This window comes from Scatophagus argus, chromosome 16 (genome assembly GCF_020382885.2).
Source record: "Scatophagus argus isolate fScaArg1 chromosome 16, fScaArg1.pri, whole genome shotgun sequence".
NCBI lineage: Eukaryota > Metazoa > Chordata > Actinopteri > Scatophagidae > Scatophagus > Scatophagus argus.
Genome location: NC_058508.1, coordinates 21,822,825 through 22,091,358, shown reverse-complemented (window position 1 = coordinate 22,091,358; position 268,534 = coordinate 21,822,825). Strand labels below are relative to the sequence as shown.

At 46.5% G+C, this 268,534-nt stretch overlaps 33 protein-coding genes and 1 long non-coding RNA gene across 76 annotated transcripts; 22 read left to right on the top strand and 12 right to left on the bottom strand.

Moving 5' to 3' along the window:
* Positions 1 to 2,712: 2,712 nt before the first annotated feature.
* kat8 (K(lysine) acetyltransferase 8) lies at positions 2,713 to 6,384 on the bottom strand. The gene is made up of 11 exons (XM_046414181.1): positions 5,919 to 6,384; positions 5,438 to 5,512; positions 5,104 to 5,282; positions 4,968 to 5,021; positions 4,665 to 4,829; positions 4,417 to 4,506; positions 4,131 to 4,271; positions 3,584 to 3,677; positions 3,283 to 3,433; positions 3,028 to 3,182; positions 2,713 to 2,912 (listed from the first exon to the last, which is right to left on the bottom strand). Exons 1-11 carry the CDS (start codon positions 6,367 to 6,369, stop codon positions 2,848 to 2,850), a joined length of 1,620 nt encoding a protein of 539 aa, XP_046270137.1. The 5' UTR covers positions 6,370 to 6,384; the 3' UTR covers positions 2,713 to 2,847.
* Positions 6,385 to 6,838: 454 nt separating this feature from the next.
* On the bottom strand, positions 6,839 to 11,058 carry rnf25 (ring finger protein 25). Its single transcript, XM_046414182.1, has 10 exons — positions 10,796 to 11,058; positions 10,447 to 10,518; positions 9,796 to 9,892; positions 9,569 to 9,636; positions 9,416 to 9,485; positions 9,226 to 9,297; positions 8,695 to 8,841; positions 8,533 to 8,622; positions 8,313 to 8,450; positions 6,839 to 7,679 (listed from the first exon to the last, which is right to left on the bottom strand). Exons 1-10 carry the CDS (start codon positions 10,810 to 10,812, stop codon positions 7,080 to 7,082), a joined length of 1,371 nt encoding a protein of 456 aa, XP_046270138.1. The 5' UTR covers positions 10,813 to 11,058; the 3' UTR covers positions 6,839 to 7,079.
* A 1,006-nt stretch (positions 11,059 to 12,064) lies between these two features.
* anapc2 (anaphase promoting complex subunit 2) lies at positions 12,065 to 17,869 on the top strand. The gene is made up of 14 exons (XM_046415836.1): positions 12,065 to 12,551; positions 13,329 to 13,578; positions 13,694 to 14,015; positions 14,216 to 14,348; positions 14,444 to 14,669; positions 14,749 to 14,868; positions 14,968 to 15,085; positions 15,245 to 15,423; positions 15,508 to 15,649; positions 15,824 to 15,899; positions 16,303 to 16,506; positions 16,674 to 16,806; positions 16,995 to 17,236; positions 17,351 to 17,869. Exons 1-14 carry the CDS (start codon positions 12,453 to 12,455, stop codon positions 17,558 to 17,560), a joined length of 2,454 nt encoding a protein of 817 aa, XP_046271792.1. The 5' UTR covers positions 12,065 to 12,452; the 3' UTR covers positions 17,561 to 17,869.
* Positions 17,870 to 18,255: 386 nt separating this feature from the next.
* On the bottom strand, positions 18,256 to 23,985 carry si:dkey-16l2.16 (ras-related protein Rab-35). 3 transcript variants are annotated; one of them, XM_046415851.1, is made up of 7 exons: positions 23,816 to 23,985; positions 21,592 to 22,436; positions 20,561 to 20,611; positions 20,219 to 20,342; positions 20,007 to 20,131; positions 19,559 to 19,683; positions 18,256 to 19,267 (listed from the first exon to the last, which is right to left on the bottom strand). In XM_046415851.1, exons 2-7 carry the CDS (start codon positions 21,644 to 21,646, stop codon positions 19,118 to 19,120), a joined length of 630 nt encoding a protein of 209 aa, XP_046271807.1. In that variant the 5' UTR covers positions 21,647 to 22,436; positions 23,816 to 23,985; the 3' UTR covers positions 18,256 to 19,117. The 3 variants fall into 3 exon arrangements, with proteins under 3 accessions (XP_046271807.1, XP_046271808.1, XP_046271809.1); XM_046415852.1 differs by lacking the exon at positions 23,816 to 23,985 and adding an exon at positions 23,238 to 23,378; XM_046415853.1 differs by lacking the exon at positions 23,816 to 23,985 and adding an exon at positions 22,536 to 22,553.
* Positions 23,986 to 24,975: 990 nt separating this feature from the next.
* srrm2 (serine/arginine repetitive matrix 2) lies at positions 24,976 to 33,121 on the bottom strand. 6 transcript variants are annotated; one of them, XM_046415831.1, is made up of 14 exons: positions 32,875 to 33,121; positions 31,681 to 31,932; positions 31,354 to 31,449; positions 30,761 to 30,946; positions 30,309 to 30,395; positions 30,163 to 30,231; positions 30,049 to 30,084; positions 29,756 to 29,875; positions 29,308 to 29,440; positions 27,254 to 29,184; positions 26,417 to 27,106; positions 26,232 to 26,306; positions 25,964 to 26,062; positions 24,976 to 25,366 (listed from the first exon to the last, which is right to left on the bottom strand). In XM_046415831.1, exons 2-14 carry the CDS (start codon positions 31,926 to 31,928, stop codon positions 25,312 to 25,314), a joined length of 3,825 nt encoding a protein of 1,274 aa, XP_046271787.1. In that variant the 5' UTR covers positions 31,929 to 31,932; positions 32,875 to 33,121; the 3' UTR covers positions 24,976 to 25,311. The 6 variants fall into 6 exon arrangements, with proteins under 6 accessions (XP_046271787.1, XP_046271785.1, XP_046271789.1 ...); XM_046415829.1 differs by having other exon boundaries at positions 32,886 to 33,121; XM_046415833.1 differs by having other exon boundaries at positions 29,756 to 29,872; positions 32,886 to 33,121.
* A 988-nt stretch (positions 33,122 to 34,109) lies between these two features.
* arl6ip1 (ADP-ribosylation factor-like 6 interacting protein 1) lies at positions 34,110 to 40,899 on the top strand. The gene is made up of 6 exons (XM_046415854.1): positions 34,110 to 34,273; positions 35,094 to 35,227; positions 35,724 to 35,843; positions 37,407 to 37,524; positions 37,912 to 37,996; positions 39,877 to 40,899. Exons 1-6 carry the CDS (start codon positions 34,238 to 34,240, stop codon positions 39,993 to 39,995), a joined length of 612 nt encoding a protein of 203 aa, XP_046271810.1. The 5' UTR covers positions 34,110 to 34,237; the 3' UTR covers positions 39,996 to 40,899.
* LOC124073549 lies at positions 40,755 to 43,142 on the bottom strand. 6 transcript variants are annotated; one of them, XM_046415847.1, is made up of 5 exons: positions 42,972 to 43,142; positions 42,481 to 42,663; positions 42,222 to 42,392; positions 41,831 to 42,023; positions 40,755 to 41,361 (listed from the first exon to the last, which is right to left on the bottom strand). In XM_046415847.1, the coding sequence occupies exons 2-5, from the start codon at positions 42,622 to 42,624 to the stop codon at positions 41,258 to 41,260; spliced, it is 612 nt and encodes a 203-aa protein (XP_046271803.1). In that variant the 5' UTR covers positions 42,625 to 42,663; positions 42,972 to 43,142; the 3' UTR covers positions 40,755 to 41,257. The 6 variants fall into 6 exon arrangements, with proteins under 6 accessions (XP_046271803.1, XP_046271804.1, XP_046271802.1 ...); XM_046415848.1 differs by lacking the exon at positions 42,972 to 43,142 and adding an exon at positions 42,877 to 42,936; XM_046415846.1 differs by lacking the exon at positions 42,972 to 43,142 and adding an exon at positions 42,854 to 42,935 and having other exon boundaries at positions 41,760 to 42,023.
* A 7-nt stretch (positions 43,143 to 43,149) lies between these two features.
* Positions 43,150 to 56,549, top strand: fus (FUS RNA binding protein). 6 transcript variants are annotated; one of them, XM_046415838.1, is made up of 16 exons: positions 43,150 to 43,230; positions 43,441 to 43,631; positions 44,457 to 44,481; positions 44,642 to 44,823; positions 44,923 to 45,100; positions 45,671 to 45,900; positions 46,186 to 46,378; positions 50,078 to 50,112; positions 52,619 to 52,654; positions 52,799 to 52,908; positions 52,998 to 53,127; positions 53,407 to 53,505; positions 53,744 to 53,867; positions 54,043 to 54,140; positions 54,434 to 54,566; positions 54,821 to 56,549. In XM_046415838.1, the coding sequence occupies exons 2-16, from the start codon at positions 43,619 to 43,621 to the stop codon at positions 54,858 to 54,860; spliced, it is 1,626 nt and encodes a 541-aa protein (XP_046271794.1). In that variant the 5' UTR covers positions 43,150 to 43,230; positions 43,441 to 43,618; the 3' UTR covers positions 54,861 to 56,549. The 6 variants fall into 6 exon arrangements, with proteins under 6 accessions (XP_046271794.1, XP_046271793.1, XP_046271797.1 ...); XM_046415837.1 differs by having other exon boundaries at positions 43,203 to 43,230; positions 43,404 to 43,631; XM_046415841.1 differs by lacking the exon at positions 43,150 to 43,230 and having other exon boundaries at positions 43,293 to 43,631; positions 45,671 to 45,879.
* A 4,508-nt stretch (positions 56,550 to 61,057) lies between these two features.
* Positions 61,058 to 70,182, top strand: zgc:100868 (uncharacterized protein LOC554458 homolog). The gene is made up of 10 exons (XM_046414654.1): positions 61,058 to 61,238; positions 63,991 to 64,011; positions 64,241 to 64,400; positions 65,443 to 65,711; positions 66,556 to 66,701; positions 66,783 to 67,053; positions 67,359 to 67,530; positions 68,130 to 68,383; positions 68,513 to 68,610; positions 68,699 to 70,182. The coding sequence occupies exons 1-10, from the start codon at positions 61,172 to 61,174 to the stop codon at positions 69,002 to 69,004; spliced, it is 1,764 nt and encodes a 587-aa protein (XP_046270610.1). The 5' UTR covers positions 61,058 to 61,171; the 3' UTR covers positions 69,005 to 70,182.
* Positions 70,183 to 70,305: 123 nt separating this feature from the next.
* On the bottom strand, positions 70,306 to 73,837 carry si:ch211-198p11.6 (guanine nucleotide-binding protein subunit gamma 4). The gene is made up of 5 exons (XM_046414656.1): positions 73,571 to 73,837; positions 73,051 to 73,107; positions 72,842 to 72,952; positions 71,624 to 71,761; positions 70,306 to 71,124 (listed from the first exon to the last, which is right to left on the bottom strand). The coding sequence occupies exons 2-5, from the start codon at positions 73,054 to 73,056 to the stop codon at positions 71,038 to 71,040; spliced, it is 342 nt and encodes a 113-aa protein (XP_046270612.1). The 5' UTR covers positions 73,057 to 73,107; positions 73,571 to 73,837; the 3' UTR covers positions 70,306 to 71,037.
* Positions 73,838 to 74,993: 1,156 nt separating this feature from the next.
* eif1 (eukaryotic translation initiation factor 1) lies at positions 74,994 to 77,040 on the bottom strand. Its single transcript, XM_046414655.1, has 4 exons — positions 76,821 to 77,040; positions 75,866 to 76,029; positions 75,558 to 75,659; positions 74,994 to 75,448 (listed from the first exon to the last, which is right to left on the bottom strand). Exons 1-4 carry the CDS (start codon positions 76,849 to 76,851, stop codon positions 75,404 to 75,406), a joined length of 342 nt encoding a protein of 113 aa, XP_046270611.1. The 5' UTR covers positions 76,852 to 77,040; the 3' UTR covers positions 74,994 to 75,403.
* Positions 77,041 to 78,400: 1,360 nt separating this feature from the next.
* Positions 78,401 to 81,557, bottom strand: srsf2b (serine and arginine rich splicing factor 2b). Of its 7 annotated transcripts, XR_006845617.1 has the most exons (5): positions 80,921 to 81,517; positions 79,979 to 80,309; positions 79,638 to 79,695; positions 78,737 to 78,799; positions 78,401 to 78,608 (listed from the first exon to the last, which is right to left on the bottom strand). XR_006845617.1 is itself a non-coding variant. In XM_046414762.1 (4 exons), exons 2-3 carry the CDS (start codon positions 81,238 to 81,240, stop codon positions 80,000 to 80,002), a joined length of 630 nt encoding a protein of 209 aa, XP_046270718.1. In that variant the 5' UTR covers positions 81,241 to 81,262; positions 81,400 to 81,557; the 3' UTR covers positions 78,401 to 79,695; positions 79,979 to 79,999. The 7 variants fall into 7 exon arrangements, 3 of the variants coding, with proteins under 3 accessions (XP_046270718.1, XP_046270717.1, XP_046270716.1); XR_006845616.1 differs by having other exon boundaries at positions 78,401 to 78,799; XR_006845618.1 differs by lacking the exon at positions 78,737 to 78,799.
* A 242-nt stretch (positions 81,558 to 81,799) lies between these two features.
* Positions 81,800 to 89,513, top strand: mfsd11 (major facilitator superfamily domain containing 11). The gene is made up of 14 exons (XM_046414759.1): positions 81,800 to 82,326; positions 82,865 to 83,017; positions 83,113 to 83,168; positions 83,788 to 83,895; positions 83,976 to 84,055; positions 84,137 to 84,233; positions 84,325 to 84,383; positions 84,523 to 84,676; positions 85,655 to 85,698; positions 85,805 to 85,870; positions 85,954 to 86,079; positions 86,177 to 86,351; positions 87,077 to 87,212; positions 87,287 to 89,513. The coding sequence occupies exons 2-14, from the start codon at positions 82,922 to 82,924 to the stop codon at positions 87,446 to 87,448; spliced, it is 1,359 nt and encodes a 452-aa protein (XP_046270715.1). The 5' UTR covers positions 81,800 to 82,326; positions 82,865 to 82,921; the 3' UTR covers positions 87,449 to 89,513.
* Positions 89,514 to 89,647: 134 nt separating this feature from the next.
* On the top strand, positions 89,648 to 99,155 carry LOC124072953 (glutamine-rich protein 2). The gene is made up of 16 exons (XM_046414757.1): positions 89,648 to 90,516; positions 93,250 to 93,330; positions 93,688 to 93,765; positions 93,847 to 93,960; positions 94,115 to 94,463; positions 94,821 to 94,906; positions 95,048 to 95,149; positions 95,567 to 95,635; positions 95,843 to 96,007; positions 96,089 to 96,207; positions 96,366 to 96,431; positions 96,687 to 96,788; positions 97,628 to 97,778; positions 98,152 to 98,263; positions 98,433 to 98,552; positions 98,826 to 99,155. Exons 1-16 carry the CDS (start codon positions 90,211 to 90,213, stop codon positions 98,954 to 98,956), a joined length of 2,151 nt encoding a protein of 716 aa, XP_046270713.1. The 5' UTR covers positions 89,648 to 90,210; the 3' UTR covers positions 98,957 to 99,155.
* A 4,771-nt stretch (positions 99,156 to 103,926) lies between these two features.
* ubald2 (UBA-like domain containing 2) lies at positions 103,927 to 109,859 on the bottom strand. The gene is made up of 3 exons (XM_046414661.1): positions 109,545 to 109,859; positions 106,289 to 106,345; positions 103,927 to 104,298 (listed from the first exon to the last, which is right to left on the bottom strand). Exons 1-3 carry the CDS (start codon positions 109,662 to 109,664, stop codon positions 103,945 to 103,947), a joined length of 531 nt encoding a protein of 176 aa, XP_046270617.1. The 5' UTR covers positions 109,665 to 109,859; the 3' UTR covers positions 103,927 to 103,944.
* Positions 109,860 to 112,764: 2,905 nt separating this feature from the next.
* Positions 112,765 to 119,997, top strand: foxj1a (forkhead box J1a). The gene is made up of 4 exons (XM_046414660.1): positions 112,765 to 112,901; positions 114,737 to 115,149; positions 115,751 to 116,380; positions 117,555 to 119,997. The coding sequence occupies exons 3-4, from the start codon at positions 115,817 to 115,819 to the stop codon at positions 118,419 to 118,421; spliced, it is 1,431 nt and encodes a 476-aa protein (XP_046270616.1). The 5' UTR covers positions 112,765 to 112,901; positions 114,737 to 115,149; positions 115,751 to 115,816; the 3' UTR covers positions 118,422 to 119,997.
* Positions 119,998 to 129,697: 9,700 nt separating this feature from the next.
* On the top strand, positions 129,698 to 134,881 carry amdhd2 (amidohydrolase domain containing 2). 2 transcript variants are annotated; one of them, XM_046414432.1, is made up of 12 exons: positions 129,698 to 130,113; positions 130,621 to 130,716; positions 130,824 to 130,960; positions 131,240 to 131,379; positions 131,627 to 131,681; positions 131,841 to 132,053; positions 132,204 to 132,292; positions 132,915 to 133,059; positions 134,049 to 134,156; positions 134,318 to 134,386; positions 134,479 to 134,580; positions 134,659 to 134,881. In XM_046414432.1, the coding sequence occupies exons 2-12, from the start codon at positions 130,634 to 130,636 to the stop codon at positions 134,736 to 134,738; spliced, it is 1,221 nt and encodes a 406-aa protein (XP_046270388.1). In that variant the 5' UTR covers positions 129,698 to 130,113; positions 130,621 to 130,633; the 3' UTR covers positions 134,739 to 134,881. The 2 variants fall into 2 exon arrangements, with proteins under 2 accessions (XP_046270388.1, XP_046270387.1); XM_046414431.1 differs by having other exon boundaries at positions 129,700 to 130,113; positions 130,624 to 130,716.
* Positions 134,882 to 136,298: 1,417 nt separating this feature from the next.
* Positions 136,299 to 150,618, top strand: LOC124072767 (calpain-15-like). Of its 5 annotated transcripts, none has more exons than XM_046414426.1 (15): positions 136,299 to 136,609; positions 137,008 to 137,356; positions 138,045 to 138,205; positions 139,610 to 139,809; positions 143,118 to 144,216; positions 144,635 to 144,843; positions 145,072 to 145,255; positions 145,867 to 146,090; positions 146,171 to 146,296; positions 146,713 to 146,865; positions 146,957 to 147,118; positions 147,901 to 148,121; positions 148,376 to 148,512; positions 148,634 to 148,812; positions 149,482 to 150,618. In XM_046414426.1, the coding sequence occupies exons 4-15, from the start codon at positions 139,652 to 139,654 to the stop codon at positions 149,612 to 149,614; spliced, it is 2,985 nt and encodes a 994-aa protein (XP_046270382.1). In that variant the 5' UTR covers positions 136,299 to 136,609; positions 137,008 to 137,356; positions 138,045 to 138,205; positions 139,610 to 139,651; the 3' UTR covers positions 149,615 to 150,618. The 5 variants fall into 5 exon arrangements, 4 of the variants coding, with proteins under 4 accessions (XP_046270382.1, XP_046270383.1, XP_046270380.1 ...); XM_046414424.1 differs by having other exon boundaries at positions 136,302 to 136,609; positions 149,478 to 150,618; XR_006845590.1 differs by lacking the exon at positions 149,482 to 150,618 and having other exon boundaries at positions 148,380 to 148,512; positions 148,634 to 148,775.
* A 137-nt stretch (positions 150,619 to 150,755) lies between these two features.
* On the top strand, positions 150,756 to 160,107 carry LOC124072773 (E3 ubiquitin-protein ligase CHIP-like). 3 transcript variants are annotated; one of them, XR_006845591.1, is made up of 9 exons: positions 150,756 to 150,897; positions 151,666 to 151,878; positions 153,133 to 153,331; positions 153,426 to 153,591; positions 153,669 to 153,753; positions 154,197 to 154,253; positions 154,462 to 154,578; positions 159,288 to 159,425; positions 160,087 to 160,107. XR_006845591.1 is itself a non-coding variant. In XM_046414434.1 (8 exons), exons 2-8 carry the CDS (start codon positions 151,699 to 151,701, stop codon positions 155,024 to 155,026), a joined length of 930 nt encoding a protein of 309 aa, XP_046270390.1. In that variant the 5' UTR covers positions 150,756 to 150,897; positions 151,666 to 151,698; the 3' UTR covers positions 155,027 to 155,276. The 3 variants fall into 3 exon arrangements, 2 of the variants coding, with proteins under 2 accessions (XP_046270390.1, XP_046270391.1); XM_046414434.1 differs by lacking the exons at positions 159,288 to 159,425; positions 160,087 to 160,107 and adding an exon at positions 154,901 to 155,276; XM_046414435.1 differs by lacking the exons at positions 150,756 to 150,897; positions 159,288 to 159,425; positions 160,087 to 160,107 and adding exons at positions 151,286 to 151,399; positions 154,901 to 155,276.
* On the top strand, positions 159,453 to 163,120 carry LOC124072776 (prostasin-like). Its single transcript, XM_046414440.1, has 5 exons — positions 159,453 to 160,107; positions 161,079 to 161,241; positions 161,724 to 161,992; positions 162,399 to 162,538; positions 162,679 to 163,120. Exons 2-5 carry the CDS (start codon positions 161,168 to 161,170, stop codon positions 162,946 to 162,948), a joined length of 753 nt encoding a protein of 250 aa, XP_046270396.1. The 5' UTR covers positions 159,453 to 160,107; positions 161,079 to 161,167; the 3' UTR covers positions 162,949 to 163,120.
* A 401-nt stretch (positions 163,121 to 163,521) lies between these two features.
* On the bottom strand, positions 163,522 to 166,184 carry LOC124072769 (heat shock 70 kDa protein 1). Its single transcript, XM_046414428.1, has 2 exons — positions 166,042 to 166,184; positions 163,522 to 165,715 (listed from the first exon to the last, which is right to left on the bottom strand). The coding sequence occupies exon 2, from the start codon at positions 165,694 to 165,696 to the stop codon at positions 163,777 to 163,779; it is 1,920 nt and encodes a 639-aa protein (XP_046270384.1). The 5' UTR covers positions 165,697 to 165,715; positions 166,042 to 166,184; the 3' UTR covers positions 163,522 to 163,776.
* Positions 166,185 to 166,428: 244 nt separating this feature from the next.
* Positions 166,429 to 167,972, top strand: LOC124072779. The gene is made up of 3 exons (XR_006845592.1): positions 166,429 to 166,745; positions 166,900 to 167,293; positions 167,417 to 167,972. It is a non-coding gene; the product is annotated as an uncharacterized LOC124072779 (long non-coding RNA).
* Positions 167,973 to 167,983: 11 nt separating this feature from the next.
* Positions 167,984 to 178,315, top strand: LOC124072774 (prostasin-like). Its single transcript, XM_046414436.1, has 7 exons — positions 167,984 to 168,120; positions 173,540 to 173,677; positions 174,636 to 174,656; positions 175,535 to 175,697; positions 176,153 to 176,418; positions 177,123 to 177,262; positions 177,563 to 178,315. The coding sequence occupies exons 2-7, from the start codon at positions 173,632 to 173,634 to the stop codon at positions 177,830 to 177,832; spliced, it is 906 nt and encodes a 301-aa protein (XP_046270392.1). The 5' UTR covers positions 167,984 to 168,120; positions 173,540 to 173,631; the 3' UTR covers positions 177,833 to 178,315.
* A 469-nt stretch (positions 178,316 to 178,784) lies between these two features.
* Positions 178,785 to 180,166, bottom strand: LOC124072777 (heat shock 70 kDa protein 1-like). The gene has a single exon (XM_046414441.1). The coding sequence runs from the start codon at positions 179,984 to 179,986 to the stop codon at positions 179,048 to 179,050; it is 939 nt and encodes a 312-aa protein (XP_046270397.1). The 5' UTR covers positions 179,987 to 180,166; the 3' UTR covers positions 178,785 to 179,047.
* A 2,522-nt stretch (positions 180,167 to 182,688) lies between these two features.
* On the top strand, positions 182,689 to 189,658 carry LOC124072772 (serine protease 27-like). Its single transcript, XM_046414433.1, has 6 exons — positions 182,689 to 182,949; positions 184,814 to 184,834; positions 185,821 to 185,983; positions 186,360 to 186,628; positions 187,893 to 188,032; positions 188,500 to 189,658. The coding sequence occupies exons 1-6, from the start codon at positions 182,895 to 182,897 to the stop codon at positions 188,782 to 188,784; spliced, it is 933 nt and encodes a 310-aa protein (XP_046270389.1). The 5' UTR covers positions 182,689 to 182,894; the 3' UTR covers positions 188,785 to 189,658.
* Positions 189,659 to 190,759: 1,101 nt separating this feature from the next.
* On the top strand, positions 190,760 to 194,144 carry jmjd8 (jumonji domain containing 8). Of its 2 annotated transcripts, none has more exons than XM_046414439.1 (9): positions 190,760 to 190,915; positions 191,388 to 191,483; positions 191,745 to 191,793; positions 192,191 to 192,287; positions 192,362 to 192,430; positions 192,620 to 192,739; positions 193,371 to 193,438; positions 193,522 to 193,656; positions 193,804 to 194,144. In XM_046414439.1, the coding sequence occupies exons 1-9, from the start codon at positions 190,815 to 190,817 to the stop codon at positions 193,882 to 193,884; spliced, it is 816 nt and encodes a 271-aa protein (XP_046270395.1). In that variant the 5' UTR covers positions 190,760 to 190,814; the 3' UTR covers positions 193,885 to 194,144. The 2 variants fall into 2 exon arrangements, with proteins under 2 accessions (XP_046270395.1, XP_046270394.1); XM_046414438.1 differs by having other exon boundaries at positions 192,137 to 192,287.
* A 473-nt stretch (positions 194,145 to 194,617) lies between these two features.
* Positions 194,618 to 197,204, top strand: LOC124072770 (heat shock 70 kDa protein 1-like). Its single transcript, XM_046414430.1, has 2 exons — positions 194,618 to 194,777; positions 195,104 to 197,204. Exon 2 carries the CDS (start codon positions 195,123 to 195,125, stop codon positions 197,040 to 197,042), a length of 1,920 nt encoding a protein of 639 aa, XP_046270386.1. The 5' UTR covers positions 194,618 to 194,777; positions 195,104 to 195,122; the 3' UTR covers positions 197,043 to 197,204.
* Positions 197,205 to 198,121: 917 nt separating this feature from the next.
* taok2a (TAO kinase 2a) lies at positions 198,122 to 215,026 on the top strand. Of its 2 annotated transcripts, none has more exons than XM_046414658.1 (20): positions 198,122 to 198,660; positions 202,759 to 202,899; positions 205,227 to 205,298; positions 205,542 to 205,643; positions 205,975 to 206,020; positions 206,126 to 206,222; positions 206,384 to 206,497; positions 206,596 to 206,687; positions 206,767 to 206,860; positions 207,206 to 207,287; positions 207,365 to 207,535; positions 207,779 to 207,988; positions 208,072 to 208,200; positions 208,452 to 208,688; positions 208,769 to 208,897; positions 208,971 to 209,174; positions 209,443 to 209,682; positions 209,764 to 209,976; positions 210,246 to 210,428; positions 211,049 to 215,026. In XM_046414658.1, exons 2-20 carry the CDS (start codon positions 202,768 to 202,770, stop codon positions 211,949 to 211,951), a joined length of 3,450 nt encoding a protein of 1,149 aa, XP_046270614.1. In that variant the 5' UTR covers positions 198,122 to 198,660; positions 202,759 to 202,767; the 3' UTR covers positions 211,952 to 215,026. The 2 variants fall into 2 exon arrangements, with proteins under 2 accessions (XP_046270614.1, XP_046270613.1); XM_046414657.1 differs by having other exon boundaries at positions 198,123 to 198,660; positions 209,764 to 209,985.
* A 1,614-nt stretch (positions 215,027 to 216,640) lies between these two features.
* On the bottom strand, positions 216,641 to 219,071 carry dcp2 (decapping mRNA 2). Its single transcript, XM_046414659.1, has one exon. The coding sequence runs from the start codon at positions 218,717 to 218,719 to the stop codon at positions 217,601 to 217,603; it is 1,119 nt and encodes a 372-aa protein (XP_046270615.1). The 5' UTR covers positions 218,720 to 219,071; the 3' UTR covers positions 216,641 to 217,600.
* Positions 219,072 to 219,276: 205 nt separating this feature from the next.
* On the top strand, positions 219,277 to 223,301 carry cdipt (CDP-diacylglycerol--inositol 3-phosphatidyltransferase (phosphatidylinositol synthase)). Its single transcript, XM_046414201.1, has 6 exons — positions 219,277 to 219,494; positions 219,801 to 219,935; positions 220,248 to 220,401; positions 220,700 to 220,781; positions 220,867 to 220,948; positions 221,052 to 223,301. The coding sequence occupies exons 1-6, from the start codon at positions 219,452 to 219,454 to the stop codon at positions 221,192 to 221,194; spliced, it is 639 nt and encodes a 212-aa protein (XP_046270157.1). The 5' UTR covers positions 219,277 to 219,451; the 3' UTR covers positions 221,195 to 223,301.
* Positions 223,302 to 224,278: 977 nt separating this feature from the next.
* Positions 224,279 to 238,233, top strand: nlk1 (nemo-like kinase, type 1). Of its 4 annotated transcripts, none has more exons than XM_046414198.1 (13): positions 230,078 to 230,211; positions 230,612 to 232,010; positions 232,197 to 233,042; positions 233,656 to 233,785; positions 233,877 to 233,932; positions 234,287 to 234,393; positions 234,855 to 234,940; positions 235,314 to 235,523; positions 235,963 to 236,064; positions 236,904 to 236,990; positions 237,108 to 237,306; positions 237,398 to 237,491; positions 237,731 to 238,233. In XM_046414198.1, exons 3-13 carry the CDS (start codon positions 232,735 to 232,737, stop codon positions 237,777 to 237,779), a joined length of 1,428 nt encoding a protein of 475 aa, XP_046270154.1. In that variant the 5' UTR covers positions 230,078 to 230,211; positions 230,612 to 232,010; positions 232,197 to 232,734; the 3' UTR covers positions 237,780 to 238,233. The 4 variants fall into 4 exon arrangements, 3 of the variants coding, with proteins under 3 accessions (XP_046270154.1, XP_046270155.1, XP_046270153.1); XM_046414199.1 differs by having other exon boundaries at positions 230,612 to 232,327; positions 232,631 to 233,042; XM_046414197.1 differs by having other exon boundaries at positions 230,612 to 233,042.
* A 3,312-nt stretch (positions 238,234 to 241,545) lies between these two features.
* LOC124072653 (ceramide synthase-like) lies at positions 241,546 to 245,469 on the top strand. Its single transcript, XM_046414200.1, has 6 exons — positions 241,546 to 241,725; positions 242,250 to 242,333; positions 243,289 to 243,517; positions 243,727 to 243,822; positions 244,237 to 244,346; positions 244,650 to 245,469. Exons 1-6 carry the CDS (start codon positions 241,607 to 241,609, stop codon positions 244,858 to 244,860), a joined length of 849 nt encoding a protein of 282 aa, XP_046270156.1. The 5' UTR covers positions 241,546 to 241,606; the 3' UTR covers positions 244,861 to 245,469.
* A 440-nt stretch (positions 245,470 to 245,909) lies between these two features.
* Positions 245,910 to 254,283, top strand: sh2b1 (SH2B adaptor protein 1). 3 transcript variants are annotated; one of them, XM_046415697.1, is made up of 10 exons: positions 245,910 to 246,220; positions 247,595 to 249,743; positions 250,445 to 250,546; positions 250,789 to 250,880; positions 250,971 to 251,053; positions 251,326 to 251,481; positions 251,885 to 252,096; positions 252,278 to 252,452; positions 253,236 to 253,326; positions 254,118 to 254,283. In XM_046415697.1, the coding sequence occupies exons 2-10, from the start codon at positions 248,025 to 248,027 to the stop codon at positions 254,137 to 254,139; spliced, it is 2,652 nt and encodes an 883-aa protein (XP_046271653.1). In that variant the 5' UTR covers positions 245,910 to 246,220; positions 247,595 to 248,024; the 3' UTR covers positions 254,140 to 254,283. The 3 variants fall into 3 exon arrangements, with proteins under 3 accessions (XP_046271653.1, XP_046271654.1, XP_046271655.1); XM_046415698.1 differs by lacking the exon at positions 245,910 to 246,220 and adding an exon at positions 246,262 to 246,410; XM_046415699.1 differs by lacking the exon at positions 245,910 to 246,220 and adding an exon at positions 246,457 to 246,866.
* A 3,721-nt stretch (positions 254,284 to 258,004) lies between these two features.
* Positions 258,005 to 267,090, top strand: atxn2l (ataxin 2-like). 6 transcript variants are annotated; one of them, XM_046415691.1, is made up of 23 exons: positions 258,005 to 258,178; positions 258,532 to 258,589; positions 259,685 to 259,741; positions 259,830 to 259,901; positions 260,005 to 260,209; positions 260,519 to 260,643; positions 260,847 to 260,938; positions 261,438 to 261,644; positions 261,838 to 262,148; positions 262,493 to 262,576; positions 262,736 to 262,900; positions 263,017 to 263,094; positions 263,215 to 263,276; positions 263,387 to 263,688; positions 263,974 to 264,043; positions 264,131 to 264,298; positions 264,368 to 264,428; positions 264,578 to 264,744; positions 264,971 to 265,103; positions 265,746 to 265,858; positions 266,106 to 266,288; positions 266,410 to 266,560; positions 266,719 to 267,090. In XM_046415691.1, exons 1-23 carry the CDS (start codon positions 258,162 to 258,164, stop codon positions 266,775 to 266,777), a joined length of 2,940 nt encoding a protein of 979 aa, XP_046271647.1. In that variant the 5' UTR covers positions 258,005 to 258,161; the 3' UTR covers positions 266,778 to 267,090. The 6 variants fall into 6 exon arrangements, with proteins under 6 accessions (XP_046271647.1, XP_046271649.1, XP_046271648.1 ...); XM_046415693.1 differs by having other exon boundaries at positions 258,006 to 258,178; positions 260,005 to 260,191; XM_046415692.1 differs by having other exon boundaries at positions 258,006 to 258,178; positions 260,519 to 260,631.
* Positions 267,091 to 268,534: the final 1,444 nt, after the last annotated feature.

Below are 268,534 nucleotides of genomic sequence, written 5' to 3'. Positions count from 1 at the left end.
TTCTTCCACACCAAACTCATCCAACCATGTCTTTATGGAGCTTTGCTTTGTGCACTGGGGCACAGTCATGCTGGAATAGAAAAGGGCCTTCAACAAACTGTTGCCACAAAGTTGGAAGCATAGCATTGTCCAAAATGTCTTGGTATGCTGAAGCATTAAGATTTCCCTTCACTGGGAGTCAGGGGCCGAGTCCAAACCCTGAGGAGGAGGCCCATAAAGGGGTGTCTGGATACTATTGTCTGTATAGTGCACTCGTACCGCAGGGGGTCAGAGACACCCAATAAAATATATTTTACTCTCGTACAGTTTGTAATAATGAGCGGCCTTCACCTGTTTTGTTAAACTTCTCAGCTCGGGTCTCGTCTGTCTCGCACTTACTGAACTTTGACAAACTCTTGTCCACAGCCGGCGGTGATGGAATCATCAATACAGCCGATCGATGACGCGCAGCTGAAGGACAGATCTAATGATGATCTGTGACGCTGACCTCGGCTTCAAAACACACACAGACACCTGACGCAGCACGCGGACAGGAAACTCATGCGGAACCATCTGAACTGGGCTTTGGACTCAGAGCTCACATCCCAAGCACACGTTCTGTCACGTTGGCGTCGGCCTTCAGGAATCAGATTCTCATTGTACCCGGCTGGTTCCGGGTTTTGTCGATCCAGCTCACAGCCCGACTGAGTGGAGCATCCTGCGTAGTCCCAGTCGACCACCAGGCCGTCGCTTTGTTTGCGGGACGAAAAGTTGTCACAATGAAGATCCGTTAGGTTTACAAATACTGAACTGGCCGTGTGTCCACTTCCGCAGGACATGAGATCCTCTCAGCTGCCACCATCACTTCTGCTCACATCTCATTTCTGTCAGGCCGGACACAAAGTCCAGTTCCCAGGCCAGAACATAAACAAGACGAGCTTTGCGTGTGTTTATTCCTGTCAGCCTGTGTTTACAGGCCGCAGACTGCAGGCTCTCAGGACTCTGCAGTCCTTCACCACCAGCCGAGTCCTCCTCAGCTCTCACGTCTGGAGGTTCAAGCAGAATCCTGCACTTCAGGAAAACTCAACTTTAGTTCTTTTCCGGCTCTGCTCTAATGTAACATCCTCGGTCAGATTGCGAACTTTCTGTCCCATTAGATTATCAATATTACTCGTATGAATGCTAGAAAATGGTGGTTTAGAATATCAGAATATTACAGTATTATCATTTATATCACTGGGGGAATGCAGAGTGTGACTCATTATGACAAGACGTTAATCTGACAAGATTATCAACATTACAGATAATCAGTGCAAGATAATTTATGAGATGAAGTCAGTTTTGAATATGAAGTCGTATAAACGCGATGCAAAAGGCGCACGGGCTCATAATAATTATGTGATATTAAACAAACTACCACTGAGAAAACATGACCTGATGTTGGCCTTTAGAAAATCAATAAAAGGCCCATAAAGCACACTAAAGTACAACAACTCACACTCAGTTTAGAAGGACATATTTACACTGTATGAAGAATAAAGAGAAATTGCTGAAACATTACGTGGTCACGTGCAGTACTCTCATTTTTCCTAATCTCACCTCGCTACCTTTTTCATTTGATTTTATTTAAGCTATATAAATAATCTAGTTTTACTCTTCAGAATTACTCAAATGTATAATAAACCGCCTCGGTACATCTCTGTTAACAAAAATGATTATCATCAGCTGATATTTCACTGCTAATTTGAACCCACTGATGCTTTCTAACCCGCCAGTCAGAGCTCTGCTGCCCCCTTCAGTTCACCATCAGAGCTACAGCACACAGGTGACAAAATCAGTAAGCCTGCGCACTTTAATCTTTGTGAGGTAAAATGATCTGTAAGATTCTGTGTCGGATTTAATGTGACACCGGAAATCCGTCACTGAATGGTGCTAATACCACAACACAAACGTTTGACCAAGATGTGGACCTAAATTCACAGAAAGTTAGCATCAACAGATTTAAAGTAACGGTTAAAAACCGACGTTCATCAACTGCTTTGAATAACACAAACATGGCGGCGAGCCCCCACACGGGGTGCCGCCCTGGTCGAAGACATGTGACCTTTAGCGTCCACTCAGATTTCTGTGGCACCGACAAGCTAGCCGAAGCCACGGCCACCCGAGGCCGGAATAAATCATATCAGACAGTGGTTAAAAACTGACCTGCTGCTGTATTCAGACTTCCGTCAGTGGAGGAGGAGCAGCCTGAACGTCTGGATCCAAACCAATGAGGCTGCGGCTCTGTGGCTCACCTTCCTCACAGCAGGCAACTTTGACTGTAAGAAGCTCAGGTGTTGCCATCCACGTGGCTGCGTCCCGTTTAGCTAAACCAGCGGGCTCAGCGTCAGAGCCCTGGAGCTGAAACAGGGCCGCACGGACTGCAGCCTACGCGGGACGTGGGACAAGTTCTACACGTCCGCTCAGACTCAAACCGCGTGATCAGACTAACACGTCACTAAACATGAAGGCAGACGCCAAATTCTACTGTCCCTGCAGGCCTCAAACCAGAGCTGCACAGAGAACCAGTAAGAAAGAGCCGAGGTGGTCCGTTTCTCCGTCTTCCTGTTGGTGTAAATACGCTGATGATTTTAATTCCTCTGAAGCCTGGAAACGTTAAAAAGACGTTTCTGGCAGATATTAACATAAAGTTAGTTGACTGACGGAAATAAAGAAGAAATCAGGACAAAAGTCTGGATTTTTATATAGACATATATTTTAAGAAAATACCAACACATACTACTAACAGCTATGTACACTGAGTTTTCCTAACAGCAGGACTTTGCCAGGTGAGCTCGGCAGGTGAGATGCACAGGTGATGTCACGGGTTCACTTCTTGGACAACTTGGCTTGTTTATTTTTGGGGGGCGCCCACTTCAAACACATAGTGTCCACTGTGAAGGAGACAAAAGACTGCGTTGTTGCTAGGAGACGAGCACCATGGGATGTCACAAGAAACAACAACACAGCGTGGATTTCTTCTTCTACTGCTGAAATGTGCGGGCTGACCTGTGATGGGGGGTTTCTTGTACTGGGCGCTCTTCAGGTGCTCCTCCACCAGTTTGGGCGTCACGCAGATGACGTGCTGACCTTTCCAGTACTTCACCATGTTGAGCGACTGCAGCGTGCTGATGATGTCGCTCTGCGTGATGCTGGTCATCTGACTGGAGGGACACCAGAGGGGGGGGTTTGAACCACCTGAATGACTGCGGGTCAATTCAAAAGAAGGCGGCGGGTGTCCGATCGTGTGACCTGTTGTCCTACCTGAGGTCTTTGATGGACAGCGTCCCCCTGAAGTCCCTCAGGATCTCCAACAGGACCCAGGACCAGTAACTTCTGTAGCTCAGCTTCCCCAGGTCAGACAGAGGCTTCTCTGGAGAGCCGACCGCACTCTCCAGCTTCGACAGCTCATAACCTGCAGGCACAGCAGCAGCAGGAAGAGACAAGCCGTCACAACACGCCGTGATTCACGTGTGTCCCACCACCATACGCTGCAGGCCAACAGGAGCTCCTGTCAAAGTTAAGGTGAATAATTGGCGAAAAGTAGCGAGTGGCGCTGACTTACTGAAAGCGATGAGGAACTTCCCGTAGCCTCGGCGTTGGTACGGCGGCAGGGTCAGGATACACGCCACGTTGTTCCCGTCTGGAGACTCTTTCTCCTGAGCAACAAAACCAAAAGACAGTCAGTCATGATGATGTTTCTGCTTGTCCAACCTCTGACGACTTTAGTGTTCAGAGACGACACCACAGCGTCCATGAACTGCTTACAAACAGAACTGAAGGCACCCAGAACAGTTTCTGACCAATGCAATCAATACCTTCAGTCTCAGGTATGACCACACCTGTGATGCACTACACACACCTTTCTAAAGGAATGTAAACAATGAATGGATGTAAACGACGTAGGCTTTAAAACATTTTTTAAATCAGCTTTATAAATCTTTTATGAGGAAGGACACGCATGCACACCGTTACCGAGGCCTGCAGGAGACACTCGGGACGTTTCGTTCAGAAACACCGAAGGTAACGTTGAGAGGAAAACTCCACAAGGTGCCTTTAATGACATCGTCAACGACGTAAGATGCTCCACCCACACTGGACTTGAGTCTTACTTTGGAGAAGTAGCCGACGATGTGCGCTCCCTGTTTGTTGACTTCGGTGAGGATGTAGAAAATAAAAGGCTCCACGTCAAAATAAAGCGTCTTGTGGTCCAGGAATAGTTTTGCTAGTAGACAAAGATTCTGACAGTAGATCTGCAACCAGAGCAGCAACGAATCACAGTGATGCACATTACAAAGATCTTCTCTCTTACAGAATCCACTGAACACAAACAGCAGAGGAACAGAGTGGGAGGCAGAAGCCAGACAGCAGGGGCAAAGACCGTCCAGGTGTTCTCACCTTGTGGTCCCGCCCATCCACTTCATACACGGATATGTTGCTCCTCCTGTAGATTTCTTTGCCGGGAGGCTGCCTCCACTGACAGTGGGACTGAGGAGACAACAGTCAAATTGTTCATCCTGGTGCTCAACTTTGCAGGATTTGAATCACAATTTTCTTTAAAAGATAAACAAGAAAAATCTCAAAATATTCCACAGGGGCATTACGATGGGCAAGCAGCTGTGATTCATAGTGAAAGCCGCACTGACCAGGTGATGTCTGAAGGTCTTCTCGTACTTCATGTATTTAAGGCAGTACTCGCAGATCCACAGCTTGGGCTGCTTTCCGTAGTCCTCAGGAAACGGCGAGAAGTACCAGGCGTCGATCTCAAAATTTCCTATCTGGATCTTGTCCACATATTTGACTTTGGTGATCTGAGGAAGAGACGTGGGAGGCGGTTCAAAGAAGAACACGATTTTCATTAAAAGTAGCAGCAAAAGCTGATTTAACGACTGAGAGGACACAGCAGGAGAAGAGATCAGAAGGAGCAGCAGGACAGGACTCGACCCTACCGCCTCATGTTCCTTCTCCAGGGCGGCTGTTGTTGGGTCCATCTCTGCATATGTCTGCAAAGGGAAACTCCGTCAGGCAAACATCGAGCAGAGCGTCACCACAAACAGCACAAAACACCTGACAAGACACACTCACCTTCTGCACGTGGTTGATCTCATCGTGCTTACGCTTCTGGTTGCGAGTGATTTTCCTTTCAGGCTGTTCACCCAAATCGCCGACGCCCCCGATCTCTGTGCTCTTCCTCACAGCATCCTTCACGGTTTTGGTAAGAGCCAGACGGGATTTTCCCACCCATTCGTCCAGACGTCTGTTGACTGACAAACAAAGTAGATGAAGGTCGCAGTGCGGCAGCAGTTGAGGGGATGGAGAGGACAAACTCAGGAAGGCAGAAAAATCAGTTCTGATGATTTCAGGGTTGAACTGTGTGCACTGAGTTCATGAGAACATCAGGAAGTCGTGATGTACTCACATCCTACATAGTGAACGTAAAACTCCTCTCTGCCCTCCTGTTCATTCAAACGGGACTGAATGACTTCTGCTGTATCTGAAAAGAGAGCAAGATCCACACATTAATGAGACTCTTCTCCAACAAAAGGGGTTTAGTTCACGCTCTTTATCTCACGGATGGGATTTAAACTTTTACGACTCAATGCCTCAAAGCTTATTAGCGAAGATACCGAAATGCTGCAACGTTATAATCAGCTGTTTCAACTGACCCGTCTGTTGTTTGCACAGTTAAAAGCTATGGTATTATCATCCAACTTGTGCTCAATTTTCCAGAAAGATCCAATGATCATCATCATGAAGTCGCCTTACTGCCTCGCTGGTCAAAAACCTTAAAATTTTTAATGGAGTTTGGTGTGAATTTCTCTCCGAACAAACAGCTGTGCTCAACACAACTAATGTTAAAACGCTAACTGAAATTGGGGTGAAACAGACGAATCACTCACGCCATGTCTTGTCGGCTCGTTGACATAAATACGTCTCTCCAATCTCCACCGACACCTCCTGCTCCCTGCCGCCGCAGAGCACACCGCCTCCGTCCGGCGTGTGCTTACTACCAGAGCCCCCGGCTTCTCTACCACCGCCTACGGCCTCCGCCTCGTCTTCTTCCCCGCCACTGCCGTTAGACGAACACGCAGCCGGGATACTACTGTTCAGTTCACCCCGCTCGCTCTCCATATGACCGGAATCCATGTCTACGTCCATTCTTGAGTCTTTTTTGTTCTTGTAGCTTTTGTGAAAGTCGGTCCCGCCAGTCATAACCTCCGCCGTTTCAAAAACAACAACACGCCTCTGCGACCCTGCGCAGATCCAGAGGGGCAGGTCCTCCAACGAAAAACTGCCAAGATGGCGTCGGTGGGAGGATCCACCCACAGCCCTTCGTCCCGGAATGCGCATGCGTCAACGTTCTACAACTACAGGTCCCATAGGCCTTTGCTGTTTTCTCAGATCCTTTACCAGTGTACTTCCAGCTACACTGTATACAATATGTAAAATAAGATAAACCTTTATTTAATAAAGGATGAGTAACCGCTTGTCCCGCTTTACAGCTGAGCCACCCACTTAAAAAAATTGTTGATGATCATCAAAGTGAAATTAGCAGGAAATTACAGCAGGCTGTAAAACCACTCAATATGCAGGTAAAATATCCTCCGGCAGTTCTAAAACCTGACGGTCGGAGATCAGCTAACATGGGCTGAGTTTGGGTTTTAGTGGCTGGTCGGCGAAGCAGAGGACCTCTGTGGCTTCAGTCCTCCCTCAGTCCTCCGTCTGCTGAGGCGTCTGCCTCATCAACAGAATTCAGAGCATTCAGTGTGACGACACTGAAGCACAATGAAGCTAATTATAACAGCAAACACAGACACACTGACATCCAGAGAAAATTTAATTTGTACTTCTCTCAAGTCATATTGCACCACAACACAAAGCAACACCCATCTGTATCTGATATTAGTGTGCATGAAAGTGCGTACTGGAGACCGGGATGACGGGGACGCCGAGGAGGAACAGAGTCTACGAGAGTCAGTTCTGCTGCAGGGCTTCAAACTATGCAAAGTGATGACGGAGGCACACGCACGTTCGTCCATTGGCCCTCCTGTTGCTCTTTGTCATAGCACCTCCTCTCGGCCCTGGTCTCCCTCCTCCACCTTGTGCTGGAAGCCCCTGCTGTGACCCCTGCGGGGCCCCCCTCGTCCTCCTCTTCCTCCTCCTCCGCTCCGTGAAGCTCTCCCGTCCCAGTGGCGGAGGACAGGTGGACCTCTTCTCCTTCCACGAGCGCCTGCAGGGTCTGCAGCATCTTCTGGGCTTTCAGTGTCCAAGGCTGGCCGATGGTCTGGAGACAGCAGTGTCTCACGGTGCTCTGCCGAGACGTCCCCGCCCGTCTCGGCATTTGCTTGCACCTGTTGGCCGTGTTTACCCTGAGCTTTGGCTTTTGTGGGTCCTTCGGTGCAGTGTGAGGACAGAGAGAGCTTGTCCAGGTGCTCTGAGATGGCAGCGGCCCTCCTGGGTTGTGGTCTGGACCTGCCTCCTCTCCTCTGGTCCCTCATCGGGTTCTGACGCCTCTGGCCCGGACCTCCGCAGTGTGACAGTCCAGGAGCAAACCGGTCCGCTCTGACGCCACCTCCATCAGAAGAAACATGAGAGGCAGAGGGCGCCGGCGGGGGGCCAGGGGAGACGTCTGCGTCCAGGTTTCCATTTTCAGACGGGGTCTGTGGGAGGCGACATGCATCACGATAAACGTTTTTGCACAGCGTTACAAATTAAGAGAGATCATAAAGTAGCTTTAGAGAAGCATGAAGATGCCCTCCTTCTCACTGGACGGAGCAAAATGAACAGACTCTGACAGCAAACAGCAGCCTCGACCTTCCGCTGTCCTCTTCTTCCAAACCATAAAGTCCAACTTAAGTTCAACTTAAGCACTTAAGTGGAAGCCGAGTAGCAGAAACATCCTGTCTGTACTTTCTTTCGCATGTCCTGCACTGACAGTAACGGAGGACCCTCACTATGAACATCTGCCACTCTAACTTTGTTTCTGTGCCTCAGAAGTCGCTTGCAAGATTTGTTTCCTTTTGCCGAGTTCATGTTTGTCCTCCTGTAACAAAACGTAGAAACCTCTGAGCCTTAAAAGGTCCGGCTTCCATCACAAGGTTTCCAAATCAGTAGCATGTATGAGAGAGATAAAAAGAAGATTTTTATACTGAACGGTGTGTGATCACTTTAAGATAATCAGGCCTTGAAGATTAACAAACACAGTGGCAGCGAGTGGGCTTCTAGTCGGACAGACCCTCTCTGGTGGAGCAGCAATGTTTTGCACCTAAAGGTGGCTTGTGGTTGGTTCTTACCTCATTGATGTGGATGAGAAAACGGTTCGACTCCACCTCCGGGTCAATGATCCCCCCTTTAGCTCGCTGTCTTTCCAAAAGCTTCTGGAGTTCACACCACTTCTGCTGAAAGCTCGAGCCAATCGCTGCCTCGTCCAGCTGAGAGAAGAAGAAAAAGTCGCCTCAGGTTGTGGCTCTGAAGGCTTTGTTTGGTGGAGTAAACGTCAGAGGGAGGCTTTACCTCAGGCAGCTGGGGGGCAGGGGAGGACAGAAGCTGGTCAACGTCGTACGTTAGAGGCTCCCTGCACACCGGACAAACCACCGTCAGCTCCTGTGGGACGAGTCGGAGATTAAACCTCTTATCAGAACGTTTCAGTGACTCTGTACGGCACACATATCTGACCTGGTAGGCTGTTCTGTCTCTGGTCTTGTCCTCCTCCAGCTCCTTCTCCCTCTGGCGGAGCTCGCTCTCCGAGTGGCTGGCGTAGCGGCCGAGGCAGTGGCAGTGGAAGTAGTGATAGCAGCTGGTCTTGGTGAAGGCCTCTCCCTCCTGAAGACGTCCAGGAAACACAGAAACACCGATGGGTTTGCTTTCATGTCTGGCACATGCAGATTTGATCATTTCTGGAAACATCTGCAGTTTAATCCTGCATTTTACGGCCACTAGGGGGCAGCAACACACCACTGACATGCAATATTATCATCTCATGGCGTTTTTATTGCTGTGTCATGAACACAACTACAACCAGCCTGCGTGAGAAGCAACAATTATTCTCCTTATTTGGAGAATTAGGTTTATAAAATCCCAGAAACCAGAAGAATGAACCAGGGTCCTCTGGAGGCAGGAAACCTCCTGAGACAAACCACTGAATTTAAAAAGTGAAAATGAATTCCAAAATGTTCCTCTTTGTCAGGCTGATGGGAAGCTGCGTACCTTAAAGCCATACAAGCAGATGACACAGTTCCCGTGAGGAATGTTGCTCTCGGTCAGGATCTCTTTTGCTTTCTGGAGGAGAGAAAAGCAGCAGGCGAACAGTTAGAAATCTGAGTCGGATCAGCAGCTCGGCTCATCACGACCTTCATTCACTCAACCTAGACGGCATTAAAGGGATGTCCTTCCTGACCTCAATCAGCTGATACAGCACAGGTGAGCCCAGGCAGGACTGAGCCTCCAGCTGAAGACTCTTCTGGACGCTGACAGGAAGCAGTTGCACGTGATTACAGGACGTCACAGCTGATCTTAAAACACAGTGAGTCCAATCAGCTCAGCTGCTTACCTGCTGAGTTTGTCATCGGAAAGCCCCCGCGGGTTATGAATGGAGATGGCCGGACAGGACAAAGGATACTGAAACAGAGAAGAATCAGACAGAACTTCTTCATCAAGTCTGCTGATGATCATCTGCAGGAGGAACCAATGAGCTGCAAGCCACACACAGGAAGTCAGATGCACTCAGTCACCAGCTTCACCCCCTGCTACAGGTGAGTCACGGAGGCATCCACGTACCTGCTGATCCAGAGTCAAAGTCAGAGTGAGTCGGACAAACTGGGAGACCGAATCCTCCGCCGTGGACGGGTAGAGGACCAGGCTCACCTCCCAGTCCCTGAGGACACGACAGCAGAAACAAACACTGGAGCCATGTGACATCAGATCAACGTGGACGTGTGAGCAAAAAACAGCTGCACAGAACAGGTTTCGAGATGTTCAGTCAGATGAAAAGGTTTGTCGACGACATAACTTATCTGAAGGAAGTGTCGTCTGCTGGTCAGTTTTTAAAATGTTATGTTCTTTCACAGTTAAATGACTGTGGTTGTGTTAATGCTGTGAGTAACTAACTAAAGAAGCTAAATGTGCTACACTGGTGTACTGGACTACAAGGTAAAACACTTCCCTCTGAAACCCAGTTCAGGTGAAGCAAAAGTACCACAAACAGCGCATCATTTGAGCAGGTGCACCAGGTTACTTTCCTCCACTGGCTGTGGTTTCCGCTATAGTTTAACGTTACGGTGACTCGGTTAGGTGATGTCGGCATGTCGTTGTGGGCTGTGGTTTCCTGGTTTTATTTGAGAGCTGCGATGAGCCCTCACAGCCACAGGTCAAAGCTGTGGAAGCGAAGCGACCTAAGCTAACGTCCATTTCAGCGAACGGTTGTCTCACCCGTCCTCCCTCCTGTTGACCAGCAGCTCGTCCACATAGATGGACTGCAGCACCTCGATCTCAGACAGCACACTGCGGACACAAGCACACAGCAGTTAACGTGTACAGTTGTGTTTCTGGGCTGTTTTCTGGCCGCTTCGCGTCGGTTTAGCTAACGTTAGCGCGTTAGCCCCCACACCGAGTGACCGGTTAACGTTAGCTGTATCAGACCGGCTGCATTCCCGTCGGCTTTCACTCAGAACACCGTGAGTGTCACTGAATAACGTAGCTGTACATGAAACACACGAGGTGTCATGAAATGTATTTGAGTTTTAAGGGGAAAATTCAGACATGCTGTCACCAAACTCACTCGCACTCCGCTGCCATGATGATGTTTCTGTGCGAGCCGCTAGCTGCTACAGAAAATTGAATTGAAGACCTTTCAAAACGGAAGTTTCTGGGACAAAATATAGAAATACCAGAACCCTGATTTAACACGCTACAAACCACGTAACTACAACACAAATTAAGGCTCGTTACTTAAACTATTAACGTGACGTCCCTGTCCCGGTTGTCAAGAGGCGTATCTATAATGCGGTCTAATTTGAAACGTTTATTTTAGAATGTCAGCAGCGGAAGTTACAGAACGATGTTATGTCGGACTTGATGATGGTGGAAACGACGGCTAACGTGAGTGACCGGTGATCATGTGTGTTCATTGCCCTCCAGTGGTCACAGTGTGTAACTGCACCTCTGCTTTGAAAATACTATATTGAAAGGTGTATTGTTACTTTGGTTTATATTTAATGAATTTAAACACCCTGTTGTTTTTGTTTCCATATTTTTTGTGAAACTAAACAATATGTTTCAAATGTGAGTGAAAATCACCAAAAATTCTGGACGCAGACGGCGAATAGTGGCATAATATCTCAAACGCAGAGCGTCCAGCTTTGTGCAGAGGGACGGTTTTACCGTAACCACTAGAGAGCAGACAAATCATGATTGTGAATGCACACAAGCCTGATGTCTAGATGATGTCTATCGTACTTTTATTACGCACGCAAATAAGTTATCTAAAAAGACATTAATAATGATTACATTGATATTTAATATGTGTGGTGTGTCGTTAGTCACAAACGGAACTGGAGTGTTGCAGTTTCTCACTGTGACCGTTGGAAGGCAGTGAATATAATAATAAATAAATAACTAAATGAAACCGATATGTTATGGATACATGTTTCATATTACTTAATACTAGTATGTACTATAAAATATATACTTCAAATGTTTTGATGATAATTTTGTATGTGTGGTGGATGGATGTTTTGTTCCTCTCCATTTTCCCCCCAGTATGTTCAATAAAGCAGCGTTTCATCCCAAATCTGTCAACGGCTCTGTAGTTGTCATGATTTGGAATCGTGAATATACACTGCCCTCTGATGGCCAAACGTCGTTACTACGTCTGTTGGAAAAGTTTTATTTTGAATGCCATAACCGGAAGTAGTGATATGTCGTTTATGTCTAACTTGTAGTTACTCTACGTGACCGCTAAAGGGCAGATGTTCTGATAATCACAAATGTCTGCTAATGTGATAAGTAAGATGTTGTTAGAAACGGACATTAAAACAACCCACTATTAATACAATTATTACAAATTAAACTAGTGTCACCGCCGTGTGTGACAATCACACCGACAACAACGGCCTATGCCTTTTGTGAACTGTTGGGGGCAACATTAGCGTATAGTTAGCCGGAAGTGTAGAAGAAGAAGAAGAGAACGAAGAAGAAGAAGGAGTAAACCCGCGACGCGCAAGGAGGAGCACCATGTAATGTTATTTCAAATTCATAACAAAACGTTTTACTGATATGAATAATTTTTCTTTTCATACGTTGATGAAAACACACCTCAGGCACAATGCGTTCTTGTACATAAACGTGTGCGACGTTATAACGCGACAAAACAATCCGAAATTTAAATGTTCCACTCACACTAGCTAGTTCGTAGTTTGTGAAGGCAGTCAGAGAAAATGGAGGAAATGGTGATGGAATCGGAGTCAGCAGAAATTTCAGGATCCGCACCACAACAGGGGGTCGCTGATGCTTGGGAAACCGTCACTGCAGCTTTGGTGAGTAGGCTTTATCACTGGACCCAAGTAGCCAAACGACACAGATGTTAGCTTGGAGTGAACCGAAGTAGCCGAACTACGTTCGACCATTTCATGATTTAATGTTTTCTTGCTTGTGGCAGTAGTTCATGTGCGGCGGGACTTTACTTCTGGTCCCCTGATTGGTCATGCTATTCTGTTAAATTCGGCATTCCTATAATCTCCCATCCCCTTTTATAAGCCTTATTAGCCTTGTTGTTGTTTATCTCTGCACATCTCAGTGACAGCTAATTGTTGATGTCTACTTGAGACACTGGCTGTGGAGAAATAAAGCAAAACCCTAAACTGGACTTGTTTGAGATCTGAAGTCCATCATCTGAACACTTTATGAGTATTGACTGACTGAGTTGTGCCCATCAAAGACATTAAAATGTTCTTGTAAAACTGTAAGTGATCAGAGGTTAAACAATCATATTGTTAACCTTTTATCTTGGGCCAAAATGTCAGATGATATTAGCTTGTTATTATTATTATTATCATTATTATTAGGCAAAAGATATTTAAGATCATTTAAAAACAGTCTCGTTGTTACATATTTTGTTCACCAAAGAAGTTGTAAAAATCCTGCTGTCCTGCTGACTACATATAAGATAGAGATTTAAGCTGTCCTCATCGAAAATGTTTATGGCATCTGCCAATATAAAAGATCAATACTATTGACGTAAAGCTGTTTTGGTGACGTTTGGTAAGAGTCGTGCTGGTTTTGGTGTCATTCCTGATCATTTGTCCACTTTCCAGATGTCTCCTGGCTGCCCAGTCTGGGAGCAGAGCCTCTGCGACTCGTTGGCCCTGCTGTGTGGTCAGGGTCTGGGTCGGCTGCTGGGCGGCTGGCTGCTGGAGACTTTGCAGATCCATCTGTCCTCCTTGGTGGTTCCTGAGTTCTGGTCCGGACTCAAACAGCCAGAGAACGAGCTGGAGGAGAGAGGCAGGGCCTGGGTCCTCCTCACTGCCTTTCGAACTCTGTTAGGCCGACTGGAACCTTTCCTGGGCAAGTAGAAAAAAAATCTAAAGAGTGGATCAGTTCAGCTCGGGCTATTGGTTTTCTTTGTTAATATCTGTAGTTAAATATTTTCCTCCTCCTCCTCCTCCTCCTCCTCGTCTAGGTGGTTTGGAGAGGCTGGGTACGTGGCAGGACGAGGGCCACCGGAGTCTCTGTGGCCCAGGGCCCAGGGGCCTCCAGGAGCGGGCCTTCACCATCATCAGGGCCCTCCTCCTCTTCTCCCCCTCCCCTGTTCTCCAGGAGCGAGTGCTCGAGTTTTACAGCAGGACCTTCTCAGTCTATATGAACCAGGAGGGGGGGGCCGAGGACGGGGCCGAGGTTCCCGAAGGCCCGGAGGGAGGGGACTGCCGGGGCTGCGGGGTCCCCACACAGCAGTGCTGGTGTCAGGAGGCCCTGGAGCAGCTGCAGGAGCTCAGCCACATTCTGTGAGTGGACATCAGACTGCAGACATCATGTAGTCCTTATTGTCTGCTGCACTAATCACTGCTCTGATACATTTGAGTATTCTGTATTTCTTTGTGATACTTTATTGATTTTCCTCCTTATAGGACTGTAAAAGAATGCAGTTTTTCCATCAACCAGATGAACATGTTGTGTTGATTTACGTGTTTTTATGTGCTCGTAGTTCCAAACTACAGCTGCTGGAGTGGGTCAGCTCCGAGGCCATCACCTCCATCCTCCACAAGCTCATCGAGCAGCGAATGGAGCAGCACTGCCGGGGCGAGTACGAGCGCTCCTTCCTGCTGGAGTTCCAGGAGGTAAAACATCAGCGTGTCTCCCAGCAAGGCTTCAGTCACAGCCCAGTCGGCTCTTCTTCAGCTGCCTTCATTTGAAATCTGTTTTGTGTGAGCAGTGGTTGGAGCTGGTGCTCGGCTGGCTGAGCAAAGTGTTTGCAAGCGAGGCAGATGGAGACGCTCAAGTGCCTGCCCCCAGTGCCCCTAGTGCCCCCAGTGCTCCCAGCACGCAGGCTGGCCAGCCTGCCAGCCCCGTCCTGAAGCAGTGGAGGTGCCACATGCACCAGTTCTTCTGCAGGATCTACGTCAACATGAGGATCGAGGAGCTCTTCAGTATCATCAGAGGTGAGAGACTAAACAGTGACAGTTTGGTGAGTCTGAAAATGTGCTGCTGACGTTTCTGTCGCTTATTTTCACCTTTCAGATTTCCCAGAATCTAAAGCTGCCATCGAAGATCTCAAGTTTTGTCTGGAGAGAACCAACCAGAGACAGCAGCTCCTCACTTCGCTCAAGTCTGCTTTTGAGAGCCGTCTGCTGCATCCAGGTCGGTTTGTGTTTGCGTTGACGTTAACAGATTTGCAGAGGCTGCTCTGAATGAAGTCTGAGTGATCCTGTCTGTGTTGCACCTTCCATCCATCTTCAGGAGTTCACACGTCTGACATCCTCACAGTTTACATCTCGGCCATCAAGGCCCTGAGAGAGCTCGACCCGTCCATGGTCATCCTGCAGGTCGCGTGCCAGCCGATCCGCAAGTACCTCCGGTGAGCCACGTCAGACTCGTTACCTGATCTGTAGTCAACAAACCTTATTTATACGCAGCTCTCTTTCAAACAAAGAACACGATGTGAAACTTGACTTGAACAAAAGAGGAAGCAGCTGCTTTCACCACAGCTCAGTCCTGTTTCTGTGGTGTGTTTAAGGACTCGGGAGGACACGGTGAGGCAGATCGTGGCCGGTCTGACTGGAGACGCTGAGGGCTGCACAGACTTGGCCTCCGAGCTGTCCAGAGGCGACCCGGTCACTCTGGAGATGCAGGACAGTGATGAGGAAGGCAACGACCCAGAGGACTGGACCCCGGACCCGACCGACGCCGTCCCCGGTCAGTAAACGCACCATGTTTTCTTTCCTCTGCTCCTGTGGGTCCACCGTTTGGATTTTACTAAGAGTCCAGTTCTTTCTTCAGATAAAATGGGGTCAAAACGTCGCTCGTCGGACATCATCAGCCTGCTGGTCAGCATCTACGGCAGTAAGGACATCTTCATCGATGAGTACAGAGCCGTGCTGGCCGACAGACTGCTGCACCAGCTCAACTACAACACCGCCAGGCACGTGTTTTCTCCCGTTTCACCCTGCACCTCTGATCAAATTATCTTTAAATGTGTATGAAACCAGAACAGACCCCATACCCATCATCTCCTCTCACTAACAGAGTCCAAACCAGGTTTCATCATGGTCCTCTGATGTTCTTCATGTTGTTTTGTCCTCCTGTGTGTTTGCAGGGAAATTCGTAATGTGGAGCTGCTGAAGCTCAGGTTCGGGGAATCTCACATGCATTACTGCGAGGTCATGCTGAAGGTGAACACCGTCTGATAAAACGTTCTGACAAAAGTGCTCCTGCAGTCTTACCCTGACCATCACCTGTGACGTACGCACTGACCTTAGCGTGCTAACCAGCCAGCCCGTCCTGTCTGTAATACCACTTTGTACCTCTAGAGGTGCTAGTCCAACAGCCTTCCTGTACTTTCAGCTGAGAGGTGAATACAAGCAGCGAGTTCACCAAGTTTCACGAGCTCTGTCAGGCCATGAGCTCCACAGCTAACTGAGCTAACGGTAGCGACAGCTACAGCCAGAGACACAGACTACAGCAGACAGTGCAGTGAGCGGCAGCTGGAGGTTACGTGTTTTTGAAGCCGTCTTTGAATTCCGATGAATAAAGGACGTCATTCCTCACACATTCCTTTCTTCTGTCTCCTCTCAGGACATGGCGGACTCGCGGAGAATCAACAGTAACATCCGTGAGGAGGAGTCGAGGCTGAGCGAGGAGGAGCAGCCGCCGCTGTCCCTGTCCTCCATCATCCTGTCGTCTGAGTTCTGGCCTCCGCTGAAGGAGGAGAAGCTGGAGCTCCCTCCAATCGTGTGCCAGGCCATGGAGGCCTACACACACCGCTACGAGAAACTCAAGGTGGACTTCACCGAGTTGTTGGTCGTTCTGTTAGGAGGGACTGGTTGTATGATTTTGATTGTGGAATTTGCGAGTTTTTGCGTGATGTCATCACTTTTTAACGGCAGCAGCTTTCTGTGTTTTTTGTGTGTGAACACACGGCAGCAGCATTTTGTGTTCTGTTTCAGGCCATGAGGACTCTGAGCTGGAAGCCTCATTTGGGCTCCGTCACTCTGGACGTGGAGCTGGAGGACCGCACCCTCAGCAACCTCACCGTCTCTCCCATCCACGCCGCCATCATCCTGCACTTCCAGGACAAAAGTACGGCTTTTCATTTCAAACTGATTTCATGTCTCGGCCTGTCAGACGTTAAGTCCAGCGTCCACAGCGCTCATCTCTGCTTCCTTCACGTTTCCTGCTTGATTTCACCCTTTTGTCACTGGATTGATGCTGTTTGATGTGAACAAGCGAGCAGTGAGCCGACCGGGCGCCCGTTTGTCCTCCATCAGGTTCCTGGACTCTGGAGGAGCTGAGCCTGAAGCTGGGTGCCCCGAAGGAGCTGGTGCACAGGAAGCTGGCGCTGTGGCAGCAGCACGGCGTGCTGAGGGAGGAGGCGGGAGGCCGCTACTACGTGGTGGAGACGGGCTCATCCAAAGAGAAGCTGGAGAGAGGCGTGATGCTGATCGACAGCGACGAGGAGAGAGACTCCAACACCACCACCCAGTCTGAGCAGAGGGAGGAGAAGCTGCAGGTGCAGCACACACGCACGCACGCACGCGCGCACGCACACACGCACACGCACGCACACACACACACACACTGGCCTGATGAAGCATCTTAACACAGCCATCCTCTGTCTCTGCAGTTGTTCTGGGCTTACATCCAGGCCATGTTGACGAACCTGGACAGCATGACGCTGGACCGCATTCACTCGATGCTCCGGATGTTCGTCGCCACGGGGCCCGTCGTCACGGAGATGGACGTCAACGAGCTGGAGGCCTTCCTGCAGAGGAAGGTCAGGGAGCATCAGCTGATGGTCTCTGCAGGCGTATACCGACTCCCCAAATCCAACTGATGGAGGACGAGCTGCTCAAAGCTGACGCTGCATTCGAGTGCTGTGGGAAATGTAGGAAAAGGCTGATCTCTCCAGCTGTGGCAAAGGAATGATTCTGATTTCAGCTTCAGAGTCATCCAGGAGCACCAGCATATCAGACTGAACTTCTGCTTTGATATGGATGGAACCTCATGTTTTGGTTTTCAAAGTAAAAGCACCTCGGTTCAGTGTTGATGCTGCAGTCAGAAGTGATGTCATTGTGAAGGTTACTGGTGTGGAACACGGATGTATAATGTAAATGTGTCATTACAGAAACTCTTGTGAAAAACATCTTGTGTGTGTTTGTGTGGTGTGAACATTTTACTACAGTTTTTCACTTCAGGAGCTCGTGACGAGCTTCCTGTTGTAGACGGCAGATTATCCAACAGCCACTTTGGTGTCTGTGGGCTCGACAGCCGAACAAAACCTGTCGTGTTTATGTTACACACTGGGAGCTGGTTACAGTTCCCGAAGATCCTCTCCACACACGTATGAAGTATATTTACATTAAAATGGCGCCGATTCCTTCATTAAAAACTCCATCCTTTAACTTCAGTGAAGCTGAAGGAGAGATGAAAAGATGAAAATCTCCACAGCAGTACGAAGCTTACTTCACTTCGGATCGAGGTCTTCCTCAAAGCTCCGTATGAGGAAAAACTCGGGATATTCACAGCAGGTTTGGATTTATTGCTTTATTTGGATTTTGAACACATTTTCATGACAACATTAAAAAAAGAAGACGCTGGCCTCGAACTGCGTCGAGATTACGGACTGTAGTCTTGGATTACTGGCCTCATTCGGACTCAAATAAGGCGACAGACTTCAAAGTGCACTCGTCACACCAGTTAATGCGTCAGAATTACAGTTTAGTAATAAAACGGTTCCCTTTCAGTGGTCAAACTTTTACTGTATTAAGAACAAATGCATGAAAGCGGAACAGCAGTTCACTCGCCGTGAGTTAAAGGACCACGCTGGTGTTTTCGTCTCGTTCATCACAGCCACACGTCATAGGGAACAAACATCCCACAAAGACCGTGGACACTGAAGGGGTCGTCATGTTCCTCCTGTTCCTCTTCAACATGAAAACAAACTTTGGGCTCTTGTTGACATTTACTGACCGAATCGTGAAATATCTTACAGGTGAGTCAGGTGAAGGTGAGCTGCTGTGTTTCTGTGGAAGCTGGAGCCTGATGTTGGCACCGATCACAATGTTCGGCTCCATCCTGCAGGCGGTCGCAGAGAACCGCCTGCTCCCTCCTGAGGCTCCAGCGCCTGATCTAAAGGGGATCTGCAGTTTACGGTCTAAAGCTTCAAAAACACCAGAAGGATCCTTTAACTCGCACGTCGCCTCCGGGCTGCTGCACGCAGTCGGTGCTGGCGGATTCAGTTACTTTCAGGAGCGTCAGCTGGGCAGACTGACCTGAGGTCAGCTGTGCAGTACACAGAGAACTGAACAGAGAACTGATCCGAGGCACCGACTCTCAGTCCAGTTTTGGGTTTGCGTTGGCGCCGGGCGGTGCGTGGCTTCGTGTCCGGCTCTCAGCAGCACTTCTTGGCTCTCTTCCTGCGATCGCGGTCTCGCTGAGCGCTGATGTTGACCATGTCCTTCTCCCGCTCTCGCTCCCTCTCGGCCCGGTTCTGGTTCTGCTTCTTGGCCCGGAGCACCATGTGCGTGAAGGCCATGAACATCTGAACAGAGCGACAGAACAGTCACACTTCACAGCCAGCAATTCTGTTCAATCCTGACTCATCTGTCTGTTCGCTTCTTAATCGATTAGCTTTAAAAAAAACAACTAATTGATTAATCAATGCAGCTGCGCTTCAGAGCGACGTTGGTGAATAAATCGATCATAAGGTCAAGAAACAAGAAACTTCTTCACGTCCTTCCTGCTAAACTGAAAGTCAAACCAAATGAAAACCTTGGTGTAACGTTTGCCACAGTGTGAATAAGAGTCGGCCTGGGCCGATGCTGTCACTTACCTCCTCTACATTGATGTTCTCTTTGGCGCTGGTCTCGAACACCCGGACCCCCATCGACTCGCCGAAGCGCACGGCGTCCTGAGTGTCCACCTGCTTCCTGTCAGGGTCGTCGTTTTTGTTTCCCACTGAGAGAACAGGAACATTTCGGTTTGATTTTGATTCACATTACAGACTAAAACCACTGAAGACCCTCCTGACAACACGCAGCTACTGCGTGCTGCGTTCACTGTGTGCTCGGACCTTCCTCTTCCTGCGTTTTCCTATTTAGGTTGAGTGCTGACTGTGTCAACATTTTGTGCTCCAGGATCATTATGTGTCACACAAACAGACTGATTATGATTAACGTCAAGTCCGAGATGACGGTTTAGGTGTCTACGCTGGTTTACGGACTCGCTCTGCGTCACAACATCCATCACGCCACGCCACGCCCTGACCGCAGCCGACTCACCCAGGATCTTACAGACGTTGTCGCAGTTCTGCGAGATTTCGTTCAACCACCTCTTGACGTTCACGAAGGACTCGGGGTTCGTCACGTCGTACACGATGATGACCCCGTGGGTGTTCCTGTAGTACCTGCAGGGAGAACAGAGACGGCGTGAGGCGAGGGACAAACTCCACCAGGCTCAAACAGAAAACCACTTGTGGGCTGGGGGTCGTTACGTCGATGTGATGGTCCTGAATCTCTCCTGTCCCGCTGTGTCCCAGATCTGCAGCTTCACCCGCTCGCCGTCGATGTCCACTGTTCGGATCTTAAAGTCGACGCCGATGGTGGTGATGTAGCTGCCTGCAGGAGGAAGGTCACAGTCTGAGAGCGAAGCGACTGCATGTTGGATACTCAGTCTGGTTCATATGATTCAGGAGGATTTGTGTTCTGTTGGCCGCCCTTCCCCCACAAACCATCTGATTCACCTGACGAGTCGGGGCAGCTCTGAACAGCTCTGCAGAGAAGATGACCTCACCTGATGAAATGCTTCGACTTAAACCCGCACGCTGAGAACTCACCTGAGAAGGAGTTGTCTGCAAAGCGGAGCAGAAGGCTGCTTTTCCCCACATCTGAGAGGCAAACACATCACAGGGACAAGATTAGCAGGTGCGTCAGGTGTGAGCAGTCAGAACACACAAACCAGCGACGGCTGAGCTCCCTCTGAGACTCAGGAGACAGAAAGCAAAGCAAGAAATAAAGCAGAGGATGAAGTCTGCAACTGAAGGACCAGTGGAGACTTGTTCAGAGAGACTCGACAAACCAGAATGAAGCAGCGGCAGCCGGGGAACAGCGAGAACTCACGGCTGTCGCAACATCTCAGCCTGATGAGGACACACTGCTTTTACATGGCGGCACACGTCCGCCAGTCTGCAGGCAAACGGCTCACAGACAGTAAGAGTGCTGCGTCTGAGCATCGACATCAGGCTGCAGGACAAAGATCGCAGTCCTGATGGTTTGCTCCACAACAGGCAGAGCACTAAACTGGACCGAACCAAACACTGGGCTCAATAACCTAATGGGCTGCTCAAACAAGACCAGCCAGGCCCAGCCAGACCAGACCAGGCAGCTGCTGAGTAACCTGCACACGACCGAAACCGGCAGCTGATGACACAATCAGAACGCTGAGCTCAGGTGAGACCAGGCTTAAGGTCAGGCCTAACCCTAAACCCGGGCTTAGAGTCAGGCCTAACCCTAAACCCAGACTTAGAGTCAGGCCTAACCCTAAACCCAGACTTAGAGTCAGGCCTAACCCTAAACCCAGGCTTAGAGTCAGGCCTAACCCTAAACCCAGGCTTAGAGTCAGGCCTAACCCTAAACCCAGACTTAGAGTCAGGCCTAACCCTAAACCCAGACTTAGAGTCAGGCCTAACCCTATCCCAGGCTTAGAGTCAGGCCTAACCCTAAACCCAGACTTAGAGTCAGGCCTAACCCTATCCCAGGCTTAGAGTCAGGCCTAACCCTAAACCCAGACTTAGAGTCAGGCCTAACCCTGCGGTCCCTGAACCGAGCTCGCTTTCACTTGGACTGAGAGGAATCAAAAGTCACTAACTGGAGTCTCCGATGATGAGCAGCTTGAAGAGATGGTTGTAGTCCTTCCCCGCCATGTGGACGTCCTGTTCCTGAATGTCCCAGTCAAATCAGTTTCACAGGTGGAGGCGAAAGTCCGAATCTGCCGCCGTTGGTGTCGTTCTCCGCCTCCCAGCGCTACCAGCTCAGAGCAGCACGCCAGTCTGTCCACACGCCGTTGCCATGACAACACGAGCACATTTCCAGTTGAACCTTTTAGTTTGGGTTTCTCTCTTGAGTTTCAGTTCACATCATTTTTCTTTGGTTTCAGAGTGAAACCGCGGCAGGCAGCAGAAAATGAAGCGTTCGCGTCCAGCTCCGCACTTATGATTCATGCTTGACGGCTGAGAGCGATCGCATGCCTCCGCCTCAGTGCCAGCCTGAGCCGGTGACTCTCCTCAGGGGATTTCCAGCTCCTCCACACAGTCTTTACGTTCACCGTCCGGTCGGTGCAGCGCGCGCCCTGAACGTGACGTCTTCACGGGGTTTAAAAGTCACACCTGTGAAGCTCCACCCAGGAGGCTTTCGCTTTCCTGTGGGGGCTGCTCTCACAGCCAAATGTGTGCCAGGTGTGGTGACAGCTTATCATAAATCCAGTTATTGTCCTGAACTCCTCCGCCGCTCGCTCGTTGACTCCATGGCGTTCTGAACGGAAGAGAGGCCGAGTCGTTCCTCTTTCTCACGGCAGCTCAGTGGTGCTCACGTGCGCTGAGGTTCCTTTAAGCTGCTCCCTTGATTTCATTTCAGTTCCTCTGCTGCTTCCTTCCCTGTTTCGTTACACGAGGAGGACCCTCGCTTCTCGCTGCTTTAGCCCAGCTTCAAGAGGTGCTGAACAGAGAAAGAGGGACAAGAGGACTGAGGGTTAGACAAATCACAGCAACGAGCCAGCTCAGCACCGCTCCTCAAACTGCAGCTGAGTCACTCAACTTCCTCATCCTGCTCCGTCCACCCCCCGTCCTAACTTAGCCCGGTTAGCTCGGTAGCAGCAACAAAAGCTCCCGGCCGCCTCTTCCTGACTGGCGCTGAGCTAAATGTGAAAGTCGAACAGCAGAGCTTGGCTAGTTTACAGTTTTCCATGAAAACAGGAAAGGCCGCCGCGGCGAGTTTATCCAGCACGAACACGTTAGCTGGAAAGCGACGGGAACACGGATCGCCTCCTGAAAAATGGCATTTTAATGTTTCTCTGTGCGCCAGCAAAGGGACAACAGCTCGTAAGACAGTCGTCCTAATCATACTGAGGTTTATATCGGCCCCCATTCAATTCGGCTTAGCCTGACTCCCCCAACACGCAACGGCTTCAATGAAAACAGAAAATCTGACGACCACTTTGGCTGTGCGAAGTACATTAAATTATTCACTAAAACTTTCATTTTACAATCTCATTGTATTTCTAAAGACACCGAAATGACGCATGATATTTGTTAGGGAATAAATCTTAATCCGTGTGATATGAGTTACCAGCATATGTCGTTAGACAAGCGACCTTTTGTTTTCCTAACATCTTGAACGTAGTTTGGTCTCCTGTGAACATGAGACGGCATGTGTCGGTCTCTACATGTCAGACAGAAAACAGGGACGTCTTCAAACGAAGGTCGACATGTTGTAAAGGAACAGCTGCGTGACACCGACCTTCGTCGTCGGTGATCCGGTGGCCGTTGAGTCGTTACCGTCTGCAGTTTTGTGCGACGCTGACCAACGACTCGCCGTGTCCGATGGGTTCCTTGTTTGCGTCAAACTTCCCCAAAAATCTCGTCTTTCGTAAATGTACTTCAACGGTGCGACAGTTAGCCTTAAACGATCGCGTACGGAACCTGAATTACGACCTAACACATGCTCTGCAATTCGGCACACGAACAGGCGTTTCTGGACGCGAACCCGCAGTTTGTCTCAGCGTAGTTCGGCTAATCCAAGTGAAACTGAAAACAAACCAAGTGAAAATTCCCGTAAAGTTACGCACTGACCGCTTCCCTCAGAGCAGCAGAGACCATAACGATCCATAAGAGTTTTAGCTCGAAGACGCGTACCGCTGCTAAGAAGCAGGACAACTTGAACACGTTCAGATTATTAATCCAGCCCGGGGGGACGGGGACGGTCTCTGGGCCTGAGGCTGGCCTGCCGCTTCGCTCTCGACACCGAGGCGTCCGAAAACTTCTCTCCTCGGAGAAACTTTGAAGCAGTCATTTCTGTTTAAAAAGAAAAGCACTTACTGTGGTCGTTATGGCGTACATTCTGCTGTGTCGGTGGACCATGTTAACAGACGCTGTCCGTGTCTCGGTGGCGTCCACGAGCTCGGCGCTGCGGTCTGAACGTCTGCCGGACGACCACACCTGACTGCCCGCAGCTGATGAGCCACTCTCATCATCTGATGTTGCGTTCACGGCATGTAGGAAAAGCCTCTACAGTGTGCCGCCCAGGGCCTACTGCGAGAGATTTTTTGTTTTTAACTCAAGTCGGTTCATGAGAGGTTGCGCAAAACAAAATGCGGTACACAATTAATAAAAAACAATGTTGTTTAAGGAATTCTTTATGTCCACAATGTTGATGGATTTTGTTTCGTCCAAAACTAGCACAAGCACAAACATTCAGTTCACTGACATCAGTGCTGAAGCGTAGTGTTTAGAAACTGCTTTTACGTGACATTTGCGTGAAATGAAACTACGAGTGAAGTCACACCCAACACTGATGTCGCCACCCCAGTTTCAACACTGCAGCAGCGGCCAAAGACAGCTTCCGGTCGGCACTTTGACCAAGTCCGTCAGTGAGCAGCCTGTGTGTGTGAACCGATCTTATGGGTTCGACAGAATCCCAGACTAAACCGGTTAGTAATCTGCATTCTCACCTTTTATGTCCTCAGTCAAAGTGAAGAGAATAAACCAGCAAATTTCCCACACGGAGTGTGGACGTGAACCTAACACTTAACTTCAGCTTCGTTTCACACAGAAACATTCAAACCTAAGTTGCCTTGAGATTTTCTACGTTTGTTAATGAAAATCCCACCAAAACCAAAAACACCAGTCGGTCTGTCAGAACCTCCTGACTTCCTGTCTGTGGCTCTCTGCTTGAAGCCCACTGGCTCCTACTGAAGATGGAAATTATTAACATCATTACATCATTAGTTTCATGTTTAAATCAACGATTTCCCTAAAACATGTGGCAAGTAGTTTTTAACAACTGTTTCTCAAACAAGAGGAAATCTGTGGCGGCGGCGTGTGGGTTCACGGACACGAAGCACCAGCATTGTGGATCCACAGAAGAAGAAAAACCAGACTTTGGACTTCACCAAGTCATTCATTGCTGGTTTGAGTCTGCATGCAGGACCAGTAACTGAGAGGAAAAATATAAAATGTCACCAAACCAAATGGACCAATAAAATGTACAATCAGCTTTTATTATTATTATTATCATCATCATTATTTCAACAAAGAAATTCTGCACGTTTCAGCTTCGGCTCACACTGAGTGGAAATCAGTTACATGAAGATAACCAAAATACAGACAGCTCATATCTACAGGTAGAACGCAACAAACAGTACGAGTACGCAGGAACGTGTTACTTCACTGTGTTTGGTGGGTATGAATGTGCACGTTTCTTCTTCAGCTCATAGAAAGAAATGTACAAGCCAGCGTCGGGTCTTTGCTGCTTAAAAAACACATCGCTGGAAAAAAAACACAGAAGAAGAAGTGAAGCGTCTCGGGTCGTCACCTCATTTCCTCCGTCTGCTGCTCGACCGGCGGCGAGGCGACTGCCTGCTGTCACTCCTGTCAGCAGGAAAACAACAAAACAAATCATTTAATAAAGACTCCATGATCATCAGCATCACTTTCTCATTTAGTTAGTTCAACTTCATCTCTGGAGCACATTTCAACAGCCTGAGCAGGTTCTGTTTAAGGCAGCCTGAACAGAAACAAAGACATAAAAATGCTCGTGCAGAGATGAGGGCGTGTGCGTTTGTGAAACGTTTCATGTCCGACTGCCGGCGCGGCCCATCCGGCTGCCTAACCTTCGGTGAGAGACCGCGTGAAGCAGAGCTCAGCTGGTGACCTGCAGCTCACAGTCAGTGTTTCTCCAAGCCCTCTGAGGGCTGAAAACAGCAGCTGATGCAGCTGGGTGGTGCTCCACATGCTGTCTGACCTCCACCTCTGTCCCTCCCTCTCACCTCACCTCACGCCTTCACCTTCTCCTCCTCTCCAGTTACAAACCGGACAAACAGGTTTTGCGTGGGTGTATGATGAAATGTGAATTTGACTGGAAGACAACAGCACTCGAGTATGTGGCTTGTACAGATTCACCGCAGTGCGTCACTCGATTATCTGCAGCTCGCAGCTGTTGTCAAACTCTTTCTGTGTCTTACACACCTGCGACCTGCTGGGGGCGCCGCTGCTCTCATGTATCGTGGAGGAGAATAACTGAGCGAGCGAGAATCTCTCAGCGAATCAGCAGGAACCCTCCCGGAGCTGTGACGAAACACAACTGTTAATCACAGTCCCAGAAGCTCCAGGCGGCAGAACCGCCCATCACACAGTTCACAGCTGTGGTCAGTGCAACACGAGCGGTTCAGTCAGTTCTTAATACACTTCTGATGGCACACGTATGTGTGTGTGATGCCTGCTACTCTCTCCTTACCTCTTTTTCCTGGTTTCCTTTTCATTCTCTGATGATGAGGAGGAGGAAGGAGAGCTCTGAGCTTTGGCTGTCTTCCTGTTAGAGAGAAGACATCACATCAGTCATCATCACTGATGCAGTGACGAGTTTATGATTAACCAGCAGAACAACCGTCTGATAACACAGCTCAAGCATGTCCTGCTTACCCTTTTTCTTTTTCCTGCTCCACTTCAGAGTCAGAACTGTCCGAAGACGAGGACGAAGAGGAGGACGAGGAGGAGGAGGACGATGAGGAAGAGGAGCTGGAGCTGGAGCTCCCGTTGGCCTTCTTGTTTTCGTCCTTCCCGTTGACGGTGCTCTCACGTCGGCCCGTTTGGTCCGTCGCTGGCGACCGCTTCCTGCTCGCACCTCGTGGCGAGCGTTTGGCGTCTGGTTGGCTGCTGGGCGGAGACCTCCGGGAGGTCACGTCAGAGCGTCTGGCGTCTGACTGCATGTCTCCTCTACCTGAGGGTGGAGCACGTGACGCGTCTCTGGAAGGGCCCCGTGATGATGAGGAGTCCCTTTTCTGCTCCCCGTCCTCCTTCCTCTCATCCCCTCGATCTGTTCTTCTCTCCCTCTCTGCTGGTGCTTTTGTGTCCTTTCTCTCTTGTGGCGGTGAAGGTGCGGACGAAGAGGAAGAGGAGGAGCTGGAGGAAGAGGAAGAGGAGGACGAGGACGAGGACCTGCGGGGTTGGGCAGCTGCTTTTGGTGGCGGATGCTCCTTTTCCCTTTGTTTCTCGGGCTCCACCTCCCTGAGCCTCGGCCTCTCGCGTCCTCCGTCTCTGGCTCTGGCTCTGTCCCTGGACGGGGAGGAGCTGCTCCTCCTCGGCTGCTGAGGGGAAGGAGAACGACGGGACCTGGAGGAGAAAAATGAAAACCCAGAACAGATTTTCACTTCAGTTAACAAATCAGTACAAAACACAGGTGGAGGAATGTTTCTTTTGTATGTCCACCTGCTGCGTGTCAGGACACAAAGACCCAGCACATGTAGGTTCTCATCTTACCTGCTTGGCGGACTTCGCCTTCTCTGGCTTCTGGACCTGGACCTGCTGCGCCTCCTGGGGCTTCTGGACCTGGACCTGCTGCGCCTCCTGGGGCTTCTGGACCTGCTCCTCCTGGTAACACGCTCGCGTTCTCTGTCCCTCTCCCTCTGCCTCTCTCTGTCCCGGTCTGACCAGGCTGGAGGAGGAGAAGCTCTCCTGATTCGGGTTGGGGGTTCCTGATACTGCCTCGGTGGAGTGCGACGGGTCGGGGAGGCGGTGGAGGATGTTTTGTGGGGTGGAGAGCGTGACCTCCTCCTGACTGCGGGGCTGGACCTTGCAGGCCTCCTGGCCGAGTCCCTGTCCCTCTCCCTGACTTTGGCCTCCACCCTTGTTTTCTCCGCTTCGGCCGCAGAGGGGCAGTGCCTGCTGCCGCCTCTCCTGCCGTCCACTCGGTCGGAGGCAGGAGGCGGCGGACTGGGACTGCCCACCTGTGTGGGGCTGTATCGCTCCTGACCCTTTGACCGGGACGGATTACTCTCCGCGGGAGCTCTTTCCCTGTCCCGCTTGTCTCCTTCACCTTCTCTCTCAGCGTGGACTCGTCTCAGTCCGTCGCCCTCAGATGCAGAGGCGGAGCCTTCCTTTCTCCCGTTGGCTAAAGGCCTCTGAGCTGCAGCCCCAACAGCAGACTGTGTGCTTTTCGAAGGGCTGCCTTTTTCTTTCCCCACTGATGCGGCCGCCTTCGTCTTGCCCTCATCTTCAGAGGAGGAGGACGAGGACGAAGAGGAAGATGAAGAGGAGGAGGACGACGAGGAGCTGTCGCTGTCACTATCGCTGCCACTACTGCTGCTGCTGCCACCGCTGCTGCTGCTGCTACTGCTGGTGCTGCTCCTTCTCTTCTCAGCCTGTTTCACCGTGTCGTCCCGTTTCTCCTTCCTCGGAGGGCTGCTCGTCTTCTCTTGGGTCTCCTTCATCTCGGCTCTCCTGCTCCTCTCCGAGGGTCCCGGTTCATCTCGCCTCCTTTCTGCAGGCGATCGGAGAGGCTCGTCCGGCTGCCTGCTGCCGTCCCGTCCTCGCTCTCTGTCTTGCTCCTTCTGCTTCAGATGCTTGTCCCTCTCCTTAGTGTTCTCCTTCTCTTTTTCTCTTCTCCTCTCCTCTTCTCGTTGACGTCCATTGCGGACAGGTGAGCGAGCGGCAGGGGAAGGGGAATCCCTCCTCCGGTCGTTTTTATGTTGGAAAGGAGACGCATCTCTCTCCTGTCTCCTCCCAGAGTCTCTCCTGTTGTCATTTTGCACCCTCGAGTGCAGATCTCTCTCAGTCCTGCGCTCCCTCTCGCCACTCCTCTCCCTCCTTCCCCTTTCCTTCTCAGGGGGAGGTGAGGGGGACGAGGAGTCGTGTCTTGTCGTCTTTTTGTTTTGTTTATTCCGTTCTTTTTCCCATCCAGCCTCCCTACTCCTTCCCGTCCCGGTCTCCTGTTTACGTGGAGGGGAAGGAGAAAGGGATGAGGAGGAGTCATGTCTGGTCCTCTGCGGGAAGCTTTCTTTTCCTTTGTCCCTCTTTTCTTTGCTCCTCGAACGCCTTGCTTTCTCCAAGTCTCTGCTCCTTGAACGCCTCCCCCTCTCTCTCTCCTTGTCTTTGCTTCTTGAACGTCTCCCTTTCTCCCTCTCATTTTCTACACTCCTGGAACGCCTCCTTTTCTCCACCTCGACGCTCCTGGAACGCCTCCTTTTCTCCACCTCGACGCTCCTGGAACGCCTCCCTCTCTGCACGTCTCTGCTCCTCGAACACCTCCTTTTCTCCACCTCTCTGCTTCTGGATCTCCTCCCTTTCTCCCTCTCCCTGCTTTTTTCTGTCTGTCGTGGTGGAGATGGGGACGAGGAGTCGTGTCTCCTCTTGGCAGAGGTCTTCTCCATCTCACTCGGTCGCTCCTTTTCTCTCTCAGGGTTGGGCCTCCTCTGGAGAACAGAGGAAACATTTGTTGGTGTGATCTTACACAACATTTAAAATCAGTTTAAATGTGCTGTTGAGGATACTGCGAGCAGAAGAAGGAACCAAATCAAAGTTTCACAGGGCCTTACCCCTTCACCTCCCTGATGATGTGGGCTGTGCTCCTCATAGTCCCGCCTCTTCCTGTCTGCTGATCTCCTCTTTCTACCTTCATCAGCTTTTCTGACACTTTGGTCCCGTTGATGTGGTCTGACTGGAGACTGGCTGGTGACGTCGTAAAACAGAAAAGCAAATACTGAGAGGTGCTTGTGTGGAAAATGTGTTCGGGTCAGCTTCATACAGTCAGTACTGTCCAATGAAAAGTTCAGCATGTTTAAACAAAGCAGAACTCCAGTGTCCAATAATCGCTTTAATAATCAGATATTTCATGTCTATATGTCAATATGTCAATCACCACACATGATTTCATAAAACATATTTCACTGCATGGGGGTACAAGCACTAAAAGCCAGATGTGAACTGATCCAATACAACAGACTCATTAAACTGTTGAGTCCAGTGTGAAGGAGTCGCTCCTACCTGCGAGCAGAGCCGGAGGAGATGCTCCTCTGCCGCGCCGCCTTTGCTTTCGGAGGACTTGAACTTTCACTCTTCTTCCTTTTCTTCTTTGAAACCTTCTGCTTCTCATCTGAGGAACTACTGAGGACGAAGGATGGAAGTTTATACACAACGATTGCAGTGTTGAAGTTTGGTGATGCCAAATAAACACAATATTCTAGATAACAACTGGGGCTACAGGAAAATCTCAAACTTTCTTTTTGACAGAATGAACGAAGCAACAGGATGGACAGAGTCTGATCTGAAACACCAACCTGTCGTCTTCTTCCTCTTCGTCTTCTGATGCCTCACTGAAACACAAATTTTTCAGTCAATAATCAGTCACTGCGAGATAATTCAATGAGACATAGGATCCAGTGATAGAATACCATTTCTTTTTCTTCTTTTTAGATCTCTTCTTCTCTCGTCGAGGAGACGGGGAGGGACTCTCCGAGCTGCTGACAGAAAGGACAAAAACTGTCAGAGTTCTTCTTCGCTGTCGGGACGTTTTCAGCTCTTAAGGTCATTTCCTCACCTGTCCCTGTTCTTGTTTTTCTTCTTCTTCTTCTTCCGACTGCGCTTCTTGGGAGGAGAATCTGAATCGGCCGAATCTTCCACCAGCCTGAAAAAGCAAAGGCAACAGATCTTGAGTCGGGGAAAGAGATAATGTTGAGAGGACAGATCACACTGCAGAACGTAGCCACACTGGTGGTGTCATTTTAGTCCAGTAACTACAAACTTCCACATGTGTGACTGACTAAGAACAAAACAACTACTACAAGGCCTTAAAAAAAACAGGTGAACTTTACTCCGTGAGCTGACACTGTGGTCCACTGCAGGGCTGAAGTCCATATCCATCCTTACAGCAATACGAGTCAAGTAACGTGAAACAGATGTGCTTGATGATGATTGTACTGATTTATTTTTGGCCACACTGAGCAGCTCTGTTCTCCACTTTGCTTGAACCCTCATGAATGTCCCACTCACGTGTATTTCTGCTGCTGCAGCCTCTCCCTCTCCAGGCGCTCCTGCTCCCTCTTCTCCTTCTCCCGCTCCTTGCGGTCAGCGTGGAAGGACGATCCGTCCACATAGTCGCTGGCGATGCCAAATGCAGCACGAAGACGGTCGTTCTTCTGCTGATTGGCTGCAGCCAGAGCGTGAGTCTCTGTCACCCTGGAAGGAGGCAAAGCAGACAGCTCTGTGTTACCAACGCTGCCGGACACGTCATGAGGCACCGTGTTGCTGTTTCAGCCTACAGAGTTTGATCAAGATATTTAAACTTTCCTAAATGTATTCTATTCTGAAATCAACAACATTTGAAGCTTGTATTCAAACAGAGAGGACCAATACATAATGAATTATTTTAATTTCCCAGCACGTGGCTTTGATGATGTAATATTAAGTGTCAGTTTTTCCATCTTGTTTACACTACGAAGGAGCAGTAAAGTATCTGGGATTTTTTAATTTTCCAAACTTTCCAAGGAGTGCAGTCACATTTCATTCCATCAAAACTGTAACAAAAATAATAACAGTGAATTGGGGCCACATACATTCTTATGGTCCGTCTGTGTGGGACTTACGTTGGTCTCTCGTTGGTGGCAGGCGTCGGCTCCTCCTTCTCCTGCAGCATCATACGGAAACTGCTCACCTTCTCCTCGATCTCCTCAGCTGAATACCTGAACATCCACACAGACAAGAGTATCTAACACTGTACATAATCAAACAACAACCTCACCAGTATTTTACTTTGTGTGACAAGCTTCTGAATTTCCTTGTTCTACTGTAGACTACAACATTTACATAGGATGAATACTGGCAAGTAATTTATGATTTAATTTATAATTAGTTTATGATTCCAACCCTGAGCAGCCTGTAAAATGTGTGTAAGAACGCAGTCTTTGTCTCACCCTTGTTCCTCCATCATGTCCTGCAGCTCGGCACACTTGACCTCCAGCTGTCTCTTTCGCTGGTGCTCCAGGATGTCGGCATTGGGCTGCCGGTTGAGCTGACTCTCCAGTCTCTCCCGGTCCTTCTCATCCCGCTCGCCGCCACGCTCATCCCGCGGCCGTTTGACCCGCAGGCTCGACAGGTTGCGCTGTACGTAGCCATTGGTGCCGCTGCCACGCGGGGTTGTCAGGCCAATCCCATTGTACATGGCTCTGCAAGAAAAAGAAAGTGTAGTTGGAGTGACAGTATTATTTAGGTGCCATCACTCCATTGAAAATAATAAACTAGTGACAAAAAAATAACAAAACTAATTAAAAGGGCATGAATCAGCTCTTGCTGGAAGTAACAGAAACAGCGTACTGACTCAGGATTTTTCACCCTCGTCATGCTGGAGGTGAAGAGTACAGGTCATCTTTTACATGAAGTTAAATGGTCAACAATGAAAGAACACCACATAAAACAAATCTTTACGTAGGCAGAGCTCCAAAAGACAAGGAAGAAAAGATAATCAATTACAGTCCTTAATTACATATTTGAACTTCACAGCCATCAGCACAAGCTTCAGCAGTTTTGCCATTTTAAGCATTTCAAAATAACAAGGAACTTAAAATGGCTGACTTAAGTAAGCTAGTGGAGATTCAAGATCACTGAGCTCACAGTATGCGAAACCCTAAACTATATGAGGATGGCTGCCATAATAACGAACAGAAAAACGGTTTCCTGAATTACAACTACAACTGAGGCGGCATTTTGTTGACAGTTTTGTGTGGCCCGGACCTCTCGAAGCGTTTGATACAGTTGCCGAAAAGCTTATGAAACACTGGGTAAATTTGTGGCTCTCTTATGTCAGATCTAATTACATGTTCATGTTCATATTTTGCTAATTTATTCACGGTAAAAAATGTGTTTTGTCGCCGTCAACACGTGCGCCAGGTTGGGCCTGTTGCTACGTCCAAATGTAAAACAGCTATTTATTTTGCTTACGACGAACACAAGCCATCGAATACTACATTAGAACTAACAAGGCTGAAACTCACTGCTCTAATGTTTAATTTAACAAGCGACTGGATATATTTAATGCTGTACCTTTCTAAAGGCCCAACCACACTGGTGCGTAGCGAACAATTCCTAACTAAGCTAGCAAGCTAACGTACGTTTAACGTACCAGGCTTTTCTCCAGGAGAGGAGAGAACACAATGTTGGAAGGAACCTGGCGATAAATAATATCCTGTAGAACTGAACGCCAGAAGAGATCTTGCAATAACTGCGTCCTTAGAAAAGTGAAAAATCAAGAAATATGGCGAGTTAGCTAACAGCTAACTTGTCTGTTCTTCAAGCAAAGGAGGAACGAGATGAAAACCCAATAACGTCAGACGCACTGCACGCACGTCTAAACTGCGATGCGTTCAGGTGTTGGGGGAAAGATTGTACAATTACATGTGAAATTGTGCGATTAGCCAATTGACTATCGGTGTTTCACTCAGTGTGACTTGACTGAAACCTTTACATCAAAGTGTGCATCAGCTGCTGAGGTGTTTTTCAAGGTTCACTGTTATTGTGATAAAGACTGCCCTTATGTGAATTCCACCTTCTTGATAAATAGTAAGCGGAGGATGGAGAGATCAAGGATGATACTATATATAAATTCGGGGTGAACAAATTGTCCAGGGCGATTTACCAGGAAAAGGACCAGCTGAGAAAAACAAGGAATGCAAGAAGACTAAAATAGAACATACCATTCAAGGACCAAATCTACTCACGAAATGTGGGTTGGACACCCAGCATTCGAGGACAACTGTGACATTTTGTAAGAAAAGGACAGGCTAATAATAAGTCAATCTTTACTTGTACCTTCTGTGCCCTCTTGAAAATAGCTTCTTGAAGGTCCATTTGTCAGGGATCAACTAGACTTCTAAATTGTGAATGCTTCCATACAATTTATTTTGAATTCAACATCGCTGTATCATTTACATTTATTGTGGACTACCCACTCTCATTTGTACTTACGATTTAAATTAAACGACAGAATCACAAATGTTATAAGAATAAAACAAAATATGAAAAATGCTTTGTTTTGATCCAGCGTGTTCTGGATCAGTCCACGAACGTCACATCAGTAATTCAGCCTTTAAAGTGCATATGGCATCATTTCATTTTATTTTATGTAACATCTTTTGAGAGATCAGCCTTGTTTCTTTTTAAATATAGTTCTTATCACGTGTCTTTTCATGTCATTATATTTAATTGAAAAATCGGACAAAACATCTTTATGAGCTAAAGTGACCCAGCCCGCATAAGTCGTATTTGACACATTGAATATAAAACTACATATCCCAGAATGCCATCTGGCGGTTTTGACGCATATTTTGAGATAAATAGATCCTGTCAGAATTCGACGGTTAGTGACGCCGAGGCCAGCAAAGGAGGCGTGTGCTGCTGCTGCTCCGCGGGGTCGTTCTCCTACAAATATACAGCGAAATTCGCCGTAGAAACCCAAGCGACGTTATATCGGCAACGATGTCCGAAGGCGACAACAAAAGCGTAAACCTGCTGGTGAGTATAAACCAGATTTTCATTACCGGCGAATTTAAAGTGTCCCGTCTTAAAGGGTGCATTTCTAACACTAACGTTAGCATGTTGTGGCTAACCTGGTGGCGTTCACGCAGGCGAGGATGGCCCTTGATTGGACATTTGTTCAGTTAGGGTGAATTTTGTAGCAACATAATCCGTCCACTTTGACCATCCGTCAAAGTGCTGCCGTTAGCTCGAGGCGGTGACAGCAGCTAACGCAGCTAGCGGGCTGTTAGCCTCAGCACAGACGTTTCCGTTGGTAATCTAGCTAGCTGCTGCTAACGCTAACTTTTCTGTCTGCAGTCGAATTAATGACCTTTTCACACGATGACGATGGTATATGTGGTTAGCGCTGATCACTTCCTCTTTTTGCATATAGTGCACAGTCATGTATCGGTAATCGGAAGTATCGTTATTGTTGCCTTGCTTATCTGTGCACACACACACAAACACACACACACCCTGGCCAGGCAAGTGCTCTTTAAATCCACAATACGCAGTCTTGTTACACACATAACCATAAAGCCACCGAAGAAATCCAGCACAAGTCAAAATAGAGCAGAAGATAAGAGACAATTTAAAAAAACTGAAAGACTTAAAGTGTGCCGATTTCAACCCATTATGCCTTGGAGTACACGGTTTATTTTTATGGATATTCCGGTCCAAGGTGCAGGGCCAGGGGAGTCTCCTGTCTGTGACTCCTGAAGAGACATCACTGTTCACTCTCAAAGTGGAATCATGCCATTTTGGACATGTTGAGTTTGAAGAACACATTGATCTGCAAAGTGTGTTTTGTTTCCAGGCTCAGGAAACAGCTCAGCTGGAGGAGCAGCTGCAGGGCTGGGGTGAAGTCATCCTGGCCGGGGATCGGATTGTCCGCTGGGAGAAGCCGTGGTTCCCCGGAGCCCTGATGGGTGGCACCACTGTGCTCTTCCTGTGAGTCCATCTCATTGTGTGTCACAGGCTTCTGCTTCTACGCAGCTGGCCGCATAGCTGGCATAGCACACATTTCCTTCCCCTCAGCAGTCAGATGTATTCTGCAACAGGACAAAGACAAGAAGTATCTGCATTAATAGTCTGCGTTGCACTGCTTCAGACTCTACTGAAACCTGCAGGTTGAAATGCAAAGCCAGAAGTTGAAATGAACTTAAGTTGTTAAGCTCTTTTGTGTGTCAGAATAAATCCGGAGTAAACAAGAGAATAAAATGACTGGGTACCTCTCGATTGCTGATTCATAGTAGGTCTCATGACTCCAGCACACACAGGACTCTGTCACAACAAGGAGCTACTTTTAAACCACAATAAGATAAGAGAAAGTGAACAACAGACTTTGTGCATGGATGACACAAAATGCTCTTCGTTCCACTGTGAGCACTGCATGTGAAACTGGTCCATAAGCAAGACTGACTGCTTTGTCTCTGTCCTCCTCCAGGCTGATTTACTACTTGGACCCCTCAGTGCTGACTGGGCTCTCCTGCTCCGTCATGCTGCTCTGCCTGGCCGACTACCTCGTGCCCACCCTCGCACCCAGAGTCTTCGGTTCCAATAAGTGGTGAGAGCCTGACCATTAAAGTCACATGGGTGGTGGAGAAAACACTAACTGAGTTTTCCATTAGACCATAAAATCATTTTTATTTCCTACCTATAAAAGCAAGTTTTACTGTTTTGGCTTCCAGTGTGATTTTCTCTCTGTTTCTGTTCGTCAGCCTAGTCGTGCTTGTGCCATGTAACTTACTGTTGTGTATTCAAGCAGCTGATCGAATCTTAGCGGGCGTCTCCAGAACAAACCTTGTTGCAAGATTTAAGCAGGTTTTCTCAATGGACTTGCACATGGATTAATGCTGACATTTAGAGATGGTGCAATAAGAAAACTTACCTGCTTAGTAATCGTTTAGAGGAAACGCTGTGTTCTAATTTCCTCTATTTTTGCATTTTCTGCATGACATGGAAAGCCGAGTGAAAACCAGAGCAAACCATAAATGACATGTAGAGAAAAAATGAATGTAGTCCACATTAAACAGCACATGGTGCTGCAGCTGGGAGCCTGGGCTCTGTTACTTTGCTTTCTTGTTGGTAGCAGGGGTAAAAGCTGATGGTGGTGGTGAATTGGAACCAAATCGTCAGGTGGAGATTCACTCGGTTCTTTGGTCTCGGCTCAGCTCTGATCTGATCTTCCATATCACTTTAGGGAAAGGGGAGCTCTCTCTTCATGTCTGAATGTTGTCAGTTGAAACCTGTCCTATAGAGCGTTGACATTACGCTGGTCTTATCTAAGAGCCCCTTGACTCAGCTGAGTGTATTCGATGGTGAGAATCGGACACCCAGGTCGGGATTGAGTAACAGCCTGCAGCTGGCGCCCGGTCCTGGACGTCCGGACGCCTTCAGCCTCTGAATACATAACGTGGCATCAGCAGAGCATGACCCGAACCCTCCTGCACTGCTTCACATTCCACAGGCCGAACAGCAGACGTGCTGCAGGGTCTGTTCAGCAGCGAGCGCTGAGTGTGTTGCCGACAAATAAAACGCGAGGTTTTCGGGGTGTTTCTGTGTGCTGCACCTCACATTCCCTTCAGAGTCTGTCAGATGTGTCTGAGGACTGCTTAAACGGAGCTCTTAATCTCTGCTCGTGGTCCCCATTTGGCTCCCTAACAACAAGGACAGAAATACAGAACGATGGCTAAGCAGAATCTGAAGGCCACGTCTCTCGCCGCCCGCCTTCCCTCCTCCGGTCAAACCTTTAGGCTGACTGCACTGCAACATGCAAACACAGCACGTTTTCTGTCCCTTGGCCTCAACCAGGTCTTTGTCTCTAGAGAAATGGTGAAAAAGTACACAAAATATATCAGTTATTTTTCTGTCAACATCTGATAAAAGCTGGGATTTCCTTTCTTTATTTAGTAAACCTTTAAAACTTAATACTGCAGCACCAGCTCTACATTCAGCATGAAAGAGGGAACTTAGTCCAAATCGACCATGTGTGGAACATTTTCTCTCGGTGGCGGTCTTAAGAGTCTGTTGAAACGCCTTTTTGTCCTCTGCTTGATGTGCAGCAAAGTGTTCTGTCGGGATACATTTGCTTCAGGGTTTTTAATCACACTGTTGTCCTTGTGCTCAGGACCACCGAGCAGCAGCAGCGTTTCCATGACATCTGCGGTAACCTGGTGAAGACCCAGCGTCGGGTCGTGGGCTGGTGGAAGCGTCTCTGTGCCCTCAAGGAGGAGAAGCCCAAAATGGTAAATGAAAATTAAAAGCTCTAACCCAACTCCCCCACACAAAGCAGCTGAGACATGAGCCACAGAGCTGACTGAAGGAGTCCTTTCAGTACAATGTGAGCTTTCTCTGTGTTCCACATAAAAATATCCCCAGCTGATTTAGCTTTGCTGCTCTACTTAGCAGACTCCAAACTGGACCGCAGCCTGCGATGACTGCGATTTTCACAGTATGCTTAAGTAATGACAGTAGTTCCTTCAGAATGTCGGCTCATGTTCTGCTAGTTAAAATGGAGAGCTGCTGCAGTGCGTCCAAAGTGATGTTCATCTTAAGCCGAGTGATGGAGTTGTGTGTGCAGTCGTGGCTGCAGCTGCAGGTCGAATGTAACGTGACCTCCCTGCTCTCCGCAGTACTTCGCCTCAGTGATCAGCAGCTTGCTGGCAGTGGCCTGGATCGGACAGCAGGTGCACAACCTGTTCCTGACCTACCTGATAGGTGAGTTCAGTACCACAAACAGTGAGTGAACGGTTTGATCAGCTATAACGTCCTGCTGTGTTGGTCATGTCATGCATGTCTTTGATTTAATAACTGTATCACAGTGTCTTCTACAGATATTGCAGTATTGTTATCTTGAAGTTCTAGCCAGTAAAATATGTTTTGGCCTGGTGGGGTTTCCTGTTCGGCCTGTTCAGTTAGTGGACAGTTGAAGAGATTGTGGAGTTCATGCAGCATCGGGTCGGGTGGGAGGTGTCAGGTCTGACCTCAGATCAGATTAAATTCCAACATATTTATGAAACCTCTGATAAGGAAATGGGTATCTGAAATCGAGTTTGATTCACAGAAAGTGTAGTTTTCTAGTGTTAAAAGTGTGTGGATTTTAGATCGTCTGGCTGCGTTCACTGAATGCACGGGTTTGGCTGCTGTGCTGCACTGCAGACAGGAAGACACATGACAGACGCCAAGTGATCGTTGTCTCTGTCAGCACATGGGTTTTTCTGCCTGTGTGTGTGTGTACTGCAGTGCACATCAGCGTGTGACAAAGCTTCCTGGTACTGTGACTCAGAAGTGCAGCAGTGATGTAGATCAGTAGGCTGATGTCCTCATCCCCGAGACAACAGACAGGATCATTAAATTAGTGCGGTTTTCTTCTCATCCCCTCACTTTGCTGCGCGTTGAGAGCAGAATGAGAGGGAAAATGAAGTGAAGCAGCCTGCGCGCCTCACAGCTGCAGAGGGGAAATCAGCCGTCTGTGTAGGTGGCAGTCGGCAGTTATTTAAGCTGAGTCATGACGTGGAGGAACGCGGAGTCGTACAGACTTCAGAGGGCGCGTGACTCCGAAACAACCAGCTATTCATTTATTCTTTATTCTGCCTTCGTGTTGAGTCTCAGTCCTGTCGGTGCAGTGCATTAAAACACACTCTGTTCACCCAATCAGACGCTGCCTTCACGGGAGCTCAGGTGAACGTCTCTGCTGATGACGTCATCCACTCTCTTCTTGCTGTGTGTTTGTGGCTCGCACTCCTTGTAACAGTTCTGTGACGGCTAAAAAAGATTCCAGTGTAGAATATCAAACGCTTGCCGGTTTGTCAAAAATGTTTAAAAGAACACATTACGTAACTTATTTCTGCAGGTTATTTCTTTCAATATTTAAACTCTATTTAATTCTTCGCCTTTGTTTGAATCTCACAAACCTCTTTAAAATGCTCATTATGTCTTTCCACACATACACACACACACACACCAGCTTCCTCCACCTCTTTCTGATCCTCTGCTGTCGACTTCATCACCCAAATAAAACTCAATTCACTTTGTTTCTTTTCTTCTCCGTGAAGTTTTCATGACAGCAGATGAGCCGCATGTGAAAGAGGTCCATCATTAATGTAGAAACGACTTGAAGCCAACGTGGTACTGAATGACTTTGTGCCAAGCAGGTGGATGTGGTGCAGTTGTGGTGTCGTTCTCTCAGACAGATGAAGGAATAAATAGGAAAATGCTCGAACTTGTCGTCGCGACCTGCACAAGAAAAGCCTGCAGGAAAGCAGGATGTGTTCGTGTGAGAAGGACACGCAAAACTCCATCAGGATCAGAACTGGACCTGAAGGAGTGTGGGGTTTGATCTGTGTCCTCACCCACTTCCTGCTCTGGGAGAGGGTTCGCCATGGGTATGGGTTTGGATTTTGAGAAATCAAGAAAAGACTGCTTTGGGGTTTTTGTGCTCTTTTATTGCTTGTGTTTCTATGTTCAGATGAGAGAGTGTATTTAAATTCGACAGAATAATCTAAAAAATTTTTACTAAGAAAACGTGTATAAAATCAGTCCACTGAAAGCCAGCGGCCACGTGACCGTCTGATTACAAGCTGTTGTTTTGTCTGCAGTGAGCTTCCTGCTGCTGCTGCCCGGACTGAACCAGCACGGCATCATCACCAAGTACACGTCCATGGCCAAGAGGGAGATCAACAAGCTGCTCAAACAGAAGGAGAAGAAGAACGAGTAGAGCGGGTCTGGAGGAGAATCTCTGAAAGAGGAACCACCACACGAAGACGGGAGGTGGAAGGAAGTTGTTTGAAGAAGAGTGAGGAGCTTCAGCTTCCTCGCTCTGCCACACAGGAAGACACACGATTTTTTTCTCTTTATTTTCACATGTTGGATAAGTTTCATTTCTCCATGACACCCTTTGACATTTCAACCTCATCACCCACTTTTTTGTTTTCCTTGAGTTTGTCTCGCATGAAACCACAAGTTTTTCTGATAATGTCACATGTCCACACACAGTATTGAAAACACACACACACACACATAGAGGTGACATCTTCCTTCTGTTTGTTAGCGTGTGCTGCATTTTAAGATGTCAGTAATGCTTTAAGCCATTCCCTCTACCTAGACAAAGTGACTACTGAGCAGTTTTTGTAGCATTACTGCATTGTTTTAATCTCAGATTCTTCACACCATTTTTATTTTCAGACACATAAGAACAGGTCATTTAAGTTGACCTTAAATATTTGCTTATTCTGCTTTGGTTGTAATATTATTTTTATTTTATTTTTTTTTTTAAGCGCTGAAAACAAAACTGGATGTAAAGCGGAGCTCGTCAGGAGTGAAAACTGTAGAAACAAGCCTACTGCTGTACCGCTGCTAGCCAGACTCTGTGGTCTATTAGCTCTTCTACAAACCCCTCAGTAATACTGGTGTGGGGTGTCTCTGTAAATAGACCCGTCCCTCACCCCGTCCCTCACCCCGTCCCTCACCCTGTCCCTGTCAGTCAACTTGTTTGCTGTTCTTATTTATGTGTTCTTTCCTCCTCAGTCCCTCTGTTTCTGGTCTGGTCGCCGTCTTCAACACATTTCATCTGTCTTTACTGGAGACCTTTATGAAAATGAATAAAGTTTGATCCAAATGAATTTCCACTGGCTTTCTGTTGATTTGTCTGTTTGAACTGGATGAATGTAGCAGTAAATGTAGTTTGTCCTGAGTGGCCTTGAGGTTATTGATTTAATTAAAAGGTTTGTTCTCTGGAGAGCAGGAATGTGCTCAGGAAATTTAATGCACAAACTGCAGGTGAAACTGACTGATTCACCAGAAAATAAATAAAGTTCTTTCATGGAAGTCAGACATTAATGGAATTTTCCAGATGAGCTGCTTTTAGCTTCATTAGTGTTCATCATCAAACCAGACTGAGGTCATGGATGTCTATAATGTTTAATCACTGTAAGTGCTGTGATGTCATTTCCTGTCAGTCAGTGCAGTGTGTAAAGAGTGTCAGTAGAGTCTGAGTGCACAGCAGTCCGTCTCCCAACGCCTCGCCGCCCTCAGCGGTTCATCTCCGGACCGTGTCCGTGGACCAGCCGCCTGCCTCAGCTCACCTGCACAGGTGGATATGATGGATATGCACAGTAACCTTTCACGTTCTTGGATTTCCCTCAGGATCAATAAAGTATCTATCTATCTCTATCTACCTGTTCTGCGAACAGAGGATTAACACCACTTTTACTAATAGAGCTTCTAATATAATTTGACCTGTGAGGCCAACTGCTCTTACACCATGTGACACTTTGAGCAGGTGTGTGTCAGACTCTGCTCAGAGATTTTAAACACTTACTGAACTTATCCTGACAGTTTGTGTTAGCCTCTGCTTTAAATGGAGAGCTGCAGTTTCCCACTGTGGCCACTGGAGGTCACCTGCCAGCTCCCTCAATAACATACACACTTCCTGTGCTTAAACTTGTATGTATTAAAATGTGCTGGGTAATCGTGACCTTACTGATCATCCTGGGTGTCACGAAGAAACCTTTTGCGTTTGTGTTGTATAAATCCATGCAGCGTTCACAGCACCTGTCAGTATGTTGTGTTGGTGCCACTGAGTTGGTCTGCCACCAGCCAGCTGTGGTGAGCCGGCGGGCACTGGGAGTGTGTGCTCTGCTTTGTAGATGCTCTGGTACCCAGATGCATCCTGTGGGCTGGTGAGCTCTCTGATGGCCCGGCCGCTGCGATACCGAGCCCAGTTTTCCTCCTTCGGGTCAGTCCTCTGGAGTAAAACAGAGAGACAGGATGGATCGAGACACAGCAAGTCACAGGAAATAGTTCCTGCATGGAACTCTCATGAAGATATGAAGAGCACTACAGGGAAGAGGACTGCGAACTGTCCCTTTAAAGGAGCATGGACAAAAGCCATGTTTAATGCAAGGAAACTGACCTGTGAGTGTGTTATATAGCGGAGCCTTACCTTAGCGACGTGTTTGGGCCCGTGCAGCTCCTTAGTGTGTGACTGCAGCGGACACAGCGGCGGCGCAGTGATGTCACTGAGGTCCAGCCCAGTCTGATGCTGTGAAGGGACGCTGGGGTCTCTGAGATGGAAGATGAGAGGACGTCCGTCAGCCGATCGCCCAGAATAACTCTGACAAAAACATGAGGAGACAAAATGAAGACGAGACCCCTGCAGACCGGGGACCTGTCCTCACTCTGATCCATAATCAGTTACTGACAGAGACCTGGTGGTGGGTGGTGGTGTAGCAGGGTGCTGTGTCACCCAGGTTCAAGGTGCTCTCATGCAGAAGCCTCAGTCTGGACGTCCTCACTTTATTCTGACAGTGCCAGCTATGATGAGCTGACCCCTGGTGACCTTCCATCCTCACTTCAGTCAGAGGTTTCTTGTCTTGGACAGCAGGCTAAACAGGAAGCACAGAAAATGGAAGCACAGCTCCTGCTTGAATCTCAGAGAGAGACACAAATGTGTCATCATGTGGATTCATGCACAAATCAGAAAGGGGCTGTCCTCAAAGGCAACACAGTCAGACCTTTTCAAAGATATAACAGCGTAAAAAAGAGAGAGACGATACCTTCACTGTCCACTCTTACCTGAGAGAAGTGAAGCTGCTTACCTGGAAACTTTGCTGTCATGGCAACCAGAAAACAAGAATGCTGCAGCGCGACCTTTCAAACACATACATAACATAAACTAGGAGTGTAAGTTTACCTTTGAAGCATTTCTTAATTAGTCTGTAAAACATGAACTTCATCAACACTCTGCGTTGTCAGACAGATTCTGGGGGACTACACTGAAAATATGTCCATACAGAAAGTGCTGGAAAGTAACTAAAATACAAAGTACATCTTAAGCTCTTTAAATATCAACAGCTGATCACCAAACATGTTACTGAATTGTTGCTAAGCACCTTTACATGCAACAGTCATACTGATTGGTTTGAGATTAGAACAAAAAGACCAGTTGAAAGGTAATCCACGTGGCACGTGTGGCATCGAATGATTGTATGGTTGTAAAAATTCTGTTTAATAAGAAATGTTGTCACAATTGATCAAAACTGCTTCTAGTTTTTTATATGTTCACAATTTCTACTTAACAAAGTTATTTTCACGTTACATCTGTCTCATGTCTGAATTGTGGCAGAGAAATGGAGGACATTACAATGATCCCTTATGACCAGGTATCACAGGCCGTTGCGCGCCCCCTGTGGTCGCCTGAGGAACTGCAGGAGCAGACTGGGAGCACCAGTGCATCCATCTTCATCCCGGTCATCCTCCTCCTTGTTACAGTCTGATCGTAAACAACGCTCTGTGTGATAGATTTGGTTTCAGGCTAAAGGCCGTTTCTCGCTCGTCGAAATGTCGTCTAACGGTAAGAGACACAGCGAACTTCTCTTCGGTGCTTGAGTACCGTTATCGACGTGAAGGTGAATTAGCCTGTTAGCTAATGCAGCTAATGCCCATCTTCATGGGATGTTACCGGTGACAAGCGAATGACAGGACGCTAACAGCTAGCTGCAGGCTGTTCACGTCGAGGTCTGTATCAGTGAACCTATCGGCTATCCGTTCATTTGTTTAAATTAACGTTACTGCTTGAATGTGGGTTTATAGGAAACCGTTAGTATGTACATCATGTGCTTATGCCGGTATGTTCAGTTAGCATTTAGCTCTACGGGCTTCAGCTAGCTTGGTTGAAGAGAGCGGCCCCGCCTCTCGGTCCACAGACTGTGGCTTCAGATGATGGAGACGTGATGATGTTTAAAATATGATTTGGTACAGTCGGATTAATACCGGTGTTTGTTTTTAACAAAAAGGACATCGCGGGAATCTCAAACTTAAGCGAAATCGCATGTTTTAAATTAATGAAACCCGTTTGACTGTTTCAGCTTCGGCTGTAAATTACACCGCTGGTTTACTCCGCAGCCCATAAAGCGTTAGAAGTTGGTCAGTTTTATTTTAGCAAAAACAGACAATAATACTTACATGATTAAAAGTTTGGTTAGACTAACGTTACAGCAGGCAGAAACCAGCATCACGCTGACAATACTTCTTTTTATTACCATTAAAATGTAGTTATATTTTGAGGGTGATTGTAGGAGTGAAACTTTGTAGCATTTGGATCATCCCTGTCAGATCTGTGCTTCTGTAAATCAAGACTTTATTTTGTAATATTAACACTCCCTTTTTTATTCCTTAGATTACTCCCAAACATCTGCTCAGGGGTAAGTAACTTGTTTTCAAAGCTCCAGCATTTTATTGGTGAACTCGCAGGACAACGTGTCATTTCCCATATTTGGGGACATGAGAAACAGGTCCTCAGTTTGGGTTAAGGCCGTGTGGTCCTGTCTGGTTTTGTGAATCTTTTGCTGTCATTTCTTGCAGCTATGGGTCCTACGGTGGAGGTGGAGGTGGAGGTGGCGGAGGCGGAGCTAACCAGGGCTATGGTCAGTCCTCTGGCCAGAGTTACAGCCAGCAGGGCTACGGAGGCTACAACCAGAGCTCTGACAGCAGCTCCAGCTCCTACAACCAGGGAGGATACGGCAGCTACGGGCAGCCCCAGTCAGGTAGAGGAAGACACAGTAATTATCCAAACCACACAGTTTTCCTTTCACATATAATTGTTTGGTTAACTTTAACTCTGTCTCTCTCCTCTCTTCTCTCAGGAGGATACGGTTCTCCATCTTCTAACCAGGGTGGTGGAGGTGGTTATAATCATTCCACTCCACCTTATAGCTCTGGAGGTTACAACAACAGCAACCAGCCGTCCAACATGAGCTACAACCAGCAGTCATCCTTCTCTGGGTACAGCCAGCAGCAGCCTCCTCCTTCGTCCTCTTCAGGGTCAGACACCATCAGCTTCTACTACAAACACGAACAGACAGAAGTTGTGATTCTGGGTGGACGCGGGTGATGAAATATGAGCAATGCTGCTTAGTGACCAGCGTCTTCATTTATGATGCCTGCTAACAAGGGCTGATTTTACACAGGAAAACAATATGGCAGGCTGTATACTTTTACAAACCTCGTCTTGCTCACCAAACTGTAATGGAAGTGGAAAAGAGTGAAGGGAAAGGTGCAATAGGCTGAAGGGTAAAATAGCATTTCTTGTGACTTTCTCATGAAGTTTGAAATGTCAAAGTACGAAAACCAGTGACATTCCATGATTCTACTGGCCTTGAATTCTTGAAATAAATAATAATAATAATGTGCAAGATGTAAACATAGAGATCACCTGTTAAATACACCATCTTGTCACAGCTGAGACTGTTCATAGCAGCTCATTGTTAGCATTTGTCATGGCAACTGTCTGTGGAACCAATGAGGTGTAGGCTTCATACCTGTGGTGAAACACCTTGATGGAGGCATTTCAGGAAACAGTATTTCAACTTTAACGTCTCTTCTCCCCTTCAGCAGCTATGAAGGTAGCTCGCAGGCTCCAGGCTACAACCAGCCACCAAGCAGTGGACAGAGCGGAGGTGGTTACGGGGGCAGCGGAGGTCAGAGTGGTGGATATGGCGGCGGTGGCGGGAGCCACCAACAACCATCCCAGCACGGAGGAGGTCACTACAACCAGCCTCAAAGCTACAACTCCCCTCCTCCACAGAGCTACAGTCAGCAGAGTCAGTACGGTCAGGGTGGAGGTAGGACATGGGTTTATATGAGCTTTATTTTGGAAGATAACAACAGACAAAGTTGCACATGACGAAATTCATGATAATCCACAGACCTCCCTGCCACCTTTCATAGGGACTATTTGTTTGGTAGAAAAGTAGTTCCAAAGAAAACGGTTTACATTGAGATCTGGGTTTCTAGAAAAATATCTTTCTGTTGGGTTTTCCAAATATAATCTTTCAGTGTACATGAAGCCATTTTATCCAGCTCTCGTCATGTTACCCAGTGTCCACATTGTCTCAATGTTCTCTCAGGATACGGAGACGAAAGTCCGCCGATGAGCGGAGGAGGAGGCGGAGGCTATGGAGGTCCTGACGGAGGTTACGGTCAGGACGGCCGTGGTGGCAGGGGCCGTGGGGGCGGATTTGGAGGTCGCGGCGGTGGCGGGTATGATCGTGGTTTTGACCGAGGTGGCCGAGGTGGACCAAGGGGAAGAGGAGGCATGGGGTAAGTGAATCTGAGTACAGTGAGACGTGTACACGTTTCTTCACGTTTGCTGACATGTGGAGCAGTCTAGAAGGAAATGATGGAGACGTGTTCCACGGTGTAGCTACATGCTAAAGCAAAGCAGACAGATGTGCGCTAATGTTTCCAGATTCCCGCTTCCTTCTGAGGAATAAGGAATCAAATCAAAGGAATTCTTAAATGGCCACAAAGTTACTGATGTGTCTTCTGTCTGCGGTTTGTTTTCAGAGCCGCACGACAAACATTCGCCTTTTCTAAGTGAGCACATTAAACCCTGACTTAAACTGAGGACACAAGCAGGTCAAGTCCTCTGCTGCGACTCTGGGTGTGTGTCCATTACAGGTGGACAAAGACATAAAGTTGGTTCTGACTACCATCTGATTACCAGATGATACCTGATGAAGAATCACTAAAATCAATCCAGATAAAATCTGCTCCTTTAGTGTGACAGAGGGAGGAGTTGTGTCAGTATTATTAAGCCGAATGCATCATCACAATATCAATATTTTGTCCTTTGTCAGAATCATAAATGACGTTCACACAATGAGCTGTGCTTCCCTGTTGTCATCAGTAAAAACTCCTCATGTGGGGAAGCAGAAACTCCAGTAATTCATTTGAGGAATTTTTAATGATGGTTTACATGAAATTGTTCGTTTAAACCACACAATTTTACAATAACACAGTATAATCCTATCATCATCGAGACATTACACCACTGAAAATAACACATTTAAATTCTCGTCCAGCCCGCTGAGTGTAAGACATTAAAGCCTCTCAGGTGAAATGCACAGGGCTCGCAGGAGGAGAGTGTGTGTCCAAGCACAGCATGAAGGTAGTGTTGGAAACGAAGGGGTAAACTTTAAACTGGGTAAAACTCAGAGCTCTCAGCAGGACTAAAGGGCTTTGGAGTCTGCTGTGTTGGGCACATTAAGTTTAGGTCCCTGTGGCTTACCACCAAAAGCAGGACGGCACTTGTGTGACATGTATAAAGCGTTAAAGTGGATCCTTAACTCAAACTGCTGCATCGGGAATCAGGATGAATCGCTGTGCTGGATCCAGCAGTCGCTCAGTTCATGTGGACTGGCTGATCAGATTAAAGCTGTCTGTTATTGATCTTACAAATGACAGCTTAGTTAGGAAATGTGATCCCTCCGTCATCGTCAGTCGTTAGAGGAAAGTGTCAGTGATTCTTTACAGACAAGAAAAGCCAAAATTTAAAGAAGTGACTCAAACAGGTAAACCTGTTTATGGTCCAAGATCAACAGGACAAATCTGTTTAATAGCAAATATCTGCACTGCCCGGTCAGAGCAGTTTTACAAAATCAAACCCCATTTGAACTGAACTGTGATGGTGTTTTCAGGATGATTTGGCTGCACACAGTGTCTGCTGGTGTTGCTGCAAGTCTGTACACTACATCATCAAATCTTTGTCCTGTTAGTCATCTCGTTGCCTTTTTACTGTAAACACAAACTTGCATGCAACAGACTGAAACAAGACAGGAGCTCAAACAAAGAGATTCAAAACAAAGCCAGGTTCTAAACAACGTGATGCTGCAGCACTACAGCAGCTTTATTTTCAAGCTCTGAACACAAAAAGCAAAAGTAAAGATGTGTCTTGTGTGCGTGTCGTTTACAAGTAGTGTTAGTAAACTTAAACTGACTATTCAACTTAGATATAAAAACAGAAATGCAAAATTACAGAGAAATAGACGGTGGTTGGAGCAAACCAGCGTGAACCCAATAAATTAAACAGGACATTGGATCATCCCATCATTGGATGAGTTATGCTATGAAGCAGAAACTGGTAAGTTGACGTTTTGTTTTTCTCATCGCGGTTGCACCGTTTCTCATGCACTTTGTTGTGACCTCATGGTGTTAATAATGGAGTTACAGATAAATTAGTTTGCCATTTCATTGTATGTTCTCTCATTCATAATGGACTATATTTGAATCACCTCCTCCATTATTACGACATGCGGAAATCCGAATCCAATGTGTCATAGTGGCGGACGTCACAGAGCGCCAGTCAGCCGATGTCCTCCTGTGGCTTTCAGCAAAAGTATTTAGAAATGATGACACTTTTTTATCCTTATGAATCGAAGAGTTAAAACAGTTTTTGAGTCCTCTTGGTTTAACCTGACAGTGGATTAACATGTGAAGTTGGGCTCAGACTACAGGAGTTTCAGGCTGATTTAATCCTGATCTCGACTTCAGCCCAGATTATCTGAGAAAGCGAGGCATCTGCATATCCAGACTTAAACCTCCCAAACTGCTCACAGACTCATTTAAATCTGGGTGACTTCTTCAGTGCTTTCTGAGTGGGGCCACATCATCCAATCAGATAGACATCCCGGGGCAGCTGACGGCATTGCCAAGCAACAGCAACCATTCCAGCCCTGGAGGCTAACTCAGATAGCCTACCACAGTTGACAGAAACTGATTCTCGCATCCAGTTCTCTCTGCAGAACAGACAGCCGACTGTTTTCTCATCTGGACTTGTTTTTGTGTTCTGCTTTGGCTTTTCTCACTGTAACGTGTTACTGCAGCAGGTTGTTGCACCACGTCGGTGTCCATTTTGCTCACACCTGCTTTCACGTGAGATCGCACGAGAGAGATCACGTCATTATTGTCAGCTCTTGTAGAGTTTGAGATTTGAGAGGAGAACGTCTGAAGGTTCCCTTCATGATTCCTGATTTTAAAACTCCTGTGGTCTGAGCCTGGCTTGAGTGTCAGTAAAACCGCGACTGCTGCTTGTGTCCTACCACACCGTCAGTAGTTTTGATATCTTGGTGTTATGACGTGTCTCTACTGTTTATAACAAGCAAAAAAGTTTAGGTGAAAGCTAAAGGCAGAAGTATAACTCTAAAGTTATTTGGAGATTTAAAAAGTCCTGTAAATAATATCAACCCTGTCCACTCTCCACACTCCGAGTAGTCCAATAGTCCCAAGCCAAAACTCATTAGTGTTTTTGAACGTGCCAAAGTTAACTGTGGCCTTGACTCGACCCACCCACTAACACACCGCAGTGCGTTACCATCACCTGCCTCTCTCACCTGTTACCACCTTCTCAATCAGCCCTTGTGGGATCACTGTGTCATACTCTGCTTTAATCAATCTTTGAATCTTCTCCTAGGCTTTTACCTTCTCTCCAGGCTGGCTTTCTGCTCTTAAGCCATCATTTGGGAAATTGCAAAAACAATGGGGAAGTCTGCAGACAGTTAATAGTCTTCTAGTAGTTTGAGGACAGAATGATGGAAAGTAGTTGTAATTTGGGAGATGACGAGAAAAGACTCAACCAGTTTTTGGATTTGTGTAAAGAATAAGACCTAAATAAAACCTCTACCGTCCAGGGTTCAAAGCTCTTAATGTTTGGGTTGATTAATTGACAAAATAAAATGGGTGCATACAAGTCACTTAAAGACTTGGTAGAAGTTAATGGTAAAAATGGCAAATTTCATCTGCTTGTGAACATAATGACAAGGTCTTTAAAGTGGTCTCTTGTCCTGGAGGTGTATTCTCTGAACAAGATGAAGTAGGGGTTGAGTTGGACACATGGAGAAGCAAAAGCGGTGGCTTTAACTGAGAGACTGTGAGAGTGATGGTTACCCACAACCCCACTGAGAGAAACCGCTGTCAGCACCAGCCTTCAATGTGTGTCGTTTCTCTCTTCCTCCTCATCAGAATGGGCGATCGTGGAGGATTCAATAAGTTTGGTGGTAAGTGACAAAATAAAAGGTTTGAGTTTGAAGAGTCAAAGCTAAAAGGAGGGGAGATCATGTACTTGAAGCATGAAGTGGGCAAAAAGCTCTGGTATTAGATGTGTAATTTTGGCCTGATTATTACAGTAAACACATGCAGAGAAACATGAATGTGAGGCCTCACAGTTAAGAATCACTGACACATACAAAGATGGCCGACTCGTCTCCTCTTCCTCCCACTGCACATCAGTGAAGCCACAATATGCCAGTGAACCCTCAGTGTGCTGAAATGTCAGGTGTACTCGGTGAGGATGTCCAGCAGAGGGCGTTACGTGCTGCATCACGCAGTTCTACTCCGTGGTCCATCTTTGGTGTTGGAATTTGATGGACGTACATTCAGAGATTTTGTCTGCCTCTCCGTGAGTCACGAAACTTGTTTGATGGCTTTGTTTGTCCAGGTGAACAAAAGAAGTGAGATAAGAAAAGTATGGCTTAATGATTGAGGTTTTGAAACATGAGTGGATGATCTTACGTTCTTTCATGTTCTCAAAGCGTCAGAAAGGGGTGGCTTGGCTGCAGAACGTAATGAAGCAAGCTTCAGTTCTGCCAATGAGCTGAATAATAACAACTGGTTTGGACTGGCTGAAGGAGTGCCAGTAACTTGATCTGCAACGCCAGAAGGGGAATTTTGTGGTTTGCCAACGATGTGGTAGCCGATGTGGAACAATAGACGAGCTGGTATTAAAGCTCGCTCGCACAGCTCCCTCTATTGTCGCACATGCAAAGCTAGCAGCAGCACATTTGGTTGAATGGTTGGGCTGATTGCATGTTACAGGCTTACAGTCAGAGAGTTTGTTTGTGAAGGTCTGTGGTGGGGACAGAGAACACTGACTTTATTCATAAATAAATAATGAGTTGAAATACGTTTAGAAACAAAAAGAACAGAGAAAAAGAAATGTAACTCATTCAACCATTAAATCCCAAATCTGAGTATTGTGGTCCTGCTGGCTCTGGTTCTTTGTAGGCCTTCACGGTCTGGAGCAAAGCTGTTCCCAGATCTGTCGGTGCCGCCTTAGAGCTCGACCAACCCACTGTTATTAGGGGCTGAAAATATTCCAATATTCTTTATAAAAAAAATAACCAAAAGCAAATCAGTGACTGAAATTTCACTTGGATTTTAAATAAGTAACATCAATATTTTTATGAAACAATTTCCACATTACACCAGTTATTTTTTGTTATTCTCCTCTGTTAAAAAGTTTTCATATCTGCGATGACATCTGTGATTAGTCAGTACCTGATCTGTCGGTCGGACTCTACTGTCCTGATGAGCATTAAATCATAACAAAAACGTCACAAAACATCAGAATTACAAAGCATCAGCAGAACACAGACATGAGGGCCTGCTCATTGCAAGAATAAAAACACTTTAGAGCAACAGTTTGGAATAATGGAACTTTTGTTACAGTTTCAATGCGAAATGCATCTACTGACTGTTGATAGAAGGAATGAAATAAAATTAGATGGAAAACGTCACTGTGGTGAGAAGCTGAGGTCTGACGGCTCTGTTACGGCCTCCGCTTTGTGCTGTCATGGGAATGGCAGCAGGTTGGAAAGTCGCTGACACATCCTGACAGCAGCAATGACTCATCAAGCCGCTGAGCTGTCAGGTTCGCTTAATGAGTGACATTCCTCAAAGTATGAAGCTCGACTGGTTTACAGTCAAACCTCACCAGGGTCATCACTTCAGGGTCACAGCTGATGTGCTGAGGAGTTTGGCTTCGGCTGCAGGTGACAAAGAAGAGTTTGTCTTACAGAAGAAACTGTCAAACCGAGCTGGCAGGATGTAAGACACTAACATGTCCACAGAGTTTCAGCTAACTTGTGTTCAACACTGGATGTTGGGTTTCAGGAATGTATGAAAGGTGTAAACACCGTCAGGTTCTCAGAACAACAAACACTATGTTCTTATTTCTAGTATCTTTGTTGGGTCAATTTCTGAGAAGCCTTTGTTAGGCTGTGTGAAAACCAAAGTAGACAAAAGAATGAATTAATGACATGGATTAACGTGTCGAAGGTGTACAAACTCAAATAAAGGGATTGTGTTGCACCGCGGGGGACGGGTCTAAGTGCTGGTAACGTTTGTGTGAGGAAATGATTCAACACAAGTGTACTGAGGCTGACCTGAGCGAAGTGTCAAACATGGCTGTGTTTACGTGCTAACTCTCATACACTGAACTGAAGGTGGCAGGTCAACAGTGTGGCCAGTCGTATGTGGTGCACTTGTTTGTGGGACTTGAAGATGACTTCACTGTCCTCTGCCTACAAATAACCCCACGGCTGAGAGACGGGACGGTAAAACGTGCCTTTTATGTTGGCTCTCCGCACACGGAGTGACTAGAAGCTAAATACTGGGACAGAAAAAGAATTTAGAGTATACTTGAGCTGATCATGTGTGGTTTATTACGAGTTTTCTTTGCCCCGCAGCTAATTTCTGTTCTGTTTTGTTTTTTGCCCTCTCAAGGACCGAGAGACCTGGGACATGGAGGACCTGGCTTCAGTAAGTTTTGGTTTATTCTTGCCCTGCCAGCAACAAAACTGAACTTGAGCTCCACAGAGTTGTAGTTTGACATCTGGAGGGTGACGGGTCGAGTGCTCGCCTCTCGCTGCTTTCCTGACGTCACTTCCTGTTATCGCCCAACAGTGCAGGACCAGGATAACTCCGACAATAACACCATCTTCGTGCAAGGCCTGGGAGACGACTACACTGTTGAATCAGTGGCAGACTTTTTCAAGCAGATTGGGATCATTAAGGTAGTACTACGTGTATCCACCACGCATTGTATTCGCAGTACGTGTAGACTGTAGGACGGACTGACCGCATTGTCCCTGTCCCCTGTTAGGTCAACAAGAAGACAGGCCTGCCCATGATCAACCTGTACACAGACCGAGAGACGGGGAAGCTGAAGGGGGAGGCCACCGTTTCCTTTGACGACCCCCCGTCAGCTAAGGCTGCCATCGACTGGTTTGACGGTGAGTCGCTGCTCTTCTTCGAGTTCTGGCTCATTGGTGACTGTGAGTGTTTGATCAGTGATGGCTTCAAAAACACAGAGCAGCGTTACAGTTTGAACGAGATGCAGCGAAGTCGGCAAATATGTTGTACCTGATGTGAACACAAGCTGATGTGACGTTTCACAGTCATGTTGGGGTTTTTCATGTGTTGTTTTAAATTGCTCCCCTGATGTGTGTTTAAAAGTCTTGTTTATTCAGCTCCATTTCTTACGACCTTTGATTGCTGTCTTTCCCCGACAGGGAAGGACTTTAACGGAAATCCCATCAAGGTGTCTTTTGCCACCCGCAGAGCGGACTTTGGAGGCCGAGGCGGCCTGAGGGGGGGTCGAGGACGAGGAGGTGAGCTTTTTGTAACAACAGTCTGAGATCAGTTTTGTTGCTGTTAAGCCGTCCTCCATCATGTCACAGCACCTTCCTCAGCAGCTCAGGTTGTTTAGGTGCTCAAACTGACATTTCAAGGGTCAAGTGTTAAGATTTAAAGTTCATTCTTGACCTTGGAAAAAGCGTCACCTGAGGGGACGTGACACGTGTCGCTCTGACAGAAGGACTGACGCGGTCGGTTCTTTGCCCTGTGCAGGGCCGATGGCTCGTGGTGGATTTGGAGGAGGTCGAGGTGGAGGTTTCCCAGGAGGCAACGGGGGCGGTGGAGGAGGAGGAGGAGGAGGCCAGCAGAGAGCCGGCGACTGGAAGTGTTCAAACCCGTGAGTTAGGATTTGGCTGGAAACTTGTTTCTGCACAGTGACATCAGTGACATCAGTGACATGTGACCCGTTATCAACACATCTTGTGTTCATGCTACGTCATGCAGATACTGATGTGAGAACACGACACAGACAGACAAAGTGATTATGTATCCTCATGTACATTTCTCCCCAGCAACTGTGGCAACCTGAACTTCTCGTGGCGTAATGAGTGCAACCAGTGCAAAGCGCCTAAACCTGAGGATGGTGGCGGGATGCCCCCGTTGGACAGAGGTTAGACTTGCTTTACGATCAAAAGAGTCTGTGACTGGAGGGAAATATTGCTGTCAAAGGGAACGAGTCCTGTAACCGTTTACTGTCTGTAGAAGCACATCGTTGTTGTAGTTGAATAGCTTTGTTGTGACTCGGTCCGCTGACAGCAGTAATACAACAGAGGAATGTGTTGCTGCTGTGAGTCACCAGCTGTGCTGCTGGTCCGTCTGCCGTGGCGTCAAGTCTCCTCCAGGTCAGATGTTGTAAAACTGACAGCAGTTCACAAAGGTGACACCACTGCTTCCTGTTGTCAGGAGGTTATGGAGGAGAGCGCAGAGGGGGGTTCGAGCGAGGCGGCTTCAGGGGCCGAGGTGGGGACCGCGGGGGCTTCAGAGGCGGCCGAGGAGGCGACCGTGGAGGTTACGGCCCTGGAAAGATGGACGCAAGGTCAGATCCACATAGACAAGCACAGTCTGATGAAAACATGGCTTCTGAGTTTGGGCTCATGGTGACTGAATGCACACGTCCGTCTGTCCGTACTGGCTGTGCTGAGGTCTGTTGTTAGTGTCAATGATGGGGACAGAATCCACACTGTGTCCATCAGCACATCGTGTGTGTGAAACCCCAGCTGTTCAAACACACTGTGGATGCTCCTCATTGGTTGGATGCTGATTATGTAATCACTGTGTTGTCATTTCCAGGGGTGACCGCAGACAGGAGCGGCGAGGACGTCCCTACTAAACCATCATACAAGGACAAAGCGTCCCCCTCCCACCCTACAAAGACCAGCGTGTGCACCCCCGTCCGTCCTGGGCCCAGCCCACGCCTTCCGTTTGGCTCCGTTACCTTTGATCCTTTTTATTCAGTGTGTATAAACCTGTGACTCTCCCTGTTTCTGTTTGCTCTCTTTCTCGTCCTTCCACACTCCTTTAGAAAAACTGTTTTCTGTCTTGTGAGTCTGAGTTTGTACACATGTCAAACTGTGAATTTATTTATGAGCTTAGAAAGGATTCGAGCAGGTCCAGCAGTATCTGATCCAGGTGCCGGTCACACAGGTTGAATGGGGTTTCTCTTTCACTCCGTGTTTAAAAGAAATGTAATCAAATTTCCAGTCGTGGGTCGGGGATGGACTGATTTGCATCTGGTTCATTTCAACAGTATTTTCTCGTGAGCTGCTGCCGTCGACTGAACGAAACAAATCTCACATGTGTGTTTTGTTGCGTGTCCCACACACACCTTTAAGTTCACGTCTACTTCAAGTTCTTGACCAGAAATCAGGTTTCCAGTCTGGTGGTGACAGATGAACTGTCTTTATCTTTGTTTTCACTTTGACGTTCAGCAAGCTGGGATTTTACAAACCAGTCTGATGGCTCGTGTTGTCATACTGTGAGACTGCTTTGTGAATGTCGTCGCTGTGCTGTCAGGTGCCAGCGGCGAAGTCAAAGATTGAGGTTATTTGTGGAATCTTTCTAAACTGACAGTGTCATTCAACAGTTCAACCTTTTACGGATTGGCTCGCTGTGCAGGCAAATGTCTGCTGTTGAACTGAGTAACTAACAAGTATTTTCATCACTGATTGTTTTCTCTATTAACTTTGGTTAATCGTTCAGTCCATGAGACGTCAGGAAAAGGTGAGGAATGTCTCCAAAAACCCAAACTTGACGTCATGAAAAGTCTCATTTGGTTTGAGTTCGAAACCCAAAAACATTCAAGTTCTCATGTTTGGGAACCGTCACGTTTTTGACAGAAAAATAACTCAAATGATCAAACGAGTCAGTTACTGTAACTGAGGCTCTGAGGCAGCAGTTTGCGCTTTGGGAAACCAAATGGCGAGCAGTCTTCTGCTGTCCTAATGGTGCACAGTCAGCGTATTCGCTGTGCATACAAGCTGCATGACACGCACTATTTTTTTATTCATTTAATTTTTCCCAGGATGGCGAAGGCTTGTGCTGGCCTACCCTGCCTCTGATTGGCTTACCTTGAAACACTAACCTTAAGCCCTGGATTAGACGGACAGGGTCAGCTGCAGACGTAGGGCTCCTGTCATACTTTATCTCCGGGTGTTGAAGTACCAGTTGGCGTTAAGGTCTGAGTTAGGACCACAACTTTCTGTGAGTGTCAGTTCAGATCAAACTGCTCGCCGGTTTGTGACAGCACGACTTGTGAAATTCTCTTTCCTCTTCAGTAACATTTTAACGAGTGAAGCGTCAGTTTGATTTGAGGTGGCTCACAGGATCGGGTCCGCTGTCTGGTTCTGGTGTCCGGGTGGAGGTTCTGATCAGGTTTAAAACACTCGCGTCTCTGCAGACATGATGAGGTTCTTGTTGACTGAACTCTTGTTGGTGTATTTATTGTTTCTGCGTTGTTTTTGTGTTGATCATGTGCTGCTTCTCAAATCAAAGTGTTGATAATAAAACCAAATGATCTGTTTGTGCTTCCTGTTCACATTCTGTTCTGCTGAGTTGTGCTGAGATTGTTCCCTCTGATAAGCGCATCAGCAAATAGGCCACATTTTAGTGCTGATGGTGATTAGATATGTTGAAGATCTGTTTTTTTCTGGTGCCACTCGTGATACCGTTTGGCCTTCAATAAACCTGTTTATTTGACTGCCACCCCCTTTCTAAGCAGAACAAGAACAGGTTGCCGTCCTGATGCTCTCATACAGTATGAACAGTAGAACAATAACTTTATTCATATAACGGCTTTTAAAAGCCAGGTGCCAAAGGTGCTTTTTTATTAGCTTCAGTATTTTAAGGTTTTTGTCCCGACATCAACCCGTCGCGTCCTGATGCAGCTCCTCGTTTGTTTCTCCGCTTTGTTTTGTTCGTTTCACCTGAAATGTTAAGGTAAGAGTGGGAGTGTTTTTAAACTGTGTCAGCAGGTTACAAAGCACACTCAGCCAAGCTGTTTGTCCAAGGATAAGTCTGGTGATATTCAATAGTTCTCTTATTGACCCAAACCAGCGATGAATTGCTCCAGTTGTGTGGAAGTTTCAAAGCCAGTTTTATTAGCAAAGGTTTAGCAGGTTCACTCTGCAGGCCTTTGGGCTGCCCCTTCAGGGCCACATTCATCAAATTCTCTACGACACACACGGTTGTGTGTTCATTTTAGCTGAGCTGCATGCAGTGTTGCCAGATTTTGACTGACAGGATTTTTCTCTTAAAACAGCCGGCTTGAAAATGTCTGCATGTGGAGAACAGTTAAACTCAGTAAAAGTAACCTGCTTATCAGCCATTCACGGCAGAAGAAAAACAATTAAGCACAAATGAAGGCCCCCCAGTCTTCTGTTTTATTACCAAACCACATTCCAGACATTAAAGTTCTTTGGGCTCAGTGTACATACAAAGCCAAAATGTTTTTACAGGCTTATGTGTTCACAATGGAGCTTTGACAGAGTAATAACCTCCTCAGCCGACATGGAGTAAACCAAAGTGACGTTTGTCAGTTACCAGTCGCTGCCTGCTGCGCCTCTGAGAGGAAGGAGAGGAGGGGTGTTTCACTGGCAGCAAGCCTCACCTCCATCACCTCCATCACCTTCACCTGTAGGACACCTGCATGAGGAGACACACCAGCTCCAAACTCCACACCGTATTTACATGTTGTTCCATTTGTCAAAGTGAATGTCCACAATCTCTGCCCCGGAAAGCCAGTTTGAGAGTCGTACAGCTTTTGTGTGTTTGGGTTTTGGACTGTTGGTTAAGCAAACCAAAGCACGAAAGCATCACCCCAGAAAGAGTTTAAAATGATTTTTCAGGAAAGACTTAGAACGTCTTTGTTTCTCTGTTGTAAAATGTTAATTGGCTGTTTTCTGACCTTCCCAGTGAGCGTCAGCTGCTCAGTGTTTACATGCTACATGCTCACCAGAAGTAGAAGAAGAACTGATGAATTTGGTCCTGTCTTTGTTCATGAATCCTGACTCATGAGTCCTGTGGTAGCAGGTACTGCTCAACCACGAGGCAGCCCCGGCCTAAAGGATCCCAAGCTTTGTGGACTGTTTGACTCTAAATGGAGCATCATTTACAAAATGAGCATCATGCTGTAGTGAAGAGGACTTAAAATTAGTGACTGAGACCATAAACTCTCCCCTCCTGTTGGACTACACCACCTTCTCACACGCTGGTGTTAGCGTTTAGCACAGAACCACTGGCATGGCTGTGGACTGTGATTTTTTTCCTACATGACTGCACTTCTGCATACCTGTGGGTACCTGTAGACCCACCTGTTTTCAAACTGTCTGCAGTCTCTAACCGGCAAATCCAGTTTGCCTTTTGTGTAAATGTCAATGCCATGTGTCTTCCTGGAAAATAAACATATTCTTCAAGATGATAAGTTCCTTAGGGTGTCCTCCTCGTAAGATTATGTCAAATGAAAACACTTGTATTTAACAGTTTTTTTTAAAAAAAATTAAATTTGAAATTTTAACATTTTAAATTTTAAAAGTTATCATTGAATTAAAATAGATTTGATGTGGATCTTTTTTGACACTTTGACAGTCTGCTTGCAGAGTGTAGACAAGCTGTGCGTATTGAAATGGTCTGATTGCAGTATAAATACACTAATAATCAGTGATCCACGCAGACAGGAACAAGTCTGTTCCTCCTACCTTTACCCAACCTAATGTTAGAGAAGCTGGACGTGTCCCCCTTCAGAAAAAATACAAAAGCTGAAAACTTCTTTCCTGCTATTTGAAAATACTGTAAAAATTCACACACATTTTATCTGTTTATTCATTATTTACACTAATGTCTTATAATGCACTGCATAACTTCAGTTTGATTGTTTCCCATAGACAACCAATGGGAACATTAACAGATGCTAACTTAACCAAAGCTAACAGGTGGACTGTGCTCAGAACGTGTCGACTGTTCGTTAGTTAGTGCTCAGAATGTACGCTAACTAGCTAACGTTGTCAAAAAGACATTAATAAAACAAGGCCCAACACTTTACAATCAGCAGTGCTAACACTCACATGACTTTCTAGTTTCACACTTTGTAATACATTTAAAAGTTTAAAAAGTGAAACATTCAAGAGGTACAGCATCACCACTTGGACAAACTACAAACTGGCAGAGCTGCAGTACACCTTAACACAGCAAAGCAATTTTTTAAATATTTATTTTCCAGTATAATGTAGAAGACACACTGAGCGTGTCTGGTAGATTTACTGCCCTGACTGACTGCTGAGGCCATATGTGGATATACAGCGAGTCAGGTGCCCCTGGTTGGAAATCTTGTGGTGCTAAACGAGTCAGAGGTGGCAACTGACATTTGACTGATAATATTTGTGTGCTTTTGTAATTGAATGTTTAAGCATGGTGATATCAGATAGACTCCAGTCCTCCTGCGAACCTGACGGATAAGTGGTGTAGAAAATGGATGGATGGATGGATATCAGTACTTTTACTTTATGTCTTCCAACACAATAAAACATGGGGATTCCACCGTACAGTCACTTCAGCCTGACTCACTGTGAGCCCTAAATGTCGGCTGAGAGATGTTTAGTTAGTCAGGGCATTCGGGGTGTTTGGCACTTCATGCCGTTTCTTCCTGCTCTTCTTCTTCACTGATCTGATGGAAGAGATGCTGGCTGTTTGTTCAGTCAGAGACAGTTTGATCAGTTCAGCTCTCCTCGATGAGCAGCTGTCAATCAGTTTCGTCAAGGTTCATCTACGTCACCTCCAGGAACTAAACTGTAGTTTATTTATCTTCCGTAAACTCATGATGAGTCATTACTCGAAACCTCCGTGTGTGCGGTTCAAAGTGAGGTTCTGTCAATAATCCTTTAAGCATTTTTCCACAGATTTGACTTTAGCGTGTTTCTCAAATGATTATTGAAATGTTTTCTGAGTGACCAACCTTTATAACAACTTGATTTCCAGTATTTATAATGGAAATTGTTCATGATTCATTAGGCAGCAATCAATGATAAAGTTAGAACATGCAAAGAGGAAACAGAAGAGCTAATCTGCTCCTTCAGGAGTGTGTGGGTGTTTGTGTGGATCAGGTTTGACTGACTGTGCTGAAATGTTCTTTTAAAAGATGTGACATCACCTTTTTCGATCTGAATTTCTTTGGTACCCGACGTACCGACTCAGCTGTCGTTTACACAGAAACATGGTGGATGTTTGGTTAATGGTTATTATTTATTAAATGAACAAATTATCATGTAACAAGGGAAATGAACTGCGGATATCTTGATTAGAGGTCAGATTTACATCACGGACGTGTCAGAAAACTGTTACTGTCACTTCACGGTCCTACTCATCATCCAATCAGTTTTTAGATTGGTTTCCTTCCTTACAGGCAGGCTTTGGTTTCAGGTCATCGTGTCTGACTCACTGAGGATTGCAGTTTGTGTACTTAAACATAAAATATCTTCCGAGTTTCCTCCAGTTATTTCTTCCTGCAGTTCAAAGACAGGCAGATTAGTCTGACTGGTGGCCCTAAATTGCTCGCAGGCGTGAATGATGTCTCTGCAATGAGCTGATGACCTGTCCAGGTGTGCCAGAGGCCCCTGGGGTCAGAGACCCCCGCCGTGGCAGATAATGGATGGACATCATGTGTTTTTAAAGCTGTTAAAACGAGCTGTACAGTCACAATTTCCTATTCCTGCCACCTATTCCTCCTTCAGCAAACTGGAAAGATGTGCAAAGATTTATGGTTAAAGAAATAAAGAAATAACCAGAGGTGTCGGGCCCAACTTGTCTTTTATCGCTTTTTAAATGCAGATGTGAAAGACATCACGAGGGGACATCCGAAATGTGACAACAGGTTTCACACAAAGCTTTCCTCTGTGACGTGTTTTTCAAGCTGTTTCTTAATGTGGAGTCTGAACAGGTGACTACAGGTGTGTAATAAAGGTACAACATTTTCCTCAAGTGCACCGGAAACACAAAGTACCCGAGTGTACGTACTGAACTCAGAGGCACACACACATGTGGTGAAAACAGGTGAGGCGCTGGGTGTGTCCCTGAACAGGTCTGCCGGGGAGGAGAGAGGGAGGAGAGGAGGAGGAGAGAGGAGGTTATTTATGCCGCGGCACATCGGCGGACATGGACTCAGTCATGGCTCTCATCAAAGTGATCTGTGTGGCGACTCTGCTGACTCTCCTGACACAAGGTAAGGAGCCTCCTCGCCGCACACACCTGAACCAATCAGGTTTAAGCTCTGCTGACCACCTCTGAGGGGGAAAACACTGAGTCATTAAGAATTAATTAAGAGACTTTACAGAAGAAAGTTTAAGAGTGAAAAGGTCCTGCACTCAAAATGAGTTCGGATCCTGTGACGCCCAACCAAAATCTGCAGGAAGAAATTGTTTAAAAGCAAGAAAAAAGATTTAATTTAATGTCAGAAAGTCTTTGTGCCATCTGTTCAAATGTTGGGGAAATATGACAGCACATCAGCTGCAAAGCTACCTGTGAGCCATCAGGTGAGTTTAGAGGAAAGACAAGTTTGAAACGTCCTTCTGAAAGGTCCACACTTCCAAAACGGATGAAATGTCTTCAGTTTCACGTCTCATGTGGACACCTTCTGAGGTGAGCTCCTCACTGTGGCCCGGGGGAGGATCACGTCACGGTCACTTCCTGTTGCCAGTCTGTGTTAAAACTGTTCAGCCTGCCAGTCACTGTGGATGACAACATCCTCACACACGTTCTTAAAGGTTTTACTCCTGATCTTTTGACTTCTGAAGGCTTCCATATCTACGTGCACCTGAGGTTTGCTCTTCTGATGGACCTGAGTCCTCCTCTGCCTTTATTTAAAACAGAGTTCAGTTTAAAGCTGAGATTGTTTTAGTGCTTGTTGAGACTCGTTTGTGACTGATGACACTCAGCTGTGTTCAGTTTACTCCCTTTGGAGAGGCTTTAAACGTTGCTCCTTGAGTTATTACTCATTTAGCCAACTGCCAGGCTTCAATCGAGAAGAAGTGAGTGTAAACGCTGGGTTTTCAGGACTCTCTGGTGTGCAGACTCACAGTTAGATTCAGTCTTGTGCTCCCCACAACAAGGAGATCAACTAACAAACACAGTCAATAAGAATGAAGAGAAATCAGAGCAAACATGCTGTGAGAAGTTAAGTTCAAAATGAATCTGGTGAATTTGTAGCCTTATGACTTTGTGTTCAGGTGTTTGTGGGCTGGTTAGCCTGTTTAATGGATGACTGTGACCTCCCATTCCTGTTATCGCTGGCCACAGGAATGTGTTCAGCAGGTGGGTTTCAGGTTAATGTGGAGAAACACCTCGTTAAGCTTCTGATTGCAAAATGTTTACTGAGCAGTTCGTCACCTCCCACACCACAGCAGCAGAGCCTTTTCTCACTGGATGCTTGACAAAGTGTGGAAAAGCAGAACTCGATCCCTCCCTCCAATTACAGCACGGAGATTAGTTCTAAAACGACATTACACAACTGTTTCCATGTTCATCAGGAACTGGACCTGACAACGGCAGCGTAGACCATTAACACAGGGTGTCAAACAGTGATTGTCTGCAGTCATACGTCTGTCATTAAAGGTGAGCGTCACCTCCTCCACGTCTGTCATTGTGGTGGCACAACAATGAAAAGGACATTCCTTATGAGAACAGAGACATTTGAAGTAAAGATTCACAGATGTCTGAATTTAAAAAACATAAACATTTTTTTTTTAAAAAAACGTGTTTCTGATGAGCACAAATGTTTTTAACAAATGCAGTTGATTTGTAGTTTTCATCAAAAACAATGAATGTCGACAAAGAATCTGCTCGTACACACACTGCCTGTGAAGCGGGAACATCTGGAACATCACATAAACTTGTTGTTTGTATACTCTTGTGCAAACAGCACATAAAGATGGCCGATGCATCTTTACTTCCTCTCACAGTACAAAATGGAGCTAAAACATCCCTGAAACGAGTGCTGCCATTCTGTTCTGGTGATGTCATTTGGAGCCAGAGTCTGTGCAGTAGTGATCAGGAGGTCGAGCCGCACCCTTTTCATGACATCAAATAACTAATTAAAGCCAAAATGATCATAAAAATGAACACCTGAACAAACATCAGCTTGATAAGAACTGCCTAAAATGACAGAAACCGTCTTTGGAAAAAATTTATTTGACGTGTACTTTGAGTTTTTAGTTTGGCTCGTGTCCCATCTGTTAACATGGAGGGGGAGGGGCTTAGGAGCTGTACTGCAGCCAGCCACCAGGGGGCTTAGCTGATTCCATGAATGTTTTCTGTGTTTCCTGTAAGTCCTAACTCTGGGTTCATTGTGGCCATGAGAGTATGCTAACAATTCCCTCAGACAGGCAGTAAAACCAGCTCGATGGCCACCAGATGACTTGCTGCCGCAGGGCAACAGACCCAACAACCTGATAAACCTGACATACTCATCATCATCGTACTCACCATCAGCATGATCCGTGTTTTCCAGTCATTAATCATTACTGTTGCTTCAGGGACATCTTTTTGTGTACCCATGACACAGTTCTGGTGCATGTTTGTATACTTTCAACAAAGTAAGCACTTATACTGGACCAACCTGTCTGTGTTCATTATTAAACATCATGTTTGACTAAGGCGGAAGGTGGAGGGTCGCCTTGGGTGGAGCCTGACTGGAACTTTGAAAGTCGCAGAAAAGAAAAAACACCTAAAAAATATAAAGGGATGAAATATATGTGAATATGAAGATAAATTTTGGTTATTGAAATCCTTTTCTGTACCGGGAAAACGATTTTCTCTCTCCTGAAGGAGGACAGCATCACTCATCAAATAAAATCTTTGTTTGACGAGGTTCACCACCTCGTCAGAGTGACTTGACTGAAGTCTGTCTTTATTTACAAAGCTGTTTTAGTTTGTAACCTGAATTCCAACACGAGCTGTTTTTCTGTTCTGTTTTTCAGAGTCTCACTCACAACTGAATGGTAAGTCAAAGTTTTCTTTCTGGCATGTTAAACATGTTGTTGGGACTTTGGTTGATCGTTTCATCAAAGACAGCAAGTAAAAGCATGTGAAGCATGTAATTCTGAAGTGATCCCAGACGTGATCCTCTGCTGACAGCCGAAGTTTTGCGATGCTGAGGACGCATCAGGAGCCGCTGTGGCCATCCAGGGACGCCTCCCTCACTGCTTTACTGTCTGTGTGTCTCCTCAGTGTGTGGCAAGCCTCCGCTCAACACCAGGATCGTCGGCGGACAGGTGGCCCCTGAAGGCAGCTGGCCCTGGCAGGCCAGTCTGCACCGAGGTGGGCACTTCTGTGGAGGTTCCCTCATTAACAACCAATGGGTGCTGACTGCTGCTCATTGCTTCCCCAGGTGAGCCGTGAGGGCGGGGCCAACCTGGGATCCTTAGTTTACCAAAGTAAAACTATTACTATGGGGCAAAAAATACTAAAAGAAAGTATTGCAAAGTGCAAATGTACTGGCATTAAATTATACTACTAAAGTACTCATTATGCAGAAAGACACATTTCAGAATCAGGTATGTTATATTATGGGATTGTAATTATTGATTAACTGATGTGTTCATCATTGTAACGTTGCAGCTGGTAAACATGCAACTCCTTTAAATGACTTGATATATAATTGTGGGTAGCCTGATCTATCATAATATATCAAAACAAAACTGGCAGGAATATCCACAGCGAGCAGGAAAAATCCAAAATCCAGAAGCAGGAGACGAGCAGACACACCAAACAAAGACCAGAATCACAAAGAGTGAGGCAAAAACACAGACCCAAGTCCACCAGGGATGGACAGGTGAACCGACAGGTGAACCTAATTAACCGTCAAAAAGGTGGGAGGGCCTAAAGAGAGGAAGTGTGAAGCAAAACACGACACACGAGGAGAGAAACCTTCAAAACAAAGCAGGAAAGAACTGAACTAAAACTCAAAAGGAGAAAATCATGCGTTTTCATACATGCTGCCAACCTGACAGTAAAAAGAATATTAATGAACAAAACCCCGAATGGAAAATCATTCATGTTAGGGACCAACTCACATAACGGGACTCACTAAACGGAGAGAAATTACTGAACATGTGAACAAGTAACTGAGAGAGCGATAAGATAAGATAAAATAATCCTTTATTGATCCCCAGAGGGGACATTTGAGTATTGCAGCATCTCAGGACGGAACAAGGACAGGAATGAACAAGTAGCAAAAAAAAATAGAAAATAGGATACAAACTAAAGTGTATTAAAACTAAAAACAAGATATGTGCACATCCTTCCAAGTAAGCTATAGTGTATTCAGTCCTATAATGTGGTTTATTTACGTAAAATGTATACATCATTTACATACTACATGCAAACTACCAACTTTGTCCTTTGTTCTGGTTCTCTTGTGTTTGCCTCAGCACCAGCACAAGTGGACTGATTGTGTATCTGGGTCGCCAGAGTCAACAGGGATTGAACCCTAACGAGGTGTCTCGGACCGTAGCACAAATCATCAGACATCCCAACTACAACTCGAACACTAACGACAACGACATCGCCCTCCTGAGGCTCTCCTCAACCGTGACCTTCACCAACTTCATCCTGCCGGTGTGCCTGGCCGCCCCGGGCAGCACCTTCTTCAGCGGCACCGACTCCTGGGTCACCGGCTGGGGCAACATCGGATCTGGAGGTGGGTCTGAGAAGGACTGGATTACCTTTATGTTCAGTGGGACACAGTGTGACCACAACTGTGTTTTCACCAGCACTTCAATGTGAAAATCTGGTTGCTCTTTTCCCCTTATGGTGGGGATATTTTGAGTAAAACACAATTTAAAGTGTTAAACAGGAGTAAAAACATGAAGGTAACTGACCTTTTCTGTTCTGGAAGAAGAGTCATTGAATGCAATTTGAGAAATTTCTGGCAAACAAGGAAAAGTTTTATTTACATCAGGGCTTTCTTACCAAATCACATCCGTTAGTCGTGACACAACACAACCGCCACAATAAAAGTTGCCACTGTTACATTTGATGTGTTCAAACGTGTATTTAAGGGTTTGACAAAGCTGAAGTGCTGGTTTAGGCACAAAAACCATTTGGTCAGGGTTAAAATACCTGGTTTTATAAACTTGGTTCCTGTTAAAACTGTTAAAATGTCTTGTGTAGTTTGGGCTCTACATTTTGATAATAATTTGTCTCTTGATGGTGGCAAGAGGAAGGTCAACAATCAGCCGAAATATTAAGACTCATCCTCTTGAATTTCCACCACAAATTTAATGGAAATCTGGCGAGAGTTTGGTCTCGACCTGCTCTGACTGGAAAGTGTCATGAGACAACTATAAATAAACTGAACTGGATTGAATTCTTTGTGATGTAAAGAGCAAAAACAACTTTAACGGGACCAGAAGGTCACTAACAACATGGTTTTTAGTTAGAAGTTGCGTCCCCGTCTCTGTCCTGTCCATCCAAGAGTGACAACAGATTCCTGTACTTTGTTTTGAAGTTCGGTGGTTGACCTGAATTTGTGTCTTTTTCAGTTCCGCTTCCTTCCCCACAAAATCTGATGGAGGTGGAGGTGCCGATCGTGGGGAACAGGCAGTGTAACTGCGACTACGGGGTGGGCTCAATCACGGACAACATGATCTGCGCTGGGCTTCGCACCGGAGGGAGGGACTCGTGTCAGGTGACTATTTGTACACCTGTGTTTGTGTCAGATTTTGTGTCCTGCAAAGACTCCTTCTCCTAAAAGTTTCTCTCCTCAAAGGGGGATTCAGGTGGTCCGATGGTGAGCAAGCAGAACGGTCGCTGGATCCAGGAGGGAGTCGTGAGCTTTGGAAATGGGTGCGCCCTGCCTAATTTCCCTGGAGTCTACGCCCGAGTGTCCCAGTACCAGTCCTGGATCAACAGTCAGATCACCAGCAACCAGCCGGGCTTCGTCACCTTCACGTCCACTGGGACCGACAGCGACCTCAGTGTCACCTGCAGCGGGTTGCCACCAGCACCAACCACCGTCCCTCCAACAACCACAGCCAAGCGTGAGTCCTACCACCTATTTCCCCTGGAGTGCTTTAAAACCAGATCTTTTTCTCCACACTTCATTTGTCTTCTGAATCAGCTTGTTCCGTCACTTCATTAACGCTGTGTGACGCAGAGGAACCCTAACCCCGACAGCAGAACTATTCCATGTCTAACAACTTTGGGTTCTTCACTGTAACTTGAAATAAGGTTGTATGGGTTTGAGCAAAGTCTGACCGAACAACTTGATTTTGTACTGATGGAACTGCAGATTCTGCTCAGCGTTCACAAGGCTTCTTAAAAAACCTTTTGCTTCTCCCTCCAGCTGTGGTCTGCGGTCAAGCCCCAATGAATTCACGCATTCTGGGAGGAAGCTCGGTGGCATCTGCTGGCATTTGGCCATGGATGGCAAGCCTGCAGAAGAATGGAAATCATACGTGCGGGGGGACTCTGGTGTCCCTGGACGCTGTGCTGAGCAACGCCGACTGCTTCTCAAGGTGAGACACCTGCCGTGAATTCATGACGGTATGTTCAGGGTTGAGAACAGAATGAAACATTTTTGATCACAGTTTACCGAAAAGGAACGAGCCGTGCCAGCAGCTTGTGTCCGCCATCTTGGACAGCTTGGTATGGCAACCCCGTTTGGACAAACCACACACAGAACTGCAGTAAAAAGTGGCAGAGTGTTAAGTTTAGTTATGCTTCCATTTGCTTCTGATTATTTCGGATGCTGCTGTACGGTCGGCTGTCGCAACAGTTTTTTTCAACTCATTTCAAAAGGCCTTTGTTGAAATGAAAGTCTGAAGAGCAACAGCAACAGAACAGCAAAGCTAACAACATGCTGTGATGGGAAAAACCACACGGCTGTCGATAATAAATAATCTGTGGCAAACGTAATCATGATCTTAACACAACACACGGTCAGATTTACTGCAGCTTTTGATTTAACGCTGAAATGAGCGTAAATCAGCGACTGCTAGAAGAAGCAAAAGTTCTGACGTATCCTATAGGACTCTTGAGAGTCTATGAAGGTCTGGTCCTTGCAGTAAGTTCTGAGTCTTCCAAAGTTCCTAATCCAGCTCATTTTATCCCCCAGTTCTCCCGTACCTTCTGAATGGACTGTGGTTTTGGGTCGCTTGAAACAGAATGGATCCAATCCCTTTGAGGTGACACTGAATGTGACAAATATCACTCTGAGCAACCTCACTGGGTCTAACGTAGCAGTGCTGCAGCTGGCAACGCAGCCCACCCTGTCCGACTACATCCAGCCCATCTGCCTGGACAGCGGACGGACCTTCACTGTGGGCTCCACGTGCTGGGCTGCTGGCTGGAGCTCCGGACGAGGAGGGGGTGAGTCCGCAACACACAGCTCTCATCATCTCACCGCTTTCGGTTTAAAGTCAGGCCACTGCACTTTGCTTTTGGCATTAACACACTGGAATGTGGAACCTTTTCTCATTTAATCACTTTTTCCATCAGAGGAACAAGTTCTGCAGGAGTTCCAGACCTCAGTGGTGAACTGTGGGAACACATCATCGAGTGACAACATTTGCACAGGTTCCTTTACACTGGAGCAGGTGAGTAATGACAAAAGGTGTGACCGCTCGGGACACAAAATCACAAACATGTTGGACTTGAACGTGTCCTTCCTGCCTGTTTGTTCAGGGAGATTCTGGCGGCCCGTTGATGTGTAAGCTGGACGGCTCTTGGTTCCAGGCAGCCGTGCTACCAATGGCGAACAACACCACCATTCAAACACGAGAGTCAATGATGGTCTTCACCAAGCTGAGCGTCTTTGAGAGATTCCTGGCTGCGACACTGGGAACGTTCTTATCTCCATCCTCCAACGTCAACAGCACCTCCACGCCGACCAGCATGGCCACCACCTCTGGGGCCACTTCTGCCCACTCGCCCTTCCTCTTCTTTGTCCATCTCCTCGTCCTCTCCGCCTGTCTCCCCCTCTTCTCGTAGAAACTTGATCTGTAAATAGTGATTTACGTGATGTCATGAGCTCAGATGAATATAAGCAACCTTGACTTTGAGGGACAACGTCAGCTTTAAGCTGCATCAACTAATCATTGACTTGATTCCTTCTCTGTTGGTGAGCAGCAGAGTAGTGAAGCTGGCAGGGTTTTGTGAGGCAGTTCTGTTCAACAGGACACTCAAACATCAAGCACTTCCATTCTGCCTTTCACACTGCATATTCATCACCCTGGGCTGTTAGCTGGCCCTGAAGCACACACTGGTAACCAGGGGCCGACCCTGAGGCTGTTCCAAGAACCTGAAACAAGTCCACTTTCTTTTTGCTTCAGGCACCTAAGACTACCATGACCTGGATGACTGAGAACCTTCACAGACAACTCGCATGCTGATTGATGGTTCAGCTGCACAGACAGCTGGTTAACCCACACTGTGGAGCGACTGACCATGAATCAGCCTTAAGCCCCGGGCTCCATAAGTCAGTCTGCACGTTCACTGGCACACGCCGCAAATGTCGTCATGCAGGATGAGGTTTTACTGTGGCCCTGCTGCAGGGTCAGCATGCCTTAGACTAGAGTCTAAAGGGCCAGTGAGGGAGAGCTTCATTAGCCCTGTGCTGAATGCAGTGTGAAAGGCTGACTGTGAACACAAGGCTGTGACCCCGTCGTTCACAAGGGGGTCAGGCAGGAACTGCTCAACGCTCAGCCCGCTTCACTACTCTGTAATGAAACATGATTGATCTCTGTTATCATAAGCTTGACTTTTCTTTTTTTGGACATTAAGTGCATCCAGTGTAATGTGAAAGGTGTGAAATGAAGACGTTTTTAAAGAAGTACTGAACAGATGTATGAAAGCAGCCTCGCTGTTCATGGTTTTTGAAGCAACACGGACTGTTGGGATATCTGCACCTTGTCGATTTTTAATCAACACAATGTTAAATCTGTGCACTCTTTGTTATATATTTTAACTGCTGAAATTAGTTGCTCCTTCTCCACAACAGGATTAGATTGGAAAATAAACCTAAAGATATCTGAGCAACACAGTAACCTGACCGGCCTGTCCATCATCTACCTCATGTTGTCATGCACCATAAAGAGCGACTGTACTATCTGAAGGGAATAACTGTAATGAACTTTAAACCTTTAAATGAAGTGAAAATCCTTTTTCGATTCCTTGCTTCAGACATTTTTCTTTATGCTGTCAGGGTGTGTTTGTGTGTGTGTGTGTATTGTGGAACAATATTATTGCCCACTGATTAACATCTATGAAATTAAAGACACACACAGAAAACATGCGCTTGGATTGTTTCTTTCAACTGAACTTGCCAGACATAAATGCAGTAATTACATACACAGAGCTGCCAACTCATTACTAGTTTATGGTAATTTTGAAGGAGACGAACATTCAGGACCACAGAAGGCGTCAAGTCCGAACAGACGACAGAAAAAGCACCTCCAGAAACACCGACGGGATCAAAAAAACCAGCTTTGATCACGCTGGGGTTCAGTCAAAGTGAAAAGACTGTGCAGTCAGATTTACTGTTTCATCATAAATAAAAAGACACCACACCAGCTGTCGTCTCATATGGAAAATAAAACCGTCTCCCTCACAGTAATGCGAGTGTTCCTTCTACTTTTAAAGGTGAGTTTTGGCATTTTGCAAGTGATGATACACACTGAGCACAAGCAAATCTGAGAACATCAGATTTAACACAAGAACATCTCTTCTGTCATACTACAAAGTAGAGAATTTTGGGGCCTAATTGGCTCTTCTTCAAGCACTTTGTGTGTGTAATATTAGCATGAAAATATAGAATAAAGTCATTAAAAAGGGGAGCATCCTGATGTGCTGTGGTATCAAACGCTTCATCTCCTGCTGTGACATGAGAGCTCGCCCCCCGGTGGCTCGCAGCAGAACAGCTCATGAACTCCTCTGTCCTCCTGAGAGAAGCACCGCAGGACTTCAGCTTGTGTGGTCGGTCAGTCAGTTGACCGTGGAAATCGGTGCGCTCCCGTCCCGTTCTTCTACCTGATCCTGATCTCAAAGCAGAGACAGTTGCAGGACTCGCACTCAGGAGGCTGGCAGGTGCAGGCACAGTCCCACTTGGCACACTGTGGGAGAACCAAGCAGACAGAAAAACATGAGTCCACTCCAGCCACAGATTTAAACTTTCTCTGGTGAGCTCTTTGCCCGGGATGCTCCTGATTTTAAAAAGAATAGAAACAAACCGCATGCCAGTTATGTTGCCTGCTGTTGTGTGACAGCTGGTGGTAACACAGTGTTGCTATGGAACGTTACTGATGAGCAGAAGCAGTTCAGGCCTGTTTGTGTGACGCTGACAAGCCGGCGTCTCCTGTCGACTCGACAGCATGAGACTGTGAGTGTTTTACAGACCCAGCAGTGATGCTAACCTCCGGCTTATGAAAAGACCAGAATGCAGAGAGAAGGTTTTTCCATGTAAACACGTCTGTCAGTGAGATAAATATAAAATGTCCTGGTGGAAAAGCTTATCGGAATTTCATTTTTGGGTGAACTGTCCCTTTAAATAACTGCGTGTCTTTGACGTGGATGTGATGCTGTGGTCCACGCCTCTGACTGGAGGCTACTCACAGAGGAAGTGGGGCACTTGTCGGTCCAACATGACTGCACGGACGGCAGACTGCAGTCACAGAGCTGTGCCAGCCTGAAGCACTGCTCACATACGGAAACGTCTGGGCAGCAGTCAGCGCAGTCTGAAGAACAGCGGTCCTTTGGGAGGGACAAAACAACAATCAGCATCACTTTCCACGTTTCCACATGAGCAGATCTGTGACCACAACTCAACTCTTTGTACTTTGTTAAATTTTAGGTCAGGATAAAACTCATTTTTTTAAAAAAATCAAGCATAATTGTGACGTGCAGATCGCAGGTTAATCTGCAGTTTGGGCCATAAAAATGAACTTTCCGACTGATAACAGACGGATTGCGGGTCGGTCAAACATACATCACTAATGAGTAAAATATTCACCTTCCACATCCCCCAGCAGAAGAAACAACACCTGTTGCTTTCATGTTCTAACGCCGTGTTGATTTAATTACTTATAGTTATGATATGTGGTCTTGGTCATGAATTAAACAAAAAATGATTAAAAATAAGGAGAAATTCACCAGTAACACATTTTAAAGAAATTACTACACTGAGCTGTCAAGCTCACCAATTTATTGTGAATCATCAAAGCCACTTTGTGTATAATTTAATATGATTACAGTAACTGTGTAATGACTGACTTATTCTTAGAAAATTCAGACAATCCTCAGTGAAAATTAATCAATCCAATACCCTGCTGTTCCAATCACCTGTTAATATGAAGTGAATCAACTCTGACAAACTTTTTCCCGGAGCAGTGCAAGCCTGGACTCATCAGATGATTAAGATACTGAAGAAACCTGACGTGACTCGGCCTTTCCGGTGCAGTGAGCATCATTTGAACACCAGGGGGCGCCAAAGACAAACGTTTTCACATTGTCCACATGGTGACTGGAGTTGATACTGGACTTCAAAGTCCTCTTTCCCGTTTGTTTCCACTTGTGCTTCCAAGTTTAGTGCACACACAACTCATTTTATTTGTCTCACACACACATGCACACTTGGACTGATGTCATTTCTGTTTAATATTGAACTGTTAACATTAAAATGTTCTGAAATGTCTTATCGTTCATGTACGTCCAAGCCCCCGTAAAGCACCTTGCCTCGCCTTGTGTCTGAATGTTGACACGTTAATAATACTTGCCTTGCCTCACATGTTACAGACTGTCATAAGGAGCCGTGACTGAGCCAGCAGCACCAACCTTGAGGCAGGATCGGATCCACAGTCCAATCCCCAGGACGATCATGTACAGGCTCAGAGTTATCATGAGCACAGCCGGGAGAGGGATGGCAAGCCCCCAAACAGGCAACACCTGAGGAGCAGACCAAGCAAGCAGGTGAGCACATCAGACCGAGAGGATCCGAGCAGGTGGTTCACGAATGGAGTCCGGACAGAAGGATTCTTTCTTACCTGCATCGCCTGTCTGCGGGAAGACACGTGTAACTGACGCAAGGTTCACACCAACATCTGTGAATTCAGACAGGTGACCAAAGGCGCTGAGCAGCTTTACTATCCTAATTATTTAGTTTGTTTTCTTCTGTGAATCTTACAGATAAATACAAGGCTGAAACTTTCTTCACTGTACTTTCTACTCCACGCTTAACAGCTTTTGTTTTGCATCAAAACACGAGGAGCACATGAAGTATCTGCAGCTCGGATTAGAGATGCACATACGATATAACAATGTGACAGCTAAAACAAAGCAGAACTCTTCCACAGAGCGGAGGAATCTCTATGTACTGGTATCTTTACTTCAAAGGGTCTACGTAAATACTGTTGCCATCGCTGAGTACACGGTTCGGTATGAACAGATACTTGAAACACTGAGCTACTCGAGTACCCTTACTAACTAACTAGTTTGCAGCCAGAGTGAGAAAATCAAACGCTGTTGTCGGTTCTGAAATAACAAAACTCAAAAGAAAGTCCGTACCTTAAAATGGAGGTGAGTGCAGTTTCTGTAAACGGTCTGTTAGCTAGCAGTGCTAACAGCTAAGCGTCCTGTCCGCGCCTGGACTCTCATTAAAGCGTCTTGTGTGCTAAATATGGACGCTGGTACATTTAAATTAAAGTCACGTGTTCCTCTTGTATCGCTAGTTGTAGAAAATGAGTGTTTTTACTCTGCCGCCCGCAGCTGAAAACAAACGGGATTAGCTATGGCGGTAGGTGCGTTGCCATGGAGTCGGACGGGTCTCTGGAAGGGACAAAATAGGCGCTCGGTACGGCGAATGGGGCAGTAAATCTGATGCTTGTGGCGGTGCTTTAAAGACACAAGGAAACAGTCTCCAAAAGGAAAAGCATCGTGTAATGTTTTAATGTTCAACGAATTAAAGTTTACTCAGAAAACGAAATGAACACGACCAGATTTTGTTTTTGATGACGTTTAGTTCTTAATGACTTCAAAATGTCCTGAATTCCACCCAAATCGTCCAACATGTTGTACAAACTCGTTCTCCTCATTCAGTTTGAAAATCTTCATTTTCACCCCTACAGACTTTTTTGTTCTTTTACGTATCATTCAACAATTTGTTTGTCAATAATTACTGTGTAAAATTTCCACCTGTAAGTGAGTAGAAACTCCACTGTAGTGGAGTTCAAGTATATATCACATAATAGAAATATGAAAAAAGGACTAAAATCAGATCTACGCACCAGAAGTCAGTGTGGTGAAAGTCACTCAAATGCAGTTCACGTCCATAAATGTGATGCTTTATGTCATTAAAATGTTTCAGACCGACACCAAAAAGCTCCTCAAGCTGAAGTGAAGCCACCCACACGTACAAAAAACAGGACATGCTTATCGACTACTGAAGTTTTATTGAACCAAATGTGAATTATGCAATACAGGCTCTCCATCACCTTCAGTCACAGGAGCGAAGGATAAGCATGGCTTCGTTCATTACTGCAGTACTCCAGCTTCACTACATCTTTACGCATGTTTATAAATTATTGCATTATTGTAAAGTCAAGTGTCCACAACCCCAGGCTGCCTTACAGTCCTCACATGGACCAAAGTAAGACCACCACCTGACACCCTTTGGGTTTCAATACTTGAAATTGGCAGGGAAAAAAAACCCCAAAGCAAATCAGCTGGATGGGATGATGAAGCAGGTGAGCACCTTACAGCCTCACTCCTCTGCAACCTGAGAGCAGGCAACTGGGCAGGTAAACAATGCATTGTGGTGCACTAAAGCAGACTGAAGGGGGAGGTCACTCATGTTGGCAAACTACAGAAACTAATTCCTGTGGCAGACGCCCCCCTCCCACCCACAGCCTTTGTTCTTCGAAATGCACCAGTTTCAGCCACAAACACAGCCAGCCCCCACCCCATTCACCATGACACCACTCCACTGACATATGGACACTCATCGTTTTATTGAAACACTTTGAAGTACAAAACAAAAAAGTTACACGAAATGGTGCCTGCTTATTGTGGCACAAGATCCTAAAAAGAAAAAATTTAAAAGGAAATAACCGAGGGGGAAAGGAAGGAGGTGTGTGTGTGTGGGAGGGTCATCACCACTCATCCCTGATGTTGTGTGGAGCTGAAGTGGTGTGCCTTTATGGGAGCGAGTCTGCCCCCTGGTGTTGTAGGGGGGCAATGATATTACAAAGTCCCATGTTTGTCAGAGGTAATTCACGTGTTAGCTAACAGGAGCTGGTGGGGCTGCAGGGGGGAAGAGGAAGAGCAACAGCAGCACATAGGAGGGGAGGGGGAGTTTAATGGCCTTCAAGGACAGAAGGGGGAGAGGGCTGCTAGCAGCTTCTAGAAGCCGTGGACTTTGAGCTGCTCCTCCTTGGCCAGTTCAACCTGCAAAGATGAATGAACATTAATTAAGACAAGCTCTGATCCGATCTGTACCTCAACTTCAAAGCCAACTCGGTTACTTAAAACAGGAAAATTATCTTATAAGACCCACCTCCACAATGAAGTGGCAGATATTCTTACGCTGGTCTCCCTGAAGCTGGATCACTTCACCATACTCTGGGTGCTCAATCACTGTCCCATTGCAAGCAAACTTCTGTTAGGGTCAAAGAGGGCAAAAACAATGAGTCAGCGTAGGGTGGGCCGGAGGACGACACACACCGTCCTGCATCAGTCCAAATCTGGCAGGTTGCCCATGAAACTAAACAGCACTGCCAAATGCAACTGATGATGCTCAGGCTGAGAGCATACAAGAAACCATTAAAAAGCATTTTCACAACAGACCACGCCCTGGATTTGTACCTTCTTGAAAGCCTTGACTAGCTTCTTCTTATCATAGTCGGCAGCAATGCCCTGGACAGTAGTGAGGGTCTTCCTGCCGTTCCGCTGTTGGATTCTTATGTGGATGTAATCGTCTGTCCCGGCTGGGAGGCGGTCATCACCCTTAGTTGCATCAGCAAAGGGGTCTGGAGAAGAGAGAGAACAATGGATTGATAAGAAATAAAACCAGGCTAAAAAATACACTCAAATAACACAAATGACAGGCTCTATACAGCTTACACTCCCTAATTATAAAAATCACATTAGATTGCGGAGTCGCACTCATGTTTTACGCACATTCTCCCCACTGTTAAGATAGCACTGCCAAATCAGCACTTTATCTTGTGTTGTCATCTGGCCGAGCTCTTTGGACGGGTCGTATTTCAGAAGAACTGCGCAGACGTACATGCTAAATATACAGCTCAACAGCTTACAGCCGCGTTTGTTAGCCACTGCTAAGCAGAACACTTAAACCATCACAAAAAAGGAAAAAACGATCATGACATGGCAACTTCCGTTTGCAACGCGGGTCTAAAGCACAAAATTACACACACGTTGACTAGGAGACCCGATTGTTGTATTTTCCCCCCAATAATAACACCATAACCTTCTCAACTCAGACAAATGTGAAGAATAAGCTAACGAGTTGATACCAAACTGAAGGCCCAAACGGCGGCCCTTTTACAGTTAGCAAAGGCCTGCTACTCGGACAAAATCCCCAAGTCCAGACTGGGAATTTTATACACAAGCGACCAGACCCGAGTTGCGAGTTTAATTCAAACTGACAACTCTAATAATCACGCTTTGAAGAGGATATCCAAATCCGCTATTACGCAAATAAATCGTCGAAGAACGCAAAAAGCTTAACATTAGCTTGGCTAACACTCGCCCTTCCCCCCACCTTGTCTCACGGTCCAGTTTGATGAAAACCACTTACCAAAAGTTTGGAGGTTCTGGATACCGGACATACGATAAGATTTGATTTCCTTTCGTATGATAACTTGGTTAGCGAGCGGTCTGTCGGCTAACTTTCTTTTTCTGTTGTTGTTTCTGGGTTTTGTCTTTTCACGGGGACGACGACCGACCCTGCTTCCTCAGCCTTCACAAAATGGAGACCGTCGAGTTCGTAGGACTGAAAAACAAGCCTTTATTGCCCCGCCCCGAGAATAACGTCAGCACGTGGCTGACGTAGTTACAGGGACGTTGTGGAGAGCCACGCCCTATTGTTTCTCAACCTTACTGGAAAGGTGACATCATCGAACATAAGAACAGTAATCTTTGCAGCACGGGAAATTTTCAGCACATATTAATGCACTTTTGTAACATTTATTCTTTATAGCTTTAATAGCTTTAAGAAAAGAGACTGAAATTCATTCATTTGCTCCTTGGAGAAAACGGGTCAATGTCAATTAAAATATGAAATAAGTTTCCTCCCCTAATTTCCCATAAGATGTTAAATTTGATAGCACTGGCAGAAAGCAGACCTAACTATCAACTCAACTTCAATGCTTTTTTGGGATCCTTTTCTAAACAAAAAAAAATCTTCATTTTGTTTGGGCTTAACGTGGGCCTGATTTGATTGAGTATTTCTCAGAGAAGGGAACAAGAATCAGTTTAGAATATAAACATCAAACAAAAATAAAAATAAGGATAAGACAGATATGGCCAGCAAACTTTTCCAGCCTTGTGACTCTCAAATGATTTATGATGTCTGACACTGTGCTGTTAAACATTTTCATGTATTTTTGTGGAAAAGACAATAAATCAATACTCTGTATTTTCAAGTGATATCACTTTTTATTGAACTTCCCCCGAGATCAATAAAGTATGTGCACAAGCTGTCATATGACGAAACTTGTCAGTACACTCACCTGTTGAACTCTTGCCTCAGGCAGGGCTGCAGCCTCCTCCAACCGCTGATAACGATGATCATTTTCCTCCAGGTTTCAAATTAATTATCCACATTTTCACTTTATTTGCAGCATGTTAGTGGAGGTTTGGTGGGACAGCAAAACTAACATTCAAGTGATATATTGTGACGGACTGGACAGTAGGCCACAAAGGAACACGGACACTTTGAGGAAACTCAGCCAGCCGGTCTCCTGACAGGAGTGGATCTCTCGCAGTAATACTCAGCAGCACATGTGCTACATGGACTACAGGAAGTATTTTTTGATTTTGGGGTGAACTGTCCCTCCAAAATAAGTTCCATTCAGTCGGCCCTGCACCGGCTATCAGGTTGCTAAAGCCCACTAACATGACGGGCGCCTTCACCTGAACGCCAAGGCCTGCGGTTGTCCGACCACCATCCCCGCTCATCTGGCTCCACATTCCTCATGTCCTTCGACTTGTCTTTCCACAGCAAAGCATGTGGTTTCAAAATGAAGTCGTGTGCGAGCGTAAGAGAGCAGGTAAGTGGACTCCACTCGTACATGTACAATATCACACCAGTGTCATGTCAACTGCACGCGTGTTCAAGTACACAGCAAAACAAACACACACACACCGAGGCCATTATAGACAAAAACAGCAAAATCTTTAATGAAAATCACATTCCCCATCCATGACCAACATTTCAGCATACAAAACGGGTGAGACGGTCGCAGCCGCACCACCGGCGGTCACAGGAGCATTCTGGAGAACACTGGATACATCCAAGCACTCAGCAGAGCAACACGCCACCTTAACAGCTAACCAGCAATACTCAACTGCTACACAACTGCGCCTAGTGCACAAAAAAACATACAAGCAGGATTAGGATCAGAAATGTAAAAGAAAAAAAAAAACATTGTAGGGAGTCCCCTAAACGGGCGACGAGCTCATACCTTAAAATCTGTGTGACCTTCAACTAACCTGAAATGTTCTTCAAACTGGCAGCTTTTAGACTTTAGCCTCTATGGAAGCCCATTTCTGCTACTGTGATGAAAAAGACCGTTTTTAATGAAGAACTTTATCAAAACAAGGACAAACTCTTATGAAAATCCCCCCAGTGAGAATTATTCTGAGGCACGAACTCATTATATTGAGATATTATGTCATCATTTAGAGTTGAAGGCCTTTGCTTTCCATCACATTGTTAGAAACAGGTTTCCATAATCTTCAGTTTACAACATCTCAGTCAATTTACTGTATGTCACATGCAAATGGTGTTCAGTGACAAGGATTAAAATGATCTGCTGTCACGTCTAACAAGACACTCTGTGCTGTGAATGAAAGATCGTAAGGAAGCAGGTAGCTACGTTTTTTTAAGGATTACTGCAGTATAATGAAATAGTTGCATTGATATGAAAACAAAAACATAACCAAACCTTATTTGGATTTACTCTGTGCTGATTATATCACTTTCTGAAAAAGAATCAACAGTAATAAACGCTTTGGATGTGAGAAAAACAAGCCTGTGTGTGTGTGTGAGACTGTCCTGACGGTGACACCGCAGGCCTGCATCACAAAGCGAATGCGTTAGCCAGCTAACTAAGCCGCCTCTGTGCCACCAGTAATGAAGTGGATCACGTGATCACTTCCTGACGCAGGCCATAAAGAGAAGAAGTCGCAGGGCCAAAGTAACCACCAGTACAAACATGAACAGACTGCATATTATCCTGCGTTTTCTTTACAAAAGCAGGTCAGAACAGAAACTCCTCCCCATGTTAAACTATTATGACGAAATAAAATCACTGCACATCAATGAAACGAAAAAGGCCTTTCGTGGCCGAATGGAGAAAAGAAATCAAAGCATGGAAGACACAATAATAACCTTTAACAGCAGGACACTGTTGTTTGGGTGGGATCCAGTCTTGGACATCTGAAGTCACCTGAAACAGTCAAAACGGGAAGAGTTAGGAACATGTATTTTAAATCTGACAAGATTAATCTGATGTTTGACTGCATACTTAACTGACTGTACGTGATTATGATTTTCTACATCATCTCGACAAATATATCTTCTCTGAACTCCTTTAATTGCCATCTATTTGCACAAACTGACAAGCGCGCGGCGCTCCTTGCAGGTTTTGTACAGCACTTTCGAGGGATAGAAACGGACAATTTTCAGACTCTTGAAGCCTATACGATCACATCTAGTTTGTCAAAACTCACCTTTTGCTGGCACGCTGAGCTTTACAGGGATTCGCCTCCGTTTTCTGCTGCCGACTTGGGCTGGCTTTTAGACCTTGATCTGGACCCTTTTTTGGAGGAGGGCGTGCGACTTCTGGAGCGGGACCGGGAGCGGGACCTGGATCTAGATCTGGAGCGAGACTGGGACTTGGCCTTTGCCTTCTTGGTCCTGGGAGAACGGGACTTGGATCGGGACTTGGATCGGGAGTAGGACCGGGACCTGGATTTGCTGTAGCGGGATCGGCTGCGGGAACGAGAGCGGCTCCTGCTGCGGGATCTGCTGCGTCGTCTGTGTCTCGGGCTGGGGGAATAGCTGGACACATTCAGTGGGTTCAGTTATTATCATCTACAGTGTGACAACAGCTGGCACTGAACCGACGGATCCCTGATCTGCACTGGCCCTCCTGACTGGAGCTACACCAATACACAACAGACGTGTTTGCAGATGTGATGTTGACATGTAAACTTTCTCACTGAAAGACTGAACAGGAAACCTGACATTAGCACCTCCAAATAAACACAACTGAGAAACTTCTATTTCATATGTCAATCTTTAAGAGGAAGAACATTACTATATAGATGAAAGAAAAGATCTGATGTACAGTTATGGATCAGCAGGCTTCTTTGTGTAGTCGACATTAATATGAACTAACAAGATTATTATTTCAGTTGTGTCACACTACCGGCACTGCTTACAAAATAACGCTCATCAGTTTTGTTTTGCCCCATCTAATCTGTGCCGAATCTTTGCGAGGATCTTTCTGGTTAACAACAATACTTCGACATTGTTCTGTGGGGAAAATGTATTGATAAATGACAAAAACTACGCACAAAGAGCAAATTCTTTAATGGAGTCCGGAAACAGACTGCGTCCACACAACTAAAGCGGGCCCATCGAACTAGCAGGCACGTTTTTATTCTTACCTTCTGCTTCGGCGTCCGCTGTGCCGTCTGGGCGGCCCTCCTCGACGCCCTCCACTGTAGTGGGAATCAGGGGGTCTGCCGTACCGAGCCATCTGAACCCGCAGCTCCCGTCCATCCAGAAGCGCGCCATCCATGGCGTCCATCGCATCCTCTGCGTCCCTTTTGTCGTGGAACCGCACAAACGCGAAGCCCCGACTTTCTTTGGTGTAGCGGTCTCGGGGAATGTATACGTCCCCTACTCGGCCATACTTCTCGAATACACGTCTAAGGGTTTCTGGCGCTGTTCGGTATGTTAAGTTGTCCACTTTGAGGGAAGTCATGCCATCGACGTCTGGCGGAGCCCTACCGTAACTCATGGCGATTAGCCTTTGAGGCCCAGTAGCCGTCCGCAAAACAGTTTAAATCTTGGCTAAGACAGAGCCTACTTGTTTGCAAAAGTCCAAACACAGAGACACAAAGTGCACTTTACATGAAACTACCTTGCCTGATTGGTGGTTTGGACTGCACAATCGCAAGAAAATCGCGATTTCGTCTAGCACAACTTGGTTTAAGTTGTCTTCAACCGCCCCAAACCAGCGAAGTAAACTTCTTCTTCTCTAAAAAATATGTACTCCTCGGTATCGCATCTGCCGCATTAGCGCCGCCTGCTGTAGTTACCTATATTTCATTAAAAAAGTACGACAGCAAATAAACAAAATAAAATAATCATTTATATTTCTAAGTTGCATTCTTTGGCACTTATTTATTACAAGGCAACTTATTTACTAAATTTTCTATTTAGGCGTTGTTTTATTTTTGACCGGAAGTAATTTTACTTGTAGCGCTAGCCTGCTTACGCCTGCTAGCTGTAGCATTACCGCAAAACATGAGTGCCTTTGCGTGTTTTTCGAAAAAAAGAAAGCCTTAGGTATTCGTATAAGGTTATTTAATTTACAAAAACAAATGTAGTTTTATATTCATTACATAGAACCTTTGTACTGAGAACAGTTACTGAACAAAAAAGAAAACAGAATCTGTTTACTATTAACGAACAAAACAAAACTGGATTGGTTTAAGCAGATTCGCTGTCCTTGAATTCTCTCTGCACTGAGCGTTTGCATATCGGGCATAATATGCAACAATTGTAGCCACTAGTCACAGCGCTGCAGTCAGCTGACCAGTTCACATGACAAGCCCGTTTCAGGCAAGTCCTGCTTACCGGCGCTGTTTAAGTACTCCAGAGAACCAGTTTAAACGGCGGAAATCACCATGTTAAGTTAGTTTTGGAACGACACGGAGAAGATGAACGGCTAGATAAGACAGGATATCGGATGATTCGTAAAGAGCAAACGATGATACTAATAACACAGTGAGTCCGCACAAAGAGGGGCAGTCAGACGGTTAGCCAAACAGCTTCAGCGTTGTGGGTAAGTTTTGCTTTTGACATTTGTTTTAAGATCAGCCGTACGTAAGAAAAACACATCCGAGTGTCCTGGTAATTTTTTCCGTCGCCAGTTCAACAAAGGAACCCCCCAATGACCAGTTTATAATCAATCAAATCATCATTTGTTTAGACACAGATGTCATGTTTAATAGAGAACACGTTTAGGCCTTAAAGCCATTCTTTTAAATCCATTAACCAAACCGCGCGTCTTCACAGGCAGTCCAACCTTCAGCCTCGTTTCTGGGCTGCTATCCAACACAGCCAGGAAGGAAACTATTCCAAAGGTTGTTATATTATCGAAATAAAATCGTTGTGAGGCTCTTTTGCTTACCAAAATGTTTCGCTGTGCGCTGTAAAATCCTACGTGTTGGGGGCATTTGGGACTTTACAGCGCTGATGTGTCGGGCATAAATCAACAGATTCTTGAATGAAGTTTGGTATGAAGAGAGAACGTAAAGCCTCTTTAACGTGTTGCGGTGAGCATCACACGTTCTTCTGATTTCTACTTCTTTTATTTTTAGGTGTTTCCTTCTCTCCAGTAGATTTTTTGGTAATCACTTCCTGAAGGAATTTACAGAATGAGTCCAGAAGGGAAGAAGCTGTTAAACATCATCGTCCTCGGCTTTGGCTTCATGTTCATGTTCACTGCTTTTCAGACATGTGGCAACATAGAGGTAGGCTGGATGTGCTCATGCTGATGCTGTGTCACACATAAGTGGAGGTACACCAGTGTTTGCTCCTACATGCTCCTCTTTCTTCATCTCCACAGCAAACTGTCATCAAGAGCTTCAACAGCACCGAGTTCCACGGGAGCGGATACACAAGGTGAGGACCTGCTGTCCTCACGTCCGGCCCTGGACTCACGTGGTTATGGTGAAACAGTCAAAACTGTTTCATTATGCGACTCTGTAACTAAACACTATAAGTTATTTGCTGCTTATTTAGAGGCACATGGAGGCCAACTAAATTTCTGGCATGTGCAGCAGCCTGGGGGGCACCGAGTTTCATTTTTTTCCATTTTCAGGGCACCACAGAGGTCAGTTAACCACATTTAGCCCACTGGAAGGGCACTTTACTCTGTCTGAGTCCTTCAGTGTTCAGATTATTTAGTTTTACGTTTTGGTTTTTAGCTGATGTCCTGGCACACAACATCTGTGCAGATGTTAGGCTGAGTGTAACAGGCCGAGGATTCATAGACCGGACCTGGTTTCACCTTCTGCCATCAAATCTGCCACACACAGAACTCATTGACAGATAATTAAGTTCTCGGTAAAACATTTCAGGGAACAACGTTAGCTTTGTTGCTCTGGCGCCCTGCGTGACCTTAATCTTGCCACTTTAGGATAATCACTGAGAGCATCAGTGTAATCACAAAGCATCTTGCCTCAGGAAAGGTACGGTGTACACACTGTGCAGTAAGTGTCCTGCCATCTGTCACTTTCAGCATGGCCATCATCTATGGAGTCTTCTCTGCATCCAACCTGATCGCCCCCTCAGTGGTGACCGTCATTGGACCGCAGCTGTCCATGTTTTTTAGTGGGCTTTTGTACAGGTAAACCCACACCGACACTGACACAACTCCTTCACCTGCGAATTCGGGCCTCTGACTTCTCTTGGTGTTGTTTTGGACAGCGGCTACATCGCTATGTTCATTTACCCGTACACCTGGAGCTTCTACACGGCGTCTGTGTTTGTGGGAATAGCAGCGGCAGGTAAAGAGACTTTATGTAACGAGCGATTCTGCCGAGGGAGTTCGGCTCCTCCGTGTTTATTTGTCCTTGTCTGTGTTTTAGTCTTGTGGACGGCTCAGGGAAACGTCCTCGCCATCAACTCCAGTGATAACACCATTGGAAGAAACAGTGGCGTCTTCTGGGCGCTGCTGCAGTTCAGGTGAACCTTTGTTTCCTGCCGTGTCGTTCAGTTTATGGAGGAATGTGTTGTTTGCTGTACGGTTTCTTCAACATCCCTCGTCTCTCTGCAGCTTATTCTTTGGAAATCTCTACATATACTGTGCCTGGCATGGACACGTTCACATAACAGGTATGGAGGAGGCTGTTTTTCTGAAACCTCCGCCTCGTGTGTGTGTGTGTGTGTGTGCTGGTTGCTATTCAGAGAGCCCCGTGCTGATTCCTCACTCGAAGCTTCATTTTAAGCGTGTGACTCATGTTGTGTGTCTCAGAGAAGGACCGGCAGACGGTGTTCATCTCTCTCACGGTGATCAGTCTGGTGGGTTGCTTCCTCTTCTTCTTGATACGGAAGCCGGACTCCGAGCCAGCTCCCTCTGAGGCGTCCGAGTCGCTGCTGCAGGCTGAATCCACGGAGAGCTGCTCCAGGTGAGCAGAACAGCAAGAAATGTGAAGATGTCACTTTGGGTTCTGGGAAATTAGGATGAGCAGGAACGATTTTTTGACATTTTACAGATTAAATGACTGGTTTTTAAAATAATGAGCAGCTGGATTGATATGGAACTAACTGTTAGTGGCAGCTCTTGGCAGATCCAGTCCTGATCGAGCCAAAGCAGTGCGGCTCCCTCAGACGTGTCACTTTATAATATTGTTAAGGACGGACATCATGAAACATGTAATAATCTGGAGATCCCAAATTATTGCGTCTTATTATCAATGAAGCAGCCGTGGTTCGACAAAACCAACCAGGTGAAATACAAATACATTACAGGCAGGTCATAAAGAAGCTTTAATGTGATTCCCGAGTGGGCCGAAGTGTTTGTTGTTTGGCTGCATTTCGTTTCACTCGTGTCATTCAGGGCAAAGGGCCCTCAGCGGCGTCTTTGTTCCAGGATATGCTGAGGCCAGAGACGGCGTGTGACGTGTCCTCACTGATCAAACAGCACAGGGACATTTGAAGTGAGCGCTGGTTAAAGATATTTACTGTGTAATTGCTGCTGCGCTGTTGTTAGGGCCTCCTTTCTGGAACAGCCAGTGTTAGAACAGCCTGACAGCACTGAGATGTAAGACTCCATAGATTGTGGAAAATTCCCTCCAGATGTCCCGGAGAACATATTATTCAAAAGACGGATGGTAGTCCGGCTCGTCCCACCCGCAGCAGGAAGCGGCGCAGGGTGAGACAGGTGCCCTTTCACTGTAAATGCTATCCTTTGTTGTCTTTTCTACACTCCTCTTTTAAATTACTGTGATACTGTTGCCACGGCAACCAGTTCAGGGACGAGCTAGAAGGTGAGAATGTCTGAGGGGGGACAAAAATTATGAGCCTGTTAGCCGGTGGAGGGACAGCGTGAAGTCGTGTCCGCATCATAGTGTGTTTACGGGTTTTCGTCCTCGTGTCCTCTGCAGCTCACCTCGCGCAGGCCTCTGCTCACAAGCTCTGGACGCTTTTGGTACGTCTGCTGAAATAACCTCAATAACCTCATGCGCTCTTAAGGCCTGGTGTGGCAGAACCGTCTCACGGGTTAACGTCCACCCTCTGCTTTGTCTCGTTTGCAGTCAAAGCGTGTAAAATATTTGTCACCAAAGAGATGCTGCTGCTGAGCGTCTCCATCGGATACACAGGTGAGTGTGAGCGTTAAGGTGAGGCAGCCGTGGCAGCCGGGGGTCACGTTAACCCAATCGCTGTCCTTCGTCTGCCCCGTCAGGCTTGGAGCTCACGTTTTACAGCGGGGTGTACGGGACGTGTATCGGAGCCATGACGCAGTTTGGCCAAGATGCAAAGAGTCTGATCGGCATCTCCGGCATCTGCATCGGAGTCGGCGAGATCTTAGGTGAGTCCTGAGGTCCTGGCTGTCACACGAGTGCAGGACGGACGAGGAAACAAAGTCTCATTTTTTTTCCCTTCCTGTCTGTGCTCTGTCTGGCCAGGAGGGGGCGTGTTTGGGATGCTGAACAAGTGCCGCCAGTTTGGGAGGAACCCAGTGGTCCTGCTGGGCCTCATCACTCATTTTGTTGCCTTTTACCTGATTTTCCTCAACATTGCCAGCGACGCTCCAATAGCCCCCGAGGCAGGAACAGATCTGCAGGCCTACATCGCACCCAGGTACCAAGACCACAAAGCCTCAGGAAGTGTTGCGTTATTTTGAGTTGTTATTTGACTCGCTGAATCCAGCTGAATCTCATGAGATGATGCGACAGCTCAAAGAAGACATTGGAAAGCAAAAATGAATTTCTAAATATTTGGGAAAACATTTTGTTAGTATTTGTATGTTTTTTAATGGAGTGATTTTAAGTTTGCAGTACTTTGATTTCCTGCACACAAACTGCAGAAACATGTGGAATTTACTTTCCAAAAAAAGCAAAAAGAAAAATTGTACAAGAGTTAAACATGTAAAGTAGAGTCCCGATCATACGCAGGTCTTGAGTCAACGGCTTCGTGGTTTTTGCAGTTTCTCACATAAGCTTTGTGTAAAACCAATAAGGAACAAAAGGCTGCAGGACAAACCGTCCTGTATTTCACAGAGATTGTATGCAGTGTGTCCCACAGCAGCTTAACATGAAAAGGAATTAGCTGTTTCAGGTACGTCTGAGGCCAACAACATGATACGAATGGAGCTTATTGGACACTAACTGCGTTACTACGTTGAACACTAGGGGGCGCACAACATCTGTTACACTGAGTCGCAGGCACAGGAGGAAGCTGAGGGGACGAGGTGTTCCCGAGCCTTTTAAAGCAGGTTGAATTTGCTCCTGTGTGAGTGTGTGTGTTCAGACTGCGACACACAGGACCTGATTACCTCCCTGTGATCTTTGTGTGTTGTGGCTCAGCGTCGGGGTGGCGTTGCTCTGCAGCTTCCTGCTCGGTTTGGGCGACAGCTGCTTCAACACTCAGCTCCTCAGCATCATTGGCTTCATGTTCCGCAGCAACAGCGCTCCCGCCTTCGCCGTCTTCAAGTTCATACAGGTGAGTTTCAGATCCGGCTCATCGTGACGTGAAACTTTTACTCCAAAGTCTCACAGATGTTGTTTTCTCTCCAGTCCATCATGGCCGCTCTGGCCTTCTTCTACAGTAACTACCTGCTGCTGCACTGGCAGCTGCTCATCCTGGTCGTGGCGGGTTTTCTTGGCTCCGTGACCTTCTTCATGGCCGAGGGGATGGCCGAGTCCAGCAGGAGAGAATCTGACTACGACAGCATCTGATGTGTGCGTCTGGTGAGGACGAGGAGGGCGCAGCTGGAGGTGTGTCGCCCTCCACAGCTGCAAAAATCACCCGGGGGAGGATGAAGACGACGACGATGATGAAGAACAACGTATCCCAGCCTTCCACTGTGGTATGTTTGGTTTTCTGAGAGCCGTCTTGTCTGTGAGCAGACATTACTGTCGGCCTCTCCCCTCGTTCTTATTACTTTGTGCACAGAAAATTAATCTAAACAAAAATAAACTTTGAGCCGGAGAGGCGGAATGGATAGAGGTTTGTTAAATAAATAAATAAAATAAAGAGCACCTTCTGAATCAAAGTCTGTCAACGATGACATAAATACAGGTGGGACGTCCCTGAAGACGTCCTGACGAATAATGCTGACCTCATGGTGAATCAGCTGGAAGTGAAGCTGCAGCCGTATGTACTGAGTTAAAGGGCCAGTCTGGTGGTTTTTCTACACGATTCCTCACGTCAGGAAAATCCCGTGAAAAGACCAAAAGCGACAGAACGTTTTTACTGACAAATACTGTGTGACAGAGTCTGACTTGTCCTCTTCCTCCATTAGAAACACATCTGGGAGCCTCAGCGTTGTTCTTTCATCACCATGAAAACACACACACACACACACACACACACACACACACTGTAGTTTATTCTCACAGGGTCCCACACACACATCCTGCTGCAGTGCCACATGAAACTACACACATTTGTGAGGTAGTTTGAAAGAATTACGTCTTCAGCAGGAACCAAAGTGCTCAGTGCTGCGTTCACTGACAGTCGGACCAACACGTTTTCTGCTCTTGGTCTTTTCATGGGATTTTATGACAGTTTAAAGAACAGAATGATGCCAGCCTTGCTCTTTAAAAGCATCTCCACCCGTGACGTTTTTCACCCACCACAAAATCAAAAGAAACCCTGACAAAGTAGCGTCTCCATACGTCTGCTGTAAAGTTCTTCTTCTTCGCTGTCAAAGCCCACACGAAGCAGCCGTGTCGTGTGTCCACTGCTGGACCTCCAAGTTTGTCCTACGTGTTCGTCACACCCTCCTGTTCAGCTGTTGCGACAGACATTCTGCAGTCTGCACAGCCTTACATTACAGCAAATTGAGAGTAAAGCAGTTAAAAGGGAAACGTTATCAACAATCTCTCTCTTTAATTTGTGTCCTCTTTTCAAATCACTTCAACATACACTAAGTGCTGTACAGTTAGCTTTGTTGTAATAATATCCAGATCGTCAGGTCAACCTCTGACTCTGTTTTCCAGGACGCATTTCGGAATTACAAGCTGGCGACTGCGTTTAGTTCAGATGCAGCTTACCGAGAAGAAAAAAATGAATCTTTTCCTCTAGTTGACGTGTATAAAGATGGACGAGGCGTCTGCACTTCCTCCCACTGTAGAAACATGAAGCCAAAATATTCTGTCGTCTTGTTCTGGTGATGTTTCAGCCCTCTTTTTCTATTGCATCAAATAACTAATTAAAGCCAAAATGATCATAAAAAGAAACTTTGGAACAAACATCAGCCACTAGGGGGCGCCCAGGTGTTTTGGCTTCACTTCCTTCATCTTTATATAGTTGATGTTTTCTCTCTCTTGCTACGTTTCAAGTCTCCATCAAATCGTCACACATTTTAAACTGATCTGATGCCAAACCAACAATGTGGGCCTTAAGAGATGCTGTCTTTTCCTGGGAAAGGCAACAAAGAATTATATCTTAGATGCTGTTTTTTTATATTCTGTTTGAAGTGTCCATTATTTTGAATTACAATACATAGTTAATTTATTGCCAAATGAAACATGACGGGATAGGTTTTCTCAAGTTTTGTTTCATGTTGCTATTGCAACGGAGGCAATCAGTTTCAAGGAAAAGGGAAATGCATGTGTATGATGAGGGTGATTTTATACTTGAATGTAGTAATCAAGAATGGCACCCAAACGTTTGCTTATTTGTTTTTATTATCAATAAAATGTTATTTTCAACATTAGCTGCGTGGTTTACCTGTATAAACCAAAAACTGTATGATTTACTGGATAATCTGAAATAAAATTACTGGCTTTAGACTCATGAGAGCATAATGAATGTTTTGTTCGTGGGAAATCGGACGTTTTTTCCGTTCAAGTGAACGCAGCATAATTGCCGCTCGTTGCCTAGTGACCGCTAACGCTGCGAGTTGATTCCAACGTGGGAATCCGCAGAGAAGTGGCGTCAAGTTACAATCAAAGCCAAATACTTCATCCGGCCACAAACCTTAGAAATTAAAAGCCAACACACGCCACTGTGAAAATGTCACGATAGGCTGGCACAAATTGTGTGTCTAATTATCAGAATTAAGTTGGAAATTTTACTGTTTCACGGTTGTCATTGCAATTACAGACATATATTCTTCAGAATATTTTGGGGGTTTTCGTTAAAGCTTTATGTTGAAGGGTAGCTTACTGTTTTTCCGGTAAATCCGTGTGTTGTGACGCAGCCGGTCCAGGTTGTTGGCCGAGGTTGCTTTTCTCTTGAACGTTATTACATTCGTCTACCAGCTTCCGAGATTACTGCTGCTGGGGGATTTTTTTAGACCGTTGCTAAAGTTAGAGACACACCTAAGTTATTTTAAATTTTATTTTATACTTTATGCAGTATATATCCGCTATTAACCGGGAAGGGTCGTCAGAATCTGTTTGAAAAAATATGGACATGAGATTTTAAGTTTGATAAGCGAGCGACATTAGCTAAACTTTAGCCGATTAACTGAGCTAATTAAGGGCTGAAAATGTCGGAGGAGAACATCAGCTTGTGTGATTTGTTGAACTTGTCCATCGGGACGCCTCAGAAAGGAGCTGTCAACTTCAGCGCCCTACACGCCCTGCTGCACGCCGTCCTGACACAGCTGGACATCCGGGAGATGAAGACCCGGTGGAGGGACACCCCTTCCGGCCACCAGCACCCTGATGCTCCGGTGGATGTGGTCGCTCCCGAGCAGGACCACCACATTCAGTCCTCTCCGTCGCCGACGTCCTCCTCCTACCAGCGGAGGCTCCAGTCCCGCGTCCAGACCTGCGAGGACGACGTGTCCAAGGTGGGCGCAGACACTCAACCAGTCCGCGCTAATACGCTTCAAATACCAACTTTTATTCTTCGAAACACATTTTATTTTGCATGTATGTTTTTACCCAGTGAACCTGACACACATGTAACATGTTTTAGTTTTTATCTCTGCGTTTATCTGACAGTTTAAGTTTAGTGACGTCAGCTTAACCAGCCACACTGAATGCTTATTGCGTTTCTAATAATAATACTCTGATTTAAAACGTGATTACTGTACTGTGCTACAACACGTTTTTCTGATTCATGAGTACTTTGACACTAGCTCGATAAATGTCTTGTTAACGGTCCATAAGCCAAAGATATTTAATCCTAAATATTGTAGTTTTATTTTCTGGTTGGTTAATGGGCTGTTGGGTCACCTCAATCATCCTCCATAACACACATGAACTGTTCAGGTATGTTGTGCTGGTGGCCACACCCCATGCAGTGATGTCACAGCAGGTGTTTCACTCTCGTCAGGCGATGACGTCACTGATCAGGGTGCCCCCACAGGTGCTTCAGATCCAGAACTCTGAGCATCCATCCTGTTTGGTTAAAGGTCCTGAGCCTGACCGAGCCGTGTGAGTGTGGCCCAGCAGGACATCCTCCTCGCCCTCCTCGGTCCCCTCGCCCTCCTCGCTCCCCTCGCCCTCCTCGCTCCGCTCGCCCTCCTCGCTGCCCTTGCCCTCCTCGCCCTCCTCGATCCCCTCACCCTCCTCGCTCCCCTCGCCCTCCTCGATCCCCTCGCCCTCCTCGCTCCCCTCACCCTCCACGCCCTCCTCGTCCTCCTCGCCCTCCTCGCCCTCCTTGCTCCGCTCGCCCTCCTCGCTCCCCTCACCCTCCACGCCCTCCTCGCTCCCCTCACCCTCCTCGATCCCCTCACCCTCCTCGATCCCCTCACCCTCCACGCCCTCCTCGCTCCCCTCGCCCTCCTCGTTCCCCTCGCCCTCCTCGCTCCCCTCACCCTCCTCGCTCCCCTCACCCTCCTCGCCCTCCTTGCTGGCGAGCTGCGGTCCACATTTCAGCACAGCATTAAGCCGTTGCTGACAGAGCAGGAGACAATAGGAGACGGGCGCCACCCTGACATCTCAAATGACCTGTGCGTGTCTCTGTTCAGGTTTCTGTCAGACCGCTTCCAAAGGAGGGCGGAAAGACGAGGATCTTCAGCAGCACACAGCAGACTGTTGGCTTTTATCTTAAAAAGCTAAAGTAGAGTTCGATCAGAGGCCAACGTGTTAGCACGCAGGAGTTTTGTGACTTTGTTTGGACTCAATCACCTTTTCTGTCTTTCTCCTGATCTCATCCCTGTTCTGCCTCCCCCTCCCTCCCTCCCTCCCTCTGTGTGATGGGGGTAATTAGTCCCCTGCAGAGACTCTGCTTGTCAGGGGATGAATAGCCCTCAGGGCTATGAAAAGCAGGACGTTGGGCAGGTACAGGTGATGCTGCGTCTTTCAGAGACCCATCTGAATCATTCATGTCCACTGTGGGCATCATCAAGGTCAGCTGGCGTATGAGGCGACCCGGCGTGCCCTCGTCCGCCAGTGTCTTCCCCCTGAGGGCTCCTGCCCCGTCAGGACACAGCGGTCGGGCTCCTGTATGAAACATAACCGCAGTTTGATGTCAGGGCCTTCAGGCCGCGAGCCACGGTCCACATGTTAACCTGTCAGAGTGATTGTTTTCATAAAGCGTCCGTTTGGCTGTGGTTCCCTTATCCCTTTGCCCCCTGCGGTGCCTGATCTGAGAACAGCTGAGTGACGTTTGTATCTCACAGTCCAGTTAATGGCTGACTGTTGGATTAAAGAGTAACGAAGACGAAGCTGCTCCTCTGGTGCAGGAGGTCACGTCTCCAGACCTGCGACCTCCTGTCTTTGGGTCAGAATCTGAACTGTGGACCAAAGTTTTGTGGGTCAGATCCAGCAGTTTTGTGAAGGATTTCTCGAAGCAAGAGAGGGAAAATTTAGAACAGTTTCTGCTTTATTCTTGTTTTAGTTTGTATTCCAATACTTTGTGAGTAACTCCAGCTGCCTTCACTCAGCAGGCTGTGTGGTGCTGCTTAGAGCTGAAATGAATGAAGCCTAATGTTACGACTTGTGCATTTCAAACAAAATTTATTTGATCAGCAACCTGACAAAAAAACACCAAAATGCTCCTTATCGGATCTGTTAATGGGCCGAGATGATAATCAGTGTATCCATAGCAACGGGCCATATGTGTGCCTCATTAACGAGCTGTTAGTCATTCTGTGAAGCCCTGTGGGGTCGCTATGCTTCACTTCATGTCCGGACACATTTGACACAAGTTAAACAGCAGCTCACATACAGCTTAGGAATTTCCTTTGTTTCAGTTTCTTTCTCACTCACACACACACACACACACACACACACACACACACACACACACACACACACACACACAGTATCTGCTCCTCATTTACAAATGCCACACAAAGGTTTACTCTGCCAACAAACCCTGAGGATGTGACAGGACATCTCAGTGTCCTGGTTATCAGAGACACATGTGGAACAGCTTGATTTGTCTCCTCTCTAACTCCTGCATTGTGCTTCAGCCTCTTTGTCAGCTCCTGTTGGAGTTCTGTCTGCTCAAAGGGGTCAAAGGTCAGGTGGAAGGATTCATTTTTTAATTTAGTTTTTATCTCCTGCATGCTGGGGAAGGAATTCGTTTAAACTGTGTGGTCTCACTCATGGATTTTTAAGTGTCATTGTAGGCCATGAAGCTCATACAGGAGCTCCACAACCAAAAAGATGATCTGAAGGAAGAGCTGAAGGAGCTCCGTGACCAACAGAAGGTGAGATGATCACCAGCAAAATCTGTCCTGTCACCACTGATCTGGAATCAGCTGTAATATAACCACAGCCAGAGAAGACTGGCTGTCTTTAGAAATGTGCATACAGAGAAGATGGAGGGGGAGCAGGTGTGTTGGGCATGGGCCTGCATGTGGCCTGAGAGACGAGACTCAGGGCGATCAGAAATCAAGCTGATCTGATCCATGAGCAGGTGGTGATGAGGGACTTTGATGAGCTCCTGTCCTCTCTCACCTGCAGCCAGAGACGACACGCTCACACACGTTTTAACGAATGAACAGCAGTCATATCAGGACTCTGATGTTCCACTCAGTAGTCAGTTTGTTGTCCTCCGTGTCCAGATGGTCGGTGCTCAGACGGAGACGGTCACTGTGGTGGAGAAGTGCTGCCACCGTGTGGACGCTCTGGAGGAGACTGTGGTGAGCACATGAAAGGCAGAGGTTCTGTTGTGACGACCCGTTTTTCACCAACACTGGTGAAAGTGTCATGTTGTGTTCCAGAGATCTCTGAGGGACTCGTTTCAGAAGGACCCGGAGCCACAGGAGCTGAGTCAGTGCGTCACCTGGGACGCCATGCAGTCGGCTCTGCTCGGCGACACGGGAAGCCCTCAGAAGGTAAACGTGGATTTGAAATGATGCGACGTGTGCTCGAGTCACAGATGACCTGCCTCTGCTCTGACATCACAGCGCTGTGGTGGTCACGCTTACCTCGGAGTCTGTTCAATCAGCTGTTACCTAAATTAGCTTTGCTGCCTCTGCTTTTTGACAGGCCACGTTCACACCTTTGAACAGCCACAGCCCTCCCCCGACCCCCCAGCCTGTCGGCGAGACCGGCAGCCCAGCAGCTCCCATATCTCCACGGGAAGAGCTGGGCACCCGTCCTCCGGTCCTGTCAGGTCTTCCGCAGCGGACTCATCCTGGAACAGGCCAGGCGGCTGCTCGAATCCTCCCGTGTCAGAGTGGCCCTGAACGCTACCCAGAGACGGTGGAGGCCCTGAGGAGCATCAGCAAACTGACAGAGAGGTTCAGTGAGCTGGGAGCTCGAGTTGCAGCGCTGGAAGAAGGAAAGGTGGAGCAGGTGGAGCTGAGCCACCTCAGAGAGCTCCTCACTGAGCAGGGTAACTTCAGATCACCTGACTGCGTGCTTGTAGTCATGTGACCAACTTAGAGGCCCTGAAAACTTTTCTCTGTTTCTTTGTTCTGCCTGTGCTCTGTTTGCTGGTTTGAAGAGTCGCTCCTCCACCCCCTGCTGTTCCACAGCATGGAGGCCGAACATCAGCCCTGGACTTGTCCTACTTTTAATATGGATGATAGTCTGTCTCATGTGAGCTGGCTGACTGAACTCTCGTTCTACAGATTTCTGTAGAACAGCTTGTTCTCACCGCTACATGTTGCAGGAGACCTTAGCGGGTTAGGCCTGACTCTGTTACTTCCTGGACTTGTGCTCACGTTTTGGTGTCATTTTGCACCTTCAGGTTCTCAGGATGCAGCGAATAACCTAAAGGATCAACTGAAGCAGCAGAGCGCGCTGATAGACAGCCTGACGAGTGAGCGGGAGAAGGTGGGTGAGAGACACAGCACGATACACGATACGATTCACCAAGACCAGGTCCTCACCTGTGTGTGTGTGCGTGTGTGTGTGTGTGTGTGTGTGTGTGTGTGTGTGCGTGTGTGTGTGTGTGTGTGCGTGTTCGCTCCTCAGGACGTGCAGCTGCTGAACGGCCTGCAGAAGGCCGTCCTGCAGCTTCAAGCAGAGTGTGAAAACCTGCACGAGGACAACAGACAGAAACGGAGCTTCATCGAGGTGGAGCTCTTCTCTCTCGTCCACCATGTTGTAATACACGCTGAGATGACCAGTCGCCACAGCATCACTTTGATTACCTGAAACATCCTATTGATGCTGACTGACTGACACTGAATATCTCAAACTTTGAAGATTGTGTTGTGGATCAGTTGGTTTTTGACCTGTTGGAATAAATTAGGCTGAACTAGTTTGAGTCCTGAAGAGCTAAAATTACATTTAGAAGACACACAAGAGAGAAGATTCAAGCAAAGTCAGAAACATAAGCTTAAAGGGACAGTCCACTAAAATAAAAACACACGCTCCCTGCGGTGCCGTTCATCCTTCTGGGTAGTTAAGTTGTGATGTCAGCTTTAGAGACGTTCAGAGTGTCGTCACGCAGTAGTTAATTATGTCATAACGTCCCTGTTGAACTCCCAGGAGCTGCACAAGACGACGGAGGAGCTGGAGGAGAAGAAGGCCGACAGGCAGATGGTTGAAAGTGAAATGGTGAGTGGGTTCATTTTAAAATGCTGACAGCAGCTCACTGTTTAGGGGCAGGGACGAGTGTTGGACCGGCAGCTAGAGGAGACCGCTGAGTCGTTAGCTGAACACATTGTGGCTCTTGTATCACACTTGGCCGAGCAGACCCTGAAGGCCTCTCGCGGCCCCTGTCTTCCTGTCCTAAACTCGTTTGTTGTGTGTCCACGCCTGAAGAGAGCAGATAAATGTGCCCTGGACAGCAAAGTGAGTCGGCTGCAGTTTGACTCCACGACGGAGCAGCTCAACACGATGTTCCACAAGCTGCTCAACAAGGTGACGGGCCAGGAGCAGGACTGGCACAAAGTCATCGACAAGCTCTCCACCGAGATGGAGTGCAAGGTAACTTCTGTGCTAACGGGAGCGGCGTGGTGGTCGTGGAGCTGCGGTTATCCGTGACGTGACCATATCTGACTTCTGCAGCTGAACAGGATCGAGTTGGACTCGGTGAAGAAGCAGCTGGAAGGTCGTTGGAGGAACATCCACGAGAAGCTGCAGGCTCAGGGAGCTCCGGAGCACGAGGACGCTGCTGCTTTAAGGAAGTACGAGGATTAATTAAACATCTCTAACCATCAACCACACACTTACTTTCATTCGCCACTTTTCTACGCGTCTGATGTGAAATTTGTGTCTTTGAGCCGTCGGTCCTGCAGTATCCGTGACGTAACGTCAGCTGTGAGATGTTTGTGTTTATTTGCAGGCAGCTGGTGGACAGATTTCACTGCCTCTCCTGTGACCGACCTGTTGTCAAGTACACGTCCACACCGTGAGTCAACACCAACAATATCGAGATTTATGTCAGGGACAGACTGTCAGCCTGGTCTCCTATCAGGTCTGGTTACCGCTCTCCATATCGGTTCCTTTATATAACTGTTCAGACTGTTCAGGATGTTTTCTGCTTGCATTCCCAGCACCTGCCGTTGTTTTACGATTCCTCACATTAGAAAATAAACTGACTTTACACCCTGAAGTCTGACGCAGCTGCTGTCCGTGTTTTTGTCTTCTCTTCGGCCAATGAAAGACATTTGGTGAAGCTGCCTTCCACTCCGGGATTTCCCGCCCACAGATCCATCAGGCCGTTTACTGTCTACGCTCTGGAACAGTTCAGACAGCACTACAGGAGGTGAGCTCCCTCCCTGACTTCACCTGCCGGCTCCACTGTTCGCCAGCAGGGGGCGCAGGAGTCCGAAAAGCTTAAAGCTATTTACTTCAAGTCAAACAGGGCATGTAATGTAACGTGAGACACTCTGAGTGTTTGTTTGTCAGTACAGGAGAGGACAGGAGGAGATGTATGATGTATGATTTATGTCTCTAGAGGAGTTGAGGTGATTTCCTCTTTTCCTTTGACTGAACTAAACGAAGCCCTGAGACGCCTCATTAGTAATTTTAAGGTTGGTTAAAATTACTTTTTTTAGGTTTTAAGGTTGTCCCTTGCCCCCCCCCCCCCCCCCCCCGAGGTCCTCAGATGAGACATTCCTGGTTGTTCTTTCGCGCCAATATCTGCACTAATAAGAGTAAGAAGTCAGACAACAGATTTTCATATTAAGTGTAGGAGTGTAAAGCAGCAGGAGCTCCTGATAGAATAGAAAGAAAGAAAGTGACATATTTTGTCATTGGAGGGAACTCACTCCAACGAAATTCGTGCTCTGCATTTAACCCACCCAAGTGACGTGCACACACACACAGCAAACCCGGGGCAGTGGGCGACCGCGTGCAGCGCCCGGGGAGCAGTGGGGGTTAGGTACCTTGCTCAAGGGTACCTCAGCCATGGACACCAGGACGGGGAATCGAACCAGCGACCCACCGGTTACGGGTCCAATACCCTAACTGGTGATCCACGACTGATGATCCTCTTCAACGTGAAACCGCATCAGCAGGCCTTCAAACGGCCTCCACGTCCACCGTTTGTGTCCTCGCGTCTTGTGTTTGTATCCTCATGTTTTGCGGTTTGTCTCTGAGCAGCGAGCGGATCTCTGAGCTGATGGACTACAGTCACTTGAACGTGTCGCGGAGCTGCGGGGGGAGTCACACGGTGACATCGGCCAGCCAGCGGCGCAGCGGCCTGCAGTCCGTGAAGAACCACACCCAGACTGAGGGGGACGCCGTGACTCAGGTACAACAGATACAGTCCATCCATCAGTCCATCTCTCAGCAGGACTCAGACGGTTGGGTTTGTCTGAACACGTGTTAGCAGTAATCCAGAGTGCAGACCAGATGCTATGCTACTGTTCAGGACGCCTCTAAGACACTATCACTACTGTAATGGGATGTTGTTACATTTTTGTGTTGATACATTTACTTCAGTAAAGTATCCAAGTACTTCTTGGTTTTTTTTTGTTGTTTTTTTTTCTTACATTTTGACTCATCCCGCAGTAAGATATGGGATGACAGTTTAAAAGAACATTTCTGTCTGTGGCTGTGGCTTCTGGCTGTGTGTGTGTGTGTGTGCGCGTGCATGCGTGCTTGTGTGTGTGTTAACTGGTTAGTCAGAGGAGGTCGATATCGTCGGACTGGACGGTCATATTTACAAAGGTCGCCTGAACGCACCTGCTGTCAGGAACATAGAAACTAAACTACCTACGATCTCCAGCAAAGACGGTAAATTAATTCTGTTTAAACATCCCTAAATGTGAACACAACACTGAAATTATGACATGAATGATGTTGCTTTCAAAATCTTTATTTTACTCTGAGGCATCTGATGGCTGCAGCTGCAGTTCTGCCTGAGAGCTTTAAGTGTTGGTCACCTTCATCATCGTCCCTGCAGGTTCGAGCAAAACAAAAGACAAAACCAAGTGCTACAAACCTGCTGCGTCTCCGGACGTGGGACACGGCGCCTCGCTTCATCGCCCGCACAGTGCCAGGAGCGTCCAGTGCAGCCGCTCAGGTGAGTCACACACAGGTGAAGGTGTGACAGTCGTCCATGTTGGGGGACCAGCAGGATTCTGCTCGTCTTAGAACCTGATGAGAAAAAAAGATCTTATTTCTCAGACTGTCGTCTCTCATTTCTGTCCTCTGTTTTTATCCACCTCGCACACTGATTCAGTAAACACATTTGATTGGCTGAGTGGCAGCACATGCGATCCACCTGTATACATGTGAACAGTCCAGACGCCGCCCACAGTCCTAACCCCCCTCCTGTCCCCCTGTGTGTGTCCAGCCTCCTGCAGCTCGGGTCGGGACTGGCCCGTGTCGGCTCTGGGCTGCGTGTCCCACGGCTCCCTCGCTCAGGCTTCAGCTGCAGCAGACAGCAACACGGAGCCTCAGGCTGATGAGCCGCTCGACCTGTAGGGGGCGACACAAAGCCTGAACTGCTTTTATATGTCATATGTAGCTCTGCACACAGAAGGAAAACCTTTATGCACTACATGTCCCACAAGTCACCTGTCAAACCCTGCGCCTGTTCGTTTTCTTTACTTTGACTTTCTCTGATCAGCCACTTCAAGTCCTGTTGTTATTATTAATAAATATGAGTGTGAATTTCATTGCTTCCTGCTGCTCCTGAGGATTTGTACACACGGTGTTGAGACACGAGTATCACAGTACAGCACAGTATACTAAAGTACTGCTTATTGAAGTTGTGACTGATGGCTCAATTTTTTGTTGTCATCTGCAAATCCCACAAGAAGACCTAAAACCAACGACATATCAGTGCGTTTCTTGACGCCATCTGACTTCCTGTCTGTTTCTGTCAACTCACAGGTTCCTCCTGAAATCACCACAAATATGTGGTTTCCTTTTCCCTCAAACAGCTGCTCGCTGTAGGAGGAAACGGTGCATTTGTTTGGACTGAATTCGTTTTAAAAACCGTTAAAATCAGAATGGAATCCTTCCTGATCAGTTTATCATCACACTGTTGTGAAGCCCCGCGCTGCAGAGGAGACGCCTTTGGCTGCTCCAGTCAGCAGCTGACAACATACTGAGTATTCACTGTGTGTATTTGTGTATTCGGTCGGAGTAACACGACCCTCGACTGTCGGCGCTGGGTGGCTGCAGGCCAACGAGCTGCCTGCTGCATCACGAGGGGAAACGCATCACTGCTCGCAGCAGAAGTGTGCATCCTGTTCACAGGAAGACGCGCTGAGTAAAAGAGAAAGCATGAGTTGTCACAGAGGAGGAAGAGGAGGGCTTGTCCCTGAGCTACTTCCTGTCAGGTGACTCTGAGTCTGCCAGATGCAGTCATTCTGAAATATTTTAGTCTGACAGCCTGAGACTACAGCAGTGTAAAGTACTCAAGTACTTCACTTAAGTGCAGTTTTGAGGTACCTTTACTTTACTTGGGTATCTGCTACTTTATGCTTGTACTCCACTACATCTCAGAGGCAAATATTGTACTTTTATGACAGCTTTAGGTCCTTTGCAGGTTTAGCTTAAGAGTACAAAATATAATCATCAGATAAATGATGATGTAGTACTGCAGTACAGTAGTTACATCCCATTTATAAGCTTCTACATTTAAATGATGAGATGAACACATTAATCCATCAGTAATTATAATGTAATGATAAACATTATTCTTAGTTTTAATTTTGGTACCTTAAGTGTGTTTTGATGCCAATGCTTTTGTACTTTTACTTAAAAATTTAAATGTATGACTTCTACACCATGGTAGTGCTACTTGTACTAGAGTACAAGATCTGAGTACATCTTGATCTGTACATCAGTGGTGATAACTGTGTGGAAACGCGGCATGAGCGGCCTCTAGTGGTGAGCTCACAGACTGCAACCAACTGAACACCCCTCGTTTCAGCCTCCCTCTGCAGGGCCGCTGTTTGATTTGACCCTTCTGAGCTCCTGTAGAAACATGGTGGATTCCGCGGACATGAAAGGCCCATTCTGAGGCAGTGAAACAACCCCTCCTTGAACTTTTGTCTTTGCAGCAGTTGTGCTGTGTTTGAGTACACTCGGTGACATAATCACTGATGAGAAACGCCAGCACAGTTCGGCACTCGGCCGACCACATCCTTCCTCAATCGTCAGTCTCACTAACACAAAGAAGAGCCACAAGAGAAGTTTCGTTTGGAAAGCACACGTGGTTGGTTTTGTTGTTTCTTTGCTTTCTCAACCGTCCTTTCGCTCTTACAGTAAAAACCAAAACAAGTGTGACAAAACGAGGCCGAGGCAGTCAGAGACGAGGCCGCACGCACAAACAGATCATACCTTGTTTTATTAAACATATAAATACAAATTTCAACAGAGGAAATGAACAGAAAGTACTCTATAAAAAGAGCCATGGATTAGAACAGAGAGAATTTCTGAGGAAAAAACCCACCATCATCCACTTGGTAAGAGCAAAATAAACATGGACTGGGAGGTAAACGTCTTAAAACGTCGCCCAGTTTGTAAAAGCTTCAGGGAGGCTGGGACACATTGGCTGTTTCTGACTGGGACCAGGCCGAACCTCCACCCTGCACGACGACACCCCCCCGACACACACACACACACACACACAGCTCGTTCACACCCGCAGCAGCTAAACTGCTGCAGTGAAAAATCCCACCCGCCTGCCTTAAAGGACCATTCTGTCTGTTCACAACAAATCACGTATGTTTTAGACATTTTAATGTGTTATTTCTTCCATTCGTTTCAGTCAGCTGTTAGCTTCAGTTTGCAGACGTTTAGCAGTGCCAGATTATTTTCTGGATTAATCGTTTAAATGACATGAAACTGACTGGAATAATTAATGGTGGCAACTGATTTTCTATCAATGGACTAATCCTCGCAGCTTTAGCTGGAGTCTTGCAGGTGAGGCTTTTCAGACCAATCAGCTGTCACTTTCACAGCGACCCTGCAGCGCTGATGTGGGCAGCTTCAACAGCCTGCAAACTGATTCTCATGGTGTGCCAAAATAAAAACAGTCCAAACAACGACTGCAGATGAAAAACTGTCTCACATTCAGAGCGGGTGACGAAAATAAGTATAAGTGACGCTGAGCTCGAACACAGCCGTGGTCGATGCCTGCCTCTGTTAGACGCCCAGTGAACCCAGAGGTGTGAAACACAGCATGAAGAGTTTCAGGGTGGATTGTTTCCTTGATGTGACACATTCAGAAGTGATTTGACCAGCATGTTTGAATTTTAACAGAACTCAGTGAACAGCTCTGAAGGTGACCGTTCACACCCGCACCTGAAGCGAGCAGGTGTGAGAAGAAACAGGAAAACCATGCAGAAGCAGAAGAAACTGTTGACTGCCTGTGTGAAGCTGTCAACAACATCTTTCTGCGTCCTGTCGCTCCCCGACACCAACAGTCTCGTGAAGAGGACTCGCTTTTCGCCATAAAAACTAATCTACTGTGACATACACGGGATCCGGCGTGAAGAGGAACCTCATCGAGGTTTTAGTGGATCTGAACAATCGTTTAAGACTCCAAACTGAGTTCATTCTGCACGCTGAGCTGTGCTGTGAATTCCTCTGATCCCGCCTGCACGGCTTACATTCACACACACACACACACACACACACAGAGGTAGGAGTGGTTGAGCGTCTGAAAGGTTGTGTGGAAAATCACTGAGTCGGCCTCTAACCCTCCCGCAGGCAGACAGACAGGCAGGCAGGCAGGCAGGCAGGCAGACAGACAGGTGGAGGCAGGCAGGCAGGCAGGCAGACAGACAGACAGGTGGAGGCAGCTCTGTGTCAACGTGTTCTTAAATCAGATTAATGTGCGTTTTGTGTGTCATCGTCAGCAGAACTGAAACATTTTGGTTTTATTTACAAAACTGCATCTCATTATCAAACTAAACAGGAAGTGGATACGCCCTGGCGCTAACATGTTTTTACATTATTGTTTTTTTCAAAACAGTTAAGCCGCGTCCCGCCCTACTGCACTGTGATTGGCTGGTACTCGTTGGCTATACGTGAGCCTGGGAGGGTCAGTTTTAACCAGAGCTCTACTGTGTCCTGTTCCCAACCAGAACAAACTGCGTCAAAATGAAAATAACTCAGCTGTCTGTAATTCCAAAAAGACTGACGTTTCACACGGGACACGAACCCCAGCGTCTCGGGGGGACGTTCTGTCCGTCACCCACTCGTCCACCTCAGCTTGCTCCATCTGTGGACTTTTTGTTCATCAGCTGACTTCCCGCAGGCTTTTGGCGTTCAGAGGACACGGACTGACAGCTACACAACAACAGCCTTCTGGCACAGCGAGTCCGAGCCAGCTAACCAATCACAGCACAGGAGGGCAGGAACAGGTGAGACTGTCTTTTTTTTTTCTTAGCTGGGGTCACTGCTGCTGAGCCAAATGCCAAGCAGTCTCTTCTCAGGGTGAAAAGATTAAAAAACTACATCATGAATGTGTCGGCGTCTTCAGATCAGCTTCAAATCATCAAATTATTGCAAGCTTTGCCATCACAGATTCAGTTCATCGTTGAGTGGCGCCGTGTTGGTGCGCCGTGTGTGTTACAGTCCTGTTCAGCAGCACTTCCTGCTGTTCAGATCCCCCCAAAAGCATCTGGATAACAAAAATATCCTGTCTGCTGCAACACAAACTTTGAACCCGTTTCCTGAGTTACAGCTGGATTTTCTCTCTGAAACAAATGAGAAACATCTAAACACAAGTTTGTATAAAAATATAAACTGATACAATATCAACATATTCAAACACAGAACCGCTTTGAGACCAGAACTTCCACCGACCATCGCAGTAGCACAAACGACTACAAATCCAGCTGTGGAACACGAAGTGAAAGAGAGGATCAGAAACTGACTGAAGAAGAGCAGGAAGTGCTTTGAAACCTTTTCCACAGACCTTCCTGAAGGTCGGGATGTGACAGTAACACACCGCGTGGCCCGCTGTTATGGCTGAATGAAACACGTCTAGAATCTGAGCACATTCGCGTTTCCTTTGTTAGTCTGCTGGTTATTGTCGACTTCCTGTCAGATTATTCCTGGAGGCTGTCGGCGGATCACATGGCTCCTCTCCTCTCCGCTGGGTCCTGGGCTTGTTTGCATTGATGATGAAAGAACAGTTTTTTCAGAGACTTGGTGAAGGCTGTCGGGGGCCAGCCTCCGGGTCCCTCCGGGTTCTTCCTCGGCTTGGATGACTTGTGATGAACTCAGAGAGGAAACGTGTCTCCTGCAGAGCCAAACTGCTTGTGTTCGTTTTAGAAAACCAAGAATGGAAAACAGCAGTATCTTTGTCTTTTTCCCTCCCCTCCCTCCCCCCCAGCCCCCACCCCACCCTCCCAGATGAGATTCATTTGGCTACACTTGAACCAGGCCTCCCTGCTGCCCCCTACCCCCCCCCCCCCCCCCCCCCCCCCCCCCCCCGCCACTCAGTCTCATCTCTGGCCGTGGAGTGCTGATACGACGGGGGGCTGCTGGGAGCCGCTGGGCTGAGAAACGGGGGGCCACATGGGAGTCTGTTGCATGTGGTGGTGGTAGTGGTGGTGCATGTGGTGGCTGGTGGGCGACGATGGGGGCAGCCAGGCCGGCTGGTGGCTGGGCGGCGAGGAGGCCCAGAAGGAGCCGAAACCCGGCGTGGAGGAGGGGGCCGGGGGCGAGCAGGCCACGGACGCCTGGGAGGGGCCGCTGCCGCCGCTGGAGCCGCACTCTGAGGCCCGCAGCTTGGAGAACATGGTGATGGCGTCTGGGAAGTTGGGCGGCGTGGCCGGAGTGTTTCTGGGAGTGCACATCTGTGGGGCGAACACAAGAGGAGGGAAGTTAACAGGAAGGTTTCTGCATCTACTGGACAGAAACACACGAGTGTGCAGAAACCACAAAGAGTCAAAGTCACAGTTCTTCGCCCTGTTTGCCCGTCGTTTGGTCAGATGTTCACTCTTTCACTGTGGATTTTATTCAACCCCGAGTCTGACCGCCGTTCAAAGTCTCAGAGCGCCGCGACGAGTTTAAACGTGTTGTAATCAGCCTTTAAAATGTGAACCACGTGCTTGTTTTTAACTCCCAGACTGACTGAGGAGAGGCACGCGCGCACACACACACACACACACACACACACACACACAGACTGACTGTAGTTTCAGACTGTATTGTATCATGTGAACATTTTTGTCTTATTGTTGGTATTTTATTCCATTTTGTTTTTGTGTTCCCATTCCAATCATGTAAAAACTTTAAACTTTAACTCCGTGTTGTTTGAATAAAGTTTATTATGACTGCTGATTTGACGCCGACGTGTGAATCACCTGAATCACTGCGCTGAAGACGAAAGCACAGCCGGAGCGTTTGCTGTTTGTGCTCGGCTCCTCGGGGAGCGCTGGTGTTCAGGCTGGAGCTGTGAGTACACCTCTCATGACCGTGTCTCACGCACACACACAGACACACACACACACACACAGCAGACGTCCTGCCTCAGAAGCAGCTCTCTGTCACACTGATGACCTCTGACGTCGTGACGTTTCCTCTTTACGCTGGTGGTTTTTATTTGTTTTTCATATTTTATTCTTTGTTATCTTGACGTCTCGGCCAGCCGTGCATTTCGACTTGTCAGCAGCACAGAGTTGATATTTGATGAAGGTTTTATTATCGCTGCAACACTGACTTCTTTCTCCTCCAAGCCGCTCGCCGTGAGGCCATCGTGGAGGCGGCCGTCCTGCAGCCGATGCTCACCCAGAGAGCCTCGCTGCTGCGCAGCCCTGTACTCTTCCACACACCACAGCCTCAGGTGAGATGATGTCACCACACTGCACCCAAAACAAAAACAAACCGGGCCGCCGCCGCCTCTCACACACTTCCTCATTTACTGAAGCTACAGACGCTCCTGCCAGGGCGAAGGAGAGACACGTAGACCACAAAGCAGACTGAAACCAAAAGGCGGCTGCATGTTGGCACGCTGCCCCTGCATGATCGGGGTGGAACAAATCCCAGCATGCAGTGTGGCGGGTCGGTCGGTTGGTGGGAGAGGATTCAGACACGAACGGGGCTGTAGAAGTCGCGCTGGGCCAAAGACACAGACGTCCTGTCTGCTCACAGTGACGCAAGTCTGCACGGCAACAATCATTATTTCATTCAGTCAAACGGAGTTCTGTCGAGTGAACGCTCCCCATAAGCCGCTAATTACTGTGTGACGGATTAAACGGCTCGTTGTTATGGCAGAGACTCTCAGCGTCAGTGTGATCAGAGGCTGACACACCCCGTGTGAAACGTCTTCAACCCAAACCGAGTCGGAGCCGTGAACACCAGAGTTTCCTGCCCGAAAGCTACACCAACACAAATCATCTCGGAATAAGAATAAGAATGATATATTGTGGCCAAACGGACGTTTAGAAATAACACCAAAAGCAGTGTGGGTAGTTCAGAGTGCCTGGGAATTCTGAGCATTAAACAAAAACAGCTGCTACATTATTGAGTTTATAACCCGTTTTAATTATTTAGGTGTGCAAACAAAATGTTGTATGTGCACTCGTTGTGACGTTTCACTGATTAACAAGTGGACCTGCTTTTGACTTGTGTTTCCACTTGAAGCAGTGCTGATCCCTGTTCACTCCTCATGCAGGAACTGCTCGACTTCCTCTGAGCCCTGCTGGTTTGTAGAGACCAGCTGTGTGTCTGAAAGTGTCCAGTGTGTGCGTCCATCCCGGGGTCCAGTCTGAGGCGCACACACACACGCACACACACACACACGCACACACACTTTAAGTCCATCTTTTCTCCAAATGTACTTACCATCTGGTGGTGGTGACTGGGGATGTTGGCCTCCTGGAAGAACGAGCTTAAGGCCGTCTGCAGAGAGAGAGGAGACACCCGTCAGCCCGCGGGTCAGTCCACACAACCAGTCACATGAGCTCAGGGTTAAGACTCGCTGACCGAGAGCCTCAGAGTTTAACAGCAAGAAAAAATGTCTCTGACGTCCAACGAATCCATCAAATAGAATGTGAGAAAAACCTAAAAACGCTTCTGCTTTTAGCCCTTCAACAGTTCAAAACCCAAAGATATCCAGTTTAATATCAAAGAGCACAAAAAAACAGCAAATATTCACATTTGAGAAGCAGCAGAATTGATGTTAGCTAAAAAGATTGATCAGCTTGATCAGACTAATTTTCAGTCAATCAGTTTGTTAAAAGCTAAATTTGTAGTACAAACATGTTCATGTTGGTTTAACAACAAAACCAGAAAACTTCTGTCAAAGTGCAGCTGAAACATGGAGTCGAAGCATAAACTGAACTCGCAACAATTTGAATTACTGACTGACTTTTAAGTTCATTTCAAGCAGAAATTGATGTATAAAAATGAATTCTTCTTCAGCTGCTAATTAGAAACTTGGGAGATTTCTGAAGTCAAATGCTAACGTGGTGCTGAGAGTAATACAGTAAACTGAACACTTTAAGTCTTTAAACAGAGAAAATAATCCGAGCTGAGAAACGTCCTGCTGGCCGCCCACACGCCGAGCGGCCGGAGAGCAGAAACACCATAAAGTGTAAACAGCAGGCTTCACGGCCTCCCTGTGAAAACAAGGAAATGAGGTGGCTTCTTGTGTTGTTCCTCTGCGCCGTGAACACCTCATGACCTCTGACACACAGAGGCAAACTAACTCGCGTGAGTGACTAAGATGGCTGCGACTGTTTAACTATTTATTCAGCATTAGAAGTGTCCCGTTTCAGCAGCTGTCCCCTCAGGTCTGGCTTTGAGGACACAAAACAATGAGCCTCCGGTGCTGGACGGTGCGGACCCCCTCGGGATCAATAAAGTGTCGGTCCATGTACCTGAACACCCAGAGCAGCTCACTGACCGAGTGTGGGCGTCAGTGGGGTTCATCCTCTGGGGACTGCGGGTCCGAGGGCGTTTCAGCCGGCAACACTGAAGACTTTCATACAAAAGAAAGACACGTCATTTCCTGCTCTAAGTGCTGCCGAACAACCGTCAGAACGGATGAGGCCAGTCGTCTTTTCACCGGGACACTGTGAGCTTGTTTCACGGCTCGGCGTAGCCTCCGGCCCCCCTTCACTGGAGCCCCCGCCCCCCCAGCGGCCGGTTGTTTGACAACAACAGCAGCGGCGGCGCAGGAATGTCTGCCGTGCAACGTGACGCACATACCAAAGCGTCAAAGTGCTGTGCAGCTATTGTGCAAAGAGCCAGCGAGTCCACGCTGCTCTTTGTCTCCTCTCTTTGCTTTGCCGTCGCTCACGCACGTCACCCCGCCAAGCAGCCGACCGCCAGCGTCCAGCAGAAGCTCCTGCACAGCAGAGACGAGCCTCCGGTTTCCTCTGAGGCCACCGAGCAGCACCGGGGGGGGGGGGGCGAGCTGCTGTGTGAGCTCAGTGCTTCTCTGAGAACACACACACAGTGTTCACTCAACACGAAACGACAGCCCCCCCCATCTCACCGGGACGTCACGTGACAGAAACACTCAGGTAACGTTTACCTGCTGAAACACCTGCCGGCACACTGAACCGCACTGCCTGCCACACTCCACGCGAATGCAGCCGTGTTGTTGTTGTTGAAACAAACAACAGCCTGTTTACTACGTTCTCACTGCTAGTCCAGTGACAGACGGCAGCCTATGAAGGAGCCCCGTCACCACAGACACCACAGACAGCCAAACGACTCGACGTGGGACTGAACTGAGGCTGATCGCGGTGACTCGGTGCAGCAGGTCAGCCACCACGCTGAGCCCCAGCCTTCACTCAGTCATCAGCAGCAAAGCGTCACAGCTGACAGCATCAAATATGCGTCTGAAAGATGACTGAAAGCATTAATCCGTCATCAGAGTAGCTGCAGACTGATGACGTGATTAACTCTTTCAGCTGCACAAAACCAAAACAAACAGACTTCGTCCGTCGCTTTGGCCCCTGAGCGAGTTAAGACGACGAGTCAGTGACGGAGCTGAGCCTCCTCCTGCTGAACCACCTGGCCTGGGCCATCTGGAGGCTCGGGCTTTCAGCTCAGGTGTCTGTCAGCTGATCAGCACACCTGATGTTACACATTACAGACCACAGGCTGTCAGTCTGCAGCAGACACACAGCAGACATTCAGAGGACGAACCCACTGACTCAGTCCGCCTCCATCACGTCAAAGTTTAACGTGTCCAGTACTTTGGTTCGTGATCAGGTTGAGTTTATTTTCTTGATTTACTGGTCTGTAAAATGTCTGCTCAGAGTCCAACGTGATGCGTTTAAGTGTCTGGTTTTGTCAGTTCAAAACTCAGAGACATTTAGTGCAAATCACAAAAACAGATGGGAGCAGTGGCTCCTCAGCCTGCAGACGCTGGAAGCTCACAGGCTAATGGTTTCAGCTTCGACCTACAGTCAGCAGCACAGCCCTGAATGTGAGAACAGCACCTGAGTGAACAAGACGAGGGTCGACGCGAGACCACTTTACTGCTCTGAGGTCTGCAACCTGACTCGGACCTCTTCAAAACCTGTTAACACAAACACTTTGTCAAACGGGAGGGTTCGGTTTCTCAGCCTGCGTGCTGCACAGATCCGAGCCAAACCAACGAGCCGATCCTGTAGTTTATAATCGGACTTCTGACTGAGGGCGTCCTGTGGACGTGAGACCGTGTAATCAGACGGGCCTGGTGTGCCAAGATGCTACCAGTGATTTGATCTGTTTGTTTTCGATGACGGCCATTAAACCATAACACGGTGACCTGGTTTGAGCCGCCGTAATGTTTTATTAGTGCCGGGTTATCGTGCCTGCGGCTAGGCTAACAACATTTAGCTTGGCAATGACACAGTGGATTCCTGGCGAGAATGTAAACAAAAACGGCCATCGAGTCGACTACCACGTCCGCACCGCTGCTAGCTTAGCTCGTTAGCTCTGCGAGCGCGTGGTCGCGAGGCAGGACGCAAAACACTGAAAATAAGCAGCACGCGGAAGGACGCCGTCCACAGCCCCCACACAACGGGGACACGAAACAATCCGTCCCCCGGAGGAGGACTTTGAGTGTGGACCAAATGAATCTTAGCGCGTTCACACTCACCTCAAACTGCCAGTGGGCCGCTTGTAGGAGCTGCTTCGCCTGATCGGCGGCGCAGCCAGCCGTCAAAACAAACTGGTTAATCATGACTTGATGTCTCAGTTCGTCCATATTCACCGACATGGCCACTTTCCACGCGACACGCAGCTGCTTCAAAGTCGAAAAGAAAACAAAAAAGGTGAAATGTTCGCTTCGATCGACACCTCTGGACGTTCAAACCCGCAGCTCCCTGCCTGTCTCCCACCCCTGAGTCTCCTCCGCAGCCTCCAGCAGCAACAACAATATTTTCATGACATCACCAACAACAAAGAGGAGAGCGCAGCTGATTGGACGGATCCGGAGCAAGATAGTACTACAGAAGCCTTGATTGGCTATCGGGAAGAAGCGTTTAAATTTAGTGGTGCGCTTGTTTTAACTCCCAGAAGCGCTGTCTGTGAGCGGGGTGGAGCAGATTCAGAGTATCTAAGGTCCTCTCCGCCCCTCGTGCTCATCCCGCACTTTGTACACGCGCTTTTGTTCGTGTCCGTTACACTGACGTAATGTGTGTGATTGGCTGTTTAGCTGAATTCGTACTGCTGATTGGCTGCTTCGTTTGGCAGGCACATCCGCACTCACAAAGGTAAACACAGTGAATATTTTTGTGTTTACTAATATTTCTACACATTTGTACTGTATATGTATTAGTTTTGATAAACCACACTGTTAGGAACCGTATGAAAAAATATTTTTAAAAATATTTTTACTAACAGAGATAAGTGGCCATATCTTAACTTTGATATTAAATAACGGATTTAATACGTATTTTCGTTGTGTTTACATATATGAGAGCATATATTATGTCTCCTTTTATACAAATTACATGTGTACACCAGTTTTGTACACATAATATCCATGTAGACCTGCATGCATTTCCAATATGTGTTGTGTCTTATTTTAATATGTTAATTTATGGCTGCGCATTACTCAGCAAAGGTATTTACAGCAAAGGTAGTCAATCATGTATATCTTAAGATTTGATTGACAGATCAAAAATAATGAAGAAAAAATTATGAAGCTACTTAGCATAATGTTCTATTGAAATACATAGACCAGTTACCAACTGTGCAGCTTAGAACAGAATTAACATAATTAACCACCGTTAGAAAAGAAACTTTCTCCGGGGCGTCTTCAGCTCCAGTAGGAGGAACAACTTGAAAATGATCACATTCATCTACAGTCAGTCAGTGGTGTGACGTCTGCCTGATAAAGTGACGAGTGTGGACCAGCTTGGAGAACGTTCCTCCTGCTAGAACATTAATCTCCTTATCATGTGCAGGCTGCAGCTCTCCACCCGGCTCTCTTTGTGCCACCGGCCTGAATAATTCATGTGAGGTGGAGGCGAAGGCCAGCGTGACAGAGGGAGCTGATTTATTACGGATCGTTGGAGGATGTTGTTACCTGAGGGGTGTTTGGAGGTGGACGTCTTCTGAAGGAAGCCTGACAGCCTGAAGTGTGAAACTCCACGATCACATGTTGTATATTTAACCTCCTAACCCACAGTTTAAGTTTCTCCTCACGTGTTTAAGGTGAAAATCATTTTATTCCACACCTGCAGGTTCGTTCATGCACAGCACATACACACATACACACGTTTGTTTAGTTGTTTTAAAATGTAAAATCAATTTAAAGCATTATGTGCTCAAGTTCATCTGTATTGTCCCTGATTGGTCAGTTCAACCTCGTACCTGCAACTGAATGCAGTGATCACTGATTGTTTTCTTTCGTTTCTGTTTCCTGCCGTTCCTGTTCCGTGATCCCTCTGATCGGTTAAAGCCCCTTTTTTAGCATGAAATAACTAATGAAAACCAAACTGATCTGACAAATGAACACTTGAACAAACTATGATAAGAAATACTTTAAATGGCAGACACCATGTTTGGGAAAAGTTTATTTGATGTATTTTGAGTTAGAAAACACTGAATCTGTTTAAAAAATAATTACACGTGTGACTGTTAAAAGTGTAAAAAGTAATAATACAGAAAGAAGTTACTAAAACAGCTGAACGAACTGCTCTCTGACACAGTATTGATCGGCTCAGAGTGGATCCACGCTGCTTGCCGTACACAAACGTCCTGCAGTTTGCGTCGAGCGCTCGGCCGGTCGTCCTGCACTGTGGAACAAAATGTGAAACATCCAGAAAATCTTTCACTCGTTCAGTTTCCTGACAGGAAAAAACCTGAAGCTCTGCGGTGAATGATTAACACGAAGTCCTCTCCTCAGGCTGGACTTTGTCACAGAGGACGGTTTGTTTTCTCATCCACATGTTGGCGTCCATTACGTCCTCCGTCCAGTCATGTGATGTCCCACGACTTCTGCGCAGCTGAAGACAACAGAACAAAGCTGTAGGGGAGGAAGTACTCAGACCCTGTTCTGCAGTAAAAGTACTAACAACACACTATAAAAATGTTTTGTTACAAGTAAAAGTCATTAAAAATGTGAAAGCAAAATCATGAAGATGTGCTAAAAGTACTGAATGCAGTGAAATGTCCCCTGTGACTGTTGGACTCTTACATCTGGATTCATTAGATTATTCTGACTTGTGTGTGTGGAGTAAAAAGTACAACATTAATACTCTTTAAATGTCCTTTTACTTAAAATAGAGTATTTTTACTCTATTGTAAAATAGAGAGTGTAAACTCTGTGTGTCATTAAACAGTGTGTGGCGCCCCCATCTGTCCAAGAGTCAGCATTACATCAGAACCCACAGCAGGGTGGCTTTAGCTTTTAATGATTAAAATTAAGGATTTAAAAACTCCTTTGCAGGACGATGAAGTGTAGACTCAACCATGTGTTTGGCTCCTCCACCCAGGACCCCTCCACCCACTCACATCTCCTACTCTGTCTGACAAACGTTTGTCCTCATGTCTTCTCATTCACATCGTTTATTTATTTAACAGTGAAGTATAGCTGAACACTGAAACTCGTTCATCTGTTTTATCTTCTCGTTCTTCTGTTTTCTTGCCCCAGAATAAAGTCAGGTACTGATGCTAAAGTGAAGTCTGTCCCCCCACCTCTCTGTATGTTGGACTTACCATCCTGTTATATGAGAGACACCTGTCTCACTGACACGTCTGTCTGTGTCAAGTCCACCAGCAGACTTCTTCCTCTCTAATCCTTCTGGGTCCTGAGTGGACCCCCCTGGTCCTCCTCTCTGCGGTCGGCTGCTCCTGCTCTGACCTGTGACCCCGGCTGGAGGTGATGTGACGGGTGGAGGAGGTGCAGGGAGGGGAGGTCTCTGACGTGAAGGAGTTCATCTCGTCAGGAGTCCTGACCCTGCCGACTCTGAAGGATGAGACGACGAGGTCCAGGTCCCTCACGCATGTAATTTATTTTTACTTGTACTATGGATACTTAAATACTTTTAACATCAGATACTTTTACCCAAGTATAGTATTTATAAGGATGACTTTTATTTTCACCAAAAAATAGTTGTGCGCCAAATCTTTGCTTTTCTCACGTATGACTTTTAGGTACTTTTTACAACACTGGTACTTCTACACTGTGGTACTGCTACTTTTACTTGAGTAACGGATACTTCACGTGTGACGTTAAAACCAGTTTTTCTGCTTCCGTGTCACCTGATGTTTTTCTCTCTGCAGCTGAGAAACTCAGTGGAGGTTTGGAGTCAGTGAACGCAGCACGTCAGGACGCCCGAGGCGAGGAAGCCTTTTTATTGCTTTACAGTAGCCTTTGTGAGGCGCCTCAGGAAACCACTCAGCCACACTAATAGAACGTTCAAGGGGCCAGATCTTTTTGTTTGGCCTTTTTCTTTCTTTCTGTCCTATGAACAAAAGTCCAGTCCTTCACACACGCCCTCCCTGTAAGTCCAAACTCTGGGCACAACTCTCAGTTTGTTACTGATTAAAAACATTCAGAGCTGCCAGCATGTGTGCAGAATATGAACAAATGAGCAGATGTGGGATCACAGTGTAAAAGAGTAGAAGTACTACTGATATGTTGAAGTATCCACGGTAAAAGTACTCATACAGCAGTAAATCTCTGATTCCGTGTGACAGTATTAGATTGTTAATACCAATACTGTCCAGTGGTTCCCAACCTGAAGAGTCGGGGCCCTCCGAAGGGTCACCACAACAACCTGAAGAGTCGGGGCCCTCCGAAGGGTCACCACAACAACCTGAGGGGTCGGGGCCCTCCGAAGGGTCACCACAACAACCTGAGGGGTCGTCACGTGACTGACAAGAGAGAAGGAGGGAAACACAAAGTTGTGATTCACACTGTCAACATTTCTGTGCCGTTTCACCTTCAGAGTGTCAAACAAACATTCGGCTGCTGCCTCCTTTGGTTTAATTACGTTGAATAATCAGTTCAAAGGCTTTTTTGCAAAACTGATGAAGTTAAATAAACTTGAGAAAGCAGTTTCTGTCACTTTAAGATGAACCAGCGAGTCCCTTTAACAAATGGGACAAACTCGTTTTATTTCCTTTTACATTTTCTCAGGTTGAAGAGTCAACTCAGACACGTCTGAGATGTGTCGAGTAACTCGTGCATTTACTCAAGTACTGCACTTAAGTACAGTTTTCAGTATTTCCATTTTGTACTGCTTTATTCTTCAGGTCCACTCTGGAGTATTACTTGTACTTTTTACTTCACTGCTTTTAGAGAGCTTTTTTTTTTTTAACTTTTGTGTAATCAGTAATTCAGCAGATCATTTCTGATGTAGTATTTCAGATTAAAGTACTGCAGTGTGTGAAGTAGTTAGACTGAACTCCATGTTTAGCAGCTGCAGCAGTAAAGTGATTATAACCCAGCCATATCATCAACGGGCAAACTGCATAGTGAGTACTTTTACTTTTGTACTTTAAGCATATTTTAAAGTCTGTACTTCTGCTGAAGAAAGATTTTTAATGCAGGACTTATAAGAGTATTTTACCTCTGTGGTGTTTTACTTAAAGGTCTGTACTCAGACCTCACTGAGCCACTGGTTTGAACTTTAACGGTGAGTTTTATCAGATGCTCAATGTTTTTAACTTCAGATACACGCAGTGGAGTAGAAAGTACACGATAACACTGCAGTTCAAAGCTTAAACTGGAAGTACTTCACTGCTTTCCTGCTCTGAGTGTTGGAGATGTGGACTCACGACATTTTTAGAGTTTAATTACTGAAGAATTAAAATAATCCTGTCTTGCTCCAACAGCCCTCTGAGGTCCCCCGGTGTGTCCCCCGGTGTGTCCCAGGGCCTCAGCTTGAGAACCCGCGCGGCAGCAGCCTCAGTTGACTGAGGGTGATTAAAAATGAGGCGCCATGGAAACGAGCGGGCCAATGGAGGAACGAGGAGCTGTTTACAGGGGGGGTAGCGTTTCTATGGTTGCTGGACAAACCTCCTGCTCCAGGTATTAAACTGACTCCCCGACGGGCGCCCGCAGCCCGCTGACACCCGCTGGAAGCAGACGAAGCGCGCAGCGCAGGACGCACTCCGCAGGAATCCGCTTCTTCCCTTCACTCGGAGGCTGACGGCAGGTGAACCTGAGGCCGGCGGAGGCCGAGCGGTCAGTGAGGGCTGCTGCTCGTCTGGGACTTCAAGGGTCTCCACAGGACAGAGGACACAAGGTGAGTTTTACGTTCATCTCCTGAGCATAGCCCACCTGGAAACTGACGCAGAAGACCTCAGTTCCTCCCGTCCGCTTTAGCTGTCCAGGTTTATTCAACTCGCAGCACGATAAACGACAGTATTTTCTACAGTGTAGGCATGTTATTTTAAGTGATTGTATTAAAATAATCAGCGTTTTGGTCAAATTAAATCAAGTCTTTTACACGTAAAACGTTCCAAATTCCCTCAAAGGTGTCACCACACATTACATCCGAATTACAGTAACGCAGGCATGACTCGTCTGTAACGCGTCTGTGCGGCCTGCGGGCGCCGCTTAGTGCGTGATGTGCGGGCTGTGCCGCCTCAGCGCGCAGCGGAGTGTTCAGGAAGGTTCTGAGACACGGACAGAGAGACGGAGACCAGGACCAGGCGGTTCAGGCTTTGACTGTGGGTTTCTACAGTCTGCCACCTGACAGCGCGTCAGGTGGCAGACTGTAGAAACTGGGAAATGGAAATGTGAACGTCTGTGCGCACACAGAGGCTCTGTTTTCAAATAGGGCCCTCATTGTCCTGGCCTTTCGCACTTTGCTGAAGTCGAGTGTATATTTTCGGTCCCGTCAGGCGGTGGCAGGGGGAGGAGGACCAGGAGCTGGAGGACACAGAGGAGCAGGAGAGAGAGAGAGAGCCATGCTGTCTGTGAGCGGGGCCGACCCCTGGTCTGAGGGCTCGGTGGGACTGGAGGAGGAGGTGGTGACGGCGGCTGCTCAGGCCGAGGAGCGGGACAGCCTCAACACCACCAACAGCATCAGTAGCTGCTGCAGCTCCACCAACCTGGACGACAGCCTGACCAGCCTGCAGTGGCTGCAGGAGTTCTCCATCCTGGGCGCCAGCGTGCCGCAGCAGGCCCACCACCAGCCGCACCTGTTCGGACACCAGCCGCCGGGCTCCGACGCCCCGTCCTCCCCTCTGGCCGGGGACCCCGCCTCCATCGGCATGCCCCTGACCCCGGGGAAGCCCACAGCGGCGGCCTACAGCAGGCTGCAGCCCCTCCCCGGCATCGTGGCTCACGGTCACTGCCCCGATGAGGTGGACTACAAGACCAACGCGCACATCAAGCCGCCGTACTCGTACGCGACGCTCATCTGCATGGCCATGCAGGCCAGCAAGAAGAGCAAGATCACCCTGTCCTGCATCTACAAGTGGATCACTGACAACTTCTGCTACTACCGACACGCTGACCCCACCTGGCAGGTAGAGGACCACACACACACACACACAATCCCTAAAAGAAAACCAGTTTCTGAGCGACTGGAGACCTGCTTCACACTCTGATCAACTGTGAGTGACGTAGCTGTGTGATTTATTAATAACTCCAGAAGCGTTTTCCTCAGTCAAACAAAAAACCTTCACAGAAATCATGACTTCAACACTTCATCCACTTCTTATTTTAATCTCTTTGCTTATTTTAATCGGCTCACTCGCCTCTGCTGAAGTGGAAACAGGTGATGGAGGGGCAGCAGGTTCCCCCCTCAGAAGGGCAGGAATTTTCAAGAAAAGTTTAATTTTGCTGGTTAAATGATTGATGAAGCTGTTAGCTGCACTCCCGTGTTCCAGCGTCTGGCTCAGACATTTCAGAGCGTTTTGTTATGGTAAAGCAGTACATGGGGCAGATAATATTTAACAAAGGTCATCGGGTCTCCGCTCTATTTAGACTTCAGTGAAGGTGGTGGGGGGTTCGATACGCCATCCTGCCTCACAGCGGGCTGATCCACAGTCACTTTAAGAGTCGTATCTGTTCTAATCTAAATGAATGCAAATTAACTTGCAAAGAATTTGATGTTCAGTTCGATGCCACAGGAAATATGAAACTACAGCCAGCAGTTGGTTAGCTCTGCTTAGCGCAAAGACTGGAAACAGCTAGCTTGGCTCTGTCCACAGGTAACAAAACCCACCTGCCAGCTCACTAATTAACGTGTTCTATTTAGTCTTTTTAATCCACACAAAAGAACAAGTTGTGGTTTTCCTGGGGAAACTATTGTTGGACTGTTCGTTGGCCAGGAGCAGTGAGACTTCCTGGAGTGCATGGCAACCTCACGGGCACAAAACCACAACTCGTGAAGATCACACTTAGGTTTTTAGGTGCATCATATTTATCAGTGAGCTTTAGAGGTGCTGATAGGTGGTTTTTGTTGCCTCTGGACAGACTCGGGCCGGCTGTTTCCACCAGCCTTTAAGCTAAGCTAAGCTAAGCCGCTGCTGGCTGTAGCTTCACTTTTACCATAGAGACATGAGACATGGGCTCACTCTGAACAACACTGTGAGCAAAACACTGAACAGTTCCTTCAAGGCGGTGTAGTATGTAAGCAGTAGTTTGACGATGCCGCCTCTTGAGCCATCATGTGACAACATGCTTCTCTTTTCCCAGAACTCCATCCGACACAACCTGTCGCTCAACAAGTGCTTCATCAAGGTGCCGCGGCAGAAGGACGAGCCGGGGAAGGGCGGTTTCTGGAAGATTGACCCGCTGTACGCTGAGCGTCTCCTGAGTGGCGCCTATAAGAAGAGACGAATGCCACCAGTCCACATCAACCCGGCTGTGCAGAACAGGCTCAGGGCCAACCTCCAGCCCCAGTCCAGAGGCCCCTGCAGCCCCACGGGGGCTCAAAGCAGCCTGTGCATTAACCCAGAGTCCCAGCGACTCCTCCGGGAATTCGAAGAGGCAACTGGTGCTGATCAGAACTGGGACCCTCATCTGGCTGAAGGGACCATGCTGGGGTCTTGGCCAGTGGTCAGGGGAAGAAGTGGGCACAAGCGGAAACAGTCGCTGGGCTCCAGAAACGGTGCCACCAAAGCCCCTCGGCGGTCCAGCTCCCCACTGCTCTCTGTCGATGAACAGAAAGACATCGGACCTTTGAAGGGAGACTTTGACTGGGACGCCCTACTGGACTCGGCCCTCAGCGGGGAGCTCAGTTTGGAGGAAGGAGAACCTCTGAGCCCCATCATGAAAGAGGAGGACCTGACAGTGCGAGGGACCCACATCTCTCCTGTCGAGGCCCCCGCAGGGTCGGCGGACGTCCACGTGCTGGTGGAGACCCAGAGGAATAATGACGTGTCGGACTTTGATGAGGAGACCTTCCTCGCCACAGCCTTCCTGGAGAGCCCCTGGCCAGAGGAGGAGGAACAGTGCCGTAACGATTTCCTCTGTAGCTCCACCGTCAACCTGGACCAGCTGTTTGACCTCGGAGACTCATTAGGCGGAGACCCAAGCACCCGAATCGACACCCTCCTCTGAGGACTGAGGAATAGCTTTTGACTCTGAAAACTCTTGGCTTCTGGGCAACAACAGACTCTTTTTTTTTTTTACACAAACAAACAGCAATTATTGTCCTTCTCAAGATGTTTAAAGTATTTTTAGAATTTCATTTTGATGCTGATTCATGCAGGAAGTACATTCCCAATGCCTACCGAACAAAGATGCCACAATGCACCTCAGCAGTTCACATCATCATGAGGGAAAAACTATGTCGAATCACTTCTGGTGACCTACGAAATGACTTGAGACAAACAAAAATTAGTTTTTAGTTAGCTAGCTTGTTAGCAGCAGTTTGTACTCACAGCAGCTTCAGTAAAACTGGGCACATGCTAATAAGCTACGATAGCTTCCTCCATTTTGAGATTGGCCAACAATGCAAATTTGTGTGTTGAAATTAACAAAAATTGAACTTGAAGCAAAAAATTCAAATGGATTTTCTTCCCCACAGCGGTTTGCTTGAATGAATCGATTTTGTGGCTGAAGTTTGATGTTGTGAATGTGGGCGTGAACAGGCCTTTAGGATGACGCATCGTGGTCTCCGTTTACATGGTATGAAGCGTGTCTCCGTGTTGTCATTGTACACTTTATGAGGATCAACTTTTAGGACAAAGAAGATAAAAATATTTCCCATCTGCTGATCCTCAGTAGAGGACGAAGAAACCGAGCAGCATCAGCAGGCTGTGATTGACGGAGACACGTTTTTTCATTTGTTTCTGAGAGTTGTTTTACTGTAAATACTGTGACAGCAGCACTATGATGATGAAATATTTGCCAAATGATGTTTGGTGTATTTTACTGTATTAGTTTTTTGTGTGTGGGGTTTTCGGTACTAACTATTCTCTGTATGCAAATTTTCAAAAAATAAAAATAATTAGGACCAATTTAAGTAGATTAATAATAATTCTGCAGGATAACTCAAGAGGAAGGGGAGCAGAGGTGTCAGTTCTGTTTCGGATCAGACTGAAATAGAAGTAGGAACTACTTTCTGTGATCCTGTGACTTAGCAGTAGCTGCACAGCAGTGAAGGACTGAGCTTCACGAAACAGCTTGAGGCAAAACTCTCCAACAAAGGACTGTTAGGACCTTAAAATGCTCACTTTAGAAAGGGCACGGTGCCTTGTAAATGAATACCTGACCTTCTATGTGCCAAGAACAACACTCGGGCCTCGACAGGGTGGGAGTGTTTTTCACCACAAAGAAGAAGAAGTCTTTTTATTTGTCGCGGTGGATGCGGGGAGATACAGCGAGTCGTCGCCGCGCTGACAGAAGATCTGATGCAGCTTGGATATTTGTGGCGACGGACACGCACTAACCAAACCAAATCACTCAGTCCACACGAGGACAAGTTAAACACGCAGTTATCGCTCCCAGTTTCCTTTAAAATGTTTGAAAGTCGATGTCCAGTGACACTTGTTATAGTTCGCATGCAGTCTGTTCATGCGGTTTACTTTGGAGAGGCCAGGTTCCCAGGTGTGTGTGTTTTGAGACTCTTTGAAAACAAAACAACCATGAGACGCTTGTGTAGTTCTTCCTGATCAAATAACACTTTTAATGGCATCTTACCTCATGATTCTGTAAAGTCAGACACACTGTATGCATTCTTTACTTTTCTGTTTTTATTTGATTTTTCACTTTTCTTTGACAATAAAAAATGAGTTGTACTGCATCTTGCTTGTCTGACAGATTCGTTTATTTTTAGCCACACCAGGAGCGTGTCTCGGTTTGCCTTCGGTTTGACTATCAGACAGACCACCATGAAACCGGGTGCAGACATTCATGGTCCCCAGAGGATGAATTATTCTTCTTGTCAGCAGGATAAGCATCAGAAAGGTTAAACAAAGTGACTGTGGACACGTTAGCATTTAGCTGAAAGCGACACTGCAGCCTCACTGAGCCTGACTCTTGTTTTCTTCTTCGCTGTCCTGCACTTTCTCCCTCCACCTCCACCTCCACCTCCACCCCCAGCCCTTGGCTTTAGTGAGCCTGTGTGTGAGATTTACGCCAGTCTTTTCCTGCTCATCTCTTTTAGGGCTCTTGCTGCGATCAGGCAGTGGATGGTGGTAGTAGCAGCAGGGGGTGGCTGGGTTTCTCTTTCAGGGCTTTTGTCTGTGCTCAGTCAGACTCTTGTTCCCCATCGCGCTTGGATCTGTGGTCCCTCATTGGGTCGGTGTGGGGTCTAACAGGGACAAGTGTCCCACGGCCCCATATATCACCGCCTGTCTGCCCCGCCGTAGACCACACCGTCTCTCTCTGACCCTGTCGCAGATTAGCAAGGTGGCTCGCGTTGGGAGGGTCAGATGAATAGCCGTCAGTAATCAAATGCAAATACGTAGAATTTAAGAAGCCGGCGTCCTCCCGGGGTCGTGAACAGACGGGATCTCTGTCAGTGAGCGTGTCTGTCTGTGATCACTGATCAGGTAATGATGGCTGTAACGCTACACCTCTGTATGATGGACACCCAACACTCTGCTGGAAGGGCAGGATCCTGCACCATCAGGCCCAGGCCGACTGCTTTTTTCCTGGAAAGGAGAGCTGACGTGTCCCCTTCCCCCCCAGCCCGGGTTCCCTGCAGGCCCCCCTGGACCGCCATTACCCGCTGGACTTAGCTCTCCAGCTGGATTGCACAGGGCTCTTAATTATAATGTTGCAGGCTGGTCAGATGAGAGGCCCGTGGTAACCTGAGGCAGGTATTATTCCCTGGCGCTGCTGACGGCTGCAGGTAAGACGAGCCTCCCGGTGAAACGTTACCCCTCACTGCTTGCTCCAACCCAGAAACGCTGCAAACTGAAAGCGCTAAACGCCAACACCAAGTGTGGCCGGGCTGATGAAGCAGCCATTTACAGCAGGCCTCATCTGCTGTGAGCTTTGGAGGGATGACACTCACAGCAACAGTTTGACATTTTGAGTCCAGGCACGATATTTTACATCCAAAGATCTTAGGATAAAGGAGATCACCTCGTCAAGCCCTCTGATTTGTGATATAAATAAAATTGGCTTTAACTGATCACACCACAAGAGCTCCTGACTCCCTGACTTGTTCAAATTTGTCAGATTCCCTGTTTTTATAAGACTTGCAGCTTGGAACGCAGCAGCATTTGGGGATGAAAAATGGAAAAATGTGTCTGTTGGTCTGCTGCTTCTGATTCCAGCTTTCTCTGTCACCAGTCTCACTTTAAAAGCGATGGATAAAACATCATTTCATTCAATTCATTCAGTCTTCAGTGTTGAGAAGCTTCCGTCCACTGTGTGATTTTTAAGAAAGGTCTCGAATCGTATTACTCTAATTAAACCACGTCTCAGCTGAGAAGTCGGTTTTGCTGCTGTTCATGTGATGCAGTCAGCGTGTTGAGTAGCAGAGTGAAGGAGAGCGAAGAGCACACGGTGTTAAAGCTCAATGCAGGAGGCTCTGGGAGGTCTGAGACTGATGAAAATATCCGCTGCAGTCAGGACGCGTTTCTGTCCGTTGCCCCACGACTCCACTGGTATTCCACTGCAGAACGTCTTATAAAACCAAGGCCGGTGAGGGATCTGCTGGGAGCTGGAACAGCACTCGCCAGCTGAAGCTTACCTAGAGCCCCCCCCCCCCTAAAAAAAACAAAGATGTGAAAAAGTAGAAGGAGAAGAGACGGGGAATACATCTTTTTTATCACACAGCTAATGAAAGGCCCGTTTCCCGGGTAACTGCTGCTACTATTGTCATGTAGGGCTGGGGGGGGCAAACGGGTGAGGGTCTCTGACTGGTCTTTCCGCGAGTCTGGGGTTGACTGGGACTGTGGAGGGACGGCGTTGCAGACAGAAAGAGATCCTGGAGGGAGCCCCAGATTTATTACTGAGCTGGTTTTTGTGAAAGCTCACAGATAGTCAGGAGCTTTACTTTAAAACCACTCAGTCCCTGCTGCTTTTCCTCACTCTGCTTTACTTATGAAGTGCTTTGATCCAGTGAAGGAAGAAGTATTCAGATCCTTTCCTTAAGTGAAAGTACTTAGACTGAGTAAAAAGTCAAACAGGAAGGTGTACTTCAAGCATTGAAAGTGACCCAAATCCTAATGACACACAAAAAGCTTAACGTGCCTGACATAACATGCAAAATGTTCTTAAAAGTCATGTGCAGAAGATGGAGGCCGATGATGATGAACAAAAATGAACACAAAAAACGCTGTCCGGGCGAGCGAACGTGGCGTGAGGCGAACTCACTTCCTTTCCCCACAGGAGCGGCTTTGTGTGCCGCTTTGGGAGTGAAAACGTGTCTTATCTCATCATCACAGCAGTACATGAAAACTCAGCGCCATAAAAGCCATCCGAGCGGCTCTCAGGTTTCACCGCCTGCTTCTCCGCTCACTTAAACTTCGCTCTGCGATGACCTCTGATACGAGGAGACACTTTGAAAAGGTTTGGTGGAGACTTTGACAGGCGTCACAACACTTAAAAGGTCATATCAGTCAGCTGATGTAAATATTAACTTTTGATGAGTTTGTCCTTCCTGCACTGGAGTTGGACACCTGAGGGGAACTGATGTTTTTATGTAGCGGGACGTCCTGCTGTGGCGTATTTGTGTCTATCAAACTGCACTAAAACACAATAAAAACGTTCTGTCGGAGCCACAAGGCTGCTGACGTGTTCGGGGTCAGGACATTTGTAGATCTTTGTATGCAGGATCTTAAGGATGACAGTGGGTGTGTGTTTGCCTGTTTGCCTGTGTGTGTGTGTGTGTGTGTGTGTGTGTGTGCACTGCACTGCAGGCCGATGCCTTCTTTGTCAGGAAGACGCAGTCAGAGGGGTAATCCGACATCCATCACAGGCTTAGTGAGCAATACACACTCTGTGTAACAACAGGGAGACAATAGGCAGGGAAACAGAGGGAGGGCCTCTGTATTCACCTCGCCGGGGGGGGGGAGACGCTCTTTTGTGGCTGTTTTGGAGGACTGAATGAGGCAGCAGAAGACCAGCATGACAAAGCCAGTTCTGGAGTGACCAGTAAACCTCCACAGTGAGCTGGGAACCTGCTGTAGGAAAATCACTGAAGTGTGGCTGCTCACCACAGCCGTCCTCCACCTCCGTCCAAATTCTGCTGGTCTTCAGGACGAAACCACCTGTAAGCTCGCTAGTTTTCTTGACTGCTTGTCACAGAGGACAGCAGCTGCGGCGGGATTCATCACAGCTGTGATGGACACCAGCAGTGACCAAATTTTATAAGAAAAATGTAGCATCAAAGGGTGAGGAAAAGATCAGGATTAAAGTGGGCTCATCACCACCGACCCTCCGCCTCCTGACCAAACAGTCATCACATGTTACATCCCACAAGTGCTAAAGTATGTTCTGTGTGAGCATCTTGCCACAGATAATCTTGCAGATTAGCGACACATGAACAACAGATCTTGGAGATCTTTTAGATCTTTAACTGAAAGTGTTCTCTGTAACAGGACATGTTTCACCACACTTTCATCAGTCAGATGTTTTTCTTCCTTGTTGCCGTCGAGCGTTCTGCAGTGTTGTGCTGTCCAGGTAACATAAAGGTTGGTGACTCACTGCCGTGACAGGACAATGGTCTCTAACCACCAGAGTCAGTTTCCAAACATATTCTCAGCTTACCCTCCTGTCTGAGACATTTCACACCAGCTCTGCATTGTTTCCTGCAGATTCCGCTGCTGTTCTCTTCTCATGCAGCGACGTGACAGAAAAATGAAACGTCACTTGAGTTAATCATCAGGTTTCTCAAAGGGGACGAGGGACCTCATGGACGTCTTAGGTGGCACACACTGATGTCCTAAATGCTCCTGAGACTGGTGGACGTGGGGGAAGTTGTGTCTCAGCTCGGACATGTCGTACCGGAGGAAGCGTTGCCTGACCCTCCTGAGCGGCGAGCCCTGTGGACGCAGAGGGAGGCAAACAGCCCTGAAAAAACAAACACAAACAGAGCGGCGGCAGCTGGGGCAGGCTGAGCCGTGTGCGCGTTCTTGGCGGCCACAGTTTGACCTTGGCCGGGCAAGCCCAGGCCTGCCTGTCAGTGCTGGGTGGGAGACTCACCAAGCCGCCTGCAGGACTTGGACCGGCTCAATGAGAAAAGAAAATACCACTCGGGGCAAACAAGAGCACAGTGGCCTCCCTCCATCTCGCGCCGTCTTTTTAGTGACTCCTTTCTTTTTCCATTCCTCAACATTCATCAGATTCCAACACACGGCTTGGCTCAGGTCATAAGCATTTACCACAGAGGATACTTTCTCTCTTCTCCGTCTCTTATTCCCACTCTTTACTCACTCCTGTCCAAACTTTAATTTGATTTCTTTATTTCATTGTTTGTTCCCCAGCAGAGGGACGGCTTTGAAACGCTGCTGCTTTACATATCTTAGACTCTGGCCTCAATAGGTGAGCGGCCTTGGCGACAACAGCGACAAAGGCCTCCTGCACACACACCCGGTCAGGCCTGGTCCAAGCCTCAGACCCCCTCGCTGCTCAGCGCAGCCAGCGTTTTCTCCCAGCAGCCCTCCACGGCTCTGAAGCCGGTCCATTCACTGGTGCACCCCCAGCGAAGACCCCTCAGCCTCTCCGTTGTGTTTGCATTCAGCGCATCCACCACATGACTTGATGAGAGTGGACGTGGGACAGAGCGGGACAGCGACCCTCCGGGACGTTTCCCAAACAGCTCGCGGTCGGGATGTTTCTGGCATGTCTTCGGTCCTCGGTGTCCCTCTGCAGCGGGAGCTTTTAATGTGTGTTATCACCTGACTCAGGATCAGTTCCTGTGCAAGAGCTGCAGTCGCCTTCATCAGACTCCTCATCAAAACCTTTCACGTCGTGCCCACGTCTTGTTTTGTATGTTGTGGTCATTTTGTGATATTTGATTGGACTGCAGGAAGAAAGGGAAGAATGAGACACGTCTGTTTTTCTTTTCTCGTCCTCTCTGTGGGATAATATCACCTCCACTGTGGCTCAGCATTGTTAGAAAGAGTTTTGGTAGTTCAGGTTTTGTAGTTTCATTCATCACAAGTTGTGACTCCAGAAAGTTTGAACAAACGATTCACCTTGTAGGATCAAATGAACTGGTTGTCTTTAATTACCGTGAATCACGGCTGTTGCCTGGAGATTTTTGCTGTTGTCTGTACTGGTCTGTAGTATGTGTCTTAGAGTTGCCCATATGACTCAGTGACAGGTGCACACGTTGTTTGATTCCGTCTCAGACCTCATATCTTAACAAATTGTAGCTAAAACTAGAACTCCTGTCAGGCCTGGACAGAAGACTGCCTGTAACCATGACAACAGCTGTCCCAGTTCACTTCTCATTGGTTAGCAGGCCTCCTGGACGGTTGTGGTTTTTATCTTTGATGAGTCAGAGACATTAATCGTGTTGTTGTCAGGGACATTTAAAGCTAACAGGCTAACATTGGTGTTAGCATCTCCTACAGTTATGGTTTGACAGGCTTTTCAGTCATAATCTTTCAGTGTTAGTCTTGTTCACCATCTTCACTGTTGTTGTCGTAGTGACGCTGCCATTTTGGGCAGTTATTTTGAGTTTACATTCAGAAAGGAACTATTTTCTTTCCACATTTAGAAAGAAAACAAGCGCCTACTCATGATGAGAGGTTCGTGCTTGTGACAACCATTAATGGCGTCCCTCTCGACTGAGCTGTATTGTTATCTCACTCACTAACTTAGCTGGCCTCCTGTTCGCGACTAGATGAACGTTTCCTTCTACGCTGTGATACAGAAAGAACATAGCTGCTACGTGAAGCTGCTCACAACAAGCTCTGTGGTTTGTCTTGGGTGACCAGCTCATGATTTCTGTGAAGATTTCTTTGCCGTTGAGTTTTTCTAATGCATTTTTGTGCCATCTAGTTCCATTATAATGAAGAGAAAGCAGGCGTCTCTACAGCCGATATCTCAAAACAACTCTGCAACCCGCACCAAAACTATCTGGATGGATCAACAGCATGACAGGTAAGAGGAAACATATGAAGCTTTGATTTTAAGGTGAACTTTTCCACTACTTTGGTTTATGGCCTGCGGTACTCACCATCCCATCAGCCTCAGCTGCACTCTGTGTTCACCTCGAATTAGCAAATGTCAGCATGCTAAACATGGTGGACATGGTAAACATTGAATCTGCTAAACATCAGCATGTTAGTATTATGATGTTGGCACTGTTTGGTGCTTCTTTTCCCTGATTTTCCCACAGTAAGGATAAAAAACAAAGCTGCAGTTTAATATGTGATCTAACACCCTCTTTAGGCGGGGAATGATTGACTTCACAGAAGGGAGGAGAGACTTCAGCTTCCAAAATGTTCATCCATGACCAAACTGCAGAATTTAAACGTCACACAAGGAAACAGTGGTTTTTATTTATTCACACTGTTCGCTTATGGCTTCGCCTTTAACGCCTCCATCAGGCCTCCGTGGTGTGTGTCACCATCCCGTGTTTACTCTGCAGCAAGTGCGTCGCAGCCTGCTGGTTATTATAAAGGTTAATGGCTGAGCAGCATGTCTATGAAATTTATGACACCACCACCTCCTCCTCCTCCTCCTCCTCCTCCTCCTCCTCCTCCTGCATCACTCCTGTCGTCTTTACGGCTGGGTGAGTCAGGGGGGCCTGTGTTTGTGTGGGGGAATCTTTACACCCCCCACCAGGGATCAGACAAACACTTATTAACTGAGAGGAATGCAAACAAGCTGCTGAGACGCAGCACAGCGTGGAGGGTGGAGGTGGAGGGTGAGGGGTCGGGGGGGAGGAAGGGGGGTGTGAGGTGAAGAAAGGGAAAGGAGAACAAGGAGAAGACACCCCCTCCTCCCTCTACTTCTTGTAAAGTCCCCACCCAGGAGACTGAGTTTTCCAGAGTTTTCCAGAACAATGCAGCTCCTGCAGCAGAGGAGGTCCAGAGACGCTGTGACCTTATGGGCTCCAGATGGCTGTGGGGCCCCTGACCACGAGGCACATGACACTCAGGGACTTACACCAACATTTAAAGATTAAGATAATAAGAAATTTTGTGATCAACATTTTCTCTGTGTAGTTTCAGCTTCCTGTTTGCTTCTCTTTATCCAGTAAGTCCACATGTAAACAAGTGGACTCCAGAAGAGCTGCAGAGGAGGGGGGCCTGGGCCAGCGAGGACCATTGACCTCAGAATTAGCAGATTAGTGAGTGAGTGGAGGAATGAGAGGGCAGATAATGTTTAGGACGTCAGGTGTTGCTGCTTCCAGTGTGGCTTTGTTTGCTAATGGATTTGCCTTTTCAAAATGCTGGAGATCTGTTTGCAAACGCTGCAGATCTCTCAGATGTCAGAGGATGTGAGGGTGTCGCGGAGTGTCACTGAGCCATTGTTGCTAAAGGCAGAAGTAGAAGAATCCTTAAGTCAGATCCTTGACTTAATACAACAGTGTAAGAACACACATTTAAGTAATTCATAACACATATCGGCCTGCACTGGCTTGTTTTTGGATGTGATGCTGTGGTAGCGACTTGTCCATCACAAGGTTGTCCTGTCCTAAATCATCCATTTGACTCCAAACGGGAGCATGGTTTACCAAATGAACATCATGTCGTAGTGAAGAAGACTTGAAACCAGCGACTGAGGCCACGAACTCATCAGGTTTACTGAGGTCACACATCAACTGAGAAGTCGATTCATTTTCTCATATGCTTACATACAATCACACTCCTATTTGAAACCAGTGGAGTCGCCCCCTGCAGGACATTAGAAAGAATGGAGGTTGAAAGCGTTTCTGCATCGGCTTCCAGAAGCTCCGTCCATATTTTACACATTGGTTTGAAGACCTGTGATATCTGAATAACTAAATCAAAGCTTGAATCTAATTCAAACATTTAACTTTCTCTGCACCATCCACATGTGAGTATGAGCAGTACAACAAGGGCGTGTTTTGCAAGTCGACAATTCACATAATCAGAAGCGTACAAACGGCTGCTTATTCAGTGCCTTAAAAACCAGCGGATTAAGGAATCAGGGATCCTGAAAGGCCACCATGCAGCCCTCGACTCAGGAGTTAAGCGGCCGTGAATGAGATGTGGCGACTCCAAAACAAAGCTACTGTGTCACTCACGCAGCACTGAGGGGAAAGCTGACGTCACGCCTCACAAAAGCAGGGACACTGAGGCTGTAAAATATCGTAAGCCACGACCACCTCTGTTTGAATCTCCTCTCTAATACACACCAGAGCTGCTGCCAAGTCTTCTCTTTGTGAGAAAACAGAGAGACATTTGCACTCTGTCCCTGTGGAGATGGACATTTTGATCCATATTGGGTCAAATCTGGGCTCTCTCTCCTCATGGGTGGCCTGTGTTGGCCAGAGGACACAGCACTGTGGACTCTCGTAGTGGTCTCCATGGGGATGAGCAGGACTTGGGGAGGTATCCGGCTTACTGGAAACGTAGTTTATTGTTGACTTTCAGGAATGGGGAGGGGGCTGAGGCTCTGTCTGACGGTGGGGGGGTTGGAGACGGAGTTTGGTGCAGCACTTCCTGGTAGCGTGAGCGGTGGCTCGGCTGGATTTTTACTGCACCTTATGGGTCAGGTGAGACGACTTGCAGTCCTGCACCTGCTCGTGGTGGTGGTGGTGGTGGTGGTGATGTCCTGCCTCAGTGGAGGAGGGAGTCAAATGTATTGAGGTAGTTTACTGAAGTAAAAGTACATAAACATTAACATGAAAATATTCTGGTTCAATTAAAGGTACATAAATATTATCAGCTAAATGTAATTGACGTATCAGAGATATAAATACTCCACCCTGTGGCTGACGCCTTCCAGACTGATGAATATAAACACCTCATAACTGCAGCCAAACATAACATAACATAACAATCATTCTTTCATACTTGTGAGTTATAAACGTCCTGCACACAGTACTGCTAAATTAGCATTATGTAACTTGATTGTAATTGTGTAATTTGTAAATACTTTACTACATAATGCAGGAGCGGACATTTCCGGCATCTAAGGTCCAAAAACGCAAACAACCTCAGTGTTGTGCTTCAGCTCCCTCTGCTGGAGGTGTGTTTAACCACACACACACACACACACACACACGGTGTCTATAACAGTTCAACGTGTCTCCGGCTGCTCTGACACTGAACTTTCATATGATCGATCAGATATGACGTCACAGACGATCAGATCTCATTTTCCTGCACTGACACCACTAAAAGCACTCATACTTTAACTACTTCACTTTTAAACGGATTTTTATTTTGTAAGGGCGTATTTTTTTTACTTTAGTGTATTTTAACATTAAGTAAAAGACGTCAGTATTTCTTCTACCACTCATGCAGCAAACCGCACAGACTTATTTTTTTGTGTTTAGATCAGCTGACCTGCAGCTCCGCTTCATCACATGACATCCGGTTCCCTGGGTCTCTTCGACAGACTCAGCTGAACTGTGAACGGTACCGGCACCGGACCAGTACAGTATCGCTGTTAAACTCTGGTTTTGTTATTTTTCTGCAAAAATAAAACCGCTGAAACAAAATACGGAATCGTTAAAGATACGGTAGATTAACGTAGCCTCCCTCGCTTTGCTCCTGAGTTTCTGTTGGAGAGGAGCGACGTTGTGACTGTTGGACAAGTTTAAATCTTACTGGAATAAGACTTGTATTGTACATTCAGTACATGCCGAGTTGTCAACTGGATTTTACCAACTCTCAGAGGTCTGACCTCTTTTCCTTTCAAGGTATGTAAATCGGTGCCACCAGCTAAGGAAGCCTTAAATTAATACTTTCCTAGATGGAGTTTGGTGTAGTGCATTTTTTCACGCAGAGAGCGGATCAGAGCCAGCAGTAAGAGATTCCTAACAGGAAACAGCATGAAGAAGATCAGAGGTCAAAGTCAGCTTCAGTGATAAGATAGTTTGACTTCATATCCAGTGACAGGAAATTAAAAGAACAACTATGACTTTCATGTTTTTGTCCTGTTTCTAACTTTTGTTATGTTACATAGTTTTTATTAAAACACCAAATTTATTGTAGTAGTATTGTAGTAGGTTGTTGTAGTAGATTAAGATAACATAAGAGGGGAAATCAATGAGCTCCCCGGAAGAAAATAAAGTAGTCAAAACTGCTTTCACCTTCACCTGCTGCAACATTAAAGGTGCAGTTTGTAAGATGTGACCAGAGTTTGAGTTGAAAGCATTCAGACAGTGATGGACAGCATTCAGTGAGTTTGTGCTGATCATCTGAAGCAGAAAGAGAAACATGCCGTCCAACAAGTCAGTGTCCGACGCCCCCATCACTCAGTTCGTCAACTGCAGGATCCTGAGAGACCACCGGCTACAGAGGTACAACACACACACACACACACACACAGGCAGCTCAGAGGCTCAGTATCCACACCACCCAGTACTCAGTACTCAGTGTGTGTGTGTGTGTGTGTGTGTGTGAGCAGAGAGGACCTGTGGGTCCGTGACGGGAGGATTTTAGATCCAGAGAAGCTGTTCTTTGATGAGCAGGGTTACGCCGACAAGCGTGTGGACTGTGAAGGCAGCATCATCGCCCCAGGCTTCATAGACGTTCAGATCAATGGTACACACACACACACACACACACACACGTTATTTATTCTACAGTCCGGTCTCACCAGCTTCTAAAGTGTGAATCTTCACTGTTTTTTATCTCCTTTGATAGTAAACAAAACTTTGGGGGGAAAAACAAAATATGCCAACTTGTGCTCTGGTTTAAAAACCAACACTTTCTAAACATTTAGAGCAGAGTATTGATTGTAGCCAGTGCTACATCAGCAGTTTTAAAATGAGTGAAACCATAAAAGTGAAGTTGAAGGAGCCTCTTGTCCTCTCCCTCCAGGAGGTTACGGCATCGACTTCTCTCAGCCCTCTGACGACGTCAGCACTGGGTTTTCCTTTGTGGCCAGAAAGATCCTGGAGCACGGCGTGACGTCCTTCTGTCCCACGCTGGTCACGTCTCCTCCTGCCGTCTACCACAAGGTAACCTGATGTCCTGCCTGAGAGTCGGGCCCCGGGGGGACGGGACGGACCCTCAGTCTGACTCTGCTGATATGTGGATGTGTGGTCAACAGCACAGAAACATGAAATAAACTGCAAAATAAAATTATTTCACAAAATGTTAAATTCCTTTCCATCAGTGTGTCACTGACTTTTAAAAATGTATTTTCTTGTCTGAATTTTAATATTGTGGAGATGAAGCTGTCCGTAAACAAAATGTGTGTTTCAGGTTTTGCCTCAGATCAAAGTTCACAACGGAGGAGCACATGGAGCAGGAGTCCTTGGTAAGCTGGGACAGTATCAGGGTTTGGTCCATGACCTCCTCACTCCAGACAGGCTCCCCCCTCAGCTGGTGTTGTTGTAGAAACAAACTCGATTATCTTCAGATTTATCCTTTAAAATTAAATATATTTGATCTCCTCTCTGTGATCTTCTCTCCTCAGGTTTTCATCTGGAGGGTCCGTTCATCAGCGTGGAGAAGAAAGGAGCTCACCCCGAGCAGTTTCTCCGAACCTTCCAGTCTGGGGGCATGGAGGACCTGATGGAGGCCTACGGCAGCCTGGACAATGTTGCCATGGTGACACTGGCTCCTGAGCTGGCCAGCAGCCAATTGGTGGTGAGGGAGCTCTGCCAGCGAGGCATCACGGTGTCTTTGGGTGAGCATCCTCCAGTCAAACCAGACAAACAGGCCCCGGCGAGGCTGATGTGGCGTCTCCAAGGCGCCGTCTGAAGGTCTGTTTGTTAATGTGTGAACACCTCTGAGTCTAAACAGGATGCGCCTGCTTGTTGATGTTTTCCTCGTGTAGGTCACTCTGTGGCCAACCTGTCCCAGGCTGAGGATGCTGTTCAGCACGGAGCCTCGTTCATCACTCACCTCTTCAACGCCATGCTGCCTGTGAGTCCCACCTGGTCCTCTTCCACACCCTCGATCCAATGACCTGATCCAGTCTGCAGCGGGCACCGTGTCCCTGCATGAACTTCTTTTAGAAAACTCACTCAGAGTGGTGGCCCAGTACAGTGTGATGAAAGCAGAACATCAGTTATCACCAAACTGCTGCTTAAGTGAGCAGGAGGTCTGCGGTTTATCTGCTCGCTCCACATCTCAGGAGACTGTGCTGCTGAGGCAGAGGCTGTTCTCAGAGTTCAAAAGAGAGAAATCTCCAAAAAAGAAAAAACAGGAAACAACTACACTGAAACCCCAAACTGTCAGTCCATGTTTAGTTTCTGCTTAAGACTCGATGGCTTGGAAAAGGGGTCCAGTGTTCACTTTCGAGTGGGAGTGAAGAATACACTCAGGACTGGAGCAGTTCATTCACAGTGAGGTTATGTGAAGCAGAAGAGGACAATAACTACTGTGATCTCTTCAACTCGCATGAAAAAACTGGTTCTGCCTTCAGGATTGATCGCGATCTAAAATCATGATTGATTACGTGTATTCACATTTACTCTCCTTTTAGTGCTGACTACGTTGTATTTATTATCTACAACACCTTCTTTTGTCATCTGCCGTGATCCAGTTCCACCATCGGGACCCTGGCATTGTGGGTCTGCTGACCAGTGATCAGATCCCTGCAGGGAGATCGGTCTACTATGGCATGATAGCTGACGGGATCCACACCAACCCTGCAGCCCTGCGAATCGCCCACAGAGCCCACCCTTCAGGTCGGTGGTTTCTACCTTTGAAGCACAGAGAGGACAGCTTCCAGTTTTAGTTTAACGCATTCATCAACTGAACTAACATCATCATCGGAATGCGAAGAAACAGCAAGGTTGACGTCATGTGAGAGACGCCTCTGTGTTGTATTGTGATATCCACTGAAGTTAGCATGCTAACCAGCTAGCCCATCCTGTCTGTAATACCACTTTGTACCTCTAGAGGCAATAGCCTGATAGTCTTGTAGTGTTCCTGTAGTTTCTGTTGTCAAACTGGCCGCCGTGATGCCATGTGTGATCTGAGGTTGAGGACCAGACGCACTTAAGTCAGCTGTAACCGAGCTAACAGTAGCTATAGCTACAGCCAAAGATAACTACAGCGAACAGCAGCTGGTTACTCTGGTGACGTGCTGCCCCTGTATTTTTGGTGCAACCTTCAAATTCTGTCCATATTTTCTGAGTTGCTCCTTTTGGTCAGTGGAAGCCCTGAGAATGCTGATGTCACTTCCTGTAGAGCTTATGTGATTCAACACAATCGCTCATTCAGCATTTCCTTCATCAGCCTTTGTGAATAAATCAAGCGCGTTTCTGAAGTTTACTTTCCATTTTCAGCTCCAGTGCAGCAGCAGATTTTAGAAATGATCCAGTCTGGACGCGTCGTTAGCTGAAGTGATAGCGTGTTTGTTCTGTGGTGTGTACAGTTGGAGCTCCCAGCTGAAAACGAGCACCTTTTACGCCCCAGTACACCCAATAAGCTGTGATCAGTGAGGGTAACAGCTGGTATTTTCTTTGTTCAGGCTTTTGGGGTTTTTTTCAGGGTGTTTAGGGAGGCCTTAAAAACCGTTCAAGATGTCTTTCACCAAACCCTCCTTCAGTTTCCCTCCCCACTATATTAGACATGATGAAGCTGGAGGTAAAATACATTTCTATGTTTACCATGCAGTATTTGTGCTTGAGTGAAGATGCTGAATACTTCCTCGTGTTTGTTTGTGTTTCAGGTTTGGTGCTGGTGACGGATGCGATCACAGCGATGGGTCTTCCCCCGGGCCGTCACACTCTGGGCCAGCAGGTCATTGAGATCCAGGGTCTCCACGCTTACGTGGCAGGTCTCACTTTCAGTTCTGAATTACAGTAAAACATTTTCCATCAATAAAAAGTAACACACTTGAATGAGTGTACCTCGAATAGTTTTCCTCCCATCAGTCTTATTTCACTGATAAATGTGTGTTTTGAACTCCACTGTGATTTCCCTCTTCCTGTCTGTCAGGCACTACGACCCTCTGCGGCAGCATAGCCACGATGGACATGTGCGTCCGACACTTCAGACAGGCTTCAGGTATTCTGCTAAGACCAGTGGAGACGCGACAGAAAAATAAAACTGTCTTATAGAGATACTGAGTGAAAGTGATGAACTGTGTGCGTTAACAGGCTGCAGTGTAGAGGAGGCTCTGGAAGCGGCCACGCTCCATCCTGCTCAGCTCCTGGGTATCAGCCACAGGAAGGGGAACCTGGACTACGGTTCAGACGCAGGTCAGGATTTACTGACTTTCAGATGCTGATCATGTTTGTTGTGTTTGACTTCACCTAATACACACAAATCTTTTGCAGACCTTGTTTTGCTCAACGATGCCCTTGAAATCCAAGCCACTTATATTTCTGGAGAGGAAGTTTGGAGAAAAGGACCATAGAAGAAGAAGCCTGCAGATGGACTCTCAGTGCCTTCACAAAACCACAAATCTGTTGAATGTTCTAATTCATCAGAACACACGGTGAACTTTATCTCCGTTCCAACACTTTGGTCCACGGTGAATAAACAAAATAAAAACACAAATTTAGTGCAGAAATTCGTGTTCCCCAGAGGCTGAATTTTCTTCTATTCCAGCCAAAAAGTCCAAACTTTCATCTGCCAAACATTTCAGCTCATTACGAGACAAAACTCTAAAATCTCTAAACTGCAGTGAAAGACCACAACTCCCATCAGCCTCTGCTGTACCTTGGAGTAAATTCATCTGAAAGAGCAGCTGAGGCGGATGAAGTGTGAGGCACAGCAGAGCCTGAAGCCCCATTCAGACGGGGTTAATGTGACCAGGCCTCTTGTGATGAAGTGTCGCGTGAGCTCGATCTGCCATAAACATCAAGGGGGAAAAGTGTAATATTAATCAATCATATTAAGCTCATGTCAGTTCTGCTGTCGTAGACCAGCACAGACAGACGCTACAGCAGCCCATGTGGTGAGCTTCACAGTCTCCTGGTCTCTTTGAGCCTGTTCACGCCTGGAGTCAGCATCCTGGGTGATCCGATCACAGGCAGACAGCTTTAAGCCTCTCAGTTCACACCTGGCATTATGATGCGTCTCCACCTGCGTCTCGTGTGTCCGTTTGTGATCCGATCACAAATGAACCCTTACATCACAGAGACAAACGGATGCAGATGTTTTTTCCACAAAGAAAGAAATAACTCGCTCTACATTTTAAGTGCTGCATAAAGATCTACAAATAGATAAGTTATCATCCATCCTCAGCGGTTGTTTGCCTACAGATTTATATTGTGGTTGTCCTCACTGATAGTCAGTATTAGATTTTCTTTAAAAATGAGCATTTCTTTAAATCCAGAATCAGATTCTGAACCTGACTCTAATCTGAGTGAGTCCATTTGCGTTGATGGCTGTGACTCTTTATGTTACATGGATGACATTTTAAGAGTTTTATGAATGATCATGAACTTGCTGCAAAGTCTTGTTTCTGTTAGCCTGATGCTTCACTGTTGATTTTAATCACATTTGTACAGTTTTAAAGGGAAACATTTTGTCATTGAACTAGACAAACCACCTTTCAGTGAATGTGACTTCTATACCAGTGTTTTCAGAGTGTGTATTACAGTTGAGATATACAGTCTGAAACATGATTGGTCACTTCATCAGTTTAAGTCTGATTGGCTGTCTGCCCAATGAGAGGCGGGATGTTTGAACCAACTAAGTACTGTTGAATGTGCTTTGCTTTCTTTTGTGTGTGGCCTGATTTCTGAGGTGTAGTTACCTCTTGAGGACTTATAGAATAAAGTATGGATGCTTTTTAATATATTTGAATTGCTTCACTCTGTTGTTGCTTTTAAATAAATTATTATAAGTGGATAAAATGAATGAAATGCAAAAACAAAATAAAAATATAAACACAGAAATATAGGAAAATATAATATTACAGTAATACAGTAATGATATAATAATAATTTATGAGCAAGACGAAAATAATACTTTTCTGGTGTATGTGTGCATGCCCATGTACTTCCTGCCACCCCTGCATAATTCAGTGCCCCACTTGGGCCACCCCAGTCAAAGAAGTGTGGACACGCCCCTGGTTTCAGAGGAATGTTACGCTTTTTATTTCACTACGCTGATTCGATAACTGAAGTTATCGCTGTACACATTTATATTAACGATACAAAATTTAGTAAACAAATAAATGAATTGTTGACCATTAGTGCAACCATTAGAATTTCGGGAAATGGCGGGGAAAAGTCCGGACTAACATACAGTTTAATAGGGCTGTAAAACAGGATAAAGGTAAGCTACAGCTAAATGAGCGGATACATTGTTAGCATCCAGCATTTAAGATACGGAGATAACTTAAACATGAGCAAATTTCTAACTTGTGAAAAGGCCTCAATCTTCAAATCAACCTTAACATTATCAAAGTTTTGCTAGTGTTAGAGATTTTAATGAATTTAAAAACTGATGAATTAACACTTAAAATCCACTCAGGTTACATCTTACTTCTCTATTTAGCGCCAGTACGCCAGGCAACTTGAGAGGTTTAAAACTAACGTTCGGTTTTTGTTTGTTTGTTTGTTTGTTTGTTCTGACACTACATTTTAATGACCTCTGTAAAGCAATATACTGTGGTAAAACAGGGGAATTTAGCTAGTTAAAGGCTGATGAGTGCTTAATCTCATATTTTACAGTGTATACAACTGATAAACCGGACAACATGTTTAGTTTGGTGGAGGAAACGGAAATGGACGGACATGAATCGTGCCGGGGGAACAGTTATTCATATCGACCAGGTAAGAGGTCGATTCGTCCCGCCTGCTGCACGGTGTCCTGTCCTGGCAGTGTCCGCGACGTAAAGAAAAACGCTGTCCTGCAGCGAGCTGAAGGAGAACTGGACCAAGCTAGCCACAGTTAGCCACCGGAAAACGTTTGCACGGGATTTCCTTCAAAATAAAAGCAACAACATGCCCGAAGAGACGGAGGCCCACCGTAGACACAAGCAACCGAACCCAGTTTACTGTGCCCGGGCTATCTGATACAGTAAGCCCGAAATGACTTTGTAGGAGATGAATGAAGTGCATTAATGAAATTCTTTCTAGATGTGTCTGATTGTTGGTCGATTCTAATCAGTACTCACAGATCCACAGAAAGTTAAATTAATACTAGTTTTGCACATTATTTCTCCAAATCATTTATTAAACTAAATTTGTACTAAATTTGTAAGAATAAAGAATCTTCTCAGTGAACTGAATACGTAAGAGTGTATTGTTTCACAAACATCAGCGGCATTCTGCCAGTTCAACTTTGCTGGGTCGTTTAATTTAGTCACTTAAATTGATCAGTATAAATTTACTCAATACACTGCTAGGTCTCACATGAATTATTTCTGTCATATACTTCTAAACAAACAGCAGAAATAAACACTAAAATCAGTTTGGTCTGGTTACAGTAGATCAGAATTTCCTCTCAGGGAAGATACAAATACAACTATGCTGTAAATCAGGACTAATCAATTAAAAATTCACTTGTGCCAGATTTTAAAACCAGGATTCCTGGTTTGCTTATTTTGTCATATATCAGATTTATGTATGCGAGGACACTCAGCTGGTGCCTCTGTACCAGACTTTTAGTATTTTGTGCTTTTGGTCACCAGTGATGAAGATTCTTAATCTTTAAAATGTTGCCAACCATGTGGCCCATAGGAGTTTTATTTTGAATTCCCTGACAGGAAGTGTACGGTATCTGCGGTGACTTGACGGTGATGGTGAGCGGAGAGCTGGTGACTGTGCATCTCAGGGCTTAAACTGAAGAGGATACATGGAGATCTCGGACAGCTGGCAGGAACATCCGTCTGGTTCGTGCACGACGTGTTCGCTCTGCAGTCTGCAGGTACGTCAGCTCCTTCACTGTGCTGCTGTTCATGTCTGCAGCCTCTCTTTCAGTCAGCTGTGCTGCAGGTGCACCAGGCTACCTGAAGTCCGTGTCAACTTCAGTATCAGCAGGGGTGCATCTGCATTGAGGTACAAAGGAATCCACTTGCATGCATGCATTCTTGAACCGCAGAGAGTGTTTGTTCAGTTTTAATTCTTGACATTTTGAATGTATTGACTGGTATTTTATCATTCAGAAGCAGACAGCGTGAGATGAGATTTTGATTTTCCAAATTTATGGGATTTTCAGGAGGGACCGTACTCTTCCGATGAGCGTGTGTGTATCACACACATGTGAAGCTGCAGCTCCCGATGTTATCAGACTGACTTTAAGTCCTTGTTCAAGGACAAAACTGTGGAGTGAGCGGGAGGGAGCTGAAGCGAGCAGATACCAAGAATAAGCAAGACGTGACATCTGTTTGTACCTCGTCTGAGTCAAACGTCTGAGCAATGTCACTCATTGTTACTGTTAATGTGCCCCTGCCAGCGCTGATTAAGTAAACATACGAGTGGTTACATAAAAGAAGTCCTCAGTTTGAGGTCAAAAGCATTTTATTAAAGAGGAAGGCAGATTTAGCTGAACTTGAGTTTGTCCAAACTCTCTGCTTTGAGTATTATATGACAGCAGTATGATGTTATATTGCAGCGTTAATGAAAAGTATGAATCAGATCTTACAGATGATTTCAGACTGAGAGTTCAGTCTTGACCTTGGAAACAGCAGGTGGGAGAAGCAGAGTTTAGAGCAGAGTCCATCGTGTTGCTGCTCTGGAGCTTCTGTTGTTCTCTCAGCAGATTATTTTCACCCACTTGTCCAGGAAATAAAGATGTCTGAGACTTCCTGTCCACGCTGGCTTAAAAGATGAGCCTGATTGTTCTTCTTGATGTCACGACCAGATGTTGAACAGCAGCATGAATGTTAAATCTATACATGATTGTTTGACATGTAAAACTCTGTGGCCTGAGATTCTGACTCAAACTTTAATACAAATCAAACAAACATCAACAAAAATATTTTAATACCCAACATTTTGCATTTTTGTTGTTAAAATGTAAATTGCTCCAGTTGTCATAAGAATAAGCTCTTCACAGATTAACGTAGCAAAATCTGGGTTACGCTGAAGCTGTTTTGACGCTTAATGCGAGTACTCTTAATGAAGGTATTAACACAAAACGCTTGTTCTGTTGTTTTGTATTGCTTGTTCCAGAAGTCTAAAAGCCCAAAATATTTTATGACAAAGAAAAGCTTTAAATCTTCAAAATTTGAGACGTTGGATTTGCAGAATATTTCTCCATCAAAAACGACTGAAACAATTAATCAGGTGTGAGAATATTTGAAACGTTTGAAACTTCTGTCACCGGCAGATACCTGACGCTCCGCCTGCCTCCACCTGAGCCAGCTGCATCATGGGAGGCTCCACCTCCTCTCTCGCCGAGGAGGTCGAGGGCGACGCGCCCCGGGGTGCAGCTCTGCCCCCCTCCCCCATCATGGGATGTCTGAGGAGCAGCCAAAGCACCTCCATCCCTCGGCAGCTTCCCAGACCCAGCAGGCACCGAGAGCGCAGGTAAGAGAGTTCACCTGTCCGCCCCCGCAGTCTGAACACTGTCCAAGTACCAGCAGTCCAAAAAACTCCAAAACCTAAAGTCTGTCATCCCGAACATTTGTAAAGCGTGGACTGCATCGGGGTTTACCGGAGGAGGATGAGTAGCGACTGCAGTCCGTCAATTACAGCAAAGTGATCAATCAGTTACTCACCTCAGTGATCTTATTGTCATGGATCTTCTCACGCATTAGATCTTCACTGCAGTCTTCCTTGAAGCTTGATAAGCTGAAGATTAGATTTTATAAAAAAAATCTCTTCTGACACAGGAGCTAACAAAGCAAAACTTTCCCAACTGTTCAGCCGCCTGGCGCTCTGACTGAGCGTGTGGTCGCGTTTGTGTTTGGCTCAAGCTGCGACTGATCTCTGGACTCACCAGAAACTCGTTTCTCGTGTTATTTCCCTCCAGTCTCCCTCCTTTGTCCTCTCATCTGTTTCTGAGGCAGATTCATAAAGCTGTGGGACAAGCTGGACCATTTTCAACATTTCACATAATCAGGGCTCGGCTTCCTGCAGTTGAGCTAAATGTGTAAATTCAGAGCGTTTGCCTTCAGGCTCAGTTCTCTCCTCACTGCCAGCACTCCACTAATTGGCCTGTTTATCTGCTGCTGCATCTTACTCACTCTGATACTCAGAGTCCTTCACTTGGGACAGAATCCCTGCAGTTCCTGGAGGTGAAAACACTCGTCCAAACGGCTTCGCAGCGGCGCCCTGGGGGTCGCAGTCCATTTAAGTCTGTGTACATACATGGTCAGAATCAGCTTTATTTGCCAAGTATGTGTGACCATACAAGGAATTTGACTCCGGATTTTTCTCTGTCCTGTGCACCATACAAAATACAAAATAGCAATAATAATAATAAAAGGAAGAATAAAATATTTACAAGAGAAAAAAAAAAAAAAAAATATATATATATATATATATATATATATACATGTACATGTCATCATCTCCACTGAGAGTCTGTGGACATCAGTAAGAGAAAATTTGGTTATATAAGACTGAAACGCACCCTGAAACTGTGAGATAAATAAATCTGTGCATTAGTTTGGGTTTTTCTTCCTGGGACGCAGAGCCACTTTGTTTGTTAAATGTAAAACTGAGTGATTATGATTTTTTAATGTTAGAAGGCCACACATTACACCTTAAGTGTGATGGCTGCTTAATTTCTCATCTACAGTTGAGTGGACGCCCCGGACTCGAGCATGGCCATGAATTTTTCATGAACTGGTCGATATACAGTAAACCCCAGCCTTTCCTGAGTTATTATTGATAATTACTGCATCTCTGTCTAACATGCTGTGTATGTTCTGTCTGGTGTGAGTCTCCTCTGCTGCCACTCTGTCCCAGGCTCCACCAGACTCGGTCCTGGCAGGACTCAAGTTACGCTCTGACAGGAAATGTAACGCGACCAGGAAAATCCCTGGTGACCGAACGGTAGACGGTCGTCTGGAAACGCTCACCCGAGCTGACCACAGGGAATGTCGCTCTGCGGATCGCCCACAGCTCGTCCGATGGCTAAAGATCAAAATGCACCCAAAAGTGATGTCAAAATAAATAAAAAAGGAGGCGAATTCGAGAAGAGTTTCAAAAATGAAAAATCAGCAGTTGCAGTGATTTGTGAGTCAGACGTCACTTCCTGTCATCTCCCATACAGGAAGTTAATGTGAATGTCAAGTGTGCAGAAAAGTTCACTTTCACATTTCACACGTGTTACAGCAGAGACGGAAAGACTCAAATACATTCGGGTGTTTTCAGAAAGCATCGTGTTGTGTTTTTGAATGAGCACATGCTGCTACATACAACACATCAATACGTTTGGCTCGTGTCCCATCTGCTAACATGGAGGGGGAGGAGCTTATGAGCTGTACTGCAGCCAGCCACCAGGGGGAGCTCTCATGTTCTCCATCTTCATGTACAGTATTGTACTGCATATTTCAAACTATGTATTTTACTATTTTATATATAACATTTTACATAAAAAATCAAGAATAAAACAACCAAACCAGAAAACCAACAATCAAGCAAGAGTGAAATAAACAGATGAAAATTTTTTTTCATTATTTTTAAATTTAGATTGTTAGATTTTGTCTTTAAGATGGATGGCAAACAAAACATGGCAAATATTAAAACTAAGAAAAATCCCATAATTCATTGTATTCTTTATTTAAATGTTAAAGATCAGCTGAAGCTCTGCTGTGAAACAAATGTCAGAATTCATTTTTATGGAAAAGGAACACAGCAGGTGTTCAGAACAACAGCCAGATGTAAGCGTGAAGTTAAAGGCGTGCGGGGTTTATCGGCTGTAGCTGAGCTCTGCGTCACACAAGCTCCTCCATCTTAGAGACAGTTTGCACTGTGGTAACCTCCTGGTTGGGCTGGGAGTTTCAGGCGTGATGCCAAAGCCACTTAGAAAATGAAAATGTGGGCCAGCCTCCACACTGATGTCCCACTGGCTCCTCGAGGCTAAATGTTCCTCTGGATGCCAGCTCACGGATCATCTGTTTTACAGTGGAGCACCGTGAGGAGCATGAACCTCATCCTGAACCAAACTCACTCTGAACTCATCTCACTGGTGAAACACACAAGGAGAGTAAGAAGTCATAAATATTGTGGAATCAATCAGCGTCTGTGAGGGAGCAGCTGAATTGCAGTTTATGTTGTTTCTGTAGAGCAGCTTTTTGAATCATTTCCATATTCATGCATTTTAATGTTCTCCTCCCAGCCACCACAGGGTGTAGAAAACTGAACAAACTGCTAATGCACCCATTTATATTTGGATTTTCTCCTCATCCTCACGGCTTCCTCCTCCTTCTCTCCTCTTGGGATTTTGCCGTTACATAAAACCAGAGTTCAGCTGAAGACACTTCTGATGCTTTTTTTACTTCACTACAAGCTGAAGTCCTCATCCCTGAGCGATTCTCTGGACACATCGGAGTTTAAGTATCTGCTAAAAAACTGTTCCAGTGAACCACAAAACTCCTCCAGGGCCCATTATGAAATAATCAGAATCAGAATCCCTTTATTTTTGATTAAGTGCCCATTTCTGGTATAAATTCAAACCTCATATTCATCAGTTATGAGGGGGACTCATGAGACTTAAAAACCTTAAAACTTGCCTGATTCACATCACAATGAAGACAACAACTCCCATGACCCCGCAGCTGCCCCCACGCCACGTCAGACACACACTGTTTATGCATACGTGTAATGAATGTAAAGAATATTATGATCTAACAACATGATGTGACTCCAGCGTGTTTTCTGTCCAGCTTTTCCTCCGGGTCGATGCCCCTGCAGAGGAGCCAGTGGGCTTGTGGCTGCTGCACTTTCCTTAATGCTGCCGGCGCCCCCCGCTGCTCCATCTGCGAAGCCCCTCGGCGAACGTCCGACGCCCGCTGGATGTGGCTCGGGCCCAGCGGGGAGGACAGTCGTTGGTCCTGTCCACGCTGTACGCTGGCCAACTCCCCCGGCAGCCCGGCCTGCTCTCTGTGTGGTTATGTCGGAGCTCGGGGCCGACCCCGGGCCTCCTCTGAAGACCAGCCCCGGCCCCAGCGCTCCAGCAGCTGCTCGGGCCCCCTGAGGACGCCATTGACTGAGCCGTGCAGGCTGCAGAATGAAAACCAGGCCGCAGACGCAGATAAAAACAACGTGACTTGGGACTGTTTGAGGTGCACTCTGCAGAACACCCCTACCTCCATGTCCTGCTCTGCTTGTGGTGGGCCACGCAAACTGTCTCTGCCCCAGATCCCTGCTGACGCCTTGCTGGTGCCTGAAGTCTGCGATCAGGCAGGAGGGCAGCAGCCACACTGTGTGGCGGGGCCGCTCTCTCTTTCCATATCAACACGAGGAGAATGTTTGCCAGTGGAAGCTTCATATCCACACACAAGCTCCTCGGTGCTCAGCGTGGCGTCTTCAGGTCAGAATAATCCTGTGCCCTGCAGTCGCAGAGAAGTTCCCCCTCCAGACGTCTGCCTCAGGCAAACACACACCATAAGTCCTTCTCCGTCGACACTCGCCGTTTCACATCTGTCCGTCCAATCAGAGCTCCCGTCCAGTCGGCGGCTCAGCATCCTGAAGGAGGAAGTGTCTCCGCTGTCCCCTGCGCCAGGCGCCTCCGCGTGGTTTCCAGCAGGTGTCGTCCCCGTTAACAGGACAGAGGACTGGTCGTGTCCTGCGTGCACCCTCATTAACAAGGTCAAAGCCAAACACTGCCTGGCCTGCCACACTCCCCAGCAACCCGTCACTCAGCTGAAACCAGCAGCCCAGTCCCCAAAGAGGAAGGAGAGCACGCTGGTGGAGGTGCTGCGACAGAGCGACGAAGGAGAGGCCAAGCAGCTGTGGGAGAACATCGTCAGCTTCTGCAGAGAGGTTTGTGCACCACTCCGGTTCACACTCACAGAATTAACGTTGAAGCCAGCAGCACACTGCTAACTGAGACATGTCTGCCTCCCTGAGTGAGCTTATTAAGTTAACATAGAAGTACAGTGCACAGCGACATTTACCAGCAACCACTCAAAGCTCTTTATGTTGGTGACCCTCAGCTGAGTCCTGCCCACGTCTGATCCACTCTAACAATAAAACCACATCATCCGCAGGTCCGGTTTGTGAAATCATGCTCACTGTCTTGCTTCCCCACTAGTAGTATAACGTTAAAAAGTTTGATGAAAATTGTGATTTTCTTCCGCATTCATGAAGCTGAGCTGGAATGTTGATCAGTAACTCAGTGGGTCTCCATCAGAAAGTCTGGTTCATTTCTTTCTGCGATTTGATTCACTTTGTTTCCCAGAACGCAGTGACGTTCGTGGATGACAGCTTCCCTCCCGGGCCAAAGTCTGTAGGCTTCCCAGTGGACGACAGTGTCCAGCACCGTGTCAAAAAGTGGCTTCGTCCTCAAGAAATCAACTGCTGTAATTTGAGAGAGCGTGCGGTAAAGTGGACTGTTTTCCGCACGCCTCGCCCCTCTGACATCCTGCAAGGACTTCTGGGTAACTGCTGGTGAGCCAGCTCCACCGCACAGAGTGCACACAGTTCCTGCTGAATCCACACGTTCACCTGTTCATTCTGCTGACTTTGATTCTTTATTCCCAGGGATTACAGTGCACTTAGAGTCTTAAAGTGTCAGAGCCCTGCAGGTTTGACTGCTGGCTCAGCTGTGTTCCTGTGGACGTCCTCCGGATGGATCCAGTGCAGTTACACCGTGTGTCTGAATGTTTTGGAGAACAGGTTCCTGAGTGCCTTGGCTGTTCTGGCCGAGCGTCCCGAGCTGGTGGAGAAAGTGATGGTGACTCGCTCGCTGTGTCCAGAGGGAGCCTATCAGGTGCGTCTGTGCAAAGACGGCTCGTGGACCACAGTGCTGGTGGACGACATGCTGCCGTGTGACGAGAGCTGCCACCTCCTCTTCTCTCAGGTGAAACGTTCAGGCGCAAACGCTCGGCTGCTGATAATAAACTTTGTCAATGCAGCCCCTTGCATACAAGAAATGCAGCTCAAAGTGCTTTAGGACAGAGAAAAGACACATAAAGGGGACAGAAAAAACAGGGACAGAAGATTCCTTTGAATTCAGATAAAACCAACTGGATAATAATATTCTAAAGATATTAAAGACAAATTAGAATGAAGGATAGGATGAAACTTTATTAATCCTTGTTGTTGTAGAGGTTGCTTCAAAGAGCACATTATGGTAGACTTTTTACAGTTACAGAACAGATTAAAGCCAAACAGCAGCTTGATAAACAGCAGCAGGATTGATACTCATTTTGCTCAAGATATCGTAGAACAGCGATGGTGCAAGTATGTCCACAGCCCAGCCTGCGAAGGAAAGACCTCCTGTGGCGCTCTGAGGTGCTCCTCGGTGCTGTCAGTCTACGGCTGAATGTGCTCCGACACGACTCCAGGGTGGCGTGGAGGGGATGAGATGTGTTGTTCGTGATACTGGATGAGATTACAGAGAACAGATAGAAAATCAAACCCGCCCGTGGTGATTTTTAGCCTCACTGTTCCTGTCCTTTCGCCCTCCAGGCCCAGCGGAAGCAGCTCTGGGTTGCTCTGATTGAAAAAGCGCTGGCCAAGCTCCACGGTTCCTACTTTGCCCTGCAGGCAGGTCGTGCCATCGAGGGCCTGTCCACGCTGACCGGGGCCCCCTGCGAGTCGCTGGCCCTCCAGCTCAGTGCCACCAACCCCAAGGAGGAACCCATTGACACAGACCTCATCTGGGCCAAAATGCTGAGCTCCAAAGAAGCCGGGTGAGCGTCAGGAGACAGTGTGGGGGAGGCTGGTGTTTCATTTTAATCTGGTCAAAGAATAAGCTCTTTTTTGCTGTTAGTTTCCTGATGGGGGCATCTTGTGGAGGCGGTAACATGAAGGTGGACGACTCTGAGTACGAGTCCCTGGGTCTACGTCCACGACACGCCTACTCTGTCCTCGATGTGAGAGACGTTGACGGTCACAGGTGACGATTCACGTCTGTTTTGTCATCCAAATGAAATGTGCAGGTGGATGAAGATGCTTCACCTGTAATCTGTCCTTTCTTATCATCACCATTAATGTCACCACATTCTGATACGTTCAGAGTAACTCAGCAACAAAATGTCGGCTTCTGCTGGGGTACGGCAACACGGCTCAGACAAACAACAAGCAGCACCACAGTACTCCAAAATACTAGAACTGGTAGTGATAATAATGTTGATTTGTTTAGAAAATGATTACGTTTGCTAATGCTTATTGTGGTCAGCAGCAAAGCAACTCTAACGCATAACGTCTGGAAACCTCGGAACACCTTTACTCTCTTTCAGCCTGCAGGGACTGCATCTTGAGATCTTGAGATCTTGAGACTTGTCTTCATGCAGAACCTAACATGTGCTTCAGGTTACTGCAGCTGAGGAACCCGTGGGGTCGCTTCTCCTGGACTGGACCCTGGGCGGACGACTGGCCAAACTGGCCTCCACACCTGAAGAGGGAGCTCTGCGCCCATCGAGCTGAGGACGGCCTGTTCTGGATGGACTTCTGGGAGTTCATCAGGTATAAACTAAGACATGTTTGGTTTATATCGATGATAGTTTCCCATGTTGTGTGTTCACACGTCTGTGGGTGTGTGTTTGAACCTTGGCAGGTACTTTGACTCGGTGGATATCTGTAAGATTCATTCAGACTGGCAGGAGGTTCGAGTACCAGGTGTTTTCCCTCGAGGGGCCGACGTCCCGGTGACGGTGACGTCCATCACGGTGCTGGAGCGAACGGCCATGGAGCTGGTTTTATTCCAGCAGGGCAGCAGGTGGGGCATCACACAGTGCAACACAGAAATCTTTATTTAACAACACTGAGCGACAACATGGTGTGCTGGTGTTAAGGAAGGTTTGCTGCAGGTCCGACAGCTGTGATTGGTCAGTTTGGGCTGATTCTGTTTGTTAACACTGAAGACGAGTGTTGAAGTAATCAGAGAGCAAACACTGAGAATGTCTGAGATTGAAGTGTTAGGTTGACACTTTAAGAGAAAAACTTATGTTGTGGCTTTTGCATTATTTGAATGTATTTTTAATAGTTTTTAACAACACTGGACTCTAATTTTACAACGTTTTCAACTTTCACTGATAGCAAACTTGAACAGTATTGGATGTTGAAGCAGCTTTGACATTCAGCTTTTTATTTTGTAAATATTTAGACATTTATATGCAGAGGTCCTGTTAATTGTTATCATTTCCATTTCTCCTGTTCGTGTTGGCTAAATATCCTCTTATCTTTTGATCTTTTCAGATTGAGGCAAGTTGTGAACATTTTAGAGCCCAGCTGAGTGATTATTTTAAAATAAAATCAGAAACCTTTCAGCCAGGTTACTCCACACCTTTCACTCTGTCCATGTCATGTCCTGTAGAAAATTTTAGATAAAGACAAGAACAATATTTCAATATTAACAATATTATTAGAACAATATTGTTAGTGAAGAAGAGACTTGTGAGATTGAAAATAAAGAGCAATACAGAAATAATGAGGTAAAATCGAGTGCAGACTGATCCATGAGTAAAGTACATGTCCCCCCTCCTCCTCCTGTGTCCTCAGGCGATGGGACACGGCAGAGAGCCACCTGCTGGACTTGTGTGTGTTGGTGTTTCGGGTCTCCTTCGACAGCTCAGGTGCTCTGGCGTTGGGTCGCCTGCTGGCTCACAGCCGGCGCTCGGTGAGGAGGTTTGTGGGCTGCGACGTCATGCTGGAGCCTGGCGAATATGCTGTGCTGTGCTGCGCTTTTAACCACTGGCACACCAGAGTCACAGAGGGGACAAGTAAGAACTCCAGCATCAAGAAAAATGCAGTTTTGTCGTACGACTCGAGGTTGCCGTCCAGCCGGGCTGCAGTCAGCCGACTGAGCTGACAGCAGCTGGCAGTTCCTGTGGTGATGTGCTGCCCCCTGAGCCACCTCTGACTTCTGGACATATTTTACACGTTGCCTTTTGAAATCCAAAGTGTCACTTTTAGCAGGTTGATAAATGCAGAGCTGAAGTGGATTTTGCTGTTCATTATGCTGTGTGTTTTTCAGCAAGATCGGAGGTGCCAGGTTACATGCTGGCAGTCTACAGCTCCAGACTGGTGATGGTGGAGCAGGTAACGGCCTCCAACACGACCATCGCCGACGCCATCATCCAGCTGACGGAAACTAAAGGAGAGAGACACGAGGTAGTGCTGCGTTCACTGAGTCGTCCTCAGTTTGTTTTGGATGTAGGACTTTTACTTGTAGTATTCCCTCAGTGTGGTATTAGTACTTTTACTGCAGTAAAGGATCTGAATGGTTCATCAGGGTCGAGAGGGGATGACATGTTACTACCTGACCCACGGCTGGGCGGGGCTCATCGTCATGGTGGAAAACAGACACCCCAGACATCACCTCCATGTGTCCTGCGACTGCAGCGACAGCTTCAACGTGGTGTCGACGCGCAGCAGCCTCAAAGCCATCGACAGCATCCCTCCTCTGCACAGGTTCGCCACGGCACCGCCGAACGCTCACCACGTCGCACCGAGACAAACTTACTCATGATTTATTAAGACGTCCCCCAAGAGAAACTGTCTCACGTCCGGCTGTTAAGACGAAACAGCCGGACGTGTTGGCTTCTTAGCGATTTGTCAGACAAAATGAGGTGAAATCCTGTCTGCGGGTGGTGTTAGCGATGGAGCATACTGGTCTGTTGGAGGTTTCCGATGCAGAGCAGGCAGATAGTGTGCGTATCCAACCACAGGAGCAGAACAGGTTCTCCTTCTAGTGATGTTTAAAACAGAAATGATTGATTCAGAGTTTCTTCATCAAGCGAGCCTCCATTAGAACAAAAGGCAGGATGATTCTACAAAGACACAGCTCCTGTTAGTGGGTGGTGGAGGAGGAGGAGCCTCTGGGTTCTTGTAGGTTCTCCTTTTCCTTTGGATGAGGTTTTTGGTCGCTAGCGAGTCATGAAATCGCAGCTCTGTAGGAAAGACTGAGGAGGCTGCGGTTTGTCTTTATTTGCCACGTGCACAACAGCCACAGTGAAGCGGTACATTCGCTGCTCGTGAGGAAAATACAGAACCTCAACAGCTCACAAAATAAGCGAAAGCAGCAGAAACATCACGCAGCAGACATGGATGTGAATGAGGTTTTGTTTCTCTCTCAGACAGGTGCTTGTGGTTTTGTCTCAGCTGGAGGGGAACGCTGGATTCTCCATTACACACAGACTGGCTCATCGTAAGGCCGTCCAGGCTTCTCTGGGAAACTGGAGTCCCTCGAAGGCAACACACAGTCCAGCTCTGAGCCCGGAGATGGCCGGTCTGCATCGGCCTCGACCCCTCTGACTGCTGACCGGGAACAATCCGCCCAAAGACGTGTTTTCTCATCGAGCCGTCCAGCGTGCGTCTCTGTGTCGTCTGACTGTTGCTTTGACGGAAAACAGGCATGTTTGCCATAAATGTTGGACTGTTCTGCAAACAGATGATCATATTTAGTCTGCAGGCTGTCAGAGCTGCTCTGAGACAGAAACAATCTCACTGGCTGAATTAAATCTCGTTGGGATTTTTATGGTTAAATCGGGTTGAACGGTGGACATGAGACCTCAGTCATTTCTGTCCACCTGTCAACACCTGAGCGACGGTTTCTTCTCGTCACTATGAAAACTAAGATGGCTTGTCTTCACTTGAAAGACACGGTTTTGTGGACAACCTGCTGGTTTACAAAGCCAACATTGTGCACGGTTTGAACTGACAGCTGGTTCTTTTCCTTAACTCTCTGGAGAGAAACCCGAATGTTGGCTCACAGATGCAATAAGATCCCTAAAAGAGACTCAGTCAGTATGGATCCACGATGTCGATCGATGCTGACAGTTTGCCTCAGAGCAGCTCTGTCTCCAGTGTCCAACTCACGAAGACATTTTCCTGCACAGGGACATTTAGAAGAGATCACAGGCTGGTCTTCAGGTCCAGACTGTCTTATTGCACTGGTGGTAGATAAGTAGAAGTTATTCACATAGTCGTGTCTGAACAAGCTGCCAAGCATATTCACAGGAACAACACGCACGTGCTGTAGTATTACTCACCTGTACTGCAGTCTGAACACAGTGGAACAGGTAGGAGGCTCGCTGTGTCCAAGCATTAGCACTTTATCAACCTTATGCTGGATTCTCGCGTTTTACATTAAATGTGTGAAAATTACACGGTGGAGTAATATATTTTGTGTTCATTCATCTGAAACCATCGCCATGTTGTTACAGAAAACATAAACTATGCAAATGTTTTGTCAATTAAAACACGTGAAGCTTTTCATCTGTGGCTTCTCTGCTGAGTCTCTGGGCTTCACACAGAAATGTCACCTATTTACTTTGGATTATTTCTTCACATGTTTTCGTTTATTCAAGTTGCCTTCGGCGTGTCACCTGATGACGCGTTTTACGTCACACGTGAAAACCAAAACATCCGCTGGCTGCGCGTCTCGCCTTGCAGCTCGGCAGTTAGCCGCCAAGCTAAAGCCCACGAAGCAGCTGATGTCATTTAACTTTAACACAGCGTTAATTCACTCAGTGTGGTCAGACAGAAACGACACAGGTATGTGAGTCAAAGGATATTAATTACATGAAGTTGGAGATATCTTACAAGGAAATAAATGCGCCATTAAATTAGCTCTTCTCGATCAAATAATGTTAAATACGGTGATTTGTTAGCTTCATGGTGACTGTAGACTTCGTGTTAAAACAAACAGGAAATTCAGGACAAAATTACTTTGGAAATGAAGATGAAACATGAGGGAGGAAGCTAAGGTTCGCTACCCAGCAGCAAGCAGGCCAACCCGGGTTAAAGGTGGAATAATTCAGCCTGTCGGCGTGTTTGTTTGACCTCTAAAGTCAGCAGATGAACATGGAAACGGACCGAAGTGCAGTCACGATGCAACATGAGAAGCTTTTAATAAGCGAGAGATGCGTGAGTTTCCGGTCCGCAGCAGGATGGAGGTTGATCCGGAGTCAGCAGTCCGGTTTTTTCTCGCCCCCCCCTCCTCTTGGCTCCTTCACATCAGTCCTCATTAAGTGACTGACCGAAGTAGAATAACTAAATACGCAGCTGAAATATCTCATTCAGTTCGTGGTTCACACATGAACAGTTTGAATAACTGATGAGTTTTCCTCATGTGAAAGCACACAACACACTGTTTATAATCACACAAGTCGGGACTCAGTTTGAGTCTAATCAGTAATACACCAGTTGGTAATAGCTAAATCTTATCTTACCTTATCTTATTTTCCAGCTGGGATGTTTTCAGGTGAGCGCTGACTGCTGTTGGCGAAGCTCTGAAATGACTTGTTGTTGTCTTTGTCTCAGTTTGTGTCCTTCCTGTTGGGTGCGAGCGTCAGGATGGGGAAGCAAAGTGAGGAGGCAGCTGCAGGCGGCGGCGCAGCGAGCCCGGTGGACCGGGTCCCCGACAGCCCGGAGAAGAGCACCTCGCTGTCGGCTCAGGAGCTGAAGGAGCAGGGAAACCGCCTCTTCCTGAACCGCAGATACCCCGAGGCTGCTGCCTGCTACAGCAAAGCCATCGTAAGGACCGAGTGGAGTCAGGAAGCGGTTCACAATATTTCCTGAGTGTGAAACGTGCAGATCTTTGTCTCCGAGACTCTCCTGAACTGTCCGTTAGGTTTTCTGCCATCTAAAGGCCGACCACACACACTGTGTTTTGCAGGTTGCATTCTGTTGTGCTCTTCCTTTATGGTTGCTAGGCAACCACCACATCACCTGTCCGTAGCCTGCAGTCGTTCTGCTGTGACGTAAACTTGAAGATGTTTTATGTTGTATGTAGAAGTTAGTCGATAGTTTTTAAGCTCCCTGGTGAATAAACCTGGTGGAGACACTTTGACTGAGAGGCTGTTTGGTACACTGGACACAGAGAAGCAGGTCTGTGTGGGGACGGGAGGACCACCAGCTGGTCCAGGACCTTCACCTGGACGATGGTCAGTTCAAAGCTCATTGTAGAATGATTGAGTGACCCGCAGACTGCTGTCCGTGGTCAGGTCTAACAGCGCAAAGTGGATCACCAACCACAGTATAGTGGCCTTTTGTCACTATCCGCGCACGCTGGTTGTTTAACTGGCTTGTACACGTGTCAGTGTAGGTGTATGCAGGTGCAAATGGATAACACAGCCAACGTCCAAAACACTGCTGATTGTACTCCAGGTTTATTTAGTCTACATACAGTCAGCTCAAAGGTACTCACTATAACCATAACATATTATTCTGACCTGAGAAGTTACACCATGGCACGGTCGAAAACCGTGTGGATTCCCCAGCGTGCACAACCACACTGATTAGCCCACCTCCCTATATAGACTCAAACCATGGCCTAAAATAGATACTGCCACCTACTGGCAGAAATGCATACAACACTTGTGAACACAGAAAATAACCAATTTGGCTCCTACACACAGTTAGTCTGTGGGACCTGCTGAGCAGCTGGCTGTTGTTTTCTGTACGTTTTGTTTGTTTTGAAATCGCTGCGGTATTTGTGCTTTCACTGATAGTGAGCTGAAACTTGACAGAGCATAAGCTGTGTGCGACCGCTTAAGTTAAGTTTAAATTACTGAAAACAGCTGACCTGAAATCTCGTGCGGCAGGAATTTGCCTCCTGGCTGTCGATAGGTGTGTTGCCATTGAAAACAGAGTCTCTGTCAGATTTGGTAGATTTGAACTTTGGCGAGAGGAGAGCTTCGGCATCCCGTCATGAGTTGTTGTTGGTGGAGAGAAAACGTTGGATCCCTACAGACGAGTGCAGACGTTTGGTGTTCTGGTGTCTTTCAGGCCCACAGTCCTTCTGTCCCGGCGTACTTCACCAACAGGGCGCTGTGCTACGTGAAGCTGCAGCAGCACGACAAAGCCCTGGCAGACTGCAGACGCGCTCTGGAGCTGGACGGCCAGTCAGTCAAAGCTCACTTCTTCATTGGTCAGTGTCACCTGGAGACGGAGAATTACGACGAAGCCATCGGCAGCCTGCAGAAAGGTACGGCGCTTAAAGACGGAGTCCACGGGTTTGGTAACGCTCCGCACGTACAAAGAAAGAAGTGAAGTGAAGTTCGTCTTTGTGTTTTTTCCAGCTTATAACCTGGCGAAGGAGCAGCGGCTGAACTTCGGCGACGACATTCCCGGCGCTCTTCGGACTGCGAAGAAGAGACGGTGGAACAGCCTGGAGGAGAGGAGGATCAACCAGGAGAGCGAGCTGCACGCCCACCTCACCAGACTCATCCAGGCTGAGAAAAACAGGTGGAAAACGTGTCGCTCGGAAAAAGATTTTTGTTCTGACTTGAATGAGAGTGACGAGTGTGTGGTTTAATCTGCAGGGAACTGGAGGGCTGCAGGCGGCACGAAGACGAATCAGACGACAGCAGAGTTCAGCACAATCTGGACAAGATCCACTCAAAGCATGTAGGTTGTTTGATTATCACCTTCATGCACAAAACATATTTTAGTATGTTTTGCCTTCATTAGATAGTTGATAAAGAGAGGAAACACAGTGAAAAAATCTCATCCATCCTGGCCAAAAGAATAAAGTTTGACAAGAATAGTGAAAATACACAGCAAAAACCAGAAAAACCAACAAAGTATACATATATATAAATATACACGCAGTATCCTGAGAGACTGAAAACATTTGAATGCTCTGCTGCATCAATGACACATTTCATAAGTGATGGATTATCGCGGGGAAGCTGAAACTTTATCAGCTCATTAACAACCTGAGCCACAGTGTTTGCTGCCTGTGGAAGGCCGTCACTGCTGTGAGCTTCACACAGGTGGTCCTGAGTGATGACATCATCACGCCGCCAACCTGCTGACGTTTGCTTTGAAAAGGTTTGTTCTTTTGACAGGACAAGTACCTTTCAGACATGGAGGAGCTGTTCTGTCAAGTAGACGAGAGGAGGAAGGTCAGTGATGAAGACTACAGTCTAAACTCTGTCAGAGTTTTCCACACTCTCACTTGCAAACGTCACTTGAAGGTGACATAAAGAATTCTCCTGTTGATGTTGCTGACTTCGGTTTTGAAAGATTGTGCAGTAAATTACCTGAGAGGTTCATGTGGACGTGTTGAACAAGAAGTTTGTGGAGTTTGCTGGTAACAGTTTGATCTGACAGAAGCGTGAGATCCCAGACTTCCTGTGTGGGAAGATCAGCTTTGAGCTGATGAGAGAACCCTGCATCACACCCAGTGGAGTCACGTATGACAGGAAAGACATTGAAGAGCACCTGCAGGTAAAACCTCCTCCCAAAGGTGTGTCTGAGCTACTGCTGCTGCCTTCACTCCTTATGCAGTCACTGTCTGCTACTGAAAGTATTCAAAGTGAAAGTACTCGGTGTGGTAAAATGTTGAGCAATTGTACTTAATTACATCCACCATTGCTCACTCACATCCTTCAGGAAGTCCCCAGGAGCCACTTTGATTTCAACTGAGTGATCGAAGTGTAAATAAATGATATTAAGAGAAAAACTTCACACAAGTATAGAAAACAAACAGGTTAGATAAGATGTAGCAAAAGTTTCAAAATAAAAGCACGTTTTTGTTGTTCTCTTGCAGCGAGTCTGCCATTTTGACCCGGTGACTCGCACTCCTCTGACCCAGGACCAGCTCATCCCAAACCTGGCCATGAAGGAAGTCATTGATGCTTTTATTTTGGAGAATGGATGGGTGGCGGACTATTGACCAATGAGAGGAAGGAAGAGAGGGGAGTCATTTTAACAGTCTGTGGTTGGAGAGGCTTCGGCGTGTTCGTTCACTGGTTTACTTCAAATCAAAGTTTATGAAAAAGTTCACACCTGCAACAAACCACAATCACGTAAACGAGAAGCGAGTCAAGCGGCTGAGTTTATGACAGAAAAACACAAGTTACCCGTATGTACCTGGGCCCACAAAATAAAAGTTATAAAATTAAAAGGACAAAGAGACCAAAAGATCAAAAGACGTGCGATCGTGTTTCTTCTCTGAGACGTTACTGTTAAACCTGCAAAGTGGGTGTTTGACCAGAAGTACTCGGATCTCTGATGCAAGTTCAGCAGCAGTACTTCAGCATGAAGGGTACAGGTAGAACTTAGGCTGGTCATCTTTACATGGCAGGTAGCTGGCGGCTGCCACGCTGACTTGTTTCACACTGAAGTGTCTCTCCGAAGCAGAAATGTTCGTGGACTCTTTGCCTTTACCTGCATAATCTCCAGATCTGCCAGGTGTGGCCTGTCAACATGCTGATTAAACAGCCAGCTTACTGTGTGGGTGTGTGACGGATACTTTTCTTGGAAGAAATGCACATGTGTAACCTTAAGCCACGTGAGTTCCGCAGTTCATGGCCTCCTAAATGTTTCTTAAAGATAACACCGCATCACAGATTAGCATCTTTATGGGCCACACCTCTTTTGTCTCAGCGAAGGAGAACTTAGTGTTTAGTGTTTTAAATTTAAAAAAATGTCTTCAGGATCAATTCAGTTTCAAGTCAAGTCAACTTTATTTGTACAGCGCATTTTTACAAGCAGTTTGTCTCAAAGGGCTTTACATAACATCAGCAACATCCTCTGCCCTTCGACCCTCACATCGACTAAGGAAATACTCCCAGAAGAACCTTTAACAGGAAACACTGGGAGAAACCTCAGGGTGAGCAGCAGAGGAGGGATCCCTCACCCAGGACGGGCAGGAAAACAGTTAACAACATGAGAACAACATTACTGAAAAGACAAGTCAAACAAAATCTCAACTGCTTAGTTTCACTTTTGATACCACCTCAATATGATTTTAACATTTCACAAGACTGAAATTATAATAATGAAATTATAATGAACTGCTGTAACATTCATGTATTTTTTATGTGCTGTTGAAAATCACTATCCTATCAGTTCAATGTTTCCTGATTTCCCGAGGTAAAAACAGTGAAAAATTGAATGAATTGTGGATATGATGGAGTGAATTTGAGGTCAACACGTGAGATTTCAGTTTTATTGTCTAAGGAACCAGAGGAAGTTGAGTGTGCGTTTGTCTGGTCGTCTTGGGGAACAGCAGGACCAGTTCCCCTTCAGTTCGTGTGAGCTTCAGTCAGACCGGACTGGAGCTTCGACCTCCTCTGTGATGACTGGTGACTGACTCGGCTCATCAGGAAATCATCTCACTTCATGTAGAAGCAACAAGCTGCTGAGTGCGATCAGATTTGTCTGATCTGAAGCTTTTGCTGGCACAGTCAAAGCAGGGAAACAGAGAGAGAGGACTCATCTGGACAGAGCAGTTTAATAAATCGAGCTGTTAATTAAAGCTTGCGTTTCATTCCTGATGTTTAGAAGTGGAATCCGGAACAGCTTTGTACTTAACTGAATTTGTGTTCATTAATATTTTAATCTTGCTCAGAGTCAGCTGGGATTGGCTCCAGTTCGCCTGCGACCCTGACAGATAAGCGGTATAGAAAATGGATGGATGGATAATATTTTAATCTTATTTTAATCTTTAGTTTTGCTGCGTATTAACACCACGTGAAGCTCGGCTGCTTCCCATCCTGGAACCTGATGTCAAAAGGAATTTGTTGTTTCTTTATTTTGTGCACATTGTGCTTTTTTAAATGACTGTTTGAATGTGACGGTTCCAGTCCAGATTCAGTCACGTGAAAGTGATTTTCTGTGCTTTTCTGAAAGGCTGTGATGACAACTGAGGGAGCAGATTGACTTCTTTACTCTTCAGGCAGTTTTCGATAAAACGTTCAGCGAAGATGTTTCAAGATGTGATACAAATAAACGTTTGATATTTTCTGCATTTGAGTTTTACTGATTTCCTCTCTTCATGACAGCAACTGTCTCAAGATGAAAACATAAAGCTGTCCAACTTAACAACCTGAAGCTTTCATTTCTATTAACAAAAATGTGCTGTAGCTAATTAGCTGGTGAGCTAGTTAGCTCACAGTTAGCTAAAGAAAAGTCAATAAAACTTATCGAGGAGGTAACATAATTTGACAGATAAATTAAGATAATTTTAACATGAAATACAAGCCATGGAAAAGCCTTAAAAGTACAGTCAGGGTTGATGGTTTGATTGATAAAATAATTGAAATGGAAAATAAAATACAATTTTGTCTTATGAGTAGATGCTGGGAGGAGTAATCTGTCGAGGTTTTGTGGACGTGTTTTTCTGTCACTTTCTCAGTCGTGGAAGTTAAAGCCTGTCAGATGTGTCCAAGAATCTCAAGTTATTTCTGTGCGTCAACATGAAACATTTTCCTTTAACGGCTTTAGAGATAAGAAGTAGACTGACATTTCTCTTCACTCATAAGACGTACAGATATGTACCATAAACATCACCTGTTCAAAGTTCAACAGTCTAAGAGCTGAAAAGGCTGTAAATCACACCATCCATTGAGACTGCCCCAACAGCCTTAATGCTCATGTTCTGTTACGGGTCAAATTGAATTGTGTTGAAGTTTGAAGATCAAGAAAAAGTAGTTACAAGTATTTTTTCAGTATGAAACTTCTTCTGCTTGCCTTAATGAGAGTAATCAACATATAACATGAAAATGGTTCCTCTCACATATTTGCAACCACCCCCCCACATGTTTATATCACATTGATACTGTTTGGGTCAATTTCAGGTCCAGCAGTCAAGCTGGGGGTAAACGGGTGTCAGAAACATTTAAAAAAAAACATTAAACATGTCTTTATTTTCATGAAAAACGACTGAATTATCCTAATTGAACCATTATCTGTGAGAGCTAAGGAACACCATTACACTAAATATTGACAAAATATTTAGTAATGGAGTTTGTAATTAAATACTAACAATGCTTACTAGGATTTTTTTATTTTCAGACTTCTTTTGGATAATTAAATGCACCGGGTCAAATTGACTCGGGAACATCATTGCTGTTCCTGACAAATGAACACACCAGGAGGTCCCTCAGGTCCCCCACCTTCTCCGAGGGTTGGGGTCAGGATCAGGGGATCTGCTCAAGGCAGAAGCACAGCAATTAAAGTGTTACAACATGCCAGTCCAGCCACTTGTTGGACCTTCAGATGAATAAGATTTTGAAGAAGAACTGAATAATGGGACAGTCAGTCAGTATTCATCTCTCAGCATGGCTGTTTTTATCTGTCTACAACGTGTCTTTGGCTCAACCAAAGACGAGGCTGGCTGGTCAGGGTGGATGTCTGGCGTACAAAACGCAGGACTGTCAGACCAGAATCCAGAGTTCAGATCCTGTCTGTGACTTTGGTTAGAAAAAGATATTTATGGTCATGAATTTTAATCAGTTCATGAGGTCCTGACGACACGTAGTTTCATGATTTATATACATGGACAGGAATTTTTCATTTTTACATTGTGCTGACATATTAACCTCAATGACCAAATGTTCACTTGCTGCCTAATGTATAATCCCACCCACTGACAGGTGTCACTATAATGAGATATTCAGCATTATTCTCTTCACCTGTCAGTTTTCGTAATGTCATGGCTGATCAGTGTAAGTCCCCTGCTTAAATTACATACATCAAGAGGACGTGTACTGTATTAAATAATAAGTGAGTAAATAAGTAAGTGATAAGTAAATAAATAAGTCCTATTTCATTTTTTTTAAATGTACTCCATGAAAGTTGTATGAGCAGTGATGCAACAAAAGCAGCAAAAAGACTTGATTAGACTGACTTAACAGACTGGAGATCAGGCTTTAAACCCTTTGGCTGTTTTTCTGCTTTTAACTTGTCTGAAGAAGACGTTCAGTCTGTTCTGAAGCCAAAAAATCCCAAATATCTGGTTCAGGTTAGGATAACTTCTCTCACTGTTAACATGTGGAACCTTTTGTGATGGACACTGAAAGACGTTATACTCAGATTCTGATGGCATCATTTCAAAATGGTCTCTTTGCACTTGAACAGCTGCAGTCCTGGTTTATGACTTTATTATCTGCCTGAAGTTGCGGAATTGACTTGTGGTATAAATTGACCAGTTTTCCAGCCACACCAAACAGAGTTGACTCTGCGTGGTCCTGACTGTACAACATCTCCACTGAACAGAAGACACATTTAGAGGACTCACACCATGAAGGTCAGAGTTTTGCTCATGCTGGTGGCCTTAGCGGTTACAGGTGAGTGCTGTTAAATGTTATCTCAGTAGAGTTTCAGTGCTGATCATCTGAGTGGTTTTGTATTGATAATGAAAAGTTACCTGAGAAAGAAATTCTTAAAGTAAAAGTAGTAAAAATGTGACAGTATTGTTGGCTTCATGTAGTAAAGTATTGTTCTGGTTCCCGGACACAAATCTGTGATTTACATATGTCATATCTTATGGCCGTCAGATAAATTTTATTTTTTTGGACTAAAAACATCTGAAGTGTGACACAAGGTCCAAACAGCACATGGATGTGGTGTATTTTACAAGCTTTCTGTAAAATCTTCGTCTGAAAGGTGATGACAGTTTTCATGCTGCACTTCAGTATGGAAACTTTAACAAGGCAATAAGGCATCTCATTTAGCTCATCACACGTTTTCTCTCTGTGATTATATTTACTCTGTTTTCTTTCATGGCACAGATGCCAGCCTCACCTAGAAGTTTCTCATGAACAGGCCTGCATGTTTTTTCTAAGAACCTGAACAACCTGAAACGTGAACTCACTCACTCAAAGCTTCTTTGAATTGAGAGTCTGTGAGTAGCGATGCCCATGACGAGGTTTCAGAGTCACTGCAGGACAAACAAGCAGACAGTTTCCTGTCATTAACAAAGTGTCTTCTTCTTTGTCTCTGCCACAGGAAGCAACGCACAGCTGGACGGTGAGTTGTGTTCTCATACTTTGGTTTATTCCCTTCATTTCCCTTTTGCAAAAGAGCACAAGACTGATTCGCTCATTTTCTCTGTTGAAGCAGTTTGAATCGTCTACAGCAGCTGTTAGCCACACCTGTGAAGTGAAATGCTTCTTGTTTCTCCACATAAAATCTGATTTAGACGCTCATGTGACCCTCAGAGTTCCAACAACTCTGTCTTTTATCAAACTTGCTTCTCAATAAAACTTTATGACAGAATCCCTCTTGCAGTGACCTTCCACCAGCTCCTGCCGCGCTTCAAGCGGCGTGCTAACATTAGCGCTAACACAAACACGCTGAATGTTAGCGTACTGAGATAACTTGAGCTGACTGTGATGATGAAGCTGCTTTACACACACGTCTTCACTTTCTTACTGAGAGTTGGACGAGAGGATCACCATCAGTCTCATGTCCGTGTGTTAAGTACAGTCAGGTGGCCGTTAGCTTAGCTTAGCATAAAGACTGGAAGCAGTGAACAGCCAGCCTGGCTCTGTCTGAAGTTCAAAAACACAGCCAGACACAAGTCTAAAGCTCACTCTGTATCTTATCTAATAATTTATTAACTTAATGTGTACACAAAGAATGAAAATGACTTTGTGGTTTTGTGGGGATTTGTTATGTTTAAACAAGCAGTTTTTTCATCCACCCATCCCAGTTGTTAGTCACCAAGACAAAGTCCTAGCGCCACTTCCTGTCTAGCCTCTGCGCCATTAGCTTCTGTGACTGAATGTAAGAGGACTGCACGCACAGAAAAACTTGAAAAAAAAACTTAAAACTTTATTTGCTCATATAAACCCAAATTTTTCCTGCCAGTCCGGGGTGGAATCAAAGCGGGGTGGAGGTAGTAGTAGTTAGCGACCCTCCGGTCTCCAACATCTAGGCCACAGCAGAAACACTGTCGACCTGCAGCAGTTACACAAATTCTGTCTGTTTCCCTCCAGTCTGTGGCATCGCACCCCGCAACACCAGGATCGTAGGAGGGAAGGATGCTCCTGTAGGGGCCTGGCCCTGGCAGGTCAGTGTGATCTTAATGGGGTCACTCGCCTGTGGAGGCACCCTGATCAACAACCAGTGGGTCCTGACTGCTGCCCAGTGCATCGTCAGGTGAGCTCTGGTTAGGGACATTGTTCAGAGTTACCTTCAATATACATCACACACACATGTGCAGTCAGACTTACACATATTGAAAACCTCACACACAAACTGAGATTTAAAATGTGCTCACGTAATAATGAGATTCAACAAAATTGTTTTTAATAAACAGAAATGTAAGGGTTATGTGAATAAAAACCTTATTTGAATTGTTTTAAACAAAATTAAGAAATTTACAGTTCAGTTTAGCAAGCAATATGGAATTAAAGGCTTATTCTGGCAATAATCACTGCATATAATGTAAATAATTAAAATGTAAAAAACATGACACTGAAGCTAAGCTACTAACATATGAGAAAAGAGTGAGAAAATGTTCAGCGTGTTTATTATGAAATTAATTTAATTATTAAACATAATCAACATTCACAGCAGCGTACAAACATGCATTGTGTCCTTCTCACATATTTAAACAAAGTGTTTGTTCTGGTTCTCAGCACCAGCACATCCAGTTACACCATCGTCCTTGGACGTCAAAACCAAAACCTGCCCAGCCTGAACGAGGTGTCCAGCAAAGTGTCCAAGGTCATCGTTCATCCATCCTATAACGAGAAAACGTTCAACAACGACATCGCCTTAATGCAGCTGTCCTCACCCGTCGTCTTCACCGACTACATCAGACCCGTGTGTCTGGCGGCGGCCGGCAGCGAGTACAACGCTGGGACGACATGCTGGATCACCGGATGGGGACACATCAAAACTGGCAGTGAGAATTTCCTCCATCAATATTTATTTGTTGATTATATTTTGTATCATTAATGTAAATCTGCTAAGTGAAGCTAACAAATAAATGTAGTGGAGTAAAATTACAATCTGCATACCTCAAATGGAATGTTGTGGTATGTTGTCGTCGTCTGGGATTATTTTCAGTGGCGGATTAATTCACATTTGGTGCTCTGGAGAGCACTTGTGGCAGCAGGATGGTGTGTGTGTGTGTGTGTGTGTTCATGGTGATGAAGGAACAACAGTGTGACTCACTGATGTAGTTTTTAATGGAGCTGTGAGGCACAGAGGAAGAAGATAAATCAGGCTGCGATACGCACACAAAGCTGACCATAAGAAAAGGTCGAACTTCCAGCAGACTCAACGTTAACATCTGTTTTCCTTTTCAGCTCCCCTGCCTTCGCCAGGGAAGCTGCAGGAGGTGGAGGTTTCTGTCGTGTCAAATACTGAGTGCAATGCTGTGTACGGTATAATCACAAGTAACATGATGTGTACCGGATCGTCCAAAGGAGGAAAGGGCACCTGCGCTGTGAGTCTGTGTGCAAAACACGGCACTTTATTGTGCTTTTATTGAAAATGTTGATTTTATATTATAAACACCAACAAACACAAGCTGATTTTTGTTGGATAAAAAACATGGTGTGAATTTGCACTTTCTTGTCTGTGCAGGGAGATGCAGGTGGCCCATTGGTGAGGAAATATGACTCTCGGTGGGTTCAGGCTGGAGTGGGGAGTTTTGTGAGTGCAGCAGGTTGTGCTCTGCCCAAACTCCCGTCAGGCTTCGCCCGAGTCTCCCAGTATCAGTCCTGGATCAAGAGCCAAATCACCAGCAACCAGCCGGGCTTCATCCTGTCTGGAGCTGTGGGCCTGACTTCCCTCTCACTCCCTCTGCTGCTGTCCATCTTACTGGGTCTCGTCTCTCTCTTTGTCCTTTCATAAGACGTTTGATAAAATTAAAAATACAATCATATAAGGACAAGAATAGAAGACCATGATAGCAAGACTATGAAGTGTGCGGTTTGTCTGTTTGAAGAAACTGTTTTGTTGTTGTTCTTCCCTGCTGTAACAGTAAAGTCTTGTGATGGACTCAAGAAGGTTCACTGTCCTTTGACTCTTTGACTGCATCGTTTCATTTCCTGCCTCTGTTGCTGTGCACAGGTGACCTCTAGTCTTAATAATGCATTTAAGTGCAGAGCGATGACTCTGATGTGAAACACTAACGACACGTGGTGCCCACAAAGTGTCCCAAGTAAGACGACAGTCCACAGGTGGCCCAACATGAAGTTCATGAATGCCCTGAAAGATCCTTAATTATTAGCTGGCACCAGTGAAGCAGAAGGTCTTGGCTGAATGTCCCATATGAAGGATGACAGCAGCAGATCTCCATACAGAAATTTAGAAGCTAAAGTGACACAAACCATCCAGGCGAGTTTTAAGAAACCAGAAAAAACAATATCACCCACCAACTGAAGATGAATGATTAACTGAAGCAATAAACATGAAAACCAGCAATATGAAACCAAAATAAGTTTATTTATTTTGCATCTTTATTCCACCCAGGTGGAGATAAATAACACCTTTACAGGAATTCAAAAGTAAGTCACTAAACTAAACATCTGTATTTTAAACCACAGTCGTGACAACACAGAAAACGTTCATCTTTACAAATTATTCATCACATATTAACGCCCTTCTGAACGCGAGGCAGGTAGTTACAGTTAATGTTAAACAGTCCCGGTGACCATAGAGTCCATATGAAGGGCGGCTTCAGTCCACCTCCTCAATGGTGGGCCCCTGGGAGCCGGCTTGTGCCTGCCCTGCACCGCTGCCTGCAGGCATCCCTCCCTGATACAACTTGCTGATGATGGGGTTACACACTTTCTCCAGCTCTTTCTGCTGGTGTTGGTACTCCTCTTTATCAGCCAGCTGGTTGTTCTCCAGCCAGGTGATGGTCTCCTCACACTTCTCAACCAGCTTCTTCTTGTCCTCCTCGCTGATTTTGCCCTTCAGGTTGGCGTCCTGCACGCTGCTCTTCACGTTGAAGGCGTAGGACTCCAGGGAGTTCTTGGCAGCGATCTTTTCCCTCTGAAGCTCGTCCTCAGCTTTGTATTTGTCGGCCTCCTGCACCATCCTCTCGATCTCCTCTTTGCTCAGACGGCCCTTGTCGTTGGTGATGGTGATCTTGTTCTCTCTGCCGGTGCTTTTGTCCACTGCAGACACGTTCAAAATGCCGTTTGCGTCCACGTCGAAGGTGACCTCGATCTGAGGGACCCCTCGTGGAGCAGGCGGGATTCCTGTCAGCTCAAACTTGCCCAGCAGGTTGTTGTCCTTGGTCATGGCTCTTTCCCCTTCGTAGACCTGGATGAGGACCCCGGGCTGGTTGTCAGAGTAGGTGGTGAAGATCTGGGTTTGTTTGGTGGGGATGGTGGTGTTGCGTTTGATCAGAGAAGTCATGACTCCTCCAGCTGTCTCGATACCCAGGGACAGGGGCGCCACGTCCAGCAGCAGCAGGTCCTGAACGTTGCCCGAGGTGTCACCCATCAGAATGGCGGCCTGGACGGCGGCACCGTAAGCCACAGCCTCGTCCGGGTTGATGCTCTTGTTCAGCTCCCGGCCGTTGAAGAAATCCTGCAGGAGTTTCTGAATTTTGGGGATTCGGGTGGAGCCTCCGACCAGGACCACGTCGTGGATCTGCGCCTTGTCCATTTTGGCGTCCCTCAGGGCTTTCTCCACGGGCTCCAGAGTTCCCCTGAACAGATCGGAGCACAGCTCCTCAAAGCGAGCCCTGGTGATGGAGGTGTAGAAGTCGATGCCCTCAAACAGAGAATCGATCTCAATGCTGGCCTGGGAGCTGGAGGACAGGGTTCTCTTGGCCCTCTCGCAAGCTGTGCGCAGCCTCCTCAAGGCTCTCTTGTTGTGGCTGATGTCTTTCTTGTGTTTCCTCTTGAATTCCTCCACAAAGTGGTTGACCATGCGGTTGTCAAAGTCTTCTCCACCCAGGTGAGTGTCCCCGGCCGTGGCCTTGACCTCGAAGATCCCGTCTTCAATGGTCAGGACGGACACGTCGAAGGTGCCCCCGCCCAGGTCAAAGATCAGGACGTTTCGTTCCCCCGACTTGCCTTTGTCCAGACCGTAGGCGATGGCGGCTGCCGTCGGCTCGTTGATGATCCTCAGGACGTTCAGTCCTGCGATGACGCCTGCGTCTTTGGTCGCCTGTCGCTGGGAGTCGTTGAAGTAGGCCGGGACCGTGATGACCGCGTTGGACACCTTTTGGCCGAGGTAGGCCTCGGCAATCTCCTTCATCTTCACCAGGACCATGGAGGAAATCTCCTCAGGGTAGAAGGCTTTGTCCTCTCCTTTGTATTCCACCTGGATTTTGGGCTTCCCTCCATCTCCAGCCACCTTGAAGGGCCAGTGCTTTATGTCAGCCTGCACCACCGGATCATCCAGCTTTCTCCCAATCAGCCTCTTGGCATCAAACACGGTGTTGTTGGGGTTCAGAGCCACCTGGTTTTTGGCAGCGTCCCCGATGAGCCTCTCTGTGTCAGTGAACGCCACATAGCTGGGGGTCGTCCTGTTGCCCTGGTCGTTGGCGATGATTTCTACTTTTCCGTGCTGGAAAACACCCACACAGGAGTAGGTGGTGCCCAGGTCGATGCCGATCGCTACACCTTTAGCAGCGGACATTTTCACTGGAGATGGTCGCCTGTCAAACAGTTAGACAACATTTTAGAAACAAATTGAAAGAAGCAAACATCAACACACTTCTACACGTGCGCTGACTCACAGCACACATTTATCAGCATTAGTTTAGTTAAATGTTGCTAAAATTCGGTCAAAATGTGGAAAAATGACACCAGAAAATGTATTCTGTGCTCCTCGGATGCAGCAAACTTTTAAAAACCTCATCGAAAATATTTGCTCCGCTGACATTATTTTACAAAAAAACCACAATGTGAACGCACCAAATGTTAAAGCACGAAGCTTTGAGCGTAAACTACTTTTGCTTTCAGAAATGAGAGTTGGACTTACAGTTTGGAGCTGAGTGGTCTGCGCTGAGAAGAGATTTGAGGTTCTCCTTCCTCTCTGGATCTTCTGCTGCGCTCTGATGCGCTCTCTGCTCTCCGAACAGCCGCTTTATGTCTGTGGACGCTGTCTGGATGTTTCTAGACGGTTCACACACGACGCTGTCAAGTCAGCGTCCACCGCAGACACGCTTCCTGTTTGTGATGTTAAAATAAAAGGTTTTCTAATGAAATGATTGTGTACGTGACGCTCAATCGACACGATGTTGTCTTATTTTGAAGGATCCCAATTCCGGTATTATCGCGTACTTTTCTGATTAGCGTTGAATTTTGACGCATCAACTTTTAGCACCGCTGGCCAATGACAGCTGAGAGCGCAGGTTTTGTTTCCGGTGTGATGTCATATTCAGACGAAATTTCTGGACGATGTGAGAACTTTAGAGACAAGTGGAGCAAAACCCAGTTAGATACTGTGTTACGTCATATGTGCGACTGATTCATAGTTTAAGTCTTTGTATTTATTTCCTAGTCCCTTCATTCACCTCAAAGAAACCACACGATTAAAGAAAACAGACCTTTATTTTGGAATGTATTTATTTTAGTAAAGTAAACGGCAGTTAGCCGCCAAGCTAAAGCCCACGAAGCAGCTGATGTCATTTAACTTTAACACAGCGTTAATTCACTCAGTGTGGTCAGACAGAAACGACACAGGTATGTGAGTCAAAAGATAACAATTATATGAAGTTGGAGATATCTTACAAGGAAATAAATGCGCCATTAAATTAGCTCTTCTCGATCAAATAATGTTAAATACGGTGATTTGTTAGCTTCATGGTGACTGTAGACTTCGTGTTAAAACAAACAGGAAATTCAGGACAAAATTACTTTGGAAATGAAGATGAAACATGAGGGAGGAAGCTAAGGTTCGCTACCCAGCAGCAAGCAGGCCAACCCGGGTTAAAGGTGGAATAATTCAGCCTGTCGGCGTGTTTGTTTGACCTCTAATGTCAGCAGATGAACATGGAAACGGACCGAAGTGCAGTCACGATGCAACATGAGAAGCTTTTAATAAGCCACTTCGAAAGAGATGCGCCATCTGCACTGGAGACGAAGCCTCGTCCAAGGCTGCAGTGGCTCCCCTGAAGACTGCTGAACGTTCAAGCAACAAAGAAATATCTGCACCACTCTGATTGGGAGGCCAAATCATCTCATCAGTTTACTTGACAGAACCACAAAATTTTAGAATACGACAGCATCTGGTAAGAATTCATCTTGATTACACTTCCAGACTCAAATCAGACAAGGATCTGCTCATATTAGTGACATCATCAAGCTTTTAATCACCATTTCTGCTCTTTTGGTCTTCATTTGGCAATAATCAGTACCCCCACTTGTCCACCAGATGGAGTCCTCACAGCGTCAGCTGCTGTAAACTGCACAGTGTCATTCTGCCCAGTAAATAGCAGATGTATGCAAAGCTCTCTGTAGATTAAAATTATGCAAAAGTACTTTTTAATCTCATTGTACATGTGTATAGTGACAATAAAGTAATTCTAATCTATTCTACTGTACAATAGTAATCTTGGCTCACATCTTCTTCAATTTAGCGCCCCCTTCATCTGTCCTTGTTCATGGCCACATGTTTTTAACAGGCCTTGTTCCTGCTTCATCGTGCGCACACACACACAGCTTAGTCCAGCCTTCGGCCATGTTTGAACAGACACACCTGCAGCTCATCAGGTCAGGTCTGCAGGTCATCAGAGTCACATGCTTTTAGAAGGGCTTAAGAAAACCGCATGTTTCACATTAAAACGCGTGTTTGGATCAGTATTTCAATGTTCACATTTGAACACATAAGGAACACAACCGGGAAGCGACAGAGTGATTTAAAAATGTCAAAAACACAAAATCTTTGAGCCATCCTTGCACAAAAAGAATGGAGTTTGCTGGTAACAGTTTGATCTGACAGAAGCGTGAGATCCCAGACTTCCTGTGTGGGAAGATCAGCTTTGAGCTGATGAGAGAACCCTGCATCACACCCAGTGGAGTCACGTATGACAGGAAAGACGTCGAAGAGCACCTGCAGGTAAAACCTCCTCCCAAAGGTGTGTCTGAGCTACTGCTGCTGCCTTCACTCCTTATGCAGTCACTGTCTGCTACTGAAAGTATTCAAAGTGAAAGTACTCGGTGTGGTAAAATGTTGAGCAATTGTACTTAATTACATCCACCATTGCTCACTCACATCCTTCAGGAAGTCCCCAGGAGCCACTTTGATTTCAACTGAGTGATCGAAGTGTAAATAAGACGAACTGAGACAGCAGGCAAGTCAGAGTCAGGAAACTTTATTGCCAGGTAGGTTCCACCTACAAGGAATTTGTTTTGTCTGGTGCAGCAGACATTCACAAGAAAAGAGAAGAAAATAACGATAAATAATAAAATTCAAAAAATCTGTATACATAGTATACATATACATGTGTATATACAAGGGAATGGGCCTGGTCATTTAATTTTTAAATTTAATTTAAGTTACTTTATTAATCCCAAGCTGGGAAATGACTTCTCTGCATTTAACCCATCACTGATTAAAACACACACAGGAGCAGTGGGCAGCATCAAGCGCCCAGGGAGCATATTGGGGGTTAAGTGCCTTGCTCAAGGGCACATCAGCCGGCTAATGGGGGGTGGGGACAATATCACTCCACCACACTCAAATTTTTCTTGCCCGCCCGGTGGGGGAATCAAACCAGCAACCTTCCGATCACAAGCCGCTTCTCCAGCCTCTAGGCCATGGTTGCCCCCCTTTTTATTTTTATTTTTTTTTTTTTTATTTAATTTAAGTTACTTTATTAATCCCAAGCTGGTGGAGGTTCACATTTGCATTTTGTGTGTGTGAGTGTGAGGGGCTGAGGGCTGTCAGTGGTTGACTTCTCATTTGTTGTTTGTTTTAAATTTTTTAAATTTTCTTAAAAAAATTTGTAACACATTTGTAAATACCTGTACTTTGAGATTTTAGTTTTTGTTTATCCTATTTTTATACTCCTCACTTTTCACCTTTCTTGGTCGGGAATACTGCATGTGCAATGTCTGTAAGAACAAGAACTTCCCTTCAGGGATAAATAAAGGAATTCTGGTTCTGATTCTGAAGCCTGACAGCAGAGGGAAAGAAGCTGTTTTTGTGGCGAGAGGTTTTGGTCCATGAGGACCGCAGCCTCCTGCCAGAGGGGAGCACCTCAAAGAGTTTGTGTCCGGGATGAGAGGGGTCGGCTGCAGTCTTTTTTGCTCTCCTTGGGGTCCAAGTAGTAAGCCTTCTGCTCTCTCTTACCTCTGGCCTGGGATCATAAGGTCAGCCAAACTCCTTTAAACCAGATCATCATTTACTGACTCGTGTCATCAGGAAATCATCCCGTCTTGATCCTCACTTAATGTAGAATCAACAAGCTGCTGCGTGCGATCAGATTTGTCTGCTGCTGCCCGTCGTTTCAGGTGTAGAAACATTTGCTGGCACAGTCAAAGCAGGGAAACTGAGGGAGGCAGTTTTTTATTGTGAACATATTAAATGTTAAATGTCAAGCTGTTAATTAAAGCTTGTGTTTATTTATTATTATATTATATTATTATTGTTGTTAATCATTAAGTCTTATTTTAATCGTTGAAGAAAAAGAAGGAGGTGGCTGACTGGCTTCTTTCATGCACTTGGGTTCACTGCCAAGTCACTGCCCACCACTGAAGTGACTGGTCCAGTCACTGGTAGCCCAACACAGTTTGTTAATAGGTGACTTGTCTAGGTGTTTGTGTGTGTGTGTGTGTGTGTGTGTGTGCGCGCATGCGCAGTTTCTGAAAACAGTACAATAAAACAAGATAAGAAACATAATACAGACTTTAAACTCAGTTGTCGTAACCAAATGGTGAACATGTTGCCTGAATTGATTTATTGCTTGACCAAGGTAGAACTGTGAAACCACAATGTTGCCCACGCTAAATTTCTTCCTGAAAGTAATAGCTGACAGCTAAAGCGTGGCAATCATTTCTTGTGGCATAAACACACAGGATCTGTATCAACTTGAATGATTGAAAATACCCAAAATAATAAACTGCAGGCAAACTACTATTATTATTTTGTACGATCTAATAAACCTACAGAATAAATAAGAGCCACGACCAAAGTGTGTAGAACCTCTTCAGTGATGGACTTTGGACCAATCGTGACTTGGACAGCTTGCTTGAATGATCTTATGCTTCTCTCCCAACAGCCCTCAAAGTGGGGTGCAGTTCTATCTATCGCGGATGGCGGCCTCGGTGCTTTGCTCTCTCGTACTTAATTTGTTTATTAGGTTATCTGCTGTCCTCCACCAATAACTTTCACCAGAGAGGAACTTTTAAACATCGGGCAGCCCTGCATAGGAACTTTTTCTCCGGTTTTCACGAATCCAGCTAGCTATGCAGAAATCCTGGTTGAAGGTATCGCGGTTGTCCACGGAATCTGTTGGAGATGCAGACGGAGGAAACGAGCAGGAGCGCTGGTGAAATTAAGGAAGAGGGGATTACTTCCAGCCATTCACATGGTGAACATTCGCTCCCTGGCACATTAGATGGATGAGCTGCTGCTTCTCCACCAAAACGACTTGGACTTTCGCCCTGTGCTTCACTGAAACGTGGCTCTGTGAGCACATCCCAGACTGCGCACTTCGACTAGCAGAAGCGCTACAGTAGCTAGCCGACCAGATAGCAGACATAGAGAAAATACTCCCAGACTCCCTCGCCATTATTGTTGGGGATTTTAACAGCACCACACTCAACCAGGAACTCCCTTAGTACAGGCAGCACATCAAGATTCCCACCAGGGACAAAAACCACAGTTGTCAGGGATGCCTATCATGCTGTTTCCCGGGCAGCTCTAGGACTCTCCGACCGCTGTCTGCTTCATCTCATCCCGACCTGCAGGCAGAAACTAAAAACTTCTAAACCTGTGGCAAAGACTGTGAGGAAGTGGACAAGGAAGTCAAAGCTGGAGTTGCAGGCCTGCTTTGATTGCACCGACTGGAGTGTTTTTGAAGCTGCAGCTACAGATCTCAATGAACTCACTGACACTGTAACATCTTACATCAGGTTTTATGAGGACTTATGTGTGAAAACCAAGACCTTTTGCACATACAACAACAACAAACCTTGGTTCACTCCTAATCTTAGAAGGCTGCGACTGCGAGCTGACAAAGGAGATCAGGGTGGCCAAAAGAAGCTACAGTGAGAGACTAAAACATAGCCTCTCAGCCACTGACCCTGCATCAGTCCGGAAAGGCCTTTCACTTTCTTTCTTGGTCAGGAAAACTGACATCTGTGGTCATGAAATCATTTGAAAGACTGTTGAGCCACCTGAAGAACATAACAGGACCCCTGCTGGATTTCCCCAGGGACATATGCCAGGATACTGTTTGTGGACTTCAGCTCAGCATTCAACACCATCATCCCTGCACTCCTACATGAGAAGCTCACCCAGCTCTCAGTGCCTGCCTCCACCTGTCAGTGGGTCATCAGCCTCCTGACTGACAGGCAACAGCATGTCAGACTGGGGAGCGTCACATCCAAAGCCCGGTCCATCAGCACTGGCGCCCCCCAGGGGTGTGTCCTCTCCCTACTGTTCTCCTCCCTTCTACACAAATGACTGCACCTCAGAGAACCCGTCTGTGACAATCCTGAAGTTTGCAGATGACACAACCATCATTGGCCTGATCCAGGGTGGTGACGAGTCGACAGTGGACTTTGGGAGAAGCCCCCCCCCCCAGCATCCAGAGCAACACAGTGTCCACTGTAGACTCCTTTAGGTTCCTGGGATCTACCATCTCACAGGACCTAAACTGGTCTCCTCACATTGACAGCTCAGGAAGTTTAACCTGCCTAAGGAGCTGCTGATCACCTTCTACTCAGCCATCATTCAGTCTGTCATCTGCTCTTCCATCACTGTCTGGTTTGGGTCAGCTACCCAACTTGACAGAGCCAGACTGCAACGGACAATCATGGCTGCAGAGAGGATCATTGGAGCTGACCTTCTCTCTGTCCAGGGTCAAACTGTTTAAACTCCTTTCCTCTGGCAGGAGATTCAGGACTCCGTCTGCCAAAACCAGCCAGCACAAACAGCTTCTTTCCCCAAGCAGTCACTCTGTTGAACACTCTGAAACGGCCCCCCGTCCTTACACTGGACTATGACGTTTGTTGTGTACTTTGAGAGCAAAGACTAAGTCAAATTCCTTGTTTGTATACGCAGACTTGGCCAATAAAGCTGATTCTGATTCTGAAATGTTTGCCACAAGAACCTTCTTAGAGCCATCAGGAAGGAATCTGTGTCAACACTGGAAAGAAGATCCATGTTCACCGCAATGGTGGTCATGCACTTGTAAATGATTCCTTTTCCTTTCTCCTACCAACCATGATAGTGTAAGAAAGAAGAAAAAGAAGGTAGAAGGTATCCTCCGATATGCTACTTGGCTACTCATACTCTTGCCAGTCACCCGGGTCATAACTGTGATTCCATTTACATTAACAATAAAAGGGGAAAACATCCAAGGAGGCAAAGACTTTTTATTGGCACTGTAAATCTGTTTGGCAGCAGGAGATCCTGCGTCAGAGTGGAGGAGATGGTCAAGGTTTGCCAGCAAACACGGTTCAAGGAAGAAGCACAGCAATAAAACAAATTTGGCATAATCGTGTGTACTGTCAGACCAGAATCCAGAGTTCAGGTCCTGTCTGTGACTTTGGTTTAGGCAACAGAAGCACTTTGGTTAGAAAAAGATATTTATGGTCATGAATTTTAATCAGTTCATGAGGTCCTGACGGCACGTAGTTTCATGGTTTATATACATGGACAGGAATTTTCCATTTTTACATTGTGCTGACATATTAACCTCAATGACAAAATGTTCACTTGCTGCCTAATGTATAATCCCACCCACTGACAGGTGTCACTATAATGAGATATTCAGCATTATTCTCTTCACCTGTCAGTTTTCGTAATGTCATGGCTGATCAGTGTAAGTCCCCTGCTTAAATTACATACATCAAGAGGACATGTACTGTATTAAATAATAAGTGAGTAAATAAGTAAGTGATAAGTAAATAAATAAGTCCTATTTCATTTTTTTTAAATGTACTCCATGAAAGTTGTATGAGCAGTGATGCAACAAAAGCAGCAAAAAGACTTGATTAGACTGACTTAACAGACTGGAGATCAGGCTTTAAACCCTTTGGCTGTTTTTCTGCTTTTAACTTGTCTGAAGAAGACGTTCAGTCTGTTCTGAAGCCAAAAAATCCCAAATATCTGGTTCAGGTTAGGATAACTTCTCTCACTGTTAACATGTGGAACCTTTTGTGATGGACACTGAAAGACGTTATACTCAGATTCTGATGGCATCATTTCAAAATGGTCTCTTTGCACTTGAACAGCTGCATTCCTGGTTTATGACTTTATTATCTGCCTGAAGTTGCGGAATTGACTTGTGGTATAAATTGACCAGTTTTCCAGCCACACCAAACAGAGTTGACTCTGCGTGGTCCTGACTGTACAACATCTCCACTGAACAGAAGACACATTTAGAGGACTCACACCATGAAGGTCAGAGTTTTGCTCATGCTGGTGGCCTTAGCGGTTACAGGTGAGTGCTGTTAAATGTTATCTCAGTAGAGTAACTGAATCTGAGTTACTTTCGATCGACTCTTCTATTTCTGTGCAGTTAGAGTATACAGACAAAAGTATTGGAGCACCTGACCGTTATACCACATTTTAAATACTTAGACGTTAATATTGGGGTGGTTTTGCAGCTCTAACAGCTTCCACTCTTCTGTGAAGGCTTTCCACAACATGTTGGAGTGTTTCTGTGGGAATTTGTGCCCATTCATGCAGTAGAGCATTTGTGAGGTCACACACTGATGTTGGACCAAAAGGCCTGGCTCACAGTCTCCGTTCCAGTTCATCCCAACAAACTGTTGCCACAAAGTTGGAAGCATAGCATTGTCCAAAATGTCTTGGCATGCTGAAGCATTAAGATTTCCCTTCACTGGAAGTCAGGGGCCGAGCTCAAACCCTGAGGAACAGCCCCTGTCTGAATACTGTTGTCTGTAAGGTGTATCTACTTAGAGAAAATGCAGACATTTCATCTACATTCATGTATGTGTCGGAATATTGACTGACTGTCCATTGTAACTGCAGCTAAGGAACAAACTGGTTTACATTTTAACAGTAGACCAAATTTTAGGTAAAAGTATACGTGTTTTACTATCATCATCAGTAAAAAACATCTTAAAGTAGAAGTAGTAAAAATGCAGCAGTATTTTTGGCTCCATGTAGTAAAAGTACTACAGTAAAGTGTGTGTGACTGATCTCTGTTCCTATGTGACATTATTAGACTGCTAACACTGATGTTGTAGCTGCTGCTGGTGGGGACATGTTGAACTGCTTTGTTCTGAAACGTGAACTCACTCACTCAAAGCTTCTTTGAATTGAGAGTCTGTGAGTAGCGATGCCCATGACGAGGTTTCAGAGTCACTGCAGGACAAACAAGCAGACAGTTTCCTGTCATTAACAAAGTGTCTTCTTCTTTGTCTCTGCCACAGGAAGCAACGCACAGCTGGACGGTGAGTTGTGTTCTCATACTTTGGTTTATTCCCTTCATTTCCCTTTTGCAAAAGAGCACAAGACTGATTCGCTCATTTTCTCTGTTGAAGCAGTTTGAATCGTCTACAGCAGCTGTTAGCCACACTTGTGAAGTGAAATGCTTCTTGTTTCTCCACATAAAATCTGATTTAGACGCTCATGTGACCCTCAGAGTTCCAACAACTCTGTCTTTTATCAAACTTGCTTCTCAATAAAACTTTATGACAGAATCCCTCTTGCAGTGACCTTCCACCAGCTCCTGCCGCGCTTCAAGCGGCGTGCTAACATTAGCGCTAACACAAACACGCTGAATGTTAGCGTACTGAGATAACTTGAGCTGACTGTGATGATGAAGCTGCTTTACACACACGTCTTCACTTTCTTACTGAGAGTTGGACGAGAGGATCACCATCAGTCTCATGTCCGTGTGTTAAGTACAGTCAGGAGGCCGTTAGCTTAGCTTAGCATAAAGACTGGAAGCAGTGAACAGCCAGCCTGGCTCTGTCTGAAGTTCAAAAACACAGCCAGAAACAAGTCTAAAGCTCACTCTGAATCTTATCTGATAATTATGTCTGTTGTTTTATGGGGATGTATTTGAACAAGCAGCAGTTTTGTCATCCATCCTCCTCGGCCCAACTGTTTTCCACCAAGACAAAGTCCTGGCGCCACCTCCTGTCTTGCCTGTGTTCCATTAGCTTGTGTAACTGCACCTGTAAGAGGACTGCATGCACAGAGGAACTTTCTGGAGTTGACTATTTCACTGCACTTTACTTGCCATTGTTTAAGAAATGGAAACTTTATGTTATGTTAAACCCATACTTTGATAAAACATGCAATGGTTACATGAATTTCCCCCCAGTTTGTGGCATCGCACCGCGCAACACCAGGATCGTAGGAGGTGGGGATGCTCCTGTAGGGGCCTGGCCCTGGCAGGTCAGTGTGAACTATAAGGGGAGACTCGCCTGTGGAGGCACCCTGATCAACAACCAGTGGGTCCTGACTGCTGCCCAGTGCATCGTCAGGTGAGCTCTGGTTAGGGACATTGTTCAGAGTTACCTTTAATATACATCACAGACACATATCAGACTCAAACAGCTGAGAAATGAAAATGAAAATGTGCTCATACAATGTTGAAATACAATCATTTATTGCCCTATTCATTGTGCGTGCAAAAATAGTTCTGTGGTTTACAAATGTGCCTCTTCAGAATTACTTCTGAAGAATTTTTATCTGAGATAATAAAGTAATGAATTAGAATAAATAGAATAACAACATTAGATATAATTGCATGTACAAGTTTCCTTATTGTGGGAACAATAACTGCATAAACTGAGAACAATTAAAATTTAAAACACTATTTAACCCCATGAAGCTATGCTACTGAATACACATGAGAGAAGAATGAGAAAATGTTCATCATATTTCACATTTATTTTTATTTACTGTCTTATTTATTAATCATTATTAACATTCACAGCGACATATCCAATTACACCATCCACCTCGGGCGTGAATATCAGCTACAGCCCAACCCAAACGAGGTGTCCCTCCAAGTGTCCAAGACCATCGTACATCCATTCTATGATAGCAAAACGTTCAACAACGACATCGCCTTAATGCAGCTGTCCTCACCCGTCGTCTTCTCCGACTACATCAGACCCGTGTGTCTGGCTGCAGTTGGCAGCGAATACAACGCTGGGACGACATGCTGGATCACCGGATGGGGAGACATCAAAGCTGACAGTGAGAATTTCCTCCATCAATATTTATTTGTTGATTATATTTTGTATCATTAATGTAAATCTGCTAAGTGAAGCTAACAAATAAATGTAGTGGAGTAAAATTACAATCTGCATACCTCAAATGGAATGTTGTGGTATGTTGTCGTCGTCTGGGATTATTTTCAGTGGCGGATTAATTCACATTTGGTGCTCTGGAGAGCACTTGTGGCAGCAGGATGGTGTGTGTGTGTGTGTGTGTGTGTTCATGGTGATGAAGGAACAACAGTGTGACTCACTGATGTAGTTTTTAATGGAGCTGTGAGACACAATTTCAATTCAATTTATTTCAATTTATTTATTTATATAGCACTTTATACAATCAAAACTGTCTCCAGGTGCTTTACAGAGACCCAGAGCCTGAACCCCCGAGCAAGTAGACAGTGGCAAGGAAAAACTCCCTTTTAACAGGAAGAAACCCTGAGCAGGACCCGACTCACAAGGGAGAACCATCCTGCTGATAGTCGGCTGGGTGAAGGGGGGGGTGAGGTAGACAGGACAGAGAGGATGAAAGAGAGAGAGAGAAAATACATGCAGTAAACATCATACATTACAAAGAACTACACAGAGGAAGAAGATAAATCAGGCTGCGATACACACACAAAGCTGACCATAAGAAAAGGTCGAACTTCCAGCAGACTCAACATTAATATCTGTTTTCCTTTTCAGCTCCCCTGCCTTTCCCAGGGAAGCTGCAGGAGGTGGAGGTTTCTGTCGTGTCCCACAGCGAGTGTAACTCTGTGTACGGTCTAATCACATGCAACATGATCTGTGTTGGTTCAACCAAAGGAGGAGAAGGAATCTGCCAAGTGAGTCTGTGTGCAAAACACTCGGCCACACTGTTAACACACAGATTCAAACCAAATCGTACAGACTGTCTGTAGCCGCGGGTCTACCTGAGTCTCATGGGGTACAACAGATATCTACTCAAACACATGTTGTGGAGACAAGTTTAATATTTTGGCAAATTTCTTGCTGAGAGCATTGTGAGATATGTATAATTTGCTGCTAATACTTATGTACTTTTATTGAAAATGTTTTATAAAGGCAAAGCGACAACAAATATGAACATGTTGTGAACTTGGGATTTATTCTTTTGGTCTTTGCAGGGAGATGCAGGCGCCCCACTGATGAGGAAATATGACCATAAGTGGGTCCAGGCTGGAGTGGCAATATTTGGGAGTATAAAAGGCTGTGGTCTGCCCAATATTCCAGAAGGCTTCGCCCGAGTGTCCGAGTATCAGTCCTGGATCGAGAGCCAAATCACCACAGACCATCCAGGTTTCATCTGGGCTGGAGCTGTAGGCCTGACTTCCCTGTCACTCCCTCTGATGCTGTCCATCTTACTGGGTGTCTTCTCTCTCTTTGTCCTTTCATAAGACACTTATTTGGTTTTGTAGGACCAGAAGATGTCCGGTGATACTACTGATTGAATTATTTTTCCTATTAAATGATCAGTCATTGTGTCTTTAACATTTCCCTGTGGCAGACGCTGGTGACCCCTTTATCCTGTTATTGATTCATTTCTGTAACATTAATGCTTATAATAAAGTTTCTTCTTTCTTTTGCTCTGAGCACCTGCCACTGTGATTCACATGAAGCTCATTCAAAGTGTATTTGAATGAATTTCATTTTCATTGTCATCTAAAATCACTGCACAGGTCTTCCAGTTGTTTTGTATTGAAGGAGTATGTGTGCTGTGTGAGACTCGTGTTGTGTTTTTTTACCAGAGGGACCCCTTGTTTGCACATAACGTGACTATATAAAAAATACATTCGTATAAGGACAAGAATAGAAGACCATGATAGCAAGACTATGAAGTGTGCAGTTTGTCTGTTTGAAGAAACTGTTGTTGTGCTGTTGTTGTTGTTCTTCCCTGCTGTAACAGTAAAGTCTTGTGATGGACTCAAGAAGGTTCACTGTCCTTTGACTCTTTGACTGCATCGTTTCATTTCCTGCCTCTGTTGCTGTGCACAGGTGACCTCTAGTCTTAATAACGCATTTAAGTGCAGAGCGATGACTCTGATGTGAAACACTAACGACACGTGGTGCCCACAAAGTGTCCCAAGTAAGACGACAGTCCACAGGTGGCCCAACATGAAGTTCATGAATGCCCTGAAAGATCCTTAATTATTAGCTGGCACCAGTGAAGCAGAAGGTCTTGGCTGAATGTCCCATATGAAGGATGACAGCAGCAGATCTCCATACAGAAATTTAGAAGCTAAAGTGACACAAACCATCCAGGCGAGTTTTAAGAAACCAGAAAAAACAATATCACCCACCAACTGAAGATGAATGATTAACTGAAGCAATAAACATGAAAACCAGGAATATGAAACCAAAATAAGTTTATTTATTTTGCATCTTTATTCCACCCAGGTGGAGATAAATAACACCTTTACAGGACACTTGATATTCAAAAGTAAGTCACTAAACTAAACATCTGTATTTTAAACCACAGTCGTGACAACACAGAAAACGTTCATCTTTACAAATTATTCATCACATATTAACGCCCTTCTGAACGCGAGGCAGGTAGTTACAGTTAATGTTAAACAGTCCCGGTGACCATAGAGTCCATATGAAGGGCGGCTTCAGTCCACCTCCTCAATGGTGGGCCCCTGGGAGCCGGCTTGTGCCTGCCCTGCACCGCTGCCTGCAGGCATCCCTCCCTGATACAACTTGCTGATGATGGGGTTACACACTTTCTCCAGCTCTTTCTGCTGGTGTTGGTACTCCTCTTTATCAGCCAGCTGGTTGTTCTCCAGCCAGGTGATGGTCTCCTCACACTTCTCAACCAGCTTCTTCTTGTCCTCCTCGCTGATTTTGCCCTTCAGGTTGGCGTCCTGCACGCTGCTCTTCACGTTGAAGGCGTAGGACTCCAGGGAGTTCTTGGCAGCGATCTTTTCCCTCTGAAGCTCGTCCTCAGCTTTGTATTTGTCGGCCTCCTGCACCATCCTCTCGATCTCCTCTTTGCTCAGACGGCCCTTGTCGTTGGTGATGGTGATCTTGTTCTCTCTGCCGGTGCTTTTGTCCACTGCAGACACGTTCAAAATGCCGTTTGCGTCCACGTCGAAGGTGACCTCGATCTGAGGGACCCCTCGTGGAGCAGGCGGGATTCCTGTCAGCTCAAACTTGCCCAGCAGGTTGTTGTCCTTGGTCATGGCTCTTTCCCCTTCGTAGACCTGGATGAGGACCCCGGGCTGGTTGTCAGAGTAGGTGGTGAAGATCTGGGTTTGTTTGGTGGGGATGGTGGTGTTGCGTTTGATCAGAGAAGTCATGACTCCTCCAGCTGTCTCGATACCCAGGGACAGGGGCGCCACGTCCAGCAGCAGCAGGTCCTGAACGTTGCCCGAGGTGTCACCCATCAGAATGGCGGCCTGGACGGCGGCACCGTAAGCCACAGCCTCGTCCGGGTTGATGCTCTTGTTCAGCTCCCGCCGTTGAAGAAAATCCTGCAGGAGTTTCTGAATTTTGGGGATTTGGGTGGAGCCTCCGACCAGGACCACGTCGTGGATCTGCGCCTTGTCCATTTTGGCGTCCCTCAGGGCTTTCTCCACGGGCTCCAGAGTTCCCCTGAACAGATCGGAGCACAGCTCCTCAAAGCGAGCCCTGGTGATGGAGGTGTAGAAGTCGATGCCCTCAAACAGAGAATCGATCTCAATGCTGGCCTGGGAGCTGGAGGACAGGGTTCTCTTGGCCCTCTCGCAACTGTGTCAGTGAACGCCACATAGCTGGGGGTCGTCCTGTTGCCCTGGTCGTTGGCGATGATTTCTACTTTTCCGTGCTGGAAAACACCCACACAGGAGTAGGTGGTGCCCAGGTCGATGCCGATCGCTACACCTTTAGCAGCGGACATTTTGGTAGTTTGAAGTTGTGTCCTAAAGATGCAGAGGAAAAAATTACAAAAGTAAAAACCAAAAGGAACAATCGTTGATTCCGTGTCCCCTGTGACTGATGACTGTGACTCCTGCATTAATGTAAGGGCAGGATTTTACTTTATATTTTGAACTATTTTGCACAACACTGCAGCTGGTGATTATTGTCATTATTATGTCATTCATCTTCTGAGTATTTACAACATAATTTATACACTTTTACATTTCTGCAAAAATATTGATTTGTAACTAGTAAAGTTAACTAAATCTGGCAGGTAATGTACTGAGTGAGTAAAGGTCACAAAGTCAAATTTGTACTCAGGTGACGTCACAGTAATTGAATAAATAAGATATTGCCAAGAGGACTGAATGAATTTGACGGTAACACAGAAGGTGTTTGGTGGAGTAAATCTGAATTTGAATGTGATCACATTCAAAGCAACAAACACTTTAATACATTTACATTTAAAAGCAGGAACTCAACATTAAATTTAAATCGTAGACCAAAGGTTTTAGCCCGCCTTCCCAACGCACAGGTTAAGTTTACTGCAGCACAGCACTCACTCCGGCTACGAAGCGCGGATGAAGGTCTTCCTTCCGGTCCTGCTGGTCCTCCGGTCTGACGTCTCGGTCTCAGTGGAGCCGCTCGCTTCTGCTCTCATCTTATGCGTTTCTCTCCGCCTTCCGGCAACTTCTCGATCCTTCTGAGTTCCTGGTCCAATCACAGGGCTCAGCGCGGGGCTCGGGGAGGTCACGTGACACTGCTGCTGCTGCTGCTGCCGCTTGCCGTCTGAAGTTTCTATAAGCTCCTGTACTCCGACTGGTTCCTCCGAGAAACAGCTCGACCGAAGTGTGCGTTCAAACGCAGGACGTCTGGCTGAGCCGGGACGCACAGACTGAGCAGAATAAAACATGTCAGCGTTTCACGGATCAACCAAAGCCACGTTCCTGATGTTCCAGTCTGGGTACAACCCGTCCTGGATTAACGGGGCTGCTGCGCGTCCCAAACAGCCTAAGTTGAGGTTTCCTTGGTGAAAGGTCATCTTCACCTGAGGAAACTCGCTCAGTTCAACACACAAGTCCTGTTGGATATTTTCTATCATGTCCTCCAGTGATACCATAGTTACTGTGACGCTGGACTCAGAGAGACTCAAAGTGGTCCACATGGAGCTTATCAGACTAACATTACGGATATTTTGTGCCTTTAATCCCTCTTGAGCAGACCTGCTGACTGAACCTTCATATTAAACTGGGAGAGTCACACGGGAGCCTGCTCTGAAGCTTAAAGACCACGTCGCTGGCAGACCAACATCCGAACCCCAAAGATCACACCTTGACAGGCCCTGTGTGTGTGTGTGTGTGTGTGTGTGTGTGTGTGTGTGTGACACCTGACTCCTGGTTGACTCCTGGTTGATTTACACACCAGTCTGACTAACAGACCCCAGTCTGTTAAACTGTGATACTTGTCATCTTCCACCCTGATGATAACAACTTGGCCCTTAACCCTCACAAGACCAAGGAGATCGTGGTGGATTTCAGGCGAGCTAGGAGTCATCCCCGGACACCCGTTTTCTGTCCCACCTCCGTGCGGTGCAGCAGGTGCTCCACGTCCGACAGGAAGTCACTCCACTGAGCGCTTCTGTAGTCCAATTGGTTCCTCCGAGAAACTGCTTGCACAGAGTGTACGTTCAAACGCAGGAACCGGTCCAGCGAGTCTGGCTGAGCCGTGACAGACAGACTGAGCAGAACAAAACATGTCTGACCTTCTGACAGATCAACCAAAGCCACGTTCCTTATGTTCTAAGGAGTTTGCCATCACACTCCTAAACACCCAGGGACAGGACTGACACCATAACAAACACACACGTCTGCACCACACACCACACTGCACAAAATTGTGTGTATCTGGGCAAATCTTTTGATTTTTTGTTTATTCTGTATTCCATTTTCACTCTATATTTTTGTGTTTTTGTTTTTCACTTGTGCGCAGTGTTTTGTGTAACATCCTGTAGCTTCCCAGAGGAACGCTGCACAAACATAGCTGTAATGACAAATAAAGCGGAAGCTTGAATCTTTGAATTGTTACAGTCGCCACCCTGTGGTGGAGATGAGGCACTGCGGGACCACAGTCAGTGTTGACATTCAGATGGTTTTTACATGTCATTTATTTCAAACGTCAAGGACTCTGCAAGCAAATAGTGAACAGTTTCACCGGAAGTACTTAGTTGGTGTCCATTATTAGGAATTAATGGACACCCTGCAGCCAATCAGAAGTGAGTATTCACCCATAATGTGGATCCAGCTCAGTGTTTACCACATGGTTACGCCCTTACCCAGGTAGAACATCAAAGCAGGTGTGTCAGCAGCAGTGCAACACTCAGGACCTCAGAAAGCTTGGCTCATTTGCTTGTGTTTGTGACGAGGGCGTGTGAGGTCTTGCCTTTACAAGAGCTTGGCAGCAGGACGACGCACCTGAGGAGGAGGAGGGCAGTTTTACCGCTTCACGTTTGAAGGCAACTCAACTCCTCCATTGATTAGAAGACAAAGTTGGAAGAATCACAGCATGGAGGTGAAACTATTCGTCTGTGGATTTGTGCTCGTGGCCATAACAGTTACAGGTGAGTGATCCCTCCTCTGTTGCTCGCTCTGAGCTTTCTCCCAGTGTTTCCTGTTAAAGGTTCTTCTGGGAGTTTTTCCTCAGTCGTGAGGGTCGAAGGGCTGAGGATGTTGCTGTGATGTTATGTTAAGCCCTTTGAGACAAACTGCTTGTAAAAATGGGCTGAACAAATAAAGTTGTCTCGTCTTGTGTTGTCAGAGTGTGAGTGTTGATCATTTGTTGATAAAGAAAAGTAGTTTGAGTGGATTGACTTTTCCGTTTCTGTGTAATTACCCACTTACAGACAATCCCCACACTTCAGCTATTCTCATGTATGTAAGAGAATATTTAGGGACCGTCCATGACACCCGGTCATAAAAGAGCAGAGGAACAAAGCGGTTTACATTTTAACAACAGACCAAATGTAAAAGTTTGTTTTAATGGACCTGAAATGTGTCACATTGCTGTAATAAGTCTGAAAAGAAAGTGAGAAGGAGAGAGAGAAGAGCTGACATACGCAGAAAAAAGGAAAAGCAGTCACGTCTAAAAATATTCACATGTACATGAAGAGGCAGAACAGCCAGTTGGACTCCTGTGTTGACATGCCTTAACATTCAACTCCCGCCTCACAGGAGCGAACGTCACAGCGACTTCAGTCGGCTGACTGTTCATTTGTTTGTCTGGGAAGAAAATTTCAGCAAGTTTTCTTTAATAATTACAACAGAAATAAGCGAATATACGGATTTAAAAGAGAGACAGTGAGACAACACAATCTGAACAGGATTCTCAGAAATTAGGTCAAAGACGACACTTCAAGCACTTTATCTGAGTATTTCTATTTCAGCTATTTTACAGATTAAGATTTTATACCAAAAATAAACAATAAGCTTATAAAATAAGATGCACTGTTCTTGATGAACCTACACGACATTTTCATTTCTCTAATGAAACTTTTACTTTTCAGTCCAACACTTTGAGTTGTGCTGGAGTACTTTTATGTTGCAGTGTTGCTGCGTACTCAAGTAAAAGACCTGAATACTTCACACTAACATCTCTGAAGTTCAGCAGTTAACACGATGCATCTCATCTGTAATATCTGGATAAAAACCAAGAAACAAGTTTTTACCGTTTTCTTCAAGGGTTTTTTTCACAGATTAAACAAATAAACAAATTTGATGGCTGGTGGACTCTGTCACCGTTAAGCTGAACTAGTGAGCCAACTGCTCCACTTCAATAAAGGTATAAACAGTATTATAAGGAAATGCACTTACAAGTAGTAAAAGTACAGTATTATTTTATATAACACAAGTATTGTTCTGGTTCCTGGTCTGAGGGGTCATCACACAAGTGGTGGGAAAATAAAAATAAAAAGTTCTGGGACACAAATCTGTGATTTACATATGTCATATCTTATGGCCGTCAGATAAATTTTATTTTTTTGGACTAAAAACATCTGAAGTGTGACACAAGGTCCAAACAGCACGTGGATGTGGCGTATTTTACAAGCTTCTCGTGTGTTTTTCTGTAAAATCTTCGTCTGAAAGGTGATGACAGTTTTCATGCTGCGCTTCAGTGTGGAAGCTTTAACAAGGCAATAAGGCATCTCATTTAGCTCATCACACGTTTTCTCTCTGTGATTATATTTACTCTGTTTTCTTTCATGGCACAGATGCCAGCCTCACCTAGAAGTTTCTCATGAACAGGCCTGCATGTTTTTTCTAAGAACCTGAACAACCTGAAACGTGAACTCACTCACTCAAAGCTTCTTTGAATTGAGAGTCTGTGAGTAGCGATGCCCATGACGAGGTTTCAGAGTCACTGCAGGACAAACAAGCAGACAGTTTCCTGTCATTAACAAAGTGTCTTCTTCTTTGTCTCTGCCACAGGAAGCAACGCACAGCTGGACGGTGAGTTGTGTTCTCATACTTTGGTTTATTCCCTTCATTTCCCTTTTGCAAAAGAGCACAAGACTGATTCGCTCATTTTCTCTGTTGAAGCAGTTTGAATCGTCTACAGCAGCTGTTAGCCACGCTTGTGAAGTGAAATGCTTCTTGTTTCTCCACATAAAATCTGATTTAGACGCTCATGTGACCCTCAGAGTTCCAACAACTCTGTCTTTTATCAAACTTGCTCCTCAGTAAAACTTTATGACAGAATCCCTCTGGCTCTGTCTGAAGTCCAAAAACACACCTGGCTGTAGTTATTAAAATTGTCAGCTGGATTTTGAATGAGGTTTTCTTATTTCTGTAATAGAACCCACAAACTGTTATTTTCACATTTCTGTTTGTGTATGGATTAAAACAGATAGCAGTAATGAGCTGTTTCCACCTGCTTTATGTTAAGTCTTTATGTTGAGCTGTTCTAATTGGCTCCCGGCTCTGACATGTCAGCTGACATTGACATCCGTCTGAACAGGTGAACACACTTCACAACATGACAAGCTAACCTGAAAGCTAACGTTTAACACTTCACAACCTCACACAAATTATTCTCGTTGTACACACTGTGATCCATCAAATAAATGAGACGGACCGTGGCGCTCTGAGCTAAATGCTAATGTCAGTCAATGACCGTGGTCGCCATCTTGTGTTAGCATGCTAACATTTGTGCTAAACACAGAGCAAAGCTGAGCTGCTCATTAGTTTTGGACACAGTGAAATGTTGACCTGAGTCATCCTTGAGACAACACGTTTAACTGAATGTTCATGAAAGTCCACCCTGAGATATTTCATTCCTTGGTGGACAAACAGACAGACAGAATCGTCCACAGAGCTCATGCTGCTCACTCAGAAACAGTCCACACACGACCGTCCAAACACAGAAAGACACAGAACAGCAGCGGAAACGCTGTCCACCTGCTGTGGTTACATGACTTCTGCCCGTTTCCCTCCAGTCTGTGGCGTGGCGCCGCTCAACACCAGGATCGTAGGAGGTCAGGACGCTCCTGCGGGGGCGTGGCCTTGGCAGGTCAGTCTGCACAGGAGCGGCAGCCATTTCTGTGGAGGCTCCCTGATCAACAACCAGTGGGTCCTGACTGCTGCTCACTGTTTCCCCAGGTGAGCTCCGATCCTGTCACCTGACCCTGCACCGCACCTGTCCAAACCACTCATCACGTTTCCCCTTCTAGCAATAGTCAGATACCAGTAAAGCTGTTTCACATCAGTTCAGATCATAAAAACGATCTGAACTGAAACTGAACCTGAAGAAAACAAAGTTTAAAGAGACATACAACCGAAAAGCAACACACAGAGAGATTCATCCTATAACTTTAATCCCCTTCTTCGTCCCTTTAGGTCTGCTCTTAGCTTGTTACATGAGGAAGAAATTATTTGAACAGAAACAATTCTTAACAATTTTCCAACTCTCTTTTCAGTTTTTCACGCAGTACCAGCATGTGAGTCTCTTGAAACACGTTGTCTTTCTGTTTCTCAGCACCAGCACATCAAATCTCATCGTTTACCTCGGACGCGACACCCAACAACTCCCAAACGCTAACGAGGTGTTCCGCACAGTGAGCCAGGTCATCAACCATCCCAACTATGACGCCACCACAATCGACAACGACATATCCTTGCTGCAGCTGTCCTCATCTGTGGACTTCACCAACTACATCAGGCCTGTGTGCCTGGCAGCGGACGGCAGCGTCTTCGGCGCCGGGACGACCTGCTGGGTCACCGGCTGGGGAGCCATCCGCACTGGTGGTGAGAATTTCTTCCCATTTCAAAGTTTATTTTTAACACTCAATAATCGCATGGATTAGTTCAGTTTATATTGTGTTTTGGAACCACCACACATTAATAAAGCAGAACGACTGAAGAAGAAAGCAGGACCAGGACAGCCAAACCTCAGAGCAGATGTTAATTTTGTCCCAAAGTGGGTCGGGCTGTGGGAGAAGATTTCCTGTCCGTCTACATTCCAGTCCTCACCTATAGTCATGAGCTCTGTGAAGTGACAGAAAGAATGAGACGTGACTTTCCTTCGCTGGGCGTCCGGTTTTCAGCTGAGGTGACTCTGACTAGGAACAAAACGATAGGCCACGCCCCCAGTCAGTGATGTCACAACAGATTCTTTCCAACCTGTCCTGCTTTGACATCACCAGTGACCCGAAGTGAAGATTTCAAAACACCTTTAGATAAAGAAACTTAAAGTCCAAAGTGATGAGTCAACCCAGCGGCTCAAAACTCCTCCTGCCTCCAATACCACAGTGTAGAAGTACTCTGCTGATGTAAAAATCCTGCGTTCAAAACTCAAGAGAAAGTACCAGAGAATTAGCTTCAAAATATCCTTAAAGTACCAAAAGGACTCACTGTGTAGAACAATCCATTTCAGAAATACAGTATTACTGAATTATAATTATTTATACAGTCATGTGTTCATCACTTTAAAGCTCATTAATTATTTTACAAACTGCTGGGTGGTTTAGTCTATAAAAATACATCAGAATCTTTCACTTGTTTTATGTTTGTTTTAATAATCTGAAAGTGCAAATTGACTAAAGTATTAAAATAATAAATAATAATAAAAACACAACATCTGCCTCCAAAATAAAGTGCAACAGAAGCATCAAGTGAGGTAACTTGGAAATACTTCGGTAAAGTACTTCAAAGCTGTACCTGAGTGAGTTGTGAACACACATTTCGGCACCTTGAAGGCAGCTTCGTGCAGATGTTTAGCCACCTCTGGGAGAGAAACGTGATGAAACGTCGTCACCAGAGAAAACCCAAACAGCCTGACGTCACATCAGACACGCAGGACCGCAGTGTGACTGTGGCTCTCAGCTCCAAGCCGATTGGCTCCCACTGAACACACAAGTCTTCTAAAACGCCTCACAAACACACACTTTGGTTTCCCACAAGGGCTGCTGTTCTGCAGAACAAACAGCAGGCAGCAGGTGGCGTGCTGGGGTTTGTTTCCAACAGCAGGTCCACCCAGTCAAACTCAGAGCGAGTCTCTTCTCTTCTCCAGTGTCCCTTCCCTTCCCTCAGAGGCTGCAGGAGGTCAGCGTTCCCATCGTGTCCAACGCTCAGTGCAGCCAGGCCCTCGGCTCGATCACAGACAACATGATCTGCGCCGGTCTGACCGAAGGAGGGAAGGACTCCTGCCAGGTGAGTGTCACCGCCCGGGGGGGGACTTCAAACACCGGGACAGACAGAACAGACAAACAGGCTCACAGACTAAAGAGCCGAGACGTGACGCACGGGGCAGCGGCGTCCAGTTAAAGAGGACAGGTGAGGGAAAGTGGAGACAGGTGAGAGAGCAGGAGCTGCACGCTGGGTAGCTGCTGAGCAGGTGAGGGCAGGCGTGTACCTGGACGGGGGCACCTGGTGGACCAGACGAGACAGGGAGCCCATCTGTAAAACTGTCCTCCGTCAACTGCTAATGTCCAGTTAATGAGTCCAGGGTTTGGTTTGTCTCTGTTGTTAATTCAGTAAAGTACAAAAGTATTAAATAAAAGTAACCAACATAAGTAAATAAATAAAGTGGAATATAAAGTGGTGTAACTAAATAAGTAAAGTACTTCACTGACTCGTTACTGTGTGCTGGTTTCATAACCGACACGTCTGGCCTGCAGGGGGATTCGGGCGGCCCGATGGTGACTAAGAACATCTCAAGGTGGGTCCAGGCTGGGGTGGTGAGTTTCGGAAACGGCTGCGCTCAGCCCAACTCCCCGGGAGTCTACACCCGAGTGTCCCGGTACCAGGCCTGGATCCGCAGCCAAATCACCAGCGACCAGCCGGGCTTCGTCACCTTCGGCAGCGGAGGCTCAACGTCCGGAACGACTCACCTGGTTTCCCTGTCACTTCCTCTGCTGCTGTCCATCCCGCCGGTCCTCCTGTCTGTCCTCGTCCTCTCATAGTCAAAATAGCAGTGAAGAGTCAGCAAAAGAAAAACCTGCACATCCACAAAAATCCCCCACCTGATTCCAGTTCAGTTTAAAAGAGTTTCACACAAAGGACTTAACGAGAGAGAAGTCACATCACAAACCTTGAATAATTAGACGCCGTGTGCTCCCACAATAATCAATTAAAAGCGGTGAATCGATACTGACTTTTCACTCTACATCAGCTTATTAAGCTTAGCTGTTAATGACCCCGTTTCCTTCTACTGAAACGTTGAATCACTTGTTTCCTCCTTAAACGTTTACACTTGTCATTTAACCAAATCTCTTTGTGACGTAACATTCAAATTAGTGCGCTAAATTATGAGAGGAATTAACTGTAATCTGAACAGCCTGAATCCGATCAAGCGTAAAGGGTGTTTTTATCTAAAAGCTGATTGTTTCTTTTGGTAGGTTTTGTAGCTTTGCACTGATGGGCAGAAGATGTTTGCACAGACGGTAGATTTGAGTTTATGACCTTTAACCTGTGACGTCCTAATGAAGAAAAGCAGCTCCGAGTGGACTTTGTTACCTCTTTAATCTGTTGTGATTTCATGCCTGTAATCATTACTGTCTTTCATTCTTTGGACTGAGGACCTGCAACTGTGATTTACTTTTTTAAGTGCGGCACACATGAAGTACACATTGTAGTGACTTTTATATTATTTAAGGCTTATATTGCACAACAAGTGAGCAGCAGCACAAAGGCTGGACTGCTCTGCAGATGTTCCTGTTTGTTGTCTTGTTTGGGATCTTTTTGTGAGTAAATCCAGTTTGAAGCACAGAGCAGCACAGACGTCCTGTGTGTCTGTGCCCTTCACTGTGTTCTGTCCAATAAATGCTTCTTTCTTAACATTTGCAGTTATGACGCTGAAGTGTGAACACATGACACACATCTGCTCTCACAGTCACATTGTGGGGTCTCACCGTCCTTACGGAGACAAAACTCAAGGCCCCATAATGTAAATCATTAAATGTTTCGGTGGAGACGTGGTTTAAGGTCAGGCAGCTAACAGATCTGGACGCGGTTATGGTCAGGGTACGTCTCCGGGAAATACCACACAATGTAATGCAATAGTAATAAATAATAAGAATATAATAGAACAATATATAATTACGTAATGACACACTGGCAGGTTCAGACACACACACACAGCAGCACATGAAGCAGCCACTGGATGTCTGTTGGATGACCTGAAGGTGTGTTTGCTGTCTCCCTGCTCACCTGGTCCACAGACTTACATTAAGGACATCACACTTTAAAATGTCTTTTCTGGACTCCTGCGTGGATTGAAGTCATAGCACAAAGAGGAAAACTTCGACAGCCGACTCGTCCGCGTCGTCCTTCTCCTTCACGTGTGTGTGATGTGTTGGTAGGTCACGTGATTGGCCCGCAGCGCAGACTGGCACGGGTCTGGTTTCACACACTGTCACCTGCATGAGGTCTCAGCAGGTAGACCTGTGAGCAGGGCTCTGCGACGCTGCTGCCCTCCAGTGGTCAGAGTGAGACTGACACCACAGCACCAGACTGGGTGTGAAGCTGCAGCTGCAGCCGCGCAGACTGCATGATTATCAGAATGGCTGTCAGTTCATGTCTCTGTCGATGAGCTGCTAACCGTCACAGCTGGTGGGCAGTTCGATTTAGATCAAAACGTCATATTTTATAAACTCCTAATTGCTTTGTGTAAAAATGCTCATTTGAAAATAAAGCTGTCAGATAAAAGTAATAGAGTAAACAGTACAGCATTTTCCTCTGATGGAGTGTAAAATGACATAGAAAGACAAATATGATATCATGAAACATGACACAACATAACACAATATAATAAAGTTTAGCGTTCGTAGTTCCTATTGTACTGAACGCAGCACGGTTAAATGTGGTGGTTTCTGATTGGATCTCACACAGGAAGCGAGAAGGCGGCTCATCCTTCGGAATATTAAGGCGAGATATTCGTCTCGGGTGTTCTGTGATTTCTCTTACGTTTAGTTATTGTCAGCAGGTATTTTGAATGGAACTTAATAAAGTTGTATTGAACACAAGCACACAGTTGGTCCTGTTGTGTCTCGTCGCACTGAAGGCGGAGCAGCCGTCAGGTGACGGCGGCGGCTGGTGAGTCTCAACTCCAAACCGGCACATCTAAGAGATTATTTTAAAAACGGGATGTTGGTGATTTACTTTTCACTGTGAAATCAGTTGTTTAACTCAGCCCCGATACCCGTCGTTCTGGCTGAACTTCACACCAAACTCCATTTAAAATACCGTCAATTTAACGCCTGCCTTCACAGTGATCTTATCGAAACAAGTCACCGACGGTGAGCTTTGGGACGCGGGCTTTTCAACTCATTACCACGAAGTAAAAGAAGCTGGAAGAGAAAATAAATGTGACTGAAGACAAGATGTCGAGAGCTCACAGAGAGGCCTAATAACCTCAGCTGATGAACGGGAATTGGTTTATGATGGCTGCTGATAAAAGACTAAAATAAAATCTGTCAAAGGTTAAGGGATGTTTTGTATGGGCCTCATGTCGGTGATTCTCTGCCTTTAAACATCCACGGTGACACTTTTCTGTTTGTGTGTTCAGGTCTTTGAATTCAGATTTCAGATTACTGGATGAAGGTCCTTGTAACATCGACGTGTGGGACAGATCTTCACTCTCACACCAACAGTTCATTGAAAGGTACAAAACCCAGGCTGAGTCCAGCAGGTGTCTGATGAAGCCATTAACTGAACATCAATAATATCAGTCTCAGAAATTCTCAGGTGGTTAAAAGCAAACACCACAGAACCACCCTAAATATCCTTGAACAAATGAAGAACATCCGGTCCATAACGTGTCCAGCCATTGGTCCACATTTGGTGTGTGTCTTTTTAGATGACTTTTGTTGTCTGTTGTGTTGTACGCCGCCTCCTGCCTGCTCATCACCTGCTCTTCTTTCAGGTATGCGTACAGCAGACCGGTGATCCTCAGAGGACTGACTGATAACACGGTAAAAAGAACAACAACCTTTATTTATACAACTATTGGGGTTAAGCATCAAGCAGTGCAAGAAGGTCTTCATATCACCTGTAACGAAAACATTTCATGAGCTCATCACGTTTTTGGTTAAATCTTAAGTAGCTAAAGCAGTCAGGTGAATGTAGTGGAGTAAAAGTACATATTTACATTTTCAGTATTTAGTAGTAAAGTGGAAATGCTTGTTTAAAGTACTTTGCATTAGTGCCAGCATGCACATGCATGTACAGCGACACGTTTCATATGATATAATAAAATAAACATCCTGAAATGAAAGCTCAGAGTCAACACAGCAGAAGCTGTCCTGATCCGTCCAGACTGTTCCTGCTCAGTCCTGGACAGTTAAACAGGCTTTAAACGGTTTGTTGCAGAGGTTCCGGTCGCTGTGCTCCAAGTCCAGCTTGCTGGAACAGTACGGGGACCGGAGGGTGCGGCTCAGCACCGCCAACACTCACTCCTACAGGAAAGGTATGCACGTCTGACGCTCAAACACAACTCTTAACCTGCACCCCTGAACACTCGCTGTCCTCACTTTGTTCCAGTGGACGTCCCGTTTCAGGAGTATGTGGACGTCTTACTGAGGCCTCAGTCTGCAGACGCACTCGGCAGCGGTGAGTGGACGCCAAACATCTGGATGTGAAACATTTCAGCTCCGTTCAACGAGTTCCCCAGAGGGATACATCTGATAAAAGTTAGATTTCAATCTGCTGGTCAAACGGTCCACAGCAACATGGACGTCTCCGGAGGCCGACGACCGTGTGTGGCTTTTCGGCTTGTCTTACTTCTCCTGTCCTCTGCAGACACGCTGTATTTCTTTGGAGACAACAACTTCACGGAGTGGAGGAGTTTGTTCGAGCACTATGAGCCTCCATCGTACGTCCTGCCTCACACCAGTGGAGCTTACAGCTTCGGGATCGCAGGTTTGTTCTTCCAGTACTCAAACTAGCCACACTTAGTAAGCCAGGAGAAGATCCTCTGTTGTCAAACGCTGCCACAGCAGGGGAGGACTTCACAAGCCAGCTGTGCACCAGAAGGACAGCAGAGCAAAGGTTACAAGCAAAATCACAATCACAATCGTCTTTGTTGCCATGTAAGTGAAGAGGTTTCACATTACTACGAATTTGTCTTGGTGATTGGTGCAAACATAGAACGTAAGAACGAGTAACATATAATAATAGAATAAAATAAAATAAGTAAAATAAATATGGTTCTGGAGGTAGTACAGAGTGGAAGTAGTGCAAAGTATGGACAGCAGGTGGCTCGTGACATGAGCACAGATCAGTGACAGCAGACATTTTAATCAGCTGGTGTTCAACAGACCAACAGCAGAGGGGAAGAAGCTGTTCATTTGTTTCAGTGCCAGAACTCAGGTCACATCCTGGAGAATTTAACTTCCTGTGTCCGAGCCTCAGAATTAGAGCTGGTCACATGACATCCACGACACTAATAGCTAAAATATGTCTGAAAGGAATGAAGGAGTCTTTCTGTTTGCTGTGAGCCAAAGGCAGTCGTCAGACCTCAGATATGAAAGCTGCAGGTTTTTGTCTCCAGGCCCGGGAACAGGAGTCCCCTTCCACTGGCACGGCCCTGGTTACTCTGAGGTCATCTACGGCCGAAAGGTGAGTATCGCACGCGAGCGCAGGTGAAAGTCACTGATCGAGCATGTCGTAGCTCAGTGAACGATTGGGTTGTGATCACGCAGCGCTGGTTCCTCTACCCGCCGGACCAGGAGCCTCATTTCCACCCGAACCGCACCACCTTGTCCTGGGTGACGGAGACCTACCCGCACCTGCCGGAGGACGAGGCTCCGCTGGAGTGCACCATCAGACCTGGAGAGGTGACGTCTTCACGTTATCCCAGCCCTGGCTGTGTGATGAATAGTTTTTGTTCTTTGACCTTCCATGAGAAGGTCCATCTGTCCCGCCTCCCGTCTGTCACAAAGCGTTTCTGTGGTTTTCTAACAGTCAGGATGTTTCTCTATCAGGTGCTGTTCTTCCCCGACCGCTGGTGGCACGCCACCCTCAACCTGGACACCAGCGTTTTCATCTCCACCTTCCTTGGCTGAGCTTCATCTTCGGCTCTCCGGTCTTTAAGGAATTCATCCCTCCTGTTTTATCAGAGTTCGTGGACGAGGCAAAACAAAAAGACTGTGATGTTTGAGCTGATGGACGGATGGAGGAAGTGGGATTGCTGGGATCACTTTTACATTCCAGGTGCATCTTTTAGGACGGGAATCCGTGTGAGGATAGTTCATGTATGTCATCGTGTACATGACCAACATCTGACTGTCAGTGTTGCTTCAGGAATAAAGATGCCTGCAGATCATTTGTGTTTTGTAAAAACATGAAAATTTTAAGTAACATGAAAAATTCTGATTTTCTTTTTCAGTTTGATGATTTTCTGAAATTTGCATCTTCACAAAACAAAAACAAAAGTTTTGTTTTCTGCGACTGTAGGGAACAATGAATAAATACAAAGAGTTAACTCACGTACACGTGAAGTTTGGGTTTTGCTCCACTTGTCTCTAAAGTTCTCACATCGTCCAGAAATTTCGTCTGAATATGACATCACACCGGAAACAAAACCTGCGCTCTCAGCTGTCATTGGCCAGCGGTGCTAAAAGTTGATGCGTCAAAACTCAACGCTAATCAGAAAAGTACGCGATAATACCGGAATTGAGATCCTTCAAAATAAGACAACAGCGTGTCGATTGAGCGTCACGTACACAATCATTTCATTAGAAAACCTTTTATTTTAACATCACAAACAGGAAGCGTGTCTGCGGTGGACGCTGACTTGACAGCGTCGTGTGTGAACCGTCTAGAAACATCCAGACAGCGTCCACAGACATAAAGCGGCTGTTCGGAGAGCAGAGACCGCATCAGAGCGCAGCAGAAGATCCAGAGAGGAAGGAGAACCTCAAATCTCTTCTCAGCGCAGACCACTCAGCTCCAAACTGTAAGTCCAACTCTCATTTCTGAAAGCAAAAGTAGTTTACGCTCAAAGCTTCGTGCTTTAACATTTGGTGCGTTCACATTGTGGTTTTTTTGTAAAATAATGTCAGCGGAGCAAATATTTTCGATGAGGTTTTTAAAAGTTTGCTGCATCCGAGGAGCACAGAACACATTTTCTGGTGTCATTTTTCCACATTTTGACCGAATTTTAGCAACATTTAACTAAACTAATGCTGATAAATGTGTGCTGTGAGTCAGCGCACGTGTAGAAGTGTGTTGATGTTTGCTTCTTTCAATTTGTTTCTAAAATGTTGTCTAACTGTTTGACAGGCGACCATCTCCAGTGAAAATGTCCGCTGCTAAAGATGTAGCGATCGGCATCGACCTGGGCACCACCTACTCCTGTGTGGGTGTTTTCCAGCACGGAAAAGTAGAAATCATCGCCAACGACCAGGGCAACAGGACGACCCCCAGCTATGTGGCGTTCACTGACACAGAGAGGCTCATCGGGGACGCTGCCAAAAACCAGGTGGCTCTGAACCCCAACAACACCGTGTTTGATGCCAAGAGGCTGATTGGGAGAAAGCTGGATGATCCGGTGGTGCAGGCTGACATAAAGCACTGGCCCTTCAAGGTGGCTGGAGATGGAGGGAAGCCCAAAATCCAGGTGGAATACAAAGGAGAGGACAAAGCCTTCTACCCTGAGGAGATTTCCTCCATGGTCCTGGTGAAGATGAAGGAGATTGCCGAGGCCTACCTCGGCCAAAAGGTGTCCAACGCGGTCATCACGGTCCCGGCCTACTTCAACGACTCCCAGCGACAGGCGACCAAAGACGCAGGCGTCATCGCAGGACTGAACGTCCTGAGGATCATCAACGAGCCGACGGCAGCCGCCATCGCCTACGGTCTGGACAAAGGCAAGTCGGGGGAACGAAACGTCCTGATCTTTGACCTGGGCGGGGGCACCTTCGACGTGTCCGTCCTGACCATTGAAGACGGTATCTTCGAGGTCAAGGCCACGGCCGGGGACACTCACCTGGGTGGAGAAGACTTTGACAACCGCATGGTCAACCACTTTGTGGAGGAATTCAAGAGGAAACACAAGAAAGACATCAGCCACAACAAGAGAGCCTTGAGGAGGCTGCGCACAGCTTGCGAGAGGGCCAAGAGAACCCTGTCCTCCAGCTCCCAGGCCAGCATTGAGATCGATTCTCTGTTTGAGGGCATCGACTTCTACACCTCCATCACCAGGGCTCGCTTTGAGGAGCTGTGCTCCGATCTGTTCAGGGGAACTCTGGAGCCCGTGGAGAAAGCCCTGAGGGACGCCAAAATGGACAAGGCGCAGATCCACGACGTGGTCCTGGTCGGAGGCTCCACCCGAATCCCCAAAATTCAGAAACTCCTGCAGGATTTCTTCAACGGCCGGGAGCTGAACAAGAGCATCAACCCGGACGAGGCTGTGGCTTACGGTGCCGCCGTCCAGGCCGCCATTCTGATGGGTGACACCTCGGGCAACGTTCAGGACCTGCTGCTGCTGGACGTGGCGCCCCTGTCCCTGGGTATCGAGACAGCTGGAGGAGTCATGACTTCTCTGATCAAACGCAACACCACCATCCCCACCAAACAAACCCAGATCTTCACCACCTACTCTGACAACCAGCCCGGGGTCCTCATCCAGGTCTACGAAGGGGAAAGAGCCATGACCAAGGACAACAACCTGCTGGGCAAGTTTGAGCTGACAGGAATCCCGCCTGCTCCACGAGGGGTCCCTCAGATCGAGGTCACCTTCGACGTGGACGCAAACGGCATTTTGAACGTGTCTGCAGTGGACAAAAGCACCGGCAGAGAGAACAAGATCACCATCACCAACGACAAGGGCCGTCTGAGCAAAGAGGAGATCGAGAGGATGGTGCAGGAGGCCGACAAATACAAAGCTGAGGACGAGCTTCAGAGGGAAAAGATCGCTGCCAAGAACTCCCTGGAGTCCTACGCCTTCAACGTGAAGAGCAGCGTGCAGGACGCCAACCTGAAGGGCAAAATCAGCGAGGAGGACAAGAAGAAGCTGGTTGAGAAGTGTGAGGAGACCATCACCTGGCTGGAGAACAACCAGCTGGCTGATAAAGAGGAGTACCAACACCAGCAGAAAGAGCTGGAGAAAGTGTGTAACCCCATCATCAGCAAGTTGTATCAGGGAGGGATGCCTGCAGGCAGCGGTGCAGGGCAGGCACATGCCGGCTCCCAGGGGCCCACCATTGAGGAGGTGGACTGAAGCGGCCCTTCATATGGACTGTTTGACTTGTAACTTTAAGCCTCATATTTGTTTGTATTTCACCTTGTACCTGTGATGTGTAAGATTTTTTGAGAACTGGCTGGTCCATTTGTTTTGTCATTGCACTGCAGGGTCTTGCAATAAAGTTGATTGATAAATACATTTTTATGTGTTTTTTTGGATTCATCTTGGATGTCCTCATGTTTACAAGCTGTTGTTTCTTTTGTTTTTGAGACACTGAGTCATCATAACTGGATTTGAAATATCAACAAAGCTTATTGATTTTCCTCAAACCAGCAGTGCAGCCACATTAACTTTAGTAGAAACAAGAGTGCTTCAGTTTAGAGGTCACCTGTTTCGTATACAATCTTTCATATTCTAAAGTGATATGGAACAAATAAGAGGTAAATTGTGACAGGTAAACAGAATGGATCTTTTTGAGCTTAAAGCATTGCAGTTCTCTCAATTACCACTAAATGTCACAATTTCACGTGTCTCACTGCTCGGTCTGTTTCACAGGATGATGCAGACTTTTAATGCCTATATTATATTCAAGAAATGCTATCATGTCATGTACAAACTAGTGTTTTATTTTTGTTCACTTAATGTGTTTACTTGAAGATGGGTCACTGAATTTTCTGTGACAGTTACCGTCACTCCGTGTGCAGGAATAATTTCCAAGAAATGCATACAGATAAGGACTCATTTGAAACTGGTCTCATTTCATAAAGGTGAAATTGCCAAATTGTTCCGATGAAGATTGACGGAGGAGACAGTAGATTCCAGAAATCTTCTGAAACAGGTTTCTCAAAAATGCCAGAAGTTGTTGACGATTTTCTCTTGAGACAATCATTTTTGCTGTGAATGTGTTTCACGACAGCCGCCTGAAGGCTGAGAACGAGGCTCAAAGTACACAGACAATGTCTATTCAGTGCTTAAATGTGGTCAGCACAGGCGGAGTCTCGTAAAAATAATCATTAAATCAAGCCTTCGAGCCTTTGTACTAGATAATTAATATTATCTGGGTCGATTTATTTATACCCTTTTATTTGTGAAGCGGAAACCTCACAGGAAATAGAACAAATTATTTTCCGGTCAACATTTCAGTCCCGCCCCACCAGTCTGTGCCATCTTGTATTTAGCAAGAACAAAAACGGTCTGAGAAACAAGTCCAACCACAGGATGGGGCGCAGATATTCAGACGAATTTTAAGAGTAGATTTTAGAAAGTTTGGGTGTAACCGGACAATATGCTTGGAAGTGGGCCGCGGCGGAAAAGCATCAGCCACACCCCGTAGAATAGCTAATGTTAACGTTAGCTTGTGAGCTATCAAAGCTAAGCTAGCCAATTAGCTAAGGCTAGTAACATAGTAACGTAGGAGAGACAACTGTCGGGCTTAAAGTTCATCTTTGAGCTAGGCTCGGGTAGCAGTGTAATTTTGAAACCCTTAATTTATTTCGCTGCTGCTCTGAAATCGGGGGGACTTTCGTGGAAATGGAAAGCGACGCGTCCTGCTGATTATATGCTGAGAGGAGACCCGGGCTATGAGGATAGAGACTCACTAGCTTGGCTGCTAACCGTTGTTTTTCGTTCCAGAGCGGAACCACAATAAGCCGCGGTAAGTCATGCTAAGTAATGTTAGCTATTCCTGGGATTTCAAACTTGGATCCGGGGACGCCCAGTGGTCTTTCATGTGTTTCAGAGACCTTCAGTATAACAAGAAATGCAGTTAATCGTTAATTCAGTTCATAGTAATGTGCCATTTTCATTGGATTTTATTCAGTTATCATACTTACGCTATTTTTTCTGCATACCGATCAGACATTTATTAAAGACAACCTAGTGAGATTTGGGGAAGACAAAGCGACTTCCTGTGAGTTTTTGGGACTGAGATTATCGACCAGTGTCCTGTGGTTTTAGGACGGTTGTAGCACAGGGGTCTGTCGATCGCCCCTGCGAGAACCCAGCAAGGATAACATTAGCAAACGTTGCTGCTGTCATGAAGAGTTAGCTTTGCCCTCAGCAACATTTATCTGCTTTTGCTAATGCGTTAATAAAATGAGACATTAAATAACCGTGGCATAGATTTTTACGTTACAGCAAGTTGGATCGAAGTAAGTTACATCCTAGATTTCGTTCTGTAACTTTAATCATGACTATTAAAATTTCAGCCTGGTTCAAATCTGATCAGTTTAGCTGCTAACGGACATGATGTAACAGGCCGGCCAAAATATTTACTGCCAGCTGAAAAACACACATTTCTGTTGATAAGGTATTTATTAAGGTCGGATGGAGGCCATCTGTGGTGCTGCAACCACCAAATAAAACTTATTTTATAGCCGAGGTTTCCATTTTGGGCCAGAGGTTGATGTAATGGTTATGTAAACCTAAAATCAAAGCCACACGTATTGAGAGTCTCATTTCATTTTTGTCTGAACAACTTTGGAGAGATTCAGTGTTCTATAAAGACAATGTCGGTCAACTTGGCATTGAAACACTGAAAAGTGTTCAGTTTTCACTTTGTATGCTCCCTTAGCCACGAGTAACTTGCAAATTAAAGTATTGTAGTAACAGTTTCAGTAGAGGTGCAGTTTGCTGATGAACCATACTGATGTGACAGTATAAACTTAGTAAATGTTGGACCCCGCCCAGTGAGACCTCTCTGCCTGTGTTCCTTTTAGTGAGAACTCACATTCATTTAGTTTTCGGAGCTGTTTGTTATTGATGCTAATAAATGCACGTATACCTGCTTTGTGTGAATGTTGGGCATTCAGATCCTCAGTTATGCAAAACTGTTTCCAAGTCAGGCCTGAGTTCAACCATGTGATCGTGGTCCTTCAGCACCACTGACGCACCAAGTTTCTCGTCAGTTGTTATGTTTAACAACTGTCTAGACCTCCGTCTCTCTTTTTCCCTTCCGTATTATTTCGTGTCTCGCGTTGCCTTCAAATATAACTTAATTGAACTTGTGTAAGTTTTTTTTCCCCACATAGGAAATTGAGGAAACTTGCCTCCCCAGTGTTGTGTGCCTGAATTTGTGAGAATAGCCCTGCCCTGTGTCTTGGAAAATGACAAAAATAGTTACCACAAAACAGCCTCTCAATTCAGAAATGGTGAATGGGTTGGTGTTTTTTGTATTTCAGCATGAATCTCAGAATCAGAAAATGGTGAATAACAGTGTGACAAACCTCAGTGGTGTGTGGTGTGTACAATCGAATCCCAATCCATGAACAAACTTCCACTCGTTCCAGAGTAAAACAGTAATGGGTTCTTTTTATGGACTCTTTAACACAGGTAACTTGACCCTCGTTGAAGGCCACAATCATATTCATGGTGCACAACATTTTTATTGTGAAAATGTACAGTGATAGAACACGTGAAAAGTGAATACAGGCCTGATAAACGTCCCTGCCAGTAACATCACTGTTACACAGTAAAGCCTTTAGGCCATTAGGATGCCCCATTTCTCTGTCTAATCTGTAAAAACTTGCCGTTGATTGTGTACACAAATGCATTTCTTTCTTTCGCATGTTTTTGAGTGGTTGTTTTTCTCCTGACTGGAGATGGTAGCTGCAGGCGTCTGCTTCTGATTGAACACCATCGGGCCACTCAGTGACACATAATGTATGATTGGAAATTAGTTCACTGCGCTCTGAAGGAATGTTGGTTTGGGAGGGTGGGGGAGTGTCTTCGTCTAGCACGTTTACAGAGCTTTAAAGGAACAAGCCTTGCAGTCGTCCTTTAAACAGGGACCCCGAGGCCGTGTCCTCATGCATTCACCAAATCACAGAGGCCTGGTTATGTTGCGGGCTCTCCTCAGGCCTCCAGCTGACACTCAAGGATGAGCAGCTACATTTACCCCATTATAAATGAATTGTCATTGATGTGGGCTTAGTGTGCAGGCTGAGATTACACTGAGGGCTGATTTAGTCAGATGATTTGACTGAAGCTCAGCTTGGCTCATCATGGTGGATTTATTTATACCCATCTTTGATTGGAGTTGGATGGTGTTGATGATGTACAATAATTAAATGTATATAAATATTCTGTATTTTTCAATTTTTAAAATGTCTTTGCCCCTTTGCTGGGCTGTTTTTATTATTGAGTTTTTTGGGGTCAAAAAAGGACATCTTCCCTTAGAATGAACTGAAATGAGCAGTTAGTTGATCAACAGACAGTTAATCTGCAGTTTTGATTATTGTTCTTGTAATTTTTCATCAATTATGGCAAATTTGGAAATTGGAAGACCCCATTTCGGGTTCCGGGAAATTATAATCACAGTGACAGTGTTTTCTGGCCTTTTAGGGAAAAGATTAATTGATGAAATAATCATCTGATGAGTGAACACGTAATACTGTGAGTTGGCTTTTCGACTGCTCCACGTTCAGCACATTGGAAATCATTACACTGACACTGTGAAGTCAGGCTGCTGGTCTTTATGAGACCACAATATCTTTTATCAGAACGTAAGCCTTTTTTCCTGACAGTCTCATGACGGCCTTCATGGTTGAGGCATTAAATGGAAGACAGAGGGGAGTTTTTCCTCATGGTTCTTCCTCACCCTGAAGTCAGCTGATGTGACTCTGACTGTACTGTGTCAGGAGAAGCCAACATTCACATCTTACATGGAAACAACACGAAGTCAGAGGTCACGTGTGAAGCTGAAACAAATAATGGAAAGTGATGGGCAACAGTCACCCAGTCGACTCAGCAACCCAAACTGAACAGTTAAATCTGTTCATGTTGAAGTGCACTTCGTGAAAAGCAGCTGCCATTTTGTCTCGTCTCCCCCACATCGGGACTTGCTCTCTGTTTATAACTCATTCTCTCCAGTTTTTCAGGGTTTTCACAGTTTGACATCCTCCATCTCCTTTCACTGTTGAACATGTTCATGTCACAACTTGTCGGACGGTTATTGTCCCAGATAGATCATCTGTGGGAGATACAGGCTGGTTTCTGTCACCACAGGCGTGAAGAAACTGTGATAACTCCAACCGTTAACGCCAAACAGACAGTCATGACATTCCTGAAATACTGCAGAATTTTTGTGGAAATGAACTGCAGTTTTTGAATATCAGGGAAGCTGATAGAATCGCTGCACACAAGGGAATTTTGCAAATGGGTCACTTTACAACAAAGAGAATGCATTTTCCACCGTGTTTACCCCATTAATTAGATGGTTTTCTGCCCAACTGAAGTGGAAAACAGACGCTTCACATCCTTCAAAAACAAAACGGACACACAGTCCATGATCCAAATTTAAACCAAAGGGAAGTTCCTTCAGCAAAATTCAAGACAGAATCATTAGAACGTGCTGTGATCGCATGTCTTTTAATACATGAAATGTAAATGATTCTGATGCTTGTAAAGGATTGTTGCAATGATGTGATGTTCTCATGTTTCTCCTTTGGTCTAACCAGCTGTTCAAAGTCAAAGCGATTCCATTAATTATGATCTGAAACAACAAATCCTCACACTTCAGAATGTGGGACCTTTGATATTTTAGCTTGAACAAATAATAAGTGATCACCTTCTGTTGATCAACTAATTGACTCACCTGCAAAGAATAGAAAAGTTACATTTGCAATGAACTGTATAATAGGAATTCTGTTATAGTGATTAACAGTAGTGGTGATCTGTTTGAGAGATTTTGTCGCTGAGGCCTGGATGGTGTGGTCCTCCCCGTACTAACCCCTGCTCTCCGCCTGCTCTCCAGGCCCTGGCCATGCCCTCGAGTGCACGGGCGGGCAATCTGAAGGACCCAGAGGTGGCAGATCTCTTCTGCAAAGATGACCCAGAGAAGCTGTTCGCTGACCTCCGTGAGATCGGCCACGGCAGCTTCGGTGCCGTTTACTTTGTGAGTATGACAAAATGACAGTATATATATTTTTTCGTACACACACTGAATTTTTCCTCTGCATTTAACTCGTCTTTGGTTGAACGCATATGCAGCACCCAGCAGATTACATGCAGTGAAACACAGGAGCAGTGGGCTGCCATGTCAGGCACCCGAGGAGCAAATTGGGGGTTAAATGCCTTGCTCAAGGCTGGTTAATAGAGGGGGGTGAACATTTTTCTCATTAATCACTCCACCACACTCAAATTTTTCCTGTTTGTCCGGTGGGGGAATCGAACTGGCGGCCCTCCACCGGTTCTCCAGCCTGTAGGCCACGATTGCCCCCTGATGTCGAGTCAGTCTGTTGGTTTGATTCGTGGTTCTGTGCCTTCCTGTTCAGCTTCTCCTCTTTGGGATAGTGTGACTGAGATGCAGCCTGATAATCAGACTGAATGTCCTTGTTTTCACTTCTTGTTCATGGCTGGAACTCCCTGTTTGAAAGTGAAGTGAGACGTCAGTCATCATGTTGTTGCAGTGTGCGGACAAGAGAGCACATGTTTCACACAGTTCTAATATTGGAAAGTTGGTGTGGATATTTTTTCACATTTAAACACACTTTAGGGGATGTAATTGAGTTTCTCCAGCCGTGTCTGATCTCTCTCGTGAATAAAGCTGCACAGCCATGCAAGAAGATGAGTTTTATAGCTTTACTCATACATTAAGTGGTCGCCTGTTCTCCAGCCAGCAGAACCAGCAGCCATCCATGTGCACAATAATCTGCTTGTTTATTGTTAGATTTCTGTTTTGTGTGCAGTTATAAAGCAACCAGACGCTGTGTGTGGTTTTCCTGCTGCCCAGGGCTCAGACTGTGGAAGAAAATCAAATTATTTAAATCTTTATCTGAGCCGAATACCCCTCAGACATTCTCAGGAGGCCTGAGTAGTGTTACAATGTGTGGATTCCTCTAAAGGACAGAAAATGTGTCCTCTCTGAGTCTTATCATGAATAAGGAAACTGTGAATCTGAATGTTTCCCTGCCTGATTAGGAAAACAGTGGGAAGACAATGTGTGTGTGTGCACAAAGCTGTGCATCTCATTTTACCTTTCTTCTCGAGGCTGAGTGGTAGACGAACACCTCCACAGTGTTCTCACCGAATGTCTGATTTACTGATGATCCTTAAAAGGCCATCAGAGATGTGCTACGAAAATAGATGATGTGCATCACTTTGTGTCAGTTTAGCAAGAGCTCTGCTGATTTATACAGTGTGTTTGTCACAGAGGCTCCTAGACTGACCTTAAAGGACTACATAACAGCAGCCAGAGCTGCACTCACCTGGCTGCTGATTGTTTTGTGTTTTTAGTGATCCTTCTCAGCAGTATGATGAGTCGTGCAGTTGTTTCCAGTCCGGGGCGGAGCTGACTTCATGAGCCCTCACCTGGTGTCTCGCTGAGGATTGATCCCTTTGAGGGATTACGTGCTTCCAACAGATTTGAAAAAAGCGTTGAATATTTTATTAAAAAATGAATGATATCATCTGGTTGTCAGATGGATCACTGGGAATATTTTTGTTCTCAGGTCACTTAACATTTCAGATTATTCTCGTGGCACCACCAAGTGGAGTTTTGCAGTGCGTTCAAAGCAGAACTGGGAGAATGAAGGTGCTGATGTGATGCTGCCTTCGTTGTGCTGTAACACATGAACGCTGGGCATCTCGGTCATTAACGTGCATTAAAGTAATGGGGCTGCAGGCGGCTTTCTCCAAGAAGCTGATTTCTTAAAGATAATGTGAACAAATGTCTGTAGTGAGGGTTGGGATTAGAGGAACCGGATTTCTCCAGGAGAACATGAACACGTGTACACGCCTCTAATCTACATATGACATGTATGTGTGTGCAGGACAAACACGGACGCAGCTGACTGAAGTGACAGTTCAGTACATGTACAGGTTTCAGGCCTTTTGAACTCTCACACACATTAGCCTCTAGAACAGGACCTGGACCTGGACCAAGGTATTCAGTTTTCAATGCTGGGATTCAGTGTTGATTAGTTATTACTTTTCTCTTTCATTGACGTTCCTCTTGCTCACAGCGTGAACGTCAAGCTTTGGACGATAAAGCAAAGACAAAATGACAAAGACCTCAACTGTGCCCCCCATGAATACAGAATGGTCCACTTCTGTCCCACCTGTCCCCATCGTCAGCCCGGTGGCACACACAGGAAATCAGGAGGTGGCGCCCCAGACCGACAGCATCAGTGTGGACCTCCTCCTCTGAGGAGCCCAGCAGGCTGTCAGGGTTTAAAGGGTTGAAATTCATAAACTGACAGTTGTGATTCTGCCATTCAACAGGCCCGAGATGTGCGCAACAATGAGGTGGTGGCCATTAAGAAAATGTCCTACAGCGGCAAGCAGACAAACGAGGTAACAAACTAGAAAGAGACGACTCATTTTAAACCTTCCCGCACTTTCCCTTCACTCACTCTCTGAGAATCTTTTGGATTTTCTCAGTTGGACGATGAATTTGTCAGAATCTCATTTGTTGATTTTTGTTTTTTTATTGCTGTTTCTGACAAACAGCATGTTAAGTGCTGACTGATTAAATTCTGTCTGTCTCTGAAACGTGCTGAAAAACACACTCACCGAGTGTTTTGTGTTCATGTGCAGAAATGGCAGGACATCATCAAAGAGGTGAAGTTCCTGCAGAAACTTCGTCACCCAAACACGATCGAGTATCGAGGATGTTACCTGAAGGAGCACACGGCGTGGGTACGTGTGGTCACCTTTCTGCTGTTAACTTCACTGACTAAATATAATCAGCGTTATTCTGAAGGGGACCGTTCTGCATTATGAGTATATTTACTTTTTATACTTTAAGTATATTTATATGCTGATGTTGTTGTGCTTGAATGCAGAGTACTTGTACTTCAGTATTTGTACACTGTGGTGTTACCACTTTTACTGATGTAAAAAGACCCAAGTGTGTCTGTCTACATCTGTGTTTCTTATTGCAGTAATAGAAATACCAATGTAAAGTGCGTGTGTGTGTGTGTGCGTGCGTGCGTGCGCGTGTGTGTGTGTGTGTCCCTCCCTCCCTCAGCTGGTTATGGAGTACTGCCTCGGCTCGGCCTCAGACCTCCTCGAAGGTTAGCTTAACTCTCAGCACTTTGTCTCTTTCACTTACTGAGATGTGATTGTTCATCATCGGTCTCTGGCGGTTTGTGACTCTTCTTCTGCTCTCTTCATCGCAGTTCACAAAAAGCCACTCCAGGAAATCGAAATAGCTGCTATTACCCATGGTGCACTGCAGGGATTAGCGTATCTTCACTCTCACAATATGATTCACAGGTAAAAACTCACATTGTCAGCAGAGTTGATGTTCTCATCAGGTCTCCCAGAGCCCCAAGTCGCTGTTAACCTGACAACAGCATGCGAATGTTTAAAAATCCTACACGTGGAATCTTAATGTGCCTACAGCAGTCAGGCTAATGTCTGCCGATCTTCTGCAGGGACGTGAAGGCAGGAAACATCCTGCTGACGGAACCCGGGCAGGTCAAACTTGGAGACTTCGGTTCTGCTTCAATCGTGGCTCCAGCCAATTCCTTTGTTGGGACTCCCTACTGGTGAGTGCTCACACAAACCCTGCTGGAGTAATCTAATCTAATCTAATCTAACGAATCTCTTAACTGCTTCTTATCATCTGCTGCTGCGTCTTTGTTAGGATGGCTCCAGAGGTGATCCTGGCTATGGACGAGGGCCAGTATGACGGCAAGGTGGACGTCTGGTCGCTGGGCATCACCTGCATAGAGCTGGGTAGAAACCTGCAGTCTGACTCTGCTGCATATGAATTCACATGACACAAACGGCCTTTAACACTGTGCTTTTTCCACAGCCGAGAGGAAGCCCCCACTGTTCAACATGAATGCTATGAGTGCCTTATATCACATCGCTCAGAATGAAAGCCCCGTCCTTCAGTCCAACCACTGGTGAGTCTTTTAGCTCAACAGGGAGACAGAACTGCCTGAAGATGAACTTCAGTGTGTCATAATCAAATTTAATGTCTTTGTAAATTGTTTCATTATCTTGTGTGTCTGTTTTGTTCCGAGTGACTCCATGAATAAACTTTAGTCCAGTGTGACAATGAGACATTAAAGTTGAGACTGAGAGAAAACAGTATGTGATAGTGTTTGAATGAATTCTTATCGTGGGACAGTGGACTTTGAAAAGCTGAATATCAGTGCTGTTTGTTACTCTGAGAGGATTTTCTCCTGTTATTCCTTCTCTCTGAGTGACTTTGTCACATAAACTAATGTGATCTCATCTCTCTGCAGGTCGGACTCTTTCCGCAACTTTGTGGACTCTTGCCTACAGAAGATTCCCCAGGACCGACCTACCTCGGACGTCCTGCTCAATGTGAGAACTCTGTTCACACACACACACAAGCCTCCTCTGCAGAGTCGTTGTGCTTATTTGTCGTTTCCGTCCTGCAGCATCGGTTCTTGTGCCGAGAGCGTCCACTGACGGTGATCATGGACCTGATTGCACGAACAAAGGATGCAGTACGGGAGCTGGACAACCTGCAGTACCGCAAGATGAAGAAGATCCTCTTCCAGGAGACCCAGCAGAACGGCCCCGCGTCTGAAGGAGGCGAGGATGAGGAGGTGAGGATCACGGAGAGGGAAAGGTGAAGTTTGTGTCTGAGCAGAGGGAGGGGAAATGAAGGGAGGATGGAAAGGAGGAGTGGAGAACGAGGACACCAGGACACCGGGCCTTTTTCAGTCTGTGTGGTGTGAATGTATGAAGACAGCACCACACAGACAAAGACAAATGAATCAGTATTATTATATCGGTGTGCTTAATGTTAGTGTTCACACTGAGCTAAATCCAGTTTGTGTCTTCGTCAGGAGGTGGAGCAGTACCTGCTCCGGACGGGCACCGTCAACAGCATGGAGAGCTCTCAGTCGGTGCCCAGCATGTCCATCTCGGCCAGTTCTCAGAGCAGCTCGGTCAACAGTCTGGCCGATGCGTCTGATGACAGTAGCAGTGAGATGGCCATGATGCAGGAGGGCGAGCACACCGTTACCTCCAACAGCTCCATCATCCACCGGCCCACGGTACGTGATCGGAGACATCTGGCTTCGTGCACAGTCCTGTCTCTTAAAGAGACGTTTGCTCAGTGTCTCATTGTCCTCCTCAGGGTCAGGATAACATCTATGATGATCCTTACCAACCAGAGCTGGACCAACCACAGGCTCCCTCAGCTGGACGCCGTCGAGCCTACTATCGCAACCGTGACCACTTCGCCACCATCCGAACCGCCTCTTTGGTAAGTTTACTCTGTAAAGTGTCGTCTACTCACAACTTGTAGTGAGGTGTGTGCCGTCAGCTCAGAGCGCATACACACGTTCATAATCTGCATCTAAACCCCAGTCCAGTCTGGTCTGGGTGATGTGACCTTTTCAAAACAGAGCCAGACAGTTCAGCTGCAGATCTCACGCAGTTAACATGGATGGATAACGTCTGTAAGACAGCAGCGGTAGGATGTTTGACAGACACATCTGCTGTCCTCCTCTCCAGGTGACCCGTCAGATCCAGGAACACGAGCAGGGCTCGGCGCTGCGAGAGCAGATGTCGGGCTACAAGCGTATGAGGCGGCAGCACCAGAAGCAGCTGATGGGGCTGGAGAACAAGCTGAAGGCGGAGATGGACGAGCACCAGCTGAAACTGGACAAAGAGCTGGAAAACCAGAGGAACAGCTTCTCCACTGAGGCTGACAAGCTGATGAAGAAGCACCAGGCCATCCTGGAGAAAGAGGTCCAACTTCAGACTGTTCACACCAGAACACTGTTTGTCTGTGCAGCGCTCAACACTAACAGCTTTGTGTTCTCCTGCAGACCAAAGCAGCTCTGGCAGAAGAGAAGAAGTTCCAGCAGCACATACTGGGCCAGCAGAAGAAGGAACTGACCAGTTTGCTGGACTCGCAGAAACGCCAGTACCGCCAGCGCAAGGAGCAGCTGAAAGAGGTGACGGCCGACTCCAGAACACACTCATCACAAGCTTGATGCACTTTTTCACTCGTTCCTCTCTTCTGAGCAGGAGCTGAACGAGAACCAGTCAACACCGAAGCGGGAGAAGCAGGAGTGGTTGATCCGTCAGAAGGAGTGTCTGCAGCAGATGCAGGCGGAGGAGGAGGCCAGCCTGCTCAGGAGGCAGAGGCAGTACTACGAGCTGCAGTGTCGCCAGTACAAGAGGAAGATGCTATTGGCTCGCCACAACCTGGAGCAGGACCTGCTCAGAGAGGTACGCCAGTTCACAGTGCACAGTCAGGATCCCCTGTAAACATGGCCAAGAATCTCTCCATTTCCATCATGCATGCGTAGTATTTCATTAAGGATTAAGATTCTTATCTTAAAGATAAAAGTTCTTTTGTGGCACAAACTCCTGATCTGCCATGTTGACAACAACATACAACTTCATTTTATCTGATTCTGTTTGTGAAAAACCTCAACAGATAATTTGAACCAAATCTTTCTGTCTCTTCCGCTTCCTGCCGGGTGTCCGCTTCCAGGACCTGAACAAGAAGCAGACTCAGAAGGACCTGGAGTGCGCCATGCTGCTGCGGCACCACGAGTCCACCCAGGAGCTGGAGTTCAGGCAGCTGAGCTCAGTGCAGCGAACTCGGGCCGAACTGATCCGAACGCAACATCAGACCGAGCTGACCAACCAGATGGAGTACAACAAGCGTCGGGAGCAAGAGCTTCGACAGAAACACGCCATGGAGGTCCGGCAGCAGCCCAAGAGCCTCAAGGTATGAAGGAGAGCCGACTGTGATCGAAGCATTTAACATCCACCGCAGTTTGGCATTACATCATCTGATTACTGTTTTCAGTCCAAAGAGCTGCAGATCAAGCGTCAGTTCCAAGAGACCTGTAAGATCCAGACCCGTCAGTACAAGGCCCTGAGGAATCACCTGCTGGAGAGCACTCCCAAATCTGACCACAAGGCCGTCCTCAAACGTCTCAAAGAGGAACAAACACGTAAGCTGGCCATCCTGGCCGAGCAGTACGACCACTCCATCAACGACATGCTGTCCACACAGGCTGTGAGTAAGGCAAGGAAACCTCCGCGCACCTCAACACACACACACACACACACACACACACACAGCAGCAGGGACGAGCGTCTGGTGTGCGATCAGCAGCAGCGTCCTACACACAGTAATCACAGGGTTAAGTTGAAAAATAAGCAGCAGGTTAATTAACAATGGAGGGAATTGTTTGTTAAGAGTCTAGTTGACCGCAAACAGACTGAACTGATGTAGTTTTCATTCATTCATGTGTCTCTGATGCTCGTCCCGGTTTGTCCCCGCAGCTGCGGCTCGATGAGACCCAGGAGGCCGAGTACCAGGTGCTGCGCATGCAGCTGCAGCAGGAGCTGGAGCTGCTCAACGCCTACCAGAGCAAGATCAAGATCCACACAGACACTCAGCACGAGCGAGAGGTGAAGGACCTGGAGCAGAGGGTGTCCATCCGCCGGGCGCTGCTGGAGCAGAGGGTATGAACACACACACAGCTCCTAATTTATGTGCTGCTGGACCTTTTGTGAGGTTTGATGAGCCGTGACCTGAGCTGAACCAGGTTCTGCCTCACGTTTTCACTGCCGGAAGTTTCAAATTTACATTAATGACGCCATTGGACCAACGTGCATCGTTATGGCATGTGAGGACAGATGACGGTGAAACCAGCAGAGCCGATGACTTTGTCCCTCAGTGTCTTTCAATGAATAGTTTCATGTGGTTGTTTTTTATGGACCCACAGCTTCATACCAACAACATGTTATACACAAACAGCATTAAAAGTTAAGTTGCAGTTGCTTGACCAGTCAGCCGACGGCGCTGCTGCCGCCGACCTGAGAGTTCCTCAGCTTGGGTTTGGTGTCACCTCGTGAGCAGAGCCAACTATTGATTTTCCTTCTTGAATATTCTGCTGATTATTTATAGAAATCGTGAAATGGGCTCGTTAAAATTTCTTAAAAAGAGTTTGCTTTCACCTGACAAAGAAAAACATGAAATGGTCACGTTTGGATCCAGAGGTTGAATAAACGGTTAGCAGCGTAGCAGAGATGTTTTGTTTGCTGTGGAGTCCAGCACTAACCGTCTGCGTGTCTGCTGTCAGATCGAGGAGGAGATGCTGTCTCTGCAGAACGAACGCTCGGAGCGAATCCGGACTTTGCTTGAGCGTCAGGCCCACGAGATCGAGGCCTTCGACTCGGAGAGCATGCGTCTGGGCTTCAGCAACATGGCGCTGACCGGCATCCCGGCCGAGGCCTTCAACCAGGGCTACCCGACCCCCAGCCCATCCTCGGGCTCCAGCGGTTGGCCGTCCCGGCCCGTCCCCCGCTCGGGCAGCCACTGGAGCCACAGTATCCAGAACTCGGTGGCGACTCCGTCCTGGCGCAGTCAGAACCACAGCGGAGGAGGCTTCAGCCGGGCCGAGTCCATCACCTCCTCCCACGGCCTCGGCAGGGACAGCGAGATGCACAAGAGCGGCAGGGGCCATTCCTCCTCGTCCTCCACCTCATCGTCCTCCGCCCACCATCACCAGCAGCACTACCTCCCTCAGCACTACCAACACCATCAAAGCACGCCGCAGCTGTACCGCGAGAGCCACGAGCGCGACAGCAGGGAGCGCGAGCGGGCCAGGGAGTGGGGGGGAGGAGGGGGACACTACTCCCACCACTCCCACCACTCCCAGAGCCACCACCACCACCATCACCACCTCTCCTCCCACGCATCCTCCCAGTCTCTGGCTCTGCTGCCTCCCCCACCACCACCTCCTCCCATCTCCCTCTCCTCCTCCCCTCCATCATCTGCCTCCTCCTCTTCATCGTCACAGGGAGGCTACGGGGGCGGGGGCCTGAGCGTCAGGGGCCCCAGTCTGATGGCCCTCAGGAACAGCCCCCAGCCTCTGAGGAGGACGGCCTCCGGGGGTCCGGGCGGGGGCAGCGAGGGAGGTCTCAGCCGGAGCACGTCGGTCACTTCTCACATCTCTAACGGCTCCCATCTGTCCTACTCGTGAAGGCCGCCGGGTGTGGCGTTCTGCTTCTGTACGGGAAACAAATCGGGCTGCAGACAGCAGAAGCGGAACCAGGCCCGCAGTGGCGTGTTTTTAGCATGTTTTAAGAGGCTTCATAGAGCTGCAGCAAGGTAAATTGGTTAAAAGTGTAAATTTTAAGATCTCCTTTCCTGAAGGGTGCAGGGACGTTAAACCGAGGCACAAAGAAGAGAAAGAGAGGACGCTGCTCAGGTGAGTGAGCGGCAGAAAGCCCCGAGCGTTAAGAGGATCACTGCTAACGAAACACAAGCAGAAACCGAGCCGTGTGCTGCAAAATGAACGAGTGGAGCCTTTGAGGTCGAGTCCGTTCATCCTGCAGCACACTCAATCCATTGCACAGTATTGACTTTGTGATCAGACGGGAGGCGCCTGTAGGACCCGTTTGGGACCTTCGCCGTTAAAATCGAGCCAACGTCCGAGTTTAATTTGATGGGTTTTTTTTTTGTTTGTTTGCGTTGAGCTGAGCGACGGCTGTGGAGCTTCCTCTTGGCTAGCGGTGCTTTAAAACCACTGTAACTTTGTAAATAACGGCGAACTGTAAACCCAGTTTTTTGATTCGTAAGTGTTTCATATGTTGAGCGGCGGCAGGGGAAGGTTTCTTCAAAACACATTTCTTTTATTTGTAGTGATAAGATTCTGTACATGACGGTTAAACAAACACTGCCATCTCTTTGTTGGGCCGACCCAAGACAACTCGACCACTGCCCTTTAAGTCTTCTTGAAGGAGCAGTCCGACATTTTGACAGGCGAGCGGGTTCGTTTGGACTGGCGTCAGAAAATTGTTGATCAGCTTGTTGTCTGGGTGTTGAGAACAGAAGAAGCTCTGAGCAGGAAGGAAGCTGTCGCATGCTGACGTCCCGTCCTCTTCATCACCTCCGAGAAAACCCAGGCTGCACTGACGCCTAAAATCCTGCACCAAAGTTTTCTACATTTTCTGTTGATGGATGAACTGAGAGGACTGGAGCGTCTGTTTAATCAGTCACTGCCTCCTCCTCAGTCACGGTGCTTCCTGTCCTGTTTTGTCTCGTTTGTGTTTTGCATAGTTTTTGGTCATTTTGATGATGTTTATCAAAAAGAAAGACATCATCAGGAGGAGAAAAGGAGTTTGTGAAGGCGCCTCACTGAAGTTCATTTTAAACTGGATTTTATTAAGCCACAGGACTCACCTAAAGGTGAAAGTTTTAAACATTTTAAAAGTATATTTTTCTTTTTCTGCAGGTTCGGTGTTTTCACACTTACCTGAATCCACAGTTGAATTCACAGTTGATTGATTTATTTTCTGGGTTTTATTAATTAGATGCAGTTTGGAAGAACACTAGAAACACTGTGACACAGTCGTTAACCAGGTGCGTCGAAATCCTGCGAGAAGTTGGACATGAATTGAATGGGACATAATATTTGTAATTACGAGCCGCCCGTGAGGGAGTGTGGAGCCCAGTAAGTTGGGGACAACGGAGACATCTGTGTGAACGATGGGCCGTCAACATTTGTGTCTCAGTTTCTGAATTGTTACAGCCTGAGTTATGAAGGAATTAGTTTCCTTGTTAGAAGTAATTTATCAACATATGCAACGGTAGAAAAACTCTGGCAACGTACTGCACAGCTTTTCTGTTCTGAACACCCCGATGAGGCGCCAGTGATGTCACCTGATTCCAGTTAAAGCAGCCAGTAAGAAAATGTCGGACTGCTCCTTTAAAGAGATGCTGCCACAGAGAGTTTCTGAGTGAGCTGAGCACTAAGTGTGTGTGTTCGTGTGTGTGCCTGTGTGTGTGCGTGCGTGCGTGCGTGCGTGCACGGGTGCGCAGCTTGCCTCCACATCCTCCTGTTTGCTCACAGTTCGGTCTGCATCTGTAGATAAGATGTACATGTTACAGTACAAATGAGTTCGGCTCAGTGCGTGGGACTTGTGTACAGACGGCATTTGTATGGACAACATGCACACTACCTATTTATGTAAATGTAAGATACCTGTGTAAATGTGGCAGGTATGCTGAAGATTGTTCACTGTCCAAACACTTTTGACTTGCATTGTACTTAGTAGTGTACATAAAAGCACTAACTTTGAGACTGTGTTAGAGTAATAATAATGATTATTTTGTCATGTGAGTCATACCCGTTTGTACTAGATTCAAACAAATAGATGCTATCATTATTATTACCTCTACTGCAGTTGGAATATTTATGTTGTATGCTAATTTTTAAATTGTAATTGCCAATTTTGACCACTAGGTGGGGAATAAGCGCAATGTTACTGTGATAGAGCTATAAAAAGAATTTAAAAAAAAAAAGAATTGAGGAGGACAAAAGGACTACCTTTCCCAGCATTCCTGTCGAGGTCTCAGGGAAGGAGTCCACAGTTGTGGGCAGGGCTGCGTTCTACTTTTTACTTGTTTTTTGGGTTTTTGTTCTTTTTATTTTGAGCCAGTATTAGAAGGTTCGGCGTTGAGTCGAGCAGACGTACACGACGTGTTTCCAGATACTTTCACTACATTTGGTGCCATGTTTTTGTTTTTTTTAATTTGTATTTTATGTTTGACACTCGTTATTCGCTGTGCACAAGACTTCCCCAAACACACTGTAACCTGCAAGGTATGGAGGCCCAGAGTGATCAATATTAAATCTTTTTTCTTTTTTTTTTCAAAAAAAAAAAAAAAAAGACTTAAAGGAGTAAAAAGTCATATGAAGAAATTGTGTAAAATATATAAATAATCCAAAAAGTTCTGGAATTTATTTTTAAACTCATTATAAAATGTAATTTTATCAGATGTCATCAAGCCCCCCCCAAAAAGAGGACATTTTACATTAATCAACAGTCAGATTTAAAAAATGCATAGAAACGGTGAAATAACATTTAAAAACATTCGATATTTGTTTCACACAACTTCTTCATGACTGATTATCCTGTTAGGTTCTTGATGTTGACCACAGACCTCCACCCTGTCTTCAAACACCTCCTCATTTTATTTTGCACAGTCCGAATGGGTAGAAAAAAAATCATCTGGTCACTTCCTGCGGTGGCGTCCCGTCACGTGACCCTCCGCCGCTGCTGCAGGAAGCTGACCTCCGTGTGATCTGATGCTGTTTGTCATGTCTACCTCATTTGCACTGATCGTAAAAGAATGTTTGGGTGGGAAAACCAATCGTGCATATTTCTGGTATGCAGACTTTGGCTAAAAGTTTTAGTTTCTTTCCCGTATTTTTGTGCAAATGTTGATGAGAGATGTTGAATTTAGAGCAGGAGGGGACAGGAAAGACTTTGTTCAGTCAGAGAATTTTTTAAAATTTCCCCTCGGCTGACTCATCTTTACGGGACACGCTGGACTTTAATCCCACGCGGAGACGCTAAAGACGCTCTGCTGGGCGAATGCAAGTCGCCCAACATGTTGCGCTGATTTGTGTGGGCGGAAACGTTTGGCGGGAACCTGCTGACAGCGGGTGGATGAACTCTTCTCCCCTCCTCAGCAACCTCAAGAACCGTGAGATTTCATTTTGCCAACTTTGTTTTCTGTTGAAAATGCATAAGAGTTTCAGTGCTGACCATTCCTGCGCCATGTTTTTGCCAATGAAATGACAGACGAACAGACGTGGGTCAGTCCTGTCAGTCCTGTCAGTCCTGACTGTGAGCAGTTTACTGACCAACCAACCTTCCAGTTTAGGAAAATGTTCAGTTACAAACAGAAGTGGTCAGAAAATCAGTTTTCATAGTTTCATAGTTAATTGCTTATTTTTCAAACCCAACTTTTACAAATTTTCTGATTGCAGCTTCTCATGTGACAAATTTCAGTTTTTCTCTGTTTGATATCACAATAAGCAGAATATTTTAGGTTTGGGACATTTGAAGACGTCCCCTGAAGTTTTCCCTGATATGTTTTAGTGAATTTAATACATTTAAAAAAAAAAAAAAAAGCCAGTCAATCGATCAGGGCTGCTGTTGTTTTACTGATTTACTTAAAGTTTTCAAAATTCAGTTCAACATAAAACAGAGAAAACTAATAAATTCTTATAATTTGAAAAGCTGGAAAGTTACTAAACATTACAACGTTAGTAGTTTCTGAGTAGTTTGTTATTTCTCATCCAGGTATTTCAGCTGCAAGTCAGCTGTCCCGGTGCTGCGTTCAGGAGCAGAAACTGACCTTTGACCAGTCTGTTCTGTGGTGTGTTCAAGGACAGAGTGACAGTTTAAATCCTTACAGCACATTTCATCCACAAATAATAAAAAAGATGTGATTATTGGTCTCTTCTGCTGCAGTTTGTCTGAGACTTGATGGCAAACAAGCAAATTTCCCAGAATGCTGTTCTGTTATTCCTGTTTTTCCATGTGGGTCCATGCGTTTCCTGGTGCAGTTTTAAACATTTCTGTGAGGAAAATCCTTCGTCCCCCCTGAGAGACACATACGTCCCCCCCAGCTGTCCTGGCAGCAGGTTCATCAGCAGCTGCGGTGATGAGTCGGCGGATGTTGTGAGGACACGTGGACGAGCTTCAGTTTTTACAGCAGGATGTTAAAAAGTTTAAAATGTTTGGAGGAGCTGAGAGACAAGTTGTACAGAAACGTAACGAAATAATTTTGGAGAAATAAAGGAACAAAAAGAGAAGCGTTGGTTTGTCTTCATTGACATGTTCACACATAAAACTGATTACTGAAAATTAACAGATGAGTGAAAAAAAGACTTTATTGATATTCACATTTTAATTCGAAACACTTGAAGCCAAAGGACAAGTTGAGACGAACAACCGAGAACCCAGAACGTGTTTGTTGTCCAGCTTCTGTAATTCATCAGCCTTAACAGACAGTGCATCATTTTTTGTCTTTATGTTTATGCAGTTGTTTGTCTACAAATACATGAATAATTAAATCTTAAAAAAACACCAAAGAACCTGTCAGCAACAAATGAGAAGAAATCTCACATCCACAGTTGGTCTGCAAGGTCTCACACCAAACGACGACTACTGCATAACCGAGACGGAGGACTTGTGGTGTGAGAAATCCTGACAGGAAGTTCAACATGTGAACCTGCAGTCCGCGCGACAGAACAGCCACGAATTACAAAGCTGCTGAAAAACACACGAGTTGTTTAACAACAACAACGTGTGGACGCCTGAACTTGAAACATTTTCAGCCTGGTAAACAACTTAAATGTGAAACTGAATTATTGTCATGATGCAGTGATGATGCACTCTGACGATTATTTTTCATTTTATAATTTCAATTTTATTTTGTAATTAAAATTTCCTGGCCTTTACTGGAGATTTTTAAATTTTAATTTATTGATTTCACTTTAATATTGGCAGCCACAAGCTTCCGTACCAAACTTGAACCCTCCTGAATAAAATCTTTAAGTCAGTAACACAGCGAACACACACAACATGATGTGACAGCATCCGGTCAGGAGAATGAAAGACAAAGTTCCCACCTGTTAAAATCAATACATAAATGAAAACCGACATGATCCACTGACATCACACAGCCTCACGTGTGTTTTAAGGTCTGAAGCAAGCGAGGCCCGTGAAGCTCACATGATGCGTTCAATGAAAAACAGATTGTAAATGTGTCGAAGCTGAGCCTGGACTGCAGGACTCCACAGTCTGATGCTGTGACGGCCAGCTGGACTTCATCAGAAGTCGAAACACTTCATGATGGCGTCTCGGTCAAACTTGAAGTTGAGGAAAGTCTTGGAGGACAGCAGGTGGAGCTGGACCGCCTGCTGGTCTCTCTCAAAGCTGTCCTGAAGTCGTCTGGGTTGGATCTTTTTGTCCTCTTTGGTTTTCACCTGCTGGCTGCCGTCATTGGCTCCTTTCTTCACGTGCGGTGAGTCCTGGCCTTTCCTCTCGCCCCCCCGCTGGTTCAGCTCGTACTGAGTCTTCTGCTGTTTGTGCTTCGTCCAGCCGTCTGCTCCAGGCGCGTCAAGGCGGCGGGACTTGGACCGAGCGACGTCTGAGGGTTTGCACGGAGCGTTTGCGAAGTCCTCGTCGCTGTCTGTTGACTCGCCTTTCAGCCTGCTGATCCACTCCCGCAGCGGTCTGATGAAGGGGATGGCCATGAAAAACCTGTTGGGGGCGAGTCCCAGTTTAGACTTTGGGGTCATGTCGTTCCTGTGACACGGCAGCTTCTCCACAGAGAACCACTCGATGTTCCGGATCTCCTTCCTCGTCTTGGGGTTGAACTTGGTGTCCTTCGACACTCCTGGGATGATGTAGAGCCGCACCAGCTGGTCGGTGATCTTCTGCTCTATGTACACGTCTTTGCAGATGCGGTTCTTGATGTCAAAGCCCGTCTCCTCCAGCACCTCACGGACCGCACAGTCATGAGGAGCTTCGTCCTCGTTTACCTTCCCCTTCGGGAAGCCCCAGCCGGACTTGGCGAGGTAGCCTTGAACAAGCAGCGCGTTTTCTAGAGATTCGTCCAGAATGATGGCTCCATAGGTGGGTACACCCATCTTGTACTCCTTCCACTGCTCGAGGACCTTCTGCACGTCCTCTCCATGAGGCAACAGAAACGGGCAGTGATGGAAGACAGCTTTGGCGAAGTCTCTTATCCCGCAGTGAGGAGCTCCCGGTGTGTTCTGCACGCAGAAGTCCAGGTAGAACCAGTGGGCCAGCTCGATCTGGAAGCACACCCGGATGGCGTTGTCCCTCTCCTCGCTGGGGATGTGCAGGATGAAGCGGCTGCAGAGGTCGTCCAGCACGCCGGAGGGGATCTCCACACGTTTAGTTTCCATGCTGGCTGAAATCATCCCCTCAGAGCGGCGCTACATCCACATCTCCAGCCCGCCGGATCCCGAGCTTCACATCAGCAACACAAAAGTTTTCGAAATCAACAAAGAACTATTTTCCTCTTCCGGATGGCGCGCTGCACGATGGGAACTGCATCCTATGACATCACAGCCCAACAAGAGCTGCGCCTGCGCTGTGCTTGTTGCTGTCGTAATCAGAGACTCTAATAATCAAGTTGGACAGAAAGAGTAAACCGTTTTTTTTCTTTTAAAATAAAAGCAGAAGTTGACTTTTACTGTGGAGAATAGACAACAGCTGGGGCAGTATTCAGATCCTTTACTCAGTAAAAGTACCACACTGTGAAAAATACGGTTACGGCTGAAAACCCTACTTTGAAAACGTTCCTTAAGTAAAAGTATGTAAGTGTAATCAGGAAATGTACTTTAAGTATTCAAAGTAAAAGTGAATGCTAACTAAAACAAGACTGTTAAAAAAGCTATGTTGTTTTGCTTTAAATAAAACTTACTGAAATTGTTCAGCGTCTACCAGACACGCTTTAAATCAATCAAAAGTAACGCTTTTATTATGAAACAGATTCACCGGAAGTAGCGCTCTTGTTTTTGACAAAAGTTGTTTTGAGGAAGTCGACGCTGTTGTGTAGTGAGGTTATCCTTCAGACGCGACTTCATTCAGCCGGGCAGCTGAAAGGAAAAGACAACTCGTGTCCGCCAAAAACACCTCATAACCCCAAGATGGCGCAGGAAAATATCTTCTTCTTCGTTCCCAATTTGATCGGTGAGTTTTTGCCGTCTCAGCCAACATGTAGCTAGTTAGCTTAGCATCAGCCAACATGCAGGCGATGCTGCGTACCAAACCGCATTCATAAAAGTGTCAAATGTAGTAAATAAGCGAAACATAATGCAAACCATCTTCCTGCCTATTTTTAAATCTGTTTTACTTTTTCACCCATTTATACGTTTCTTTATTTTTTCTGTGTTTAGTGTGATATTTTGGACATTACGGCCTCTAAAATCCTGAAAATGAATTTATTTTTAACAAAGGTGAACGAATAAGTGTCCAGCTGTGACTCTGTACCTGCAGGTTACGCCCGTATTGTCCTGGCCCTGCTGTCCTTCTACCTGATGCCCTGCTGTCCGTGGCCTGCTGTCTTCTGCTACCTGCTCAGCGCCCTGCTGGACTCCTTCGACGGCCACGCGGCCCGCGCGCTCAATCAGTGTGCGTGGAATTTGTCTCCTGCTTTCAGTAGCTCTCAGTGTCACACACAGAATTACGTACAGGACCGGACGCCCAGCTCGGCCTGCCTCAGTGGGGACGGGATTGGGAGTGTGTGTCTGCTAAAAGGAAAAACAAAATAACGAATATAAATGTTTACATTCTGCTTAGCGTTTTCACGTCTGAACCCAAAGGCTGCGCTGCTGTGTTTCTGTACGAGGAGGACGTGCTGACTCAGCACAGAAACACATCTGCATCTCAAGTGTCTTCCAGATGTTCCTCTGACTGTCTGCGTCCGCTCTCGTCGTCTTGCAGCCACCAAGTTTGGCGCCATGTTGGACATGCTGACGGATCGCTGTGCCACCATGTGTCTGCTGGTCAACCTGTCCCTGCTGTACCCGTCCTACACCTTCCTGTTCCAGCTCAGCATGTGTCTGGACATCGCCAGCCACTGGCTGCACCTGCACAGGTACGTCATCCCTTCCCCCACGGGCATCGAACCCTCTGAGCGTCAGCCTCAACAGTCTCCTCTGAGAAAGTCGCAGCTTGTGTTGTGTCCACAAATGTTTTCATGCTTCATCAGTCACTCTTTAAAATGTCTAAAATAACGGTGAAACTCCTCAGCTTCCCAAAGCCCAAAGTGATGTCTTTTAAATCAAAACCCAAAGGCTGCTGGAACCAGCAAACGTTTGTCTTAAATACTTTGATTACCAAAATAATTGGCAGCTAAATCTCTTTGGGTCTCTCATCTCCTCTGCTGCTCTCAGCTCAACAGTTAAAGGATCAGCGAGTCACAAGACCATCGACCTGTCCGGTAACCCGGTCCTCCGAGTCTACTACACGTCCAAGGCGAGGAGCACGCACACACACGGTGACACACACACACTCTGCCACACATTAAAGACTGATGGCTGAAGGTGTTTGTCTCCTGCAGTCGGTGCTGTTCGTGATGTGTGCTGGGAACGAGCTCTTCTTCTGTCTGCTCTACGTTTTCCATCACATCGAGGAACCTGCAGGTAAGACGTTCCATGCCATGAAGAAGACGCCGCAGAGCGTTTCAGAGCGTTTCAGAGCAGAGTGACGAGGTGTGTGTGTTGACCCGCTGTGTGTCCGCTGCAGCTTGGCTCTACTGGCTGCAGGGCCTCTGTGGGATCATCTGCCTGCTCAAGTCCGGCATCAGCCTCCTGCACCTCGTCACCGCCTCGCAGAACATGGCCGCCCTCGACGCCGCCGAGCGGGAGAGCAGCAGGAAGTCGCAGTGAGAGAGAGCATCGACAGCAAAAACGCCGTGATTTTATTTCTGTTTGTTTTGAAGGGTAACTGTTCACTTTGTGCCCTCAAATCAGAAGTGAAACGCAGCGAGGCCACTTCAGTTTCATCACACGACATCAGGAAGCAACACGCACGTTTTATGACCAACGGTGACGACATTAAAATTCCAAATTCCAAAGGTGGATGACGACTTTCTGCAGACGATTTCAGCACTTTGCACGTTTCAGATTCCTTTCAGAAGCGCACGGCGTTGGCACATGACGACTAAAAAAAGCACACGTGCTGTGACGTGAGACGTTTAGATCTCACACGTCAGTCCGTGTTTTCACGTTCATTTCTGCCCGCAGTTTGTCGCTTTCATGTTTTATCACATTTGAGTCACGGGTTTGGGTTTCGTCCGTTTGTGCGACATTAAAATATTTTCACTCAGTGGCGTCAGACGGACAAACCGGACTTCATGTTAATGTGGCTTTACAGTCAGGAGTTTCTTCACTGAGATCAGAGGAAACGTCTGCTTTTTATCAGACATTAGTGAGGAGGCCAAAGCGCCCGCTGATAACGAGGACGTCCTCCATGTCTGATCGCAGCCGTTTGACTTTGATTACAGCTTCAGTGATAAAATTCCAGTCTGGCTCGAACCTTTCAGGGTCTTTTTGGACCCGTTAAGGTCCAGTCCAGACACTGTGTACACGTAGAAACCATCTTGACTTCAGTCTGATCTTGGTGAACTCTGGCTGGTGAAGCAGAAGAACCACCTTCAGACCTGCAGTCAGATGGATTCATTTGTTCTTTCAGACAGACTGGACTTTTACGTGAGACCGCAGTGTAACGAAGACACAAACTGCAGCTGGAAGCGTTAACGACCGTCGCCTCGTGTTCTTCGTTCATTCGAAGTGAAGCTGCGGAGTTTAGTGTTCACACTGAGCGCCTGTGAAAGGGATCTGTAGGGCCCAGAAAACGTTTCCATCAATCAGGCTAACATGAATAAAGTCTGGGAATGTGAAGCCAGATTTCTCCTCGATGGGCCTTGAAGATCTAGTGTGTAGGACTTAGCGGCATCTGGTGGTGAGGAGTCAGATTGCAACCAGCTGTAGTCGTTGAAAACATGGAAGTCGCCGTTTGGTTTGTCCCATCTGGGCTGCTGACTCGGCCTGAGGGCCTGATCCCCGTGTGGATACAGAAGTCTCATTCTTAGTTTTAGGTGGTTGAACATATAGAAAATGTTATTCTGGGTGTTTTATTCCTGCATCGTACACACTGGAGCTTTAAGGCCCTGAGCTGATGAAAGCGGAACAGAAAGTCGTATCAGAACTGATCCTGATCCTGATCCTGTAGCCTCATGTTGCACATTCAAACAAACCGTATTTGGAAACATGGCAGCTGTTGTTGTGTCTCCTGCCGTTTCAGAACTGTAAGCGTGAAATCCACCTTAATTTTATTCCTAATTTGTTTTGTTTAAGCGTTCATTTGTAGTTTACGACGCAGACCAAAAGCTGAAGCTTTCGTTCAGTTTCACACGACATCCATTTCCTGTTGTAGAACAAATGTGTTTTGCTTTTAGAAAGCCGTTTGACTGCAGAGCACCTGTGGGGACTGGGACAGTTTAAATATTCCTTTTGCTGTTGTTATTGTTGAGTTTTTTTAAAGGTTCCTGTGTATATTTCGGTGTTGAAACTGATCAGTTAGTGCTCGTTTGACTTTTATGATGCTTTTCTTGTTTTGTGGTAGAAGGGACGACTTTCCTTTGGGTTCTGCTGTACTCATAAGGTTGTGAGTTTACCTCATGTGAAGAGCACCGAGTGTGACGCTTTGTGCTTCTGCGTGGTGCATGTTAAAGTCACTGACAACACGTATGTGCTGCTTATGGGCTGCTGGGGTGTTTCAATGCAGAAAGTACTGAAAAGACAAAAGTCGCCTCTTGTTTTTACTAGAATGTATTATTGAAAAATCTAAATATATATCGACAGTAATGCCAAGTCCAATGTTGTATTTAAAAGACATCACTTTCACTTGTTGTACTTAATATATTTGATGGGTATTTTGTTTAGAGTGCAAGTGTTTAAATGCAGCTGTGAAATAAAGAAAATGAAAACCAAATTTTTATTCAGAGTCTCTTTTCAAAATAAAGGCCTTTAGGCTTTTCTCTCAGGTGCGCCACCTGAGCTGACTGAATGTAAAGTCGGTGTGTGCAGCATCAAAACTAAATGACTTTTCCCCACATCATTTATTTATTTACTATCCCCTCAAGCTTTTTCAGGTTTGTAGTCAGTTTGGGAAATGATAACGAAGTCCCAAGTGATGTAAAATTGTGTATTTTTTTAAATCAAAAATGTAAAACATCCCACACCAAATACACACACTTAAGTCTTCCGTGGATGGATGGAAAACTCTGGCCTTGAATATCAAGTGAAGTGCTTCATGTCTCAGAGACAAAAATGCTTTTATGTTCCTGCTGCTCTGCTGTCCTGAATGTGAATTCTTCTCTTAGGGTTTCCTAAATGTCCCCGCTGATGGAAACCGTCTGATTGTCATAATCAGACTGTTTGTCAGCATTAAAGCATTTTAAATCCTTGAAGAGACACTTGGTCAGCTTCATTTACAGCATTCATGTCAAGCCTGTGAAAATCAGTTATTTTAAGGCTGAATTTGCTGTGGGTACAAAAAGGCAATAAAACACCAACACGCTTTTCAGAAACGTGTCCGGTTCTGCTCGGTCCACTTCATTTAGGAAACCCCTCATTTCGTGGTACACGCAGACTAATCCTGTAATAAGCAAACATAAAAGCCAAAAACGTGTAGACAAAAAGACTCACAGGATCAAATTTTGTACAAACTTTTATTTATTGCCTTAAATAGTACTGTCTGTTACAGTATTCTGTTTATAGCGTTCATGTGCTCAAAATGCGCCCTTCTTCATTCACATAATAAAATAAACGTGACATTTTGTAAAACACGAAACAGCGTGGCGTATTGCATACGTGACGAATCCACGAGTGACTCGAGTGAGTGGTTAAAAGATCGCCGGACCTGCTTATTTTTGTTTATTTCTATCAACTTCAAGCAAACGAACATTAATTTTAAGATTTTCTGAATGGAGTTTGGTGCGCCATTCTGGGTGGCCCACTCAAGAATGGACGTCATGTGAACTGAGGTTAGATCCAGCTGTTGCACTTGCGCGCATCGTTACCTTTAAGATGCTGGAGGATAAAGCCTTGATTTAGCTAAACCCGACACCATTTTAGTTAAGAGTTTGGCGCGTCTAGCGACTGACGTCCGGAAGAGCGGTCGTGTATTTTTAGCCGTAGCGGCGGAATTTCTCTTGGAAGAGCAGCGGGGGAATTAACGGCCGAGCTGATTCTATAAATGTCGGATTTCATTATTTGTCGGCCTACCGTGAAGTGGCGGCGGCGGCGGGGGCGAGAGGGACGGCGCGAGGCGAGACGGGGTCCGCGAGGAGGGTGCATACACAAAATACTTTCCCTTTAAAGCAGAGAGGGACAGAGGGGGTGAAGAAGAGATAAAAAAAGAAAAGGAAGAAAGACAGAGAGGGAGGGAGGGCGAGAGTGAGTGAGGGAGAGAATTTGAAAAAAAGAGAAAGATGTCATCCTGTCGATTGAAACACCGAGGCGGAGCCATGGACCGCGGCCGACCAGGAGCTCTCTAGTTAGGGGACGAGCTGTACGCAACGCCGAGGCTTGGGACCCGACGGTGCGGCCTTTTCGGAGCTATCGCAAATAAATGACTCCCGAACAGCTGCTGACTATGATTAGCACGTTTCGACTACATCCTACTCATCTTCTGTATAAAAATAATCTCTATTTTGCATGCAATTCAACTGATTTTATTACAGTAGACATAAGCAAATGATATTAAAATGCACCATTAAAGCAAGCATGATACCAACCATTTTGTCGCATTTACAAAACCATCTTGTCAGTGCCTGTATACCGCCAACAGACTGCCACATTAATTCATAACTCATATCAGCCTAATCCCTGATAAGCGTTGATTGAAGCTAAATTTCATCCGGTGTTATTATATATTTCCATTAATTGATCCGGGCTGGCAGAGAGGAGCAGCGATACAGGCCTCAGATTTTGTTTTCATAGCAGCAGTTGGAGCATTTCTTCCTCGGCTCCGTCGCCCTCCTCCCTCCCCTCTTTGCTCCCAGGCTGGTTAGCTTTCAGTCCCGTTCAGGATGGATACCTCCTGGAGTAATTTCCTCTTTCAGGTAAGTTTAATTGATACCGGAGCTGCGGTGTGATTTGTTTTTCGGGGGGAGAATGAAGCGGGCGGGTGGTGTTTGACATGTTCGTGTGGGGTTAGAGAGGAAAGAAGGAGGAGGTCACAGAGGGGTCAGAGTGAAGTTGGTGTTGGGTTTGGTCTTCTCCACCTGCTCGGTTCCAGCTCTTTTCCTGTGTGATGTTTGGATTCCGGGCTGGCTTTTGAATCCTCCCTTTATGTTTGGGTATTTATGAAGAATGTGTACATTAGCAGGCCCTCAGGGGTCCCATGGGGCTCACTGTGTGTAATGTGGTTTGGGGTACTTTGATTACTTGTGTACTTGTTCATGAATATGCGGCACTGAAACACAAGATGAACTGACAGGAAACGGGCTCCTTCATTATGGCTGAGTGCTGGTGACACAGGCCCCCTTCTGTGTCGAAAACTTTGGTCTAGTTTGATAAGTTCATTATCCAGCGCACAGTTCTTTATGTTTCAGTTGAAGGTGTACACCGAGCGCTGGTGGTCAAGTATTTCCATGTTCAGCTACTTCATATATTCAGGTGTGAGAAGCTGAAACCAGAGAATGTGTGACTGAGGATTAGAGTAGTTAAACATTTAGTGGACTGATTGTTTCACCTGGAGGACGCTGAGACTCAGATTTGTACCTGAACCTTCACCCACCAGCAGAACAGCCGTCACATTAGGCCTCGTCCCGGCGTCCTATTGGTCAGCCATCGCAGCACCCTGATCCTTAACCCGAGCGAGATCAGCAATTCAACAACCAGGCTGTTTTGTTTTGTTTTGTTTTGAACTAAATCGATGAAGCTCATCAAACTGTGGTTCAGTTGAATGTCGGAGGATGAATAAATATGTTCCTCTCTGAATCTGGCAGACGCCGTCGACTCAGAGCCAACCTGAGACGCCTCTTCAGTCCGAGCTGCTGCCTGAGCTGACCGGCGCCGCTCAGAGTCCGCCAGCAGAGCACATTGTGACGCCGCCGTCCACCGTGGACACGGCCGCCCTGAGCGAAGAGCCGCTGCCTGGTGAGCGACTGTTCACTACTGTACTGCACATCAGTCATCTGTGTCTGCGGCGCTTTGTTTTGTTTTGTCCTTTTTTGCCCAACTGGACAGTTACAGACAGGAAACGGCGAGAGACAATATTAACATGTAACAAAGGTACCGACGTGCACTGACAAATCACATGTTACTGTGGAGCAAACTTAGAGTAAACTTATCTGTTCTTTTTACATTTTCACAAATAAAACACGTAGTTGTAAAAAGTACCCAACAGTCATACTTGAGCCAAAGTAAAGATACCGTGCTAAAATACCACGCTGGGAAAACGTAGTTGTAGTCTTCCGTACAGATAACACATGAGTAATAGTCTTAGAATATCTGATATTAAATGTATGTACCACACGTAAGCGTCAGAAGTAATTTCATGGTCTGGTCGATTATTGGATCAGATATTCAACACTTTTTTCATCTTTCTGAAAGTTTTGACACCCTTTTTCCTCTAATGCTGCAAACACTCTTCTGTTTTGTCAAAGGCAACAAAATGGACATTAGAGCTGCAACAATTAGTCAATCAATTAATGTTTGATGGGGATTCCTCCAAAAGAAAATGAATCAGCAGCGGTTTTGATGGCTGGTTAAACATGAAAATAATCATCAGTTGCAGCCCGAATGGACATTAATGTGATTTTTAATGTCTACCTGATTGAAACTGAAGGTTAAAATCTGAACGTGATATTTTGACCCTCTGCGGCGTCTGCCAGTCAAACCGCTCACCAAACCGAGCCGGCCGGCCCACATCTGCGCCACCTGCAATAAGGAGTTCAAGAACAGCTACAACCTGCGGCGGCACCAGTCGGTGCACACGGGGATCAAGATGAAGGACCGGGCCAGCCGAGAGAAGGAGGACGCGGCGAAGGTTGGCCGGGTGGAGAAGCAGATGGTCCCTCTCTCCCTCCTCCACCTCACCCTGCCCACCCAGCCTCCCGCTCCCCCCACCGCCACCCCGGAGACCCTCCCCCAGCCCGGACAGCACGCCAACCAAGAGAGCCAGCCCGTCTGTGTTTCCATCGCCCCGGCAACCGTAACCATGGCTGCAGCGCCTCCTCAACCCATCCAGGCAGCTGTTGTGGTGGTGGGTTCCATGGAGCAGGTGGGTGTGCTGGGAGAGGATCCAGTTCATATGTATGCAGGGAGTGGATTAAAGGACATTTTAGAGCTCTAAAGTGAAGGTGTGTGAACAGGGCTGTTTTGATTTGAGCTCAGTTTGCTCTTACTCAGCCTCGGGGGCCCGTTTCACAAAGCAGGTTTAACAAACCCTGAGTTTATTCCTAAACTCTGGCTTGAGCGATCCTGAGACGGGAAACTTTTCAGTTCCAGCACAGCCGATCAGAATTAGTTTGATCAATTCTGACTACGCTCAGTCTGACTTAAGCCATCACCAGTGGAGCGGATACGATGAGTCACCATGGCAACAGGTAAATAAAGAGCAGAGCCTCCATTTTACTCCACTTACATCACAATGCTGAGCCTGATCTTTATCTTTAAAACCAGGAGTGAAAAAAGCAGCCAATAAGTTACCACTGTTACAGTTCAATCAGTGCCGTCCACTCATTCATCATTTACTGCCTGGATGATAAACAGCTGGACTCCTTCATTTATTCAGCTGTAGGCTGATGGGGACAAAATGCAGCAAGTGAAGGTTCAAACCGACTGTAAATGCTTCAATGTCCATTTTACATTTAAAATCTGATCAGCAGCATTTATATTTCAACGTGTGTAAGTTCAGACAGTGTCTGAAATGTTGTCAAACCGGTAAGACCAGGCTCCTTAACGTCACTGCTGCTCCACAGAATCCAAATCCCAACCCCAACCCCAGCACCAACCAGGTGAGGAAGAACCACGCCTGCGAGGCCTGCGGGAAGGCCTTCAGAGACGTCTACCACCTCAACCGTCACCGTCTGTCCCACTCGGACGAGAAGCCGTACTCCTGCCCCATCTGCCAGCAGCGCTTCAAGAGGAAAGACAGGATGAGCTATCATGTGCGCTCGCACCAAGGCGGCGTGGAGAAGCCTTACATCTGTCCTCACTGCGCCAAGGCCTTCTCTCGGTACAAACGTCCATTCTTTAAAGCTGCCTGTTCAAAACTTAAAAGATTAACTGATGAAACATGACATTTTACTTTTCTTTCACCTTTTCTGATCCTGACGTTTAACGGTACGTGAGACGTTTAGTACTTTGTGATCACTCGTTTTGTTTTTGGTGTTTATTTGTTTCTCCAGACCGGACCACCTGAACAGCCACGTTCGACAGGTTCACTCCACAGAGAGACCCTTCAAGTGCACGGTAACGTCTTCGTCCGTTCTCTGCACTTCAACACGTTTGCACCGTTTTTTCCTGCTATTTGATATTTTGTTTTATGTGTGGAAGGGGACACAGAGAAAAAACCCTAAATTTATGAGATAAAAACTTGGATGTTCTCTGAGATTAATGTTATGAATGTTAAACGTTACAGTCCCACTCTGTATTACAAAGCAAGCAGTGCAAATGCTCTCAGTACCCGTGACTACTGAGTATTAATACTCATCGTGAGATACTGAATGTCAGCAGTAATGTGACACCACGTACTAAAACAGCAGCCTGATCTGAGCCTGATTAAGAAATTAAGGTTTGATTCACGTGGTTGAATGTTGCTTCTGACGTGTTGTGACTTCATTCTTGCCTTTCTGTGTGACTTTATTGCTGTTGTATTTACCACATGTATCCACGCGTGTGGTCTTGTGTTCCGCAGACGTGCACGTCAGCGTTTGCCACGCGGGATCGTCTCCGCGCCCACCTGATCCGACACGAGGAGAAGGTGCCGTGTCACATCTGTGGGAAGCTGCTGTCGGCCGCCTACATCACCGACCACATGAGGGTCCACAACCAGTCGCAGCACCACGCCTGTCACCTGTGCAACCGCAGTGAGTCGCAGCGGCAGCACCTGGTTCCGGTGCAACCAAACCTTTTCTGAACAAAAGGCTCAGCTTGTGTGTGTGAGAGGAAGCTCCACTGCGTTCAGCTCTCAGGACTTCTGTAGCTTCTGACTGAATCTCAGTGTTCCCGCTGTGTCAGATATAAGCCTTATTTTACTGATTACTGAAGTGCAGTCACTGCTGAGGCCAACCCGACGTTTTGCTATTGCAGGATAATAATACTGTATTGAACACCACAATATATCTGTAATAAACTAAGCAAAACTTGGCTGAATTACTGTGCCAGAAGCAGAGACATTCAGGAAGTGTTTGTCTCTGCTTCCAGGCTTCACCACCCTCACCTACCTGCGTGTCCACGCTCAGAAGCACCACGGCCAGGAGTGGAAGGAGAGCGGCGGGGCGCGGGGGGCCTTCGGCGGGACGGGTGCCGGCGGGGTGCTGCTCTGCCAGCTGTGCGGGGTGCAGTGCAAAACGGCCACGCAGCTCCAGGGTCACATGGGCACCCACGCCAACCAGAGCGACCCCACCCCCGACCCGACGAGTGCGGGCCCCGTGGGCACCACCAGCGTGGCTGTCACCGTGTCCAGTGCTAGCACAGTGGGACTGCTGGTAACTGACTGCTCCAGTATTGCCCCTCAGCCCCACAGCTAGCACGCTGGAGGGGCGAGGGCGGGGAGGTTTGGGTGGGATGGGTGGGACTGGGGGTGGAGACGGGGGGAATTGGTGAAATGGAGTCAAAGGCAAACGAGGAGTCACGGAGGAGGACTGGAATGATGGCATCCAATCCAGGTGTGTATGGACATGTTCTTCTTCATGTGTTTTTGGTGCTCCTGAAGCTGAGCTCAGTGTGTGTCTCCAGGTGTTGGGGGGCAAATGTGACGCTTGTGCTTGAGTTTGACAAGTGGAACAAATCTGTCGCTGCGGACTGAGCCGTCCAGACGTCTGTAGCTGCGTTCGCCACAGTTAGCATAACGCAGCCCAGTCTCTGACCAAACTGGTCACATTGCATTGTGGGTAATCTAGGCACCGGGTTTGTGTGACTGTGTGGAACAACAGTCCATATCTGTGGTTCTGATGGGTTCACTTGGATGTTTGTCGTTGAATCCAACAGCTGAAACCCAATTTAAGTGTTCCAACGTGATGTTTTCGTACGACGTTTACATCACCTGCTTTTATTCCTCTTTTCCAGATTTTTTTCTTAACAGACTGCCACAAGAAGACACAGCTGCCATGGAGGTCGTCTCTGCTCGTCAGCATTGCTCCTGGTTTCACGAGGACACCTTTGTTTCCACATCAGCAGTGTTGAACAGCTCACCTGCCACGAACACTGAGAGACACACTGTACGATGTCTCTGCAGGTCAGACGAGTCAAAGCCAGGGAAGAGACTGTGGACAATAAGGAAACCTCTGCTCATTCACAACAAGGAAAATTATTGTGTATTTTTCTTCATATGGCTTAGCAATTAACTGTTTGTATTTGCCATCATGTCATTGTTTTAATTTTCACCTGACTTGCACAGCCTGTCTTGATTTTGTAAAGCTGACGTTGTTTTTAGATCATTTATATTCCACAACATTGATGTTTGTTTATAATGAGGAAACTGACCTGAAGACCTCAAGTACCCTGACATACCATAAAATGACTCACTGATCTCAGTTTCTCCCCTACTTTATTACAAAACAGTCTCCAGTTTGCCTTTGTCAGACTCTTCAGGGCAGGGAAACCCAACAGGACGTGGGAATACGTGTGTCAGACGGGCCATCGTGTATATACGCTTTTATAAAACTGATAAAGGCAAACTAATAGTTGTTTGTGTATATCCTCCATGAACATTGAATGTGTATAACTTCTCTGCTTCATAATGATCTTTGCTCTTTCGCTGGATGCTGATTTGTAATTCTTGAAAACGGTAAATTGCCATGTAATTTGTAGCTACCTTGGTGACACATTTCTGTGGCTGTGCAAATTGATTGTACTTGATGCATAGTGCATAGCGCCTCGTTACTACTGTATTAAAATGCAGTAAAATGCAGAACATGTGGATTCAGCTTCAAATGATCTTCGCGAGTGTCTGGGTGATGGTGCATTTAATTCAAATTTTCTCTGAAGCACCAAAGCTAAGTTAATGTTAGCATTGTTTACAGCAGGATGAAAAGCATCAACCCTCCCCCACCCGGCTTTACCAGCTCCTCCTCCTTGACAAGCTAGCGAGCTAGCGGCTGATGTCGCTTTAAACGCGACCTGAAATACCGCTGGTTTAAAACAGCACAGGGCCTGCTGGATGAGACACATTCATCCAGAGAACACAAGAAACTACCTTTATGGGACGCTTGTTCAGTGGAGATTACGACGCGATGACCAGCTAGCGAGCAGTCCAAAGCTAGCTGCGGCTAGCTGGTCGGCTACATCACAGAGCTAGCTAATAATCCGGCTAGCTCTGGGAGCCGGAGCAGGAGCTCCGCCGACGAGCATCCACCTCCGACTTCTCGCCTTTTTGAAATTTGTTTTCGTGCCATCACATCCTGAATTTGACCGAGCTTGGTTTTTACGTTTGTTCAGTTACCAAGGGAAGTTTTTTTCCGATTAGGTAATTGTATGCGACCAATGATAGTTATGTGGGTCACAGACATGATGGGGTTAACCTATTAGCTGGAACAGCTGGTTAGCAGGACAGCTAGCCGGTTGTCCGTCCGCTGAGGATTTTTTATAAGTTATTTTAAGTGGATGGTGCAATAACGCTAATGCACGTGTTTATATTATAATTATCCCGCAGTTCATGTGCCTGAGGTTAGCATCGGGTCGGACATTGAATTTGTGTCTTCTTTTGAAGTCGTCCGTCATCATCGTTAGCTAGCTGGATATTGTTAGCCAACGTTAAGTTAAGCGAGCAGCTTCACTAACCAGGTAAGTGCAGTCTGCTACAAACAAAGGTCACGCGGCTCGTTGATTTCACTGTGTGAATTTGCTATTTGTTCTCTAGCTGTTGCGCCACGTCAGGTACCGCTTTTTAATGACTTTAGCCTCGTTTCGACGAGCATCAGACATCCAGTGTGTGTGTGTGTGTGTACATCACAGCTAACTGAATTAGCATCGGTCTGGCTGCGGTGTTAACGATAGCTTTGCCTTTCTTCATCGTGCCATCTAGTTGGCTTGTTTACATCCTCGGTGTTGCATATGATGCTCAGTCTTCCCTGTGTGCGCACACAGTAATCTAATGGATCATGGTGAGTGAGGAGCTGTGTTTCCTCCTCGCCTAGCCGGACAGCTTGGTGTAGACTCGGTGCACTGTTTCGGGCTTTGGCGAGTGGAGGATGGCATTTCACGGCGCAGGCCGGCAGACCGTCTGTGGAGACTTGTTTCCGGGCTCGGAGCTGGGCCACAAGTATTTCTGTGTCAACTCCTCCTGCGGAGCCCCCTCCACGGGCCTCAGCGCCACACCGTGCCTGACCGGACCCACTGCCCCGGCAGGAACCCCTCGTCACCCCACTGCGCTCGGAGGAAGCACCGGCGGCGGAGCAGCGGTGCCTCAGCCATACAGCAACCCGGCCAGCGAGGTGCCCAGTCCGGCAGAGATGGAGCCGGACCGCCCCATTGGTTATGGCGCATTTGGAGTTGTCTGGTAAACACGCATCCATCTCAGTGTTTTGCGTTTGTAGTATTTATTTAGTAAGTAGGGGTTACCATGCAGAAGCAGACAAAATTGTGAGCTTAATTTGATTTTCATTACTGACTAAATTGCTAATCTGACTAATCTGTTAATCGACTTAATGTCTTGATTATGCAGAAATTAGTTAGAAAGGATTTAAAATGTTTCTCACAAGTTTCCAGAGCCCAAGGCAATGTCGTACAAAGTTACGTTAAATGCTATTTTGCAGTCCAAAGTCCAAATACATTCAGTTTTCTGTCACATAAGACGAAGCAAAAAGCCTGTGAATATTCTCATTCATCCAGGTCATGGTTATCTCAAGGAAATTCAATCGAACGCAACTGGACCTAGTTATTTGTCTTTGAAGAGCAAAGACTAAGCAAAAAGCAAATATGTGCATTGGAGAACACCTAAAATCTTAAATTAGGTTGACCATTTAGTGTTTACTGCAGTTACATTTGAGGGCAAAGGAACTTTTGGCACATTTTCATTGTTTATGGTCTCACAAACTGTGTCACAGAAACACCTGAGGTCTCGCAGGGAAAGACGAATGTCTGAGCTTCTTGTGATTGTCTGTTTCCGACAGGTCAGTTACTGATCCACGCGACGGCCGTAAGGTGGCTTTGAAGAAGATGCCTAATGTCTTCCAGAACCTGGTCTCCTGTAAGAGGGTCTTCAGAGAGCTGAGGATGCTGTGCTTCTTCAAACATGACAATGTAACGACCGGACGGAGGGGACATGTGGTGTGTGTCTGGGCTGTCAGGCGCACCAGAGGCTGAACTGCTTTTCCTGTTTCTGTCCATGCAGGTTTTGTCAGCTTTGGACATTTTGCAGCCTCCACAGATCGACTGTTTTGAGGAAATGTATCCTTTGTTTATATGTGAGAAAACAGCTGCTCAGAAGTCGGAATCGACTTCGCTCTACAGCCTTCATCTGTTCAGTATTATCACCATGTGGACGGTATTCAGTGTGAGTCACACCTTCTGTCCCAGTTTCTCTTCTTTTAATTGTCTTCATTATGCCCTCGTTTTTATTCACTTAATTTAGCTGCTCGTCTCGGGTCTTAATCCAACTCATTGCTACAGATGTGAGGCTGGTCAGGTCTGGTGAATATAATGTTTTATTGCGCCTGGGCTCAGTTGAGCGGCGTGCCGGCGTGGGCGGAGGTCAGTCCGTGCGTGAGCTTTGTTTTTCCTTGACAGCCAACCGCCCCGCAGCTACGTGATAACAGAACTGATGCAGAGCGACCTCCACAAAGTGATCGTGTCTCCGCAGCCTCTCACCACCGACCACATCAAGGTCTTCCTCTATCAGATCCTCCGAGGTGAGCAGCTCAGTCCAGCAGAAGGGGTCTCAGATCAGGCCTACAACACTGTTCAAGACCTGCTTGCGTTTAGTATTTAGTGTCCCATCCAGTCAGTCAAATTTGTTTTCTTACGTTTTGATGTTTCTTCCCCACACTTCAGTTTTTTGACAATCATTAATTTTCCAGCACAGCTCCAGAACATAGAAACGGGCACTGGGATTTACCACAACACAACAGACGGCAGAATGTCTTTCAGTGGACTCTTGATTCTGTTCTGTTAGTTTCATTTGACAACTTCCTTTCATTCTCCAGAAACTCAAACTGAGCTTCATTTGTCAGCTGATCATGCTGGTTAGTGTGGCAGGTATGAGGGAGAGGCTGAGCTGTATGTGGTTTAGATAAAACATTTTAGGGACCACCAGGCAATCACAGTGCAGCTGCAACACGAGAAACATTAAATGTGTTGTTTTCTCTCTCAGGTTTGAAGTACCTGCACTCTGCTGGGATCCTGCACAGGGACATCAAACCTGGAAACCTGCTGGTCAACAGCAACTGCCTGCTGAAGGTAAACCTTGAATTTGTTTGTTTTCTTTCTGAAAACCCTTGGAAAATGAAAGAGAGAGACTCGTTCACGTGATTCCCAACCAGCCGTGTGAGTCGCTGGAGCTGAGAAAACAGTGTGCTGATGGCGGAGGAGGTATCGTTTAATGGTTCCGACACGTTCACACACCAAAAATGTCTTTGTTCACAAACTTTCTGATCAGTTTTCAATTATCTGCTTCCATGTCACGTTAGAAAGGTGAAATATACAAATTTTTCTGCCACTAGATGGCGCACCAGCATCTTAGACCCAAACTGGACGAAGTAGGAAAGAAAACAAAAAGAGCAGTTGTCTGACATGCGGTCTTGTCATGATTGTGTGCTTTGTCTCTGCTTAGATTTGTGATTTCGGTTTGGCGCGCGTGGAGGAGCCCGACCCGTCACGCCACATGACCCAGGAGGTGGTGACGCAGTACTACAGAGCGCCAGAGGTGCTGATGGGCTGCCGACACTACGGCTCGGCCATCGACGTCTGGTCAGTGGGCTGCATCTTCGCAGAGCTGCTGGGACGACGCATCCTCTTCCAGGCTCAGAGCCCCATTCAGCAGGTGAGCGCATGTGACGCTTCACCTGACAGTAACTCCGCCCACCCGTTAATCAGGACCTCAGCAGAGGGAATGAGAGCGTTCAGGCACCAGGCTGATTTGATCATCACCAGCAGGACTTTTGTTTAAGTTTAAGTTAACCAACCAAACGCTGCTCTGCTGTCACATGATATTTAGTTTCATTGATTCATCTTTTATTTTTGGTTTAATTGTTGTGTTTCTACTACGCCTCAACACATTACATTAAATAATTAACTGTCCAGCTGTGTGTGAAGATGACATCATGATGATGTATCACATTAAAGTTATGAAAAATTAATGCACCAGTAATCATAATCCAGTGATTTGATGCAGGACTTTTACTCGTAAGAGTATTTCTGCTCTGTGGTATTCCTACTCTTACTTCAGTAAACAATCTGCGGGCTCATTTTGTGTCCTCCAGCTGGATCTGATCACAGACCTGCTGGGAACGCCTCCTCTGTCGGCCCTGGCGTCGGCCTGTGAAGGAGCCCGAGCCCACATCCTGAGGGGGCCGCACAAACCGGTACGTGACTGAACTCCACCACCAACACGGCCGAGTCCTCAGGACACACGCTGCAAAAACACAGCGTTGCTTCGTGTTCAGGAGTTCAGAAGCATTTCTTCAAAACTAAATTACTGTCAAATTCTATTTTGGCTGTCAGTTATTTTAATGCTGAGCTGCTGAGGAAAAGAAATGATTAGTTGCATACACGCTGCTGAAGCCTCTTGAATTTTACGCTTTATTTTTCACAAACTTCTTGCTCCAGATACAAACACAGATTAATCAGTTCTCGTGAAAAGACTTGGCTAAAATGCACTTGATTTGCTGTCGTTCAGTTGTGTAACAGAGTGACGCCTCTTTTCCTGTACAAATGATCTTTGGCTGAGTACAGGCTCCAGTTTGCAGTACTTTGACCAGACAACAACAGCCGTTAGAGTTTTAACATTTAATCAGCTGCAGTGATGATGGTATATTCTCTATTTTTTGACAAACTGTTAAAACTGTCTTTCTGTTTGTTGGCCACCAGGGGGCAGCAAACCACCAGCTGCACGACTCCACATCTGCAGCTTTTTTATTTATCACCATTTGTTATATCTATTTCACTGTTTACACCTCAAGCAAATGCAGATAAAAAGCAAAGTAAATATAAAGTAAAGTGCTGGTGATGATTCTCTTGATTTCCAAGATTTATTTTGTGATTTGTTGATAATCCAGAAACAAAAAAAGAAAAGTAAAATAACATAAAATAGAGCAGCAAGAACATTCAAAAACACGAGGTTAAGTGACAGTGAGCAGTATAATTTCTTGTTGTGTAAAGCTGGGCCTAAATAAAACGGATGAAATGAACGTTTGCTTTGCAGCCGTCGCTGTCGGTGCTCTACATGCTGTCCGACGGGGCGACGCACGAGGCCGTGCACCTGCTCTGCCGGATGCTGGTCTTTGATCCGGTGAGTTCAGCACTGACGTCTTGTGTTTCATGTTTGTGTCGTGGAAGAGCAACTAAAATCACAGTTTGACAAGTTTCTGCCTCAGTCCACGTGTCAGCCGCTTGTCTTTGTCTCCAGGCTAAGCGGATTTCCGGCAGCGACGCCCTGTCTCACCCTTACCTGGACGAAGGGCGTCTGCGCTACCACACCTGCATGTGTCAGTGCTGCTACTCTGTGCCCAGCGGCCGAGTTTACACCCGGGACTTTGAGCCGGCGGCCGAGCGGCCGTTCAGCCACAGCTACGAGAACAGTTTGCTGTCAGTGTGGCAGGGAAAAGGTAGGACGGCTCACTTCCTGTTCAGACTGTCCCAGTGTAGCTGGTGCTTGACTGTGTGTGTCACCCGTGTGCTCCTCTGTCCCATCGTCAGAGTTAATCCATCGCTTCATCACGGAGCACCAGCAGGGAAAACGAGTGCCGCTGTGCATCAACCCTCAGAGTGCCGCCTTCAAGACCTTCATCAGGTGAGGGAGAGGAAGAGTGTGAGCTTTTAGGGAAGCGTTCAAACTGGAGCTCGATGCTTCCGTTTGTGCTAACAGATCAATGCACTACTTTGTCCTACAAGAACTGCATCAGTTACAGAGTATGGAATATATGGAGTATACAGTGAAATCCAACCATTTTTAAGCTGAAAATTTTTGTTTGAACGATGAAAACCAAAATCACTTTGTAACGTGGTGACACGTGGCGTTTGTGTTGTCAGGTCCACAGCGTGGCACTCGTCCAAGGTGTCCAGGAAGGAGGAGAGATGAATGGTCCTCCTCTCCCCGCCGAGGAGCGACGGCAGTCTGAGAGAGGACATCATCGGCCGTGGCATCCGAAAATACCCAACAGTTTGGGTCTTTTTTTCTTTTTCTGTTCACCTGGAGCACGTGGAGGGAAAAACGACCACGAGAGAGGAAGACGTCCTCCTGAAAATCCTCCCCTACAAATCTGCAAAGGCTCCAGAATATGAAAACCACTGCTTCACTTTTCAGACGACCCAAACGGCTGACGCTCGAGGCGTTTTCGGTGCTGAATTTCAAGAAAAAACAAACAAAACGAAATGCTGCTTGAGGAAAATAACTGAACTCGGTACTAGATTGGGTTTTCCATCTATGTTAGTAGAGACATGAAAAAATGGTTTTAATTGTTTGGTAGAATTGTTGATTTTTGAAGTCATTCCAGCCCTGTGCAATATGGTTTAATTTAAACAAGCGCTAAACACACTGAGCGTGCTCGCCTGCCAGGCGGACTCTCTGGCTTTTGGCTGTTTGACGATGTACCGGATCAGTGTCACGAGCTCTCAAACATGATGTAATAACCCGCCAAACAACATGACAGCATTTACCGCCAAACACCTCCGACTTTTTCTTTTTTTGGACTGCATTTGAACACATCGCTCACTGTGTTTCCCCTTCGCTCGGCGTCTCGGCGCGTCGACGAGAATAATGCAATTAAACAGATGTAGCAGGTGTTAGTTGGTGTTTCTCCACACGCACTCAGCTTTGTTTTCCGTCACGGCTGGTCCTGGATCAGTGTTGTACCTCGCACTCAACGGGACAGGAATTCATTCCCCACACGTTTGTTTTTAGTGTCGACAGACTGTGATTTTATTTAGAAAAATCAGACGGCAAACTTTAAATGTTTTTGAGTTGGATGCAAAGATGCCAAAACTTCCAGTTTTTGTTCTTCTTCTCATCCCGACATGTTTTATCCTCGCACCACGTGGACGTTTTTCTTTTCCTGCTGGCCCTCTTGGCCTCGACTTTTTGTCCCACCAGCGGAAAGAAAGAGGAAGCGACGACGGAGCTGATGTTTCTGTTTTCATTTCTTAATTTATTGAGTGTTTGTTGATGCGTGTGTTTTAGTTTGACTCCTCTGCAGGCCTGTGGTGGTCTTAGTTACCTCAAACCCTGGAAAGACAAAACAAAGGAACTGATCTGTGCATATCTGTGAACTGAAACCCTCCTGTCACAACTTTAACGTCATTCCTCCGGACTGGTTTTACCTCATGCTCGCTCGTCGCCTCTCGCCCGCCGCTCGGAGTCGGCGTGAGCTTCTGGGAGAAGGATGTTGTCGGTGAAATGCTGCTGTTTTTGTTTCCTTCAGTTTGTTGTTTTCAGTTTAAGGCTCAGGTGTCCCGTTGCATTAGACTATGAATTGTTCAGATCCACTTGAGGATGCTCCAGTATTGATCCTGGTTTGGTCGAATAGCAGTGAATGACAGATCGCGTGCTGTGAGACGTTGGTAGAAGAGCTCGACTCTCTCCTGGCGTGAAGGAAGAGATTTCTGCTCCGGGACGACAAACTGGGGATTTGTGTTTTAAAGCCAGACCACAGGTGGCGCTGTGAGTTCTGTGTTGCAGGGAAAGCAAGCGTACTGGTGGTGTTTGCATGCTCAAATTTCCAACAAATCATCCTGGCAGTTTGATTTTCCTGTTTGGCTTGACACCCGTGAAAAAGACGCAAAACTCACTGCAGGACAACATTCAGATTGGAGAAACTGGAACCAGTAAATATTTCGACTTGGCCCTTAATCAGAGTAGTTTCTGATTTAACTTTGTTCAACCACAAATCTGTTAATCAAACTGATGGAAACGATGTCCACTACGGTGCGTTCAAAGCTGCTCTGACTTTTTAAAATGCCGTTTGTCTGATAAAGTAAGATCGTTTCTGCAGGAAGTTTCCAGTCTGTTCATGGAGTCGAGGGTGAAGCAGTGAAGCATGTGAAGCCATCAGTGTGATCCCGACTGCAGGGACTCTTCCAGGAACCTCTTTTAAGGATCTCAGGAACTTAAACGACGAGGGTCAACTCGTGCCAACAGTGACGACCGGCCTCCTCAACATCACGCATCACCACAGTTTGTCTCGTCTCGCGTTGAAGCGACAGGTTCTGCTTTGTTCTCTGTAAACCTCACGAGAACACACCGAAGGAACCTTAAGCTCCTGTGGCTCCTGTGGCTCCTCGCCTCCCCGATGGTTTGAAAGATTTTTTTTCCCTCTCTTGTACATGTCACGAACCTCCAGCAGGCGGGGCCCCTGAGCGACTGGGGCCCCCTGAGTCGCCGTGGCCCCCGAGCCGCCGGGGCCCCCGGTCCCTCAGTTTCCTGATTTTTTTTATTTTTATTTTTTTTGAGCCCCTGAATGCTCGGCTCGTCATCTCCAGGAACGCAGCGAGTGTCTGAAAGCAGTTCATCAATTACCTGACTTGTATATCTGCATGTGTATATTTATTATCCCATGGAGAGCGTTTGGGTTTGAATGCTGTGCAATGGTTGAGTTTGTCGACGATGACGAAAACGTACATTATGTGGTAATTTTTTTAATTTAATTCATCTTAGGAAGTGATTTTATTAGGCGTTTTTGTTTGTTTGTTGTGATCTAATTAGACTTTTACAGATGCCAAGAAAACGTATTGATTGTTCCCTTAAAAAAAAAAAAAAAAAAGCCCTTGTCACACTAATATGTTTATTTACATTAAGTTTTAAAGGTGCAACATTTTATTTTGTTCCCCCGACTGAAATGTTGCTACCTGAAATAAACTTATTGGTGTGGACTTGTTGGTATAATTTGTGTCCTGAGGTTACGTCCTCGTCTCCTCGAACTGCTGAATCATTTGAGGGAACGAGTGTTGATCTGAGGCTCAGATGTACCATTCAGGGAACGGTGAATCAAAACGTTTGGGCCTTTTTCTTTCTTTTTCTTTCCTGGTGTTGTGTTGGTAGAACATCCTTCCAGGTGAGGAGCAGTTTTTAATAGATGACCCGTGTTTGGTCTTTTCCCTCCCTGCTCGCTGTTCACAGATCAGCTGACGGGTGCGTTTAGAGGCTCCGTTTGAGCCGCCGTCGAAGTGGATCTGCAGCCGACTGGTCACCTGTAGAGATTAGACTTGTTTTCCTTCTATGAAAAGAAACTTGGTGTTTTTATTCTAAATATGAAACTGATGTTTTGTCTTCGTTTTAGCAAAAAGATTTTTGTTTGTTTTTTGACTTGTGTTCCCAACAAATACTTGAATTTCTTAAAAAATGTTTAGATTTAAAGTAGTGAATGATGGATAAATAAACGGACACTGGATAACAGTCCTCTGCTGTGTTCAAAAGTCACTTCTCCGTCTGTACCTGAATGTTCTCAGGTGAGTCTGTGAGAGTTTGCATGTGGTTGAAAACACGTGAAGAAGGTTTGTGTTGCGGATCAGAAATCACTTTGAGCTGCTCGTCCTCCTCTTCTTTCTAGAGATACAAATCTGCACATTTACATCTCAGTCTCACGCCGTGCGACAGATTATTGCTGAACATGTCGAGGCATCTTGTGAAACTTCATTTCCTGCGTTTACAGGAATGTACACGTACCTCACTGCTTTAATCCAACGAGATCAGAAAGAATCACAGTCACACGGGACGTTTTACTGCAGTACTTTGAATGCTTCAAGTCCATTTTCCTGACAGGTGGCAGCAGGAGGCTCCTCCCTCCTGATCCTCCTCTCTGAGCTCCTGGAAACCCTCGGCACATCCAGACAGAGTGTGTGTGTGTGTGTGTGTGTGTGTGAGAGAGAGAGAGAGAGCAGACACACACACACACACAGGAGAAACCAGGAGCCATGTTGGCCCTGATGGCTGCCGGCTCCGTCTTCTTCCCTGGGCTCTTCGTGCTGTCCAAAGAGACTCTGAAACACCTGATGAGATGGAGCGAAGGGGACGCTGCTGTTGTGTCTACACGGTAAGAACACACACACACACACACACACACACAGACAGGCTGACCCTGAGCCTTCATGTCCTAACTACAGTGTGAGGGCTTCTTTTCTGTCCCCATGTGGACTGTGAGCCTGCACAGTATTGTTCTTGAACAAACCTGAAACCTTTCAAGTTAAAATGGTTACTTGAGAGTGTGAGGCACAAACGTTGTTTATTTCTTACTTAGCGTTTCCTGCAGCTGCTGTTGCTGTGATGCTGTGGGTCTACGGTGGCCCTGAGAGCCCACATCAGTGCATCTTAAGAAAACACAATCAAATAGAGAAGAGCTTCACGTCTCACAGAACACAACAGTTCCAACACTGTAGCTCGTTTTTCCAGCAGCACAGACGAACATCCGGCTTCAGCCTTCCCGCCTCAGCTGCAGCGTGCTGAGCTCTGCAGCTGAGGCGGGAAGGCGGTGAAGTTTCGTGCTTTTGCTGACTGTCTGCTTTGTCACGGCTGAATGCGGACACACTTTACTGTTCAGATCTTCTCCTGTCCTCTCAGTCTGGTGTCGTCCATCCAAGCCATCATGGCCTCATCAGCCGGATGCATCATCGCCTCTTCCTGCAGGGACATCATGGAGGACAGGTGAGGGCCCCTTAAAATGAAGCACTCGCAGACGGCCACATTGTGGGTTTGGGTCTGCACGTGAGCTGCTAACCACAGACAGGCTGTGAGTTCAGGAGCTGTCTAACACCAACAGTTTATTGGTGTTAGACAAATTAACTGTCGCAGCTGCAGCACCTGAGTCAGTCAGTCAGTCAGTCAGTCAGTCCACCACTTGGCTCCAGACTGAAATGTCTCTTCATGGTCTCCAGAGGATAAATCCCTTTGACCCCGACGTTTCACGTAGCGCCATCATCAGCTCGGCCAGCCGATCGTCGGCCTCACGGAGCTGCTCACTGAAGGCTTTGGGACCTCTTTTAAACCTTTTCTTTTTGTGATAAATGGGCTCAGAGTTGCAGTGACCAAAATTCAGAGAAGTCTTCATCCCATAGACGAAGACACCGAGGCTGCTCGTGAATGTGTGTATGAAGCAGAGTGTGTAATCTAATTAACAATCTGAGCCTGATTTGTCCCCTGAGCCGAGCCGAGCGACTGCAGCAGTGAAGCTATTTCAGTCTCTAAGACGAGCCCACAGATCTCTAATCCTCCACGCTGAGGATGATGGGAAAAGGAGCGATGAAGAGGAGGAGGGCGGCTTGCTTCAGTAAATCCCAGGCGTCCTCTGTCGCCTCCTTCATTTCCCAGTCAAAGTGGAGGCCGAGTTTGTCCGAGCTGCATTTGTTTATCAAATCACAGCTGCTGTCAGTCCTGCTGACTGACGCCGCAGCAAGAGACAAACCGAAGGCTTCACTTTCGTTTTCAGCTTTTCTTTCTACTTGTGGCTCTCAGTACATTTTCCTGATACACACTTTATACACTGTGGTATTAGTACTTTCACTGTAGTTCTGTAGGATCTGAACACTTCATGTCGTCTCTCTTCTGTCTGTCTGTTTCCGACCATCACTCTGACTCACTCCACTTCCTGTCTCCTCCTCAGACATTGGCTGACAGACGCCTACATCCTGTTTGCCACGCCTTACTTTGCCTACGACATCTACGCCATGTTCCTGTGTTACCGGCACAGGCTGCAGGTCAAAGGTCACGAGGAGGAGGAGGAGGGCGGGGTCAGCTCGACGGGAGCCGCCGTGGTGGGTTACCTGCGCAGAGAGTCGCTCATGGTGCTGCATCACGTTTTCGTCGTCGCCTTCTGCTTCCCCGCCTCTCTGGTAACTATGGCAACACTTAAAGTTTCAGCAACAAGAGATTACAGAGCTGATTTATGTGAAGAAGAAGGAGAATTTCCTCCACACGTAAAGGAACACTTCAGACTGTCACATCAGCACACACACACACACACACACACACTGGCAGACTGATGGAGTGCAGTAAAACATATTCACCTGTGTGTGTGTGTGTGTGTGTGTGTGTGTGTCAGCTGTGGAGACAGGGTAAAGGAGATTTCTTCCAAGGCGTTTTGTTTCTGGCTGAGCTCAGCACGCCGTTCGTCTGTCTGGGGAAAGTCCTGATTCAGGTAATCCAGCCCTCCCCCAAATGTGGATTAACTAATGAGGGGTGTTGGTAATCCTCCCAGCATGCACTGGGGCAACAGATTAAACATCCAGTGTGTAGGAGTTTTTTTTCATGTGTTTTCATTAAGAATCACTGTGTTGTTATTACATTAGAAGGAGCCTTTAATACCCACAGTGGGAGCAGGTCCCCTGGCAGAGTCCACCATGTTTCTACAGGAGCCCAGAATGGACAAACCAAACACCAGCTCTGCAGGGGACCTTTTCAGTGGGCGCCATAGGGGAGGTTTTCTTTTCCTGAGATAAAAAAAAGAAAATCAAGTGGTGATCAGGAGAAAAACAGGATGAAATAAAGCTGCTGTCCCTTCCCAGCCTCCGTACTTTTGGCTCCGTCTCACTGTGTGTTTTCATGTGGTCAGTACCAGAAGCAGCACACTCTGCTGCACAAAGTCAACGGAGGCCTGATGCTGCTCACCTTCTTCGGCTGTCGGGTCTTACTCTTCCCCTACCTGTACTACGCCTACAGCAGGTAACTCCACCCAAAGTAACGTGACGCATGCGCTCAGCTGCTTAAGTTATTCCCTTTTCTGCACTTCAGAGCCAGATGTTGAATCGCAGAAGTTATTAGAACCAGATTTGATCACAATCCATCCTGTAGTTCAGTCTGAGCCAAAGTGCGGGACTGACTGTGGCTTCACTTTGATGTAATTAATTAAGTTTGATTAAACATGAGCAGGTGGTTTCTAATTTAAAGGAGTCGGTGACTAATATGAGGGAGGCGTTAATCAGAAGTCCGTACGAATGTCTCTGACGGCAGCACGTTGTGTTTCAGGTACGCGTCGATCCCGGTGCACGCGGTGCCCCTGGTGGCCCCGTGGCAGTGTAACCTGGGGGCCGCCCTGCTCTGGCCCCTCCAGCTCTACTGGTTCACGCTGATCTGCCGAGGAGCTCTCCGCCACATCACCGCACGACGTTTTAAAGCCGGTTGTGACGGCTGCGGGAAGACCGGAAGTGGCTTCAAAGAAAGAGGAGCGGACAGGTGACTGACGCTGCAGAGGTTCGGTTCACCACAGACCAAAACAAAGGACGGACGCTTGTCCTCATTGAAGGCAAAACTCAGAGGGTCTGAAGGGAGGCGACAGTCCGAGAAAGACTGACTCATGGCTGACGAGAAGAGAGCGGCTGGTTCTGATCAGGGTGATCGATCCCGAGCGAGTTTGATCAGGTGGAGCGGCAGGGTGGGATTTCAGTCGTCTTTGACTGATTTACGTTGTGTTTTTTAATTTTAACTATTCACTCATTTGTGGCTAATTAGTTAATGATTTTCTTTATATTTCCCATTAAATAATAAATAACTTTAATTTGGTCTGTTTATTTACGATTATTAAATTAACTAGTAATGAAATGTATTAATGGCAGTTTTTATTGTTCAGTAAGTCATTAATTAATATTTCTGTGACACGTCTCAGCTAAATAAAATCACGCCAATGTGATCACAGAAATGTAAATGTAAAAATCAACATATTTTCAAAGTGGAATCTGAACACAACGTCGACTCTTTCGATTGGTTCAGCTGATTAACTCAAATTATAAGCAGTAATCATCTCAGGCCTGCAGGTTCCTCAAGATGACAACAGTTATGTGTTGTTGTTGTTGTTGTTGTTGTTGTGTTTCACTGGTTAAATTAAAGCTTTGAAAAGCAGATGTTGTCTTTGTGTGTTGAAGGAATCGATCTGTTCTAACCCTCAGAAAGCCAGCGCTTAAATAACTGCTGTGACTGTTTTATCCAGGATTACACCTGCTGATGCAAACAGTAATCTGACTCAGAATGTAACGGTCACACTTTGTAACTCAACAACCAAAGCTTAGCAGAAAACCGAGTAATTCAAGTACTTGAACCCACTCGGTTACACTCCGCACTGGTCTGCACAGGGTGCACAGGGTGCATACATTATGCAGGAGGCAGAGAGATGACGGGACAGACGGATGACTCTGTCAGTAGTAACCGTCAGTGATGCGGGACAGCGTCAGGATGTGTCAGGCTCTCGGTGATGGACCGACACTGGGGTAGTTCGTTAGTTTGGAGGGGTGGGGGCGAATCGAGGTCTACTTTTCCTTCACTTCCGTCCGCTCTCCATAGTCACCGTCAGAGTTTTGGAAAGCGAGTCATCCAGCGGGTCTTTTTTAACGGCAGCTGTCAAGATCAAACGCCGACCTACCAACTATCGCGAGAAACGGAACAGTGCGAGAAGAACGGGTCCAGGCAAGGCATAGCAATATTCATATTTAGCAACAACAACCTTTACGATAATGATTATTCCGTTATGTAGACTGAAACAATGATGAAATGTGTGCCAGTTTCACCAAAAGACACGGATGAAAACACTGGACTGTGATATACAGGTAGAGGAAACACAGTACACTGTGCTGAAGCAGTATTGATAGGCAGCTAGCTGGTTTATTAATAGCTAGCTAACTGGCTAACGGTCAACATCTAGCTTAGCTAGCAAAGAATCTTTCGTGATAGCTGCTGCTGGATGATTGAATATGTTCTTATCTCAGCAACGGGTTACAGTAGTGACTGCAAAAGAAGGTATATCCAACCAACATTGTCAAACTAAGATGCCAATTAATAGCAGGTCCGCAGGCAGGCTGACGTTGGGTAGCTATTGTTAGCTAGCGAACGTTACACGTCTTTAAAGAAAGCTGAATGAGCAAGACTCACACATTGCTTGCTAGTTCATGCTAGCAAGCTAGCGAATGAGGCGAGTAGAAACCGTATTCGTCTCACTTTACACTTAACAGTCTTTAAACTGTCGGGCTGCCTGTCATTTTGACCAGTTGTTAGTTTATTTGTATGGCATGTAACGGCAGAGGGGGCGACCTTCTCCCACGCCTCATCTGATGACTACAGACCATCACGTTAGATATAATGGTTGACAATATTTACCAGAAAACATCGGTTAGACCAACAAGACTAAACTTAGCGAGAAATATGTCATATCTGTTAAGCAACTGCTGTGACTGTTTTATCCTCCAAATACAAAAGGTGAGCATGCAGGTTTTCTCTGAGGAGACTGATGATGTATATACGGGGAAATAAGTGAAGTAGTATATTATAGAAAATGTAAAGAACAATCACTAATAAGTTCTGGATTAAAAGGCAGTTAAATTATAAGTTGAAATCGTCTGAAAGTATCAACATGCAAATTACTCATAATACAGCAGAACAGCCCCTGTGTGTGTCTTATTATTATACATGACATTACTGGAAAAGAGTCACTAAGGCTTAAACATATAATAAGCATTTCAGTGTTGAAGATTATTTTTATGTTTGTTTTTTTTACCCACTCCCTCAATCCTCCATAGCTCCTTAATTCTATTTATTTAACTGTTTAATGTAAAGTTTTCAGGAGCAGATCTTTGGGATTTGGGAATGTGGAAGCGTTGTTAAGCAGTTTGAGGCTACACTAAAAACATGTCTTTTTTCAATATGTTTGTTCCCTCCTAGTTCTACTGGCTGGGTTAACTCGTAACTTTCATTCTGTTGTTGTTGTAAAAGCTTTTTTAATTTCTTAAGCTCAGCCTGGTTGTTGTATCAACATCCTTATCTGTTCATTTGTGGGTGCCAAACCCATTAAATAAACAACCATGTGGGTTGTCATAATCATGTGTCTCTGATTTTTATATTTTAACCTGTGAAATATCCACAGAAGCTTTAGGTCATTTTGCAGTATTAATGAACTGAAGTTGAGTTTTTCCTCTGTGTTTCTACAGGATGTGGCCACACTTCTCTGGATGTACGACAGACGGTGAAGAAGGGGCAGACCTTGTGAATCCCACACATCTTACCGCCTCCATCCATCCATTCACTGGCTATCTGAATCCCGTATTTTCTTGCTGAAACGAGAGAGTATTTAATTTCACAAAATAATGTAGCAAAAAGCTTAGCCTTGAAGATATTTGACCTCTTTTAACCCCATCTTCACATGGGTTTGGTGCATTGTCCTTTTAGCTCTTCATGTTAAATGGGGCTAAGCACTGGGGCTAACACTTAAGTTCACACTCATTTGTAGATTATTAGACCAATGTGCCGTGTTTGCCCCCAGTCACTTTGCCGCAGCTGTGCAATCACTTCAGGTTTATTTTGTATGTTTGAAGTGATTTGATAGACCACCAGTCAGTCATCCTCTGGGCTTTTAGGAGAATGAACGGCTCTCTGTTAACCCCGCCCAGCCCACGGGCGGCAAACTCCTCCCCTTTACCTCCCTCACCCTCCCCATCTCCATCCCCTCCATCTCCCTCTTTGCTGCCCCTGTCACCCCGCCCGCCTCCCCTGCCGCCTCTGGTGAGCCCTCCACCTCAGGCTCATCCATCCTCCCTGTCTGACACCCCCACACCTTCTCCCTCGCCCTGCCTGAGCTGGACCGAATTCTGTGAGCTCCACGCCCGTGTCGCAGCTGGTGACTTTGCACGTCACTTTCGGGCCTTTCTCCTGGAAAACCCCCACTACTCTCCAGATTCAGCTGCCGCTTTCTGCCGGCGTTTCACCGACCGTTTTGTTCGTCACTTCCAGAGCGAGCTGGAGGGGGCGCTCCCGCCAAGCTGTGCTTCTGCGAGGGACGATATGGTGAGCTGGGCTCCCCAGTCAGATGCTACTTCCCTGGAAGAGGAAGCGGTCTCACCCCTGTCAGCGTCTGGGGGACCTATTCTCCCATGTCCCCCAACTAACACAACACGGGGCTTGTCCAAGCCTGCACCGGCACGGCTGGTGTTGGAGAACCGTAGTGGGGACAGGTTTCAAGATTCTTATGCCCAGGGCCAAGTCCTGCCCCCGTCTTCATCATCGTCATGTTGCTCATCAGTAGGAGGGAACAATGGGAGACGTGAAGAGAGGGGGGCTATGATTGGCCCTGGAAATGGGGAAGCACCAGTTGAAGAAGAGGAGGACAGCTGGTTAGGGGTGACATCTGTGGGGGAAGATGCTGAGCCAGAAGAGCAGGAAGGAGAATCCACAGAGGTGGACAGTGCAGACCCCTCCCACACTCCTCAGATTCAGCCTTCCTCTGTCACTCCTCCTCCTGGATCCAAAGGTAACAGTACGCCCAGCTCCTCCAAAAACAAACTAAAGAAGCGCTTTTCCCTGCGGAGTGTGGGTCGGAGTGTTCGGGGCAGTGTGCGGGGCATCCTTCACTGGCGAAGCTCTTCCAGTGACTCGGCCCAGAGCCAGCTGCCCTCCAGCTACAGCTACACGATGGGTGTGCAAGACGCTGCCTTGGTTTCAACTTCGAAGAGGAACTCTGGTACACAGCCTCCCACACCCACCTCCTCCATGCCTGTTTCTCTGTCCATGCCCCTCTCCCTTCCTCACTCCTCTTCCTCCTCACTGCCTCCCTCATCTTCGAGCAGCGCCACCTCTCTGTCTCTTTCGGAGGCTGCTCGCGATCGGCGGCGGAGCAACGGTGAAGGTGGTGAGAAGGAGAAGTGGAGCCATCGTCTGGAGAAACTCAGACTGTCACGATCCCCTCCTCCTGTCCTCACCCCAGCCGCCGTCAGCTCTCACTCCTCTTCCGCACTGCCTCCAAGCAGCGCCGCCGCCGCTGCCATGGGCCCTCCGAGGAAGGTAGGCCGGCTGGTGCGGGAGGGCGGAGTGAGCGTCAGTTCATCCAGCGACGAGTTAAGTGCGAGCCACAGCTTTTCTGGTTTCTCGTTTGGTCTGCTGCATCATGGTACAGACAATAACAACGCTGCTTCAGCTTCATCTGCCGCAGCTCAGGCAGGTCCAGTGCAGCCTCTGGCCAGCGGAGGGAACGTCCCCTGGAGAGGAGGACGCTGGCATAAATGTCGTCTGGTCCTCAGAGAGAGGGACAGAGAAGGTGGTGAGCGGGGAGAAGAGTACTATTTGGAATTCTTCATTCCACCTAAAGTAAGTGTTTCCCTCCTGTCAGACATTAACGTGCTTTCAGTATAGTAACTTTGGAAATCGTACATGAAGTTTGATAGAAATTTTGTGATTGCAGCCTCGGAGGCTCTACAAATTTGATGTTTTTCTTTCAACATAACTGATACTAAACTAAATATGCCAGACAAGACTTTGTCTTTGACTCTGGGATTTTGTGAAGGGTCCGTTTCACTGTTGTTTGATATTGATAATGGAGAAAATAATTCTCAGATAATCTCAGATAATAATAAATGATAATGAATATAATCAGTAGTGCAGCCCTGGCTGGCAGGTGTGTTTTTGAAATGATATTTCATTCCTGATGAGAGTCAGATGATCTCATTGATCTCACTCTGTTGTCTGTACACTAAATATGAAGCCACAGCCAGCAGGTGGTTAGCTTATCTTAGCATGAAGAGTGGAAACGGCTTGGTGAGCTCTGTCCAAAGCTCACTGATAAACGAGCCTTGTCTCATTTGTTTAATCTAAAATAAAAATTAGATTGTAAGAACAATAAGTTGTGTTACGTATGGTGCTGTTTCATGCCTGCGAGCAGTGACTTTTTGGAGTCTCAGCTGTCTGGCACATAACCGTCTGTATAACACTTAGCTCAGTTTTAGTATTGATAGCTAAGAAGTAAATTACGATGGACACCAGTTATTGATTCGGCTTGGTTTGTCTCTCAGTCGTCGAAGCCCCGACTGACGGTCCCCTGCTGCTCAATCGTGGATGTTAGGAGCACGACGGCGCTGGAGGTCCCTGACAAAGAGAACACCTTTCTACTGCAGGTAATCACTGATTAGTCTCTCAAGGGAAATCCACACCAGCAACTTTTTTTTAAAGCACTTATGACGTTTCGACCACAGATATTTTCCTGTTTGATCATATACAGTAAATGAAGAATTTTTGGTTTTTGGACTGAGGTTGGACAACAGAAGCAATGTGAAGATGTCACGTTGGCTTCTGGAAAACTGTCCTGATTCTGCAGAGAAGAAGCTTAGCTCACCGTGTTTCTCTCATTCCCTCTCAGCTGGAAGGCTCGGCGCAATATGTGATCGAGACCCGTGACGCTGTACAGATGAGAGCCTGGCTGAGTGACATCAGGAACGGCATCTGTCTCAGGTAGTGAATGAGTGGAGACACCTGGACATTAAATTAATGGAAGGACAAACTGAGCGGAACAACATAAAGCTGCTGTCTCTCTGTCCACAGTGAGCAGGAAGATGCTGAAGGTGTGTGTGTGGGGCCTCTGGACATCAGTGGGACACCTGAGATCGTTGACCGTCTTTCACAAGGTACATGTGTGACTCTGTGAGCTTTATGGTATGTGGCAGGGCTGCAGGGCGACAAGCCAACAGAACTTCTTGTTATTCATTGTCACAAAACACGAGTAATCAGGCCAAGAGCTGAATTACACAAGCAGCAGACTTTTAAATGTACTGAGATTTAAGAGAATACAATCTGTACGTGAGCAGATTTGTCAAGGCTCGCCCAGTGAGTTTGCAAGATCATGTTTTACTCTCATCTTTCTGCTTACGCTTTCTGTCATCCTTTTGTTTTGCCTCAGTGTGTTACGGAGGCATCGGAGGCTCCTCACCTCTGATGGATCCTCTCCCACCAGAGCTGCCACCTCGAGCCCCTCTCGACGAACCGGACAGCAGGATTCTTGTAGGAGGCGGGGCTGGCCTGGGCACACCTTTTGCTGAGACGCCAGATGCCACAGGTAAATCTGATCCACATTTATTGAGATTTAAATATCAAACCAAAACTGTGCTCCTGCTGTGCCTTTCAACGACTGGGGCAGTCGTGGATCAGCGGTTAATGGTGTCGGACCCGTAACCGGTGGATCGCTGGTTCGATTCCCCGTCCATGGCTGAGGTACCCTTGAGCAAGGCACCTAACCCCCACTGCTCCCCGGGCGCTGCACGCGGTCGCCCACTGTCCCGGGTTTGCTGTGTGTGTGTGCACGTCACTTGGGTGGGTTAAATGCAGAGAACAAATTTCATTGGAGTGAGTTCCCTCCAATGACAAGATATGTCACTTTCCTTCCTTTCCTTCCTTCCTTCAAAGTGCTTCACGTACCTTCTTTTGAACTTCAGTATCATATGTGTGGCGTTCTCACGCAGGGTCCTTCCTGTTCTCGGAGACGACGACTGCGGAGGCAGTGGAGCACCCGCTCAGCGAGTGCCAGTGGTTCCATGGCACCCTGTCGCGTCTCAAAGCTGCTCAGCTGGTGTTGGCTGGAGGACCCGCGAGCCACGGCGTCTTCCTGGTTCGCCAGAGCGAGACACGGCGCGGAGAATATGTCCTCACCTTTAACTTCCAGGGCAAGGCCAAGGTGAGTGTGTTGGGGGGTTCAGCTGTTTGTGTGTGTGTGTGTGTGTGTGTGCGCACGCGCGCGTGCAGTCATTAGGTTTAGTTTCTCTCAGTGGACAGTCAGCTTTTGGGATGCAGCTAGCAGCATTATTTTTTCTGGTATTAGGTATTTTTCTCAGAGTTCTTTGCTGTCTTCCCTCCAGCACCTCCGTCTGTCCCTGAACGAGGATGGTCAGTGTCGAGTGCAGCACCTTTGGTTTCAGTCCATCTTTGACATGCTGGAGCACTTCCGGGTGCATCCAATCCCGCTGGAGTCCGGTGGCGCCTCAGACGTCACCCTCATCAGCTTCGTGGGTGCCACTGCTGTTCGACAGCCAGGTATGAGTGATCACCTCGACCAGATCAGAAAGGACACAGATGTGCCAGGAAAAGCTGTCTGAATCTCCTTTCAGATGTGAAATGCTGCTGATGGTTTTAGGTTTGTCCTGTCTGGTCACTAAAAGAAGTAAAAAACAAAAAGTACCCGTACAAACACAATCAGACCAGGACTTCCTCCAGATGTTTTTAGTTTTCTTTTGCGCCAGTTATGTTGAGGATGAATACCATGTTTAAAAAAAAGTTAACATACATACATCATGTGAGTGAACAGTCTAAAAGTGCATATTAAGGCCACATTTTTTATTTAGTCAGTGTCTGAATCATTTCAAACTGAGTTAATTTGCTCTTTCAGTGGCTGATGTCTTTTCCATGTTCACAAAATAAGACGTCTTCTCTCCTGTGTAGTAGTGAAGGAGGGGATGTGGCTTTCCAGCATTTGATGAACAAAGAATAATCCTACTCTGTGGTTTACTGGTGTGTTCAGATGAAGCTGGAGCTCAATTCACTGTGTGTGTGTGTATGTATGTGTGTGCGCTGACCAGCTGTTTTTACACGCACGATACCTAAAGCGGTGACATTTCTCATCTCCTGCCTCTCATCGCTTCATCTTTCACTCTCCTCCACATGTCAGAGAGTCACGTTATAATGTGATCCTACTCCTGTGAGGCTGTCAGTGATGTGTCAGGAATAGAAACTAACCCCCCACCGACCGGCTCACCGAATCACTGCACCATCTGACCTCTCTGTTGTTGTCTGTTGTATCTGTTGGCTCATCCCTTGCAGGCCGAGACAGGGCAGGCAGTCGGCCTACAGTCTGTGATGTCATCACCACGCGCCATCCCGACTCTCCATCAACCCCCATCTCTGACTGTGTGTAAGTGAGACCGGACTCTGCTGAGAGCAAGTCTGAAACAGAGCGAATGTTTGGGAACGAGTGTGCAAACGAGGTGCTTAGTTTGTTTGTTTATTTCTGTGTTTATTCAGAATGGACTTAGTGACACATTTCATTCAGGTCGTCTTCATTCAACACCGTAAGAATTTGGCGATTGCAGTTCATGTAACGCTCCAGAAACCGGTCTGGGCCCTGCTGTAGCAAAGACAACCAGATGTCTTTGTGTTTTCCTCAGAGTATAAACAACCAGAATTCCCTCATTTAGTCTATGGAGGAGACATGAAAGCAGGTGGAAAAGGTGCCGGCCTGACTGGATCTCCAGATAGCCTTCATTTTCATCCCCTAGCAGGCCAGTTTAATGTGACTGCCTCAGAGGCCAAATGTGTCATGACTGCGACCGACTGACCTTTCAAAGCTGAGGAGTATTTTCCCTGTATTTCTGACATAATCAAGAAAATAATCATCAGATGAAGTGAGGAGTTTAGTTGCAGTCTGTACTCTGATGAGATTAACACTGTGTGTGTGTGTGTTTGTGTTCGTGGAGTTGGACTTCCTCCATGACTCCCATGGACTCCATGACTGCAGACTTCTTCCACCTAACTGGCCACTCACTGTCATTTTCTCTTTTTCTCTTCTGCCTTTCGCCCTCCTCCCCTCTGTCTATGTTCCTCCTCCTTCTCCTCCCTCTGCCTTCCTTTATTTACACTTTTCTCTCATTTCACCCCCTTTTTTCTTTCTTTTCTCCTTCTCCTGTCTGTTTCTTCTCTGTGCAGACTTGACCAGCAGACCCCGTAGCCCTCCTCAGCCTCCTCCCCTGCCGCCAGGCCGGCCGCCGCCCCCGACTCCTCCGCAGGAGAGAGGAAACGAGACAGAGGTGGGAGGAGGAGGAGGAGGAGGAGCAAGCATGATGACAGTGACAACAACGGGAGGAGGAGGAGCAGGAGGAAGTGGAGGAAGCGGAGGTGGTAGTGGAGGAGGAGTGGAGGACTGGGAGGAGAGGGACAGGGACACTCCTCTCCGCCAACTGGAGGCTGTGGAGGGGGAAGACAGGGACGGAGCGAGGGCACCCCGAGCCATCGATAACCAGTACTCCTTCTTCTGATGAAGGGAAGGCCAGGAGGAGTGTGTGTGTGTGTGACTGTGACTGTGTGTGTGAGTGTGATTGGATGAGCCGGCGTACATCATAGCCATTCATAACCAGTATTTTTATTTTGTTAGCAAAGTGGAGGAGAAGAAGAAGAGGAGGAGGAGGAGGAGGTGTATAAGTACTAACACTATAGGAGAGAGAGAGAGAGAAGACGCGTGAGAGCAGCTCTACGACACTAAACTAGCGGTATATTTTCTGTCCTCTAGTCAGATAAGCTTTGTTTTTGCCGGTACGCCTCACAGCAGGCTCAGTCTGTAGCCCTGTGAAGCCAGCAGTCCCAATACCTCACACTGGTCCTGCCAACACACACACACACACACACACACACACACACACACACAGACGTTTGTACTGAGGCAGGTAGACCCAGTACGTTACACTCTTACTGGTACGGAGACAACGTCACAGCAAACTCCATTTAAAACATCAGTACACTAATAGAAGAGCTTTAGCACCAAACTGACGTATGAAATTTAAAATGTACAGTGAACACAGTATGTGGTTGAATGTATGACGATCATCCCAACACTAAAGACGTGAAGCTTCCTGCTTCAGTGACTCACGTTCTCAGGTTTTAGTCCGGTTGGAGTTGTTGAGAGCGTCGTGTGCACTGAGCCACTTCATGTGTTGGATTGGATGTCTGATGTGTATACTACAGCCAGATCGAAATATATCTCCATTTTCAGCATTAAAACGCTATGTGACACTAAAGGCGACGGTCAAGTAGTTTCAAGAGTCCTGGCTGCTAACTGTTTCATGTATCTTTATGTATGGTGGATCCCATTACAGTGCTGACAGGGCGTATTTCAGTCACTACATGTGCTGTCTCCACACTGAAGCTGCGTGGAGCTCAGCAGCTGATTAAACAAAGTCAGGTCAGCAGACGTAGGACAAAATCAAAAAGGGAAGTTGACATTAGTTGATAGTGTTGTTACCGCTTCCCGACAATGCTCTCTTTATAACAGGTTTATAACTAATTGGCTTTAACTTCCAGTTTAAAGCTGTTTTGGTTGCCAGGTCTGGTTTATGTTTGGTATTAATGCAGTTTTAACTGCTCAGGGTTTTCTCGCTCTCTAGTAAGTCATAAATGCTCTGTTAACCAACAGAAAAAGTCTTTAGTTGAAACTTATGAATCTTTTGTAAAAAGGGCCTTATTTTTAGGTTTCACCAGAAGACTTAAAGGGGCAGTTCACCCCAAAATCAAAAATTGCTATTAAGTTTTTCAAATGCATGTTTGGGCGCTTTGAGCACCGCAAGCGAAGTGCCGTCTGGTTCCAGTATATTCAAGACAAGTCAGAAATTTCTGACGATGTCTTCAAAACTGTGCAACTCACACCAAAACTATCCAGATGGACAAATGGCTCTACAAGTGAGAGGAAAATATATATATTTGATTTTGGGGTGAACTGTGAACGGTCTTTAACTGATCTCGGAGACATCACTGAAGACATTATGTCTGCTGGTAAATTTAACACTGCAACAAGGAAAATATGTGTTCCTGTTTCTGAATTCTGAGACTTAGGCTTTTCTTTGTTTTTTCAGTTTAATAAGTTTAAGTTTTTAGACTTTTGTAATTTAAAGACTACACCTGCAGTTCGGGAAGATGTTTTGCACTCTCCTGGCATTTGATACACTAAACACTTTATCAGTTAATCCAACAAATTCATCTACACATAATCGTTAGTTGCAGCCCTACTTGGCCAGCTAAAGCCAGTTAGAATTTATTAAAATTCCTTGAAGAATGTGTTTTCAGCGGTACACAAAGCAGTGTTTAAACTGACAGATTTTTGAATGGAGTTTGGTGGGCGGGTCTGAGTGACACCTCAGCTGCAGCAGGCAGGAAACGTTTACCTCAGACACTCGACAGCATCACTCGGTGCAGGTCTGTCTCTCTTTCTCTCTGGCACTGGGAGAGAAGCCTTTTCTTTCACAGAGAAATTATTGATGCTACCAATAAAAAAAATAATAATGATGGAAATAATAATAATAATAATGACGGTCAGAATAATAGTATTAATTTTATTTTTTTTAAGACACCTTTTAATTTTGTATGCTTACTCCATATAACACTTTGTTCCAACTCCATCTTGTAATTCAGTTGAGAAATGTTGTATGTGCCTTTTTTTATTTTTAGGATAAAAAGAAGGAAAAAGAAAAATATAAAAGATTTGCTGTAATGCCTCATTCTCAAGGCGACAGTATCCTCATCTCTTTTCACGCTGTCCTCTCCTCCTCGACCTCATCCTCCATTCATCAAAGGAAAAGAAAATATACAATTAGCAGAAATTGTCAGTGAAAATACCTACTTTTTCTACTCGTGCCTTTCTGTGTCTGTCGCCTCGTCATCAGCCTCTGCCTGCATTCGTGTCGCTCGTTCACCCCTCGGTTTAGCGCTTGCCCATTTCTTTATGCACCACACAAACTACCCAGTCATTTCTGCTGGTCTTTTCTTTGCTCATGTACTTGTCTATATGCACCTTTCCCTCCATCCCAGTCATCATGTTCTGTGTCCTCTTCTCAGTTTCAAAACTCTTTGTGCCTTTCTCTGTCTCTTTTCTCTCTTTGCTGGGACCGTGTGTTGAGGGCTGGCAGTGTTGTCTGTCCACCCCGTGTGGTTAGTTTCAGGTACTACATTGAATTTAATGATATAATATAAATATAGTGAAACATACTGGTTGGCGTGTGGTCTTTTCCCTCCCTCCTCCCTCCAAGCTTGAAATGCTGTTATTTGTAAATCATACACAGATGTCTGGATGTGTCCTAAAAGGAGAAAATTCACAGGTTTTAATTGGGCGGTTTATCAGGAATAACATGAAAGGAACAGTTCACCCAAAAATGACCATTCACAGGATTGTTAGAATGTGCTTAAGTGCGCTGGTTTATTGACTGCCAAGTACATAGAACACATAGATATGACTCATAATGTGAGGCAAAGCGTTTGACTTTACAAAATGTGCTTATAAGTCAGCCACTGGTTTGATGGCAGGACAGTCAGTGAGAATAGCAACCCAAAGACTGACCTTGAAGTGGGCCTTGAGGTAAGATTTCCTCTAAAACTAGTGTTTCCGAGGTCAAGGATGGAAGTTTATTCGAACAATATGTACTACAAATACAAGTTTATAGATATGATTCACTTACATTTCGTCAGTTAATTTTCAGAAAAGTCATTTAAAATATTCTTTTACATGTCATGGGGATGAAACTGAGTTTATCTCAGCTCACATTTGTTGCAGTTTTTCCGTTCTTTCTTTGTTAAAATAAACCTCTATTATCCGTTTCCTTATGTGACCTTTAGCAGCATAGAATGAGATAAACCATTGGCATCAAGCTAAGCCAATTAGAAACAAGGTCAGAAATGATTGACAGGGTGATGGTCCAATGGGCTTTCACATCTAAACAGTGGGAGGTGTTTGCCATTGGTGCGTTCCTTACTGTTTCTCGGCCGATGCCGGTTGCTCAACCTTCAGACTTCATGAACACCAGTCACACGAGTGAGTACCTCTCCGCCCGCCGGAGTCGACCCGTGTCACATGTGAAGCAGTTGCCGGGATTTGACAGATCGAACGCACCCGCTGGTGTGTTTTGTTGTTTTTCAGCGGTGTATCGTGTTTGGCCTGTCAAACCGTGTGACTTTTCACGGGAAGGGAGCGACGCGAGTGGATTCACAGGGATGCACATGACTAAAAAGTATTATTTACTTACTCACACTTGTTCACTTGTCAATTTCTAATGTGCATCTTTTCTGGCGGTTCGTCTGTGTCTCTGTTGGTTACATTCGACGTCTACGCTAAGCTAACAACATTAGCCGACTGGGCTAGCTTATTTAACTATTCTGTACAACAACAACATATTGCGTTTTCCACTTTACCTTTAGATTTTAGATTATGGTTGTTACTTTAATCTTTACCTAATCATGCCATGTCAATCTGTGAGTTTCCCGCTAGCTAGGAGTGCTGGCTGTCTGGGGCTTATTGTTCTCTCTGAAGGAGCAGTTGTTACCTTTAGCTGGGATCTGACGTTTGTTTTTCCACCTTCTGCAGGACCAGGAACACAATGAAACCACCGCCACAGACCCAGTCAGCCCCCCTAAGCAGCTTAGTAAGTCGTGACAGCTCACTGCTTTTGTTAGGAAATTCACTTCTGACCTGTGGTTGATGAATAATTTATGATGGCTAGGTGTGCCCATTGTTACCTGTACTCTAATGAAATGGAAGTTTTTGTGGTCAGTGGGAGTAATTAGCAGCAGATCTTCGTGTTCCCTCCGCTGACAACAAGCGAGCTCAGGTGGCCTTAAAGGTGCAGTCCGTGGACCAAATGGAAACAAAAGAATATGCCTTCTCTCCAGAATGTAGTATTTGTGAGGGGGCACAGAGATCTGTTACTGAAGTAAAAGCACACATCAGTGCTAAAAGACTTTATTTCAAGTTCAAAATTCAAAACTTTTACTTTTGCTGAAGTAAAATCATGTACCAAATTTAGTTAAATTAATTTAAGTATTGCAAATTATATTATGTTATATTTTTATATATTGTATTTTTCTGTTGCTAATGCTGCTTCACTGATATGTAAATATTGTATAATGTCATTATCTTAAATGCTTTTTGTTTGTTTCTAAACTTTAACAAGGCATTGTGTTCTGTATGATCATTTACAAACGTGAAATCTGAATTATAGCTGTGAGCTGAATGAAGTATAAAGTGTCAGACAATGGAAATATTCAAGTAAGGCACAAATACCTCAAAACTCCACCTAAGTGCAGTATTTGTGAATGTGAATATCTGCAACAGACAACAACTAAAATCTACTAATATCTCACTTTTTTAAAAGTTCAAGTAATTAATTAAAAAGTTAATGGTGGGGGGGGGTGTTTATCGCTTTAATCGATTAATCACTCCACCCCCACCCAAGTGTTTTCCTGCCAGTCTGGAGGGGGAATCGAACCCTCCGATCACAAGCTGCTTCTCCAACCTCTAGGCCACAGCTGAGGGCACCAATAAGTTTAATTTTACATTTTACTGCACAATGAGTACTTTTACTTTTGATACTTAAACTTCATCCTGCTTGTAATACTTTTACTTTAATATGCTTTGGATTACAGAACTTTTACTTGTAGTGGAGTATTTTCACAAGTGCTTTTACTTCTTCCACTACTGTGTGGAGGAAGCTGATGGAAGATCTCTTGTGTATCTGCAGATGTTTGAAGGCGTCTACAGCAACGCCAGAATGCTTCATTTCCTCACTGCAGTCGTGGTGAGTTGTCCACTCTTGTCTGTCTGAAGTGTAAAATGTCGTGTTTTGGCGTGAGAGAGACTGAAGCCTTCCTCACCGCTGGTTGCAGGGCTCCACCTGCGACGTCAGAGTGAAAAGTGGTGCAGTGTACGAGGGAATCTTCAAGACTTTAAGCTCACAGGTAACAAAAAAAAGGACTCTTTCCACTGCACATCCTTCACTTATCACTTATCTCACTGAAGCTGCACGAGTGCACTGATTTATGTGTGTGTGTTCTGAGCCAGTGCGAGCTGGCTCTGGATGCTGTTCATAAACAGAGTGATGGAGACGACGGGGGAGGAGGAGGAGGAGGAGGAGGAGGACATTCCTCTCCTCCCAGGATTGAAGATATCACTGACACAATGATCTTCAGTCCCGCCGACCTGGTGACTATGACCTGCCGCGACGTCGACTTGAGCTTCGCTGTCAGAGGTAACGGACTCGTGGAAGGTTTGTTGATCTGAATTCAGTTGCTGTAAAAGTTAAAAACTTGAAATTATCTCTTAATAATATTTAGATTTTTTTCTAAACTCAGCAATGACTGTACTGCTACATTGTGCTCCAACACAACATTTATGTTAGGAAATCTGTAATCAATCGCTGAAGTGATCCAGATGGAGTTTCCACATCACATGACGCGTGGATGTGCTGCCGATTACTGTGAACAGCTGACGTATCGTATGTCCGGTTTGTGTTGAAGCTTTATATCTCATTGACCTGCGTGTGTGTGTTTGTGCCTGTGCTTGCGTGTGTGTTCAGACACGTTCACCGACTCGGCCATCTGTTCGCTGCGAGTGAACGGCGAACACCGGGAGAAGGTTCTGCAGAGGTGGGAGGGAAACGGAGAAAACTTTGAGCTGGAGTCAGACACAGTGAGGGAACACGTGCGCACACACACACACACACACACACACACACTTTACATGGCCATAAGTAAGAGAAGTGACTGTAAAGAGACGAATGTAAACTGAGCCTTGTTTTGCTGTTTGGAGCAGGTTAGGCTTAGACGTCCACTCATTGGGCGCCAGCATCATCGAACATCATGTATGTCTGCAGGAGGACGATAATAACACCGCTTTTCTTTCAGTCGAACGGCTGGGACGCCAACGAGATGTTCAAGTTTAATGAGGAGACGTACGGCGTCAAGTCCACGTACGACTCCAGCCTGTCCATGTACACGTGAGTCCGTCCAGAGTCCAGGCAGCAGGCAACATTCAGTTCTGCACAAAACTACTTCTTCTGGCTTTATTATTATTATTCATCTCATATATATTATGTAATATATATATATATATTCATAGTTTGCTGGTTGTGATAATATCATTTTCACCTGGAGCACTAAATGAGAACGTTTGTCTGCAATACATTTAAGACTGAGCGATAAGAAATGAATGTCAGCATTTCAGCCCTCACATGAAAGTAAAATGTCAGATGAATACTACAGGGCTCATAGTACCACCGTGTTTTTTTGGGTTCTTGCGCAAGGCTCATTTTCCCAAAATATGTGTCACTGACATCAGCTGCACATTAGCAGTTAATTAATCAGTTAAAGTCCTGACAGGAATGTGCTGTGTTAGATGAACGAGCAGATCAGAAGTGTGTTTCCCGGAAACTCAGCCAGTTCACCCATTTAAAAGCCGTCATGACGACCTGCTTCGTCTCCCGTCTGCTCTCCCAGCATGCCTTTAGAGAAGGAGAACTCGGAGGTTTACAGGCAGCGGGAAGCGCGAGCTGCCCGCCTGGCCAGCGAGATCGAGAGCGGCCTGCAGTACCGCCGACGCGTTTCTTTGGAGAACGACGAGGGCAGGAGCGAGGAGGAGAAGTACAGCTCGGTGGTCCGAGACAGGGAGGACAGGGCCAGTCCGGGGTTCCCCTCCAGCAGCAGGTAAGACTGCTTAACTCTGTTACCTTCACCCAACTTGTGATGTGAATGTAAAGTTAGGACACAACAGACCTGGAAACAGAAGAACAGATTTGCCAGAATGTATTTAATCTTCTGCCTGAGTTCAGGTTGAAAGCCTGTTTGAAGGCTGCTGAAAACAGAATTCCTCTCACCGCCTCGTTTTCCTCGTTTCCAGAGAAGGTAAATACATCCCTCTCCCCCAGCGGGCTCGAGAGGTCGGCCTCTCCGGCGGCAGCATGAGGACCGGGTGCTCCGGGCGAACCGCCGGCCCGACTTCCTCCAGGCACCTGCCGCCCACCTCGTCCTCCCCCAAACCGTCCTCCGACAGGAGCAGCCCGCTGTCCGTCAGAACCACCTACTCCCCTCACCAATCACAGGGCAGCCCGCCGGTGGCCGGCAGCCCTCCCTGCACCAATCACATTCTTCCTCACTCCCTCTCCCATCCACAGGCACTGGGCGACACGACGCGCTCGTCTGTTAATGGAGGTAAGGATCTGGTTCGAGGGTGAAGACTGTGTGTGAAGCCATTAGCTGTCACCACAGCCATCGCTCCTCCTGCAGGAAGAAAACAGAGATGTAAACAAACTGTTTCCTGAACGAGAGGTTCGTCCCACCGAGTGTCAGACGGACGATTAGCTGCATTATGCTGTCCAAACGCAGATGAAATAGATTGATTTGGCTCTGATGCTGACGCCTCATTCGATGACCCGCCCACAACACAAACTGATTGGTTCTTAAATATCTACTCAGCTATAGTTTATCAGTGACACAAAGATTTTTGTTTTTTGCTGTAAATGTGTATCATATCTCTGTCTGTCCGTCTCTCTCAGTTACATCTAGAACTTCCCCAAAGTCTCTGAGACTTCAGAACAGCAGAAACCTGCGAACCCCGAACTCGCAGTCCTCCCCTGCAGGTAGCTACAGACTGTCACTGCACTGAGCCAAACAACAAGTAATCTTGACAAACCAGATGAGAGGACATTTTGAAGACGTAATCTTTTATCGTGAAGACACATCAGTTTGTCCTCCTTCACTTCCCTCCATCTCTGTCCTTCCTCCTGTCCACCCCACAGTCCCACGTGCTCCAAAACCAGACGCCCCTCCTCAGGACCCCTCCTCAGTCAGCCCCACTTTTGTGGACTCCTCCCCCTCCTCCACTGTCACCACGGCAACCTCCAGCAAACCCTCCGGCCCCACCCCGCTGTTCCCTGTCGATGGTGAGATGTTGAGGTTTTCAGGTGTGAGATTATCTGAATGTTTAGACAAAAAGGTGGAGGACACACACAAAAAAATCAAATGTTTGTGATGACGCTGAAACAGAGGGACGACTCACATGTCTTTCCGTCCTTCACAGTGAATGAAATCCTGAGCACAGCAGCAAAAGAGCGCCCTGAAAGTCTGTCCAGTCCACAAGAACCCAAGAGCAGCAAAGGTAGAAGACTTCCTGTCCTTCAGGAGGTTTACACTGTGACAAAGTACTGACTTTGAGTAGTTCTGGTCCACATACTGCAGTACTTGTTGTTCATCTGAGGGTCTCCTGTGTGTCTCTCAGCTCCGTCGGTCCAGCAGAGATCACAGCTGGAGGAGCTCCGCAAGTTCGGCAAAGAGTTCAGGGTAAGAATCGTCCGGTCGGATGTCTCAGGGTGGAGACGGTGGACATTTACACACCTGGCAGATGCTTTTGTTTTCTGGTAATCTCATTCTGTGGCGTTTGTGTCTCCTAGCTGCAGCCCAGCAGCTCCTCCCCCTCAGCGAGTCCGGCCTCTGCAGGTCCTCCTCAGCACAGCTCCGCCGACGCCTCCGACTCCCCCTCTGCTCCGCCCAAATCCTTCAACTCCCTCACCTCCTCTGCCCAAGATCTGCCACAGACCGCAGAGTCAGCTACGACCCCCACGACTCCTGCCGGCCCCCAGTCCTCAAGCCCCGAGGGGCCACAGTCTGGGACGACCCAATCGACCCCCAGCAGCGAGGAGGCCCGTCCAGACAGCAGTGACCGACCAGAGGCTGTGTCTGCAGCCGCTGCAGTGTGAGTACCTGCTGTCACCGCCCACTCAGGTGTACTGTTACACGATTAAATACTGCACTGAGCGGCCGAAGGGGGACAGTCTCTCCTGGAGGACGATCAGCGTCCGGAAAGCGACCGTCAGACAGCCTGACGGCGTGCGGCTGTTCGGTCGTCTCAGTGCGGTTCTGTTGGATCGAGCCGGCAGCCTCCTGACTGTGGGTCACCCAAACGTGACCACGGCCTCACGACACCCCGGCTGTTCGGTTCACCAGTCACAACATTATTCTGTTGTCTTCGTTTTTGCAGGCAGGTGAAAAACTCAACATTGAATCCAAATGCAAAAGAATTTCTTCCCATAAAAGGAAACACAGCCCTGGTGAGTGAAGCTGAACTGACTGAACTCGTAAACTGTTCTGATTTAACTCCAAGTCGTCCTCACTGACATCATTTCTTTCTCTGACAGAAACCCACGCCGACCCCCACCCCTCCTCGGCCGACTCCCCCCAGCCCCTCTGTGGTTCTGCCTCCACCTGGACAGCCAGGAGGAGGAGGAGGAGCCATCTACAGCAACCCACCTGGACACTACATGTCCTATGTCCCCCCGGTCCACATCCAGGGAGCCTCCATCCAGGTTTGAATCTCTGTTATGGTCTTGTTGCTGAGATTCAGCTCAGCTCTAAAGCCCTCGTCTTCTCCTCAGGCTCCTCAGATGTATCAGTACACCGTGTCAACTGTCAGCCAGGGCAAGTACAGATCCAAAGGTACACACACTCACTCACTCACTCACTCACTCACTCACACACACACACCACACTCCCCCCCGTGAAGCGTTTCGTGATCTTCATCCTTCGACTCAGAAAGTCGATGTGGTCTTTGTTTCGCTGGCAAACCGTGTGCCGTGCTGTTTCAGGCCCGGTGGTGGGACAGCGTCCGGAGCACCACCCCTCCCCGGCCTCCCCCATGATCCCAGCTGCAGGCTCGGCAGCAGGACCCCCGCTGGTGGCTCCCCCGTACCCCCAGTCCTACCTGCAGTACAGTCAGGTGATCCAGGCCGTGTCGCCACACTACCACGGACAGGTACGTAAAGATCACAGAACAGTCCAAGAAATACAGCCTGAATACAGCTGAATTTTTAAAGAACAACACTTTTGAGGTACTTGTACTTCAATCAGGTGTTGTGACCCTCCGATCACAAGCCGCTTCTCCAACCTCTAGGCCACGGCTGCCCCCCAGTGTTAAGAAAAGTTAATGAAATCTTTGACTTTCTTGTCTTTTAAAAAAATCTCTCTTCTGTCATGTCCAGGCAGTTTACTCAATGCTACAGGGGGGTCCGAGGATGCTGACCTCTGGGGCCCCTCCTCAGCCGATGGGCCCTCCAGGTCCCCAGTACCCCGGGCAGGTGGAGGGCCAGCCGGGGCCACAACAGGCCATGTATGGTAAGCAGACTAATCTTATCCACCATGAAAACATTTCTTTAATAGGTCATAACTAATGAAACTTTTTATTTTTCTAAACCAACAATGAGTTGTTTAAGTGCAGTGTAGTTTGTAGGAAATACATTCGAGTTCAGGTTTTATCACAGCAGTCACACGAATTTAAATCACACAATGTTTGAACGCAGCCCAGCAGACAAAGAAAGACTGACTCCAGTAGCAGAGAATAATTAATTAATTTAATGTAACATTAGATCTAATCAGAATGAAAATGAGTAAATCCAGACTTGAAATTAAGCAGAGTTTTGTTACAGAATAAAAAACTAATCTGTGGTTAGAAAATCCAAGTCTATGGATGTAAACGGAAAGGAAAGAGTTTAGTAAACAGGGAGATGCTCGCTCACCCAAATTAAGAATAAATACATAAATCAAAAATAAATTGGCAGGTTCAGATCAGCTTAACCTACTGGAAACGTCTCTTGGTGGCACAGCTTTCAGCCGTGTTTGACAGTCAGTTTTCCTACTGAAAAGCATCAACTTGTTTTGCTTTAACCATTTCAAAAAGTCAGCCATTTATGGACCATGTTATAGATCAAAGTTATTGAAATGATCTGAATCCTGTCTTCTCTGTCCTTCGTCCTGCAGCTCAGTCGTTCTCTCACCACTCGGGCTCCATCCATCACCCTCAGCCCTCCAGCACCCCCACTGGGAGTCAGCCCCCAGCCCAGCACACGGCACCCAGTCCAGGACACACTCAGGTAACAAACGGCTGCCTGGATGCTGAGACCAAGTCTGGACTCTAGAGGCTAAAACATCACAGTTTGTTGGTTAACATAAAATCAGTTCTTAAAGAGCAGACAGAGAAATGTTCACATGACATGTTGTTTTACTGTCAGAGCTGCATTATGAAACATTAGCACAGAACAGAAAATGGAAAATCGTGTGATGTTGGTGGTCAGAAATACCTGAACTTTTCTGTTTTCTTTGTCTTGTTTTCCCTGGCAGTCGAGTCAGGCTGGTCCTCAGCCGCAGTCCATGTTCCACTCAGGAGGTCTGTCGGCTCCCGCTCCTCCTAACCTGCCGCCGGGCCACAGCTCCCCGCAGGCCTCCTACACCCTGCAGGGATACGGCCTCCCGCACCACCAGCCGCTGCCCCACGGCTTCGCCTCCATCAGCCAGCTCTCGCAGGTGAGATTTCACCAGTTTTAACACCCTCAAAAATCATCTGCTCGTGTCCGTCATGGTCCATGTGGACAGCTGTGGTTTGGACACGTTCGGTTCTTTAGTTTCTCTTGTTTGTCCTGCGCAGGCTCACGTCCCAGGAGGCATGTCGGGACCTCACCACTCCGCAGGCCACGGACTGCCCCACGTCATGCTGCACTACGTCACCGCTCAGCAGGGCAGCAGCTCCAGCCCCCAGCAAGGAGCCCCACAGCACTTCTACATCGGACCCCCACAAGGTGAGACACAGCCGTGGAAGAGAGAGCCTGCGGCCATCTGGATTCACAGCACAGGCGTCCTCATGTGGATGTTTTCCTCTTTCTGTACACATGGCTGCAGTTCAACACGTGGAGAAACACACTCTTGACAAACATGTTTTGTGTGTTGTGTGTTCCAGCTGTTCAGGTTCAGGCTCATCCCACGCAACAGCTGTCCTTCCACCCGTCTGCTAACTGAAACCTCCGTCGCCCTCCGCCACAGTTGGATTCGGGAGCAATGAAGACGAGCGTTAACCCCAAAACAACTTGTAACATTCCAACCTCCTGACATCGGATTAACACGACCTTGCGTTTAACCACTTCCTTTAGACAGAATCACAGGACGTTTCTGGATTTTAAGTGTAAATACAAACTGTTTTCACACATCAACATGAAGCTGGACTGACGACGAGAGCTGGTGGAAACTTTTGGACTGACGACAGCGCGTCTCCGTGTTCCACCTGTGTCCAAAACAGTTCATTCATAATAAAACCACTGAAAAGAACAAAACACCTCAATTGTGCAGGAAGTTGTTTTTCTCCCAAACCAAACAGACAAACCAGATGAGACATTGAACTAAAGTCACCTCCTGTCTGATGGTGCTGAGCATGTGTTCCTCTTCCAGCAGAGTTGGAGTCAGGATGTAGTTAGCCTGACTTAGCAGAAAAACTGGTAACAACTTGTCTGGCTCTGTCCAAGCTAAAATCAGTCCACTGGGAACACCTCTGAAGCTCCCTGATTAAACTTTATATCTTATTCATTTCGTCCAAAGATAAACAGAAATGTAAATATTGTACAAGAAAAAGTTCTGTAGAGCCAGACTAGCTGTTTCCCCCCAATTCCAGTCTTGATGCTAAGCTAAGCAGCTGCTGACTGTTGGTTCATGACAAGATTACTAAATTGACAAGAAGTGATTTATCAATTTCCCAAAAGGTCAAACTGTGCCCTTTAAGTTAAAATTGCATCTCTTTGGTGGCCTTTTCAGTTCAGTCTGCATTTATAACCACGTTACCACTCAGATGCTCGTCGTCCACATTTTCCTCAGTGCTTTGGATTCATGGAGATTCACAGGAGAGATTGCAGCCAGCAGTCTCCAGCAGCTGACAAAGACAGAGATACAACCAACAGTCAGATAAACGATGAATTCAACGTGATGAAAATCCAAAACTAATACAATGAAAATGTGTCTCAGAAAGCCAAAACAAACAGATCAACTGCAAACACGACTGTGTTCTCCAGGCCTGCAGGGGGAGCTCTAAGGAGAACAGCATGGTTTTCGACCCGAGAGTGAGTGTTTTAGAAACCTGAGGAAAAGTTGAGTGTGTTCTCCTCAGAGCTCCCCCTACAGGCCTGGAGAACTCAGCCGATGTTCACTGGACTCGCACCTTTTGTCTGTTGAGTTTGTTTTGTCTTTCTGCTGAATTTCTTTAACTTCCGTTTCAAAAATTATCCGGTCCCGATCATTTGCATAGTAATTTTACTAACCCTAACTCCATCAAGAAGTCGACTTTCTCATCTTACTTTTCAGCCTGTTTGCGCCGCCTTAATACAGTGTGATTGTTTTATGGCAGAAACACACAGCAGATTAAATAACTTAAGGTTGTTACTGGGCTTCAGCCGTAAAACACATGCTGAGGACGTTCTGAGTTGATAACCGCAGCAGATTGATTCATGCACACATTTTGGCCTTTTCATCAGTCCTGACTGAGTTCGCACGCGCACGCACGCACACACACACACGCACACACACACACACACACACACACAGCAGTGTATAACGCCTTCCTAGAAGCCGCTTGCTTTTATCCGGCCGGCCTATAACTGACACGCGCCACTAGCTTTCCTGTACGTATCGGACACGAAATGACTACAAATGATTCCCAGGCTCCGTGGTTTTCTTGCTTCTTTTATTTACAACAATAATGTTCAGTTTAACATATATTGAATTTTACCTGC

Coding starts and splice junctions, on each gene's coding strand:
- kat8 (XM_046414181.1), bottom strand. CDS start 6,369: ATGCGCATTCCGGGACGAAGGGCTGTGGGTGGATCCTCCCACCGACGC. Junction 4,507..4,664: donor AGACCTTCAGACATCACCTG/GTCAGTGCGGCT, acceptor TTGTCTCCTCAG/TCCCACTGTCAGTGGAGGCA. Junction 3,183..3,282: donor CTGTCCATCAAAGACCTCAG/GTAGGACAACAG, acceptor GTGTCCCTCCAG/TCAGATGACCAGCATCACGC.
- rnf25 (XM_046414182.1), bottom strand. Junction 9,298..9,415: donor TGCTGTATCAGCTGATTGAG/GTCAGGAAGGAC, acceptor TCTCTCCTCCAG/AAAGCAAAAGAGATCCTGAC. Junction 7,680..8,312: donor TTCTCATCCACATCAATGAG/GTAAGAACCAAC, acceptor CGCCTCCCACAG/ACCCCGTCTGAAAATGGAAA.
- anapc2 (XM_046415836.1), top strand. CDS start 12,453: ATGGAGGAAATGGTGATGGAATCGGAGTCAGCAGAAATTTCAGGATCC. Junction 15,086..15,244: donor CCGATCCGCAAGTACCTCCG/GTGAGCCACGTC, acceptor GGTGTGTTTAAG/GACTCGGGAGGACACGGTGA. Junction 16,507..16,673: donor ACCGCTACGAGAAACTCAAG/GTGGACTTCACC, acceptor GTTCTGTTTCAG/GCCATGAGGACTCTGAGCTG.
- si:dkey-16l2.16 (XM_046415851.1), bottom strand. CDS start 21,646: ATGGCGGGGAAGGACTACAACCATCTCTTCAAGCTGCTCATCATCGGA. Junction 20,612..21,591: donor GCTCATCATCGGAGACTCCA/GTTAGTGACTTT, acceptor TTTGCCTCTCAG/ATGTGGGGAAAAGCAGCCTT. Junction 19,268..19,558: donor AGAACATCAATGTAGAGGAG/GTAAGTGACAGC, acceptor CGCTCTGTTCAG/ATGTTCATGGCCTTCACGCA.
- srrm2 (XM_046415831.1), bottom strand. CDS start 31,928: ATGTACAATGGGATTGGCCTGACAACCCCGCGTGGCAGCGGCACCAAT. Junction 30,085..30,162: donor AAAAAGAAGAAAAAGAAATG/GTATTCTATCAC, acceptor TTTGTGTTTCAG/TGAGGCATCAGAAGACGAAG. Junction 29,441..29,755: donor TCCTCCGGCTCTGCTCGCAG/GTAGGAGCGACT, acceptor CGACGTCACCAG/CCAGTCTCCAGTCAGACCAC.
- arl6ip1 (XM_046415854.1), top strand. CDS start 34,238: ATGTCCGAAGGCGACAACAAAAGCGTAAACCTGCTG. Junction 37,525..37,911: donor AGGAGGAGAAGCCCAAAATG/GTAAATGAAAAT, acceptor TGCTCTCCGCAG/TACTTCGCCTCAGTGATCAG. Junction 37,997..39,876: donor GTTCCTGACCTACCTGATAG/GTGAGTTCAGTA, acceptor TTTTGTCTGCAG/TGAGCTTCCTGCTGCTGCTG.
- LOC124073549 (XM_046415844.1), bottom strand. CDS start 42,895: ATGACAGCAAAGTTTCCAGGTAAGCAGCTTCACTTCTCTCAG. Junction 42,393..42,480: donor CCACCCACCACCAGGTCTCT/GTCAGTAACTGA, acceptor TGTTTTTGTCAG/AGTTATTCTGGGCGATCGGC. Junction 41,362..41,830: donor CCAACACAACATACTGACAG/GTGCTGTGAACG, acceptor CCACCTGTGCAG/GTGAGCTGAGGCAGGCGGCT.
- fus (XM_046415838.1), top strand. Junction 53,128..53,406: donor TGCCATCGACTGGTTTGACG/GTGAGTCGCTGC, acceptor TTTCCCCGACAG/GGAAGGACTTTAACGGAAAT. Junction 54,141..54,433: donor GATGCCCCCGTTGGACAGAG/GTTAGACTTGCT, acceptor TCCTGTTGTCAG/GAGGTTATGGAGGAGAGCGC.
- zgc:100868 (XM_046414654.1), top strand. CDS start 61,172: ATGGACTCAGTCATGGCTCTCATCAAAGTGATCTGTGTGGCGACTCTG. Junction 64,401..65,442: donor GCTGCTCATTGCTTCCCCAG/GTGAGCCGTGAG, acceptor TGTTTGCCTCAG/CACCAGCACAAGTGGACTGA. Junction 65,712..66,555: donor GGGCAACATCGGATCTGGAG/GTGGGTCTGAGA, acceptor TGTCTTTTTCAG/TTCCGCTTCCTTCCCCACAA.
- si:ch211-198p11.6 (XM_046414656.1), bottom strand. Junction 71,762..72,841: donor GGATCCGATCCTGCCTCAAG/GTTGGTGCTGCT, acceptor TCCCTCCCAAAG/GACCGCTGTTCTTCAGACTG. Junction 71,125..71,623: donor ACAAGTGCCCCACTTCCTCT/GTGAGTAGCCTC, acceptor GTTCTCCCACAG/TGTGCCAAGTGGGACTGTGC.
- eif1 (XM_046414655.1), bottom strand. CDS start 76,851: ATGTCCGGTATCCAGAACCTCCAAACTTTTG. Junction 76,030..76,820: donor CCAGAACCTCCAAACTTTTG/GTAAGTGGTTTT, acceptor TCTCTTCTCCAG/ACCCCTTTGCTGATGCAACT. Junction 75,449..75,557: donor TCTGCCACTTCATTGTGGAG/GTGGGTCTTATA, acceptor TCATCTTTGCAG/GTTGAACTGGCCAAGGAGGA.
- srsf2b (XM_046414760.1), bottom strand. CDS start 81,276: ATGAGTTACGGTAGGGCTCCGCCAGACGTCGATGGCATGACTTCCCTC. Junction 80,310..80,920: donor AGCGGACGCCGAAGCAGAAG/GTAAGAATAAAA, acceptor GAATGTGTCCAG/CTATTCCCCCAGCCCGAGAC.
- mfsd11 (XM_046414759.1), top strand. CDS start 82,922: ATGAGTCCAGAAGGGAAGAAGCTGTTAAACATCATCGTCCTCGGCTTT. Junction 84,056..84,136: donor TGTGGGAATAGCAGCGGCAG/GTAAAGAGACTT, acceptor TCTGTGTTTTAG/TCTTGTGGACGGCTCAGGGA. Junction 84,234..84,324: donor TGGGCGCTGCTGCAGTTCAG/GTGAACCTTTGT, acceptor GTCTCTCTGCAG/CTTATTCTTTGGAAATCTCT.
- LOC124072953 (XM_046414757.1), top strand. CDS start 90,211: ATGTCGGAGGAGAACATCAGCTTGTGTGATTTGTTGAACTTGTCCATC. Junction 93,961..94,114: donor ACACGGGAAGCCCTCAGAAG/GTAAACGTGGAT, acceptor GCTTTTTGACAG/GCCACGTTCACACCTTTGAA. Junction 95,150..95,566: donor AGAAACGGAGCTTCATCGAG/GTGGAGCTCTTC, acceptor TTGAACTCCCAG/GAGCTGCACAAGACGACGGA.
- ubald2 (XM_046414661.1), bottom strand. CDS start 109,664: ATGTCGGTGAATATGGACGAACTGAGACATCAAGTCATGATTAACCAG. Junction 106,346..109,544: donor CGGCCCACTGGCAGTTTGAG/GTGAGTGTGAAC, acceptor CTCTCTCTGCAG/ACGGCCTTAAGCTCGTTCTT. Junction 104,299..106,288: donor CCAGTCACCACCACCAGATG/GTAAGTACATTT, acceptor TTCGCCCCACAG/ATGTGCACTCCCAGAAACAC.
- foxj1a (XM_046414660.1), top strand. CDS start 115,817: ATGCTGTCTGTGAGCGGGGCCGACCCCTGGTCTGAGGGCTCGGTGGGA. Junction 116,381..117,554: donor ACGCTGACCCCACCTGGCAG/GTAGAGGACCAC, acceptor CTCTTTTCCCAG/AACTCCATCCGACACAACCT.
- amdhd2 (XM_046414432.1), top strand. CDS start 130,634: ATGCCGTCCAACAAGTCAGTGTCCGACGCCCCCATCACTCAGTTCGTC. Junction 133,060..134,048: donor CCACAGAGCCCACCCTTCAG/GTCGGTGGTTTC, acceptor TTTGTGTTTCAG/GTTTGGTGCTGGTGACGGAT. Junction 134,581..134,658: donor GGACTACGGTTCAGACGCAG/GTCAGGATTTAC, acceptor AATCTTTTGCAG/ACCTTGTTTTGCTCAACGAT.
- LOC124072767 (XM_046414424.1), top strand. CDS start 139,652: ATGGGAGGCTCCACCTCCTCTCTCGCCGAGGAGGTCGAGGGCGACGCG. Junction 147,119..147,900: donor TTATTCCAGCAGGGCAGCAG/GTGGGGCATCAC, acceptor CTGTGTCCTCAG/GCGATGGGACACGGCAGAGA. Junction 148,513..148,633: donor CTAAAGGAGAGAGACACGAG/GTAGTGCTGCGT, acceptor ATGGTTCATCAG/GGTCGAGAGGGGATGACATG.
- LOC124072773 (XM_046414434.1), top strand. CDS start 151,699: ATGGGGAAGCAAAGTGAGGAGGCAGCTGCAGGCGGCGGCGCAGCGAGC. Junction 151,879..153,132: donor CCTGCTACAGCAAAGCCATC/GTAAGGACCGAG, acceptor GGTGTCTTTCAG/GCCCACAGTCCTTCTGTCCC. Junction 153,592..153,668: donor ATCCAGGCTGAGAAAAACAG/GTGGAAAACGTG, acceptor TTTAATCTGCAG/GGAACTGGAGGGCTGCAGGC.
- LOC124072776 (XM_046414440.1), top strand. CDS start 161,168: ATGGGGTCACTCGCCTGTGGAGGCACCCTGATCAACAACCAGTGGGTC. Junction 161,993..162,398: donor GGGACACATCAAAACTGGCA/GTGAGAATTTCC, acceptor TTTCCTTTTCAG/CTCCCCTGCCTTCGCCAGGG. Junction 162,539..162,678: donor GAGGAAAGGGCACCTGCGCT/GTGAGTCTGTGT, acceptor TTGTCTGTGCAG/GGAGATGCAGGTGGCCCATT.
- LOC124072769 (XM_046414428.1), bottom strand. CDS start 165,696: ATGTCCGCTGCTAAAGGTGTAGCGATCGGCATCGACCTGGGCACCACC.
- LOC124072774 (XM_046414436.1), top strand. CDS start 173,632: ATGAAGGTCAGAGTTTTGCTCATGCTGGTGGCCTTAGCGGTTACAG. Junction 175,698..176,152: donor GCTGCCCAGTGCATCGTCAG/GTGAGCTCTGGT, acceptor TAACATTCACAG/CGACATATCCAATTACACCA. Junction 176,419..177,122: donor GGGAGACATCAAAGCTGACA/GTGAGAATTTCC, acceptor TTTCCTTTTCAG/CTCCCCTGCCTTTCCCAGGG.
- LOC124072777 (XM_046414441.1), bottom strand. CDS start 179,986: ATGGACAAGGCGCAGATCCACGACGTGGTCCTGGTCGGAGGCTCCACC.
- LOC124072772 (XM_046414433.1), top strand. CDS start 182,895: ATGGAGGTGAAACTATTCGTCTGTGGATTTGTGCTCGTGGCCATAACA. Junction 182,950..184,813: donor CGTGGCCATAACAGTTACAG/GTGAGTGATCCC, acceptor TCTCTGCCACAG/GAAGCAACGCACAGCTGGAC. Junction 188,033..188,499: donor GAGGGAAGGACTCCTGCCAG/GTGAGTGTCACC, acceptor TCTGGCCTGCAG/GGGGATTCGGGCGGCCCGAT.
- jmjd8 (XM_046414438.1), top strand. CDS start 190,815: ATGGAACTTAATAAAGTTGTATTGAACACAAGCACACAGTTGGTCCTG. Junction 191,794..192,136: donor GAGGACTGACTGATAACACG/GTAAAAAGAACA, acceptor TGATCCGTCCAG/ACTGTTCCTGCTCAGTCCTG. Junction 193,439..193,521: donor AGGTCATCTACGGCCGAAAG/GTGAGTATCGCA, acceptor GTGATCACGCAG/CGCTGGTTCCTCTACCCGCC.
- LOC124072770 (XM_046414430.1), top strand. CDS start 195,123: ATGTCCGCTGCTAAAGATGTAGCGATCGGCATCGACCTGGGCACCACC.
- taok2a (XM_046414657.1), top strand. CDS start 202,768: ATGCCCTCGAGTGCACGGGCGGGCAATCTGAAGGACCCAGAGGTGGCA. Junction 209,986..210,245: donor CCACACAGGCTGTGAGTAAG/GCAAGGAAACCT, acceptor TTGTCCCCGCAG/CTGCGGCTCGATGAGACCCA. Junction 210,429..211,048: donor GGGCGCTGCTGGAGCAGAGG/GTATGAACACAC, acceptor GTCTGCTGTCAG/ATCGAGGAGGAGATGCTGTC.
- dcp2 (XM_046414659.1), bottom strand. CDS start 218,719: ATGATTTCAGCCAGCATGGAAACTAAACGTGTGGAGATCCCCTCCGGC.
- cdipt (XM_046414201.1), top strand. CDS start 219,452: ATGGCGCAGGAAAATATCTTCTTCTTCGTTCCCAATTTGATCG. Junction 219,936..220,247: donor GGCCCGCGCGCTCAATCAGT/GTGCGTGGAATT, acceptor GTCGTCTTGCAG/CCACCAAGTTTGGCGCCATG. Junction 220,949..221,051: donor TCACATCGAGGAACCTGCAG/GTAAGACGTTCC, acceptor TGTCCGCTGCAG/CTTGGCTCTACTGGCTGCAG.
- nlk1 (XM_046414198.1), top strand. CDS start 232,735: ATGGCATTTCACGGCGCAGGCCGGCAGACCGTCTGTGGAGACTTGTTT. Junction 233,933..234,286: donor ATCGACTGTTTTGAGGAAAT/GTATCCTTTGTT, acceptor ACCGCCCCGCAG/CTACGTGATAACAGAACTGA. Junction 236,065..236,903: donor TGAGGGGGCCGCACAAACCG/GTACGTGACTGA, acceptor TTTGCTTTGCAG/CCGTCGCTGTCGGTGCTCTA.
- LOC124072653 (XM_046414200.1), top strand. CDS start 241,607: ATGTTGGCCCTGATGGCTGCCGGCTCCGTCTTCTTCCCTGGGCTCTTC. Junction 242,334..243,288: donor AGGGACATCATGGAGGACAG/GTGAGGGCCCCT, acceptor TCTCCTCCTCAG/ACATTGGCTGACAGACGCCT. Junction 243,823..244,236: donor TGGGGAAAGTCCTGATTCAG/GTAATCCAGCCC, acceptor TCATGTGGTCAG/TACCAGAAGCAGCACACTCT.
- sh2b1 (XM_046415697.1), top strand. CDS start 248,025: ATGAACGGCTCTCTGTTAACCCCGCCCAGCCCACGGGCGGCAAACTCC. Junction 250,881..250,970: donor AGGAACGGCATCTGTCTCAG/GTAGTGAATGAG, acceptor CTCTGTCCACAG/TGAGCAGGAAGATGCTGAAG. Junction 252,097..252,277: donor ACTTCCAGGGCAAGGCCAAG/GTGAGTGTGTTG, acceptor TCTTCCCTCCAG/CACCTCCGTCTGTCCCTGAA.
- atxn2l (XM_046415691.1), top strand. Junction 264,044..264,130: donor TAAAAGGAAACACAGCCCTG/GTGAGTGAAGCT, acceptor TTTCTCTGACAG/AAACCCACGCCGACCCCCAC. Junction 264,299..264,367: donor TCCAGGGAGCCTCCATCCAG/GTTTGAATCTCT, acceptor TCTTCTCCTCAG/GCTCCTCAGATGTATCAGTA.